Source organism: Acanthochromis polyacanthus, chromosome 13 (genome assembly GCF_021347895.1).
Source record: "Acanthochromis polyacanthus isolate Apoly-LR-REF ecotype Palm Island chromosome 13, KAUST_Apoly_ChrSc, whole genome shotgun sequence".
NCBI classification, from domain to species: domain Eukaryota; kingdom Metazoa; phylum Chordata; class Actinopteri; family Pomacentridae; genus Acanthochromis; species Acanthochromis polyacanthus.
In genome coordinates, this window is record NC_067125.1 from 32902192 (window position 1) to 33121461 (window position 219270).

General features: G+C 39.3%; 1 protein-coding gene across 3 annotated transcripts; it reads left to right on the forward strand.

Moving 5' to 3' along the window:
- Window positions 1–28306: 28306 nt before the first annotated feature.
- On the forward strand, window positions 28307–191640 carry cadm1b (cell adhesion molecule 1b). 3 transcript variants are annotated; one of them, XM_022211539.2, is made up of 11 exons: window positions 28313–28519; window positions 133675–133695; window positions 139652–139798; window positions 144261–144413; window positions 147190–147327; window positions 154492–154650; window positions 156707–156803; window positions 157093–157265; window positions 174020–174070; window positions 187575–187703; window positions 187851–191640. In XM_022211539.2, the coding sequence occupies exons 1-11, from the start codon at window positions 28444–28446 to the stop codon at window positions 187967–187969; spliced, it is 1263 nt and encodes a 420-aa protein (XP_022067231.1). In that variant the 5' UTR covers window positions 28313–28443; the 3' UTR covers window positions 187970–191640. The 3 variants fall into 3 exon arrangements, with proteins under 3 accessions (XP_022067239.1, XP_022067231.1, XP_022067249.1); XM_022211547.2 differs by lacking the exon at window positions 133675–133695 and having other exon boundaries at window positions 28307–28519; XM_022211557.2 differs by lacking the exon at window positions 174020–174070.
- Window positions 191641–219270: the final 27630 nt, after the last annotated feature.

Consider the following 219270-nt stretch of genomic DNA (forward strand, 5'->3'; position numbering starts at 1 on the left):
ACGTGTTTCATTACACACCAGGCTGTGTGAGGCTATTTTGTGATTTTCTTCTCTCTGACCCTCCTTTTTTCAGTATCTCTCTCTCTCCCCTGCCCCCTCTCATCCCCTTTCACCCGTTACCACCACACATGCGTACTGTCTATCTAGCTGTCTGTTTATCTATCTGGCTTTCATTTCTTTCCAGTTGAGGATACACGTGAACATCCTCCACTGTAGGAGGGTTAAAAATAGCCTCTATTGCCTCCTCCACTACTGTAACAGAAGGCAACATACAGCACTGATATGAACGCTGGTTTCTGGGTCAGGGGAGAAAAGTAGAGGTCAGCTGTGCAGGGAATTGTATGCACGCAGCATGTTCAGGATACATAAGTGCGACTGACAAGAAAAACACAGGAGCTACAGTTACTCGATAGCATTGTTTTGAATCCACCCTCTCCTTCTTACCGAGTCTTGCAGTGTGCGTTACATAATCAATTACTTTCCCATTCGGACAAAAGAAAATCAAACAAAAACGCACTGTGGATCAGCCGGCTGGTAGAAATGCAGAATCATGCCCTGTGAGAACAGCAGATTTCAATCAAGCTTTGTTAGATCACCAGCTTCACTTTTCTTTGATCTTTTTGCTGCATTCTAAGTATTTCTTTTACAAAAATGAATATTTTTTTTTACAGTTTTAAGCTGTAAATGGACTGCTTTCAATGTTTCAACACTAAAAGCTGCCCAAAGTAGAGGCACAAGTGTCAAAGTGATTGGCTACTCTAATTCAATCTTCTGCTATGTTACTGAATGACTCAGTGAAAAGCTTTGACAAGACTTGGAAAGCGCCATCATTCAATTATCACCTTTAGTGCAGAAAGACTGGGCTTCCTATAATCACAGGACTAAGGGGTGTGTATCAGTTAGCTTGAGTGAGAGATGGTGTTGTCACACAGTGGATTCATTGTCCTGAGAGTCTGTCCTGCATAGCACACAGGGCCCCTTTGTGGACTGCAGATATTAATCTGCGCAGGCAGAGATCTGGAGGAGTCTGACTAAGCTCACATATAACCACACATCAGCACACACAGAGACACACAGACACAGCCATATGCATATTCATTATGTAACAGCAGAAAGAGAGGAAGCAGTGTCCAACCTCATACAGCCTCCCCGTCATAAAGATTTCATTCTTCTCAGATGATTTACAGTCAGACTGCAGGATTGTCGTCATTGCTGTAGACATTAGGTGTCACTGCCAGATGTCATTGCGATGCTCTAACCAACTTTCATCACCACCAAATACAAAGAAGGCTTAGTTTTTGTCATAGTCCAGCATTTTTCTGCCAAACCAATGACAACATTTCACCTCTACCTCATCAGCATAACCCACAAAAATATTCTGTGACCACATGTTGACCAAGTCAGCTAAATCACACAAAGAATTCAATTGAAGTTAATCATAAAAAAGCCAATTTTCAAATAAAGACAGTTGCGGTTCCCCTGCAGGGACATTTTTAACACTTTTATTTCTTCAGCTGGAGTCCAACTGTATAGTTCCCCAAACTAAAATCTGTAAATAAACCTTAGATGCTGCAGGAAATAAATGACAAACCTTGAAGTATAATGAAATCCAACATAAGAACACTACAAACTTCAGCAAATTAGGTTTACATTATATTCTGCAAGTATATCTGCAATCTGTCATAAAACATGTTGTAAGATGAAATTGCTTTCAGCTTCTGTTCAAGTCTTCAATTAAATGAACAGCTGCCTGTCAGACATTAAACATAATAATGGAACAGAAAACAGAAGCTGAGTCAAACCAGACCAAAAAGATGTTCCTCTAAATAAAGCTTAGATATCTGCTGCCATCTAGTGATATAAAAACATTACAGCATGAAAATGGAGCTTCAGGTGAAAAAAAACAAAACATCCTGAACTTTCCCTTCACATGTAATATGGTCTTTCTGGCATGTGGGGGCAGCATATTTCTACTTTAAACCTCTATCAGCAGACTTCCTCTGCTGCTGTATAATTCATGCATGGACAGTATACAGAGGTAATTAAGAATGAATGATAAATAATGTTGATCACTACTGTGCTGTAAAGAGCTGTAATTTGGAAAATAGAAGATAATAGATTTCATTCTGTGCCCATTGTGCCTGGATCCAGTCCTAACTCTTTGACTCTGACCCAATCCTCCAGCTGGATGGGAGCTTTAACACACAGAGACCAGAACTACTGCAGTGATATGAACTAGATTTCATGGGGGATATTTGATTGATTGTTTTCTGTTTCCTGCGTTACTTTCAAGCAAGCGGTCCTTGGTTGTTCAAGAAAAGAAATATCTCACATGCCGAGTTCTGCAAATTGCGTCCTTTTTCTGTGTTTGTTTTGGGATATATTCACACTATTTTTTCGCACTTCACTTTGTATCTGCGGTTGTACCACCGTGTAGATATATTTAATTAAATCTAAACTGACAGCAGTGGTACACAACAGTGTTTACATCAATATGTCAAAGACTCTCCACTATATATATATATAAAGACTATTTTAAGGCAGCTGTTCTGCTTTCAGATGCTCAGATCTTACATTCACTACCTATTTCTTAACACACAAAATACAATGAATAACACTGAATTAGAGAATCAGAACATTAAAATTCACTTACCTTATGTGGTATTTTCTAGAAACAGCCTCCACCGTGTTATCACCTTCAGCACACACATGCAGTCACTACGCCTCATTGCTACACCACATTAAAAGGCAAATTGTTGTAATAGTTCCCTGAAAAATACCGAAATTACAGTCTGTTAATAAAATGAGTTCAACACAGATGTTACATCTGAACAGGTGGCAAAGAGCTGACTGGTGTTATAAATCCATCAAAACAGCCTCCTCTCCAAATGCACTTGTCCTTATTTATAAAGGGTATCAATGATTAGAGCAAGGGGCTGATTCTAAGACTTTCACTTGCAGACAACTCAAACATCCTGTAAAGCGAGCTTAGCATGCACCAGCTTCTGTAATGTGCAGTGACAGTTCGCATCAGATCTCAGGTCTTTCAAGAAGCCTGTCACTTTGGATTTCACTCAAAGCTGTATGACAAGCCTCTAACATACTCAAACCCCATTTCAAACCCCAGGCTATGCAGAACACTGCTCTCAGTCATCAAACTGCCTTCAAGATCCTCCCCGCAATCCTGAAACACTGAAGAACGTTAAAGCAAAAAAAAAAAAAAAAGATGAGAGATCCATAAAATGTGTGATTGATGAAAAGAATCATCATCTGCATGCACAGGATGAGATAAAATGGTACCATGCTCTACAAAAACCATGCTATCCACTGATGATACCTCTACGGATTAGAAAATAGAGTAAGTTGATCTAAAATAGGTCACTGGATTGCTTGCATGTGCACCCTGCATTAAGTGCTATACTTTAGAAGCAATGTGTTATTTTCATTGTATGTGTTATTACCTCCTTTGGGACTATTGGTGTTATTAGTCGGCTGCTATGAGCTCCACAAGCAGAGCCGGGCTCACTGTGTTTGTTCGTTTAGCCTTATTTTAACAGGTTTTACACTGTGCAGTGTTTATGTGAATAATGTTATGGCCTCCACCGGCACTCCAGTCCACCGGGGTTGTTATCTTGCAAGCCAACCTGGAAGTTAACTCTGCCACGGTTCGTTGGCTCCAGCCCCTACTATAACTTCAGCAGGGTTTTGAATGTGCCTTTTAGATTGATGCTGAAAATAAGGTGTGTGTTAAACACAGGCAGACACCAGCTGAAATAGACCTGAGCTCAACACTCAGTCGTAGCCAAGAGCAGTGGGAATATGCTACAAAAATCATAGCGCAAATGTGATAATACACATATTTGACAGTCTACAGTAGCAAATCTGAAATGAGAGTGAATTAAAAAGGTGGTAATGTAATATTTCTGTTCAATGCCCATTTAGATGAACTGATTCACTTGCATTATAAACTGTCCAAATGGTATGTTTATATGTTTTATTTCTCTTGCAAATTGAACACTTTAAACTGTAGAAGAATGAACGGAATCATTTTCTTCCAGAAAGTTGTCAGAGAAAATCTTGTGGAAGGCATCTGGTCATTGGAAATGCCAGGTTTACACAGAAACAACTCATATTCTGGATATTAAATAATTAGTTGATGAGTCAACTGAAAGAATATCAATTGACAACAATTCTGATAAATATTAAACTGTTATTTTTATGCAAAAAATACCAAAACTTTTGTGTTATCAGTTTGACAGATGTGAATGCTTGTATTCTCAAATTGTCAGCTGGCAACGTTTTTGACATGATTCAATATTTTCAGAAATTTTACCTCTAAAATAATATACAACAGGAAATAAGTTGTTGTTTGACAGTGCTTAAATGATGGCTTAACATCACCTTGCTTAAGGATTTTTCTGTGTTAACCCCTCAAGCCCAAGGCTAGCTTTTGAAATTTCCACTTTAAAAAAGAAAAAAAGAACCTTCCCCAGTTTCAGTCAATAACAGCTACACAAGTGTAAGGACACATTGAAAAACCTTGAGCTTTACGGATAAGAGACACTTGGGAGAATTTTGAAAATACAACAAGCGTCCTTGTTCCCGTTACCAGGCCAGAGAAAGATTTGATGAAAAAAAAAAAACTCCAACAGAAATGGACATTTTTTTACTTTTGCCTGATCAAAACTGCAAAGTAGAGCGTAGATAACAGCCAGTTGTTGAAGCTGTTCTAAAAATTTTCAGCTGCACTTCCACTTAACAAAACAAATAAAAAGCACAACCAGTACTACCCTACCTCTTCGCTGAATGCGCCACACTCTACAACACTGTTAAAGTGGTGAGGGTTTGTCTTTTAATAATAGATCTCGACTGATTCCTGTACGGGGACCTGCAGGGTGGAAGAGGCCCATTATACAACATAGAAGAAAACAACTGGCGCAATCTAATAATGCAACCTTTATGACAAATTAAATCAATATAAACTGGATTTGGACACAGAGTCCCACCACGAGACAAAGCCACAGGATGGAGGATAGAGGACCTGCCGTAATTAATATTCTACATCGGTGGTGCAAATGTGCAGTTGATGAAATTATGCAGACCCATATCTAGAAATGGCTGTAAAATTGGGGCTTTTGGGCATTTGCTTGGTTTAACCAGTTGGAAGTTCAGCTCTTCTCTATGCACCTCTAAAGCTCTCTGATTAATATGACCTTTACACAATCTGTATAAAACCTGCAGTGTGTTTTTGCTAATTTTTGATTGGCTACTGTTTGTTGGGTTGCCAGGTAACTTCTAGATTTTCCATTTGATTGTGCCAAGGCAAGAAATCAGCTAGCCTTAGATTAAATAAAATGTATTTTTCTAAAATAAACAAATAAATAAAAAAAATTATAATAGACTTACACCATATTTACTTGACACATTTTAGCTGAATTCCAATCACATCTTTATATTTCTATGAGGAATAATTAATCAAAGCTACTCTGAAATTGAAGCCACAAAACTGGACTGCTCATTAGCTCGGCGACTTTTTGTAATTCTGCTGTTTGAAAAGCCGAAGTTGGCTGAGATCCATTGAGTTCATAATGTATTCGGAGATTCGTATTATCTGCTACACCACTGTGTTTTGGAAACCACAATTCTCTGAAGCAACATACACCCCTTCCATCAAAGCAGCTATAAAACTGTAAACACACTTTTATTTCTGCACAACACCATTATCATAGACATACAGTACGCTTTTCTTATCACTGGAATGGAGTCAGTGTAAACATATTTAGACTCTGGGACACTGTTTGTTTTTCTTTATATTCATAAAGCAGATTTATTTATGCATGCGCTGATACAATGCTGCATTACTCTGGGCCGAAGAGGAGCCAAGGCCAGAGTGGTACCTCTGGCATTACTCTCATTTTGAAGTACAATGTGGACTTCAAACAGAATGAGATGGACTTTGAAGGGGAGGTGTTCATTTTTCCTCCCCCTTTCACTTCTATTGATTGTGTGAAAAAGATAAGAACAAAGAAGTTTTGCCTGTTGCTCATTTCCTTTGACCCCTCTCATAATTCGCAGCCTTTCAATCATCCTGTCTTGTCTTTGCTTTTCATCTGAAAGTAACCTGAAAAAACTTTGCCCCTGCAACCTTAGTCTGAGGTCAGAAACCTCAGAAATACTGTTTTGTTCAACAGCTGAGTGTAGCGTTGTATTTTAACACCTCTCTGAGACAGCTCTGCTGAGTTCGTTGCAGTAGAAAATTGGTGTACTTATTAATATGTAGCTATAAAGTGGGCAGCCGGAGTGAAAGGAGTGAAGTCTTACGAGGAAGATCTGACTAAGAGGTTGACATAGACTGTAAAAATGGTATCAGTCTTAACCTAACACTTAAAATACTATCAGCTTAACATATCTTTAAGGTGATTCCATAAATGTTTCATCCCATTTTTCATTACACCCTCCATCATGCAGTGCGAATGTCTCTTCATTTCATGTTATACTTCACTCTGTGTGTCGCAGAGAGATAAGATCATAAGCACACATTTATAACGAATCCCATTTAAGTCTCACCTGCCATGTTACATGTATGTAGTGTTTTGATCACTGTATGTGAGAAATTTGCGACAAGTAAAATTGTTTTTCCAAACAAATTATAGAAAACATGTTAGGTTTCACCTCAGACTTGAAATAAACACAGAAACAAGCCAGATAAATGAAAAAAGAAGAGAAGACAGACAGAAAATACACATTGAAAAAGAGTGTTTAATCAACTATGAAAAATAAGAAGTCAAATAGTTACAAGACCAATAGAGTACACCACAATAAAATACAAAAATAATCATTTAAATAGGATATGTGACTATGCAAAATCTGATAAAGAAGGAAAAAGTTTATTTATCAGCATTGTATTTGTTAAAATAAATTTTCTCTGTCATCTGCTTAATATTAAGGAACAATAAAGCAAACAAATGTTTCTAATTCATGAATGTTGTGGAAGAGGAGCAGGAGGTTTCCATCTGAGAAGAATCACAAATGGAGCTAAAAGAATTAGAAAGCCACAAAAGTCGTTCCCCTGATTTGTTTTTACGGATCTGAGAGCCATTCCAAATGAGCAGTTTTTCAAAATAGTTAGACAGACGCTGAGATAATTACAGAAATCACACTGAGTAGGTTGAACCCAACATAGCTCTGAAACACAGGTAGAGGAAGATGGATGACATCTGTCCCAGACAGGATGAACGTCTGGCTCATATATCCTCAACAGCCTAACCTTAGTTAAGTGATTCCAGAAATGGAAAAGGAGTGAAAGCCCTCTCTGCTATTTTGAGATATAAATCATCCTTCTACAGTGTTTCGATATTGTGCAGTGAAATAAGCGGATGAGGGAAGACAAGTAGTAGGTGCGTATCTGGTGCGAAATAATAACAATAATAACAATAAGAAGAAGAAGAAGAAGAAGAAGAAGAAGGAAGAAGAACGTACAAGGCAAAATATTTGAAATTACATTTTATTATTTATGATATAATGGCAATACTACTACTATTAACAATAATAACAATAATAACTACAAATGCACTCAGAGAGCGCAATACTCCGCCAAGGCTGTTCAGTTGTTATACAATTTCTGACGACTGACATCTTTCAAAGATTCATGGATCCAGACTATAAACACTGCCAAAATCTAATCAATTGGTCCATGTGTCATTTCTGATCTTCCCTGAAAATTTCATCCAAATCCATTAATCCAGTTTTGATTAATGTTTCTAACAGACAGACAAACCAGCAGTGATTGTCACATAACTCCACCGAGGCTCCCCCTCCTTGGCTGACTAATAATAATAAGAACAGCAACAATAACAATAATAACAATATGATGAACAACAACAAGAATAATAAGAAGGAGAAGAACAAGTTTAAGAACAAGAAAAATAACAATGATAATAAGAAAAACATCAACAACAAGATAAAGAACAACAGGAAGAAGAACAACAAGAACAAGTTCAAGAACAAGAAAAATAATAATGATAATAATAAGGAAAAACAACAACAATAAGATAAAGAACAACAGGAAGAAGAAGAAGAACAAGAAAGCAAAATATTATGGATACAGATCTTTCAGTTTTTTAATACTACAAACATGCTAAAAGAAAATGTTTTATCAATTAAAAGAAAAAATGACATTTTGGGAAATATGCTCATTTGCTTCCTTGCCGAGAGTCGGATAAGAAACTTGATACCTCTTTCATGTCTGTATGCCAAATATGAAGCCAGCAGCTGGTTAGCTTAACATTAAGACTGGAAACAGCTAGTCTGGCTTTGTTCAAAGGTAACAAAATCCACCTGTAGCAGCACCTCTTAAGCTCACTAATCAACATGTTATCCCGCCCATATTGTGTAAGATCACCATCCTCATAATATGAGACAAATGTGGCCTTAGATTTTGGACATGGAGTGAAGAATTAGACCTGCTTTTTCTTGTTATACCGTCTTGTGATGAGATGAGAATCAATAAACAAGCATCAGTCAAGACAAACAGTGCATAACGATGCCAGCCTCCTGCTTTGATATTCCGTAATGTCTGTCTTTGTGCTCGTTTCACAGTGCAAAATGTCCTCATATCATGCTTTTGCCCATTTTTGACAGAGAAGAAGCAAGAATGCAAATGCTTTCTGCTAATTAATTACACCGCCTGATGGCTTGGCTGTCCGTATGTATCCACCTGGCCCATTAACTTTCAATACAGGGATACAATTAAAACAGTCAAGACATATACTTCTCAATTCATTATGCTGCCAATTCCTGAAATTGATTGCCCTCATTAGGCTATTAAATTGCTTTTTTTCCAAAAGACAAAAATCCAAAAATTAAATGACCCCTGCAACAGCGAGTCAATACAGAGCTTCTTTACTGAGCTCGTTTGATGATGCAGTGTGTTGCAATTACCGAGTAGTCGCCTAATTTCTGTCTGAGCTCAGACGGCCTTCATATGCAAGTTGCCTCTGCCTTGCAGTTCATCACATGAGGAAACAACAGAACTATTACATTTGGGAGCTTTCTGCCAGATAGTTACATTCAAATCATGGTTAATACACAGCTAACAAAGAGTGACGTGAAATATGTCAAGGGAAAAATAGCCCAGCTGACGAGCTTAAATTTAGCTGTTGCATAGTTTGGCGCTGCCCATCACTCAAGCGAATGTCTCCTTTTCCATGAAAGGAAAGGCCAATCTGATAGTACAGCAGACTTTCCCAAGGTTACACGAGCTGTCATGTTAAAGGTCCTGTCCAGAAGAGCTGGAAATCAGTCCCTTTATAAAATGCCACATCAGTATGATCACACAGACGCTTGTTGCAAATAGAAGTCATTATAGTCCTATACCTATTGTGACTCCTTACATAACCTGTCGGTGAATGCATAATATGTCAAAGCCAGCTCCAGTTTACATTATTTGTCTCTACAACTGCTACAAAAACATTTTCAGGTTTCTCATTTACCAAGCTGGAGATCCCACAGTCCACATAATAAAGCAAATACAGAAAAGACTTTTAACCCGTCTCCCACTCGCAAGTATTTCATTAAACCACAGAAAAGGATTACCACAAGAAAGTTGTATGTCAGATTTTAAAGCTTTACCTCCGTTGTTGATTTAAACATATCTTATTATTCATTATTTTGCATCTTTGTGTCGCACGTAAAGCCTGGTGAAGCTGTTAGAAAGCAACTGTCATGTTCGCTGGAGCAAAAAAAGTGGAACAAAGGGATTTACAGTATAGCTGGGTGTCTAACTGGGACTGACAACAACACTTCATTTCAGTGTGTCATTGCATTGTGGCATCATGCATTCGGATACTTGTCACCACTCGGGTGGAAGCTTATGATGCAATGATTGCTCATCCACTTTGTACAATGCAATGCAGAGAGATAAGACTCTCGACAAACATCTTTGTTAAAAAACCGAGAGGCACCTTGAGGAATTCGTTAAAAATCTTCATTACTGGGAAGCAGACATGTTCCTTTTAGCTCCAGTTGGTTAAAGGAGACTTTGGACTTTCAAAAGGAGATTGAAAACATCTTCAAATGCACCTCTCATTACGCTTTGGGACAGCTCAGTCTGAAGCAAAATCCTACATCTGTCTGTATGACTGATGTAAGGTGTCGATTCAGATTGAATGGTTTGTTACTTGGGCAAACTGGCACCATTAAGAACATACCAAACTAGCTATTAGTGTGGTTCCTGCTAGCAGAATATCCATACATATATTTAGAACTATCACCAACCATTTTGATGCTAAAAACAAGCTAAAAATGTGATGATTTTCAGGCAACTTTTGAAGTGTTTCTAAGCAGGTTTGTGAATGTTTCTCGATGGACATCTGAGATTCTGAAAGTCAGAAAGTGTAAATAGTACTGAAACTCAAAAATGTGTATCCTATCTGTATTTCTTTTTTTCTTTTTATGTAGGACAGTGAGGAGAGACAGGAAAGTAGGGAGAACAGTTGATAGGGAGGGGACCTGTAGCAAAGAGCCACGGGCTGGACTTGAACCCATGACCACTGCATCAGGGACTCAAACAGCTGAATTACCTGGATGCCCCTATGTTTTCTTATTTCTGAGTTATTTCTCTGAGAAGCAGCACAATTTTGTTAGAAACTGCCACAAACTACAGACCTATGGTTTGCTGCAGTTTCAGTCTCATAGCTGACATACTGCTTGATTATATTAAATTAAAGCAAAGCGATGAAGAGTATGCTGTTAGATTTTACTTTTTACTGCATCAGTTAACTGAAAATAGAAACAAAAATACATCAAGTCTAGGTAAATGGTAGCAGCAATAATAGTAATGCATCAGACTGCTGAAGCAAAGAACAATATCCATACCCATGCCAAATTTTGAGTAAGTTTTCATTTGACCAGTGGGTTTCTTCTTGTTTAATATATAAAAAGTGAGTAAAGATGTGAGGTTTCTGGTTTGTTTGACTTCTTATCAATACTCCTTGAAATTCTTGCAAATTGTTGAAAAAATGCAAGCTTCTGTACTGTTGCCTGGCCATTTTTACCATGTTCTAAATTGATAACAGCTGATACAGCAGTTCTCTAGTCGGTTACTAGTCAAATGAAAGTCCTGGTTAAAACCAAGGAGCTTTGTGAGCTTGCTATTAAGTTTACTTACTGAAAGAAAATTGCATATTGTGGTTGCGCACAGTGTTTTAAGTGCCAGCGGCCACAATGCAAAGCATAACCAAAAGTACAAGGAGCTCCACACTGAGAAAAATCTCTGGGGATGTGATAGGAAGCCAAAAGTGACAACTGCACAGGCAAAGATGGTAGTGTGAGCGCCCAAGAAGAATCCAAGGTTCACCACGAAGGCCATCCTGATGAATTTCAGCAATTCAGGTACCAGCATCTCCACACAGACACTCCAGCAGACACTGCTGAAGGCTGCTCTCCATGGACGCCGACCAAAGACGACTCCGCTTCTCCAAGACAAGCACACAAAAGCTCGCCTGAAAGCTCATTTGGACAAAGAAGAAAGATTTTGGTCATCAATTCTGCGGTTGGATGGGATGAAAGCTGAGTTACATGGACACAGGGACGTGGCTTTTCATTTGGCAAAAGGAAGGAGAAGCATTCAACCTCAAGAACAACATGGCGGGGAAAATGTAATGCCATCACGAGAAAAGAGAACAACATTAAGATTCTGGAGGAAAACATCAGGCAGGCTGTGGAAAAAATTTGGCCTTAAGCTGCAGTGGACCTTCCAACAAGACGATGATCTAAAATATACAGTCAGAATGTTTGAGAAATGGTAAAGGGAAATCAGGATTAACATTTTGTTGTCCAGACCTCAGTCCCATTGAGAATCTGTGGAGTGAACCAAGGAGCAAAGTGATGGCAGGGAAGCCTTAAGAGCTGGAGATGGTTGCAAAAGAGGAGCGATCCAGAATCTTAAGTGGAGACATTCAACAGCGTATTAGTAATTGTAAGAAGTAAAAGATGTGATTAGTGGTACTTACAGTAAAATTCGTTCATAATTAGCATCTCTAACACGGTTTTGTCTTTGTCTTTCACTTCTTTATATAATTTCCAGATAGAAGAAACTTACTGGTCAAATAAAATTTCCTCATAGATGTAAATTTGGCATTGCTATGAATCATTTTGGATTTCGTTGAACCTGCAGTTGTTTTCCAAATCCCAGCATGCACCTGACTCTTAAACTTCAAGCAGTGTCTTTGCCTCACATCCGGCCCACTGTGAAATCCTCAGCTTTCATTTTTTTATGCACAATCTCTAAAAAGTTGACTAAATAGCCTTTTTCTTCTTCCAGTCGTGCATTTGTAATGTTAAGCTTTTGTCTCAAATCGAAAAGCACTCTGGGTCAACTTCTGTGGTTTTGAATGTGCTATGTAAATAAGGGTGACATGACTTGACCAACCTGTGAAATGGCAAGTATTTTCATAAGCTTTGTGAATATATTCAAGAGAACACCAGTTCCACCAGCATGGCTGCTTCTTATCTGAGCTTTTTTCTCCAAAATGATTTTTTCTCTACTCAATCCGTGCCTGTTTGCCTTTCATTTGAGTGACAAATTTTCAAATATACAGGAACGAAATCCCACAATCACAGAGCTCTATATGATCTGAGCTGTGTAGCTGGGTCATTTTCTGCGTTATTCAAGGTACTTCAACTCGAGCCACACACAGTGAATAATAATCAGCACTTAAACAAACATATGGCATCTTATTTCATGCAAATGTTTAGCCAGTAGCCGCGAGTCTTAAAGAGCTATGAATCACTTTTTAGTATTTATTGTTTAGAATGAAAGACCGTGACAAGTAGACCATAAACAAACACTTCAACCCCTAATTGTCTTTGTTATGCTTGTGCACGAGCAGTTATCAGCACCCAGAGCCACACAATATGACTGGCAGCGCTATGCGAGCACAGACTTCTTGTTCATAAATTTTATGATTAATACAGATTGTGTTGTAATCTGGGGAAGCATCCTGGCATGAAGGATGAGGATTATATATATTTCGCCTCAGAAACTAATTGAAAAGAGCCGCGATGGAGCTCTTATCACTCGTGTCCCCAGCTGAGCTATGGCCAGGGTGAGATATGAGTGACAGGAAAAAAGAAGGGGAGACTTAATGAACAGCATGTGACTGTTGAATAGGCAGGTGCTGGATTGTAGGCCTGGGCGTGTTTTAATAAAGATATCTTATATTAGTCGGGTTTCAGCTATTCAGATTGGGTGTTAATACCTGCGGTCTGTTGTGAGCACCTTTGTAGTGGATGAATGAGCAGGGAAAGGCACTCTTTTGATAGAAGGCATTAAATATTGCTGCAGCTCTGATACCTGTGTGGCACAAGGATATAGTTAATTTAATCCGGAATGGACATTCAAGCTGGAAAAATCCAATAGTATTTACATTGACTACACATTAGCAGGCAGCGTTGAATAACACGGCAGTTTAATGCTTATTTACCTAATTAATATTTGCATTTTTGATCATGTTACACCATTGTGTTCCCAGGAATGACCAAGTTTGCACTGACAGGAACAAAACCAGGTCTCTGCAGCAACAGGTAAGGATTTTGCACAACTCTGAACTTCTACCAGTGAGTCTCAACAAATCCAAATCCTGATCGGCATCTTAACTGACACAGTGGTCCCCAACCCTTTCTGCTGTGATTCTTAAGAGAATAGTCAGATCAATTTGAAAATGTACTTATTTGCTGTTCTTGCAAAGAGTTAGATGAGTAGATCTATATCGCTGTCAGGTCTGGATGGTAAATATGAGCCAGCAGTCAGTTAACTTAGCCAAACATAAACTGCAGGAAGCAGGAGGAAACAGCAAGTTTGACTCCATCCAGGTTTTTTCCTCTCTCCTGGCAATAGCTTGATATTTACTGCGCAGATATGGCAGTATAGATCAAGAGCGATCAACAAACACCACGTCAGAAACTGAATAAGTATATTTCCAGAAATGTCCAACTATTCCTTAAAAATGAGGCTGTATTTTCCTTCTCACACTGTTCCATTTGAAGGGTTTTTAGTGCTCTGACAAGGTAAGCGTGTGTCGTATTTCACAACAAAAAGACAAACAATACCCTGAGTTGTAAAGTAATTTGCAGTATATTTGAGTGCTGTGAAGGGATGAGCCATACTTTTGAGAGCTTGGGAGCTTTTCTATGGTGTCTGGGGAGGAATATAAACCATTTCAGAATAACAATGTGGCATTTGTGACTGACATTTCCAGAAAATGTAGTCTAGTGCTGTGGATGTTCTCTATAGCTGACTGTACATCAAATCACTTTGGCTTGAAGTTCTCACTTGCAGATCAGTGATAGTTACACATAGAGTGACTTATGCACAGTGGTATTTAAAGGCAAATGCTATGGCTGTTCATAAGTAATCGGCCAATCAATCATCCACTTTTCTGCAAAGAATAATACGGTCATGTTTCCTCACTCTGTCTCACAGTAACCTGTTATCTCACACAGAGGAAATATAAAGCAGAACGCATCCTCAGCTGAACATTCACTCTTGGCGTTTGAGCTACAGTGATGGGTTTTATTAAGTTCCACTTGAGAGAGAAGGGCATATTTTATTCAATTGAATGCTCTGACTTAGTGTAGATGACAATAGGTGAGCTCCTTATCTTTTTGTCAGATACAGAGTTGCAGACCTTATTGGCTGCCTTTCAGTCAGAAGACAAAAAAGATACACATGCAGTAGGTAAAAACTACTTCAAAGTTTAAAATCAGCTTTTTGGCATACTGTAACTGCTGCTTTATAGATGGGAATATTAATCTGTGGGTTGGCTCACATACTTTAGTCCAAGGACAGTTTTCATTTTGCACAGACACTCCTAGTTTCCAGATGATGAATCCTAGAAACCATTGTGATTCCCTGACTTTTTCTGCAGTGCCACCATGAGACTAACGCTTCTTATCTCAACTGTTCAGTCTATTGCTGTGAAATGTTGTACACACATTCGTGATCCCCAGATGATGCACCCCATTGACTCCTGTGAGCCTCTGATTTTTCTGTAGTGTCACAAACAGATGAAAGATTTAACGTATCCAGGAAAACATCCCAAAAAGGAGATGGACTGGCAGAAAAGCTAGATTTTGTACATACGTTCATGGTTCCCAGAGGAGGAATCCAAGAGACTGAGGCGTGTCATCCTATCATGAGTTTGACGTAAGTTTGAGTGAAATACGGTTTCTCCTCAGCTATTCAACTGGTTTCCATTAAACACGTGATCCCCACAAAACATTTATGACTAGAATCTGAATAAACTTTACTGTACACATACAGGAAATTTCGCTCTGTTTATTTTCTTTGCTCTCAAGGAACTAGCACAAAAATCACGTACATGTAAGTTAAAGACAAGAAAGTTAGTCTTCAGCTACTATATACAGCTGTATTTATGAGTAAAAGAGCATATTTAAAAGTGAAGCAAAAGTTTATTGCAGATTGTAACGGCACAGGAACAAATACAGTGAAAACAAAAAAAAAGCTATTTTTAAGTTTAAAGCTATCTTTTAGGCTGGAGCTTTATGGATGACAATATTTATTCTGTCGGCTGATCCGCACACTTTAGTCCAGGAACAGTTTTTGCACAGACATTCCTGGTTTCCAGATGCTGAATCCTTATTGTGATTCTTTGAATTTTGCATTAGTGCCACCACAAGCACTTGGGTGAAGTATGCATCCCAACAACTATTTGATGGATTGTTGTGAAATTTTGTACATACAGTCATGACCTCCAGGAGATGCATCCTAGTGACTCTTTTGAGCTGCTGACTTTCCTAAGGTGCCACAAACAGGTCAAAGATTTATCTTACCCAGGGAAACATCCCAACAGTAACAGGAAGGACCTCCACAGAATCAAAATTTTGCACAGATATTAGTTCCCATAGTTCCCAGAGGAGCACCGTGTGGTCCCATCACAGAGTTGACACTTTTACGTGAAATATCTCCACAGCTATTAGACTGACTTCCATTAAATATGAGATACCCACAAAACAGTTATAAACAGAATCAGAATCGGCTTTATTGGCCAAATATGTGACCACATACACGAAATTTCTCTCAGTTTATTCTGTTTGTTCTCAAGGTCCTAAAACAAAACACACGTGCTTCTAAGTTGAAGACAAGAAAATAACTGTTCAGCTACTAAACTTAGCTTTAGATACGTATAAAAGAGCTCATTTAATAATGAACCGAAAGTTTATTGCAGATTTTAATGAGACAGGAATAAATGCTAAATAATTTTAAGTTTAAAATCAACTTTTAGGCATACCAGAGCCGGAGCTTTATGGATGCCAGTATTTATCTGTTGGTTGTTTGACATGCTTTAGTCCAGGAAAGCAGTAACAGTTCTCATTTTACACAGACATTCCCATGAAGCTGAACATTTTAAGTGGAATATCTCCACAGCTATTAGACTGACTTCCATTATTTTTCTTAGACAGTTATGAACAGAATTGGAATCAAGCTTATTTTCCAAGTGTGTGAGCACACAGAAGGGAAATGTTTATTTACTTTGTTATCGGCACAAAAACACATGCACGTTTAAACATGAAAAAAATGAATGTTCAGCTACTATGTGCAGCTGTAGATATGCACATTCAAAAATTAACCTAAAGTTAATTGCAGATATGTGATAATACAGGAAGAATACAGTCATTAACAATAAATACAGGGTTACTGATTCATTATATACATGAGGTAGGTGGACGATTGTGCATTGGAGTGGAATGTGCGATGTTGCTGGAATAGAACTGTTGTATTAAACAGTACATACAGTGGTTCAGGGTTAGGAATTCAGGCGAGGACTTGGAGTTGCAGTGGTTGTTCAGTGTTACTATATAATTAAAAAGAAACAACAATTCTAAACTGGTAAACATGGGAAACAGTGCCTGATAAAGGCTGGCAAGGTACATGTTGTTGTTGTTGAGAGATTGCTAATGTGATGACGTCAGCATAGAGCTCAAAGTCCAGCTGTGCCTGAACACAGCTTACTGACTATGTTTAATTCTGTTGTAGAGTCTCATAGAGCTGCTAGCAGGGCTGTAGTTGCTGCTTTTACCTTGTACAGCAGTGTCACATGCTGCATATGCACCTTTATCCTCCTTATACAGAAAGGTTCCAAATGAAAAAGCACATTGCTATGCTATTAAACCAAATAATTAATATTGTGCATCATTGTTTTTCCTGCAATTTAACAAGACATTTTTGGAAATTAAAAATAAAGTAAGCATCGCTACTGTCGACGCTGCACATTTATTATCTGGATTGTTTCCGGACCAAAAATCAGTTTTCCAAAAGCAGCATTCTGGTGTCTCTGCTGTTCATCAGTACTATAAATCTACTTAAGTAGTCCTTTTTAATCAAGCGGAGCCACGTTAAAGAAGCTTTTGAATTGAATAACTGTGCAAAGCTCCATCATATAGTGACAAGTAGGACTATGGAAAATACAGTTTACACTGCAAAAGTCAGTCCGTGTTTAGCTGCACCGTCCACTCCTTTATTTTGACTTTAAAGCTTGACATGCAGTTGGAAGACATCAAACCAAAGGTCAGGCTGACGACGAGTAAGACAGTATCTGGAGGCCAGTCGGAGGATGAGAGTGGGTTAGAAAAGGTGCAGAGGCCAGCAGAGATCACCATTTCAATGCAGATAGGCTTGCCCAAAAGCTTTCCATTTTCCTCAAGTAAATGTTTCAGGAAGACTTTTGAGACTGCAACTGTGCACAGGATGATTTGAGCAATAAAACACAAAAGTTTTCTTCTTTTTTAAAGGCTAACGGATAGCTTACAGTTTATATTCAAAAGCAGCTATTCGATTTCTGAGCTGTAATATTGCTTGATTTAATAATTGATTTTCTATCGAAATTAGATGAAAGGCAACAAGATTGAGTTAATTTAACATTCTTATCCACACAATAGAACTGGGCAGCTTTGTTGTCTGTAGTTAAACCCTGAAAAAAAAATAAAGGAAAACTCTATTCTCGTGAGATGGCGGACTTTAAAAAGTGTTTTTGTTGTTCATTCTTTGAAATCAACGCAGCAGCGTTATGAGTGTGCAGCTTTCTGATTCCTTTTGTTGTTCAAACTGAACTGTTATTTTGCGTTATAAAATGAAACAAAAACTTGCACAATCTTTCTCTCTGAAGCAATCTTACAATATTTAAAATATTTCAGTTTTATTGTTTGGTGTAATCTGGTTGCTTTATTATTCTTCAGATGTTTGTGATATGTTATTGTTCATGTCTTCATTGTTGGATCAGGATGTTGGATTCAGGGGATTCTGGCCGGGCTAGTGAAGGCTGAAAATATGTGAGCACAATATCAAAAAAGTAGTGTGTCAAACACTGGAGCATTATACATGCTGTTCTTCTGACAGACGTGTCAGCCATTGTGAGGCCAGCATACCAGGACACTGCATGTTGCTCATGAAGTATTTGGATAATTAGGGTCACTGTAAACTAAAACACTCACCGTCATTCTCTGCTGCTTGTGATTTGAATAAATCAGTGTGTAAATTAGTTGATGAAACTAACCACACTGACTAATGAATTTCATTTCAACCCTTTAACTCAGAATGATTTGCTTTCTGGTTCATTGCACTCTGAGCCATTATGAGAAGGTGGCACTGCTGTTTTTTTTTTTTGTTTTTTTTATATGAGTAACTTCATGTGAGTTGCCATGATCACCGTCTGAACTACAGAACTCATTATGTGCTGTGAATATTTGCGTATATGTACATATTAGAATGAATCCAGTCACCTGTAGAGGCTTCTCATGGTGTACTCTGTCCTCTGTTCTATAACACTACTGCAATAAGTGTTTAAACTCTCAGTAAATTTTGCTGCCCTTACTTGTGGATAGTTGCTGCAGTGGAGGGTTCTGCCTCTGGAAAAACAACATTAGTTCTTTCTTTCAGTCTCCCTGTTTGGAGCTCTGCTGCGAGGACAGCAAAGTATCGGGGCAGCACCTCTTCCATACAACACCGCTCTGTTGTTATTCCACTACCCATTGAAACATTTTCTAAGTGCATGGATTTGAGTTGCTGCAGTGTCAAGGCATGACCTCATTCTCATGAGCCTTGCCCCGCACTATCCAGTCAATTCAGGCATGTTCGGAGTGACCTAGACATGATTTTAACTGAAGACTCTCCAGTCTCTTTGAGTTGAGCGTGGTTCAACTTTGGTGAAAAACAGTCCAAGGATAAAAAAGTCTGACTGAAAGCCACATCAAACAAGATCCAGCATGAAGATAGGCAGAAACTGCATTCATGTGAAATTTTCATTTTAAAAAACTACATTGATAATAGAAAGTTTCACAATGGTCTGTCCTTGTTGAGGGACATGAGTTCTGAGATTAAAAAACTACAATATTGATGGAGAAACGCTCCACCTAAGTTGTCAAAAGGATTCATTGGTAGAGCAGTGTGTTTTAAGCATCTGTAAAAATTATTGCAAAATGAAGTCAGTTTGATGTCGACTTATAACTAGTGGCCAATTTGATATAATGCATATATCAATTTCAAATATGTGTAAAAGTGAGAGATATAGAAAATAATAGCTGGACAAAGCCTCTCGTTTTTTAACCTGCATTTTCTCTAGCAGCCAGCAGGGGTCGACTCCTGCAAATCAGATTGTGTAGAAGTCTATGAGAAAATGGTCCTATTTCTTCTTTGATTTGTTATTTCATTAAACATTTTCCTGGCGACCTTATAGTCTCATTTACCAGTTTTGAGACTGATTGAATATAACATATCATCATTTTGTAAATTATGGCCCTGTTTAGCGCAAAATAGACAATAAAGTGGGTATATTTCAGGGTGATTAGCATAGATTGTGTCCTCTGTGGTGGAAATGAACTTGTTGAGAAAGAAAACAAATGAAGGAAAATTTGTCTTTACATAATGAGCTTGGGTCAGAGCTACTTCCAAAACTATCTGACAAGAAGCAAAAGAAAACAGGATGTGAGTGGTGTACAAGACCAGGCAGAGCGACTGTTTATCTTACAAAAAACAGGAACCAGATCTTAGATGGCTGAAGGTTCATCTGATGTGAGCCAGTTTTATTTTTAGTAAGTGTGGCTGTAGTTGTATGGGGCAACGGGGAAGTTGTGAGTGCAATTGTATGTGGAACTGGCAGATTGGCACGACGCATGGTAATATAGAATTTTTTATCACATTCCTGCATTAACTTAGCCTAGCCGCGCTAGACAACCCATGGCAACGAATTTAATTCTCTGCCAGGGTGGGTCTAGTTACCCTCCATAAGGCTCGAGGCTGGATTCTCCTAAAACTGGCCGGACGAATCACCATGAAGTGTAGAGTCAGAAGGCGGGCGTAACTAAGTGACGACAGAGGCGTGACGATTCTGACAGAAACAACCGGCGCACAATAAACAGTTATCTTTCGACTCGGTTTGGCCACAGCCCTTAAAGATTTGAAGCTAAAATTCAACTTGAAAGATAAACAAAGGACGGCACTGAAGTGTTTCATTGAGAAGAAAGATGTATTTGGACTTATGCCGACGGGATATGGCAAATCCTTAATATACCAGTTGGCTCTGCTGGTTGGGAAGCTAATGGGACTTAGCCACAATCCGGTGCTCTAGGAACTACGTCAGCCTATTCGTTGCACTGATTGGTTGTATACCTACCCAACTGCTGCAGAGTGATTTGAAAGACAACCTTTTAGCCCGCCTCCCTCCCTGTCGAGTGGTCCTAGACCCTTGTGCCTTCAGAACATGGGTCTAGCGCGGCTAGGCTAGCATTAACTGTGAGATCGCCTCCATACTTATTATGTCTGATTTTGTTTTAAATGAGAAAATGGAAAAATGCTAAAATCGTGGCCTCAAAACGTTATTGAACTCTATTTTTTTTTAAATTTACAGTGAGACCTGTACTCTGATTCAGTTACCACCTTATATAATATATTTTTGGTGCATTAAAAGTCCGTTCCTGTGGCTTCATGTATACTCATTTATAGATATGTCAAATCCAATATGACTGTGGCAGACGTGTCAGTTAACTAATGAGTTGAAAATTAAAATATTTAATGCAATATTTTTATCACTGTCTGTTTACTAGTTTACTAGTTAAAGGACCAGTTTGTAGTTGTAGAATTGTACAATACAGTTTACTGAGCTCAAAGGGTGCAACATTATTCTGACAAATGGTAATAGATATCATAATAATACTATATATTACATAGTAATATATACTTTTATCTAATATGAACTATGTTATGTTTAGTACATCTTTGGTTATCTTCTGATTATTGGTAAATCAGAGCAGCTCTACTGTAGATGGAGAGAACAGAAATGAACAGATTTTTGACAGCAGGTAAATCTGAAATTACAAGAATCTGAAAAACTTTTAATGACACTCAACTCAAAGAAACTTGATTCATGAACTCTGTACACCAGCAGAATGAGAAAGAAATAGAGAGAAAGGGTGAGAATAAAAGTATGAGACCCAATTAAGCCCGGCTAAAACACTGCTTTTCACACCTGATGAAATCCTGTCTGTTTTCATAAAGACTCTCGCACCACAGTTTCCCTTTCATTCATTAAATAAGGGAACTTTTTAAACACAGGGGAGGAAAAGTAATCTGCAATGCTAAGACTGTTGCTTGATGAGCTGTGTCTTTTACACGAAACTGTTTTAAAAAGAGAATAATAGCAGCCGTACGGGATAAATTCTTGAAATTGGATTGGCCATTATTATTCACTTGTTAGTTTATTTAACAAGGACAATACAGATAAGAGTAGTTAAGAAAAATAAATGCAACCACTGTGGTGTATTATGTTCGATATATTGGGTATTTGGCTGAAGCTAATTTGCAGCTCATGTCGGGTTTTTAAGTTCATGGTGAAACAACACACTGAACAAACCTGTGTGTGTGTGTGTGTGAGACATTTATATTACAATGAATATTTGCACTATCTGTTCATGGAAGCATTAGAAAAACAAGCACAATCCAGTCAGAAATAACTTTTTTTTTTTTAGAAAACTAATCCTGAAAATTGAAGATGTAATCTAATTTCAGGAATATATCAAGTATACAAAGACTGAACCTGTAATTCTGTCTCCCTTGAGGCCTGTTCAGCATAACTGAGACAGCAGAAGACATTGTAGTGTAGTATTATCATAACAATGGAAATTTACATACAAATTAGGACACTATAAAGCCCACTTAACAGTTTACAGGCCACTAACTATCTAATTAAAGCATCACATTAAAGCCGAAATAATAACTCATACTCATGCTTCCACAAGGCTTACTCTGCAAAAGTAGAAATGTTTTCTTTCACTTAAAAGAGGATTCGGGGATTCAGGGATCTTGCGAGTGAAACCTTTGTCTTTGAGGAAGTTAGACCACACACACTGCTTTGTATGGATCTCAGGGTTCAGTTAAAGTTTAAATGTAATCTGGGGTCATTGAAATCTATAGAAAATGCTATTGGAGTAGATAACTGGTTAGATAGGATCTCTCTTGTTAAATATAGATAAAGCATTAAAAAAAGGGATAGTAGTAGCACTCTTGAACAGTACAGTGTTTCAGCTGACTCGCCATTAGGCTGAACTCTGCTCACAGCATTTCTATTTATAAGAAAAAGGTTCAGAGATGATAACCTTTGCTATTTGTTGAAACGCTTACAGTTTAGAACTATTAAGAAGTGTCTCGATGTTTCTCAGCCATATTATTGTGTCTTTGATGCCAGTAATTGAAAAATGAAATTATTTTGATGTGTGAAAGCATAGTCTTAGAGACTAATTTGTGTATCCAATAGGATTACAGACGATTGCTACATGCTCTGTCAAGGTTAAAGCATTTTATTGGATTTTCTGAGGTCTGATTCCTGCGCGGTTGGTCTTTGGTGTGTGTTTTGCAGTGTAATCATTGGAAATGAAGCGCAGACGTGGGGGGAAAATATTGGCTTCGTTTGTTTTGAATAGTGTAAAACAGCACGTAATGAACTTTGTTTGAGCTCTATCTTGGGGTGTTATTTACTCACACAGACTGAAACCTGCATGTGCTATAGGTCACAAAAAACAGGCATATGTGTGAAATCATTCATGTGGATTTTTGAAGATGCAGGCTTTAGTTTAAGGGATTAGTCAGACTAATTAATATGCGAATGTGTCTGTAACTGCTGATTTAATGCTATTCAGAGGAAATGTCATCAAAGCGACTAACTAAATCTGCTACAGTGTTGGTCTGTTTTAGTGCTTTGAGGCACCATTTACAATTTCCTTGGCTTTTGCTGCAACCTTTAATGGCTAAATGTCATTTTTATATGGCTTTTGTTGCTTCTATACATGTACATTAATGTGCTATTAGTACAGGTATTATATCATTGATTTGACTTTGACTTTAATGTGCAAAATTACAGGCCCAGCATTCTTCATTAACAGCAGGTAGCCAGCAGCCCTTTGGCTCCCAGCAGAAATAGACATGGATAGTTTGATGCTAATGATCCTGGACCTGCATTATGCTGTTCACTCTACTGTATGTGGGTATTTTCAGCCAAGCATTCCAGCTGTGGTAATAATTCCAATAAAAGGGTAGCTAGCAATATATCACCAGCTGCTATGCCAACACAGAAGTAGCAAGTTTCTTTTTTTTAAAATGTATTCACATGCATTTGAAGAAAACATGGTCTGCAGCTAACACCTGTGTTGCTAATTGCTGTACAAAAGCTCACAATCCCAGCTGAGGTGGTTCTTTTGTGATTATGAGTCCCCAACCCGTAATCATGATAAAATGTTTGTATATTATTGCTTTTTTTATATTCATTAATTTTTTTTACAAGGATGAATAATCGATTTAAAGGTCTGCAGTCCAATCGGCATTGAAACGCCTTTAAACAGCTCTGTAACATACAAGCTTTATTATGGCCCTGAGGCAGTACTTTCCAGCTAGTGTTTTTTTCACCACAGGACATTCAGCAGTTGCCAGGGGGTACGTAAAAGGCTTAGTAGCCCTCTTATTTTGAAAAAATAGGGATGATCAATTCATTAAAAAAAAACAAAAAACCTACACATAATAAGTAACACCTGGATGCTACTGCTGCAGTTAAGTGTGTGCAAGGACAAGTCAGAAGGCGAGCAAAGAGGTTGGTTATTTAACAGGTCAAATAGTTTTCTAGTAGTAATGACTGAATGGAATTATCTATTGAATTGGTTAAAAGTAAAACAGCTAGAATTAATGGATTAATGGATAATGAGCTAGCTAATAGTTGAATCAATAAAAGCAGCGTATAAGTAATGAGTTCAAGAGTCAGAGCAGCTTTAAGTAAGGCTTCTCTATGGAAAATCTTGTTATTAATGACACTGATAGCCGTTAAGTAAACTGCAGGCAGCATCTTTTGCATCCCGAACATCAGTCAAAACAATGATGCGACTGAAGTTACACTTTCCTCACAGTTTCTCTAGAGACTATATATGACTGACGCTGGTAAAACAAACAGTAGAGCTGCTATAGGTTTGGTTAAATGAGACTATAATTTGAGGAATGTTTTTTTTCCTGTGATGTCCCTGAATGAACTGAATGGCCTGCTGATTTTGACTCTTGCTTCCCCCTGATTTATTTATTTATTTGGGATTTGGTTGGATGGACTTTGAAAGATGGAAAATTCTTTTGTTTTTCAGGGATAGTGCAAAATTTGTGTTTGTGTGACTGGATTTCTGAGCTGTAACAGCAGCTCTTGTTGCACACTCTTGGCATCGAGGGAAAGTACTCAGGAGTGAGCATAAATGTCACTTCCTTTGTGACATTTCTTGTGATGTCCTGTGTTTTAACAATCTTTCATAGATTTCTATCCGTTCTAATGTTTTTTATATATATTATACATAATCACAAAGTATCTTAAGAAACAAACAAAAAATTGGTTACAAAGTGCAGCTTCTACTGAGGGGAACTATAACTACAAACTTGACAAAACACTGTGGAAAAAACAGCATATATATATGGACTATGGAATGCATCAAATAGAAAAGAGGAAGTCTCGTGGTGTATCTGTTGATGAGGTGTACCACTTGAAGCACAAAGGCAGAAGTGGGTTAATGGATCGCATCAAGCACCAAAAAGGATTGAAGAACCCCCCCCCAAAAAAATGCAGAGTGCAACCCCCTGCAGTCGTTCAGAGTTCAGACTAATCTAAATGGTGGGACTGAAGCAATATTTCTCCTGCTTCCACATATAGAGACAAGAAAGGCACACTCAGGCCCATCCAGCCAACTTGACATACACTGTACCCTGACAAATTTATTACCATTAAGCCTCTGTAAGGTGCCACGTGACTCATGATTTATTACAATCACCTGCTGTATGTCTGCGGATGTAAAATTGCCTGTGCATGCACTGACTGATAAAATGTGTTGCAAGCGTTTACCAATTAAGTATTTACCTGTTTTCTGTTGGAGAATGACAATTACTGTATTCATTTCACATACTATTAGTGAGATTTGAAAACTACGTTGCTTCAGAATGAACACAGACACAGAAAATAGTATATATTTGCTCAAGTCTGTTTACTTTCTCGAACAAACAATCAATCTGAATCCACCCCCAAACACTTAATTATTAATGGCGAATCATCAACTCAGTTTGACTTAAATTGAGAAAACATTTCAAGGCGTTGTGATGCAATTCTCTTTGACATTTACATGCAGCAAATATAGGTTTTCTTCTCAAAAACATATATAAACGTGATTTACAAGTGTGACAAAAAAGAGGCAGGAAACCAATTGAGTGCACATGTTTCATCCCTCAAAGGCATAAAGAATTGATGACCTGTGGTGATATATTTGGAGTATCATTTCCTGTAATAATTTGCTATGGCAGGGTACAAAAAGAAGGAAATTTGGGGTATTACTGTTCTCCTTTGTAAGTGCTGTTTTGCTAAAAATAAATTTTAAAAAATTGACTTTCTGTGGATAATTGGACGGGATAGAGGCTTGCAAACACACATTTCCCCATGCATGATTACATTCCATTATTCTGTCCTCTCTCTGTCCTGCTATGCTACACTCCACACGCATGTGAGTCTATGCACATATGAGGAAAACTGAATTCTACATACCCCTGCATGTTCACTTATATGGTCTAAGCATGAGAAAATCTACATTTCATTTCAATAAGCCTTGTTCTGCCTCAGCCATTGGGGGTCACTTACAAGGGTCTGATTCAATTATTCTTCCCTTCACAACAGGAGGAAAACATTTTCATGGTGAATGGTTTGCCTAAATAGATTACCATCTCAAATAATTCAATTTCCGTTAATTTGATTGATTTCATACCAAAGGGAAAAGAAATCTTAATTTAAAACCACTACATTTCTAATCAAACATTAACTGAGAAAGAGGCCCGGGCGAAAATCTTTTATTACCAGTTTCTCCACTAATTTAAATAGAAAATGCTGATGGCTGCCCTGTTAAATGGCACCACCACTATTCAGCGCGTGACTATGTGTGATCTCCAAAATAAACTGCTTAACTGTTTGCGAGCTGCACGGCCATCCCTCGCACGTGCACACACGCACATACAACCCCACAGCAGTGTACACACATAATCTATTGCTGGCCATTACTACAGAGGATTCAGATGAAGCAGTTCAGTCATCTGATCCATTCCCATCCATTATTCATCCTGCTGGGGGGAGACAGAAGCGCTGGGCTTCTCTTCTCAGAGAGACCCAGGAACCCCATCTATTCTTGTGAGCAAAGGAAATGCCACGCCGTAGTGGAGTGAATCACAGCAGAAGAGTGAAAGAGACAGGCAGTGGAAACAAAAGTTGGGGTACAAGGGTGCAATGAACCATCAGGCAAACTTCCAATCAACTTACTACAACAAAAAAAGTCGGAAATGTAAAAGAAACATGTGAAATTATGACTTATTGAGCATTTCCTCCAGCAGGTGCACTCGCAGCCAACCGGCTATGAGCTATGCGGCCGGAAAATAAAGCAGGCCGGCCGGAGCTGTGAGGAGAAAACACCTTGTGGAGACATTGTGTGAGTGGCAGGCAGAACTGGCAAGCTGCCACAGATAATAACATCTGAAATAAATTTGATGTGTGGAATTCAATCTGTAGTGATAGGGACGGCTGCAGCATTAGAGTGAAGTTCTAAATGCTATCTACTCATCCATGGAATGAGGACTGACACGCAGTCTCAGAGAATAGATTGTGCAATTAGCAGCCTTTGTGCTGTTTTGACACAATGAAAAAGGGAAATGAGATTCAACGTTGTCATGCCTGCTTCTTTTCTGGAGCTCTGCGATTCCCACAAGATAGGCAACATGTACCGTGTCTCAGGTGAGAATAAGTTGTGGGAGTTGAAGCACTAATGGATATAATAAAGTACACAGAGCGCGAACAAAGGAGAAGGTGGTCACACTTATTAATAATCTGCAATATTTCATTCCCTTTCACACAGTATGATTTTAAAATACTAACTTCTGATGTGATTTTTCCCCTCTTGCATGCAACCCTCAGCTACAATTAGAAAATGTAATACACAATTTAAAGAAAAGGGGGCGCTCTATGAGTAGACATTGAATAACATGACTTGAGGTGCACCGTTTCTCCAAACTTCACTAATTACTCCTTTAATTAATCTCTTTGTGGCTCACCAGCAACATTTCTGCTCTTTTATTACACATTTAGGGACAAAACACACTTTTTTCCCCCTTCTTGTTGTTGGATCAGTGAATGCATTTTTAAAAAACAACATGTTGCAATTTCACTCATATTATGTTTATGTCAAGTTGGAAAAGGTATGCTGTTCCAAAATTACATTAAATTCTGTCCTTTCCTTATGCGCAGCAGCACCTAAAACGCACAGTCCATTTCACAAACTGCAGCTAAAACTTCTATTTGGCACCCCTACTGTATAATAAACATAAACTAAATGCTGTTTTATCCCGGAATTATTTGTGGTTCAGCTATTTAAAAAAAACTAAAAAAAACTAAAGTGCAGCCAGCTGAGTATAACTTGGACTCACCCACGTGAACTAACACATTATAACCGTAAAAGAAAATTACTATAATATTCCTATAAAGTGTCTGTGGTTCTCGGTGGTGGATTTACCTCACCACACTGCATGAGAATTTCACACTTCCCCCCTTTTGAATCACTGTAATATTCCTCCTCCTGCAATATTCTAACTGCCGGTGCGTCTTTGGCACACAATTACGCAGTTATGCCATTTAAAAAAAAATCTCTCCTGAAGTGTCAGCGTGATTTCCCTGTATTATTTTATAGGCCTAGATGTCATTGCAACATAACGCAGCCCAATATGATAGCGGGCTCCCTGCTTGAGCCCTCCCTCCGCCTCTCATGTGTCTACATTTTCATCCCATGGCCGTCTCTAGGTGATTTAGCGCCGCCAGTCTCAAGCAGGTGTCCAACATGGCGATCACGGGGAGCGGATCTCTCGCTATTTCTTTCTGTGTTTTCGTAATTTCAGCGGCGTTCCTCCCGAAAGGTAAGTTTATTTTTCATCTTTTGGGCTGTCTCGCGTGTCTCCGATGCAGAATTACCCCCCTTTTTTCCACAGCGAAACCCACGAGGAGCAGGCTACCGGAGAGAAGTTGTGGTGCGTTTGCGCGCTTGATGCGCACAAGCGGCTCGGGGAGAAAAAAAAATCTCAGCATCACTTTCTATCGCTGTAATAACACCGCGGAGTCCAAAAAATAGTCGCTGCTCCTCGTGGAGACTGCTTGGGAGCGACTTATTTGTGATTCTTTTGAGCTGCCTGTCAGGGTCCCGAGTTTTTACTGCAATAGAGCACGGCCATAAATAAAAAAAGTAATGTTGCACAATTGCACGGGCGTGAGATAAAGTATCAGCAGCGACAATGGAGTGAAACAACTGGATGTAGACCTGGGGCAAACTGGTTCTGTGTTACCAAACGAGAGGCAGAACGCGGCTCCACATGCATCCTTTAGTTTACCGCATAAACCTCCACAGTCCCAACTCATCCCACTGTCTACACATCTCCCCAAGTCTGTGCTTCAGGTGCGCTTTGGAGGAAAAAACACGCATTGCAGCTCTAGTCTCGCTCGGTGTCCTCTGGCCGCACAACTGCAGCCCCTGATGCCAGCGTGTGTGTGTCCGCAGTCTTCACTTCTGCTGTCAGCGAGCCTGGAAATGTAAATCTGCCATGTCGCCGTGAGGGGCTCTTTTTTTTTCTTTTTTTGCAACTGCTTGAAACCAGAAGGGGGTCTTGAATGAACGCTCACGACCATTGCAGTCCCCCCCTCCTTCTTCAAGTCCGATCATTTCCCCTTGTTATTCCACCGCGGTTGCATCAGAGTTGCATGCGTCAGTGTGTATATATGTGTGTGTGTGTGTGTTTTCCTGGAAAACGTATCCGCTAACAATATGACGCATGTGAAGCGGTTAAAATGTCAGCTTGCAGCCACTTCAAATCCCTCCCAGAGGTAGGATGGACACGTTGTGTTGTCAATCCCCGGTGTTGTTTTCAAAAAAAAAAAAAAAAAAAAAAAAAGCCAACAAGCAACAGTTGCAATGACAGATTTTGCACTTGCAGACTACTTGAGTGACTCTTCTTGGGGGTTTTAATTTCACATTTTGCCATCATATCTGCAGCACCCATCAACAGGTCTGCAGGAAGTGTGTGTGTGTGCCCCAAAATGAGGTTAGGAATTTTTAGACAATATGTGTGTGTGTGTTTTGTTTGTTTTTACAGTTCATTGCTTACAAGGCTTTCATTTCACAGTTGTTGAATTTATTACGGCCTGTGTTGAATAGCAGCTGAGTGACATTTACAGCGTTGTCTGGCGTCTCCTTGTCACATTAATTTAATTAACTTCTCAGTGGAATAAAATAATGCATCAGGAATGCACAATAACCTCCAGCTCGGCCTCTTTTTGGTTCAGGTGAAATCCCCACAGCTTGTGTGATGTGGCCTCGGCTTATTCATTCGTCTGATCGTTTTTGTTTGTTTGTGTGTGTAAAGCTTCCCTGTGAAGTGCTGACACTCTGCTTTTTTGACAGCTCTCAGTTTTTCCCTTGCTAATGATCCAGAATCAGTGGATGTGAACTTCATCCGGTGGAACAGTCCCGCCACAAATTAAGAGGAAGGGAACAGCTGATTGTGCACACCGATAGACCTAAAGAGCTGCCTCAGATCAGCATCCCGTTATGAAACGCTGAGACTTTGCATTTCAAGAAAGGATCTGTTTAGCAGTATTTCTCTCGCCCCCACCCCCCACCCCGGGGCTCGGCCTGTTGCGGCGCATCAGATGGTCGAATTTCAGAATGTTGCGAAATCCCACTTATTGCCAGTTTAAAGTCGTTCATCAGGTCTGAGCGATGGTGAAGTGGATCAATACGAGCTGTCATGAAGCCTCAAGGCGCCGCTGAAGGACAGGATCTGGGAGAAACAAAGGGAAACATACAGTTGTTACGGTGCTCGCGGGTTGCCAGTTGGCATGTGACCCCCAAGAGTGATTGAAGATGTTCCTCTCTGGCTGCTTCGTGGTGGGGTTTGGCTTTGAAACAGATACCGCTCAAATCTGCTGCCAGTTGTGCTGCTCTGCCCTCAATTTGTGTTAGTCGATTTGTGTACTGGAGGGTGGTAGCTCTGTTCTTCCACAGGTATCCTACAATTGTTGATCTAGTTGTGTGTTGTCTTTTTTTTTTTTTTTCCTTATCCTGTGGCAGTGGTGCTTGTTTTGGCCTACAGGAAGCACAATCATGCTTTTCTATGCATATTTTTTGTTGAATATTAAAGGAAAGGTCATTAGAAGGAGCAAATAAGTGGGCTCGAGATAGTAGGAATAAATCAGACACAAGTATAAGAAGAAATAGAAAAAACAACCTGTAACTATAAAACAGAAAAATATACCTAAGTATGAGCAATGATGAAAAAAAATCACCCGTGGGTGTATTTTACTGGGTTGTTTGTACTGATTTTAGCATTTTAATATTGTAGCTGGTCATGGTGGAGCTGTAGTTAGATTTCCATTTCCAATTCGTTGCTTCATCCTTGGGATTTGTGCGTAAAATGCCGTCCTGCAAAGTAAATAATTCCTGCAAGAATCAAATAAATGGTAGTGAAGGAGAAAGCTCTATGTGTTTCAAAAAAGAATAGTAAAAACAGTTTATAGCTCAAGGTAACACCATCGAACTGGATGTTTTGTTAGACCAAAACTCCAAAATACAAGGCTGTTCAGTTTACTATCATATAAGACAAAGAAAAACATCACATCCTCACGACTGAGAAACCAGAGCCAGAGAAATGTTTGGCATTTTGTGCTCAAAAAAATGACTCAAACATAGATTATCAAAATAGCTGTGGAGGAATTTTTCCTGTCAGTTGCTTAATTTTTTTTGTTCAACGTTCGGTGCTTCAGTGTGGCAAACAAAAGTAATCTTCTTTCTACAGTCTGCATAAAATAGCACTTACAGCACAGTACAGGGTTTCGGGATAAATTTAATACCACACTTAATGGTCCATTGATATGTGAAGTATTTCATCGCCTGTACGGTGAGATCACCACAGTACATCATTTGTAACAATAATATACTCTTCTATTTAAAGAAATTGAATTTATTGCTCATTAAATTTACATTAAACTCTGCTTAATAAGCCTCGCTCTAATTGCTGGATAATGCATGGCACTACTTTATGCCGTGGCACCTAATCTTAATGTTGGAAAGTGAGGGGCTGGCAGGAAATTGGCAGCTGATGCATTTTGGGAATTTAGCCACTTGTAGCAGATGTAGCATGGAAAGTCTTTCAGGCTATAGAGAGGATATCTCACCTTCGGGTTGGATTTTTTTCCCGCTGTATCTATTCTGACTTCTACTGTCATAAAAACGTGTGAAGATGCATGTTCTCATCTGTAACTGCATCCACCTGTGTGAATGCGAGATCGAACTTCACACTTTCTTTGCCTATAAATGGATCTGAGTACGGAGGGTCCTCGTGGCTCAAAGCAAATAGGCAGATTTCACTTCAGTATTTGTCCTTTCAAGTCAGATGTTGGAGGAAGACGGCCGACACGCACACACACACGCGCAAAAAGAAGTTGGTTATAGAGGTCCGTGTTGGGAAAAAATTGAAAATCTCTCTCTGTCCTTGACTTTATATTCTTTTCAATTTCTGAAAGACTCCAATCTCTCCTTTAAAAACATCACCTTGGGTGCCAGGTACAAGGGTTCCTGTCCGCATACTTTATAGAGGGACGTTTAAGTAAATACTCTATCTGGTTGTTTTGTCAAGGTCACAGGAGTGCTGCTGGAGACATGCTATCACTTTGAGCCATGTAGTCAATATTTAAGAAAAAGAACTCAGGACATTTTCTGTGTAGGGGATTTGTACTGCGGCGTCAAACTGAATGACAAACTGAGGGCGATCAAAAATGTGTCTGTCTGTCTCTGTTGAAATGTAGTAAACAGTCAATTAGGAGAAACAGACAGATGACAGGTTCTTTCATGATTGTGGGGACAGAAGCTCCCATTCACAGCGCTGTGGTAATGAGGAGGAGAGCTGATGTCTCCGCTTATGAATATGACATTGTTCTCTCTGTTCCCTGGATCTGAGAGCCCTCACTCTATTGGCTGCGATGTTTAGACGGTGACAATCAGGTCCACAATGAAAAAAAAGAAAGAAAGGGAAATGCAATGATTTTGTTTTGAAAGGGACATAGAGTTCACATTAGTATGGGTGATGGAGCAATTACAAACCACCATTAAGGCTGTGGAGCAAAGCGCAGCACTTTGTAAATGAAGAGGTCCACTGGGCAGATATTCTCCATTACTAGCACCATGCTATTAGTCAAATCAACAGAAAAAAAAAATCAAATAAAAATGGAAGACACAGTATTACGAAGACACGTAGAAAACACGTCCTCTTGTGCTTAGTTCAGTTAAGTTTTGGGTGGTTTTGTGGATCATCCTCTGTCCGACCTTTCATCTGTCTCTCAAACAGATGCCAGTAAGTGTATTTATTCTAGTATTGGAACAGATTCAAGTTTTGACACCTACCACAGCACATTGCATTGCCAGATAATTTTAAAATTAATGCTGAAGGGAAGGTAGACGGAGAATCTACTGTAATTGCCGTTTGACCTTAAGGCTCAGATGTTTTTTTCCCCCAATAAAAGCTGAATAAATCACGTATTAAATTCCAGTGATACAAAAGTTAAACGATCTGAACCATTGCTCTTAATAGCTTTGTGTAGCCAAATAGGGTTGTCTCTTGTAATTCTCGGGTACCAGTTTCCAATGTGTGCTTCTGTTTGTGAAACTCTTCCATCTTTGGCAGCAACTTTATGTTATTGCACAGTTTGAGGCTCCATCTAATGTGGCAATATAAATTGTTTCGTATCGCATAAATAACAAGACATTATGAAATAAATAATTGTATGAATATATGCGGACAAGATGTGCATTTTAAGCATGATATTGGGAAACAGTCCAGCAGAAACTCAAAAACACATCATCTTTTATTAGAACTATCCAGAGCATCATGAACTTTTCTAGGTTTTTTTACTTGTTGCTGTATCCTATGTTGCTCAATCTTCAACTCATTGCTGGTTATTAATGTAAAGCTTTCAATTTGCCAGTCAAGGAATGTTGCCCATAGATACCAGATCCAAAACTGCGAAACACATGTAGATTTACTTAATTATGCTTAACTGACATTGTGTGAAACCATTACCATAGAAAAGCTGACATTCACTCTCTTTAATCTCCGTTTTTGGTCTCCACCAACTCCTTCGGGAAAAATCTGACTCTTTAGCTGCTAAGTGCTCCATATGTTCACCGCATCTTCTCTAATTGTGTCTGTTTGGAGTAGTGTTCAGTGGGTTTCCAGCTGTAGCTGAAAACGCTGCTACGAGAGCAGTGAGAGTGGAACAAAACAGTCAAATTGTGTGTCGGAGGAGCTAAAACTCACTGTAAATCTCAGTAAGGCTGAGGGGGAGCCATAATTCTCATCACTGCGGTCGACCTCGCTCACATTGTCACATTGTCATTTCATTCATACTTTATTTTTATTATAAAAATATCAAACCGCATTAATCTTTTGCAGTCTATTTTCATTTTACTGATGCCTCAGATCTCTCACTGCAAACAAAATACATTAACAACTATATAGGTGTGAATGGTTTCCTTAAACCATCATTTCAGCATTTTGAACACACAGTGTCTTCATAGTTATGTAGTATCCCCAAATAATCTAATTTGGGGCACTGCGTATATAAATTTATCTGTGTGTAACATGACTCCTGTGGCATTTAAAATCCGCACCCACTGGGCTTAGCAGGGACTTTGCAGCATTTGTTTTCTTGTTATATTCATGTCAGAAATTGGAGTTGCAGTTTAGATAATCAAAAAATACAAAGGGCCTCTCTGCATAATTTGTTCAGTCATCCATATATTCCATTCTGATATTTGATCAGTCTTGCTTTTCATCGTGGATGACCCAAATTATTATATTTTTAAGAATCTGTTCTGTCTTTATTTCAGTCGTGGCTAAAAAAAAATGCAACAACCTTGAGAGTGGACACCACACAGACCAGAACCTCCAACATTAAGACTAGTAACAGCTGATCAGTGTTGAAAAGAAAGGGCTCGTTCTGTGAGAGAAGACTGAATCTCCAGTCAATACATTCAGTTATCGAGCTCCCACTAATCCACTGCTTGAATTAGAATGAAAAAAGGTTCTCTAATCGGCAACTGCAGCGTTTGGCTTTCAAAAAGAGGTGATTCGTCTGGTCTGCTATGAAAGAATGACAAAAAGAGCAGACCTATTCTTACATTAGTTGATTGTTTTGGCCACGTTTGTGAGATACCGAGTTGCCGATGCCCCATTTGGACCATTTTTAGCCAACTATGCCCGCTGTGGGTTGATGGTAGGTCGCTCACCTCTATAGAAGTCTGAAGACGAGAGTTTTTCTCTATCTGGCACAGCTCAGTTGCACCTTGCATTTCAGACAACAGGAGGGGAGCAGCACCTTTCTGTCTCCTCTCTGGGCTTGTTTGGGCAGATCTGAGCTTGATAAAATAACCACTGTGTGCCCAGAGTCCTCTGTAAGCAGCAGGCGCAAGGAAGGAATGCAGCTCCGTCTTTAAAAATCAAAAGTATTCCTTACCAGTGAGCACCAACAGAACTGCATTTATCAATAAATCTTACACTGCTAATAGAAAAGCCATTTGCTGCAGCTGCTATACTTTACTCAGAGATAAGAGTAAAAAAAAAATGTGAAAAATCAAATTTTCCACGATTCCCGTCTTGTTTATATACAGTGAGATATCAGGACAGACACTGTTCTTGCTTTACACCGTCCTGTGGAATCAGTCACTCCCTTCCTCGTTGGAGCGCTGTTTGCAAATGCATTTATGCAGACTGAATGAAATATTATTCCCTTACACAGCAGGATATAGCTCGACTTGGGGACAACATTAGAATAGCTTGGTCCGCTCCAAGTTTCTGTGTTTCTTTCTTTTTTTTTTTCAGCAGTGCCCCCATTGCACCCAAATGTTTCTCTAATTCTATTTGAACAATACACTCAGGGATGCCAGCTGGAGAGAACAAACAAGTCTTAAAGAAGCAACGTAAAAGGGGACCTATTATGCTCATTTCCAGCTCTGGATTTCTGATTCCGGGACTCCATTAGAGTGGCTTTGTGTTATTCACAGTTCAAAAAAGTCCAGATTTATCTTATACAGGCACTTTATGCAGCCCTTCAGTTTATCCTCTGTCTGAAACAAGCCATTTTAATCTTCATCCACACTTACACGCTTTCATTTTGTTCACACTACTCTGGTGTTTTAGGACCCAGAAAATGGAAATTATGCTATATTCACTGAGACGTTCTTTTTTTTTTATATCATGGCAGAATGTCATTTTGTATTGTTGAATATTGTGCAGCTCTACTCTGCAGTATTTCCTACAACTATGCAACCAACTCCCTGTTTCTTGTGAACACTGGCACCTTCATGCCCAGCGTACATGAATGGTCATGTCATATTTGTTTTCAGGCACGTTGCATTGAAACGCTAAAGCTCATTCTGCACCGTTTGAGAATTGAAATGCGTCAGGGTTGCTGTAGCCTCAGTTCCTTTTTCTTTAAGGCCCTCCTCCCAAAAAGCCCACTTTCTTCATCTAATGTGTTAATTAGTGACCTACACAGATTGTAGTAGGTGGATTGTGTCACTTTTGAACTAAACTAGGCTAACTGTGTCTCCCTTGCAGTCTGGTTTTCGCAAAAATGGGTATTTCACTTCGCTTATTCTCCCTTATAAGTGGTTTGTTTTGGAGATAATTTGGCAGGACAGCGTGTACATTCCGGCACCCTCAGTGATTTTACCTTCTCAGACTCACACTTGCCAAAACTGAGGCATAAAAAGTCTCTGGGAAAGCCAAGACCATAAAAGAGCTGATCATTGTTACAGAATCCATACAGCCGATGCCTCCTCTCAAGGTGAATCATAAGAAATTTTGATGCTGTTTACTCAGAAGTGAGCTGTTTTCTGACAGGTTGCTTGCTGCCTGCCTCGGGGGCATCATGCTCTTGAGTTATCAGCGTGACGATAGACCCATCTTAATTACTCTCAGATACAGCGCCATAATCTGTCATTGTCAGGCTGATCAAGACTGTGCAAACCAAGCACCAAGACTCATTCACCCAAACCAGAAGCCTATTGATTACTTCTCATACTTGAGTCATTGCACTGCGGAGAGACATGGGAGGCAATAGAGCTAATGGAAGGGGGAAACTCAAAGTCACATTGTTTACATCTAAGATGACAGGTGAATGTATTTGAAAGGAAATATGGGCTTGATCCATTGGCTCCCAAATAGCAGTCTGTCTGTAGCTAACAAGGGAAGTAAAACCCGAGCTGCTAAACAATCAGCCGCTCTGCAGTTCACATGCTGAGCTCGGTGCACGACAGCCTTTCTATTTCTGAATCAAATCCTCGTCCAGAAAGTGCAATTACTCTTTTGGTTTTCTGAGTAGCTTTTGAAGCTGTTTCTCACTAACTGCTAATTTTTCTTTGAGCCCTGCATTGTGGGGGAATAGTTTCCATCGACACGACCCTCAAAAAAATCAAGGCTTTCTTAGTCTGCCTGCTGATTGTATTGAATATTTGAACACCCAATTACAGGGACTGTGTAGCGTGTATTTTAGCTTCAGTAAGATGCAAAACATAGTATTATACCTGTAAATTTTAGCATTTTTGGTGCAATTCAAACTCATAAAACATTTAAGACACAGAGTATGTTGATGCAACAAAACAGCAATCTAGATTCTTGTGTGTTGCAGTTTCACAAATTAGCAAAAATCCCAAATAGTTTGTTAAAATTTGATTAAGATGGAGCCAAATCTTTAAAGAGAATATCACATATCTGCATCCTCGGCTGCATTACCAGCTGAGGAGCCTATGTTGCATATCCCTTTTTCTTTCTCTTTCCCTCTACATCTCCTGTCACTCTCTACTGGCTGTCAAATAAAGGCAAAATGCCAAAAAGATTAAGCTTCCAATTTAGATTTTTCCCCCCCAACATGGCTTTGTTTATTTTTTGAATCACTGATAGGCTTTAAAGACTAAAAGGTGACCAAAGAGTTGCAACCAGAGCCGACAAAACATTGAAAGAAATTTAATTGCAAAGTTTGTCCCTTCACTTAAGACATTTATTAAATTTTTAACTAACCACTTCTTGTTCGGTTTATGTTTTCTCTCTAATTATGTGAGAACATAGGTATATTTTCTCTCTTTTGTTTTCCCTGTGGGGTCTAACTGTGGTGTTGAGTCTCCGTTAATGAGCTATGGGCCTTAATGGAGTCAACAACGCGCGTTTCTTTCCTTCATCTTTATGCGTTGATGTGTGTTTTGTTTCCGTCCTTCTACTTTAAAGCACTTTTCCTATTAAAAGATTTGAACAAGTTACGTTGAACAAAATAGTTCTGCTGCTACTCACTACAGATGGATCTAAGTAGCGAACCTCCATTAATGCTTTTCATTTGTCAAGATAAGCCGATTCCACATGTCAGATTTTCACTCAAGTTAATTCTTTCATCTCTTCCTCATTCTTTGTTCCACCAGTGTACCAATTCTGTGAAAAATGGAAGAGCAGTTATATTTGCATATATAAATATACTCAAAAGTGCACTATTTTTAATGCTGTTTTGTGAAATCTGCTCTGAAGTTTCGTGGCTTTTTTTATTTTTTGTGAGATGCCACACCCATCTCGTCTGACACTGTCTCCTGCTAATTCTGGCAACAGATGTATTTTTCACTCCTCCGCTGTGAACATGTATAGATCCACTCAAAACCATTATTATATGCTGAGCAGATGAAGACAGAATCAGACAAAGATATATGCAAATGTCTCCAATTTCCTGTCTGTGTCTGACATTCAGTGTTGTATAGAACTTCAATTACAGCTGATGACATCAAACATGTATGACAAGCATTTCCTCCAAAGAAGACACTGGTTTCTACACTCCTCGGCTGTTTTAAGTCGTAATATTTGCATCGCGTTTCTGTGTATATTCACTACATACCGCCTAATTTACATATTTGCAAATTAGAAGCTACAGTAGCATTGCCACGGCAACTCATAAAAATGCAATAGATAAGAAGATGTATGCAGGCAAGAGGACAGAATAACAAAATAGCACCTCTGCACACCCTTCCAGCGAGTTTAGTGACGGCTCTCCAGCAAGAAGGACCTTAGTCTTTGTGGTTTGCGAGCAGAAATCCATACTCGAGTGTGCACACAAGCTCAGGCAACAAGCGAAGTACATTCCTCTCACAGAGAATTGCTTTTATTTCTTTGTGCTCTTTTTCTGCAATCAGGCCTAATTTAGTTTTGACAGCCCATAAATTTAATTGTTCATTGTAAAGCCCATGCCCTCTCTAAAACTGTTTCAAATGGTTTTCTGTTATCCTCCGAGGCAGAACACATGCCAGCGCTCATTAGCACAGAGCTACTGTTTACAAAGAAGGTTCAGCACCTATCTTCTTTCGGCTTTTTCCTTTTAATGTGCCTCGGTGTTAAAAGAACAAGAATGATCCAGCTCCAGGACAAAGCGGTTTGCATTAACTGATGAAATGTGAACCTTTGTGTGCACAGACTGAACTTTGCTCTGTCCTGTCGTGTTGTGTATGGACCGTATATGGATTTTTTTTGGTCCTGTATAGGCCTCAGTGTTGCTCCTGTCAGTTCATTCACCAGAGGTTGTACTGGCTGTGTGCACTGGATGCTGTTTTCCTTTTTCTGAACTGTGAGGGTACGTGACACAAAAGTTTGCAGTCTGGAGAGTCATTTGCTGGAGTTTCATAAAGAGGATCATTATTTGTGAGTTGTAAACAGGATCATTATTGAAATTGTCACTTTGTGCAGCCATAAATTCACTCCCAGTTCGGCAATAGTGACTTAGTGCCATGCAGATTCAACCAAATCTAATTGAATGCTCCTTCATGATAATTTAAATGGAGAATGGGAAGACAAACTGCAAAAATTAAACAACAGTTTTGGCTTTATTGTAATGTGCTGCGTGCAGTGTTATTTAAAAACTGAGCGTCTAGTTAATATCTTGTCTTTCAATGTGCAACTTTCATCGCCTTTGGCAGTTTATTTTGCTTGCCGCATGTTTCCACTTGCAACGCCTTTGCACCCGGGATGAATTTCCTCTTGGAAGGAAGTCCTCCGAACTCTCCACACATTGTCAAACTCCACATCAGGGCGGGGAGGGAAATGCTTTTAAAAGCGATGAGAGCAGCTCATATGATTGACCCTGATTGTAACCAGCTCCCAACACTCTCACTGATAATGTATGATAATAGCTTCCTTCTAATTCCACCCTGTTTTCATGTGCTGCATGGGTGAGCCCTGCACACTTTAGAAAAAAAAAGAAAAATGTCACAGAGAGAGACCTCACAACTCAAATTACTAACGCTGTTCCAACTTTAATAGAAGATTCTGTGTTCGTGCAGGACCTGGTGGTTCATGATAAGAAGCTGATTTAAAAAGCATGTTTTCAGAGTGCGTTGTGGCACAGAAATACTTCCCTGGAAACACAATTGTATCCTGCTTCAGATGAGTGATGGGGCTGATTTGGTTTAAGTGTATTCAATTCAATTCAGTTTTATTTATACAGAGGGATCTTCACACAGTAAAGCACAGACCTCACAATGCTGCAATCTTAGGCGCTTGCACTTGAATATTTAAGTATTCACTGAGGACACTCGGTTCAATTAATTTGTCAAATGAAATATTAAAGGAAAATACACTTTGAACACAAATAGATGTCCTTTGCCACTTTCAATAAGATGTCATACGAAATTAATAACTTATATTTTTATGATTTTGAAATAAAATACAGATCTCGCCTTGAATCTTGGCAGAATGCGTCTCAGAGAAGAATATGGAGGAAATACTTTGACTGCTTTCACTGCTCTGTGGTCTAAACTCGCCAAATGAAAAGTTTTGTTTTGTCAGCACAAGTCAAACTTAGCAGTGTATAGGAAACCTCTGAGGAAGACAGAGTCGCTCCAGTATAAAAACAGATATCAATAAATGTAAACAGCGCTGGCCTAGGGATGTCATTAAAAAGAATAGCATGTCTAGACCTCATAAAACCAAAACATATTGTTATTTCGAAGCAGCAGGAGTTATTGCCTGTGAGCACTAAGATGACATCCATCAATTTAGGGTTTTATTGGAAAATGTAGATTGGCTGCTTGGGAGATGTAAATGATTTACTTAGCATAAAGTTTTGCTTGAACAGGCAGGGAGATAGTGTAGTTAGCGAGGGCAGGGAAGTATGCGAGTGACAAAGGCGGTTTTGAAGCAAAAGCTGATTTCCCAAGCCTGAGAGAATCACGATCGGTGCATGAATAAATAGGCTGGACCTGCACGACGTGGATTATTCTGGTTCAAATATCAGTAGACTTAAGGGCTGTCAAATGGCATACATGTGTAATAGGATTGTTGTACATGATTTCATTTTGTCACTTGTACCCAAATGTCATATCTTCTAAGGTTTGCGCTGATTGTTTCTCACTGTGTGCACAAATTACTGTTATATTCTGCCTGCCTTTTTTTTTATATTGGGCATTCAGGCCAATTTAGGAGAACCTCTTCACATTTAAAATTCTTTTCATTGAATTTCAAATGATATGACGGCAAATGAAAACTTTGTGTGTAATGAAGACGGTTTATACAATAGATGTCAGGGCCCAGACGAATCACTATTAACTTCATTACTGCCTGTCAGTGCAATGTGACAATATGCAATATGCGGCGTGACAACAAAACCTGCATAAATTAAATTAACATGAAAAACATTTTCGAATTGTTGCGTGGAAGTTTGTAAAATTCCATGCTGCATTTTTGAAATGCTGGAGCTTCAAAGTACAGAGCATTTGCATTCAGCTGTGTATCACTCTGACATGTTGGCCTCATCTTTCAGTAAATCTCAAATCTACATTTATTCAAATGTGTTCAGTGCGGTGAAGGTTGACACTGCATAATCCATCAAAATGTTCCATTTGAAGAGAGGGGCTGGAATTATTTGAATCATCAGAAAGCAGCATTGCTTGTGGTGAAGCGGTCGATATTGGCGTGGAAGCCGCTGAATGTTTTAACCCACAGAACAAACAAACAAACAAAAAAAGATCTAAGTATATTGATATATATGGCATGAAATCACTTGAACCGAAGTCATGCTGAGGCCTTTCTCTCTCAGGCTGACCTGGTCGCTCTCATTTCCAATACTGCTCCGCATTTCTACCAGCAAAATATGGTAAATAATGTATTTTGTGTCAGATGCAGTTGTGAAATGAAAGAGGGGTTTAGGTCGTTATTGGGAGCACTGAATGTCTTTTCTGTGAAAGAAATCAAAGGAAATACAATCCTATGCCACATTTGGGTTTGAGAATTTTGTATTTTTTCGGTCATAAACGTTGTCAGTGCATGATCTCTGCAGCAGCAAATGTGTTAATAAGAATAAAGTCACCTGGCATTTCACATTCTCAGCAACGGTTAAAAATTCCTTGCAATTTAGATGCTTATGAACCACAAAAGGTGATTCATAAACACCTAAATTTCAGCTCCTGTTCATGAAGTTACATGTGCAAGTTGAGCTGTTAACTTTTTGCTCCCTCGTACTGTAATTTTTCTCAGTCACAGTTGAGGGTGTATATTTACAGCTGTTCCTTTTTGCCTGACATCACACCTTCAGTCGGTATTTTGGAACCGTTACTGCAGATTGTAATGATGGAAACAGCACTGAAACTTTCAAGTCAAATAAAGCATTTGTCAAAAATACTTGATATCCATATCTACAGCATACAAAGTAAATTATCAGCCCTTATGTCCACATAAAATGTGTATCTTGTTTTGCTCATATGTACTCAATATTTTAGTTGTATAATCGATTAGAAACAGTCCTACATTTGCCACAAAGTGCTCGTGTACATTCTGCATCGTTACAGTAAAAGTTTACGGATGAATACTGAAGAGAACAAAGAAGATGTGTTGTAGTAGTTTTCTTTTCAGTGACTTCACTCAAGGTTGCGGTTCAGCCTTATGTATTAAGTGATGTTCACATCCATACACACATCAGTTCTTCACTGCATGTGTGTACGGCAGAGCTGGGAGGCCGTTTTTTTTCCCCCTCCATCCCTGTGTCCAATCTCAAGGTTGGAATGTGTGGTAAGGGACGCATGTGTAAAAAATTAATTAGGCAGCATTTTTCTGTGCTTCAGCTAAGGTCAAAAATGTACCCTCTCAGTCTCAGTTACACCTCTGCGGCGTTTTATAGATGAAAATGGAATTTTGTTGAATAAATACAACTTCACTGGCTTTGACACAGAAGCAATTACCGATCTTGACCAGTTTGCCACAAGATTTGTTTAGAAAACCTTGTGTTTTCATTATCAGCTGACACAAAGGACCGAACAGAAGGAATCCTCGTGCCAAATCCAATTTGACTGAATCAAGTTAACAAAGCGCTATATTTAGTTTATACTTAGACGTCCAGCATTCTGACAAGTTCGGTCGATTTCATTTATACGGCCGGAATCACGAGTAAAGAGCAGAAATCTACTCTTTAATTGAGTAGTTTGACATTTTGGAAGGTTGAGCACTGTAAAAACAAACCCACAGAATGTCCTCTCAGTATTACGTCTCTGAATTTAACAGCTAGGACACATCAAAGGACATTTGATAAAATGTACCTAATTAATACTTCTGAGGTGCAGCCAGATCATTCTACAGTGCAAAATGATCTGGCTGCACCTCGCTATCGTGCTCTCTCAAAATAGTGAAAAAAAGACTAATTTACCAGTAAAACTAGCAGAGATACTTCACTACACAATCCAGATCCTCAGAAAAACTTGCTTGATTGGAAATACAGAGCACATGACAGGCTTACACCAGCAGGATACATGCGGTGAGTCAGACTGCCTAATACATTCCTCATCTGCTTGTAAAAACAGAGTCGCATATACTCTTGATTTGTAAGGGCATGGAATTTAGCAGGGATAGTAGAGACATGTTCATGAACTACTATCAAAACATTGTGATGAACAGTGACTCACCCTTCATTGAGATCACTGAGCCAGCAAGAGTTTCCTTTCTAAGCTCGTTTTGTTCAAGACCCCCTGTGATGAAAATCAAGGTTTTTACCTTGTTAACATGTCCATATGGTGCTTCTTTTTATATGCTGTCATAAGCAAAAGTGGCAGTCAGCGAGCAGCAGCGGGCGGTGGACGGGTGGCTGGAGAAAGAGACGAAGACTTCATAGATCCACACAATCTAAAGGAGGCAACTGTGCAGAGTTACATCTGAGACGTGTTAGGGCAGGAAGGGATTGTTTTCATTGACAGACCTGAGTTTTTAGGGGTTTAATCAATGACCAGAGAGGGATGTTAGCAACACAGAGAGCATCATTCTGAACAAACATCTGTACTAACATGGGGGTCGTCATCAATCCAGGAACTCTCTGGTGTCACAGCTTTGCTAATCTAACACTTAGGTATAGAAAACGCAGCTTGAGCAGTTGAACTGTAAACATAATGATGCAACATAGAACAACCAAGTATAACAGGTGGCTTTACTTACTATTTTGTTATGTGCATTTTACATTTGTTTCCATACTTGTCTCCTGTCTGCTCCTCACAGCCTGCAGTTCAACCCCTTTAGCGGAAAATTCCACGAATTTCTGTGACGTGACTGTTGATCACAGTTGAGCCATTTATGACTTCACGGTTTATTTTATTTTATTTTTTTTTTTTTACAGAATTTAACTCAGGCAAATGCTTTATTTTGGGCTAATTGTTATGTACAATATGCCATATAAATTGATATTGATAAAATGACATGATTTTAAGCTTAGATTTGATTAAATTTACAAATGAAATGGCACAACACATATTAATTAAATTAATTAAAGGACTGTTGGATAGTTTAAAAAATTCAAAGATTATTTCTGTTTTTGTAGTTTCCTGCTATGATAAAAGGTGTGATTTGACAATTTTTGAAAAGATAACATCCCTTTCAAACCTGCCAGTGGGTTTTGCGGTCCAGAGGGTTAATCAATACTATAAGTAGTTGTCATTACTTATTCAGGAAAGGCTAGATTTACTTAAAGAATTGCCAGACACCGGAGGCAATACTGATTAGATTAATGACTTGCAGTATATTTATGATGTTTTTCTTTATGTTGAAGTTGTTACTGTGAACAAATTGGTAGAATTTATTCATGATTATTTAATTCACTTGCTCACTAATTTGCGAAAATGTGAATGATTTGGATGGGTTGTGTTTACCTCTCTCTAAAATCGATTTTTACAGGTTATGCTTATTTTTTGTTGAGTGTTAGATAAGAACATTGACACCACTCTCAGATTTTTCCGTTGTGTATGAAAATACACAATAATAAGTAGGAGCAGGGGTGTGCAGGAGAGGAGAAATCCCCCTATCCAGGATGGACAGACAGCAGCACAATGAAAGTCAAAACACAATGAGAGTAGTCGGCAAACAACATGAAAAATATGGATCAGAGCACGTATCTGTGGAATCAGATCTGTTTGTCTTGTAACTGTGCAGAAAGTGCAGCCTGGAGACGGTTTTGTTTGTCAGGAACAAGGAGAAAGTTTGAACATATTTATTTTCCACACATGTATTTAAGCTATTTATACATTCAGTGAATGTCACCCCTGCAGAATGAAGAGACATGTGTTGTGTCTTTGACTCGATTACTCGTTGATTAGCAGCACAGGTAGACGAGAAAAAGCAAGCAGAGGGAACTTTCATGGTTACTCGGATGACACATTGAGCCCATGGCTGATGAACTGTTGACTGACAGTCGGCGAGGCCCTCGGGGGAGCAGCTGTCTGTCAAAATATATTGTAAGTGTAAGTGACATTATTAGGGAAATGCTGTCACCTTGCGCTTATGTAACGTGTAAAGTTTGAAATAATATATTCATAGTAAACAAACTATTAGCAGGACAGGGTGACATGTTTTGTCCGGTGATTATGCATATGTTTTCGCCGGCACACAAGCATGTCAGACAAACCAACCTTATGTTTGTTTTTTGTCTCCGGCCATCGCTCTTTGTGTTGAGTAGGTCACTTTCGAATATTCATCGCCTCTTATGTCATCAACCCGCCGTTGCAATTTGCAGTGAAAAACATCTCACTCTCCACTCGGCGGCCGGCCCTAAACCAGCTCGGGCCATCAGGAACCCACAATGGCATAATTATGGAGCATTAAACCGTCACAATGACACATCAGTCAGACAAGATATGCAAAATGCCAGCGAGGCCTACTTGGTTTACCCTTACTCTTGTCAGAATGGCCTGAAAAATGGAGGTTTGTTTGCCGCTGGATCATAATTACGATTGGTATTTATGAGAGCCATCAAGCTTTCAGTCAAGACGAGCTGCGTTTGAAGGTGACTCCGGGATGCATCACATCAGACTGCGGACACAGTGAAACAAGGCTTTCAGACAAGCTGTCTCCTCTCACCAAGCCTTTTAAATCATCATCACTCTGGCCAGCTGTATGATAGTTCACATGATATATCACCTGTTAGAGCTGCAGCATACGCACCACCAGCAGACAGTGACAATGAGTCTGGCAGCAGGCCTCCAACAGCCACCGTTGTTTTGGTCCTTCTGTTTCCTCTTATTAAGCTATTGCTTCCATGCTGCCGAGTTAAGCGTCACTTAAACTGCCAGATAGGGTTTAGGGGGATTTTTTTTCTCTTTCTTTTCCTTATACCCCTTTTTTGTCCTCTTCGTTGTTGCAGTGATGTGGTCAGTTGAATTTTTCATGGCTTCAATCAGCTTGAAGCAGCTTGTTAGACTGAAGATTCTGACAGCGCTGTGATGCTGCTGTCCGTCCAAATGTCGTTCAGCTAAAGCTCAGCTGTCTGTACATTTACACAGTCTGAGTAAACTCGCTATTGGTCGTAGTCAGGATGAAGGAAACGCTTTCTTTTCTCTTTCTTTTTTTTTCTCGTGCGGTTTTGTCTATCAAAGCTGTTGTTCTGTTCGTGATAACATTTGCACTCACAAGCTGAAATGTTGACATAATGACACTGCTAGACAGACACTGTTGTTCGTAGAGAAATTGGGTGGTATTTTGGGCTTTTTTTGAGGGGGGGTTGACACTAGAGAGATGGCAGGAAGTGAGGGCGAGAGAGGGGGCATGACATGCAACAGAAGTCTTGGAGGCTGTTGCAATCACGCCATCAGCATCTTCGACCTCGAGGCAACCAGAACCAGAGGCAATTCTAGTGAATCTCACGGTGAACCAGTAATGAGACATCACATTTTCCTGACTTTTTAGTGCAAATGTCACCTTTTATGCAGCATTTTCTACATGAAACTGTTGAAAATGTCTCCTACCAAGCTGACAGGATGAATTGTTGAAATTATTGTTTATGAAAGTTTGATTGAGAAAGCTGCTTTTTTCCGTGCATTTGTCATCTTGCGCTGTACGTCTATTTCAGAAAACATCCTTATTTATTTATCTGCGTGACAGTTATTCCACAAGGGAGATTTCGGGTGCGTTCGTGTTTGCTTTCAGCTGCGAATATAAGCAGTTTAGATGAAATGATTAAACTGGAAAGTCATTTAGATTCTGTCAGATTTCCTGTATGATTGTGCCGTGACCTCATTTGTAAAGCTTTTATTTTTTAGCAGTTTTATTAAGTCCACATTTATCAAAATTTAAGCTGCTTTTCTAATTTTATGTCTAATGAATAAAATATAGAAGCAACACAACTTAACGGAGATGTAAAAATGGGGATTTTTAACGACTAGTATGACGTTATTCTACTCTATGTATTTCTTGTTGTCAGCTATTCCCATTTTATTCAAGCAGTAAAACAATTACAAAAAGCTGAACAACTAAGTTAAAATGATAACAAGGCACGCTTTATCAACATCAACATCTGCAGTTTATTTTGAGTTACTCCCACGTATATTATCCTGCTGCCATACATACTTAAATGTATATTAATCTAATTTTCAAAATAATATCCAACAAATCGACTTTTTGCTTCTGCTTGAGAAATGTTTGCTCCGATCTCAACTTGCTCAGCAGTTTTCAGAAATTACCCTGCCTTTATTTTTTCAAGCAAATGATTTGTGGCTGGTTTTTAAAGATTTATGTCATCTGTAGGAAAAGGACGGGGCCACAGACGAGGAAGGGACGTTGGGAAAGTATTGAACTACTGAATAAAACAAATGTATTTTTTATGGGTTTCACTGGCAATGGCAAAATTATAGAATCCTGCCAGTTTTATAGTTTGAGCTGATATTCTGAGTAAGCTGTTTACACGAACATTTGTCTTCATGACACCCGGTGTAACAGCAGAATAATTAACAGAATATTTATGTGTGGTCTGACTAAAGAAATCTGCTTGGTTTAAAAAAAAAAAAAAAAAAGAAACTATGAAAGGTATGGCTGCCAGCATCTAACAGAGGGAAGAGATTTCAGTAGTAACAGTGGATCCCAGTAGTAACACTAAAGAACTGTGTGATGCCAGATTTTTTATTAAAAACAACAAATTGTTTCTCATACATGGAGTGTGAATTTTATCCAGGGGAATATTTATAATTTATATGATAAACTGCTACCAGGACAGCAAGAATCCCCAGCTCATGTAACAGAATCTGCTTGTTCTCCCCCCCCCCCCCCCCCCCCCCCCCCTTTTCCTTGGACCCTTTTCCTTTGGTTTCTTTCTCTGTATGTGCCACAGCCACTTATTGCAGTTGGAGGGCAGGTGTGTCTGGCCTCAGCTGGGCATTATCCTGGCCCAGATTGTCCTTGGACCCCCATGTCTGTCTTCTGACCTCGACTGCAGCAGCCCCATACATCACCGGCTATTCTTAAAGCCATCCTTACCACTGATTAATCCACTTTAGTCTGATTCCGAAATGATCAAAGGCAGAGCATCAAAGCATTTTATGGAAATAATTACTCACTCATTAGCCATATGTTTGACAAGTATGCCCTCCTGGCTTTGGAAAACCTCTCTATAAATCATAAACACAGATCTGACAAAAGGGAGATGATGAAATGATGAAAGATACATCCTGACTGAGAATCAGCGACATTATATTATTGATGGATTACAGAGCAGGCTGTCATAAAATAGCCCAGTCTTTTTACTTGATGTATGACTGGCCGAGAATATATTTTGGGTCATCTTTGCTGCCACCATATTTCTTCACGGACCATGATGCAGTCATCATTATCAGTCTGACCCACTCCGGGGATCTTTTTTCCCCCCCGATTCCAACACCCAGATGTCAACACATACAGCTTGTTATAACCGATACAATCTAAACAAATGATCTCGCCGGCCACCTAAACATGTTTTCCCTCCACATAATATGAAGATGATACATGCCCCCTCCGCCCCCCTCCGATCCAGCCACCCACTCTCCGTCTCCTCCTGTCTTCCTGGGCGATCTCCCCAGGCTGTGAGGACAAGACAGGACAGGAGAGGATAAATTACAGCCACGGAGCCCCGGCTCTCTCTCATGCTTTCATTTGCACCAGCAATTAATCAGCCATCACTGGAGAGCTCTTGCATGTCAGGCTGAGGATTTTATTAGGGATGTCCTTTATGGGCCTTAATGAGACTTATGTCTTCCTTGAGTATTTCATTTGCTGCACATAGCTTGGCTGCTTGTAACCTTGAGGTGAGGTTTTTTTTCCGCTCTCTAAAACAGTAAAGCTTGGCAGGGCTTTGTTATTCACCTCTCGATGATCTTGACTTGATTTGCGCTTTCATCCGCCGCCTCCCATCGCTGCTACAAATCCTCCTGTCTTGCAGTTATCTAATTTTAGATACAATTAGGCCTGATTTGTTTTGTTTATTCTGACATCCTTTCCTTCTCGCTCCGGTTTTGAAATGCAGCACTAAGTGCAATATTGAAAATGTGGCAAATCGCCCTCTGTTTCTGTGAAGCGCCGAGATAGACGGTGGCGCGGCTCAATAACTGCTTCAGCTTGATTAAAATGAAATGTGCGGGGCTTGATCGCACATTATTATTGTCATTACTTTTATTGTTGCATTTTCGTAAAGGATGGGCCTCCACATGAACACGCTTTGCTTGAGATTTTTTGTTCCTGTGCTCTTCTCACTTCTCTGAGGTGGGCGGGACTCACACGGGGAAAGGTGACGCCACGTACTTTCATGCATCAACCGGGATTTAGCAACTTTTAAATCAAAATAAAATGCTAATTGTCAGATTGTTTCCTCACAGTGTTGAACCACTGAGTTGAATCTTCTTCAACCACACCCACACAGTCCCAAAGATGCAGATTAGCTTAGTTATTTAGTGTATTAACAAGAAATAATAAGTCGCTTTCTTTAAGGATGGCTTTTTTTGGGGCATTTTTCAGTGTATTTGGCCGTGCACAGTAGAGAAATATCACCAGAAAATGTGAGTAGAAAGAGCAGAAGAAGCAATCGCGGCTTTTAATGTGGTTTACATCCCGACCACTCAACCATTCGGTCACCGCAGATTTACTTTTAAGACTTCATCTGAAATTGTTGCGTGTTTACTTATACGGATATTTGATGGCATGTTTGGGGGACTTTAATATCTGATTTTCTGAAAAAATAATTATTTAGAAAAACTCAGAAGTTAGTTTAACACTTACTGTTGGATTCTTCCCTCCATTCTAACCATCTGGATAAAAAAAAGCCATTCCATCTGCTGAACAATAGCAAACATTTCTCACGTCCAGAGTTGTTTTCTCTCATTCAAACCAAACTTGGAGCCGGACGCAACATATTTTCGAGCTCATAACTTTTTTTTTTTTTTTTTTACAAGGAAATACTAAATTAACCCCCTTGAACCTCTGGGAGTTGTCTGCTCTTGTCACATTTTTTACTCACTGTGTGTCCATTTTCCGCTGAAATAAAAAGTCCTGTACCTCTTTTGAAACAGCACAACCATGACTAAGAAGTAGAGAGAGCTCAGCAATGTGTTTTATGCAGTTAGAAGAGTTAAAGTTAGAAGAGGTTAAATTGATTTATGTATTTGAAAAATAATAAAATGTAGAATTCACATGTACTACATTTTTCCATGTTAGAGAAAAAGTGGTGACTCATACATTTTTAGTTGGTTTATATACTTGTATCCTATTTGCTTTATGTAAACACAGCCTGCAGTTTCACCAAGACGTTTTAGATTTTTTTTGTCCAAAGACTGTGGAATGTAGCTTTGTCATTAATGGGTTTGTGATTGGTTGGTGCAAATGCCCTAGTTTTGATGAAATTTTAAACCAGATTTGTAGGATAAAAGTGTCGTTGATGATAATAACATGATTTTAAGCTTAGATTTGGTCAGGTTTTCCATGGAACAGCACGTCATAGATGGCAACGACTGTCAGAAAGTGAAATAATCTGATGATAATTTGTGTTCTTACAGTTTCTACCAATCGTAAATGGAATCTTTTGGCTATTTCAAAACAAAAACATAATATGTCAAATCTGCTGATGGGGTTAAAATGTCAGTATGAGTTGTATTAATGCTTTCTCCAGCATTAAATATTTTCATACAGGATATCAAATGTGCTATATTTAGAAAAAAAAGCAGCGAGTATTTGCACTATATTGGTCTGTCATGCTGCATTAGGATATACACCTGCACCTTGACATTATAATCCCTAAATGCATTGTTCAGTTTCTTTAAAGTGGGATTGTATGATGTACATGCCAATATTTAGTGTAGTTCTTACAGTAAATGACAGTCAGAATGTCCCCATTAAGCTGTAGGTTGTAGCTTTGTCATTAATGACATCACAGTTGTGCACAGGAGCACAGAAATTTGTGTTTTTTTATCACATTTTTGGTGAAATCCTGAAACATATTCGTAGAATAAAGTGATGTTGATAATAGTATGACTGTAAGCTCAGGTTTGGTCATGTTTTTCAATGGAACAGCACCTCACATATGACGACTGTCAGAAAATTGAAAATCAGGCTATTCTTTCTGATTTTGCATTTTCTGCCTATGAAAAATGGCATAATTTTGCCTATTTTTAAAAAACACAATTTGCCTTTCAGACCTGCTGGTGGGTTTTAGGGCTCCGAGGGGTTAAAAATGTGATCATGAGTTGTATTAATGCTTCCTCGAGTATTTTATATTTTCATACAGAATAGCAAATGTGCTAATTTTTTATTTTTTAAAGCAAGGACTTACAGTCTGGCTTGCTGGATTAGGATATACAGTTGCACCTTGACATTATAATCCTTAAAAGGATAATTCAGTTTCTGGGGGTTGTATGAGGAACATGCCAATGTATATTCAGTGTATTACTTGCATTAAATGACAGCCAGCTCACCCTCGGAATGGAGAAGCAGGCAGGACGACTGACAAGGAAGGTAAGCAATGTACTGCTGAGGACGGGGTCAAAACTTGTTTTAGCAACCTCAAAAAAAATCAATATCAGTTTAAGTGTACGCTATATTTAGAACGTTTTCACTGCTTTACCTTGCTGTCAGACGGTTTACACTTAAGGTGATATTGAATATTTAAGGCGGACTTTTTCCAGGTGGCTAGTCTGTTCCGTTGACCCGTCCACAGCAGTGTACTGCTTAGCTTACATGTTTACTGCTGTGAGCTTCTCCAAACTCCGCCGTCTACTGTAAGGTGATACACTACCTATTGGTAAGTACCCCATGCAACCCTCCTTCAAAGGAACCCAACTATCCCTTTAAGATCTCCGTCCTGGCTGACATGACACCTGCAGTTGCTATGGTAACAGCACAAGTGCAGTTTAATTCAACAGCAAGCCCTTTGTCAGGAATACAACAGAAGAGCTTTTGTGTTTACGGTGCAGCCCAAACAAACTGGCATTTTCATAAAATTGTTTTAATGAAGATGTGAGTCAATAACAATTACAGCTGCAATCTGATGTTACGCTGCACGCAGCAGGAGTCGGAGCACAGTAAGTTATCTAGCTGAGGAGTTTTAGGTGTGCAAGTCCGTCGCGTGAAACTCGCTGCGGCTGCTCCTTCGTGCTCAATTACTTCACTGTAATGTTTAAAGCTGATCAGCTGGCAAAACAAATGACAAAGATTGACTTTTTAGATTGGCGTTTTGATGCAAAGTGACAAAGGCATTGCATAAATGTTGCCTCTGACTCGTAAAAGGTGCTTGCAATTCACCAGTTGAATCAGTTTGGATTCGCAGTAACTGTGCAAAAAAGTGAACAGCAAAGTAAGGCTGAAATTTTAGGGGATATGAATAATCACTACTATGAAGGTGATAATGAATGCAAATGGACACAAGTGAAAAAAATATGATAACCATATAAAGTATTAAAAAAATAGGTGTAATTTAATGAAACTCTCCAAGGTTATGACCGAAGAAAAGGGTTACAAATCAGCATTTAACTAAGTTGTGTTTGTGTGTGCAGCAGACAGACTACCTTCTCATCCAGATGGTTGTTCCAGATTCTTACCTTCAGAACAGCAGTAAGTGTTGTTTAAAGGACCATCTGAGCATTTCGAAGATCACTTCAAAATCAGATGCTTACCTCAGTGACTCATAGAGCCGGGGAGCAGTTTAAGCGCTGCTCGTGGAACAAATAAATATTAGATAAAATGCTGTTTAGCTGAATCACAGCGCAGTGCTAACTTGCAGAAGGGCAACTGTATATTTTTCTGAAGAAAATACAAGCAGAGGACGATTTTCTTCCCGTTGTCATCGTGGAGTCGATTGTGAGGCCTCCTGTGCTGCCGTTTTATGTGTGCATGTGTGTGTCCAAACAGCATCGAGCTACAATCGCAGTGAATAAACCTCGGCAGTGGGCGTCACCCGGTTAACCCATAACCACAGAGTCAGGCAGTAAGAGGATATGGAGGCCATCTGGTAGCATTTTTACAGTATGGTGTGGCGGTTTGCCCATGTGTGCTACAGGAAGGGTCGTATGACGGTCATGAAAGAGAGAGGAGCTCTGGAATCCTCCAAGGACGCCGACATGAATATTCTCAATCCAATTTTCTGGGTCAGACGTAAGCTCAAGAAGAGTACACGACCTGACCACATCTGTCACCAGGTTGTGCAGCGTGAATGATCAAACTGTACGACCTTTAGAAAACTTAAATGATTTCTTAGCACTTCTTTAAGCTGCTTTTTGCAGGATGTGATGAAGCCCTATGACGAGGGACGGCTTTAAAGTTACAGTGGCTCTGCCCTCCTTTTTTTTTCTTTTTGCTTTTTTTTTTTGCTTTCAAAGACACCATATGTTAATAAGTAGGACATTTTACTGGGCTGCTAGAAAGTTTTGGAAAGAGTTTGAGGAACTGAGCTAAAACTGGGAAGTGAATATCATTATTGCACAGATGAAAGAAAAACAAGTCTATGATCACTGGTAACAGTTTATGGCACGACAGTTATTTTTTGAAGAGTACAATTGCACGTTTGCTTGTCTATATGGCATTTTTTTCATTTAATAGTTTTTCTCCTGTCAGTTAATATCAAGTGCTCACAACAAATGAAGAAAGCAAATAACAAATTCTATATTAATCTCTGCATTTCCATTTTTCAGTGAATATTCTTAAAAAAAAAACGTTCCAGTCAATCAAATATGAGACAGAAAATGGTAGTGCCGGAAAATAAAATTGGAATACATTACTGTTAGTAGAAAATAAATGTGATTTTTCTTTGCTTATTTAAAAAAACTGCAATTCTGGTAGCATTTCTTGGATCACAGTGTGCCGCTCTGCTCATCCACGTTGCACCTAAATATAGAAATGTCAAAGGCCAACGAAAATTCAAATTTTAAAAAAACACAATAAAGGAAATAGATGCAAGACAGTGCTAAGAGAAAGTACAAAAACATGACTCCCACATGGAAATTTGTATCATCCACCTCCACCATCCTTTCCCTCGCTCCTTACATGGGAGTGCATCTTTGATCCAGTAATACCCTAGTACAACACAGTCAGTATGTTCACTTAAAGTACATTACGCTGATACTATTTCCAGACTTTGAAGTAAATAATCTAAATACTTCCTCCTGAGTTTGCATTTCTTTTCTATTTAATTATAACTGCAAGTGAAAGGAGAAGATTTGCCCATTAAGGCCACTCATATCTGCTACATGTTTACCCGGTCCATAGAGGTGATATCAGTTATTTTGAATTATAGGAATAATTTAATGAAAAGGACACACTCTCACTCACGCACACTGTCTCAGACCCACACAAGTCCATTTCTCGCTGACCGCACATCGATGGCCAGCTGTGTTCCCTGTTTGACAGCCAGGTGGTTCAGACTTTGGAGCGTAGCAGCTTCAGTTAATTAAGGTTACCCATTTGGATCTTGTCAATGGCTAATTTGCAGATGAAAAAGAGTCAAAAAACTTTCTTTCTTTCTTTCTTTTTTTTTTTGCTTCTTACTTTAGCAGCCTATGCATTGTTTTTGTCTTCTCTAATGGCTTGGGCCTGTCAAGTGGAACAGGACTGAACGGTGCATGCAAGCCGGTCTTCAGATGCATAGATAGATAAAGTTTACTCTGAGAGCCGCGGTAGCTGAAAATCAATATTGAACTTAGACAAGCTATTTACTGTACCTTGATAGTGTTTGACAGGGGCTTATCTACCTTTCTGTGTTGTGAGAGGAAATCAGCGGCCAAAGCATTTGTTTTGGAGACTGCCAGAGCATTACTGCCGCCATTAGCCGAGCTAATGGAGCAGCCGAACATTATGCAGCTACTATTTTGATCATCAAGTAATTGTTTTATTGATTGTTTCAGGCAAAAATGGCAAATGCTTTCTGGATTTGATGCCTTCCCTAGCCATAATTTACATAGCAACTTGAATATCTATGATTTGTGACCGTTGATACAGTGAAATAAGCAGTCTTTTGGTCAAGCAGCTACAAAAGTAATTGCCGGATGTGTTGTTAATTAAAATAATCATGAGTTGTTAGTCAGAATAGTTCCCCAGTGACCCTTATCAAGCGCTTTCACTGCCTTTCTTTGGCATTTATAGCCAATAAATACCTAATATATGGTTTATTTCACTACACACACACAATGTAGTTGTGAGAAAACATTTGGGCATTTTTTTTTAGTGCTTGTTAATGTATTTGCCACTATAACTCCTCCTCAGATTGACAACAATATAATATAACATCGCTGTAGCCCAGTTGTAGTCCGCACAAAATTGTTGTCATAAATTAATAAACACTTGAAAATGCTGCTATTATAGCTGCTTACAAGCACATCACAGCGTGTTAATAATTTATCAGGTGTCTACATGCTGCTTTTAAGTGTTAAATGTAAATTTGAATAGATACAAATGATGTGTCTTCATTTTGTTTCCTTGCTCACTGGGGAATGGCACCTAGTATAAGAGAATATGTGTTTCTCAGATAGAAAAACAATTGGCTTTCCTCTTCACAGGTCTGAAATGACAGAACATAATATTATCACATCAGACAATCTTCTATATTTGTAATTTGGAGCAACTTTGTGATCCCTGCGAAGAATTTACAGCCTTACATTGTGTGATATTTGCTGTTATGCGCCAGTTCGAATATACACCTGGAGATTCTTCCTAGACGCCGTCACGCTAACTCTGTATTTCAGAATTAATTATCTGTGGAGAAGTGCCACATTTCTGCTGTCTGGCTTCAGTTGAAAATAAATCATAGACATACAAATACTCACTTTAACAGGCTCGGGTAAAAGGTCTGTGGGGGGGAAAAGTGAAGCGGTTGGAAAAAAAAAATCAAGTGATCATTGTGACTAAGCAGGACTGTGAGCTTCTTTGCCTGTCTTGCAGGAAAATGAGGTGCAACCTTTTTTGCATTTTAACCCAATTAATTTGTAGTTTGAGGTGTGACAGTGGTAAGAAGCACAAGTGGAGGAGCAGAATAATCAAATGACTCCCTTCGTGGGATTTAATAAACCAGAAAGTGCTAATTTCACCTTTGATTGCGTGCGGTATTTAATGCCTAAAGAAAAGCATATCTAACGTCTCATCATGTGCCCGGTGCGCCTACTGCTTTGTGCCGCATGCATTATAGTCTCGCATTGCCCTTGGCAGCAGAGAACAAACCAGAGACTGAGGAGGAGAACATGGTGACCCACAATGTTTAGACATTGATCTTTAATAAACAAAGACGGAAAATCTCTGCAAACATTGCCGCTCAAAATACAGCAGATCAAAGCTCTTAAATGTTTTAGTGATAAATGGGGGGAACATTGATATTCCACTCACAAGGCACACCTGTGGAGCCTCAATTATTGCCTGTAGCTGGTAGTGAAATATAAAAAACCCCTCCAAAGTGGCATCTCTGAATGCTTATTTGATCAGTCCAGTAGCTTGAAATAATAAATATAATGTGACACAGCAGCAAACACTCACAATTTGGGAAATCTGCTGTTTTGTTGTGGAAAAAAAAACGTCTGAAAGGATTGATCTGAATTAATTATATGTTATTCGCCCGATCGTTATGGCTCTCCTTTCAACTCTGCCCCTTTCAGTAAGTTCTGCAGTCTTCCGTCGAACATTATGCACACCGAGCTCCACCAATCACACATTCAGACGTCCTTTACGTGATGATCCATATTCGCAGCTCAAAAACACTTTGAGCCAACTTGTAAAGGGAATTTACATTTTAACTAACAGAGGCATTCACATAAAGCTGAACCTCGCAGAGCCTTACAAGATTCAGGGGGCAAATAAAGGAGGCAGACTGAGTGACTTTTCAGCACAGCCACCCACCAGCTGCCGGAACATAAATAGCAATGTATCATTATGGCTGCGCAGAGGGAAAACACCCTGTGTTTTAGTTCTTTGCGGAGGTCATGTGGCAATCGGTGGGTGTGTTCATGCAGCTCTCGCTTAGAAAAACAGGCTAAATTAGACCTTTATGGTTGCAGCCACGTAGATCCTCTGACTCCGACAATGGCGGTTATGGAGATTTTTTGTTTTTTGCTTTCTTTTCTTTTTAACTCGAAGCGAACTGTGTTTCAGTGCCATTGATTGCGCTGACACTGGAAGCTGATGGAAGTGACCCTGAAATAAATTAGATTTGTCTACTTCTTATTTATGTCCCATAAATATCACGCAGGAGATTATTATTTTTTCTGTTTTGTTTAAATGAGGTGATGGAGAAAGTAAAATGAAAAAGATCAATGAATCTTTCTGTTTTGTTGCACATACTCGACTGCAGGTTTGTCTGGAATGAGCTCTGTGGCAGATGACTCGGTGGTGTGCCCCCACATGATGCAACCCTCCGCAAGTCCATAATTCTTTGAACTCGGGCTTTCATGGTCGTCTACCAAATATTGCTTTTTTTGTTCTTGTTTTGTTGCCTTTCTTTTGTTCTGGAATTTAGCCGTTTTCACAAATGAAGTGTCGGTAGATAAAAGTCGCCTTGCTATTACTTCTCTGATTAGGATCTGTATTAGTTTTGATTTTTAGATAGGATTAAATTCCGCGAATTCCAGTGCAGAGGGTTGCGCCGCAGTCGGAGACAACATGGTATATTCTTTGTTATCTCGCTTTGTGTGCTTTGATCTTAACATCTAGGCAGCAAAAGCGATTTGAACAGTGATGATAAAGTTTGACAGTGCAAAGAGAGGAAGTCATCTCAGAAAAAAGGAGATTGCATGTATGGTGGTAAGGGGATTAAGGGTTGTTTGTTTTCTTCTTTAAATGTATAACATTTGGATGTGGAATGAGCATCTCCGCAGCATCTGAATGACTGTGAAAAAATGACTGATTTCCTTTTTCGAGAATTGTTCTTTTTTTGGTACACCGTCTCGAGCACAGTTGATCATCAGAATGTCCTTTTTCCTTACAGCAGTTTTTTTTTTTTTTTTCTGGCTCATGTATTTCTGACATAGAAATATTTGGCTGTCATGTTCCCTGACAGTGCTGATGAATTCCTGGAATGACTTCCATGAAGTGGCCTGTTTTCCCCAAGTGAGAGCAACTGTTAAATATGCATGGCTGAAAAATAAATGAAGCAGCCTTCTAAGGAAATGTTGATGCTCGTCAGGGACTTCTGTATGATTTACAAGTCTGTTTTATTTGGTAGTTTCAATTTTGATGAAGCAGTCATCGCGATTCAGAGCTGTCTCTAGGTGTGTGCATCTCACAAAATGGAAGCTGCTTTGCCTGTGTGGCCACTTTTGGATGGTCGGAGGTGGCAAGATGTGGGCAGTGATCTGTCTGTGCTTCTTTGCCAAGATGGGTTATAAGTGATTTTCTCTTTTACCCTTTGATTTTTTTTTTTTTTAGAGTAGGTGGGATTTAATGACTTCTTGGCTCATTCCAATCAATTCTTTGAGTCTCTCTGTTTGCTGTCTCTCCCAGTTTTCCTCATACGAACCCGATCTGCAATGAGAATATCCATAGTGTGCATTTCATCTTTCTGCTGCTTTGTGTTTAAACCACCTCCATAGACTTCTGTGATTTCTACAGTGAGGCAGCACAAACACTAGCCTTTCTGTTGGTGTAAATTTGTGTTAATGATCTGGATTAGCTCAAAAACACAAGATTAAAAACAAAAGAATCAAGAGCTGGTAAACAGAGGCTAAACACTTGCCCAATTCTGCAGAGATCCAGGTTCAGCTTCTGGCAGCGTTGTCGTCTGCTCAGTGGTGTGATCCAAGGTACATAATTGTCAGTGTTAGTGGGTGGGAGGGTTTTAAATGGACCTGATTAGAAAGGTTCACCCACCCAAATTTGACATGCATAAATTAGCTTTTGTAAACAAAAGGACTCAATTCTACACTGACCCAAAGACACTCAGTCCTAAAGGAAAAAAACAACAACATAAAAACATAACAGAAGATAATTAGACCTGATCCAAAATTAGAGCCAAACAGACCCTAATAAAGAGACAGAATCAACACTGATGGCAGTGTGATGAGGCTCCAATTTATGAGCAGCAGCAATGCAGGTCATTTTCCCTGCACTCTGTTCTCACTTTGCGTCTAGTGTTAAAAAAACAACATTTGCAGGAACACTAGTGGCACAGTTCCAGGGATGGTAATAATGGGTGGCTCATGTGTTCTCTCTGGTCTGGAGGGAAATATCTCAACAGCAGTTACACTGGTTGTACTTAGAGACAACCATCATAGTCATGAAGACGATATTTTTGATATTCAATTTAAGATAGTTATTAAGATTTTGTTAACTGTTCTATGGATTGCTATGAAATTCGGTGCAGAGAAGCAGGTCAGAATGACTGCTCTGATTTATGTACACATAGCTGAAAAATGCAAGATTTCCCTGTCTGTCTCAGCTGTACTCAGGTTGCCCATCTAGAATTTGTTTTTGTTCCTAAACTTTCTGAGAAAGTTTAGAGAAAGTGCAAAGCTCTACTGATATTTTTCCTTTTCGTTCCTATAATGTACCTCCTAAAGATGGGATAACTGAAGCCATTCTAAAAGCATTGTTAGACTGCTGTGCCCTAGCATTTTTAAAAACTGAATGTGGAACTGAGAATGTTTTAGAAATTCTGTAAAGTGTTCCCCAAATCATCTTCAGAACATTGTAGGCACAGTGTTGCACCTTTGTAAATATACCTTTAATATGTCACATTATAAAAACATTGGTTCATGGATCATGGTAAACATTACATCTGCTTCCCATCAGTCTTTCAATTAATCACCATAAGCATTTTAGTTTGCATATATTAGCATTTAGCATATTTCTCCCCTTTACCCTAACTTTAAACCAACTTGTTGAGGCAGATGGCTACCTTCCCTGAACCTGGTAGTGCTGCAGGTTTCTTCTTGTTGTGAAGGTCACCAAAGAGCTGCTCTAAAGGAATTATATTGAATTGTAAGGTCTTACACTACTACGTGAAATGCCTTGATGACGTATATTGTGAATTGGAGCAATATAAATAAAACTGAATTGAGCTGGACTGAATTTAGCAGCCATGCTAGCAGCTCTGTGAGGCCTCAGACTCTTTTTTCGCAGATTGCCAAATGCACAAACCGTGTGACATTTGATGAGATTTAAGTCACTTAACTTTTCTTATTGTCTTGCTTTGTTTTTGCACTTGAATCTCTCTCCGTTTGCATTTATGAAATGTTATATTGATTCTGCACTTTCAAAGGATAAGGCTCTGACCTCCTCACGTCTCAAACGTCGCAGTGACTCAGTGCTGCTGGTGAGGAAAAGTAACACGGAGTTTCATACAAAGCTTTTCATTCACACTTGCAGCTGCAGTTCACAGCTGTCAGAGATTTAGACATAGTTCAGCCATAGTTTTTGACATCTTTAATACTGGGAAGAACTAAGGATTAATTCACACTCACTTCACACCTCGCCCATCACACTGAGCATCACGCTGAGCATCTATCATTTCAGATGGTACACTTAAAGGCATTCACAGGTTTCATATAAATTCTCTTCTAAGGGAAAATGTTTTTGTTGTTGTTTTTATGTTGTTTTTGTCACCTCGAGTGATATCCTGTGAGACGTACTCCAGTTTTTTTGTAGTCGAACATGATCTTAAGTCAAAAAGTGTCCGTGATTTAATTTACAAAAGAGCAAATCAGATCTGTTTTTTAAAAAAAATCTCTTGGTCATTTGTTGTCATAACAACAGCATTGGTTGTCATAGTAATGCCAAACAATTGTCCGCATGTTTCTGCCCAACAGCTCAGGGTTCAACAATATGGATGTTTCAGTCATTCGAGGTTTCCTTTTTTTTGCTTTTAAGCTTTTTTGTCAGACAAACATCCATTGCTGTAAGTGGTGCAGTAAATAAATTCATCAAATTTGACACACTTCCATCTACTGATCATTATTTGTATAGTTATGAATTCATTGTTTGGTCCATAAATTGTGAGTAATAAGTCAATAATTTAGCAGTTCAAAACCCAAAGGTGTCCAGGTTAGTGTTTGCTCAGTTAATTGGCTAATTGTTTAATGTCTAACGCAGGCATCCAATAACTGATGCCTCGTTGTTTGACAATCAATGAAATGTGTCTGTCAATAAATATTTGTTTTTCAAAGGTTTATGTGCACTCTATACATTTATAATGAACCCAGTGGGAAAAGGTGGCATCCATTTCATGTAGACCTCTTTCTCCTAACAATCCTTCACTGCAATGTGTTGCATTACCAAATGAAACCATCACATCTGTCAGTGATTATTTAACATACTGAATGTGTGAGGTCTTAATTTGCTTCTCCCTGTAGAATAGAGTATACACAGGGAGAAGTGAATTAGTGAGATTTTCAAACACAGACCTTGATGGTGTGCAGGTTCTTTGAGCTGCAATGAAGACTTGATGTAAGAGTTGTGGATAAAATAAGACAAGATTCAACTGTGTTTACAGATATTGCTCCCAAAACAAACACGAGAAAGTACAGTGGCGAATAGAAAAGCAATAAGATTTAAGTGCAATGCATTACTAATAATGTAAAGAACTAGACTGAAATAAGACTGGAAGAAGAAAAGTAGTAGGTAATACTGGGGGTGTTTCTGAAGTAATATCACACATGATATTGAGCTACTGCACATGAAATTGGAATATTGCATCTGAAAAATGAAATACTGCACGTAGCGATGAGCATGTTGTAAATGTAAATGAAATACTACACATGATACTGAAGCTGATATTGCACCAACTATTGAGAAAAGTATCATTTTAGTTATTCTGGTTTAGGGAAATTATGTAATGGCAAGGTTTCACAGAGGTTCCTCCTCATCCAAAATATGAAATATTAATTGAAAATATTTTGTGACCAGATGTGTTCTGGGTTACAGGCCTTTTCCACAGAAGACGTATCGCAGTCAGTTTATCGTTTTCAATAAATTTGCAAGAAGAAATCTACAATTCAGTTTTTGCCTTTTCATTTTTGGTTGGTAAACGTAGATTGTTGAGGGAAAAGGTCAGTCAAAAATGATTTTAGCATAATGCTGCAACATCATGACGTGTGAGAACAGTGAGGGAATCTGAATATCTTCTGAATGCACTGTAAATCTTGTGATAGCAACATTTTATTAAACGCATAGATTTGATACAACAGCCATCATATCTATATGTAATATGTTTTTTACAAGACATTTCTTGCCTTTGCCATTTATTTTAAGGAAACTCCAACAAGTCGCGCATAAGACACACCTCACATTTCTATATAATTCTGAGCTGCAGGGTGCTTCTATGAGTCATGTTGGCAAAATAAAAATAAAGTAAGTCGATTTACTAGAGCAGTATTTTGCACATGGAAAAAAGAAAAAAAATACATACACACGCACACACACACACACACACACACACACACACAGTATGTTATCAAGTGTTTAGGAGCTCATGCTGTGACATATTTTAGCAAAAAGTGTTATCATTCATTTACACATGAAAAGTGTGAAATACAGTATCTCCATACGAGAATGTTGTCATGGAATGGTAATATGAGGAGATGATAAAAAAAAAAAAACATTATTAACATATTGTCCAGGTCTACATTCAAATGTGTTTTCTATCTCACCGCTCCCATTTCATCTTATTGATCGTGGCACTGTGTTTTCTTTTTATTTCCGGCGGTACAAGACCGGAGTTGATGTCGGCGAAAAACGGACTCTTCTGTGACTTTAAGCTCGCCTACCCCTGGAATGATCTCATCTTGATATTCTTCCTATTTCTTTTCCCCCTGGATTATGAATAAAATAATCATTGTTTGCTCAATGAAATTTCTACCCCACTTCCTTCTGCTGATGATTATCTTGTTTAAAGTATATCAGCTGGAAAATATACTGTGTAATTTGAATGCCAATGATTCTGCCAAATATGTTTGGGGAGAAACATAATATTGTGAGCTCTTATTGCTTTTTTATCTTCAGAAATGCCTTTGCAGTTTCCATTCAGACGCTCAAGATTGTATGAAATGTGCAATTAGGCAATGCTTGCACCTGTGAATATGACCTTTATAGCACGAGAATAGACTTTGACACTGCGTGCATGTCTGATCATTGTTTCCCGAGAAACAAATGCGCGCGAGAGAGGGCATGTGTGAATGTTTTTCTGCACCTGTTTGTGTGTGTAGCCCTGTATATCACATGTGTGGGAGAGTGCTGTTTAGCCTTGGTCTACTTCAGCGTTGGCCTATAGCTCTCTTTGCTCTCTCAGAGGCTTTAATGAAGATGGCCAAGTGAGGGTCAGTCACCCCTCACTTCAGAGCTCACAAAAGCTTTTGCCGGCCATTATGTTCCTCGAGGGCTCTATTTTGTAAACACATATTACTCTGTGTGTGTGTGTGTGTGTGTGTGTGTGTGTGTGTGTGTGTGTGTGTGTGTGTGTGTGTGTGTGTGGTGGCTTTGGTGTAGGTGGGCGGCCAGGTCAGTAGATGTGTGAATTGAATGACGTTCGGGTTTCAGACTCCTGCTTCCCCTTTCGAAAGCTTGGCCATCTGGCTGTGTGAGAAACTGAGGCATTTCAAAACACTTTTCTAGAGTTTTCCAGATGGGTTACGTGCAGGGGAGAAAACATGCATCTGTGAACACTCCCTCCACCTGAAAGTGCATCTTTTATCTTCCTCTCAGCTTCCTCGCTCTTTAACGACGAGAAGCTAAAAATGCTCCGGCAACATGAGCGTTCCCATCCCCCGTGTTTGCGCTGATATCTCCCCTGAAGCATAATTAAGTAATATTAATATTCAATTGTGATAACTTTAAGTCTGTCTACATCAGTGCTGCACAGATAAGCCTCATAACTAAAGTGCTGCATCCACTGTAGGAAGCTGAAATGAATGATCTGTCCCTGGTTCTGCTGGCTTGAATTTCTGGAGTGAGTTAGACAGATGGTTATGGCTGGGATTTCAAAGTGATGGAGTAAAACTAACGTTGCCTGCCTTCGCCAGCTCTAATTCTTTCATCCCAGTGAGTTGCACTTAACGAAAGCAGCCCCTTGTTGCCTAAATGAAAGTGCACAACAAAGTGAATCTGCTGACTGTCACTACTCAGCACATCAGCCTGCTTGGGTGCCATACCATCCTGAGCAGAGCAAAGTGAAGCAGCTTTCTGCACTCGACTGCTTCTTCCTTCAGGCTGGTGCAGCCCAGAGTCCTGAGAGGTAAATGGATGAATGGAGGCTTTATGGAGATGAGGAAGTGTAATGGTACTCTGCTCAATCCCGGTGGCTGGAACAGTAGCTCTCTGTGTCTTTTATCAGAGACATGAAAGGGGGACAATAAGCCTCTCTGCTATCAACAATATGGTGTCATTTGAAGCAGATTATCCCTCTGTTGAAGTAGAGGAAAATAAAAGACTAGGAGACAATGGATGGAGTTATGAGCCAAGGTTTCTCCTCCCATGAGGAAATCCTCCATTCTGCTTTGTCTTATTTCAAAAATCTAATCTGCCAAAGTGCCCACTCATTGTCATGTGAGGAAACATTTCACACTTAGTTTTCTTACACAAACGCCAAATTTGAAGTTTTCTAAGGGAATGAAAAACTTAAGGCACTTTTTCTTTGCCCTCAATCAGTATCTTGAATGACTTTCTAATCTCCAGTTGATGTTAGATTTGTGCCCACTGTTTCCTTTTGTCCATGCACACTTTTGTTGCTTAGCTGTTGACAATAGGAATAGAGACTAAATGTAGAGTAAACAAATATTCATGACAAAAAAAAACAACATAATGAAAAACCATGAACTAATAAACAGATTCACCCCACGAGTTTGACCTAATTTAGCTTCACAAAACAAACATAACTTGTAATCAGGCATTAATGAGTTCAGGTAGTTTATATTAAATGTTTGTCTCATTCTGTTTGTCTGAGTTGTTTTTGCGAGATGCAGCAGTGTGCGTTACTGCATGATTCATGTATTTTAGGTGCTCTGGAGAATATATTTTTGGGATTAAATTGCGAAAAAGTACAGAAAATACCCGCCTGTATAAATGGAGAAACAGAAAAGGAACTACAGTACAGGGCTATGGAAAGGTTTTAAGCAAATGAGATGTTTCCATTCATCTTCGTGATGCGTTACTATCAGTGAGGCATCTAATCAGTCTTAAATTCCTTCCTCAGCATGACAACAACCCCAAACAAGTCATAAAGAACCAGCCATTAGAGGAACAAGGAGTAGTGCAACAGATGGTTTGGCCTCCCCAAGCCCTGATCTCAACACCACTGAGTCAGTCTGGGATTACATGAAGACACAGACGCAATTGAGACAAGCTAAATCCGCAGAAGAACTGAGGCAAGCGCTCCAAGATGCTTGGAGGGACGTGTCTGCCAAGTACTTTGAAAAACTCTCCACGCAAGAATTGTAACCGTTGGGGGTCAGACCAAATATTTTTTGCCCATTACTGCTGATGGGGAACATAAATGCAGAGATTAGTTTGACAGTTTTAGTATTAGTGGGCTTAACCTTGTTCTGACGACCTGTTTTCATTTGTATGAATGAAAGAATCAACTTTTACCACACTGATCAGCCAATTAAATATAAGAAAGTAGTGAGAAATGCTGTTCAAAATTTCACAAAGCTCTTCAGATTGATAACTTTGCTGCTCCAGTAGCCCAAACGTTAAAGATGCCGAATTTACATCAATATAATACAGAGCAAATCTGCACAATTTTCAAGATATGAAGCAGGAACCTAAGAATTGTAGGGTAGTATTATTTTTATGTGTATAGCCTCAAATGAAAGAAAACTCAGAAGGCATACCTGAACCAACCTTCAAGCAGGAAAGTGAACTTTAATCTCGCCGTTTTATGAATTCCACGTTGGCCTCCCAGCACACATTGTGTTCGTCTTTGCTTTGGGTCAAATATAAAGTTCATCCATCTATCATCCCTTGTCTCTCTGACTAAAATCAGCTGTAGAGAGGCTGTTACGATGCCCTCCATCACTGCTTTGAAACCAGCCTCAGGCTTTAAAAGGTGCTGCTCCCTCACTGTCCACATTGAGACTAAATGCTGCAGTTGAGTGGATTAGCTGTCCTCATGTGCACTTTCTGGTTTGGAATAGCTATACCTGTGAACTACACAATGGAAATAGCATGTGGAGAAGGTTTAAGTTTATATTTTCACCGTTGCTCTGCTGAATTTGGCTGATATTTCCTGTATTGTTTGATCGAAACAGTACTGCAGCGGTCAGTTAACCAATTTTGACAGTAGTTTTTGATGTTTCTGTGAGTTTTAGACTCTGTTTTGTTGACATTGGCTGTAATTCCATGTTGGGGTCCCACACTTTAAAAAAGTAAGTAAGTAATGACCTATTATCGCTATTCAAACGAAATTCAAGTTGTGGTAAATTACTTAAAATGACTTAATTTTTCTCCACCTATGCTTAGAATTCCAGTTCCTTAAAAACTTCAGTTTGTGCTTCCAATTTTTAATTGATTGTAGAGAAAAGTGTAATCCACCTCACTCAGCAGAGTTTGTCAGATGATCTTATTTTCATTAGAAGTTATCAAAACTCAAAAAGACTGACTTAAACATTCATTGTTAGAGTGCATGAACTCTAACTGTGAAAAGCAACAAGATTTTACATGAAGATTATTTTCTGACCTTATTGATAGTCACTATGTAAGAAAAAAATGCTCAAGTGGTATCCCTGTGAACATAGAACACTGTTATTACAGAAATAGGTATCTGTCGTGTTATGTGGGCAATATATGAACATCTTGCTTGCAAAATAAAACCATTCTCAGACAAAAAAATGTACAATATGCATCCTGCACAATAATGCAGCTTTAGTTTCAGATTCATTCAATCTTAGAGTGGTCACACTTCTTGTCAGACCTCTTATATGAAAAGAATCCTCTGTAAGCATTCAAAAATCCACTACATATAACCATACTTTGGTATGATTGTCTGGAGTGGACTTCAACAAAGATGCCATATGTTCAAAATGAATCAAGTATCAAGGTGATGAAATGATATTTGATGTTCTGGTTTAGCTCTTAAAGAGGATGGCACGTCTTCAGGACCCCAAACAGAACATGGAAATAATGAAAACACACCAAAATTGTGGTTTTTAAGGAAAGAATTCGGCCTAGATGTGATGAAATGTTGTGATGTTTAAAGAATGACAGTGACATATAATCAAAGTTATAAGTTCTGTGCCGTCGTGGGGATTCGTGCGTGAGGAAACAGAGTTTGTGTGTGTGTGTGTGTGTGTGTGTGTGTGTGGTGTGTGTGTGTGTGTGTGTGTGTGTGTGTGTGTGTGTGTGTGTGTGTGTGTGTGTGTGTGTGTGTGTGTGTGTGTGTGTGTATGTGTGTGTATGTGTGTATAAGCGTGAGAGAGAGGGGAGGCAGAAAAAGAGATGAAGACAGCAGAGAACAAATTATTGGGATCAAGCCAGATGCTTCAGGTCTCCATAGAAACTCCCCACACTTCACACTCTTCTCTATTTTCCCTCCATTTCTTTATTTATTTTGTTGTCAGCAGTTCCAGAATAACTTAATTAAAGCCAAGGCAGGCTAGCATGCTGTGTGAGATGACAGGAGGCCTGAGATGATTTGTGATGGATTACTGCATTTTATCTTCCCTTTATTTACTCAGTTGAAATGCACTGAAGCTTGCTATAATGCCAAATTAATGTGTGATAAACAGTGTTTTTGTGTTTGCTTAAAACGATTTAACAAACAAGTCTTTGCAAATATGTAAGAGACATTTTTCCCTTACCTTCTACATAATCCATGTTTTTGTTTTGAACTGGTGTCCTGCTGTCTGTGCAGATAAAAGTGGTGGCAGCAGCAGTGGGTACCTGTAAAAAGCTCCGCTCCAGAGCTCCACTGATAAACACAACTCTTAATTGGACATCATGGGGGGAAGTAAAAACACATCATCTTCACTTGAACTGATTAACTAGCAAACTTTGCTTTTCTGTTTGTTTGCTGTTTACGTAACGTCATCCCGATAATGCCACTCGGTGCAAGGTCACAGAGATTTCTGGAAACAGAAATTAGCATCGGTGATAAATTCAAAAGTTTGGTGTGATTTAAAGCTTGAGGGGTTTCAAAACAGACACACAAAAAAGCAGTATACATCTGAAACCTTCAAGGTTAGGTCCTCCAGGCAGAAAATATGATTTTTTCCCCTCCTCCTACACATCCTTCTGAAATCCAAAATATAGACCTAGTTTCAGTCTGTCTTCATAAAAAACTTTAACTTCGGCTGATATCAAATGCAGACTGAGCTGTCACACACTGTCAATCAACCTACTGTATCAAGAGCTCTGTCAGTCAGAGCTGAGAAGTTTTATTTTGCTATTTCAGGGCTAAACTATTGAACACGTCTTAGATTTTCTGTGATTGAAGCTTCAAAATGAAGTACAGAGTGGATGCACTCTAGTCGCCTCTGGTTGCTTCTTATTCTGTGTTTGTTGCCCCCAAATCAGAATAATACTCCCACTGCTGAGTCGAGCCGAGTTACTTTCCTTCAACAGCTGCTGAGCTCTGTGGCAGTGGAAGTTAAACTCTCTGCAGGGTTGGAGTTCAATAATCCGAGCCTTTGAGGGGTACTGGGACGGTTAACTGGGGTGGACGTTTGTTCCAAAACATTGTTTTTTCTTTGGTAATGCGGTATACAGAGCTGCCACGACCTCCGAATTGCACTTAAGACAGTGTAACTGGGCTCTGGCTTTGTGGTTTTCTCTTCCTACTAATGGACTGTCCTCAGCCAGGGGTGCTATCCATCACATGCACTACCTGAAGTCTGGAGCCTCTATAAAGATTAGGACTGTTAAGAGAAGATGGATGGCCCTTGTCGCTGCTAAGCATCATCCCCAAATGCCTAAATTAAATCTAGAACCTCTCATGGGGAGGTTAGATTAGCCTAGTAATAGCAAACACGAGGCAGGACTAGCCTCGCCCCCTGTTATCATTACAGTGGCATATCTTATATTTTGGAAAATTGTGAACATTAGCTTCAAGAGTCATTTTAAGGTTAGTTGAAGAGCACTTTAAGGGAGGGAGCAAATCTCACCTTGGGTAAATTCTCAGTGATCTCTGTGGCTAAAGACTCGTCCTCAACAAGCAGAGAGAAGCCGAGCGAGAGAAAGAGAGAGAGAGGACTGGCTAACTGGATCTTCCCTCGTTCTCTACCCTCCCTCGACTCCCGTCTTTCCTTTTTTGCCTCTGGGAATTAGTCAAAGAGCGAAACAATCGTTAAAGAAGTCCATATTAGATTGACCTTTGTTTCTCAGCTTACACCTCTTTTGGTCTTTTAAAAGGTTTGTTGGTCCGGTGGCCTTTTAAAGCCAGCGGTTATGGATTTGTTTCCTCTCATTGAGATGGTTGACTGAGGTGGCATGGTTTTAATTCGCCGTTGGAAGCCCTTTAAAAAACAAGCACACCCGATTTCATAGACACAAAGCTTCCTACGCTTTGTAGCAGCATTTCAGAGAAGAGGAGAGTGCAGAACCGTGGCGTAATCAGCTGATATTTGACGAACATGAGGGCAGAGGTGCTTCGTTTGAATAATCTCAATCCATGCCAGTCTTTTGGGAGCAGACTGCAAGTCTTTGAATACTTAATGCTACATTATTTTCTTGTTAATATTCTGTGAACTTACAGTAATTTTGCATGAGCATGTTAGTATCACTATTGAGAGTATTTGAACGGCAGAATTGCCCTTTTTTTGCACCTCTAGTCTTTCAATTTCCTCTTAAATTTAATCATTTAATGCTTCAGATATGACACGAGATGACAATATTTTGGCAGGTTTTCTTCCAGTTAATAGATTTTTGACAGTTATTTAAATTAACATCCTATATTGGTTTTACTTGTTGACAGACAGGTAGATTTTTGTATTCCTTCAACTGAAATCAGAAGCAAGACTCCCATGGTTGAAGTAAAATGTGAGTTTTAGTGTCAAGGTGAACGTTGCCTTCAAAGCTCAGTTAAACGTGACCAAATATTTTCAATGCAGACACCAAATAACTGATTAAATATTCACTATGCGCAGCTATGCAAGGTCTGTCCTATTTGCTGCTTCTTGATTTGGAATTTAATTTGGTCAAAGCTGGTTCACACAAGTTTTGTCTGCTTTATGTACAGTTTGCCTTAAGTTCACGAGTGGAATAAATTGTTCAAATAATGGCAGAGTCTCAAATAAAAGCCAGAACAATAAAAACAAAAACAAAAAGGTGGAATTAGTATAATGGGTAAATTCAGCATAATGTCCATTTCAACAGCACTAATTTCAAGAGTATAACAATGGAGTCATGTCCCATCCTTCACTCTGCTGCTCTGAGTGTCTCTTCTCGAACTAAAGTACCGTTGTCATTCAGTTTTATTATTTTCATCCACTTCTGCTACGTACTCAACACTTCTGCCAGGGCCAAACTTCAATAAGGAGATTTCATTTGCAGTCAGACATTAAACAGAGAGGTCACAATACACTGATGACAATGAGGAGGAGGAACGGCTTGTCAGAGAAATAAAAGCAATAAAAGATACAGTTAAATAAAGGAGTTAAGAACATAAACCCAACATATGTTTCTGCTCCTGAAATGTAACTGTGAATGCAGGAGGAAGAGATTACTTGACCGCGATGATGATTGAAAAACAACAAAATTGAAATAACTGGAAATAATTACCAAATTATAACAATAGACCTGCAGCAAATCATGACTTTCTTTATCAATTATTATGGTTAAGTTATTATGGAGGAATTATGCTTTTGGGTTTTCAATCAATCCCAATCTTATGAACATAATATCATAATATTTCTTAGAATTTTAGTCACGGTTAAAGAATGCATTACATTACCTTACAGTGACTGTATGTCAATCAAATGTTTAGTAGAATAAAAGATCAAAATCCGGTTTGGACATATATGGACGTCAGCTGTAACTTTCCTGTTTGGCAGAGGTGGTAATTCTGCTTTTCTCACTTAATCTGTTAGAAAAACACATTTCATAAATCCCTGGGCCACATCTGCAAAGGTCTTATTTTTGTTTTGTTTGTTCAACACTTAAAGCCATAGGCAATTTTTATTAAAAAATTCCAAATAAAAGACGGAAAACATCCCAAATTTTAGTCTTTAACAGCCGCAAAACTGTGAAGCCAAAATTAGCAGCCTCCAGCTCTGTGGATGAAAGACACTTAGCAGAATTTTGAAATACTGTAAGTCTCTTCATCATCGCAGCAGCTAGAATGAGGATGGGAAAAACAAATCCATTAGAAATTGACATTTTTTCTTTCGCCTAATCAAAGCTGTAAATTAGAGAGTAAATAACAGTCTGATAACAATGAGTCAGTGACATTGATGTTCTTGAACGTGCTTTAAAAATTCTCAACTGCGGCTCTCCCAGATTTGATGCATGAAGCACAACAGATGCTACATTCATTTTATTCAGTAGTACGAGGCAGCCTCTTTGCTGAATGTGCCACACTTGGCAACCTTTGAAAAATGGTGCTAGCTGAGATTTGTTTAACATCTGATACAGCCTGGTGCTGGTTCGGTGACCTCCTGGGTGGAAGGAGTTAATGATATGAATGCACATATATGGCCGCATATGAGGAGCTGCAGTAGATAGAGAAAATACAGATTTCTTTTCTGCTGATTGATCAAAGGTTTATTAGAAAAACTGTGCACTCGTTAAAGCAGCAGAATCAGGAGAATAACATGACTGCTGTTGCACATGTGGTAAACTATACAACTCTTGGTAAACATGAGGGACATTTTGTACAGCAAATTAGAGACGTGGCACATCAGGGAACAGGGAATTTTTTTTTTCTCCAATACGATCAAACATACTTACAAATCAGGTGGAATTAGAAACCATCATCTGTCCTTTATAGAAGCTTATTTCAAATAGCCTACAGGCCTGGCTCTCTCTGCAGCGAAGGTTAATGGAAACTATGTTAAAAATGAGCACTCACAACGTACATGCGGCAGAGTCACAGCGGCGCGAAGGTTTACACCGGCTGCCCATTTGAGTGAATTTGTATTCCCAGTCAGAATGTTTTCCCAGCATTTGGATGGTGTGCAGATTTAATAAACGGCTAATAGTGAACACTTGTGGGGACTGCGGTCAATTGATATCACCGTGCTTTCTGTAAAAACCTGTTATGCAGACCTTTAAAAAAAAAACCCACAGAACTTCTTCTGAATGTTTTTCTGATTAGTATTTTGACCGCCAGCGTGTTCAATAGTCTGTCGCCTGTGAAACGCACTACTCCAGCTCTTGTTCCATGCTCAGCCCGGGGGAGAGTCGCTGCCAGTCATTTTCAGTTTGAAGTGTAATGAACTGCCACCAATCTTTCCTCCACAGTTTCTACTCTAACATTCAAATCTAGCATCAAGAACATCACGCTGCTGCCGCTGCTGTCGGTGGTAAGTGTCTCTCCTCCCCTTATGTCAATGCATCATGAAAGGTTTTTATAATTTTTTTTCCTCTTTTTTCCTCCTGCTTGTAGTGTAAAGCCCCATGTGTATCATGTCTGAGAGCTGCAAGGGTGGCAAAGAGTAGCTTTTCTCATTTCCTCTGACTGTTTTGGAACTGAATCACATTAGCACAGTGACAGGGAGTATGACTAGACCATAAAACATCCCGCTTTGCCTCTGTCCAAATGAGAGATGTGTCTGCTCAACACTGCAGGTGCTTGCAGCAGCTGAATGATGCAACGAGAATATTGAAAATTACTCTCTCTGGCGTTTCTTTTTAGGCCCGGCCTCGCAGCCGCTGCATCTCACTCTCGCATTTACCATCTTATCAGATTTAAAGCCGTCATTACTGCAGCGAGCACTTGCTGCTTTATGATGCCTCTTTTGTGCACCGACTCTTTGGGATGGGAGACTCTGTTGAGCAGTGCTAGCAGACCTGGGCAGCACGGGTACCAGGCCAAGATGTGTCAGCGGAGCAGACTGTTATTATCTGCGATGAAAATCCATGCTATCCTGACGGCTACAATTAGTGTCAGCTGGGGTATTGAGTCTTTAAAAAGGACTCCTGGCCTTTTGGCTCCCAGCCTGTCTGGCTATAGATGTCTCTAATGAGTCATTAGCCGCATGGCCTCTCCTCTCATGAGTCCACCCCATAATGGCACACCTTTCATCTATTTTACAGAGAGGCTGTCGTTGGTCATTAGTACAGCTCTGAAGTCCTATTACCTTTACGTCAATGATGAATGAATAGAATGCGGTTGCCAAGAACAATATCTCTTCGTATCCTGTGGTCAGCCATGACTCTGTTTTAATTCAATTTCTCCTCCACCATTAAGTGTAATTGATAATTGATGTGGTCTAACTTCATTGTCAGAAGATGTTGAATTTTTTAACTGAAACCACAGGGCAGCTTGTCTTTGCCACGTGTTTACCGGAGGTGCTTTTTGCTGTCTTCAGCAGCGGCGGTTTGCTGTCACAGATGATGACTTGACACTGATGTGATCCGCAGGGAGCTGCAGCTCCTGGGAAGAAACCTCCTAAAATAATGAAGCTGCTTCAGTGGTTAAAAAATGCTGCGCAGTGCCCACAAGTGCCATCTTGCCCGTGCCACTCAGCACTGACTCCGTGCCCTTGTCTCGGATAAAATTATGCAGTTGTGGATTGTTGTTTTCTCTTCATGTATTTGTTTTTGACACAGGAGCAAATTGCAAGTGTGCACTGTGGATTGACAACCCTGGGCAAGCTCAAAGTCTTCAGTTCAAAACAGAGGGCAGTATCGATAGGGTTCAGAGGCTTGTTTTGCATAACACTGCCTGAGGAAATATCCAAACAAGCACTTTTCTCTTTTTTCTCCAATTGAATGCAGCTCCTCAGCAGAGTGTCAGTTTATCCACACTGCAGATCTGCTGCTTTTGCCTTCCCTCACAGGTTGACACATCGCACTGCTTCAATGGTAAATATGTAACTTTGAAAACAGCGTAACGCAGCTAGACATGTCACCCAGTGTGATTAAGTAATTGCTTTAGGTTTGAGGTTAATTATTTAATCAGTTGATTTATTGTTAATCAATGGTCTGAGCTGACAAACCCTTTGCTCTTTAATTGAATAGTCGTTTAGTGTTTTGCATAAATTATCGGGGGATGAAATTATTCGCACATCTCACACCACAGATATTTTCACATTGATCTTTGGATGTCAAGACAATAAGCAAATATTCGCATTAGCTATGTTCATTTGCTGAGAACAGAGTAGTTAACTGGACTTCATTCTTTGTTCTGCGATTGATAGCCAAAGAATAAAAACATGAAACCGAGGGACTCCACAACAAAGATAATACTTTGATTGAAGCCATTTTGACTAACACATCTTCATAATATACTAACTTTGAGGTGAGAGTGATATGAAAATAGTACAACACAGTGTGTATAATATTATGAATCTCCTACAAATGTTTTGACAGATAAAATGTGTGAGCAAGAATGCCATTTTGTGGAAGCTAATTTCCATTTATTTTCGATCACATAATTTTGACCTGTTCCGCACTAGCTCATAAATTGGAATAGCAAATTACTCTGTTTTACAATCCCATGATTGTAACAAAGCACAAGGATTTTTATTTTGCCAAAATGTTCATCTAATTTTCAGAAACGGGTAACGATTTTATGTCACTTGTTAAAGATTTTTGTTATGGATTTTGGCTGGACCAGTGAATTTTTAAAAATGTGCTTTGATGCAAATATTCATAGAGAAAAATCCAATTTTTTCTCGCAATGACCCAAATGCAACCAGAAATATTAAAGTGAAAGCACAATAATCAATGATAGCAGACAAATGCATGCTGTCCTGCATTTGTACATCAGCACACCCAATCTTATTAGCTATTCTTAGTGTGATAACAGTACTACTGGAAACTTCTCTCTATCTGCATTTGTGCAGCTTTGTTGTGACCTTGCTAATCCATGGCTGAGAGCCCCTTGTAAAGCTGGAAACAGTCTTAACACATCTCAAGGCTGGAAAATTAGAGTGTGTCCTTTTTGGTTGTTGCATCAAGGCCGCAGAGCAACAACGAAAGAGCTGCTCTGTGAAGCATCGGGAAGACTATTGTAGCTGGAATGAACTTCCTGTTATCTCTGCACTGTTAACTCACTGTAAGGTTTAGTAGCAGAAAATGTCAGATAGATATCTCATTATTTAGGGGTAAATAAAACGTAACAAGCTGCTTTTTCTCTGGAGATAGTCTGTCTTCTCAGAGTTCACAGGAAGCGGATGCTAATTCTATTGAATGGGCAGTTGCCAGCTCCCACAGAGGGAGACCCACTCAGGTGGACAACCTTGAACTCCTCCTAACCATTGACCCACCGATGCATTTTGACTGATTATCAGGAGCAGTCTAGACAGTGTGCTTTGGCCTCGTGTCTCCCAGGCTTTGTGTGGGCTCCTCTGTCTGTGTGAGTCGATCTTTGTCCTGCTCTATTGGCTGTCACAGCTCAGCCAATTTAAAAGAACATCTCAGAAGCACCTGGGGTTCACAGTCCAATAGAAAGAAGGGTGGAGGCCTTTTTAATGAAGAACCCAGATCAGCCAACAGGGTACCAGGCTGACTTTATTCTGCTCTCTGTCATTGTTCAAATGTTCAAGTCTTTTCACCTCCACTGAGTGTGCAATACTAATGCATATCTTTCTATACTACTTTGTGTACATGCACCTTTCCTTTGCCTATTTTCATCCACACTGTTTAGCACTAATAAGAAATACAATATAAGTGAATAATAAATAGTTCATAGCCAGTAATAGTTAATCAGATATTGTATAATTTCAGGTATTGTTTACTTTTTTTATTCCACTTTGCACTTCATCAAAATATCATCGGAAATTATTGTACTTTTTACTCCACAGGCTACATCTGATTACTGAATTCAGTCACTAACTCACATCAGTTATAGAAAATAGTAACAAAATACAATGGTAGGGCTGCAACTAACCATTATTTTTAGAGATTTTTCTGCTGATCCTATTCCTAATTATAATCATATGGTCTATAACAGTGAAGAATGCCTATCACAACATTACGTGTCTCGTCTTGTTTTATGTAACCAACAAATTCCAAACCCCCAAGTATTCAAGAAAAGAAAAATGATAAAGTTCTCTAATTTAATAATCTGGAATCATCTTTTTTTTTTTAAATTTTATATCTTGACTTGAACAATGACCTCGTAAGTAATATCAAAATAGCGGAAAGAGGAGTAATTTTCTTTCAACTAATTATTTAATCCACTAACTGTTACAGCACTAAAGTTATTTAAATTACATAAAACACAGACTAAGGCAAGACTTCATTTTTATATAAATTTCTATATAAAGAAACAGAAATTAGCTTTGTTTTCCTGTTGCAATGCTAGTCATACATGCACATTAATGCTTCAGTAGTTAAAATACATCTATTTTTCTTTAACATCCCAGCAACTATACTTTATTAAGAACCTTTGCCCTAAATACTGAATCATTAGGTTGATATATAATGTGACCCCTTTTGTCAGAGTCTTGTGTTATTTATGGTTTCAAACCTGTCAAAGGGTCGGATATATTGAGCAGCAGGTGAACAGTCAGTTCTTAAATTTGATGCGTCAGAAGCAGGAAAAATGAATGTAGGGATCTGAGCGACTTTGACAGGAGCCTAACTGTGATGGCGAGACGACCGGGGCAGAGCATCTCCAAAATGACAGGTCTTGTGGGGATGTTCCCAGTATGCAGTGGTTACCAAGAGTGGTCCAAAGAAGGACAACCAGCAAACAAAAAAACAAGGTCATGGGCGCCCAAGGTTCACTGAGGTGCATGGGGAGCGAAGGCTTGTCCATGTTGTCCGATCCCACAGAGAAGCTACTGTATGACAAACTGTGCTTTCTGACTATGATTAGGTGTCAGAACACAACATGCATCACAGCTTACTGCATATGGGGCTGCAAACAAGTGAAGGTGACCCATGTGACTGTTTTCTACCAAGGAAAGTGCTTCTATTTGGAAAATGAGTGTCAGAACTGTTCATGGTACAATGGAAGAAGTGGGGATACACTAATTAGCGGCCTGCCTGATTATCAGGGTGGCATTTGGAATTTTTCTAATTATCAATATTGTCATTTTTATCAACCGAATTTCAATAAATTCAATGTGCTGCCTCTCCCTGTCTGTGGTTACTCTGTGGTGTCAGCAGTATGTTTACAGCAGACACACAACTTGCAAAAACCGAACAAGAAGCACAACCAAGGCCACAAATCATTAGCTGCTTTCAGTGGCTGAGGCTACGCTATTGGCTAGCGGCTAAGTTTAGAAGACAGCCACAGATTATCCTGAGACCGTGTCTGGAAAACAATGACAAATAATGCTGTGAGATACGAGCCTCAGTGTGCAATAAAAGTGATAGAACAGTGAAAGTTTAACAAAACAGAGAAGAACAGCAGACATAAATGCAGCCGAAGAGGAGGAAAAAGTGTTCCATCTTAATCATCCAATCTCGAGTGTCTGAGCATTGCTAGAATGCATATTCAGCTGCAGTAAACCTTTGCAATGATGAACTATAGTGAAGAATAACAGGATTCCTGCTATCACATGCTGTCAAAATATAACTTTTAATTTATATTGGTTCCAGATATTGGTAATCTGTCGTCCTTGCTTGAAAATAATCTGCATCAGTATTGGCCCAGAAAAACTCAAATCGGTTGATCCCTAAGAAGAAGAAGGTGGCCTGGTCTGATGAATCACATTTTCCTTTACAACATGTGGACTGCTGGGTCTGTGTGTTTTTTATCTGTGGAAGGCATGGCCTGAGGATGCACAGCAGAGGTAATGTGATGCTCTCTATAATGTTCTTGAAGTAAACGTTGGGTCCTAGAATTTATATGAATGTTATTTTGACCCACCTAAACAATACTGCAGATCATGTGCAGACCGCTTCATTGGATCTGTATTCCTTAATTGTCTTTCTCAGCTGGACAATGCTCCCTGAAACACTGCAAACATTGTTTGCGATTGATTTGAGGAACATGAGAAAGAGTTCAAAGTGTTGACTCAGCCTCTAAAATCCCCTTATCCTAATCTGATTGAACATCTGTAAGTTGTGCTAGAAAACAAAAGCAAGTCTAGCAAATTAAACCTAAAGGATTTAGAAGATCTGCCTCTAACATCTTGGTTCCTGATACCGCAAGACATCCAAACATGTCAGAGCTGATTTAGTTGTACAAGTGGCACCTACACAATATTAAACAGGTAGTTTTATTGTTGTGGCTGATCAGGGAATATTGTTGTCTCTGAAGCATAATAACCACTTGTGCATTCTTTGTGTATTTTTTCGCCTACTACAGTATGTCAACAGCAGGTACTTGATTGATCAAGATCCCATTCACTGAAGTCCTTCACACGCGCCATGCATCTCCATTTATTTTCTCTCAGTAGTCGTGCAGCATCCTTGCTCTGATTGTTCATTAGCCTTGTTTGTGTGCCTGTTTGGCTTGGTGGAGGGGTTGTGAGATTCCTGGACTTAAATGGGTACAAATAAGCAGAGAAATGGATAAGAGAGTGTGAAGAATCGAGCTGTGTGATGTAACATCCGGAATTGGAAGACATCCTTGTCTTTTGATCGAGCCGAGTGAAAAACACTTCACACAGGGCTGTGGACTGAATACAGGGCTCAGTCCCTCCCAGGCTAAAGCACAAAATCCCCCAACCTGCGTTTTTTTCATTTTCGTCTCTCTGCCTGGGCTTTTGCTCTCTGAATATTCAGACATATAACATAGCAGACCCTCATTCTTGTTTGTTTTTCATTTGGTTTGCAACGAAGCCCAATTGTTCCCTGGGAAACACACACGTGTGCCGACCTTCGTTACTGCCTGCATTTAGACACATTATAAAATGCTGAGCACCGGAATATGTGAGATAATCTCCCCTCTCTCCATTTCAATTGCAGCTGGAGAGGGTTAAAACTCTGTGGCAGTGCACTGTGCAGAGGAGAGATTGGCTAATCTGTGAAAGCGAGTCTAGTGCTCACTAGAATATTATGCTGACTGATTTAATGTCCTCTCTGTCTTTTTCTCCTAGGTAAGCACTTTCTTGCTGCTGTGTCGGGGATGGGGGTCGGGTCGCTAGTCGTGGTGGCTGCCTACAAGGGCTGGGATGACTGATTGAGGTGATGTACTGCAGTGTGTCCATTGACAACAGAATAGCTAGTAGCGCTGATTCCTCACCACATTGACAAGCGAGGACTGGGGCGCTGGAAATGGAAAGCTTTGTGAGGAACTACACCACTCACACTCAGAAAAGTGCTCTGTTCAGTTAGGAGTGAAGTCCACTTTCATTCAACTTAAGTGTTATGTTTTTGCTCTTTTAGCAACTGGAATTACCAAAAGAATAACATAATTGTTGAGATGTGGAAATGCAGCACTAAAAAGAAGTCCAACAGAGCAACAAGGTGCATAAGCCGTTAGCAGATCGGACAAGGTTTAAACAAGCCCCCAGGAGTGCCAGCGTGATTTGGAAGAAAAAATGGAAGAAGGTAAAACTGTTTGTTGTAAACCTCGATTAAGGTTCCGCTTCACCTTATTTGTTCTCATGGGGCAGTTTGTCTGGCAGTTAGGTCAAACCTGGAACTCACACAGACTTGGAAATATAAGAAACCAGGATTAAAAAGAAACTTATGTAAAACTAATACGTCAACTTTAAGACACGTTTTGGGTCACATTGAAATCACTGCAATCAACATTATCGCTTCACTCTGCAGTTCCCTCTGAGCTCCACGGAGCATTTTAGAGTCTTTTAGCTCATTGTTTGGCTTTATGGCTGCAACTTTACTGTTTTGGCTCATCAGTGTTGTTTTCTGCAGCAGCAGGCAGCTGTTTTCAGTTAAAAGCTCGGATAAATTCACTTTACACAACCTGCTCAGCACCAGATGGCACAGAGACAACGTTTGCAACTTTCTGGTGGCCAAAATGGAGCATTTTTACTCTTAAGCAGTCGGATGTTTCTGTCTGCAGTTGAAAGCACATAAAAAGTAAGAGTGTATGTTGCACGTACCTGAGATTTATCAGGTGAACACAAACACAATTTATGGTAAATTCTGATGGGTAATTATTTGCTAACACATTCTCAACCTTGAATCAACATTGTTATATTATGATGATGTTTTAATGTTTTTACACACCTGTTTCCTCCTATAGTACTGATCAAAGTTGTGTGGACATTATTTTTTTTGCACAATAAGCGATGAACTTTAAATTTGACCTTCATTTATATTTTCAAGTTAGTGGTTTGGATAAACTTCTGACATGTTTACCACCTGTCTGATTATCTGGTTGCTTATGTTTTTTACCCTGTTGACCTTTTTCTTTGCAACATCACCAATTCCCCAGACTTCAGGAGCCACCACAATATTGTGATAAGTGACTAAAATGACAGGTCATACATTAAAAATGAGTAGTGTACCCCATGAGGTGTTGTTAAAAAGAGTGAAATATCAATCAGCACTTTGATTCAAATACTCTGTTGGCTTTCAACACAATAGCAAAATAAAATTCATGCAAAACGCTGCCCCTGATAGCTGGGTGTGGACCTTAAACAGCAGTTAATATTCCGGTAGCCCTGCAGTATTGACATTGAGATGGAACTACTTCCACATCAGTGCAGCAGTCAGGCTGTGGTGTGGTCTGCTGAGCCTCCATTATGCATGAGGCCTGACCACCCTTCACCAGCTGTCACCGAGCTGACCACTGAATCCCATCTGGACCCTGGGACACATCACCGTCGTCCATCAGGGAGGCTGTAAGATGAGCCCGCTGACACGGAAACTCCCACCTCAGATCCCACTTACCGAAGCCCCTCGGTCAGCAGCCCCCCTCCTCCCTCTGAGGCTGGGTTTCTCTCGTTGCTGGGTTCAAAGGTTGGGATGCTGCTCTGATCTAATAGCTCGAAAGGCATTTTCTTTCCCTCTCTAGGCACTGGTTGTTTGACGCTTAAGCTGTTGTGAGAATGGGGACTTTAATGCATCCTGGGTATCTGATGCTTTTTAGTATGTTATTATGGAAACTGTGGTTCATACTTAAATCATTTTACACACAATTAGAACAGAAAATTAAAGCTCATTGTATGATTTGAAATATCAAACACATTATAAATAAAAGAATATAGAATTGCTGATAAAATAAAGCATTAAAACAATATAATTGTATTGATAAAATAAAATAAATACAACAGCATTAGATAGTAGAATTCAATATATGAAGAAAGCAAACAACTTTAGAGGAAGATGAGTTGTAAGATTCCTCTTTAAGGAATTTAGGGAAGTTGCATGTGGCTGCATGTCTTTGCTTCTTCGTCTTAACTGCTGGTACATTTAATGATGTGGTGTTTGATTTTAATATGGGGGTGCAAAGGCATTCTGAGCCTTGTAAACATCTAGTAAAATTTAAAAAGAATCCACTCTGTAAAAAAAACAGGAAACCAACGTAAGCATGCTAAAATGGGTGTAATGTGCTTTCTCTGGCAGCTGCATTTTGTACAAGCTGAAGTGTTCTCACTGATTTTCTTTGGGGGGGTAATCCAGTTAAAAGAGCACTACAGTAGCTCAGAAGATGGAAAGCCAGACTAAGAATCAATTTATTTGCATCAGACAGAGCAAGATATGGTCTGACTTTTGCAATATTTCTCAGGTGGAAAAATGCTTTCCTATTGACACAGCCAATTTGCTCACCAAGGGTGGGCTTTTGCTCAATGAGAACTCGTTTATGAGGCGCGCCGTCTGACCGCATTGGAAATCCAAAGTGTTTATAGTTGCGCTGAACAGCTACACATCATATTGTTTAAACATTGGGATAAGAGCACACATTTTTCACACAGATGGCCAATCACACTTGAATAGGGTGAAAATTATCCAAGTGGTCGGACATGTCCAGTGTCGGAAAGTGTAGGGAGAAGGGGGTGTTCAAAGCTTTTCGGCCTGACATCTGGGTTTTCTAGAGGCCTACTGGCAGCTTTAGGATGAAGTCTCTGTCTGTGATGATACTTACGCTTTTCAGCTCAAGTTTGGCCATTTTGGCGCTGATTTGTATTTTCTTGAAGTACTTGTAGAGTCTTATTGAATCACCACCTATGTCTATAATTTGGGTTTTGTCTCCAAATTAGTGGTTGAACATCCAACATACATTTTGATGCAGATTTACATTTCTATGGTCATCTAGCAAATAGCAGGTTGTAAAGCTGTATGATGTCAGTATATCTATGAAAACTTACACTGTGCTGCTTTATATTTTGCCCGAGTGAAGCATGTATAGTGGGAAAAAAACAGATAAAATTGCAAACTCTGTGGAACATCATACAAAATATATGACATACTTGAAGCATGCTCGTTGGAATCAGTTGGGAGCCCCTCCAGAAATACCAATAACACAGTTCACTTACTTTTACAAACACATGTTATCAAATATAGAGTCCAGCTAATATTGACCCATTATACATCGATTGATTTCATTGTATATGTTGGCTGATGTGTGCCGACATGAAAAAGAATTCACAGAATGTAGCCTAGAAGAAGATGGTTTGGGAAATTTATTAGAAATTTAGCATTTGTGTCATTATATTGTTTATCCAGCAGAACAGCTCCAACTCCACAACACTCTCAGTACTGTTTGCAGCACATGTAGCAGAGCAGGCAGTGATGTGGGGTCAAGTGGTCTTCAGAGTAAAATACATTGCTGGATAGTTAGTAAACTACGACCCCATTATTTTCACTTTTCAATATAACTTTACTACACAGAAATACTACCATTCAAAAGTTTAGGATCACTTAGAAATGCCCTTATTTTTGAAAGAAAAGCTGTTTTTTTGCAATGAAGAGAACATTAAATTCATCAGAAATACAGTCTGGACATAGTTAATGTGGTAAATGACTATTCTAGCTGGAAATGGCTGATTTTAATGGAATATCTCCATAGGGGTACAGAGGAACATTTCCAGCAACCATCACTCCTGTTTTCTAATGCTGCATTGTGTTAGCTAATCATGTTGAAAGGCGAATTGATGATTAGGAAACCCTTGTGCAATTATGTTAGCATATGACTAAATGTGTGAATTTTCATGGAAAACATGAAACTGCCTGGGTGACCCCAAACTTTTGAATGGTAGTGTACATGTATATAAATCATATTTATTGGCTAATATATATCAATATTGGATTTCTTTCACTCTCTAAAGAGTTGCAAAAATACAGTATCAGTCAGGCTGTAATCAAATGTAACTTTTAGTATGCTTTAGCAATTTATCCGAGGTTGTTTAGGACTTTTACAGTTGCACTTTGTGTAGTTTGACCTGCTCAGATTACACATTAATATTCATCATGCATGTTAGTGCTAGTTTTGAAATATGCCTATAATTATTGACGTCATATGGGTCAAGACGGCTTCTTTTTTGTGGCTCAGTTTCAACCGTCTAAGCCAGCTTTAGCCCGTCATCTCTAAAAGAGCTAAGCGTCCCTCTGACCCGTCTGTATTGATGATGTCATGGCTCTGATAATCACCACCTGCGTTTGCAAGTACTGTATTGTCTATTCAGCAAGTCTAAAAGTGGCCCTTTGGAGCAGATGGTGCTGGAGGCAGGAGACCAACCCTTCTCTCACCTCAATCTGGATAGCAGGGCTCATCACTCCCAGCCTGCAAGGGATGGAAAAGAGTTTGCTCAAGGCAAAACAAGAGGCAGCAACCTTGAGTCTTGTAATTGTGAAATCATGCTTTATGTGTGGATATGAAAAACTGAAGAGATTACCTCTTACATAACTGTTAGCTGTGGCTCAGAATGGTTGTTCAATCTGAGTGGAGTCCCCCTCCCTCCTCCCTCCCATTTTCAGGGTGCCATATGTTTGAATGAGACACCCTATCCTAATGCCCTCCGGAAGTCTATAGATTATTGTTAATAAGCACATACCATACTGCAAATACGCACTATACACAGCCTGTCATCACTGAAACGTCTTAGAAATAATCGTTATCTGAGCCTTTGTGTTCTAACATCTGATTAAAGAAAATTAAAAGGACTCCTTTATCGCTGCGGCTCTGCAGCTGTGCAGCTAATTGGAAATGTGACCAGCTCCTCCAAACTATATCTCAATTACATTTTGTACATTTAGCACCACATAAATAGTGAATACACGCATGTGTGGCTGTGTGAGTTCTTTTTTGTGCAGCATGTGTGCGAGTGTTCCTCGTTAATAAGTAAAGAGATGAATTATTGGCTGGATGTGATGAGAAGAATTTCAAAAGAACTTTAAAATACAAATTACTGCCTTCTATTTGGCATATACAGTTGGACCAAGAAGTGCAGTGTTTTGCAACATTTGCATGAGTGGCTTTATATTAAATGACAAAATGTCAAAGCAAATGACATTTATGTTAAGTTAAAATAGCACAAACAAGCTTGTCAAGCAAAATATTCCGCAAAAAAAGAAGCTTGTTGGCTTAAAAGTGACGAAAGGAAACTGTTCAGAACTAACACGAGAAAGTATTTGGACACCCAATAGTGGGTTAACTTAAGAGCACAGTTGCAATATTTTTTGTGTTTTCCACCATTTAGCTTGTAGATATGTTTAACGTCTGGGTTTGAAATCCTTTAATAGCTGTGATGAAAGTTTCCTCCATGTTTCAGCCAGCAAAGCTTTCAGTTCATCCACACTCAAGCATCAACGAGCTGATGTTTTTTTTCTCCATATCATACCATACGTGCTCTGGGGGATTTAGGTCAGGGCTCTGTGAGGGCCATTCTGAGGCTTGGATTTTCTCCTGGACAAAATATTCTTTCAACATTCCGCTGGTATGCTTGCACAGTAAGATTCACTGCTGTAATTTGAGTAATATGTTGGCTGATTTCTTTAAATTTGCATCCAAAATCACCTACAACACTGTAAGGAAAGCAGCACCAGACATTCCCACCTCCACGGTTTACTGTGTCCTTAAGTGCAGTCTGGTCAGAGATCTGGTTTCCTGCACATGTCTGCGAAAGCTGCTGGCTTTCTGTGCACGCTCTTTAACAAATTTATTCCTAGCTGTCTTTTTCTTTGAGCTTATGAATGGTATCACACTCCCTCTGTGCCCACATTTGTTGGTCCTGTTTTGAATGGTCTGTAAACTGAGTTGTATCTTGTAATTCTCGTTGATCTCTGAGGAGATTCTTGCTGCTGTTCCTCGGCTGTTTTTCTTTATTTTACTTGCAATTATCCGGTCCAATCTGCCACTATCTTTCTGGGCTATGCCTGCATGCCTTCCATTCTCAGGCACAAGTCCTTCAAGTTTTTGAAATATACCCCACTGTGAAGGATGGAATATTCTGATCTGACGAACAGAAGTGGCCTTCTTTTTGCAAACAAAGAACGTTTGACCTTGTCTCTGAGCACGCTTCACTTGCCTTTGCCATTTTTGCAGTTGCTTTTAACTAATTAGTTTCAAAGTAATTAGTGGTGGACGTATGAAGTCAGTTACCCTTATATGTGCACACACAGGCCCCCAGCAGAGGAACCACAGATGTAGTTCATCACATGAAATACGAACTGTTGCACTAAGTTACAAACCAAACTTGTCCAGATATTGTTGCCAGTATTGGGTTATAGTCATTCTCTCTCAAGCTTTATTTTAGAGGTCTTTGCAAATTATGCTATTCTGTGCATTAAATACCAAGATTTTTTTTAATAACCTAATGAATCTCTTAAAAATTTGCATTTAACTTGAATGTCCAAATACTTATTAAGGAAACTGTAGTAGTGATAGTTGACTAAAACCTACATTACCAGTCAAAAGTTTTAGAACATACCAATTTTTCCATTTTTTAATTGGAAATTATATGTGTTATTTCCTGTAAGTAAACTAAACTTCTCCATTCTATAAAACTTATTTTACTTCTTTACATTTCAGAGGTGCTGCACAGTACTCCAGGCGCTGCCCCACTTTTATCCGCAGGCAGTGTTGTCCGGCCAGTAACCAGTAACCATGCAGAATAAAATTTTACAATGTTTGATGAGCTTGTGAAATGTGATGCATTGTTAGAGTTTAAACAAGGCAGCAGTATATGTCGTAGAGTAGTGAGGCTGACTAGAAGAGGCCTGAGATTCTTCACCTCTAGGTCGGCTGCACACCTGGAAGTCAATACAGATATCGATGCATTTGTATAATTTTAAGCAAAAGTCAAATTCCACTCCTTAAAATATAGTTTACCAGTACCATGATAATACTATATCTATGAACACTAAAACCTGTTTGTTTTCTAATAATTTGATGGATTTTTTTTATCAGCACATTGCAAAATACCAATTATTTCCATGACTAATATCACAGATTTTAGAAATATTATTTTAAAAAAACACCTCAGTCTGCACCAAAATCCAATCACTTAACCCACAATGCATAATCATCTATCAGTTCTAAATGTAATCTCTTTGCACAAATGTTTTTTGTAGGGCTAAATAACGAATAGTTATTTATGAGCTTCATCTTGCAGTTAATGCTGGGCTTCCTGGCTGTTGGTTTTTCCACCATTAACTTAACAGTTTAAAGTTTAAGTGCAGTAGCAAGATATTAAATCTGAGCTGTGTGCCGTTCCGATGGTGCTGCGAGGTTTTCGGTGTCATCCCTCTTTCTATATTAAAACAGCAGCTCTGACATTCTCTGTTAACCCCGATATTTGTTAAAATGTTCACCTTTATTTCTGAGCAGACAAAGCCTAATCCTGCCTGTATGGTTTGATAGAGGTTTGAGTGAGTGTTGCAGCTTTTAGGATGTTTCTCTTCAGATGGAAAAAAGTCAGCAGAAATGACCTTAAAGCAGTCGGTGTACTCAGCAGTGTATCTGCTACGTACTGTCTAATGAAGTAACATATCTGAGCACAAACCGGTATCATAACTCATCTACATTTTCCTCCCTTTGTTAAGTCAGCGACCCGTTCGTATTTCTCGAAAAGGCTAACTTCAATTAACCTACACCCCTTACAGAATAGAAGCTGGAGCTGTATGGAGGATATGCTTCACGTCTGCCAGCTATTGAATTTGAATTTCATTCATAATTTTGTTTCTAATATTAAAGGTCACATTAGCATTTGTGTTGATAAGCAGTTGGTATGCGAGGCCTATAGCACTCTTGTTGCTGCTGTTGTTGCTGGGTAGACACATGGTTTCCGAGGTTCCAGGATATAAAAACACATAATACAGTAAAAGAATAGGAAAATGGGCTTGTGTGTAACAAATATCATCAAATATCTCTGATTCATTAAAGCTACACAGCCAGTTTGTTGTCTATTTAAATGAACTAAGGGAAAAATCTGTGAGTTTTGAATTCTAAAGGTGCTTTAGAGTTTACTTGAAGCTGAACTTTACGTTAATCATGCATTTATTCAATACTGTCAATTTATTATGTAACTGCTGCCTCTGGCTAATAAAAGTCAGATCTGCAGGTACGTTTTAAATAAACCATGCATCTAAATAACTAGTTTTTTAAAAGGAAAGTTTGTATCAATGCCTGAGCGGTGAGTTTTTTGGCATCACATAACCCGGTTAAAGTTCTTCTCTGCAATGAATATCCTGGACGTGTTGATCTGTTGACCTAAAACATATAGAGTCGACTGAGGATCATATTTTTTATTCATTTCATGTATTTATAATGTGTGCAGTATACGTTAAGGTCAGTGTATTGTGCCAGAACTAGCTTGAAGCTAATTTTCTACTGCAGTCTCCTGGGAGGTCACAGTTCAAACACAGTGTACAGTATATAGTACAGCTGCTTGTAGGCCTTCATTCAGATCATCAGTCAAAACACCCTCAATAGAATCTCATATCAGCTGAATCGCTGCAGTTTTTTTTTTATTAGCTGCATCCGGGCTGCACAGTGCCTCGGTTGTTAACACTGTCGCCTCACAACTAGAAGGTCCCTGGTTTGCATCCCGGCCTGGGCCTGTGACCTTCCTGTATGGATGTTCTCATCAGGTTGTTCTGCTTGCTCCACCAGTCCAAAAACCTGTTCATGTTAATTGGTGGTTCTAGGAGTGCTTGTCAGTCTCTTTGTGTAGCCCTGCGATAGACTGGTGACCTGTCCAGGGTGTCCCTTGCCTTCGCCTTAAGTCGGCTGAGATAGGCTCCAGCCCCCCTATGACCCTACAGAGGATTAAGTGGTGTATAGATAATGGATGGATGGATGGACTGCTGCGTCACTGTACACTGAGCATGGTAGGCTAACAACATAACAGCACAGCAGCCTATAAACTTTTACAACCCAAGTCTTCTCTGAAAATGACCACGCCACAAAATTAAATGTGATGGAGACAGAGAGAGGTAATGGAAACGTACAGCGGCACGTATCTGTTCTGCTCTGATGTGCACAGCTCCAGCGCTGAATATGGGCAAAGTTGGCTAAAATTACTTTTGAACCTGAGACACCTTCCTTATCTGCTGTCCAGTGTGATTGACACTTTGAATGACTGATAGCAGGAGAATTTTATTGATCTACTCAAACCAAGATCTGAAGCAACTTTGTCTACTTTTACAACACAAAAGCAGAAATGCATCCTCAGCTGACGTGACAATCATGTTAGATGCTTTGCATCAGTAAAAGCGCTCACTATGGCCCAGTAGATAAAGCTTCATTCAAAGAAAATTGAGGAGTGATAACAAAGAATGTTGAAAATATTGTCAAATGGGACTCAGAGTTAAATTAGGGTCAGGATATGTAGCTGATGAAGAAAGTCAATAAAACATTAATCTTACAGGTAAAACGGAAGACTCAGCAACATTATTGAATATTTTTAAAAAAGAAAAAAGTGCCCATAGCTAAGAAGAAACAGGAACCCCAGCCACATGACAAATTAGAGAATATACATAACTACAGTATATAAAACACAGATCCACACCTCGAATATTTGATACAAAGTGCAGACTCGGCACAGACTTGGAAAACAGTGAGCAGAGCCGTACATCACAGCGACGTGCAATCAGGAAGTGTATGCGAGACAAATTAAAAACAAGGACACCTATGGGCAGTTTGAAGTCTCCGCTCCCTGTAACCTGCACGTCATTGAATTGCTGGAGGAAGCTTTTATGTGAGACAACAGTAACTGCCACCCAGGAAGAAATAATAACAAATACATTAGTAAGTAACACAAAAATACCTCAGATTGACAGCTTAAAGTGTTCTTGTGCCTCTTTCTAGCTACTCTGACTTTTTTTTACTTTGCCAGAGAGCACTTTATTGGAGCATCTGCGCTGTGCAGATCTGGGTTTTACTGCAATAATGTCTTCATGTGTTTTATTGAATGTGTGTGTTGGCCCTCAAGAATTATGGCTCTGTATTGAGTTAGCGTGTGTGTTTGTGTGCCTGCATAAGCTCTCTCACTGTTTTGTGTCAGTGCATAGAGTATGTAGTGTTTTTCTTTTTTTTTTTTTTTCCCATAAATGCATTTTCGCTGGTTGTCAGCACTAAAGCTACTGTCAGCAGCAGTTGATGGAGCTCCACTCTGCTGTAAGACTCTCTGATCTATCAGCTGTGACGTAATGCTCTCCTCAATCACCAGCCCTGGGAACAGTAAATCAGAGTGCTGCTGCTCTGTGTGGTGCTAATGCTGGTTCCCTGCTCCCTGCTCAACCACTGAGCTCATCTACACTCCAAACAGCAAGAGAGCTCCGGGATAAATGCTGGACATTTTAATCGCCACTAAAGACCTCACCTATCAAGATCCTATTAAAGCACTTACAGACAAAAAACTGATGAGGCAAGTTTTTAGACACTACAGCTACAGATCCTCTCAAAACGTGGATTTAAATTAGTCTCTCAGCACCAATGATGACTAATAGGGACTCTGATGTGGACTTTAACTGCGGTTTCATGCTGATAATTCTCATATTCATACATAAATGTTTAATCAGCAAGCATTCCAAATTAAATAGCAAAATATTTTGTTGGGAACAGCCGCAGAGAAAAGCATAAATAATTGTTTTCTGATCTGATTTCTTTATTGGCAGGACAACAATGTTTGTCAGAGTCTTTTAGGAAACCATTGATTTGGTTCAGTGTAGGCACAGAAAGACTTGTTAATGTTGTGTTGCACATGCTGAATTGGTTTAAATGACTATTTTGTTAAGGGTAATGACTTCTGATGCCATGGCTAAAACAATCATCGCCTGTGTTTTTTTTTGGAAGAATAATGTTTAAACTGAAGCAACCGAAGTGAACATCAGTTTTCTGTGTCAGAGCCTGACTTGTAATTGTGCAACCTCCCCGACTTACTCCCTCTGCAGCTTCTGAGGTTTTATCGCTGCTTCCTATTTTGCTTCAGACGGACAAGAGTCACTTTGTTTCTTGAACTTAAGCATATGTTGCTTTTGGCAATTTGACTAATGCTCTCATTTTTATCGGGAGTGCAGAAGTGTGGAGGCAGCAGAGCCATCAGTGAAGCACAGAGAAGGATGTGACTTACTGTAGGTGGCAGCAGTGTGGCAGAAGTTATGAATTAGATAATGAATAAAAAGGTGAACCTGGCGAACTCAAAAACTGGCAAACTAAACTTGTGCTCTGATGCCTTGCTGACACGCTCTTCTTCGTTAGGAACAGTCAGAGTTTAATCACAAAGATCTACTACTTTGCTTTAAGTTGGAGACTTTTTTTAGAGGCTCCACGGCGGCCTGGAATAAACCATGCCGGCTGGAGAGCTAATCAGTGCCAGGAGTATCGCTATTTTCCTATCAGGAGAGGGACAGACAGGTAACAAACCCTACAGAGATGTGTGAACGCAGGCAGAGGTCAACAGATGGAGCTTGGCAGGGCAGGTGGAACAAGCTGCACTGTTTTCCCTCACAAAGGGAGGCTACTATAAGTGTCAGTAGCAGAAAGTCATAGCGAGCAAAAGAACAAAAGATGAGATTTGAACAGTCCCCGCTGGAGGAGTTGAAACCGGCCAGGGGTAGTTAGTAGGATCATCGCCAGGGTCAGGATTATTCACAGTCGTCTAAGTGTGACAGCTGTGACCATTTGGAGGCAGGAACGGTGACGTCAGGTTGCTAAACCAGCAATGGAGCAGAACTCACGAGACAGAAGCTTCGTATTCTGGGATCCAGCATGTTAAGAAAACCATCTGAAGAAGAAGAATATCCATCTGGCTTTACAAGCAAAGAGAATGCTGGATGCAGAATCCTTTTCTGATCCATCCCCATTTCTAAAATGTTTGTTCATCTTCCTCCATGCAGTGTCTCCTCTCCAGGCAGCCGGGACAGCTGGTGGTACAACTTAAGGACGAGGATAGAGTCATACTCACACATGGGTTCGCGCCCAGCCTCAGCGGCGATGGAAAGTGATGGGTTAGAGTGAGGTAGAGCGATGCTTCAGTTCAAATAATGCTTTGCCCTCGCAGTCCGGCTGAATGATGTGGAGCAAGAGGGGAATTTGTTGAGAGACGCAAGAACTGCTGTGACTACTGCTGTGACCCAGGCAGGATCGATCTAAAGGTGTCAGTGTCCTTTCAAACCAAGACGTTTTCACATCACTAAACAGCATCAGAAATCCCCATGATCCTGAGACTTTTTTTTTTTTTTTTGAGATCTTCTATAGTATATACAAGATGATTTTCCGTGTGTATTGTCTTATAGAACTAGATCAATAGCAATAATTTCCCTGGACTTCAGGGGCTTTCATGTTGGTTTTCTTGCAGGACAAGTTAACTTTATCAGCCTTATTGGAAACTACATGTAAATCCCAGCAGGGCTTTGCACAGCTCCAACCTAATCAGGCCACATGAAGGAAAGTATAACAGTGTGTGTGTCTGTGTGTGTTTGTAAAAAATTGTGTTTAAGTACAGTATTTAAATAAATGTACACAGCTGCAATCCATCACTGCCAGGAACAGACCAGGTGAGGCAGTTAAGATGAGAATGACAAGTGACTGGAAAGCGGTGGCTTAAATAAACAGGGACTTACAGTGTGAGATAATGGATTGCAGCTGAAACAGGTGAGAGCTGGATGCACATATGGAATTTACCAGGCTCCTCTATAAGAGAGTGCAAGGAGAAATTAGGGAGCCAGAAGGGAGGATGCAGAGAGAGGTAGAGATGGAGCAACAGTCGTGACACTTGTTATCTCTGACCTAATTTACCTAGTTGCCTTTCTTTTGTCAGGCATGGCAGATTTACGCTGCCTGACAAACTGTGGTGTTACAACATACATACTTGGATGTAGATAATCATTCCTATCCCGCTGTGCAGAATAAGGCAAAGATAAGTATTTTGTTGTGAAAAAATTGCACAATTCAGCATCTGTGTGGACTCTCTCAAAATGTTACATTGTATTGCCAGGAAACACAACTGAGACATATCCAATTTCAAGCCACCACATATTGTAGCATAGCATCCCACATGGCCCTCTGTGCTCTGCACATGTTAGCTGGTGTGTAACACAAAAGCTCCAGAGCAAAGTTAATGCTATCAACCATGATGCCGAGGTAAAAAGCTTTATCAACATTTCCTCAGGGCAGCAAGGTCAGATGCATCTTCACAATCCAAAAGATAAATGGATCAGGTTTCCACGCCACATGTAGTTCAGGGCCCAGTCTGCCAGCAGCCACATAAACATAGGCTTTCGGCCTTAAACACGGGGTGCTCAGTCTAGTGAGGCATGCCAAAATACGACATGTCTCCAAGCTAAAGGAGTAGTTTGACGTGATCGATGGACACCGAAGGAGACATTACCATGGATTCAGCTGAGTGACCTGCAGATTTTGTCTGCCCTTGCTTGGTTGGATGAATGCATCGTGTTTATGTTGAGTTCCGAGCGTCGCGATTGTGGGATTAGATTAAATTGCCACCTGTGGTAGTTGTGGTGTGCAGGGAGGCGCCGGTGTTTACATGCTGCATGCAGTCACTGTGTGACTCTGCCCAAATTTGCACATCAAAGTGTGATTTTTTTTTTTTCTTTAAATGGGATACCATATACAGTGTGGCTTCATTTTCCTGCCCCAGATCTGAAAGGATATTGGCAAGTGAATACCCCTCATGTGTCTGTATCCATTTGACTTGTTATTGCAACAGGTGTTACCCACAGATAAAATGTGGAGTGAGAAATATGATTTTCGGTTAAAGGACAGACATTTCTTATCTCAGATAACCACTTCACTCCTGTCATAACCTGTCTCTTCCTCTGAGTTCAGCTCTTGTGATTGTGTGTGTCGGGGGGAGTCTGTGTGTTATGTTGTTTGGCATGCATACACTCTGGTTGTGCTCTCGTGTGCATTCACTCTAAGATGTCCTGACCAAATGCTGGAAGATGGATGAGTGATTTCCAATTTCCAATAAAAATCTGATTTAATCCAAGTTTCATCAGGTTCACAGAATTCCTTTTACTGTTTGTGTTGGGGAGTATAAACTGCATGTTTTTCCTTTTTTTTTTTAGACTTTTATTATAAAATACTGTTTACAAGGGGATGAATTTTCCATGGCAACAGTTGACATGTGAGAGCTGGTGTTGCTAGGAGACACGCTGCCAACTTCTAGGGTGCACTACTGACTGGAGGATGTCATATGTAGCCTTCAAACGTCATGATACAATATTAGGGTTTTTTTTCTTTCTTCAACAAATTCAGATAGTGCTGGCAACGTGCTGTTAAATATTTCCAACATTTGTCCCTTTACCACATTTTTGTGGGCCCACTAAGAAAGATGAAGCTGACCTGCTAGGCCATCTAGCCTCTGTTTAGAAAACAGGCCTAAGCTGTGTCCAACATTGCTCTCTATTTTTTTTTATCTTTATCCATTTATTTATAATATATGACATCTCAGGGCACTTTACGTTGTAAGGTGAAGACGAGGCGTGTGATTTTATGTGCATTTGTCCTTAACCATCATGGTAAGAGTGTTGCACTGCAGTGCATGCAGTCATACGGAGAATACGAAGATGGATGAACATAATCCGTCCATCCTTTAGCTTCACCTTCTCCAGCTGAGGGTTGCAGGGTGCTGGAGCCTTTTCCAATTGACACTAGGCGAGAGGCGGGGTAAACCCTGGACAGTCCATCACAGCCCTATTGATGAATGTGATGCAGAGCCCAATTTCAAAGGCGTGAGTTCCGCTGTGAAACCTTAAGCTGTAAGCCGTTAGCAGCATGCCATGCAGAGCTTATCTCCAGCTGATTGGCATCTGTCTGAGTCGCTCAAAACATGGCGAGTGCAGGTGACACACAGGAGCTATAGGACCGGCCTGCTTCTTTCACATCAGCTGCTTGAGAAAATTTCTGGTTCCCAGTCAAGTTCAGCAGCAACCGAGAGCAAGTGATGACAGTGAGTCGATATTGTTTGACAGTTGTAGCTGTTGTATATGTGTGGAAACACATCAAACGTGCTAATGCATATTCAACGGCATCACCCAGATGTGTCAGCGTACAAAGCCTACTTTCTGCTAACATTTTCAAAATGCAGTATAAGGAATGCTACACTTACCATTGTGCAGCTAAATAACTGACTAGTAAGCATCCAAAATCTCAATTTACTGCTCACTATAGAGTAAACTATCGAGTCTCCATTGTATAGGAAATAATGAACTCCAGGAGACAGAGCTCTGGTTGGCATTTACTTGTAAATATTATCACTGATTCCTACTATTTATTGCTCTTCATTCTTGTTATTTCAACATCTCCTGAGTCATTGGCAGCTCGCCTACAATCAGCGCTGTGCTCATTATAGACAGAGGGATGCCACCTAGCCTCAGCTGTCTGTCTTTCATGAGTCCGCTTGAGATCGCAAATGACCCAACGGTCAAAACTCGCAGCAGTCCTGCAACCTCGGCACTCCCTATGTGCCATTAATCGAATCACAGCACTAAGTCACAGAGAACCAAAGAGCACAAAGCAACAGCAAACAATGTCTGCTTCCAGCTGGTTGACTGCCTGTGTGGATACAACAAACAGCGATGCCAGATTTTACTGACACCAAGTAGTCCAACACAAAACTCCAACCTGATATACTGTCATAGAAGAAAGCGAGATATTTAAAATAAATGTATGCATTCGCTATCAAAGTTAGCAATTTGGACTAAATTTCCTTGTGTGTGTTTCAAAGTGACTCATTTATGTGTTTTTCAACCCTCGGTGTGTTTTTTTTAACACCATCAGTTGCCACCAATTGTTTGGATTCACAACTTTTCTTGCAAACAGGTTAGCTTTCCAATCTCTCCGTGCTCCAAGCCACTGAGGCCTGGAAGAGATATGCTCCTGAAATCTCAAAATCAAGTGAGGAGCAAAACAGAACATGAAGACGAAGTAACCTCTCAGCAAGATATTTGGAGAGGCATGATCCTACAGGCTGGTCTGTTGGTGTTACTCATAGAAATGTTGGCAGCGGTTCCTCTCTGTTTATAAAGCTGGCGGGCCCAGAGCATGGGGTGGAGACTGTGGAGATCTCTGATATTTGGCAAAGTCAACGGTGGTAACAGGAGGATACTTCATCATAGTCACAGACACTGTCAGGTAGCTGAGACCTTGCCAGCTTTTTCAATTTCTCCTGGCCTCATAGCAATTTGCCAAGTGGCGAAATAGCAGTTGAATTGCAATCTGTGTGTAATTTTATTTGTATAACACAGCGGAGGGAGTGACCCAAATGAGGCTGAAGGACACCTGCAGAGACATAACCAATAATACAGTCAGAGGTGCTATATTGCTTGGCTGCCACCGGAGAAATGTTCCTCAGTTGCTCTGAGGAGGTCACCAGATGGCATGAAAGTCACCAGCCTTTACCCCCGACAAACTGGGAGCCTATTTAGGGAGGACCGTCTTTACTTTGTAGTGTGAAAGTGTCAGGAAGTGTTGGTGTAACTGAACCCAGTCGCATCCGGCTATAAAACGTCACTTTAGTCATGCGGTATGCAGCCAGTAAATGTGATAATTTACTGAAAATGTTAAAAAAACAACTAGAAAATGTAGTAAAATTTGCACTTAACTTGATCAAAAGTGTAATAAAACCCGATAATGTAATACCTTGAACAACAGTGTGATAAAATGTCCTGACTGATGTTGTGATAGCATTTTTACTGGTAATGTAATACCTTTCAGCTGGGCCATTCATTTTTTTTTCTCACACAACTGCTAATATAATGCTTTTGACAGATAATATAATACCATGGTCATTTTCAGCCCAGAGTTCCACATTTTCTGTTTTACGATTCTAATAATTTGTGTGCTTTGTTTTGGAAAGAAATGAACTGCCGTTGAACACCATACATCTGTATGCACATGTGTGTACATGTGCAAAAAGTCAGGAAGATGTAAAATCATCCTTGTTTTACTGGGTGGATGCTGTACTTGGAGACCACCATGTAAGAAATCAGAATAAAAGGTCAGAGGAGCAGAAGTGAAAAGAATCGACTGTTCCCTAAAGCTTCCTCTTCACTCTCTATAGGACAGGTTTGCAAAAAATGGCTCATTAAAACAGCCAGAATTCATCAAAGTAATGCATTATAGATGAACATACATGAATCTCAAGAAAAACATGCATGACCAGTCATAAATATTTGCTCTAGATGCCGATAATATATTACTGTCCCTCTTTCATTGTCAGATGGACATAATTTCAGTCATTTTATTCCATTTTTGATCAGGTTAAATGCAAATTTTCAGTAACTTATTGCATTATTGGGTGCTACAAAGTATCAAAACAGCTCTTCAGTTTGGGTTTATATAAAGGATTTATTCACCTAAATTACAAAAATACAAATAACTGATGTTCTTCCTGACTATAAAGATGAGAAGTCTTTTTTTTTTTGAGAAATGTGCTTATTCACTTACTTGCTAACAGTATCAAAGAGCATTAAAAAATCCACTTACATGCACTTCAAAGCGCGCTGATTAACACGTCATATCTCATTTGTTTAATCCGTTCAAAAAGTGAAGTGCAAAAATGGCAGCCAGTGAGATTTAGAGGTGGCAAGAGGCCATGTTTTTTTCTCCCCTTTGAACAGAACTAAGCAAGACGTTTCTCCCACTATAAATAAAATGCCGGTTATGAAACACACATGACATCTTTTCATCACATTTTCTGAAATAATTGACTGAATGTATCCATTTAAATTGTGCATAATCATGCAGATAGTTTTGGTTTTCCAGGTTTAGGATCTTTTTATGTGCTAAATTTCATTCATCTCAATTGAATTTGGGTATGCCAAAAATAGAGCTGAAGTCATAGATTTTTTGATAAAAAGCAAATGTAAAGGGTTCCATTTGTCCCGTAAAGGGCTAATCATATACTCCACTGATATCCTGATTGCAAATGAGAGCCCAAAATAACCCTGGATAGTAAACCACAGATCACTGCTCTCCAAATTGTCACACCAAATATTACATTACACCACAGTAAATTCCCTCGAGGATACAACCAACACACAAGTTGGGTCTCAGTACTACTAGGGATTAAAGTTATTAATTGGCCGCAGCGGGTCGGAATGGAGAAGTGACCAAAACAAAACAAAACAAACAAACCAATTAGGAAAAAACAAAAGGCAGCTCTCAACAGACACAATCCCAGTTTTTCCTCGTCCACATGCTATGCAAGGATGGGCGGACTAACTAAAGCAAACAAATAATACAAATAGAACAACAGAAAGAGAAGAGTAGTAAACAGAAACCAGTATAAAAACACAGATAATAATCACAAAATTAACAATTAAACAGCAGTTGCAGCACAAAATGAAAACAGTTTAATAAGCAGGATTTAAAACCACAATAAACCTAAACAACATTATACTCGTATTCCTGCTACATCGACATCTTTTCTACACACAGTCGGTTAACTTCTCAAAGCGAGCTCCTCATAAAATGCAATGTAGCCGCACTGCAATAGTCCAAACTCATACAACCGTCAAATTCCATTAAATAAACTGCTCCTAAAGCATCAAACAATAAATCTGTTACCACAATCAAAGTCACTCATAGCAGAGTGAGGCCTAGCATCTTCTCCAGCCTCCCACCGAGAAGAACCAGCACACCTCACTGTCTCTATCAATTCTTGTCCCGATCAAAGAGAAGACAGCAGAGGACCACCAGGAGCCACTAGTTGCATCTGGTAATTGATTAATCGTGGCTAATTTTACAAGAAACAGGAGGCTCTGTGAGGCTTTGCTTTGAGCAAAATACTAACATGAACATGGTCAAATGGGGATGTTTGCAGGTGTAATGTTCATCACCTTAGTTTAGGATCATCAGGGACCTTCTGCTCGACCATAAACTGTGGTTTATTTAAAATTCACATGCAGATTAATTTAAAACTAAATTTCAACTTTTTTCTAGATTTTTATTTCCAGTTGTTGAAATTTAAATTTTTAGATCACCACTTTAAGATATATGTTTATACATTGTCCATTGTTCCATGTACAGCACATTTTTTTGCACATAGAAACTTAAGGACATGTTTGAACGACAATGTGTCAGGAACTAGTAAAGTCAAAACTATTACTGTTGCTTTTCATTGTGCCATTAATGTAGAGTCTGCAATATCAGACAAGTAGATCAAAGATTCCCAGGTCACGTGTGAGTTGCTGTCGTAGAAAGTGCTTACCTTCAAGCATCTTATCCAAAAAATAGTCGGGCAGTGCTTTGAATATGTGACGTCTGAAGTTACTGAAAACAACTTTATATGCCTGTGATTTAAAATTCTTAGTTTTATTTTGACAGTCATTTTGCTACTCCAGAACTCTACTCGGATCAGGTCGACCATCCATTTTTTTTATTTTTTTGTGGCACAGGCGATCATACATTACCTGCTTAATTACTTACAGAAGTTACACAAAAATAAGTTATTTTTCATTTGAGTAAGTATTTCACTTTTAAAAGTAATCCATATGTTTGGTTTTCTTTTCTTATGACATGCAACCTCATAAGGTTCAGAAAATATCATTGATTGACTTTGGCAGTATTACTTTTCTTGTTCATGTGTGCTCAAAGAGGAGTTTAAATTTTTTTCCGTATTTCAAATCACTCATAATCAGGGAGCGTTAGATGAACTTGTCCAATATTGCAAATCGTGACTCAATATAAGGATGAGAAACAACATTGAAAATTTCAGGGTTTCAACTATAATAGTCCCTGAGCTACTGCCATTCAAACGTAGCCTTGAAACCATGGATGTGAGAAGATGCCAGTAGAGGCCGAATGAACCAGGGATGAACCAAACCTTTCAACAGTTCACTGGTACGCCTGTAATATTTCTCCCACTCTGGTACCTGAGACTGATGCAACAGTACACTCGGTAATTCAGTCACAGAACAGCCTCAGATGGCGGCGTGTCAGGATAGTTTCAGTTCACTCAGAGCATGTCAAACAGCAGCACTGGGCTAATGGATTTCCTGTGTGTCCCTGTGGGTTGTTTCGCTATCGACAGGAGAGTGGCTCAAGTCCTGCCATTCACCAACCTGGGAGCTGATAACACGAGGAAGGAAAGCAGGCAGTGCCACAGTTCACCTGTCACTCCAGCTCCTGTTCCAAACGGCTGCTGTTGATTTAACTGATTGGAGACAGGCCCACTTAAACAAAACAGAGTGCGGACGTCCCACTGAGAGTGTCACAGAGACAAAACACGTTCGTTTAACCGGCCTCTTGTTTACTCCGACATGGCAGACGTGACCTTTGGTGAGCATTTCAAATAACCGGAGGGACCTGACAGAGACTAAGTTGGGCTTAGGAGAGGAACTTCCTGCTAGTGCTGACACTACTGGCCATCTGCTTTACCTGGGCGACTGGGAGAGCAGACACAAGCAGGTACTTAAAACTGTGAAAGTGGCTTCGGCAGCTTTAGTCATACAGGTTTCGCTAAAATGCAAAATCATTGTAGTTATTCCCATTTTGAGATCATTATAAATCATTTGTCTTTAATTTTTTTTGACAGTGAAATTGGTCTAAAATGGTTGCATACATCCTTAATTGCAGCGATTTCCAGGTAGCTTATTTGTCATTTTGCAGTTAGTCTATGAACTGTTTGGTCTGTGACACGTCAGACAACAGTGAAAAGCCCCTTTTGATGACTTTAAAATGCTTGTCAGGATGAGGTGGCAACCAAAGGAATAAATGAGTGAATGAAGGAAGGAAAACACCAGTTTGGTTCAATATACACTATCGAAAAAAGTTTGGGGTCGCACAGGCAGATTCATGTTTTCCATGAAAAAGCACACTTTTATTCATGTGCTAACATAAATGCACAAGAGTTTTCTAATCATTAGTTAGCCTTTCAACGTGATTAGCTAACACAGTGTACCATTACAACACGAGTGATGGTTGCTGCTGATTTACCTGAAATTTGTAGCTTAATATATCGAACACTTTCTAAGAGAGCATTTTTTTTAAAGTAGTTTTTTTCTTCCAGCGACAAATTTGAGGCAATAATTCAGGAACTATTAAGGATAAAACCCCAAAGTTTTCACAGTTATTTCTCATCATGCCATTAATTCTGAGTCTTCAATATTGGGCAAGGAGATGAAATAGTCTCATATCATGATCATGTATGAGTAGAAATATGAAACATATATAGAGATATGAAGAAACATACTGATATATCCAAATCTTCCAAAGGGCTTCAGTTAGTAACCTGTTAAATGTCTTTTCAAATATTTAATCAGTTGTTTTGTCAGAATCTCTTCACCTTGGAGAATCCAAGCCTAGTAAGGTTACTACAAAATACAACAAAGAAAAGCAGCAAAAACTCACATTTATAAGCCTTGACAGTTCATGTTTTTGCTTAAACATTTCTTAACTGGTATAGTGTTTCTTTCAAACAGTTTCTGATTAGGGTAAATGGATACAACCATTGTGCCTCTGTATGTTGGAGGAACTCTATACTAAATATGTCAGCAGTAGTCAGAGTGCTTTGCTGTCGAGAAATGTTGTGCAGGTTTGTCAGGTTGACGTGGTCGTCTCCTTTCACTATTTGAGTTGATTATTCACTTCTCACTAACAGCACCAACATGACAGTTCAGTAAAATGCGTCAGTGGGTTGTTTTGTATTTTTGGCGTGAATCTGAATGTGAGGAAAGTAACAGATTGTAGCTTTAAGACGTGTTTTTATCACTGCTTTGGACTTAATTACACACATTTTCGGGGCTGTGTTAAGCTTTCCTTTATGGATGGGCACGGCACAGTCCCGGTGTGTTTTGTGTTTTGTGACTGTGTCTTTTATGGCTCGGTGTAATCAGACTGCTGCCCTTCTGTGGATTAATAATAGCTGTGATTTCACAAGGTGCTACTGTATCAGTGTGGCTCCGTTCCAAGATGTCATTTGGCCAAAGAGTATGAACCAGCAGCAGAATGAATGACTGCATATCCCATTACCCCCAGTGCTGGGTTTGCATTTTGTCCTCTGTCATGGAGCTAAACTGAAGGGTATTTCTGGGGAGAAAAAAAACACAGCTTAGAGTGTCTTTAGAGCAGAAGGAAATAGTGTGAGATTTCTTTCCCTCAACACCCTGCTGATTTACACTCCACCTTATCCTTAAATGAGAATGAACGCTTGTGAAATACTGGTTATTGCTGGTTGCATAGCTAGCAGCAGGAATAATGTAATGACATGTTAAGATTCAGACTGAAGAGTTTGGAGCAGCAGGAAAGCGGAGTGACCTCAGCCCAGCTAAGTGATGGTCTCAGCTCGGCTCCATCTGCCCATTGTATTTGCCCTTGGCAACCCAACATAGTTGCCGGTGTTGGTGAGTTAATGACAACTGCGGAAAGGTTAAGTAAACAGGAGGGGCCAGCCTAACAGGAAAATTACTACTGCCATCATCACAGACCGTAGCTGAGCAGAGCTCGGGCTGTTCTCATCATTATGTCATTCATCAACTCTGATTTTAATGATGCGTGGGTAATATTGAACTGTAGATTACAGCAGCATGCCAGTAATACATATTGGCACCCCTGGCTGCTAAAATGCTTTGAATTCTAATTGAAGTCCACACTGCCGAGTTAGGTAAAGAAGTACAGCCCTTTCAGTTTCCTCTGAAGACTGCGCCGTGTGCGAAGCAGAGTCGGAGGAAAGTGTCCGTTTTCAGCCTTGCCATTCCTCATGGTTGCGAACTGCTCCTTGGAGCTTCTCCTCAGGACGAACACAGTCTGCCGACTCCCTACATACCATGATGGATGATGGGATTGTTATTCAGCATTCCTAGGCTCCGCTCGGCTGCCAAGCTGCTGTCTCCTCCGATGGCCATTGTTCTCCGGTCTGCTGGAAGAGTCACCTTTATCCGATTGAAATAAATGAGATATACTCAAACTGAGACATTAATTACAAAGTTTATCTCCCGGCTAAAGTACACTAATAAAGGACTCTAATAAGGCATCCATCATAGCTAGACTCTGTGGATGTGGCTAAGGGCACTGGCCAGAGGTCACCCAGTTTGATGAATGACAGTCTGTATGATGCAACAAAAGATGTTATAGATCTCTCCTTGCACATACTAACACCAGAACTGCACAAACACGGTGGCATGCATGCATTTAAATAGCAGATTCCGAATGTGGATCTCAGCAAAATGACATTCTAACCATTTTTTTGTACCTGTTTTTAATGTTACACCTTCCATCTGATACAATATAGTAAATTATGCAGAAATGCATTTCTAGTTCTTAAATTTGACGATGCTTTTCAGCTCACTGCTCCCAGCCGATCATACAGCCGTGTGTGTTCACCTACAGTATGCTTACTTGTCAAAGCAGAAAACCAGCACAACAACTGTAAGTACTATTTTTGTGTGCTTGCCTGCAGACAATTATGACAAATGTGCAGTCTGCACTGCCGGCCCTCACTGCTGACTGCTGCAGGCCCGGGCCAGAAATTGGTCCTGCTGGCTCAAAAGATAAACTCAGAGAAATAACCAACAGGAGCGAGAGAGTCATTCACAATTGATTAAGCTTTTCTGTAACCTAACCCTTGGGCAGTGGATGACTCTCAAAGATTTTCAACCGTAACATTATATCATAAAAGTCATTTTTGTCCACATGATCCATTACTGTCAATAATTGACTTTGAGCTATGTTATCTTCAGCCACCTGTGATCAAACAAGATGGCACAGAGATTTCTCACTTGTTTTATTTTTCCCTCCCCTACAAAAAAGACGGTGGCCCGGGCAGAAGCTGCAGACTGTAGCTGTACAAGATCTCTGCCTCCTGCCAGATGATGCATTTAACTCAGAGCTGGGGGAGTTTCTTCCAACACAGAGAGGGAGACAGAATGCATGTAGATGTTACGTGTCAGCCTCTTTAAACATTTGCTAATGGTTTGTCGTGCCTTCCTCACGCAGAGCAACACGGCATTCGTGACCGTGCGCCATATTCAGGACAGACTGTAATGTTTAGTGGCTCTAAACAGCAGTTTCTTTCTAAGCTGCGTGTTAGGGTGAAACCTGCGGGTGTTAAAATACTTGGATCATAGGTGGCGTTCAGGGTGATCACACATGCATTTTACAAAAACACATCAACACCGCTCTGGAGTTTGGTGTTACAAAACAGTGTTCTCTCGAAAGAAAAAAAATATCTGCAGAACTTTTGAAAGAACAGTGATAGATTTTACTTTTTGTCGATTTAAGTGAGCTTACAGAGCTGAAATAAAGATGATTTTTTAAAAGCAGATACACACAAAGGGCTATGAAAAGAACTCGTCTTATGGTCTGCTAAGTCTTCAAGAGCATTTTTTTCTTGTACAGAAAAGCAAATTGTCCATGCAGTGCAATTTTGGTGACCATATTGTGGCTTTTGGCAGCGACTCAGAATGACTGTCTGACATCTCCACTGCTGCTCTGCTCAGCTAAGATTGCACCAGCTGTCTCCCGTTTGCTTTCTAATGTCTTCTTTGTTAACATTTTATCAGCTGTCTGATAACGGCATAACTGGAGGGCAGGCTCCCTCCAGCACTGGACTACAATGGCACCGAGTGTGCTTAGCAAAGATCTACTGTGTGCATGAGTCAAAGAGAAACAGTTACCGAGACAAGGGAATGCTAAATCTGCTGGTGATCAGCGCACTCATAAATATAATACAGTAGAAGCGCTGTACATCATCTATAAATGGTCAGAGTTGAATTTTTAAAGGCATGTCAAGTACACTGATGCTCATCGGTGTCTTTTGTGTCTAATGCAATCAATTTTTACTTGCACGTAGGGACACGCTGAAGTATAGAGAGGCTGTTAATACTTGTTAATAGGGAACATAAGGCAGCCTTTTCAACATTAAATCGAAACTTTTGTAGTAAAACTGCGTCTCTTAATTATGAAACAGGTGTCGACTTGCATGTCACACATCATACAAACATAAAAGCTCGTTCATCAATGAAAACAAAATGACCAGCATACTCAAGTGTGCTACTTACAATATGCAAAATAGCAGCTTCCCCTCATATGCAAAACAGCCCTTTTACTCCTCGAGATCTATTATTCACTTTCTTGCTTGCATATCCAATTACTAAATGAGCTTTGCCTCATTCCAGCAACTCTGAAAAAAATAAAAATCCTCACGGAAAAAACTCTGGTACTGGTAGCAATTAGTAACACCAGAGGGTAGCATGGCTTGTCTTCTTGTTGCTCTCATAATGTCTCCCTTTGGTGTCATTAACCACTGAATCTGTGGACTGTAATCTGTGCTGATCATCCAGTTAAATTTAAACTTGTCTCCATCCAGATGCAAAACAAGCTGCATACTGTATTTGTGCACAAATTAGCCCTGTACAGGTGACTGTTCCCTTGTCCTCATGGAAGTCGGTCCTGTAATTCCTGTGCTAAACAGTTAAGGTCTACAGTATGTTTTGGCATAAAATCAGACAAGAAAAGCTGTCTGTATTATAATGATCTCCTTCTGTGTAGCTGCACATAATGCATGCTGTGGTTGGCGGTTGGATTGAAAGGACAAGGCCATATTGTAGAACGAAAATAATTTTACATGAGCTCTTTCCTTCCACTCACTGCAGTAGAAGTTCACCCCTGCAGGCTGACCAAAGCTCCGTGGTTTGCCCAGGGCAAGCTGTCTTGCTTCTGCTTCTGCAGCTCATCTGTCATTGGCCAGACCTAAAGCTGCTGGATCATTGCCTGAAGACTTTTAAAACTCTCTGGCGAGAGGTCATACATTGAATTAGAAAGCCAGCGGGGGAAATATTTTGGTGCTGGAGCAAAAGCAAGTATTAAACTGCATTTCTGTGGCAGCTGAGCCTCAAGCATTGCTGGCCCTGTCAGTCTGGATCTGGCCTGTCATGTGAAGCTGCAGTTTATTTCCAGCGAAAATACATGTAAATATCAGGGCCGAGTTCACTGTTTTGGTGACCTCTCAAATTTGGTATTGATTTCGTGGTTTCATCAAGACAGACGTTACAGAATATACTCTGTGCTGCTCAGTGATGGAGGAAGCGCTCACATCTTTTTGGTAACTGGTGAAGCAGCACACTGTTGAAATACTCTACTACAACCAGAAGTACTGCACTTGAAGCAGTTCTAATAAATATTTTTTGCTATAATAGTTTATTTAGTGATGTAAAACGAAGATGACATGATGCCGGCACTCTGGATGAACCTACAAAGAATCTGTTTCTGCAGCTCCTGATGGATATATGGAGCTTTATATCAAGTTTCAGCTCATTTTTTTTTGGCTGCCCATCGTGTATCCGTACTAGTTTGGTTCACTCTCACCGCTAGTGTTGATTTTGGACACAGCAGACAGCCCTTTGCAGGCAAAAAGCTACCGTACCAAGCGGCAGGCAGACACAATTAGTGACTAGCTGGTGAACAGAGTGCAGCATTTAGCAGCTAAACAGCAAGATATTCCCTCAGGAGCTGGTAGAGAACAAAGACAGAGCTAAAAGGGACACAATATTGCACTTGAACTGATATTGTGCCATAACTGCTGAATGTGTGAATACGGATCTATTTTATAACAAATTCGTCACATGAACTCGAATCACGATGATGATGATATATCAACGGCCGTACACTATATCGCAGGTTTCTGTAAAACCATTAGCAGAATGTATCTCGAGTGGAGAACACTGCATCATGCATTTGCCGTATGTTTTGATTGTGAAGTCAGTAACGAAATACAGAGGAGTGAAAAGAATGGTGAAAGTAGAGCACATAAATTTGCAAGTACTGCACCTGAAATTCGTTCTGTGCTCGAGTAAACATACGTAGCTGCATTCCGGCAGCAGCCACATCGGAAACTGTTCGATGTTCTGTAAAGTTAATGGTGTTCAAAATGACACGGCAGAAAAAAAATAAAGTGCTCTGCAAAACTAACAAGTGAGTGAAATGTGGGAAAGCACATGCCTCCTCCCACAGCAGCTTCTCTCCACTTCAAGTGCTGAAGTGTTTGTCATTCAGCTTAATAAGGTGGCCTCAACAGGGAACACCACACCAACCACCTCAGGATGGAGAGCCTGGATTGGGGCTATGGAGGGTTTATGACTATGTTTGGCACATCGACAGTAAATGGATTTGCATAGGGCTGCGCATGAGAGGAGTAGTGGGAATCAGTTTTGCCACAACAGCTCTCTCCTGAAGTGAAATGCATTTCCTCCCTGTGCTCCTAAAACAGACAGGAGTGTGCACCAGATTTAGAGCGCTATTAAGAATTAATGTGTTCGGTTTTACACGCGTCTTCGCGGCATGAATAGAGATGTAAAAATAATCGTATTCGCATAATGTTTTCACTACCCTGGCAACATGCGCTACAGAGATATGCTGGAATGTGCACACGAGGAAACTCATTTTTACCCCATTTTAAAAAAAAGACTAAAAGTTTTACAATATTAAGATAAATATATCCATGTTCAGTAAAATTGTAAGGTACTACACCAAATTGCATAAAAAAATATAAACAGATTTTCAAAACAGAAAGCTAAAAAGAAAGTAGTTAAAAAGTTGAGAAGGCCACCACAGCCGATATCTTTGGTAAGGACTTTACTGTTAAGATACTGACCGACTGAACACTATTTATTCAGCTCATAGTTTGTAATTTACATTATAATGCACATTTTTTCAATATCTTGGATGTTTTTTTCTTTTTTGGTAACATAGTTTCTAAAGTAATTTTCCTGTATTTTGCTACATTTTCGAGAAATATTTATGTAATTTCCTGTAGATTAGAAGACAAAATAGAGAGAAAGCTGCTACATTTAAGTGAAGACTCTTGTAGTTACCTTTGATATATATTGTAAACAATTTGATTTATTAAATTAAAATGACAGGATTTTACATTAAATTTTAGATTTAAATTTTAGATTTTTACATTATTCAGGTTGAGTATATGATAGAAAAGTTGCCTTTCCTTGAATATTGTACTTCTTATCATGCCATACCCCTTTTTTCTCTTTGTATTCTTTTCAGAAATAGACTTCTGTGCAACAAATCTGCTGCAAGCATCAAATAAAAAGCCCCAAAACAGATTTGCTTAAAAGACAGCACAAGTTTTAAACTGTAAATGCGACAAAGGAGCAAAGAAATGAGCGCGATCACACCTCTGGAGCAGCAGAATACAACTCCATTACGTATCGTTTTGTTTAATTATTCATCTTCATCGCTGCACTGCAAACATGTTTAAATAAATCATTTAGCAACGGCTGACAATTAATAAATAAAAATACTGTGAGGTGGTTAGGCTATTAATTATTTAAACAGCTTCTCTCTTATCATTAGGACGGCAATGAGGAGGTCAACAAAGTTCATGGTTCAATTCTTCAGCTCAGACGACTGAGCCTGAAGTTCAGACTCAGCGTCGGATCGCCCGCAGGAAAACTTTTAACATCAGATATTAATTTCTCTCACTGAGTTCAAAGCTGCAGTTAGGGCTGCATAAGGCAAATCCTTTGGGATGTATTGTTTTGCATAAGTTGTTATCTTCCAGACTGTGGCAGTGCTCTCTCATCTCCTCGTCTCTGTGTTTTTTAAGGGCTACGAGATTGTTTTTGTAATATGATAATGCACTGTTTATCTCAGGCTTCATATGTGTTGCCCTCTTGCCCACGTCTGACTCATAGACATTACTTTTGAACTAATACAAAAAAAAGAAGAAGAATAAATTAAAGTGTCTGAAAATAAACAAGCAAATAAATAAAAATCCCTCCCGGTGATAGTCCGGAGTGACTCTCGCTGCCAACTTTCACCAAGTGGCCTGTGTCTCGCGGCGCAAACTGCCAACCATTAGTTTAAAGTCGCACCAGACATTCAGAGGCTACAATCTGCACAAATCACAGAGGCTTTGAGCTTCAGTTGACTGCAGAGGAAAGGAGGTTAGCGGGGTGATGCCGACAGGTCTCCAGGTAGGAGCATTTGTGACAGTTTAATACACAGTGGACTCCTCAATAAATTATACCAACAGCCAAGCATTCTATGAAGGCTTTCCACAACATTTCGGAACCAGGCTGCACAGATTTGTTCCAATTCAGCTACAGGAGCCTTTGTGAGGTCAGCCACTGATGCTGGGTGATAAGGTCTGGCTTGCAGTTGCCGTTCCAGTTCATTCCAAAGGGACCGGATGGGGTAGAAGGGTTGAAGCTGTGAGGGTCAAGTCAAGTTTTTCCACACCAAACCAGGAAAACTGTTTCTTTATGAACCTGTTCTCAGGGACATTTGGACAGAATGGACCTTCCCCAAGCTCGTCTGTCTAAAATATCATGCAGCAGTTACATTTTTCAAACCATGAAAACATCTCCAGACTGAAAGCACACATGATTATGTGTCCAAACTGCATGTAAAGTAGGTTTAATGACCACAATTTTCCATGATGTTTTTCAGGTGGATGGCTCTGTTTAAAGATGGCTGACAAACTCCAACGTAACAAAATATGAAAAAGACATTGCATAAATCAGATTTAAACAAATGTACGTGCAACATGTAGTTGCTACTTTAAAGTAAAGACTCAGTTATTTATTCTTGATATATATAGTACAAACATTTTCACTGCAGCAAAATTCTGAGATTTTACAATGGCATTTGGACTTCCATATCATAATTTGTACCTCAGGTGTAATACATCATAATTTTGGCACAGCAAAGTTGCCTTATCATGAGTTTTTGAACTGTTATTGTGCCAAACTCTCTTTATTCTTTCCAGAAATAGACTTCAGTGCAACAAAACTGCTTCAAGCATCAAATAAAACACAAAAACAGTTTTCTTTAAGTCAACGCTACATGTTTAAAACTAATCTTTAATTGTATGTGTGTTTGTAGATGAACTTAACATTATTATAAGTAATTAAGCCTTCAAAAAATACACAAAAGAATGAACTTGAACTAACAAGAATTTGAGTTCACTTTTTCATATGTCTTTTAATTACCTTTTCTTTTTCCGATAATGTACGCGCTAATAGTCCATTTGTTGTCTCAAGGTAAAAGCTGCATGACTGCCTGCAGCATCCATACAGGTCTATTTCAGTATTTCTAGTTTTAACACTCACAGCATGAAAGTTCAGGGGTTTATTTTTTCTTGTCTGGACTGAGCGGCGTGAGGTGAAGGATGACGGGACAAATGGAGGAAGAGGAAGAGCGAAGGGGGGATGACATGCAGAAACGGTCCTCAGCCGGATGTATAAAGCCAGGATGTTGTGGTTAAATGGTGTCTGCCTCAGACCCTGCAGCCAACTGGACGCCCTGTGAACAGCTTTTGTCACATTTGATGAGCAACGCACACCAGAGTGACTTTTTGACATGAAAAATAGCATGTGGTGAAATACAAATAGGATCACAATCAGGAGGAAGTAGTTCATACTGGAGATGTTGACAAGACAAATGTTTGTTCATTGGGTTGTAATAATCTGTAATCAGAGCACAGCAAATGCGTTTTCCATCAGACTGTTTTGTAGTGCAGATAGATTTGAAAAATTGCCTTAGGACTGTGATCAAACACTGGAATCACATCATCTCAAACAGCCAGTATTAGAACATTTTGTAAACAGTGTTTATCTGTAATCGCTGTCTTTTTTTTCTGACATAGTAAAAAGAAAAAGACATCATCTTACCTTTTTTTTTTTCCTTGAGTGGAGGTTTGGCATTCAGAGTGGAGATGACTCAGTTTTATACAAATACTGTTGACTTTAAAAATCAGACCTTCGGGAGTTAGCTGTTCTTCAAATAGCCGTAGAGATGGCCAGTGTTTCCCAGGAGTGAAGGTGTGTCCTAGTTTGCACTGGAGTAAAAGAGGAAATTTAAATGCTTTGATGTTTACAGTATGCTTTGGAGATTTGAGACTGAATCTAGGAAATTTGTTTGGAAACAGGAGTTATCTAAAAATCGTGTTTTATTTTTGTCCAGGAATGCATTTGGAAGACTTAAACAGAGATTGCTATTTCGTTTTTCAAATCTTTATGTAGTGCCAGAAGACAAATCCAGTATAGTTTGACTCCCAAAGGCGTTGAGAATAAACAACAAGCATGCATTGGCAGATTGTGTTCAAACCTGTGTGTGTGTGTGTGTGTGTTTTTTTTTTTTTTTAGTGTTGCTTGTGAAAAGCAACACATTTGTTAACTGGGTTATGTTCTCTGGCACAACATAACACTTTCCAGTCCAGGAAGTGTTGCATTTTGGACCATGCAAAGTTCGTGAGGAGGTGGACAGTGTGTGAACATAAAGGAATATACCAGCAGGTTTGTGAGTTTTAGCTCCATAGCCACCAATCATCCATACTTAACGTTCTCACACACAGCAAACACAGCTTTATATTTTCAAGGATGGATTTGAAGGGTTTTTTTTCTCTTTCACTTCGAGGCTCCTGTTGTTTTTCCTTCTCTTCTGCACAGTATGAAGATGATTAAGTACACTTGTAAAGTTGTGTCATTTATTAGAAGAAAAAAACATCAAGTTTTCTTCAGTGTTATAGTTTCAGTAGTGCCTGGTCTGAATACGAAGTTTGCTCTGAATACGGTGGATTGGAAATCAGTGGCTTCCTGGAACTGCAGTGAAAAGCCGTGAAAAGGCTGAAACAGAGCTGCACGGTTTGCACTGTGATTAGCTTTGATGTTAAGTGTATGTGATTAGGAGTAAATGGGCTAAATCATTTCTGTATTTAACCGAGACAGCAACCTTTCCCTAACCTTAAACAAGTGCCACGAGTGGATAAACAAATTAAAAACATTATTTGTGAACATTTTGCAGATCAATAAAGATATTTATGCATTAAATAATTAAATATGTAATACATTTATGCTGACCGAGTGTAAACCAGGTGTCACCAGGCCTCTTAATAATTGTTTTTCTTGCTTTATATTATTGTTTAAATAATATATAGATGCAATTTTAAAGAAGTAGTGTTTATACTCTGCAGTGGATCTAATTAAAGTCCCTCTATAGTTGTTGATTTTGCCTCTGAAAACTCATCACTGTGTTTCTCTGTGTTATTTAGAGAGCTGTTTTCTTTGTAAATAATCCCTTCCTGCTTTTAAAGCTTTAGATGTAAATCAACATCATTTATTCCTCTGCAATGTGCAGATCTATGAATTCCTCGCCTCTCGATCCAAACGCGACTACACACTCACTGCAGCTCAGGCACACCAGCTCACCTGCAAGGATCGGTTCTTTCGGTTTCTTGCCTATGAAGCCCCAGAAATTTCTCATCAGATTGTCATCAGTGCACTGCAATTTCAAGATAGGAATACACATCCATTGTGTTTACTGCCTTTTTCCCACTTTATGTGTCTTCTAGCATATAAAACCACCAAAAGAACACGTCAACAAGCTAAAAAGCTCAATGTTCACTGCAGGAGGTCTCAAGGTTACTGACATCCTCATGTTCTTGCCTTCATTGACTGTATTTATCCTCAAAACTTAACTTTACTCTCACTGGCAAGAGTTTTTGACGTTCAACATCACATGGCTACCTACAAACTACAATTATGAATGACAACATGCCAAATCCTCATCCAGTATTGTCTCAAGACTCGTGCACATCTGGTGTATTGTTTTTTAAACCTGACAGCGAACATGCATCTTTACAGCCGTTTCCATGAACGTACATTAACACTGAATGAATCCAGGTGTTGTTCTCTAAAATCCACAGACTCCTACAAATCATATCCAGTCTCTAAACTTTTCTGACTTCTTACTCAAGGCCAGGAGATTTTCTTTTTTTTTTTGGTGTACTCACTCAGGTGGTGTATGTTAACAGCTCTGAATGCACATATTTATGAGGTACTTGCAATCTGTTCGTAAACATTACAGATTGATTTGGTTTCAGTATGTTTCAAGCAGTATGGATGAATAGGTTTGTTTGCATCATGGCCCATATACACTGAACAGTCACAACATCAACAGTTTGAACCCTGAGCAGCTTCACTTTTTTTGTGTCACATTTTTATTCCTTGTTTGCTCATTTTCCTCTGCAGTATAAAGTCCTGCACTTCCATGGAAACACCACAACTCAAATCTGTCTTTTGTGCAGGTTGGCACAGTTATAATGCTTTATATCTTAAAATATAAAAATTGAAAGTTGGATTTCTTTGCGGAGTTTTTTCTTCTTATTTACAGACATTGAAAAAAGCAAACCAGCATGTACAAGTGCACACAGGTACAATACTTGAAAAAAAATGAGGGTCTCTGCATATGATACATATTTAACTACTTTCATTTTTTTTATTTGTTTCCATACTTGTCTCCGATCTGCTCTGTTTAAACACATCATTCTAAGTCCATGAATCTTTTTTTCACTGTTCCTCTCATGTGAGTCAGTCATGGCCTCACAGGTGTGTTTTTTTTACAGAATCTGATGCAAGTAAATGGTTAATTGTTGGCAATTTTTTTAAATGAGACATGTAGAATTGACTGACTGTAATGAAACTTCTTGATTTTAAGCTGAGATTTGGTTAATTTTCCCAATGGAAAGTTGAAAATCCGACTATTTTCTCTATTTTAACATGCTGTAGCTCTGACAAATGGTGTAATTTTGCCCATTTCTAAAAAGATAGAATACCTTTGAAACTGGCTGGCAGGTTTTAGGCAAAGGCAAATTTATTTATATAGCACATTTCAGCAACGAGGCAATTCAAAGTGCTTTACAAAGACATTAAGACAGAAGATGACAATTATTAAGGTGCTAAATAATATTCTGTAGATGCCCTGCATGTTGCCACAACAACTCTGACCTGCTGAGGCATCAACTGGGTGTCTGACTGATCTTTTGGGTCCTGTGGGTTGCATGGTGAGACTCTGTGGATGGGGCGTGTGCTGGGGTGTCCCACAGATGCATGATTGCATTGGGGAGATCTGAAGAATTTGGAGGCTGGGTCCAAGCAATGGGCTCTTTGTCGTGTTCCTTGAGTCATTCTTAAGAGGTTTTTGGCCAACATGTCATACTGAAGGCTGGCGTTGTTGTCATTTGGGTTGTGTTTGATCTGCAAAACGTTAAAGTGGGTGGTGTGTCTCACAGTAACGCCCACTTGAATGCCCAAAGCTTCCCAGCAGATCATCGAATTATCACAAGATGATAAATGTTATTCGCTTTTCACTGGTTTTAAGATGTGGCTGATCGGTGTGTATATATGTTATGTTAGCAGTTTCATTTGAACAAGTCTCTTTATACTCTCAAATAAAGTTCAGCTCTCCAGGATAATGATAACACTTCATCCTCTGCAATAATTGAGGTGATGCACAATTCATACAGTGGCATTGAGATCAGAGTAACAGTACGCATATTAAAAGGACTAATCCTCACTGGTGAAGTGGCACATGTGTTTAATGCTTGTGAATAAAAGGCGCATTTGATGCAAAGAGAAACCTAAAGAGTGAAATAGAATAAATTATGAAATATAGTAACGCTATGATCAGCAGCAGCAGTTAATGATACATAAAATATTACCTAAAATCAGCTCCACCGCAACCAGCAACACCATTAAAATGCTTCAGACTTCAAGTCTATTTTGAGAGTTGATCTAAACTGCTGTTCAGCTGTAGTACTTAAAGTTAAATTTAGCATCTCCCCATCCTTAAAAATAGATGCATAATAAAAGCCAATGTTTCAGCAAAAAATACAAAAAAAGCAGAAGACTTGAACTTTACCTCCCATCATTTATTTATACAGCAACACGGACCTCTTTGCAGGCAGAGAGAAGAGAGTACATTACATTAATCTGACTAATGAGCTATCACATTGAATAAATAAATCTACAAGAACAATAATGTATTTTAATAAGAAATGCTAAAGGCCACTCAGATGAAAAATTACCTCTCAAAAGTCTTAGCCTATAGAATAAATCTGACTTCCCCGTTTTGTTGACACGTGGTGGCCATGTGAAGTTGATTTTAATAATTGATCACCACAAAGTGCTGGGAGAGAGCTTTGCTGATAAGCAAAAGAATAGGTTTTTGTGTTTGAATCACAGCATCCTATCGATCCTCTTTGAATAACGCTTAGTGGAAGAGTCACAGACTTAGGGATTATTTATGGATCTTTCTTGACCTTACTATTTCCCAGGGAGATTGTGTTTAAGGCTATGAAATTGACTGCCAAACCTGCACACACGCAATGGATAAATCTGAAGTGACAGCAATAATCAGAGTGGAGAGATTAGCAGTTCTCATCTTTATTTTTTTCTGTCCTACAAAGACATACATCATCATCAGCAACAACTAAGGCGGCGCAGCCTCACCTGCAGGGTGGTCTCTCATAGCTTGCATGTTTTTGCGACACCATTCTCATTTGTCACCTCTGATCCATCAACAGTTATTTGCTTAAAATAGCGACGGCACAGGGATACTTTGCAGATTGATTTCAGAGGATTTGGGTATAATACTAATGCAAAATCCAAATTTAAAGTGATGTAAGAGACATATCTGCATCCTGATTGTCTGCGGTTAAAAAGTATTTTTCGTGCAGAATACCAATCTGCAGTCTGGAGGCATTTTGCATGTTTGTAAAAATCTATAAATAAAACAAGTTAAAAAGTAAAATTGTATTAGCTCTTAGGGTCCTATGGAATCCTCTCCTGTATGTGGTCCTTAAAGGAACTTATATTGCCATTATTTCTTAATTTCCCTCGCCTGCCTCGCTTGTCTTTTCGCACAATCTGCTGATTCTTTTTGTGGGTCGAAGTGAAGATGCCCAGAAACAAAATGGTTTAAAGATTTGTTTTATAGAGTGGACTCTATCTGCCCGACGTGCCAAACTAATACGCAGCAGTTTGAGAGAGCAATCAAATGGAAATGGAAATTTGAGCAGCTTAAAGATGAAGCTCATTTTTCCCTTAAGAGCTGGAGAGTGTTCTGCCAAAATGTGTGATTCTCTTTTTCACGGCGACTGTACCGAGGGTATACTGGCTTCGTTCACAGCCTCCTTCTGTTATACATTGTTTATATTTTTACTGTGCCTGAGGTTAGTTTACAGAACAATAGTGCTAGTGTTGCTCTGGTGGTTGTCCAGAATGACACAAATATCATTTAACACTTACTTTTTAATATGTCTAGCGGATTTTCTACACAATAGTACATTTTAAATCTTGTAAATTAACAATATTAACTTATATTACCATCATTTTAACAAAATTAAACAACCTTTAGCTGTGATTATATTGTTGGTTTATAGCTTATAAGAAGTTGATGTTTCACCAAACCTTGCACCCATACAGCAGCTGTTCAGTCTTAAATTAGCAACTTATATGCACATCTGGTCTGTCAGGCTTTAAATCATCTAAGAAAAGTGATAAAGAAAAACAGTTTTTCAAAACTAGAACTACACAATCAAAAAATGTAAAGAATTGGTCAGTCAGTCTTTGTAACATTCATTAAATTTCTATACAACGTTACATTTTTAATTTAGTAAATTAACAACACTGACTTGTGTTTCTATCAGTATAACACAATTAAACAGGCTTTACTTGTAAATGTTGGTGACAACTTTAAAATAACAGTTTAAAATTGAATTGAATCTTTTCCTATGCTTAATTTACATCATTTTTCTTTTCACATAACAAAAATCTGCGCGCATCTGTAAAATAGTGACATCTTTCTCTTATTTATATACAGTAGAGTGGTGTAATTTTACAGTCAAACATGCCTTTTGGGGATTTTACAAGTTATTATGTGTAATTTAAATGTGTGTAAGAGGTTTATTTGCTTACAGTGCAGGCTGCAAACTTTGTCAAACTGGTAGAATACCTACAGTAATAACCCAGTGTTACAAGGTGTTATTAGCTAACTATGGTGCTATGGTATTATGTGAGGCTAGAATTCTGTTTATTTGGAGATAAATGGATATCATTAATTGACCAAAATCATTGATACTTCACTGTCAGATCCTTTGCTTTTGTCCAAATTATCATATGGTATCCAGTTCCACTTATACGTACATCCATGACTCTAACTTCAAATGGCAGGTTTGCATGTGGTTCTACAGTCAGTGGCAAATTTTGTAAGCAGAACTGTTCTACAATTTGTACACTAGAAAACAGAACGCTGTCCTTCTAACAGCAGAAAAGGAGCTGCTTTGGTTGTTGTATTGTAGGAAAATGTCAAGAATGACGAAATTTGATAATGAAATTTGTGTCATGCTGGCTCTTGCGGACACACAAATAAAATGACCCAACCTTGTAAAAAATGTCACTTTGGCTGCAAAGCCTGACAAATCACTTCGACCAGAATCTAGTTATAAACATTTAACATTTAGAAAAGCAGACAAGATGCATTAAAGACGTCCTGTGAACAATTTGTCAACAGTATAAGCTCATACTTGATATTTATTACTACACAGGAAGAATCAACACAAGCAAAGTCACTTCTGACAACCTGAAACCCCCGACTGTTCTCATTAACGGGTATCACAAATTATTTAAAGTTATGGAAACTTTACATGAAGGCCCTGCTAGAATGCGACACTCATTATTTGCTATACATCATTTCCAAAAAAAAAAAAAGCCACATATGTTATAGTTTCACTTTCAAATCTCACCCGCTGCTGTGATCACAAACATTGCCGTTAAATGCTTGTTTGTGCTGCTTCAAAGGTTCAGCGCCAGTTTGTGAAAAAGTTTTTTGTTTTTTTTGTCCAACTTTTAGCTCCTCTTCCGTGGTAAAGAACAAAAAAAGAGGCTTTGAAGATACATTTCCTTCCTTGGTTTATTTAGAAGTAAAGTAGCTCGTCTTTTTTTTTTTTTTTTTTTTTACACTATACCTTTCAACAGGCTGAATGTGGAGGCAGAAACAAAGAGCTGAAGTGATGAAAGAATGAGACACCAAGAGGAAAAAAGAAAAAAAACGAAGGCAGACGCCGGCTAACAGGATAGTTGTCACTGTAGCTCCGCTGCTTATGGGTAATGACACTGATATATTCACAAGATAATCCATGTATATTTGTATGGATCCTCCGGAATCGATGCAGACAAAATAACTACACGATATCTACGTGAGAACTTCCTGCAGCTGCACATTCTGCTGGCTGAATATTAATGATTCCTCCTTCTATACAATGAAACGGAGCACATGTGCACGTTCATATACGGTTGTGGGGACCAAGTATTAGCAGTGGATTACAGGTGACTAGCAGGCTTTTGAATCTCTTTCCTGTGATACCCCTTTGAATGTGTTCGCTCCCTTTGAAGTGATGTCAGTTTTAAAATATCTCAGCCCTTTTATGTTTAACCAGGGGTGTTTGCATTCAAGAATTCTACTTCTTTTTTTTTTGGAGAGGGAGGAGATGAAAGCATCACAACAGTCAGCATCCATCAAAGAGCGCAAAAGTCTGGGAAAAGTCCTGCAACATAACGAAGCATGACTTGTTAAAACGCAAAAATGAGCCTGTTGTTTCTGTCTGCGCCGGGTGATTGGGGCGCAGCAGCGGGTTAAAGAGTTGAATGACAGGCGGATCCTGACAGAGCTCGCCTGCTCGCCGCTCCGCCGCTGAATTTGATCGACTGATTGTGTGTTTTGCAGCAGTAATGAGCTTTACAGTATGTGCGTAATGTGCCAGGAGCTGATTCGTATGCTGGATGAGCTAGCTAATTGTTCACAGTGCACATTCTCCCCCTCAGTCCCATGGCTCCTCTGATTTGGATTCATTTAGCCTTTATTTTACCTCATTATACAGGCCTCCGTGTTATTGCCAGGTTGTATGTGAGGTATTTTGCATTGTTGAAACTGACTCGACTAATTTGATTTAAAGAAATAAATAAAAAACATCACCCTGCGCCTCTCATCTTAAGTACAGAGTAGGAAGGTGCAAATTTAGACTGAAAGCTGAGTGTTTATTTCTTTTTCTGTTATATGAAGTCAATACAAAAAAAAAATCCCATCTCTTGCCTTGTCATTTTGTTTTATTGCTTTCAACAACAAGCCGCCCAAAAAAAAAATCTTTTATTAATTCTTCATATTGCAACAAAAAGCAAAACTCCCCAGCTGAACTTTGCAAGTGAACCGTGCCTCCTTCAACCTTGTGCACAAAATCGAACGTGAGGACCAGTGTTTGGGGCCGCTTCTTTTTTTTTTTTTTTTTTTTTTGGTTGTTTTCGAGGAGTTAAAGCCGGGCTCACAGCAAAGAGTGGCGAGGCTAGGAGAGAGGATGTAGAGCTGCAGTTCAGTAGGTTTGTAAGCCGAGGGATGAAAATGTTCTCTGATGCTGATCCTGCGGTCGCACCGGATCCCAAACAGCAGCACAGAGAACGGACAAAAGCGGGTATTTACACTGGCATTCCGGCGGCACTCTCTTCCCAAAACAAACAATAACCTATGTATAGCTTCAGTCTTTCTGGAAAACGCACTATCGCCAGTGTGTTTGGCAAAAATTCCCCTAAAAACCGTTTATCCTGGTCGCTAAAGCTCCAGAAGTCTGTGCTGCTATATTAGCTGTGTAACCTGAGATAGGAAAGTTTGTATTTAAATTTGAAAGAGACGGAAACTCCTGAGTGATGATTCACAACTGCTGGGGAGTTTCCACCACTGTGACTGTGCTATCAGCCCACGGAAAGCTTCAGATGCTTTCTGCAGAGATTTCACAGAATTTTTCTTGTTAATCATCATATTCGATTCATCTTTATCTCGCGCAGTGTGAGCGAAAAGTGCATATGTGTGTGTGCTTGGCTGTGTGTCGATGCTCTGTGGCTTGGCATCCACCGTTGTGTGGGCAACACACCCCTGAGGATAGAACCCCACAAAGCAAGTAATGGCACTAAGCATGCAGATAGGGGACTTATTTAGACTGAGAGGCATCTCTAATCTTATGAGGTGTCAGCAGTGTTGTGCCACAGCTAAGCTGACTCTTTCTCTTTATTTCCTCAATGATCATCACCTCTTCTGTGTTCATCGCCTCCCCCGGCAAGAACCACTGTGCAATGTCTTACATTCACATTTTATTCTTATAAGTAGAGGTAGTAGTGATAGCCGCTGGTTTGTTGCTGTTATGGCAATTGTTGTGTCAGAGCTGTGAGTTTAGTATTATTTCTATGGACTGTGGAAGGTTATAACACTGGAGCTAAGTGTCAGACATCATTGCTCTTTTGGTACCAGTGAAATGTGTCTGTCAAAATAAGAGTCTAAAATTGCACAGTAATGTAAACTCATTGAATATCTGACCTTTACTGTATCTCGTCTACAGCAACCAAATGATGCCAATTTAAGCTATCTTTCTGTATGCACAGCTTTTAACACTGCAGAACTTTGGCTTCATTGTCAAACAATAAAACTGATTTGACAGAAAAATGTTTTAAATTTTATAAAGTTGGATATTAGCCCATTGTAGTTTGGCAGTTCAGCAGCTGATGAAAGTATATGTTGAGATGTGTGCGCCCTCCTTGAGGATTTTACATTTTTCCTTCTGAATGCTATCCAGCTACTCTTCAGACTAGGATTTCAAGTTATATAAGCAAAGGCTATAATATGCATCTAACCAGGGTTTTTCCTGGCGCAGAGTGGACCTCTGGGGGGTGACTATAGTCTGAGTCTGTGTCAACAATGAGTCTGTGTGACCTTATTTGACAGACATTTGTGCATTTTCTCGCTATTTCTGATCGTTTGGTTGACAAAAAATGCAGAATATGTTTCAGTAAAAGTGGTTCAACATAAATATTCTCTATTGTTGTAATATTGGCCCCAATGAGTTTATTTTGGTACTGACTAAAACCTCTTTGTGGAGTCACTCATAATTATTTTGTCCCCTGTATAGTCCAGGGTATTAAATGTCTGTGTGTAAAGCAGTTGTGTTAATTGTGATTTTTTTAAAGAGGTTTAATACTTCTAATAGTCTTGTTCTATTGCTTTTATGCAAAACACTGACTTCTAAAGTTAAAGTTTCTTAGTACACTTTGCACATGAAGGAAACATGTAGCAACGTTAGCTCTCTTGAGTCTAGTTTCATTCTTCCTTTTTCTGTATTTGTCTCCAGCAGCTCCTGAAGATATAAATATTCACTCTGTAGCTGCTAAACATTTCACTATGTTCATTCTCGAACTTTGTCTGATGCTTCCCTTTTGCTTTGGTGGCTCGGTTGCAGTGCAGTTTTTGACCTTTTTCAGTGAAAAGAAGTTAAACAGTGAACAAGGAGCGTGCAGACAGTGAAGCTGAGGGGCGCTGCAGCCTTCAGGTGATCATTCTCTGTAGGCTCATCACTACAGGCAGCAGGATACATTATTTATTTAACATAATGTCAGCGAATTTATGTTCCAGATGAAAACAGGGGGAAGCGGTGACAGGTTTACGTCTTCTTTATCTGAGGTGAGAAGTGCAGGCAGACATGAGCAAATGCTGTGTGATATGATCGCATTAGTGTATTTGCTGGCTTTAAGGTACAAATGCGGTGTGCTGTAAAACTGCACAGATTCAGGAAGCGGCTGTGAGCCTGTATCACACCGTCGGACTCTGGTTTTGTGTGCCGTGCACTTGATCGGTGAGGGGTCTTTGATGTTGTGCCGCCAGATCTGAAACTCTGATCTGGTGCATGACAGAGACGACATCACTGCATCAGGAGATTTGGCGTACACAACATTGCGTTTCTTCTGGAATTCGCACGGCATCACAGCCCCATGTTTCCTCTGTCATATTCCCTTCATGCTCTCAAATCAAACGGATTCATTCCCATTAGAATAAGCCGCAAACATTCAGTTTAAATTGACAGAACAATGCATGCTAATGGCGTTGGAGAAGCGACCGCACAATGTATTCCCGAGGTAGTTAGAGGTGTCTTTGCTGTTTCTGAGGAAGATGTGGAAAAGCCATTACAACTTAAACTGTGTAAATTGCTGCAACCAAATGTGACCACCTTAAGTCATGTGGGTGGTACACTAACAATGGAGTCAAACACGCCTGAAATAGAAACACAGGCAAACACGGCTCTGCATATAAATTTGTTTATGCTGCTGCATTATATTGTTCATTTGTTTACACTGGGTGCCGGTAGGGGCAACGCAAAGATTAAAGAGGTAACGTTAACCTATAGAAGCTGGAAACAGTGGTGACAGGAAAATCAGAGAACAAGAGCAATGGGGACGGTGGTGGAAAAGCGACAAAGGCAGCAAAGGGTATGAGGATTCAGAAACTGTTTGATTGATCATAAAGGTGCTGATATTCCCCCCTAACAAGCTTAGCACACCGAGCCTCAGAAGAATTGCTTTTGAAAGTGATGACCAACTGTTGTTAACCCACAGACACACACAAAGACAACACAGCCAGATAGAGATACAATACAAACGCTTTCAGACAGTTTCACTTTGGGAGCTGCTTAGCAAAGTTTATTTTCGTCAAAGCCAAAGTCTCTGCACAGTATGGAGCCGGTTGTACTGCTGATATGTTCACAGCAGTAGCACAGCCTTAAAGGGTCAGGATATCCAAATTTGTATCTGATATCTGACTTTGAAACTTCTCCTTTCATTCAGTAACAGTGGAAGTTAGTAGTAGTTTTTTCTTGCTCACAGAAATATTCAAAAGCTGTTCAATTTTCGAGAGAAAACTGTCTGCACCAATTTTCCAGAGCAAGACACATTTTGGTGTGTTTTTTTTTCCATTCAAGTTTTCCGGCCCAGCATCCCCATTAATTACATTAATATCGGGCTAATCCAGAACTCACCATTTACGTTCAGCTTTCAACATTGGTGCAGGAAGTAAGGTGTCTTTTATCTAGCGAGACAGATTGCGAGGGCTTAGAAAGTGGATTAAATGCCAGATTCATGCAGGAGGTTGGAGTTTGCATCTGATCGGAGGCCTTTTTATTAACAATAATCCTCATTGGAGTTACCCAACCTTAAGCACATATTAACCATAGTTTATTTGCTACAGCCAAGATGTTTTTGCTAATCTTTACAGGTGCTGTAGAAACAGCCACTGAATGTCCCTGATGTGAATATTTCAAAATCTGTACAATTACTGCCTGAAATGACATGTTTTTGTAACTTAAATAGAAAAAAAATCTGATTTGGTTATCATCACTCTCATATAACCTGCATAGGGATTCAAGACAGACGAGCACAAACATGTTTTTAACATTGGAACTGTCATATAAACAGTGTCATATGAATGCGTTTATTAACTGGGTGGCACAATCACAGGAGGGAGGACTGGTGCTCACTTGCCAATCACGACACCGTCTATATGTAGTTGCCATGTCTCTCTGTTTGTCTGCAAATACTCTCAGCAGGTCGCAGGATATTCACTGTAGAAGCAGCAAGTCAAACAAATGAACTTGGACAAGTTTGTTTGCTTTTGACTCACTTCTAGATATGCTCTCCCTTTGATCACATGGGTTCCTTGCTTGTTTCCTCCCACATTCAACAAACATACAATCACGAGGATTGGAGACTAAATTGCTCCGACGGCACGAATGTGAATGTGGACCCCAGCAAGCCTCACAGTCACGGAAGCTAATTGGAATCCAAATATAGAATAATAAACCTGCGCTTTTGCCCACACTACTGGTCGTCATGGTTATACCTCCTTGGGGACGAGTCTGAATGCCGACACCAGTCAGACTCGTAGCGGCGCTATGTTTTTTTTCTTGTGTGTGTGTGTGTTTTTTTTTCTTGCTTTTTCAGTTTTTTTCTTGATGTGTTTGCATGTGTGTTTCTGGCCTGTCAGTGCGGCGCATCAGCAGTCGTAACAGGCGGTCCCTGCGGAGGGCAGACTGACAGGGAGGTAATGATCAAAGAGGCCGTTTCCTGTGTTTCATGTTGGGTTCAGAGAGAGACACATCTGTACTGCCAGTGCCTCTGCTTTTTTTAATGGGCTCAGGTTGCAGAAAGCTCGTCTCCTCGCCACACACATGTGCATGCGCGAGCACAAACTTTTGTCATTTTCCAGACTCCTCACATTAACAGCTACATTTCTCAGACTTGGCCTCACTCTCCCCTGTGCCGCACTCCCCTCCCTTTTAATAAATCGCTGAACTCTCGCCGCCTGCATGCTGACTCTCAGTCATCTCGAACTGTCATCTGAACTGTATCGCACATCCATAAAATATTAACCTGAAGGGGAAACACAGCCAAAGCCACCCAGTCTGCCTCCAGTTTGACCCCCACCCCGCCTCCCCAAGTAAGCAGGACTATCTCTCTGACTCAGGTGCCAGGCCGCTCGCAGATATCTTACCCTCAATCTTGTGTCCACAGTTGCCAGTGGCTGTGTGGACGGGTTTGTACTCCGCTCCGCTCTGTTCAGCCTGCCAGTTTCTGTTTAATCAATTGAAGCAATTCAGATTGTATTTGAAGGAGGCCAAATCTCATCTCAGGTTGGATGTTGTTGGAAATGAAGTGCATCCTTGAGGAAGGGTGTAAAAACAGCTTCACTTTATCTGGAAGATTAAAACTTCAGGGTCACCGTAATCTGTCTTAATGAAACTGTCAGGTAATCCGAGAATCTGTAAACTCTGTGTGTCACACGGATGTTTTTGGGCGCTCGCTCGTGTGCATGAGTGTGTGTTTTCGCTGGCTGAATTTGTGCACGACTTTTGAATTACTGATTGGCAGACTAGAGGGTTATGTGATTGCTATGAGAGGTAAATTAAATAGCAATTAACCAATGTTAAGGTAATTGCGTAGCCAATCAAATAAAACTCAAAGCAGGTAGGGGAAGCATGGAGAGCTGATTTAATCATCTATAAGAACTACTCCTCTATGCACTCAGGTTTGATCTCTTAACACTCTCAATTTTTCCGGATTTTTTTTTTCAGATTTATTTGTACAAAGGTTTTTATTTATTTGTAGTATTCATGGCTTTGCTGGCCTTGGCAGTGGTCAGGAAGGATGTAAGCCTTTGTGTACCTTTCTATGGAGCCTTGCCTCACAACAGTGTTGTTCCTACACAACTAAAACATCTTTTCAATAACTTTTTGAGTGAAACGTATTTTCGCCTGGTTTACATTCGTTTGTGATGTATCAAAGGACACATTTCTAAACAGCGTATCTTTGCTGTTGCTCCTTGTTGGCTGTCCAGTCATATACTAGGCAGATCAGAAAATGGAGGAAAAGCTTCAAACATGGTGTGAAAAGCTGAATTTTTAACCCAAAACACACTAGTTTCCATAACTTCACCAAATGGTACCTAAATTGAATCAAACAGTAAGTGATGAATGAGTAGTAAGAGATTCAGAAGAGGAAACCTGGATTTCTTATTTAGCTCTTGAAGATGTTTTGGGAGCCTCAGACATATATTATCACATAGCTAATGGCACATTATTAACTCAGGACTCACATGTGTGGAAGTGTGAATGCCTGTGAAACTTAAAAGGCAGTGATGATTGAAGATGTTAATGGCGGTGTACATTTCTGGAGAGAATTAAAAATAGGTCAGACAGTTGCTGAATCATGCTCGATGTGATTCTGTCATTAGACACAGGGTACTGACCTAGTTGAGCCCCTTTAACATGCACTTTTCCTTAAAATCTCCTTTTTACTAGATTGGAAAAATTCTGTTTTTGCACATTATCTGACAGTGTTCAATCTTTATTGGAGCTGCATGACGTCTATATCGTGTCTATGTTTTTTATGGCGACGCCAATCGATTAGAAATATTCTATTTTTTTTTCCCAAAAATTGCTTGTTTTGCATGTGTGTGTAAAATAAATGAAAAAAATATATATTTGCATTGTATTGCATTTATTTGCATGTTTGTTTCCCTTGCAATTTCTGTAAATATGCCGTATTTCTGTGTCTACAATCTGAGCACTATTTATTAGATCAAATGCGCTGTTGGTGTGACTTCGGTAGCTGAGAGAAAGGAGATTCACTTTGTTTAACAGCACAAAAATAAAATAAAATTGAAATTCTGGATGTTCTCAGCATCCCTTTTTAGACATTTCTCCAAAATCCAGCATGACATGCAGTAATTGTTACAGTATCTTCAAATATGCTGGAATCCCCACTCGTGCTATGAGTGTTTTTGCTGCATAGCGTGAATTTTTCTTCACTCTCCCAACAGTCGAATAGTGGGATTTAAGAGGTTAGATAGTTCAAGCATCAAGCATGGTTTGATCATTGGCTAGACATGGATCTTGTTGGTCTCCTTCCATTTTCAGTGGATGCTTTCCAGAGTTAAAAATCGTGAGGATAAAACCAAGCCCACAAGATGTACCAGAGTCTGTGCAAGGCTAATTACTTTGCTCAGTTTGGATTTGACCTCAGTTTTTCCTCTTGCCTCAAAATGGTTTATTATCGCAGCTGATATATTTAATGTCTCCTGCAGACTGTGGGATGATAGCCATTCCAGTTCATTATGCTGAATGTCACACTGTGTGAAATGGATCTTATATAACACTTGGTATTATCAGTTTAGAGGCATTTTACATGATGCGGTGGAAGCGTAATGAAATGTAGTGCTGCAGAACAATGCAAATACGAAAAAAAAAAAAAAACAAGTATTGAAAGATCCAGAGAAGATGGAAATTCAGATTTCACAAAATGAGTTGGAGGTAAATATTTTTTCTGCACCAGCTCACCAGAAATATACCTACAACTTTATTTACATTTACTCAAACCTGCAGTTGGACTCAGCCCGTCTTGCTGTTCCAGAAAGTGCTTGTCAACAAACACCAGTGAACTCAAGGTTGACCCTTTTTTACACTCTCAAGGCTGGCAGCTGATCCCGCTGAAAACCAACTGAATCTCTGAAAGGTGGTGGGGGGGCGGGGGGCGAGAGATGCGTGGCTGGCAAGCATGGAAAGCTTCAAATGATTGATAGCCATTTGTTTTGCCTGCTTAATACAACATAAACTCTCCAGCGATTCATCACCGGAGTGAGGGTTTTTCACGGTGCCTCTGCAAAGCCCACTAAAAATAATTCATTTTCTGCGAGCTACGAGCCAGGCACTAATGTTAAATATTCATGCGGGTCCAGTCTAAATGATGTGGCCATTGGCACACAGTTAGAGCACACTCTGTGGAAGGGAGGAAATGTCAAGCTGTGAATAAATGAAAGCAGTGAAGCCGTATATTACCCTGCCATTGTGAATTTACTATAGTTGCCATTTTGTCTGGCCACTTCAAATAGATCTCTTTTATAATCAATACACTCAGTAAAACATCGAACATATTGCCACGTTGGCAAAAAAATCCGCGCCTCTTCTGTTTGCTCGTCCTGTATTCACTGTTTGTGTTTGTTGCCTAATTTGTGCCTCATGAATGTTAACAGAGGACTTTGTGCTATTTCTGTTGCAATCATCAGCTTGTTCAGTGCTATCAAAGCAACTAAGTTGACTCTCCTCAAGGATGTCGATGCACTTCGAGCTGCTCTTGTCACACGAGATCAATATAGCTTGTGCCCGTGCAGCTGTTATGGTTTGATTCGTATTGACTGCCACATCAGTCAGCTGCATTCATTTTCTGAGATGTTTTCGCTGCTCGGTGTGCCGATATGGAGACGATGTTGTCATGGTTGCACAGAAATTGTTTTGAGACGTTATAGGTCATCTTCTGCCATGATATCAGTAAGCACAGTGGAGGGAAAGGGCAAAATATAATAGAACTTACTGGGTTGAGTATCCATTTAGAGGAACTCAAATAGAGAGCATAATGTCCGCTGTGCATCATTTGGATGGAATAGGAAATGCTAAATGGCCTCATATTGACAGACACACTCTACCAGTATTCATTTTTATCACATGCACACACATCCACACATGCACTCACACTCACACATTTCTTCCTGCAGTCTCTGACTAATGAGGCCTGGGGCTGGAGATGGTTCCATCAAGGAACTTCCCCCTCTCTCTCTCTCTCTCTCTCAAACACGCACCTGATTGATAGCAGTGATTTGACTGAGAAAAGGGAAATGGGAAATTGAAAAATGGTGGAAGAAGATTGGAAACAACGTGCTGATTATAAACTCTGTGAGGAAACAAAAGGCCTTCCCTCTGCCTTTTCTCTTAGCTCTGAGGTAGCAGGTGTGTGTCTGACAGGTGCCTGATTGAGGCGCACAAAAGACATTACAACTGCAAACAAATGGACGTGTTTAGCGTCCCCGGATGCAGTTAACGTTTTGGGCTGATAGAAGTGATTATGAGTATATGAGCAGAGGCAGCCAGAGAATGGGCACAGGTGTTTGGGAGAGTGGAGCAGGAAAGCAGCCATGTTATTGTTGTGATGATAATAATCCATCTATACAATTAATGGTATGTCATCACCAAGGTCATCAGCCTTGGGGGATGTATTTAATATGTCTCATATTGTAATAATAGCGCGTCTCTCTGCTGGAGACAGATACACAGGAGGTGTGAGACCACACAGATTCATCATTATAAAAAAAAATAGCCGAGTGTAAAAATGAGAACAACAGTCATTGCGTTCCAAATTCACTGATTTACAAAATAACCTCAATTACCTCGATGCCATCGCCATTTATTTTGGTCTTTTTATGTTTATGTTCTCATGTTTCAGGATAAAAAACAATCCCACTTTTATAACAGTGGCATAAATTAGTTGCTACCTCCTTGTGAAAAGGCTTTGTGTATTCCATAAATGAGGGAGCGTCTTGGCTAAGGCCCAGGTGGTTTAATATTCTCTGAGAGCTTCCAGACAGTGAGTGGTGGTGCAGCAGCTGTCTCTTGACCCTGCTGGACCCCCACTTACCCCTCTGACCACCTCCTTTCCACTGGGCAGGCTGTGGCGATGACAAGCCTGTCAGAAGCTTCTCCTAATGTCCTAATTACCCCTCACACACACATACATACAGGGGCGCTCGCTGCAGATGTACACACATTTCTAGTGTGAGTAAGCAGATATGCTGGCAGACAGGCAAGAAAGCACACCCTCACATCCACGGCATCGCCTCTGTGAACATTGCTCATGTGATTTTTTTTTTTCCTGGCAAGAGACCACACTATAGGTGAGGCATTACAGTGTCACCAGAATAGCAAAGATTCCTCCCTCCAGACTCTTTGGGGGCTTTGATTCGAAACGTTGTGTGCGCGTTTTGATCCGGGCTGAATCAGAGCGTCGGTTTCTCTCCTGTGGTAACAAAGGCAGCACTCCTGCCGCAACTTTCTTTTAAAAAAAACCGAGACCGGGCTAAAAGAGGCTTCTGCTGCCGCTGAGGGGGGAAAAACACAAAAAGTTGCAGCGTCACCCGAAATAGACAATCTGAATGAGATGTGATGTGTCACTTTGCCAGAGGTTAAGCTTTGCCTCGGCTTTAAGCAGGAATCTCTTCCCTGCTGCATGTTTTTGGGTGCAGAGCACATTGCTGCTGCTGCTGCTGCTCTTAAGTCCATGCTCAGTCAACCAGTCTTGTTAACATAACAGAGTGGATCATAGTGCCTGGTAGGAGAAGAAAATCATTGTACCTCCCAGCAAAAGCAGTTGGTTGGTGATTTATAGGCCGTTATAGTTACCGCATTTGTCACAATCAGCATGACTTAATAGTGTGCTACTGTAACGCTCTTCCTTATGTTGATGTGACATGTCCTGCCAAGTGAAATAGTGTTGTTCCCTCGTCAGATTACCTTTTTGATAGATGTGCCGCCATAGTCTTAAGCAACTGCTGCTTTTTTTGAAATTTATTTCACTTTTATTTCTTGGTGTTTTATTTGTGTAGCAGGGAGAGCTGGGTGCCTATCATGTGAGGCTGTGTGCAGCAGCAGCCTGGCATCTACAGTCGTCAGAAATGTGTTAACGCTCTCTTTTTTCTTGACACGACTGTGAGAGATGAACACTACCTGAGCTGTGCAGAGTTGTCATTTAAGTGGCTGGTTGCTGTTTTTTCTCTCGCTCTCTTTTGCATTTTTTTTTTTTTAGCAACTGCAGAGACATTTTTATGTGCATTGTGAACGACAGGACCCAGTCTGGTACACAGTGAGACTACACACCTTCTTTTTGTTTTCAAAGGCATTTGCGATGCTGACATATCTTAATTTTAGCCTTTTATTCACAAAAGCGCCAATCTTTTGTTATTTGTGTTCAATTGTAGATACCCACAGCACTTTACTAAAAGGAGACAGGGCACCAAATTCAATATATCAGCTTTTTATCTGCCAGCATTTCTGAAGGATTACCCCTTAATCTGCCGACGTAAAAGCTCTCCTCAGCTACATGCGTCCTCCTGGCTTTCACGCACATTCAAGGGGCGTTTACAAAGCATATCTCATTAACAGAGAGCAATTACTTAACTCTTTAGGGGATATTCGCAAAATTCTCCTTCTTTTTGTTACAGTTTATCAAGCAGAAACTTTGCATCTCCTGTAAGTCTACCTGATTAATACGTCTCGGTCGACTCTGGGGAGAATTAATCGGAATATTCCCAGTTGTGTTTACAGGTGAGCGTTTTCTGATATCTCACCGGCTGGTCGGGCTGGATTAAGCTGCACCTGGGAGCTGATAATAAAAGAAGTGGGTCAAATGTGTAAAGAAAATGTAACTGAATTAGAGTCGCTATTTTTAGAAAAAAATGTCGGAAAACAGAGATTTTTTTTCAGCGTACCAAGATCACACCAACCTTCAGAAATTGTATAAATGCATGTTTAAGTATGTCTATTACAGATTCGAGCTTTTAGGCATGCAATCTTCATCGGTAGGTGCAGTTTGGTCAATTGTCATTGACATGCAAGTTTAACAGTTCCTATGATTTACGCTGAAAAAGCTTTAAAAACTTCTCATATATGTTATTTAAAGTTACCCCAACTCAAGGCCCATTTATTTCCTGTTTTCTAGTGTTTAACAATCAATTAATGACTGTTTTCATTGTCGATTAATTAATGTTTGCAGCACTTACTTGACTAATCAATGAAGTAATGAATTTGTGCTTAAAATAACTGGAATGATTGTTTTTTTACAGGTGTTTTTTGGTGTGTTGCCTGTACTTTGACAGTCTTGAGGTTTCTCAGTCAGGTATCAAACTGTGGACTTGATACACAGCTTAGCCGTTATCAGTTAGTAGAGGCATAATTTCAGCTCTAGTGTGAAATTTACTTAATTGTAATGAAGACCGATATTGTTATACAACCATTGCCTGTACTGATGAATGCTGGATGAATGATATGGCAGAAAGCTCTGAAAAATGGCTACTAGGTCGACCATGAGTTGGGATTGTTCAGTCAGATCTGCAACACTAGTTCAAAGCAAAGTAAAGGCCATTTATGCAGTGTATCTGTTGGAACTATATGAGCTGTTTAATGTGGATTTGAAAATGATTATGCCCGACAACAAAGGCTAGCGTCAGGTGTTGGACACAGATTTTTTTATCCTCTTTCTCGATGAAAGCTGAAACTTTTTGATCTCTTTCTTTTGTGGAAATTCTGACCTCAAAAGTCGTCCCTGTTTATTGGGTCCACTCTGCAGGAGCTCGCTTCTCCATCCGATTTCCTTGAAGAGAAAAAGTTTGAAGCTCACCTCTGATCCGTCTAATTAAATGAAAACACAGTGGGCTACCCGCAGTAAGACAGCTTTTCTCCACACACACACACACACACACACACACACACACACACACACACACACACACACACACACACACACAGACACACAGACACACAGTCATGGAGGTAGCCGATGTGGGTGTCTCTATGGGGAACTACACAGAGCTCCAGCATCCAGCTCTGTTGTGTCCTCTTATGCAGTACGATCACACACTAGGTTGACATGCAACACGCTGCAGATCATGAGCATAAATAAGCAAGGGAATGTTTTACCTGAAAGGAAGAACATTAATTCAAAGGCATCACACTAGTACTGAGACGAAATGTTGCCTCATTAGTGTTACCCCACTGCTTTTACTGAGCAGTAGCGAAAGAGGGAGAGAGAGAGGGAGAGAGGGAGGCTATGTGCCACTCTTACCACACAGACATCCTGTCTCCAGAGATCTCAGCTTTCCTCAGTGATGAAAAAATGGTGCACATTATTATGGATTCATTGGTGTGGCAATGGGTTGAACACAGATCCCTGAAAACCAGAGCACTTAGAGCCTCTCCTCTTATGGAAAACATAATGCAAGTGCGAGAATATGCCCTTTGAAAGGCTCACAGCGAGCAGGAAATGTAGCCTCACTGTAGGTGGAGAGCGTGAAACGTTCCACTTTTTCCCTGTTTCCAAACATAATGCTGCTCATTGTGCCGAACAGGAGGATGAGATTGGGATGAGAAGGAGAAAAAGGGGTGAGGAGACAAGGACAGACATTATTTGGAGGACGGCTGGCCTGCCTGCTCTCATCCCGCGTGATTGACAGATTGGTGCAATGGGTACACTCGCACGAATGCCATCGCACGCGTTTCCCCCAGAAATCTGTCTATCAGCACTGTCTAAGCAGAGCGACAGCCATGACATCTAATCACAGGCGAGCTGGCACCTCATAACTTCTACCTAATGTGCTGCAGGTACGCAGGAGAGACGGGGGAGCACGGCACGATACCGCAGCCGCCACCGACACCGCAAACGCTATTTATAGCCCCTTCAGAGGCCACCAGCAGGAAGTGGATCATACTGAAGGGTTAGGGAAGGTGTCACCGCACTATATCACGAGTCTCTGTGTGTAGATATAGGTCTCTGTTGACAAGATTAAACACTGAGATGCTCCGGTATCAGGTTGATACATTTTTCTGGGTTACACTGCTGACAGAGTAACATAAAACGAGGGCAGATATACTACACATACAAGATGATAATGAGTCATTTACATAATGTTGCTACAACATTATAATTACCTGGCAATTAAAGCAGCTCAAAAGCCTCATTATGGGCTGTCCTGAGGGCTGGTTGGACTGGGACACATACGGTGTGCTCATTCATGCTCGAGTCTGACTATCAACCTCCATCACTTGCGATTTCTTTTTCTGCTCAAATCACCCAGAAGCCTCATTACGCCGAATTATCACATAATAAGGATAAAGTTCTGACTGACACTCCAAGTTTTTTAAAGAAGCGTAGGCTTAAGCTGGCGACATACTGTAGCAGGCTCCTGGACAGCGTTCAAAATTTGTTTCCCGTCGTGTGTGATTTGTCACTTACAGTTTTTTTTTTTTTTTTTGTCCTGAGGGAATTGCTGACACGTCGAAAATGCACAAAGGAGCATAACAAGGACATGTGTCATACCTTACACCCTTATTACGCCGGCAATGACAAGTGAGACAAGCAGTCACTTCAACATACTGTACGCTTGGCACTGAAGCCTCTATTGCTCACAGCCAGAGTAAAGAAGCCCCAAAGTCTGTGTGAAATGCCAATACAATAAAAGGTGGCGCGTGAAATATAAAAATGTAGATGTGGAAGTGCAGCAGCAGAGGGCAAGGGGAGGCGGTGTGGGAGCGTTGAGGGGAGGAGGGGGTTGTTTATGAATAGCAGACAATGAATGATGGGAGCTCTCCCGAGGGTACGGGCCCTGAGCAGTGCTGCAGGGACTTGGGAACACGCCAGTCTCCCATGCCCTGCGAGATGCCAGTTTGGGTGGGCACCGTTCCGAATGGGTGCTCTCTTCTCCAGGATACACGGCGGGCCCCAGGGGAGCGTCTCCAGGCAGTGGCTGCTCCACAGTGAGGCTGGCTGGAATCTCAATCAGGGACATGAGGGGGGAAAGAAAACAAAGTCCACATATTCCCTCTGTTCCACCATATGAATGTAGTGCTCAGGAAAAATGGATGAAGGGAGGGAAAAACTGCCTCATTATGTTGGGATCGCACACACCTGTGGAAAAATAGAACGACTGGATTGTAAAAATTACTCATTACGAAGGCTTTTGTATTTTTCTTAATTGGTGGGAAATTGCGCAAATCGCATATGGAGCTTGAATGTAATGAATTTCAAAATGCCTATTTAGAAATTGTGAATAAGCTTTTTTGTTATCAGTGGAATGTGGCTCTCTGCTTGCTTCCTGTCTGCTCACAGCCTGTCTGTTTTTCTCTCCTCTGCTCTCGTCCTCGCCTGCGCTGCAACAGGAGCTGCTGAAACCGTGACAGGTACTTTTTCTTTTTGCTACCTGCTGTTCATTTGGACGCTCTCGCTTCTGTCTGTGTCTGTTGATTGGCTGTCCATCGCAGTCTGTTCATCTGTGCATATTTACATGAATGGCTGATTATGCTGGTATTTTCTTTTCAGGAAGGACGAGATAGCCATGCGCTCAAAGCACTGATCCACTGCTTTTATTTGGGATTCTCAAATCAACATTTCGCCACATGTAATGGCAGATTTCAGTTTTTTGTTCATACCATTTGAAGCCCCCTTTTCAATTTGTCCATTTTGACACACTTCTTCTCCTAACAGTTCACTATTTGCTAACCTCCTCCCATTGCTTTTACCCTTTCCAAAACCAAAAAACACAAAACACTGGATTAGACAGCGTGTTTGTCTCTACTGTAAGCTGCAAACGTGAGCATGTTTCGGCTTACTTGCATGCTGGCCAGTGCTACTTCTCATTCCCAAGGACCACATCATCAGCTATTTTGTGAGGTTACACGTTATGTTAACAAAAAGAATCTTGATGACAGGAACTTCCACTCCATAGTGTTTCCCATCAGGTCCTGGGTGCTACCATTTCACAGGGAAGATTATGTTAGCAGTTTGTGCTGCTTTTTATTCGATCTGGGGACGTTTACACTCCAGCAATCTTATTTAAATTTACAAGTTAGTCGCCACCTTAAAAGGCTTTTGTTTTACAATGTTAAACATAACAAAATTGAAAAATACGAGTAAGTACCATATGCATACATGCAACCTCTGTGTTGCTAAGCAGCCACACACAGAGTAGAAGGAAATATTGTATTTCTTTCTAAGAGTGACTAACACAGTCTTGTTTCTAAGGGGTTACTTTATGTCTTTGACCTACATCCTCAATGGCTGACACTTAGCCTTGACCTCAGCCTTTCGCCCTGACATCCTGACTTTTTAGTGTCTGTTAGCTACAGCTGAAAAAATATCAATACAGCTGCTATTTCAGCACATGAATTTGCTAGAAATGATAAACATTGTTTCTACTTGTACTTTTACTGTGTAAAAGCAATGTTGTATTGTTTCAGAAATTACAAAGGCATGGTGAATCATTGTAAAATGCACATGGGACCACAGAAAGCTTGAGGGGTAAAAAAAAAAAAAAAGCCAAACAACAAACTGCTAAATGAAGAGCCTTTTATGTCTCACTGTGACTAACTTGATTTGAGATGAGATATACAAAATTTGGCTCGTACAACACCTATTGCCTTCTTGATGTCTGTTTCCTCCTTCCTCTTATCTTCAACTAACTTCAAGCTCAATCTTCACCTCTGCAGCTGAACTAACCCTTCATGTTTTTTTTAATTTAATGTGAAGTTACTGTGACTTAATGAAAGTCATTATCAGGTTTCACCTGGTGTTTCGAATAAAGCCAAATTATTCATAACACCAAAATGCACTTATTATTAATAGAACCACCTTCTAAGAAATAACAAATGTGGAAAAGTTTTAGTTTCTTTTTTTTAAGAATGTATAGTTTTAACTCTAAAGGACAACCAGTGCTGTGTTTTACTTCACTGCATTAGTAATTCATCAGAGGCATTCCTTAATATCTGATGTATTTGGAAACTGTTTCCTAATGTAGTAAAGTAAAACATTTAATCAAAGGGAGTAATTGGTTAAAAACTGTCAGGTGAAGTTTAGGAATCCAATTGCAATCCACTTAATAAGTTTTTAATAAGCAGCCCTTTTCTGGAAAGGCAGTTATTTAAAGGGATTTTTCACAACCTTCACAACCTTATTAATGGCTTAAAACTGTTCTTTAAAGCCATTGCTTGAGCTGTTAGTTATCCACTCATTAACTCTACTGGTTTTATCGTCTGGGCTGGATTTCATCCCAGCTGATGTTGGGTGAGAGGTGAGATAAACTCTGGGCAGTACACCAGTCCAAGCTTCATATTGTACCAACATGCAGCCAATTTAAAATCACCAATTAACCTACCATGTATGGTATGTCTTTGGACTGTGGGAGTAAGCTCGAGCACCTGAAGGTTAAACTCTATACAGAAAAATCCCATACAACCAGCTTTGGGGCAATGATGCTAAATGGTGCTACTTTTGACATATAAATTGCATACACATCAGAAAAACACCTTGTTATGTTTCATTTGGTTAAGAAAAAAATGTTTTCTCTGGCTGAGCATCCTTATTTTCTAGTTGTGTTGCAGCATCATTATACAAACAGGCACAGTGAGCTTCTAATAGAGCTTATCTTTAGTAGAAAAAAAAGATGTTCAAATTAGTGGGTATGAAATTTTTTAAACCTATCCATGCAAAGGGTCTAGGAGAAATGGCACTGCGCTAATTATACCCTGAGACACCAGGCCTTCTTACTTGTGAACATCCTTAAAACAGTATTTCATCATAAGGATCAGGATTTAATGACTGAGGGGGATAAAGAGTGAGAAGGCGGCATCAGAGAAGGAGAGGCAGAAACTTTTATTGTTAATGACTGTCTATAGTCCTGGTTGTTCCTTGAAAGGACACGACTGCTGCAGACAGCGGTGACTCAAGGGAGAGGAATTGGGGGCTGGCTGTCCTGCTTTTTGCTGCCTCTTTCATGTCTTTTGATGTGAAAACAAGAGAGAAAAGTTCAAAGAGGGAGCCAGCTTGATTCAAAAGGTACCTGTCTCCGAAACTTCTGATGGAGAAGCCGGTCCACTAATATTTCCTGATTTCGTCAACTTTCGTTAAAATTGGTCCAGGTTGGTGCCATTTTGCATTTTGAGTACGGCTGATGAGCCCGAGCCTCCATGCCAGACACTCGATGCCAGATTGTACATCCCCTTGGAGAGGGCGCAGACTTCTGAAGGTCTGTATTTCCCTCTGACTGTTTCATTCAGTATGTTGTGATGCAGGAACAGGAGGGCAGCCATGTGTAGAGATACAGGCACTTTACTCTCCCAGACAGCTGCTGGAATGAGTGTGAATTTATCAGCCAGTCATCTGTGCCATGCCTCTGCCCACTCCCCCTCCATCCCCACCCACCACCCAGAATTAATGACTGCCTCTCCTCATTTGCACCCAATCATGACCAGGATGCCGAGGCAATTGAAAATGTTTACTTCAATTGCGAAAACCCTCCATGTTCCACAAAGTGGCCTGTTTTCACTTTGATGGGATTGCTAATCACAGCGACGTTATTTATGTGTGTTTTGAATTGGAGATGAGCCTAGGCTGGGATATTGGAGGGGGACCAACCTTGCTTGGGGCTGCTAAACCTTATGGAGAATTTATCTTTTGCGTTCCCTTTCTCTCAGTCCAACAGATTGGGAGCAGAATAACCTTGCTTTGAGGCTGCTCTATGTTGCTGTTTTGACTGCCAAATATATTACTTTTACAGCAATGAAATAAAACAGACATCAAAACACTTCACATTACTTTTGCCTCGTCTTCTGCGGCGCTTAGTGCATGTACAGAGGAGCTCCACTTGATTACTCTCATTACACACTTACACATTTCAGCTCTGCACATGAAGACTATTTTGATTTGATGCTGACGACTGTCTTGCTTTATCTATTTTATTTTTCTAGATGGCATGCAGCTTATGTAGCGAGAAAGCGGCTAATGGCTCATTGTAATTATTTCTTAATTCAGTGGCTCCCAATGCAGCACTGGACCTGGCTGCTAACGGGTCAGCAGCAAATTGTATGATTCAGGAGAAAAAGCTGAGTTGTTGTAAAAGCTATTATTCAGGTTCATAATAGGCTTTTTGTGCATTAATAACTCCCTGTGGAGCCCACAACAAAAAGACACTGATTTTAAACTAATGTAAATCATCAAAACTAACCCTAAATTACATCCTAATTCAGCATCTCACAATGCACAGTGCAAAAGTAAAGTGAGGATGCTTTTAAAATGAGCTCAGATTGATCAATTAGCAGTCCACAGTTTTTAAAACAGTCCACAGGCAGGGTTTTTTCCAAGCATTTTGGAGAACTTCCCACAGCTCTTTTGTGGATTTAAGCTGCCGCAGTGTCTTCTGTCTCCTCATTTAATCCCAGACTGGCTCCATGATGCTGACATCAGCGCTCTGTAGGGACCACAGCAGCTCTCCATTGCAGGACTTCTTCTTCTTCTCCTCACTGAAAAGAACTCAGGCTCTATGCTTGTAGAATTATTGCTTTAGCAGTGGTTTATTTGCACTATCTTGCCCTAACCTTAACCACATCATACTGAAGATACTATGTGCAATCATTGCACAAAGCAAGAAAAACAATTAGCTTTATTCAGTATGAACGTTCCTGTGTGGAGATTAAAACGCAAGGTCTTAAGTTCATTATCACCCATTTACCTTTTCAGTCTGCATACGCTGTGTTACTCTTGCTGAATGAACAAGTACTATGAGTAATAGAGTTTTTAATGATCAAGTAAAGAAAAAGGCCTTTGTGTGTTATAATATCAAGATATTTAACCTTCATTACATATTTGAAGTGCCACCTATTTAAAAAAAAAGCAAAAATAAGCTTGTTAGCCCCTGCATTAATTTCTATACTGCACTCCCTCGTTTCCATTCAGTGCTGCCCTATCTGCCCCTAGTGGCTACTTGGAGATATGACTAGTATAATTTATTATCGCGTTCTATAATTTGGTTTATGTCTGTGGATAATTCAGTGGTATTTTATTACATTATGGTCAAGCATATTAATAGGTAGTAAATATAAACTGCATTCAAATCTAGTGTGTATGTACTATAAAGCTTTAATTGGCTGTATTGTGTACTTTTTGGACATAATCTGCGTCTGTTCTTACCTATTACCGTCCTTTTGTCCTGAACCTGAGCCGCGGCAGCAGAGTGGAATGAAATGGGTAGTTCATTGCATCAGACAGGTCTGAGGAGCTTTTCTCCACAGGAGGTTAATTTCTTATTGCTTGCCGCATTCACAAAGTTCATTTTGAATCATGTTAGTTTGCCTGTCTATTCCCATTATCACTATCTGAAAATGCAGGCGTTTTTTTTCTGTCTTTTTTTTCTTCCCCCCCCTCCACTTTGTAAATGTCAGAATGCAATAGAGGTGTCTGACAACTCGGGCATGCAAATGTGCTTTTGATGTTTTCTTGGGGCTGTGGCTCAGAGTGTTGTTCCTCCACTGGTGTGAATCTGAGGCATTAGAACGTATTCTCCATTCTCCTTACGCTTTTTTGGCTCCTGCCAGATAAATATAGCACAAGGTGACTTTTGATTCTCTGCCTCTTTCTCGCCAAAGATGAGGTGAGGGGAGGGGGGGGGGAGACAAAGCCGGGCTTTTTGTGTTGGGGGTTTGGTGCGTGGTGTAAGTTACGATGACAAGGTCCAGGGTCTGTCAGTGGCAACAATGCCAGTGTACAGAGAGTGACTCAGATCCTTACAGCACTTTTATTCCTCGAGATACAGAACAGAACCGCTGAGCACACTGAGCACACATTGGTCACATGGAACCTCAGATGGAGGGCTCTGATAAAGCTTAACCATAAACAGCATCCAGCTCGGCTCATCTATCTCCTTCCTCTCTGTTCTCTCGTCCTCTGTTTAACTCGCCCTCTCTTCCTCACCTCCTCCACCCCGCCCATATCTACTACTTGCCACTTTCTTACACTCGCTCTTTGTCTCTTTTTTCTTCCTACCCTCTCCTCTCTCTCCCTCTACCTTCGTGGGCAGCAGAGCTTACAGCCCATCTGGCACTGACTCACAGGGCCCAGTCTGAGCTGGGGGAGATCAATAGTGACAAACATTGCACATGGCTCTTATATTAAAAGGATTAGACATGGCTGCAAACAGACAATCTACACAGTCCTATTCACGTATCTTTACTCTGTGCATGTGTTGACATGCAGTCCCGGTTGTAAGCAATATAAATATTTAATAGACTGTAAATATCCCGACAGGAATGTTTGCTCCCTGTTTGAAATTTCATTTCTCTTTGTGTACTTTCTGCCTGTGCTGTGAAGTCGAAGGTCAGAACCTGGCAGCCGACAACGTGTCGGTGATCGAGGGGGAAACGGCCACCATCAGCTGCAGAGTGAAGAACAACGACGACTCCGTCATCCAACTGCTCAACCCCAACAGACAGACCATCTACTTCAAAGATGTTAGACGTAAGTGCCTCAGACACAATATCAACCGCATCTCCCGCAAAACATCCTAAAATGCAAAGTCATGGTCGGTGTACAACAACTGAGAATAATATGGATGGAAATCCAGTTTTCTGTGAGTCTGACTGTGTATCTGGGTTACAGTTTTACCTCAAACCAAGAGCATTTCTATATGACTTTAAGGAATGTACACACCAACAGACATTTTACACTAAAATAAAATATATATAATTACTGTTAATGAAATCATGCTAATAGATTATTTGCTAAATGTACTCATCCTACAACAACTGTTTTCTAATCAGCAGAACTGCACAGATGTATGAATACAACTTCTTCAAAAACTGTATGTTTTAAACATCTGTCATGTGATTGTTAAAGTTACTGTATTCACTCCAGTAGTGAAGCAAGAAGACAACTGCACAAGATATACCACAACCTAACGTCACAATTTCTGTTGGCCACACCTTAAACTAACATTTATAGCCTAAGCTTATGAAGGACTGAACTGATTAACTGAATGAAAAGGAATAATCGAATAATAATTTGATTTTTCAATTAATTAATTCAGTGTTCCTCATGTAGGAAATCTTGAAATTGTCATGTGTATTTTTCATAGTTTTATGACATTCTATAGACCAAGTAATCAACTGATAGTCAAAGAACATAATTTGCAGATTAATAATGAATAGCTGCAGGTCTCAACAGCACTTTTTTACAGGAAAAAATGTATTTAAATGGCATGAATGTCAGTGCACCTCCATATTCAGTGCCTATTACCATCACTGTGTCCACAGCATCTAATCTACATGTCAGACTGTGTGTGTGTTTCAATATATTTGTGAGATTGTGTTGCACAAGAAGAGCTACAACTGTCAGTGCATCTTGTGCAAAGGAATCACTCTAGTTGTTGCATTACGGTGGAGGTATCAGATATCACTTCAAGATCCAGCTCTAGCTTTACGTTAGATTTTCTGTGCAAACATGATTCCATCTGTCCTTGACTTTCTGGCTCTTTTACACAAGTCATTAAGCTCAGAATGCTGCAAGATTACTATGAGATAATTCACAGTGCGACCATAATGGGAATACTTTTGTGTCCTTGTCACTGTTCGATTTTACGATAATCTCTTAGATTAGGATATTGAACATTATGATTATGCATGAGCATATGGGCTACTTCTACTTTGAACCGAGTTTTTTGTCTCTGCTTTTTTACTTGTTTATATCTTGGATCTGAGCCAAGATTCAAGGTGAACGTGAAACACCCTTCATTTCAGTCTATATTGCATCCCAGCTGTTATTTCACAAGTCTAGGTAGCGAGACGTGTGTTCCATTTTCTTGCTTGCGAGAAGCATCAGGGGAGTTTGAGTACACATCGTCGTCATATTTGTACAAAATACCCAAAGCTGCCTGAGAATATGGCAGAGAAGAATGGACCGATGTAAAGCACAGATCGTGTTGTGCTCTGCACCTTAAAAAAACTATTTATCCTGACACCAAGGTGTAGATAGAACAGCAACAATGAATAATTCACTCTTACATTGTAGTGACAATCAATATTAGCTCTGTACTGTTAAGGAAATCTTTCCACGAGGTTAAGACAATCTTTTTCCTCTTCAGTCTTTATTGAGCTGCTCCATGTGGGCCTGTAAACATGTCATTTTCTCTGCCTAAGTCAATGGAGCGGCTTTGTCAATTACAAAAAACAAACAGTTTTGCTTCTCTACAATTAGATCTGACTTTATGTCAGAGTTTGACAGGCGGCTGAAGTGTTATTGGGCTGCTGCTGCGTATTTGTGTTTCTGGTAATGGGGTCTGGTGAACCCCATGGCAGCACTATTCTAGGCTCTGTTCCTAAAGGACCGCTGGTTCTGCGGGGACCCCCCTCAGCCAGTGGCATTGTTACCTGTCAACGGGGCCGCCCGACACAGTGGCAGATCTTTGTGTACAAGAAAGTAAACAGCAGTGACACAGAGACACACCAGGAGCTACAAGAGCAGCAGCTACGAGGGAAGCCGCAGCCACAGAAACAGATACGCACACAAATACCGAAATGATAACAGCTTTACAGTACCAGCGCAGGCCACATAAACAAATTTCTGTTGCGGCAAATAAAGATGAATTATGTCATAGGTAGAAGCCGAGCAACTCTTGTTAGGACGAGGCATTTATTCTGCCAGATATATGCGAAATGACATGCAATTTGGCAGAGTTGTCATCTGAAATGGGAAAAATGAGCCTTTATCAGTGAAGGTGGACCTCTTTGGATGGTGATGCAATAGAACACCATTATTTATTCACTGCATCTTTCCTCAGGAGTTGTCTGACTTTGTGCTACAAAGGTTTAATGTTTAAAGTGATATCCTGCCAAAGGATTTTCCTTTCAGCATTAAAACCCCTGCAGGTTTAAAGCCTCTGAAAACCCAGGCTTCAGTTCTTGAAGCAGTTGTAATTATTACTTATACAGTGAAAATGTACAAACTCGACATTGTGGGAGGGTTCATTCCAGTTTCAGTTTATTAGTTATCTGTATGACAGCAGCTTTACCATTTTTCTTCACTTTCAGTTTGTTCATAGTGGTGCTTGTAGCCACAGCAAGCAGGTGTTTTTGGTGATATAGCTGGTGGAGACCAAAAATAGAACTAAAATAGAGCAAACACTGATTTTCCATGTGGTCAAGCCAACTCCAAACTGATGGTAATTTTGCTCTGTCAGTGACGTGTGAATAAGCAACTGTTGCAACTGCTTCTGGTGCATTCAAGTGGTCAGAAAAATGACTACAGATTTAAGTTTCTTTAGTATATTTGCAGTCATGGCTGAATGAGACGTACAAAGTTAGTGTTTGAATATAGGAATATTCACAGTTTAATGTTTAAAAACTGTCAACACATTTTGAGTTAAATGTTCTTGAATTGTCACTGGTTTGTGGTAATACATGAAATCAAATCTTTGGATTAGTATTAACAAGCAAAACTAAAAGCACAAATACAGAAACTGCTGATGAAAAATAACCCCAACTGTCCTAAAAGTCAGACATGATGAAAAATTTTTATTCATTAGCATCATTTGGAGTGGTGCTGTTTCTGAGGTCTTAGTAAATGTAAATCCAATCCCCAGTTTCTTTAACTTGTGTTTTTTTTTTGAAAGAGTGAACCAAAATGGTAAAATTATCTTTAAAGATAGTTGTTTTATAAACGTTTTTTAATTGTTTTTGTACAAGAACTTACTACTATTTTTTAAATTTGTGGAAAGTTCAATGTCTAATTTTCTTCCTTGGAGCATCTTGATGGTATTTTTTCACTATTTTCTGATATTTTAAATATCAAATCATCAATTGAGAAAATAATCAGTAGATTAATTCATTGTGAGGACAATTTTTAGACATATTTTAATAAAAATTTGGACATTCTAATAAAGACGAGGCGCTGTACACCCTCCGTGCTCTTATGTAAGCAGTCAATCAGTTATGAATCAGCCTTCTATAAAGTGCATTCAGCATCTTAGATGTGAAGGGTTTCCCTCCCTAGCAGGTGCTCCGAGTCTCAAAGTGCATCAGTGTCATTGTTTCCCTTTGAGGAGAGACTTCCAAAGAGCTCTCAAATTATATCGGGGGATGAGGTTTCATGTTGGAACTGCCCCGAGACCTTGGGTAATGATCATGATGCTAAGTGTAAAGCCTGATGGGAATAATAAACACCCCTCGCTTTAAACAGAGCCTGAATATAGTTCGTTAGTTCGGCAGACGCAGAGAGGACTTGATAAAGAAGGCAGGTCAAAACATCAAAAGGGCTCCCAATCAAATCAACCAGAGCTGTTTATGTAAAAGAGTGCTCAGAGATGGGGGCTGACCCAAATGAAAAGCACTGAGTATAAACTGAGAGATAGGGCTAACCCAGTTTGATGACATTTATAGAAAATTCAGTCAATCTCCACAGGCATTAGTATACAGATTCCTGACTACTTGTGATTTAGAGTCTCAGGCATCCAAGCCTCTCTACCTCCACACTGTGATTTAATTCATTATGTATGTTTGAATGCTTCTCCTTTTTCTGGAATATGTGAGTTTGATGCATCCATCCATGACCAGCCGCAGCCCATTTTAAGAGTTCCTAGCTTGTTAGGAGTCCTCATGAGCACTCTTCACACTTTCCTGTCTTTGCGAGTGCTCCGTGGACTGTAAAGCTACTTTATAAATCAACTTGTATGAATCATTTTGAGACTCACTTTTCTTTTACTCAATTAAGGAGAAAGCCCGGGAAAAAGGGCAGCACTCGCCCCCACTCTCTCTCCTCCTCTGTCTCATTTTCTCCCGGTGTCTCCTTCCTCCATCCCCTCTCCTCATTCTCACCACTCTCCACTTCCCATTCTCCCCTTTTCCCTTTCCCTTCTCACCCCTTGTCTCGTGTTTGTGTCCCTGTACTCTGTATCCTCACTGTCTCTGTCTCACATGTATCCCCACAGCTCTCAAGGACAGCCGGTTCCAGCTGGTGAATTTCTCTGACAACGAGCTGCGGGTGTCTCTGTCCAATGTGTCACTCAGCGATGAGGGACGCTATGTGTGCCAGCTCTACACAGATCCTCCTCAGGAAGCCTACGCAGACATCACTGTCCTGGGTAGGTGTGAGGACGCATGTGTGAGCCTCCAACACACACACACACGCTCCCTCACATGCACTTTTATTGTATTTCGCTCCATTATAGATAGTGAATATGAAATAATAGTAATCTTTGATCCTGTTATCTTTAGCAACTGAAACAAAATGTCAGCCAATTAGGCTCTCGCGGTGCTCAACAGCATAACGAAAAGGAGCAGATGCTGAAACTGATGGCTCAGACCGCATTGGTTCTGGCAGCTGTGTTGACTCTGTGAATCCCGGTGAATGTTGACTTGGCTGCTCCAAACGATTCCCTATTGAGAGTCAGCTGTGCCACACTTTGATGCTTTGGAGTGAAATTATTCTAGTTAAGCTTTATTATACATGCAGACATCCTGGGGGATTGAAAGGAATTAAAAGCACTTTAAAGTAATTACTCTAGTTGTACAATTGAAACCTAGCTGCAGTATTTCTGAACCAAGGGTTGCATTGAAGAGTCCTTGAAATAAGCACCCTGCTGACTTTTTTGCTTTCAAGTAACTGGAGTTCAGCAAGTTTTGCTGTGATGACTAATACAAGGGGACGAGAGGAAGAGCTGCATCTTATCCTGCTTTCGCGCCCAAGTCAGTGTAGGTTGTAATCACATGTACCTCTAGGCATCAGATATTGGGTAGCAAATGCTTAATAATAAAGCACGCCTAATTGATGACTCAGGATGACTTTATGCATGGATTAATGAATGTATCACGGATTCCTTTTGCTCACCTATAAGAGATGATGACTTTGAGGCTGAAATTCATAGTTTTGAGTATCATGTCTTGACTGCCATGAAAGGTAGGATCAAATGTAATAACTTTAGGTGGCTGTAGCTGATATTTTTCGCCAACTGTGTGTCTAATGACAGAGAAAAAGTGATGAAGTAAAACCGAATCTGCAGCCCACCTCGGTTTTACAGCAAGTCTCAGCTCTTTATTTAACTTGGCTCACAACCCCCAACTCTCATAGTGTCATTTTCAGCCACACATGGAGAATTAGGTTGCGTTTAAGGGTGAATAGCGCAAGTAAGACACGCCGCCTTTGTAGACACCTTGAGGAGCTTATCTGCTCCTTCAGACGGGTCTGAACAACTGAAAATTGCATGTGAGACGCTTTCTGTATACACAAGTCGAGAACATAGTGGAGCATGTAGCAGCTAAAGAGACAAATATTTCCCTCAGGAGATGACAGAAACCACAGATGCCAAAAATAGAGCTGAAAGGGAGAGACACTGGCCCTGCATTCACCTGGTGGCATAACATGACTGCGACTGCTGCATGTATAAGTACACTCGATTTGTTTGTGTTTCAAGTAAGTGGTCAAAACTGTTAAATGGACAGTCAATTGATTGTGGTATCATTTGGGCCTGGTCATACTTTTTTTTTAACAACAAAAGCTATTTTTCTTTTTTCCTATGTAGAAAATTCAGTGAATCTCTCTCAGACTCCCCCAAAAATATCTGAAAAATCAATGACCTACCCCACAGGGCAACATCATGTTCGCCCTCCCACTCACCCCACCCCACACACAAAGCAGTGTGGGCAGCAGGAAAGATTGAGAGAGCAACACTTGTGGGAATACTGCATGTTGCATATGAATTAGAGATAGGGGTGTGTTCAAGCTAAACAGGAATGTTTGACGTGGCTGTTTGATGTCAGCGTGTTCCCATGATCTGCATTAGCATTCAGCAAAAATGCAAATGTTCAGGCATCAGCCAGAAACCCCTGTTTATTGCATTTACAAGCATGTCTTCCAACCACAGAAGGGACAGACCGATATCTGGCATTTTTCTGATTATTTGCGTCATTATTTTCGTTGACTGATTATTGATAAATTAAACGTGCTACTGCAGAAGGAAATTAGCTACTCTCACAGTGGCTAAGGCTATGCTAACGGCAAGCTGCTATGTTGGAAGGCAGCCACAGATTAACCTGAAGCAGAATCTGGAAAGCTGTAATTAATAATGGTTTAAGATCTGGACCTTCGTGGGCAATAAAAGTGATAGAACAGTGACAGATTAAGAAAATAGTGAATAACAGCACACGCAATTGCAGGAGACACACTGATCAGTCTTAGCCAATCTCACATAAATGGAGGAGTGTCCTAATTTTATCACTCCTATTTCAATTTTACTTATTAATTTATAGCCATCCTTAATAATGAAGAAGCCTAGTTATGAATTTGTGCTACCACATGCTATGAAAACATTACATTTAATGCATATCGGTTCCAAATATTTGTTTTCAGTCGTTTTTGATTATCAACAATCGGCCCTGAAAAAGAAAATCAGTCGATCCCTAAACCACAGTAACTCTAGATGTATTTAGAGCATCTAGCAGGTAGCAGCTGACAAATGGAAAGACAGAAAATGGAGCAACAGGCAGCAGGAGGGCTGCAGGCCTTATTTTTATTTCACGAAACAGACGCAGTTCAACCAGATAGCTCAAGAAACAATCATCTTATGTGTGTGTTAAGTTAGTCTCATGGCATGACTTTACCTTACAAATGACATAAAATTGGCGGCAATAAGCATGAACAGGTGTCATTCTGATTTTAGTGGCTGACTGAAGTGCAAAAAGGCTACGAAATGACTTTTGTTTTTTTGCTATGTTACATCAGTTGCTGGCATATACAATTCCTGCTGGTGATTACTGAAGTATTTGTAGCATTATTATTTAAGGATGAACATATTTTCTGTGTGTGTGTACATATGTTGTCATGCTGATGTCTTTCTGACCGTTGCCGTTGCTGTGGGTCAGTCCCACCAGGCAGCCCAATCATCGTGAGCCGTGAGGATGTGGTCAGCGAGGGGAACGAGACGGAGCTCACCTGCACAGCCATGGGCAGCAAGCCAGCCGCCTCCATCAGATGGATGAAAGGGGAGGAGGAACTGACAGGTCGGTAGAATAACAGCCTCTCCCAGTTTGCTTCACATGCTCCAGGCCTGTCCACTTCCCTACAAGTCCTGCTCTCTGGAGGTGCTTCCTTTGAGAACACAGTGTAGTTTTACTCTAAAACATTAATGCATGTTGTACTGATTATGTTGACTGACACATGTACGAAGATAATCCTGACTGGTGTACATGGACAGAGGAGTGCAGTCTTTTATTCTGCTTTTTTTTTTTCTACGAGTGTAACCCCCACTGACCTTAACACTGGGCTGCTGGCTCAATTACTGTCTGCATTTTTATTTAATGTTTATTTCAATACAATATAGCAAGTGCTGCATGAAGCACGAACCAGTGCCACATACTACAGCTAATTTCCAATGCTGGCCCCTAGATGGGCCTGTAAAATACATGAAACTCAGTGATCAAATTATAAAACTATCAAACTGTGCATTCACAGCTGCAGGAGCTGCAAATTCAGGCGGCTCATGTTATGTTTCTCATAAATCTCATCAAACATTTGCCTTAAAGGCACTTTCATTCTGTAATTTTCATTTCACAGATGCATGTTTGGATTTAAAATTGCTTAAATATTTACTGTGAGCATTAGGTTACACTGCGACTGCTGATAAGATGTGCTTTTAAAACTATAAATCTTTTGTATATACAACCATCTATACATAGTAAACATGGTTATGAACGCGTAGTCACACATTTTGTCTTCATTTCAGTGCCTTTGGCCAGCTGCAGGCTGTTGCAAGAGGTATATAATCTGGGCTGGTGAAAAATCCTTATTACCTCTCAGTTATGATTAGGGGTCATCAATTATTCATTATATACTTATTGTACAGCAAGGGGGATATTCATTTTAGTCGTATCGTATTTGCTCAGAGTGGATGTCTCTGAGCTTGTTGTCAAATTATATATGTATTAGAATGGAGAGGATTCATTTGGCTTGTTGAGAGATGAAATATTTAGACAAGAGCGAATCTGAAGCTAAATGCCATCTGTGCCTCCAGTGTTCCCTACAGGAGTCGAAGTCAATTTCTGTTTATGAGTTGTCGAGTGTTGTGTAGGGGAGAGAGAGACAACAGGACGGTTAGATCAGCGAAATGCCACTGACATGCTGAGCAGGGCTAATCCATAGTGGCAGTGGATACATAAAGAGTGCAAGAAAGTCACGTCCGCCTATACCCCAGGAAACACAAATCACTTCTCATTATGGACGTGCTAAACAATTCATTAGCTCCTGAACGTATTGAGATTCAAAGGCACACGTCACACTGGTTTTACTGAACCCCTCTGATCATGTTTGTCTTAATGTCTGTGTGCAGGCAAGACGGTCGTAATGGACAAAAAAAAGAAATTTGCTGTCTAATTTAAACACGCGACCAAATTGGACGAATTGGTTTAGCAAGCATTCATCATGCTGGCAGGTATGGGACTGATGGGCTCCGGCCTGCGAGAGACTCAGCACACAAGGTGGCAAAATGCTTGTTAGCATAAATGACAGCTGCAATATTATTTAAATGTAGTGGAGCCCAGTGCTCTGCTGCTGCTGCTGCTGCTGCTGCTGCTGCTGAAGTACAGGAAGAGATTTGTTTCATCAGATAGTTACATTTAATTATATGTTTTTAAAGTCTATTTGTGATCATGTGAAGCTGCAAGCTGGAGACTTTTCAAAAGTTAATGAACATATTTTTTCTTTGTCTTAATTAATTAGACATATTTAATCCATATTTGGTGGATACCTACCAAGAAAAGAAGATTTAAAAAAATAAATAACATTAATAAACAAAATAATGCAGGCACTCAACCATGAAAGCTCCAATTTAAAATTCATGTTTGAGAGATTTGGGATTGTGGCAACAATTCAGTGTCAGAAAATCATTTTGGGAGTCTCTTAGCTGATCAAATAGAAACTACATTTTGTTTCTTTGCTCTTAATTTTAATTTGAAGAGCTTTAGCATATTTTTTGCAGTTGACCTTCAGAAATCATATTTGTGAAAAAATATTCCAAACTCAAGGATTCAAGGAAGTTTCATTCAGTGAAGTAGATTATGGGATGCAGTTAAAAGCTTCATTATAAGTAATAAGTTTTTGCAATATGTAAGTAGATCTGTGAACTCAGGTCAGTGATGTTAAATTTGTTGGGTTTACAATCTTTAATAAATGATCCTATTAATATCTTAAGTAATCAGGTAACTAATACTTTATATATTGTTTATAAGCCAATAAGATTAACTTTCAAGTTGCAGAAAGGCTTGTCTTGTAAGCAAGCTCTTATTCTTATTCATCCTACTTCTGTTCTCTAAGTGTTGGAAGCTTTAGTTGAAGCAAGCAGAATGCAAAATGGAGTCAGTTGATCACAACATCTTGAATCTCATTCTTTAGCCTGTTTGTGTTTACTTTTTAACAGATTGATTCCATCAAGGCCAAATAAACTATTATGAGCTCCTTATTACAATGTGCTCAAGGATGTGCAAATCACAAGAGTGTTTTGATACAGGAGTACTGAGAGGTGCTCTTCTTATGTTTTCCAAACAGATTTATGGATGTTTGCACACAATGACATTGGAGTTAATGATAGCCTTGGAAGGTATAAGTCATGTTGAATCTTAAAATATGTGTCACGTCTCCAAGAAGGAGTACCAATTTTGACAAATTGCGGCAATTGAGGAGCACTTTAATCACCTCTATGAGCCTCGTGTCACAGCAGCTCCAACTGCTCACCACGCTGGTAAACAGGCCAGACCAGAGGCCACTGCAGCAACTAACTTTCCCTTTTATCTCACACAGTCTCTTTAAATCTCTCCTTCTGGGCCACGACACGATTCTAAACAACTCATCTCACACTTTGCAAACCTCTGGTGTAATGGGAGAAATATTGTGGGTGGAGCGAGTTTAAGATCTATATTAGCTTCATTTGAGCCTGCTTTACTCGTGGTAATACCAGAGATCCAGCAGTTTACTGTCTAAGCCGTGTTGAAACAGTTTGATCATCGGCGGCTCGACAGTGTGTTGGCAGGCAGAGGACTCGGGTTAGACACTGACTGAAAGAAAATGTCACCCTGAGAAGAGGCTATGCTTGATTGCACTGGGATTGATCAGTGCTCGATGCTCACAAGAGCGTTTGATTTGACATCTCTGCTGCAACTCTCAAATCTCCTCTGCATTCAGATTCGAGTCCTTCCTTGACCTGATCCACAGTTGTTTTCCTCATCTGGGCCTGGATGACACTGATAATTGACAAGCGTCGGCTGGCCCGTACATCGGTAATGGGTCCGTCTTTATGAGTCTGATCTTCAAAACGTGACTCAGAACTTTCAGAAGTTTTCTCAGTCGGTTCTCATATTAAAATCATTCAGCGAGAAGAATCACGACCAAAAATAATTGATACTAAAAGTCAAATTAAAGACTCTTTTTTCATAACAATGCCAAGACAAGTGCAAGCTGTGCTATTTTCCTGACCTTGAAATGTGCTTTGCTTGTCCCTTTGGTATTTTGCACGGTGCGGAGGTCAAATTAGAGACACAGCATCAGGGGACTTTCTTGTAGATGAGACACTACAAGACAGGATGGTGCTAATTTGTTGGAAACTGTCTCTTTGAAATTGCATAGAGGCTGCTCGTTTTTCTTTTTTCTTTCAAAAAGTTCTCAGTAGAGCCGTCCACAGACTTGCCGCTGGGGGGAGTAAGGTCATGACATGGCACATGAAGCATAACCAAATCTAATTAAATCAAAATCAAATGTGTTTTTTCTTAATTTTTTCCTTGCTTCCTACTACAAGAACAGTCTGTAACTGTACATTACATTAAGTACAGAGGACATGATTGGACTTTCAACAACTCCACAAACAAACTTTAGGAAGTCACTTATGTGCCTTTTCTGCCCTCAGTGTTTACGTGGGTGCGGGCAAAAAACACTTCTTGCAAAGTTGGTCTGTTCCTTGTTGCTGCAGGTCAATAGAACCAGTGTTTTTTCAATGTGATGTAAAATTGTAAAATATAATGTTACCCCTACAAATTTCTGTTGCCCAAATAATTTATTCTGAGCAAGTTGTAAACAAAATCGCTCAAAACTTTCTGGTTTGCGTCAAATGAAAATGTGTTTACGGCCTGGTGTGATTATTTTAAGTGTGATCATCTCCAGACATGCCATTATTTAATACACTAGCCGTTCACATCATTTTTGTTCATACAACTGTTTAGTTAAAACAGTCGGGTAACACTTAATGCATCTGCACTGGGTGTTCTTCTCCATTCTGATGATTGTGATTATCCAGCCCGATCTCACGAGGATTCGTGAAACTGTCACGTAAGTTTTAGTTTCGGTTTCGTGCGCACCAACACGATTTCGTCATGTTTTTCGTGCCGCTCACCACGAAATGCGCACCAATGTATTTTAAACGGCGGACTTTTCGTGCCACTCAGAACGTATTTCAAAAGAATGTGTATATTATATTTTTAATGTAAAACCGTGGCGAATCCAACGCTATATTTTGCATGACATCGTTCCTAAACATAACCCTAACCATAACCATAACCATAACCTAACCATAAGCCGGTGGTACACTTACCAATTTGCATAGGAATTTCAAGAATGTCCGGCGGCCGGCGGCCGCAAACGCGATCACACAAGCAGTATACGCTGATGGACAGCTTAGATCGTCATGAATCCGCCGGTATAAACCACTTTCAGATGTGATTACCACAGCGAAAAACATTTCGTGGTGAGCGGCACGAAAAACATGACGAAATCGTGTTGGTGCGCATGAAACCGAAACTAAAACTTACGTGACAGTTTCACGAATCCCCGTGAGACCGGGTTGGATTATCAGAATGGAGAAGAAAGGTGGTTTAGTGACTTTTACCTGCACATTTGTTGGTGACAGCCGGGCTGGTCTGATTATTTCAAAGCATAGTAAGCTATAGATTATACATGTAATGGTCCAAAGAAGAAAAAAAGCATCCAGTGAGCAGCGCTTCTGTGACCAAAAATGTTTTGGTAATAGCAGACGTCAGAGAACAATGGACAGACTGGTTTGATTTGACACCAAGGCAATGAACCGCTTTACATTACAACCAAAGTTTGCAAAAAAGCATATAAGGACATGCAACATTCCAAACTTTGAATCAGATGGGTTACAGCAGCAGAAGACCACATCAGATGCTCATCATGTCAGCAGGGAAACTGAGACTCGCCAAGATTTTTCCAATGGAAATTTGGAAAGATGTTGCCTGGTCTGATGACTCTAAATGTATGCTGTGAAATTCAGATTTAGGGTTGAAATTTGCTCTAAACAACATAAAAGCATGAATCCATCCTGCCTTGTATCACCATTTCAGACTGCTGGTAGCGTAATGGTGTTTGGTATGTTTTCTTTGTACACTTTTGGCCCCTTAGTAGCATCATTTAAATTGCCACAATCTGAACTCTTTTGCTGACCACATCCAGTCCATTATTATTCTCTCCTAATGGCTACTTTCACCAAGCACCATGTCACAAAGCTCATCATCTCAGACATGACGGCAGATCTTGAAAGTTTTGTTCATGAATCCGCAGCAACTGAACAATACAGTCATGTTAACATGGACCAAGATCTCTGGAAATGAAGAATTAAGGCAGTTTTGAAGATAAAGAGGGGTTGAAATTGATGCTAGCAAGCTGTGGCTAATAACAATTTGTGCATCACAGTTCACCAATCATTTACTGCACAATGCAACATACCTCAAATTTGTACCGTACAGCCTGACTGAGATTGAAAAGGATGGATGATTTTTTTCGGCACATGCAGTGCGATATGCAGTACACCCAGATGATAGTTGATGTTGCACAATCGAAATGCAGCGCCGTGATTCTTATGAGGCAATTAGTATGACTGGCTGAGAGAATAATGACTAATCGGCACATCCTTCCAATTCACACTCCGCTCCGTCCAACTCTTTGGCTCACAGGATGCTGTTTCTGGCAGGTGTACTTGGAAATGCCCTCATTGACCTTACAAATGTGATCTGATGCGCTGCGCTTTTGGTCTAGTGATTGCACTGTGACCACACAGCTCTTATTGTGAAATTTCTGTTGGCAGGAATCAAGTTACTGATGTTCACAGGACTGTAACTAAAAAATGTTTGTGATGAATTATAGCTTGTGGGGCACAAATAAATGCATAACATCAGACATGTATTTTTATAGCTACTGTACAGCATGTGTTCTATGTTCTGTAGTACCTTCAGCCATTTTGAACAACAACATGGAGATAATCACAGTTTCTGAAATGAAAGCCATTTATTTTTTATGCAGTCTCTTCACAGTGTCACACTTTTTTTTTTATCCCTGCTGTTATTATTATTATTATTACTGCTGCTGTTATTACTCACTTACCCTTCTCACATGGCCAGTGTGCTTTTCAAACAGCCTGTTCTCTCACCACAGTTGGCCGAACGGTCAAATTTAATGCCCACAAGTGCACTGACCACTTACTGATCCCAGTACTTTAAATTTTATGTAGGCAGGTCTTGGGTGAGTGGGTGTATGTTGCATGGGGTTAATATCCATCAAGAGGCCACATATGTGTGTGTTGGTGATCATCAACTGCGGAACAACAGTGTTTTGCCCTCCCAGAGTCCAGCCGGGCTCCCTTGTGACAAGGCTGAAATGGAAGTGTGCTGCAGGTCAGTGTGGGGCTGTAATTATTTCCTCACTTCATTAAGTGCGAGTAAACCATCACACTCAGCACTGCGGCTAATGCGATGCCCCTGTGGCATTGTAATGCTCTCTAAATGAATGCCCCTCTGACAGCCTAGGGCCTAGTGGGCAGCAGATTACTGCAGGGTTAGCCCCAACAATGCTCAACCCTCAAGCAGCAGAAGCATTCATTATCGGGGCTTGATATGACCCAGGCGCTCCTCGCTGCTCTCGTCAGAATCGAAGGCCTTGGGCCCGTCTGAATCCTCTAAAGTCTCGTCCGGGTGCCACATCACTGAATCATAAATTAAATGTAAATGCCATCCAAAAGTACTCTGCTTTGACAGGTTATGTGCCTTTAATAGCAATGACTGTTTGCCTCATTATAGCTGCTGCAGCTGGTGCAGTGCAGGATTTGAGGTTTTGTTTTGGAGCTGTTTAGGTAGTAACTGTTTTTCCTGTCGTGCTTGTGATGGTTTTTCTAGGTGAGACAACGGTTGAAGAGATCGATGAGAGGTTGTTTGCTGTCACCAGTCAGGTGAGATTTTCTGTCACCAAAGAGGATGATGGAGTGTCAGTGGACTGCATCATTGACCACCCGGCTGTAAAGGACCTCCTGGCTCAAAGACATTTGGAAGTGCAGTGTGAGTGACCCAGAACTGTACTTTTTCAAGCCCTCAACTAAACCAAGGCCCCATACACAGAGTCTATGTCATGCTTGGTCTATCTGAGGGGCTTTTACATAGTAGGGGGGCCGAGGCATTGGGATTATAAATCTTGCCTTTCAGATTAAACAAACACACTACCTGCTAATTATCACAATTACAAAATAATAGCAAACAGAAATTCTGTAAAAAAAAAAATTGCAGGGAGAATAACAAAAAAACTACACAGACAAACAAGCCACACAGAGACCACTGACAGTCTTTTGAAAGTCACCAGGTACGCATTTATGCCACTTGAAGAGACTCAAAATATACCCCCTAGTCTTAACTATTGTGTCACTGCTGATGACGAAGAACAGAATTTGGATTTATTGATTTTTCAAACCCACTGGGAGACATGTGCAACTGAGACTTACATATGAAATGCTGTTGTTGAGGGGGGGGTTTGGTACAGAATGAAAATCACCTGTGCTAATTTAACCCCTTTGAGGCTTATGCTATTATTTTTCTTACATTTCCAACCCGAAAAACATCCTCAAATTCAATCAATAACAGCACTCAGTTGTAAGGTCAAAATGAGCTACCTTGGGCTCTAAGGATGAGAGATATTGGTGAGAATTTTGAAATAAAATGTTCTTCTTATTGGAAATTATGTTTAAAAAAAACTCCAGCAAAAAAAAATCACCTTTTTACCTCGACCTAATCAGCACTGTGGATTTGAAAGTAAATAACGACCTCACAACACTGAGTCAACTCCACCAAATTGGATGCAGTGGAAATTAAACTCAATAAATGCATTTAATTTTCCTGTTTACTGAATGCGAAACACTCAACAACCTTCAGAAATGGTTGCATTTGATACAGCCAGGGTGGAAGGGGTTAATGCACCAATAAGAGTCAGTGTGATAATGTGTATAGTGCGCAAAAAAATTAATGGGATTTCTGTGTAGGTCCTTGAGCGAATATCATCCTGACCTTAAGAGGTTGTGATTGAATGTTTTCAGTCTCTTGTCTCTGGACCTGATGGAAAATAATCTCACAAAGCAGCCACCTGGAAGGGCCATTGTGAATAAATACACTGGGATCTATCATATCCTATAATGTCACAATAGCCACATTTATCAGAACTACACCAGGAATTTTCTTTTAAAGAGATTTTGAAACTTGAAACACATTGCTTCACTGGCCTCTGTGGCCTAAAATCTCTCATAAACCCAGCATTATATCCGGGTGTGGTCAGGTGTACTTTGCTGCATTTGTGCTAAGCTGTAAATTATCGTCTCACAATACATGACTGCTGCCTAAGTTGTACGCAAGCAGGATTATTAAACCAGGCGTGGCTGCTCTTTAAGATGGCGAAATGTATCTTCAGAACACTCACCTTATCTCCTGACCATCAAATCATGGATGTACTGTATGTTTTTCACCACCTTATCTAAGGATCATGCAGCTGGCATTTAAACTGTAGCGGTGCCGTGGCCCAGGGGATATAGTCACTATAATGGTGAAACAAAATAACCCATTGCACTCAGGTGTCACATAATGTTTAGGTGTGCTTTTAACAGTGCATTGATTGAAGAGCTGAATCAAGCTCCCTTACACTGTTAAACATCAAAGAAAGGTTAAGGTATCCTTTTGTAGTCTGTGTAGAATATTAATTTTTTTCAGGTAGATAGCTGTTTTGTCTGACCTTTCAAGGAAAAAGAGAAAGCTTGACTGGAACCGCTTGACATTTTAGTAATCTTTGGCTAGCATTGATAAGAGAGAGAAAAAAATTGTTCCGCTGTGAGGTACTACGGACTGACTGGATGATGCTGAGCACATAGGATGATCATTTCATCCTCTTCTATCTTTCACTCTTGGCTGTTTTTCTTTCATTTAGAAGACTGTTACTCTCGGCGCCTCACTTTAGAGTGTAATAATGGTTTAACTTTCAGTGTGGCTGCAGGTATGAGTTAAAAAAAAGGCTGTCTTGTTCAAACTTACAACACTACAGTATGGTACTGTAAATACTCTCATCTCTTTTATTTTTCAGATAAACCAGAAGTGAAGATCGTGGTGACATATCCCGAAGGTTTAACCAGAGAAGGTGACAATCTAGATTTGACATGTATCGCTGAAGGAAAACCACAGTGAGTACTCCCACAGATGGATGCACTTCAACACTTGACATTTCTGTTTGGTTTCAGATTTTCCACTGTATATCCCTTTTTTTTCCTGCCAGTCCAAACACCCCCTTAACCTTTGCATTTCATTGTACCATTTAAATGTTACCAGTTGTTAGCATGCTGTATAAAGTACATCATTAGACAGGGCCTGCCAATGGCCCTCCTCAGACGATCTCAGATTTGACCTTTATTTCAGATTTCTAGCGTGGATAGACAGCGCCTGAGTGATGTGTGTGGTATTTGTGCTCTCCAGTCCCCATCAGATCAACTGGATGAGAGTAGAAGAGGATGTGCCGCCTCACGCCGTGGTCACCGGCGCTGATCTCTACATCGAGAACCTCAACAAGTCCTACAACGGCACCTATCGCTGTGTGGCATCTAACACAGTGGGAGAGGCCTACGACGACTACATCCTCTATGTATATGGTAGATATTTACACTTCTTTGCACTCGATTTTAGTTGAATTCTTCCATCACCCTTTTACATCAGAGCATACTTCTATTAATGACTTCTATGGGCTGCTGACAGTGGCTTTGCTAGTTAGGAAAATGTATTGGACTGATATTTTGTGCGACAAACAGAAACTATTTTCAGTTGTATATGGATGTAAGCTATTATCGGGAGGAACAGAGGGGTTTAAAATCACAGAAGGTGGCCGCCGTTGACAAATCCACAAAGCTTCGTATTTATGTTGAAGATCTGAGCTGCCGCTGTGGAAAGTAATGAATAAAGTTGCTGTTGACTTTCGGACTGGCATTTCGCAAAACCCAGCAAGGCAGATTTATGTTTTTGAAGCTTGAGAAGAGTAGAAAATGAATCAGATGGAACTTGTTGTACAAAAACAGCTTGTACCACCATATGCTGTGGTCAGTATACCAAGAAGCCTGCCTACATGCACAGTCACATTGGACGTACTTCCTGTGATTACTTACCCCAAATTCCCTAGTTTTCGACTCAGTTTGTGTAAGTCAAAAATGTGGTTTATGTTACAGTGCCACCCCTTCTCTGCTGCCTCTGCCATTCTGTGGAACTGTTCACTATTTATTTTCAAGTTTTTCCCATGTGTAGATGCTTCTAAGAAAGAACAGCACTGATTCATTCAGCATTACACTCATGTACCGCTATCTGAGTCGTTGTCTTATGGTAGTACCTGCTAATGTATCCTTAAATCATCAGCAGAGATGAGTTCACAAGTTTTTTTATTTATTTTTGAGGCAATTTATTGGAGTTCACGCAGCTTCCTCTGGAGCCACTAAAGCACAAGTTCCTCTACTTATCAATGTGACAACATAACTGTCTGGTACAGTTATTTATCAATTATTTTACATACTGATTGTTGTGCTGTAGACACTTTGGACATCACACTTTGGACATCACTTGTTTTATAGCTGCACCGTTTCTGGGACTTATTCTAGTGATGTGCTGCTTTGTTTGGTACCATATTAAACTACCAGGCATCAAATGGGCGATTCCTGCACTCAAAATTGATTTTTTTTTCTTTACTCACTTTTAAACTATTACCGCATTCCTTCTTTGGGCAGTTTGTGTGTTGTGATTGTGCTCTTTACACTATTGCTTAAGATAAAGATTATGCACACATAGATTGCCACATTCACATCATCAAGTTCACAGCGATACAGTATATTCCTAAGAGCAAAATTACCCTAAATCATCTTGAAACCGTGGACTATATTGGCTATTACTATTCCCTTTTTATGATCAATTGGCTTTGGAGCTGTTGACTTTCATCGAAGTGGGTGGAATTTCAATGTGTCCTGCAGCCGACCAGTAAAGGGCAATAGAGGGACCATCTCTCCCAGGACTTGACTTTAAATGCCACCGACAGTTTGCTGCTCTTGGTTAACCTCTCTTCACAGAGGCCTCATTTTCTTTTTACCTTAACATGACTGTCAGCCATTTCACACTAATTGCCGTTTTTGTGTGTGTGTGTGTGCGCGCGCACTCTCTTTAACACGTCACAATCCACAATAAAACTATAGTGACTAACACAACTATTGCCTTTGCCAGTGAATTTACTTGGATGCAATGGCACATAATCTGAAAAACTTTTTTTTTTTTTTTACCCCTAAACAACTGTTTAAAGGCACCAGGCATCTTTGCACTTGAATCCCTAAGGGGGAACAGCAGGAGGTAACTGTTTGAAGTTTTTAGAGCGCCACGGACTTCATCATTTAGAAATCTTGTAACGTGACGTCAGTGAAGCACACTCTCCTCGGACCTTAATTTCCTATTTTTGGTGGCTGGCACAGTGGATGGGGGATGAGGGCAAAATACATTTTCAGCAGGTGCAGCCATTGTTGGGGAGTTTAGCTTTCTCTCCTTGGAGTGCTTGCTCCCTGCTGTTTAGAAAAAGCATTTTGTATTTCACTCCCAAGTTTCAATTTGTTTCTGCCTGTGTGCCAAAAACATTGTCTGCCAGTGACCAAACCCAAAACCAGGAATGAGGGTGATTCTGATGTTTAGGCTCTCAAACAATATGTGCAAAAATGTATTTCTGCATCCACAGTTGACATATTCAAATGGATTTTTATTTCTTTGCTTCGTACTCTGATGCGGGCTGCTTGTAAGGCTTTGTGTTAAACAAATGTCTGTGTTTGGAGTAGTGATATTCCTGATGTTAAGATTAGGGTTTGCTTGTCCCTATTTTTATTTACATGTAGACATACCTGTCACAAAAATCATGGCAAATCCAAGATGCAGGAACAGAGGCGTAGATCTTAAAAGTCTCCTTCAGTCAAAACTGTGTTTTTCTCTCCCCTTTTTGTCACTTTACTTTGGCTTCACTGTGCAAATTGACAGTAGAGGGATGTTTTCACACTCATTTGCTGAAGTCTCTGAGTTCACCTTAAATCAGAGTTTCAGTAGGCAGTGATCAAAAACTTAAAGTTCAGTGGATGCGCAAGAACAGATTTTTCACTGAAGGAGGAGAAAGTTGAGTACAGAAGTTACAATTTTGAAATGATTTGAAAATCAGTAGAATCTGGGTACCTGTCCAGGGTGTCCCTGCGTTCGTTCGAGTCAGCTGAGATAGGCTCCAGCACCCCGCGACCCCAGTGAGGATAAAGCGGTGTATAGAGAATGGATGGATGGATGAATGTTTGACATCCAGTTTGTGAGGCTTGATTTAGCCAGTAAATAACTTGTCCCAGGCCCATAATGTCCTGCAGTAAGCTTTTGCTTTTGGTAATGTTCCGAATGCAATGAATTCCCTAAAACAGTACTTTTTTATGGTGTGAGGAGTCACACTGATTATAGAACAACTCCAGCTACATATTTGGTGGAAGTGGTATGATCTCTCCAGATAAATTCCAGAAAGAGACAGGACAGCTCTGTTTTAAACATCCATAGTGGTTTATGCCATGGTGTGAAACATGTCATTATGTCTGATTCATCATGTTGATACATGTTGCCAGATTTGGCCTCTGAAACCATCACTCATATTTGAACCTAACATGCCCAAAGAAGCAGCATCAGATAAGAAGAGCCGAGGCTCAGAGTGCTGTGTGAAATTGGCTTTTTTGTGGATTTTGTGCAAGACCTGATTGCAGGTTTCAGACTGGTGATATTGTTTTGATTATTACTCAGCCTGCTTGTTTAGGTCATGTTGACAGCCATGAACTGTGTGTCAAAAACCAGCAATGTAACAATTTTTTTTTTTGCCCGGCTGATGAGCAAATATTTATGGCAGTTGCTGAAAATGTGCATTTGCGAAAATAAATGCATTTGTAATGGTTTTCACGTCAACACCATTTCACCAATTGTGGGGCAAGTAGTGAATAGGATTTTAATGGAGGGACAAGGTCTTGGGCAGAGGCGGCAAAAAACCTGTCAGAGTCAGGACAAATTAAAGAAGAAAAACAGGGATTTTGGTGGGTGTAGGGCCAATTCAGGGTTTTTTTTCCAGTTTGTAAGAGGAACCTGGGACTGAATTTCTATACCTGGAAACTTTAATAACCTGTAAAATAACTGCCTCCTGAATGGTTTGCTTGGATTTACAGGAAGAATAACCATATGGGGGTTTAAGAATGCCTTACAAACTGGGCTTCAATCACAGCAGGACCTCACTAATCCAAATCTCTGAGGTACAAAGCATCCAGAAATGCACTGGCAGTCCAGTTTGTCATTGAAATATTTTCAGTTTCACGAAAAATATACCTCCCACGGTGCAGTTAATGGAACATACACAGATTTTCTCATCATCATATGTCTGGCGTTCAGCGGTTCTTTAAGTTGGTTGATGTTCAGAGAAATAATGTGTTTCTTTCACCAGCTGACATGTGTGACTTTGTCACTGTGACATAGGTTTCCTGTGACTCTCAGAACTCTGCCACCCCATGGTTATTTATCATCATGCTCTGCCAGGCAGATGATGACATCTGCTTGTTCCCAATGGGCCCATAATGATCACTCCCAAACAAAAGGACAGCATATGCCGGCAAATAGCTCACTCAAGGCAGACTTATTCAAGCTATCATGAATAAATTTCTAATTGATGTATTAAGATTCCTCTGAAACTAAGATTTACTGTCCTCCCTCTTTGAGTAAATTCTTCGAACAAGTAGAGAGAGTGTGTTTTTTTACTCCCCTACACAGATCTTTAAAGTAGTAATATAATATTCTAATAGTTCAGAAGTTTTCCCTGAATTGCCTGCAGGCATTTAAGAACTCGTGCATGATGTGTGTCTACTGCTGTTAAATTCATGTACCATTTGATTCGTGCTGCACCCATAACACTTGCATGAATGACTGAAAGCAATGGGAAGCAAATGTTCTCTGGTCCAAAATGAAAACGACAGTATCTGTGTTATCAATGTATGTGCCTTTGGCCATGACTTCTTCAATTAGTAACTTGATCCACATATTTTACCAATTTCCATTAAGCACCATTTCTCCAGCGTGTGAGCCTCGGAAAGCTCTATGACTTGGGCTCTCTGTAATGAGACACAGGAGATTGGTAAAAGGTGCTCAAACTGCATATCATTATACCTGTGACTCCCCTTCCTCTTTTTTGGAGGATTTAATGCCAGACAAAATCGTGTTGTGGTCCATGTGGGGGTTTGCAGCTCCGGAGTAATTGTTTCTGCAACAGTAGCTTAATTTGTGTGTCTCTGCAGCACAGATCAGTCTCATAGCATGATAACCTTGTGCTATTTTTGTGTAGCAACCTCAGCTGTCCACCAGTGCGCCCCTCTTATCCAGCCTGTTAACTTTACTCTCACATTTTTTTCCTGACAAAATTACCATTTTTTCTCTCCTTCTTATCTGGCATTTTTTGCTGTTTTGTTTTGCAATTTATGAGCTCCTGTTAAAGCCACCACACACCTGTCAAAGGAAGCCTTTTGTTTAACTAAGAGCAGGCAACAAATAGTTTCATTTTAATGAGTTGTTTTGTTCTTGATAAATATTTGCTTGTGAGAATTATTGATAGAGCCAGGCAGAATTGTCCATCAATTCTCTTTTCATCCTCACTGCCACTCTCTACCGGTGCTGGTCCTTCGGGCTCTTCCTATTTCAAAAAGACTAATGACCTTTCACTGTGCGACAGCCCCAGACAGGTGTGAGGCCGATGTAAATCCACGTCAAATCAAGTCCTATTGTGGCGCTCATATTGTATGTGGCTGGTTGAAAGGCTGAGAAAGAGGCTTGTCATGCTGGGTGTGTCTGCAACAGGCCGTGAATTGTGCCCCCTGGCTGGTGGCGTGCTGTGGGAGAGAGTCAGCCAGAGAGGAGGCCTTCCTCTCTCCGAGGCGACCCGGTGTTATAACTCACACGTAGTACCTGTTGGCAGGACAACAACACTCCCTTTTCCACCACGTTTCGGCGTGCAGTTGACTTTTTGACCTATCAATCTTCCAGAGACAAAAAGTCAAAAGATTCACAAGCCACTGGACATTTGGGGTTTATCAGGGTTTTGACATAACACGAGCAGACAGGACTCATGGGTCTCGCTGTTCTTATGAAAGGCTGTCAGGAAGCTGCGTCCTTGTGAATCACACTGATTTTATCAAACATGCAACACAGTGTGGAGCCATTTTCGACACTTCAGCTTGTAGATTGTTGTTTTTTTTCACAATATCATTACATGAATTATAATAGCCTCTTTTACAGACTTTGTTTCTGAGGAATATCACTGCAAAAAAAAAAAAAACTTCATGTAAAAGGAACTTTCAAGCAAGAGAAATAAATAAGCTAAAAAAAACAACAACGAGCAAAATATCTTCCCTGCTGTTGTGTTGGCAGGCAGGTTTAAGCAGGCATAGATAAACAATTTCTCCTACATTGTTTCACTTTATGGTTAAATTTTCTCATATCAAATTCCTCACTGATACAAATGCTCCCTGAAAATATGGCCTCTCCAAAATACACTCATATTTCAGCCCTCATAATGCTGAGCCCAGAGTCATCCAGCCTGGAAATTGCCCATGGAGAATTCTTGTTCGTCTGGATATTATATGTGCCACATCCTATCCCGGCCTTTGTGAAGACCCTCATCCCTGAATGGCCAATTTCCCTCTCTTCTAGACACTGACATTTCAGCTATCATACTGCCTTCGGTCACAGGGAAAGAAATCTAGCCCACCCCTCTCTTCAAATACTGTCAGAGGAGAATCTCTTCCTGATACCCTGATCCCCCCTACCACCATCAACACCACCTCTGCCATACACTCCATCCCCGGCGGCAACATTATGCTGTCCTTGATGTTTTATCATTAGTTTGGGAGTGTGTGGTCCCCTACTGCTGTCTTTTGATGGAGTGCAGACAGTAAAGGCATGGAGACAGCCAGCCAATTTCCCCTGCTGCGACTCTCCCACAGCAAGGGGTCGTGCTATCTTCCCCCTGCACCAGAGCCTGGCATATATTCCCCTGATGAGGAAGCTTTCAGCTCTCCTTAGTACTATTGCATACCTGAATTGCCCTCCATTTTGTCTTTCTGATTATTTTGTTTTGGGGGGTTAGTGACAGGCCTAATCAGTACAGTGCGGGGCAGGAGGATGCTGCTCGGGGGCTGCGCCGAGCTGCAGCGGGAGACCACCAGAGTGGTTTAATTTGCAGTCTGACTTAATTATTGAGACCGTGGAATATAGCAATACCTTTCCGTGATTTCCATTCGCATTATTATTCATAGTTAATTAGAAAATTTATCAAAAAAGAGATACAATAGACGGCCGTAATTAAATATAATACAACCCCAGAACAGTGAAATGTTGTGTCTTTTTCTTTGTGTTTTTAGTCAGAATAGCTGCATTGCTTTGGGGATGGAAGGGTTGATGTGCCGCTCTGCTGTCGCTTTGGTGCAGACTGAAATATCTCAACAATTACTGGATGGATTGCCGTGGAATTTGTTACAAACATTCATGTTTCCCAGATGATGCTGCATAAATACTTTGGTGATGCCTTTACTTGCCCTGTAGCGCCATCATGAGGCTTGTTTCTAGAGAAATAAGCCAGTAGCCATTTGATACACATTCATGGTTACCAGAAGATGAATCCTGATGCTCAATTTTTCTCAACATTTGCTTGATGGATTGACACCAAATTTGGTCCAGACATCCACAATCCCTAAATGATGAATGTTAAATAGTTTGGTAATTCATCACTTGTCCAGTAGTGCAGCCATGGCATTAAAACCTCAGATTTTCAGCCAAACTAGGCAGACTAACAAGCTAAAATAAGACAAACATGTTAAACAATGCCACCTGCTATATATCACAATCATTTTTGACTATGTTAGCATGCTAATGTAAGTGTTCAGTAAAAACAGGTTCATCAATTTCCAAGTCAATCTTAAAACAATAGTCCCATATGAACATCAAAACAGGGTTTGCTTTGGGTAATCAGCGTTCCTGTTCATGCTGGCCTTTAAAATAGTCCTTAAAGAGATGTGTCCTGTGTAAGAAATGGAGGACAAAACAGCAGTGATTAAATGCAAAGAATGTCTCCCAAAATTTATCTTCAATGGTCTGACACAGTGGAGTAGTGGTTAGCACTTTTGCCTTGCAGCAAGAAGATCCCCGGTTCAAATCCCGGCCTGGGTCTGGGATCTTTCTGCATGGAGTTTACATGTTCTCCCTGTGCATGCGTGGGTTTTTTCTCCAGGCACTCCGGCTTCCTCCTACAGTCCAAAAAATATGCTGAGGTTAAATGGTTGCTCTAAATTGTCTGGAGGTATGAATGTGAGTGTGATTGTTTGTATATGTAGACCTGAGACAGACTGGCGACCTGTCCAGGGTGTCCCCTGCCTTCGCCCAAGTCAGCTGGGATAGACTTTCAACCCCCTGGAAACCAGTGTTTGTCCTGTCTTTGTGTCACTCCTTGGCGACCCTAGACAGCCGGTTGTAATGTTTTTTGAGCAACACAGCATACTATGACGTTTTTACAGTGAAGGTTCTACTATTGAACCAGTTTGACATGTTCAGGCATTCTATGTGTGAAAACTCGGAGATTTCAGTTATCAGAAGGTGGCTTTCAACTTTCTTTGTTAACTTTCTGCTTCAACTTTGAACTAAATTTACTTCACTAAGCCAGCCCTCTGGACTTTCAGTAAGCTGTGTTCCTATTGGCTGTCCAGGTGGCTGCTTGGTGTTATCAGGAACACCTGAACAGCTCAGTGTTGCCCTGCCTTATGTCTGTAGTCAAACATTTCCTCTGCTTCTCTTCACTGAACCGGGTTTGGTTCCTTTGCTTTAGTTTGTTCTTTAGGCCTTGGCTTGCCGCTTAAAGCGGTAAAATCCTCTTTAATGTGTTTCTTGGTGTGTTTTAGGGCTTTGTGCTGAATAGTTGTCTTGGTAAATGTGGTTCTTTAGCCCCAGTTAGCACATGGTGCTAACATATGCAGTGATTAGTGGGTTTGGTGCAGCTGAGTTGGGTCTTTATCTTGGCTGCAGTGAGTCTTCAGAGGTTTTTGGTCAGACACATTCTATATTCTTGTTTGTGAACCAACGTTGGTTGTCCAGAAGGTAAGAGTTCCTGTCCTGATTCTGTTTAAAGAGCTTCTCTGGTAGGCTGCAGGAGACTTTAGCGTTTGGGTTGTGCTAGTTTGGTTTTTGTACAGTTTCATTTGGATGACTATCTTGAGGCCCCTCCATGTGGTTTAGTGAGGTTTTCTGTAACAGTTCTACAAAGCAACCTGCAGCAGAAGAGACTTTGAGAGTTCTTAGGAAGTTCTGGAGTTCAGACTTTGGAGCAGTAGAAACATTTGTCAGCAGTTTGAGCAGGAGAAGGTGAGCTTCAGAGCAGAAATGAGGAGAAGGAAACCTTCTTGACCCGTGTGGTGAGGTCCTGTACCAAGAGTTTGAGCAGATTGTGAAGAGTCTGTAGTTCTTTGGTCTGAAAGCGCAAGAAGAGTCGACTCATTAAAGGATAAAACAGGAGATATTGTTGGTTCTTTTGTCGCTATGCAGTTTCCTTAGACTGAATATCAAGTTTCTATTTTAACTGATTTACTGTGTGAGCCCAAGAAGACTTCAATAAACTCCCTCCATCCCCTGGCCACAACACATTTTATTACCATGTTAAATCTCTTTTTTGATGTTTTTGATTTTTAATCATAGTTTCAGCATAGTTTTTTTTCTCTTTGCTTGTTTAGTTTTTTCATCTGTGTGAAATGTGCTAAACAAATAAAGTTCAATTTATTAACTGACTAACTCATGATTGTGCTAACAGAAGTGTTTTCATTGTGATTTAAGGGTTTGTTTCATTTTTGAGGTTGGGGTTAAAATCTTGACAGAAAAAAGATGAAAGAAATAAACTGCATTAAAAATGCAAAGGAAAAAACATTTAATACAATAAAACTTTTAAAAAGAAAATTAAACATTAAATCCAATTAAATTATATTAAACAGACAAAATATTTAATTATATAACTAAACAGAAGATACAAAACATGTAATTATAAAATTAAACATTAAAGATGAAATATTTCAAACACTTGAAAAATACAATTAAACAAGAAGAATATTAAGCATCTAAAAAATACAAAACATTTAATTAGATTATTAAACCTTTAAAAAGACAAAATTAAAAAAATAATTAGAAAATTAAATCTTAAAGACAATAAAACTTTAAATAGGAATTAAACAGAAAATACAATTAAGCATTTAGAAAGAAAATTAAACATTAAAAGGTGGTGATTTAAAAAGAAAAACCTTAACAAAGGTTTAATCTAAAAATTAAACATTGGGAAAGAAAAGGAAGCTTTTCAAACAAGCTGATAAAACATTTGAAAAAACAATTAAACATTAAAAAGACAAAACATTGCATAATCAAATCAGACATTAGAAAAGAATAAAAGGTAAGAAAAGAGCAAAACTAAACATTTAAGAAGAATCAAACTAAAGACAAAACATTTGAAAAGACACCGGTTAGACTTTAGAAGATCAAATTGGACAGAAGAGATGATAAAATGATCAAAAAGAGCAAAAACAGATAAAGGTCTACAAGTGTTTTCTCGTCTAAAATGAAAACAAGTTGTTTCTTCAAACATTTCCTCTTTCTATGTTCTTGGTTTGATTGTGGACAGATTTACTAAGAACTCATTTCAGAAAACTGCTTTCCAGATAAAGTCTACTAGTCGTTGAAGGCATCGATCAAACTAATGTCACCTTCTGATCTCCACAAACTTTACTGTTCAGTGAAGAGAATCAAAGTTTGTTCAGGATTTCTGAAGAACCCACGGGTGAAGGTCTGAGAAGAACTCAGATGGATTGTCTAAATGTGAAATCAAGACTCATGGTCACAAGTTTTAAGGCTTCTGTCAACCAGAAAGTTCAGTCTAACAGTAAAGTACTGAGAAACTTTTAAAACTTCAGTCCTCAGACTGTCTAAAGGTTCAAACTCACAGAGAACTGCTCAGGAACTTAGAAGATATCAGTCCTTGGACTATCTGAAAGTTAAATCTAACAGAGATCTACTGTGGGACTTACAAAATTTGAGCCCTCAGACTGTGTGAAAGCTCAGGTCCTGAGGACTCGGGAGGTCTGGAGGCTTTGGAAAGTCTTGGAACTGAGGGTTCAACCCTCCAGCACAAAGGGTGAAGTCCAACCTCCTGAAAAAAAACGGTCGAGTTGAGATTCGAGTTAAAAAAAAAACTCAAACGACAAAAAAAAAGAATTAGTATCTGAGTGAGTAGCTCAGGGGGTAAGAAGAGAGACTACCAAATATATTCAGTTTACTGTCATTAAAACCAAAAAGATTTACATTCATGATGCAGGAATCAGGCAGTTTTTCCACTTTTTATCTTGGTTTAGTCAGAAAGATACACTGTATTGCCAAAAGTATTGGCTCACCTGCCTTGACTCACATATGAATGTAAGTGACATCCCATTCCTCATCCATAGGGTTCAATATGACGTCGGTCCACCCTTTGCAGCTATAACAGCTTCAACTCTTCTGGGAAGGCTGTCCACAAGGTGTAGGGGTGTGTTTATGGGAATTTTTGACCATTCTTCCAGAAGCACATTTGTGAGGTCACACACTGATGTTGGTTGAGAATCCCTGTCCCTCAGTCTCTGCTCTAATTCATCCCAAAGGTGTTCTATCGGTTTGAGGTCAGGACTCTGTGCAGGCCAGTCAAGTTCATCCACACCGCACTCTGTCATTCATGTCTTTATGGACCTTGCTTTGTGCACTGGTGTACAGTCATGTTAGAAGATGAAGGGGCCAGCTCCAAACTGTTCCCACAAAGTTGGGAGCATGGAATTGTCCAAAATGTCTTGGTATGCTGAAGCATTCAGAGTTCCTTTCACTGGAACTAAGGTGCCAAGCCCAGCTCCTGAAAAACAAGCCCACACCATAATCCCCCCTCCACCAAACTGTACATTTGGCACAATGCAGTCCGACAAGTATCGTTCTCCTGGCAACCGTCAAACCCAGACTGGTTCATCAGATTGGTAGATGGAGAAGCGTGATTGGTTTCAATCTTTGGGGCCGAGTGTCAGAAAACATTTAGAAACCAACATCAACCAGACACTCAAGGTTTTTAACATCATTAAAGGGAAATCCAACTTTTTCATGACAATGTCTACTTAAAGGACATTTATTTCCAACATAAATGTGTGATATTCGTCCTCTGGAGCTTCTCTTCACATCATCTTCCACCTGGACTGGTTTGGTTGGGAGCATGTGCAACAAACATGAAAAACTGCACTTTAGCATCAATGAATGACACTCAAGTTTAACCTCTACATAAATGAGACTCAGTCTGGATGTGCTGCTGTGTCATTAACTCCTAAGTTTAGGGAAAGTTCAAATAAAAGAGGACAGTTCAGATAAGACTTGACAATGAGCTTATTTGGAACAAACATCTCAGACTTTCTGAGCTTCAGCACCTCTAGCAAGATATTTGAACAACAAGCAACTCCAAAGATCCAGAAGTTGGAGAGAGTTAGCTTTAGCTGAGCCAAAGAAAATGTGGGACGCTAACCGAGCAAACATTTTAAATTTTTCTCTGTAAATTCTGAGAAATAATTTCCTATTTAATGACAGAGCTACACATCCAAACTTAGTCTCATTAAAACAGACTCTAATTCAGTGTCATCCATCCATATTAAAGTGCAGTTACCCAAAATGTTTGTTGCATGAGCTCCAACAAAGCCTGTCCATGTAGAAGGCCACTTTGACAAACAGGAAGTAGAAGATTCCAAGCAGATTTATAGAAGGGGGAACTGGACTGTACTAAGAGTGGTCGAGTATAGATGGGTGTTTTGTGGGTTTTTAAGGCTGATAATGATTATTAGTGAGACATTTGAAGTAGATATTCATTTGCAGTAAATGACAGTATTTAAAATCTTGGAGTTGATGGTGTTTTTCATACCAAAGGCTATACTATGATGTTTTCTCAGAGACATACTATGCTACTCTGTTTGTTCTGGGCCGCTGCACTCCTCCTCTGGTGTTTTCTGGATTGTTCTCAGCTTCATGCCTTCGTCCACCCGGCCTCCGTTGACTTGTCTCGCCTGCCGTCTCTCGGGCTGAAGCTGGATTCAATCAGACCAAAGTACCGTCCCATCACGATGCCGGCTGCCTCTCAAAAGGCTCCTACATCTGGCAGCACTTCTTCTGAGGGGAAGCTGAGCTTCAGCAGAACTTTGGAGATGTGTTCCAGTGGTTGGTGGATGTGTGGGGAGATAGAGAGGGACCTTTGAATTGTTCAGAAAGGAAAACAGGGAACCCATTGGAAGTTTTAGTTTAGGGTGTTACTGCAGTGTGTTCTTGGGTTTTAAGAGGTGAACAATAAGAGGGTTTTTTTTTGTATTGATTGTCTTTTACTTTGTTCCTGGTTGGAATGCCCATCAATGTCAACATGAAGTTCACTTTTAGTTCTGTCTATTTTTATTTTACTAGCACCCATTTTCTTTTAACCCCCTCACATGTGTTGTTGTAAACTTACTCTTTCAAATAACTACTCATCTAACCCTCTGGAAACCAGCGTTTGGACTGTTTTTGTGTTGCTCCTCACCAACTTCAGACAGCCGGGACAGAACAACGTTTTGTGGACCAAAGGCCATACTAAGATGTTTTTTGGACGACCTGCTATACTATGGACGTTTTCTGGACCAAAGGCCATACTTTTACGTTTGTAGGGCGACACGCTATACTATAGGCTTTTTTATTGACATATTACTCTGACATTTTTTGTTTTAGTTTTTTTCGTTGTCTTTCAGCAATAAATAAGAACTTGAATAGTTTTAAAAATTACTATACTTATACTGCAATGAACTATTATTCTACGGCATTTTTTAGACCACATATTATACTCTAATGTTTTCTTGAACGACATACTATTTTGACAATATACTGCATTCTGACATATTTTGAACCACACATCATACACGACAATTTTCGGCAACATCCTATAATTTTGAGCTTTTTGAACCACATAATCTATGGTTTATGGTCTATCATTGGTGTGTATGGAGTGCATGGGGACTGTCTGCAAATTGCAAAACTGCTGCAACAGCAAAGAGAGACACAAATATTCAATAACTTCACTCTGATACACTGTAGTGTCACCAAAATCACTGTCGCCTTCAAATGGCTCCTGTTGACACCAATGCAATTCCTGCAACTTGAAAGACAGCTACTTGTGATAAAACTGGGCTTGTAGCATATTGTCTACCTTTCAATGATGGGAAAGAGGCATTGTTTATGTTTTGACAACCTATATCCTAATGAATTACTGATGCCAGAAGTCCGAATCTGTGAATATCTTTCCAACTTTACTGAACTGTGGCCCTGAGGAGCCGTGGTGGGCATCCTTTATTTTCATTTCTGAGAGGTGGCAACCCTATCTACGACTCTAACAGCTATTTATACTACTATTGCTGTTTGTACTTTTAGTATTACTACTACTGCTTGTACTTTTAGTATTACTACTACTGCTTGTACAGCTACTACAGCTGCTATTAATCGTCAGTCCTTAGTGGTTTGCTAGTGGCTAACTAGCTAGCTCTCATAGACTGGAAGCTCTCAACAAGATTTAATAATGAAAAAAAGAGCCAAAAACTATTCTTACCTATGAAAAGTTATTCCAAGTTTCCTTCAATTTTTCTGCTTCAATTTCTGCCAACCCCTTTAGTTTGCTGCTTTACTATTACTGATGGCTGAGTTGGACTTGTGTCTTGACACATGCAGATAAAGATGAGTAGAAATGGATCCAGTTCTTCCCAATGACCATTTATTGCTTGAATGAATGAACAGATAAGTTGAAAAATAAAATGACAAAGCTCTAAACTAAAGAGTCTATTAAGAAGGCCTTGTTCCTTCTTGCAGCCGCATGCTCAAAAAACTTTTTCCTTTCTCAGCCCTACCCAAATGCTGTGGCAGCTGGTCTTGAAGCCTTCACCTTCGGCTCCGCCTGAAGCTTCCTCAAGGGCACACCTGCACACACACTCTCTCCCATTCACATAAGCATACAAATAAAAAAGAATGTGAAAATCAACACAAATTGCAATTTGGCTCCCACTTAACTTAAGCACATCAGATTGCTATTAAATAGAGCGGTGGAAAAAGGTTTTTGGACACTTCATACATTTGTTAAATATTGTGTTAAGAATCACTCTTAGGTCTTCAAATGCAATTTCTATTAGTTCAGTCACAGCCATAATACTAAGCAAATCCTAAAAAAGCCATACATTTTTTTTTTTAAATTGATTGGTTCCATAAAAATAAGAAATTTAGAGTAGTCTGTCTAATGCGGCGACACCTTTTGATACCCAAAAAAGACTTTTCCACAAATATTTCATAATATTTGAGATTGTGTAAAATTTTAAGGGTGTCCGAAAACTTTTTTCCACCACTGTATCTGTATCAAAGCTTGAAAATTTGCCGTTAGAAAAACGCCACTATCTTCAGACCCATATATGTGGTCATGGTTCCATGATGCCAATGTCATGGTAATGACTGGATGCAGCTAATTTACAAAGAAATTGCACTAAACAACATGTCAGGTTTCAAAAATTGGACACTTCATTTTTATTCATATTTCAACTCATCCATAATCCGGGATTATTTGAGCTACTTGTTTTATATATATATATATATGGTTGTTTTGTAATCTTTCATATTTATATTTCAATATTATAACTTGTCAGGTGAGTTGGGGGAACAGGTAGGGAAGGGAATATGTACATACATATCTATAATCTTCTCAGTAGAGTCTCACATCCAGTCCAGAATTTCATCAGATTAGTCAATTCAGATGGTGTTGCTAGGGAGTGGTTTAAAATGGATTAAATAAATGGCTACAACAAATTAAATTATCAAAATAATCCAGGTTACACATACTAAACAGGAAACAGTTGACAAAAATGGGCATTTATCACTATCATTGCACACTAACTCTTGATATAGCACGCTGTGAAAGAATGGTCGGCTACGAACAGAGCAGTGTAGGGCAGTTCATTTCAAGCTATTCATTCACAGCTGGAATTACTTGGACTACACAGTTTTAAAACCTTTCAAGATCAAGCGTAATTTAAAATGAAGCAAATCAAAACAACAAATCAACTTGAGCAGAAAACACACATAATAAACAAAATGTTATGTAGACTAATTAAATTTGCTAGGTTACCAGTTTCTTTACACTGCTCTGTGATTTAATTGCGTTTTCGGGCGCATAAGTCACACTTCTGCCCATTTGTGCATTTATAAAATTGTTACTCAATTACCCAGCTGCAGAATGTGCTGTCAGTGTGACCTTATTACTGTACTAGCATGGCTAGCGGTGTACAAACGCTGCTAGCGCTGTACTAGCGCAGGAGCAGCATGTCGTTAAAAGCTCCTCGCGTATACGATAGATCTTGTTCTTTGGAAACATGTCATGCATTACAGGTTACTGACTTTCACAAAAACAAATCTCATAGCGGACACATAAAGGATTAATACACTCACTGAAGCGCTCTCGTTCCCGCTGGTAGCCAGGGTTACCCCGGTCTTGTGAGGTCAACTGTCCCTGTCACATGACCAGAGGAGCATCACTTGATTGGCTGGGCGTTTGTTCGATTTTGGCCAGGATCGATTATTTATGTCTCAGTCCCCTGGATGTGAACAGCGAATTTTTTGAGGGCGAATTTTGAACACTGAATTTTTTGATGGCGAATTTTGAACACTGAATTTTTTGACGGCGAATTTTGAACACTAAATTTTTAGACAGCGAATTTTGAACACATTGAATATTTTTGATGCCGAATTTTGAACACATTGAATTTTAACTGGTTTTTAGAATTTTGACGAACTAAATTCAGGCATAAAAAAATTCACATACATAATTTTGATGCAAAAAAAAAATCAAAGTAAGAAATTCAGCAGCTTTTAAAATTCATAATCTGATGAGTCTAATTTCCTTCCATAGTTATCCTTCATTCATTGAGCAACATCAGCTCCCTTTAGGACCAGCATGAAGAGGAGGAATGATTGCAGCAAACAAGCCCTTTTTCAGTGTTGACTTGTGCACCTCAGTTTTATTTTAATGCAGATATTTCAGTACAAGCTCACAGCTGCAAGCATGAACTCGCTGCAACTCACGCAGCAGCTTAAACATGTGCATGTTATGATTTTTCTAGTGCAGCTTCTCATCTTCAATGACTTTTGTCTCTTTCTTTACTCTTGTCTTCCTTTATTTCTTATACATGTTCTTTATTTTTTTACTCTTTTCATCTAGATGCTCCCACTACTATCCCCACACCCACCACCAACCCAGTCAACACGCAAGGTACTGTATGCCCCCACTGCTGTCCCTCTCAGCTATCATGTATGTGTGTTTGTGTGTCTGAGCTTGCATGCACGTGTGATCGGGCGTGTTGGGGGAAAGAGAGAAGAGATCGAGGGCTTGTACCTACAGCTAAGAGAGACTGTGGAAGGCCAGTTTTAATCAGATAGCGCTGCTGATAGGTGACAATGAGGACGGGAAGTGCAGGCCTGTCAGAGACACCTGTCACAGCCTTCTCCAGTCACATTTTTGATCTGAGAAAATTTAGAGACTCTGCTTTGCTGTTCTGCTATCTTATCAGCATCTGCAGCTATATCTCGCCCAGCCCATCCATCATATTATAATGCCCTTTACATCTCCTCTACAAATGCCAGTCACATTTCGTCTTTTGCAAGGCCGAAAAACATCAATAACTATTTTCTCAAAGACATATGAAGTGAATGAAAGGCAGTTCATTTGCGGCGATTCTTGCAAGAGCAACCTTTTGGCATCCTCTGTACACCCACTTTTAATGCTTTGATTTACCTCTGCAGCACAATTTCATTTCAATATTAGCCATTTAAAAAAATTGTTGCTATTATTTCAAAAGCAGCGTTAAGGCTAGGCAGATGGCGAGGCAACCTTGGGAGTTGACATTTGGATATGCCAGAATGTGACATTTCAATACAAAAAAACTATCCTTAAAGAATAGATCGGTTTATCAATAGCTGCTTCAGAGATACAGCAATTTTGCTCTTTTGTCATGACCACTCTGCAATTCATACAAATATCTGGAGCAACAATACACTTTTAATAAGTTTGAAAATCAGAATGCATTGAAAAGCTCCAGTATTTGAATGTGGCAGCTTTCAGATAACATTCATTTATGCATTCATTTGATCGAACAACTGCCCTTTCAGTAGTATTTTCATGCCCTGTTCATTTATTTATTAGTAATAAGGTCACACATGTGAGGTTAAGTCTTTAAATTCGTTCACTACGACACAGCTTCTTCCTCCCGCATGTTTAAAATTACTCTCTGAAATTTTCTCTTCAAACCTGCTTTTTATTTCTGCCTCAGCTTGAGTATCTGCAGCTCTTTATGCCACTGATCCTGCTGCATGGTCTCAGCCTCGACTCAGCTCCTCTGACTCTCTGGGCGTGGCACAGTCAAAACAGGAAGTTGCGGAACTGTGCATTACTCGGCATATTTCCCCCCCTAAGCTGTTCTCCTCGGAATTGCACTGATGCATCCGTCTCTGTGTTTTCTGCTGTAACATTCCAGTAATTTCCGAAAGACAGGTTTGAAAGAGGATTTACCGTGATTTATGCAGTACATGCTGGGAGGATGTAATTGAGCTTTCTTGCAGTTCACTACTCTTCTAAATACCCTGTCACAGGGGCAATGTTAAGCTGGCTTGCGGTAGATTGCTTTGCACTACCTTAATCAGCATAACAGCACAGTATAGCGTTTTCCTCTCACCAATAAGGAAGTATACAGCACAATTTCTTATTCCCTCATTATAACCACAGTGTGAGTTGGAATAGCCACTGCCACCACCAGCTGCGATTTTCTGGTGTAATCAGAGGCCACTGAACTACGGCTGGATGTGATCCTGATTTTAAATGTACAATCAGTACATTTTTGGATGCATAAATCTTGGTTATTATCACATCTGTTTTTGAGGGGTCTGAATTTATTACAAAAAAATTGATTAAAATTGAAAAACTGCTCATAAATTGCAAATCATGACTAGCAGGGATGGCATCCTGCTATCAGATGTGTCATGCTTTTATCGCCTCATGTGGCCAGTCATACTGTTGTAATTATTAGCTGTTATTTGTCTGTTCTTGTGTGGCAATTTGAAGCGTTTATTCATATTATTCATGGCTGCGTTGTAGGAGGATCAATGGCTTTGTTTGATCTATTTTTATTTTATTTCGTTTTTGAGTTTGGATTTGCTTTTACCGTTAACAGCAACAGGCTTTTTGTGCGCATTTTAATGTGTTGACACTGGAGAGATTAGCAACAGCTATGGCAGACACTAATGGGGATCCATTGAAATAAACAAACATACAGAAAGAAATAAATGCATTTTAGTGGTGGGACTCCCCATTTCTCCACATTTGGATCACAAACCAAATGTAGCAACCTTTAATCATATTTTTTACCCAGAGCACTTATGACGGGGGATAACGCAACTGAATGAATACGCTAAGCCTTTGCAGTCATTCATTAATCCACATAAGCAGCACATCCACGTGGGCACACGATTTTCCTTCTGTGGTATAAAAGAAAACATGTAAGAGGGGTTTCTGATTTTTCTCAACCCACTCCTGCCCCCTTTTGCGCTTTATAATTAATGTAAAAAAAATAGTGTTTCCTTCCAAAATGTAGTGATTTCATTTGGTAGATTTTCTACATGGTGATGTTTTTCTTCCTTCTTGCTATAGCCGCAGAAGCGTCAGTTCAGGGCTTAAATAATGTTTTTCTGCTGTGGGGGAGCAAATGCCACGATGAAGCACCGAGACTCACAGTTGTTTGTCTTCTATTCCGTTTCATGTTCAGAAAGTTTCACAGGATTTCATATTGTCAGGTCTTTCAATGTGTTAAAAGATGCAGAGAGTGCGTATGTCCGTGTTTGTGTGTGCCGACCACTGGGGAGAGATAAGTCACTGTTTCGTAAGAACATTTCTTTCATGTGTTTGAAAGTTTTCAGACCTTGTTTCTCTCTGTGTGTGTTTTTATTGAATATTTACACCCATACTAGAAGCTTTTAGTTGGCGTGCTGTATGAAGAAAAAGTTGCAGCAGATATCTGTGACCTTCACTCTTGTTGATCGAAACACTTGATCCAGAAGTGGCACCATGTTTGTGAAAAATGAATCATGAATTTCAGCATGAATTCAGCCAAATATCGTCTCCGGGATGGACAGTAAGATGGTTGCGGTGTCACAGAAACAAAAAATAGAACCCCACTTGTTCTTTGTCATTTCTTCTGGGCAGAGGGGGGAATTTACCCACAATCTCCAGCTCTGAAGGAATAAAGGGAGTCTGTGGCGATAATGCTCCAGCTCGTCAGATGCTCAGAGATGATCCAAGGCAGGAACATCATATCCTGGCTAAGCCTCCAGTAACACCCTCCCTCCTCCCTCCCCCAAGCTTGTCGAGGGGAGCCAGAAGAAAGACATGGAACAAGGAATTATGCTGTAGACTTGATTGAAAGCACCCTATGCTTCCACAGAGCTTCAGTCCAAGGTAAATTGTTGTTTAGCGTGCTCTGGTCGGATCCTCTGCTGATTAATGTAAAGGCAAATAATGGTCATGTTGCTCCTATTTCTGCCTCGGTCACTTTTTATAGTTTTAGGTTGATGTTTCTTACTCAAGTCAATCTGAAAAAAGATCTGAGTTGATAAAAATGTTGATGCTCTCATCTGAGTCGCCTTCAAAGCAATAAGCTGAAGGAGCAGCAGTGATTGGGGCTCTGAGTGCTGTGTTTTTCCAGATCTTTTCCAGATCTTTTCCAGATCTGGGGGCGGCATAGCTCAGTGGGTAGAGTGGCCGTTTTGCAACCGGAGGGTTGCCGGTTCGATCCTTGGCCCGTTGTGCTCATCTCAAGGTGTCCCTGAGCAAGACACCTAACCCCTAATTGCTCCTGATGGGTCGTGGTTAGCGCCTTGCATGGCAGCTTCCGCCATCAGTGTGTGAATGTGACGTATCTTGTAAAGCGCTTTGGGAACCTTGCAGGTATAGGAAACCACTACTCAGGCAGGAAAAGGCTTCAGGCTCCAAACATTGCATACTTACCTATTGTTAAATACAAAATTCACGGGAAAACAGAAGTTTGTATAGTAAAGAAGAGTGAAACACAACCTTATATATGTTGTAGTAGAGTTTGTTGAGGATATTTATGTGCCTGGGTTCTACCTTTGAATTAGATAAACACACTGCTGGGTTGTCTGTAAATTTAATATCGTTATCAATATAGAGATGAATGTACATTATTGCAATTCCCTCAAGGAAGACGTACAAATGTAGCAGTATTTATAGTGAACATCAGCTCTTTTCCTGTTGGCTCATTGTAAATAGGTTGTAAGTCTAAACTTTATGGGAAAGTGTTTCAATACCATATAAGAAAAGCTGAGTCCATCTTTCCAAAGACAAAAACCTTCTCTTTCGTAATTTAGTTGCATGAAAGTTACACTAACATGAAAATAGTTGCCCAACAGCAAAGACATGTAAATTAAATGAAGAAATAGACTATAAATGATAAGCTAGGAGCTAATAATTGATTTTACTTTCAACAAATTTAGAACATACACATCTCTATTTCATGTGAAACGGAAAAGTTTGTTTCTAGAACCTTTTTTCTTTCATAACTCCACTTAATTTGGCAAAAGTGAATGTATTTGTATTGTAATTTACCATGTGGACAGGAATTATTGTAACAGATAAATGGAAAAGTCAGTTTGAAAGCAAGTTATTTTTTTCTAGACAGGTGCAAAAGTGGATCTGTTCATGATTGACACATACGACACATTTCTGCATTTATCCATACCTCATCTAACATCCATCGACAGTGGGTGGGAAGATCGATATGTAGATGATAGATATGCATGGATATTATCTATTTGTCCATCTTCTCTTTCCATCTATATCATAGATGAATTCATCCTATATTGATATGTCTGTTTTGTCATTTTTTTATTGTCTACTCCATAAAGGCTCTCAATGATTCAGGAGCTAACAGCTGTGGGGTGTGATGAGTTAAAAGGGGATTTCTCAGGCCAACACCCTCACAGTTTGTAGATAGTACAAAGCTGTAAATTAACTGGCAATAAGAGCTTTGAAAGCAAACATTAAACTGTGCACGAACCTACGTCTGGCCTCTATACGGCACCCTTTAGAGTTGATAATTCTAACAATAATATCATTTTTATTGCTCGCTCGTCTAAGCCGTCAGGCATTTGCAGATTTTTATGGCTTGAACATGCGCTGCACAGAATACATACATGACTCCAGGGTTAATCCCATGTCTTTGTGTTGACACAACACATGAGATTTTTCTTCTTTTTTTCCTCTAAGTGAGAAAACCATGTGATTTAGTGCCAGATGGTATTTCAGGAATCCATTCCTGGCAGGTTTTCAGACATGTTTCATTTTTCTGTTTTCTCCCTCAGCAGTGGTACATTTTAGGTGTTGGCAGGTTTCCACTGCTGTTTAGTCTTGGGATTCCAGTCTTAACGCCTTGTGCACTATTGACTTCAACAAAGACTGTTATGAGTGCATTTAGTATTCAACATAATTAGTCATTAAACATTTACCGCGTTGTTTTAAGTCTCGCATGTATCATTTCTCTTTGAAGTATTTCATTGGAAAAATTAAGGAATCATTTAGAAATGCTAATTCATTTTTTTCCCTCTCATTTGTTTACTCTGATTCCCACTCTGAATTGTTTGTTTTTTATCTGACCTGCAGTTTTTTCTTCTTCTTCTTCTTTCTTTTCAACAGTTATTAAAGACAGAAAATATTGCAATGGTCCGTTTTAATTGGTCTCCAGGGATTAGGTTAGCAATGCCAGCCCACCCTGAAGTTAAAAGAGTATTTCACAGCAGTAATATTGTTTTTTTCATGGAGCGGTTGTAAATGATTATGGGAGCTCTTCTTAGCGCATTAGGGTTTGAAGATTGAATATTACGTGCCAATGAAACCATATTGCGTCCTTATTTTCAGCCGACGAAGAGTATTTCTGTGGCACCTTACTTCACACGTCCTTAGGAAGATAGCAATGATTTCTATTATTTTGTCAACCTTTTCCCTTTTGCCTTGATCTCCACTGGAAGTGAAAGTGCATTGAAGAGGGAAGGATGAAGTGCAGATGCGTGCTACCCTGCTTTTGTGTGCCGAATTTTGCCAATCTGAAAAGCTACAATAAAGTGCCATCAAGGAGTTCAAGTTCGCTGTCAAAATTTCCATTCGGTTGCCATTTTATTCGTCGTAGTCAGACCTTCAGTCGCATCTCCACACCTCCGTTAAATGTCATTGTCAGATTTGCACATCTTCAAATCATTGTTTGGGTTATTACAAAGGACTGTGGGAATCTATTTATCCAGCGAGAAGTGGCATTGGAATTCAGCCGAGGACAATGTTGTGCTCTGGTCGGCCACAACAGCAATACAAAAATGATTTAGTGGAGATTGCCCGCATATACTCATTTCATTACATTCATTTCCTTTTCAAACAGCAACAAATGCAAGAGCCACGGATGTTAGTGCTTCAGTGCTGTAAAAATGCCTATTGACAGTCCTTCAGTTCATTCTGCAGCCCGGCCTCATTGTCCTGCCACTGTCCAGGAAGGAGTTACTGTGAGTCCATTCAGTGCAAGTGAAGGTTTTTCAGTATCAATGCAAGAGAGTCATTGTTTCAATTATATCCATGTAATTACATCTATAAATTGTAATGCGTTTGTGTGTGTGCAGGAGGGGAATGTTGGCGCATGTGTGGCTGATATGCCTCGTTATGTGAGCGGAAAACTATTAAAGGAAAAAGATGGGAAAACTGAAATTATGTGTCCATGTAATCAGCCTGGTGACAAGCTTGCAGCAGCTCTGATCTGCACGCTGACAGTCTGATTGGATGCTCTGTTACTGACCACAGCGGCAATTAGTCATTCCAGTACAGAGATGGAAAGGTGCGACTGTAAAGCATGTGGTACTGGGAGTTCAGCGGAGCAGATTTCACCACGGCGCAGACACAGGCATTAGTTGCAAATCCTCTTTATTCCCCCATAAATCCCCACGGCTGTGCACATCCTGTCAGGACGCCGGTGTGGGCATGTCAGCACTCCCCGATCGAGCCGCGAGCAGAGCTGTGCTGGCGGTATGGACACCAGCCACATTACAGACATAATCAAATTCTACTTAATTCAAGTGAGGGGCCACAAAGGCTGCTGTAATAATACTGTCTGTCATTTGGAGGCTTTTTTTCTTCTCCTCCAAGAACCTTCTAGTATAATAAATGCATATATATTGAGCATGGACAGCCACAGGGATTCACACTCTTGATCCTGGATGTGTTAGCGCGCCGGATGAGAAACTAATCCACACAGGAAAAGAGACGAATGGTAGTAATGACGGTACAAGACTTTATGAAGAAGGAAGTCTGGTTCTGTTGAGACGCAGATCAACTTTTCTGGAGATGGAAACTCCCTTTTTCACTCTGACAAAATAGCATGAACACAAGGAGGTGTTGACTCAGCTGAACCTGCTGCTGCTGTTGTTGTTGTTGTTGTTGTTGTTGTTGTGATGATGTCCTATGATGTTCCTGGTATTTTGTCCACCTTGTGAGCAAAATAACATCTTACAAGAACATAAAAGGGAAGCCACAGCAATTTATGATTGCACTTCCGCACAGTTGGTGGGACTAAGGTGACAGATTTAGGGTCGACTGTAGCTCAGTGTGTAGAGGCAGGTTGTCTAATAATCACAGGTTTTTATGGTCCGATCTGACTCCTCGTGTCCACATGTGAAAGTGTCAAAGATTCAAATGGATCAGCACGTGTATGTGTGGGTGTTTGGACGCGTGAATAAAATGTGTAAAAGCACTTTGAATACATGCGCTCAGTATAACAATGCAGTCCATTTAACGTTTGAAAAAATAATGCTAACCCTAACCCTTTTTTCACCAAATATTTTATGGAGCTCCACTTTTTTTGGTTATTACTCAAATTATGTAGTTAGAGTACATGAGTCTACAGATGTAAAGTTATACATTTCATTTTGTAAAGTCTGTGTCATGTTGGCTGTCATGTTATAAATATTTTCTTTTTCTACTGTTGCAACAGTAAATTGTGTGCACAGGAAGCTGTTTAATCCTTTTAAAAGAAGATTTTTCTGTCAATTTTAGCATACGAACCAAACTTTGGCATGAATGCCTCATTTTTAATTGGTTAATCCAACCATTCACTGTTGGTTTCACTGCAGGTTGCACTAATTAAATCATTGTTATACACTCAACAAAAATATAAACGCAACACTTTTGTTTTTGCTCCCATTTTTTATGAGATGAACTCAAAGATCTAAAACTTTTTCCACATACACGATATCACCATTTCTCTCAAATATTGTTCAGAAATCTGTCTAACTCTGTGATAGTGAGCACTTCTCCTTTGCTGAGATAATCCATCCCACCTCACAGGTGTGCCATATCAAGATGCTGATTAGACACCATGATTAGTGCACAGGTGTGCCTTAGACTGCCCACAATAAAAGGCCACTCTGAAAGGTACAGTTTTATCACACAGCACAATGCCACAGACGTCGCAAGATTTGAGGGAGCGTGCAATTGGCATGCTGACAGCAGGAATGTCAACCAGAGTTGTTGCTTGTGTATTGAATGCTCATTTCTCTACCGTAAGCTGTCTCCCTCTCCTTGCACATAAACTGACTTTTCCATTTATCTGTTACAATAATCCCCATCCACATGGTAAATTACAATACAAATACATTCACTTTTGCCAAATTAAGTGGAGTTATGAAAGAAAAAAAGTCTTAGAAACAAACTTTGAGGGTTCACATGAAACAGAGATGTGTATGTTCTGAATTTGTTGAAAGTAAAATCAATTATTAGCTCCTAACTTATAATTTATTATCTATTTCTTCATTTAATTTGCATGTGTCTTTGCTGTTGGGCAACTATTTTCATGTTAGAGTAACTTTCATGCAACTTAATTATGAAAGAGAAGGTTTTGTGCACACAGTATACATTACAAGTAATATTCTGAACCTGTGTGCGGAGGGGTCACACATACGGTCCGCGGACCAGTACCGGACCGCCAGGGGGTCCGACCCGGCCCGTGGAATACATCTACAATATCAAAAACTATTCAAAAAATTATGACCTTCATTACTCAGTCCCTCCAGGAATTCGCAATATTGCGATCGCACGAATTCATGCGAAATCAACCAATCTCTGCGAATTTTGTGCGGCCTTGCAATTTTGTCCAATCACCGCAACTTTTCCGCAATTTAGGCTGCAGAAATTGTAAGGCAAAGTGGAGTCATTTCTGGCATTTTCTGTTGCAACAGATGAGAGCGCTGATATTACGGATGTCGCTCAGCTGGCCATATTCATTCGTGGAGTTGACGAGACTTTGAATGTCACAGAGGAGTTCCTTGAGTCGGTGCCGATGTTAGACACTGTAACAGCCGAGGACATTTTCCACGCTGTCATCGGTGCTGGACAGGGTCGGAATGAACTGGTCCCGTGCTGTCAGCCTGGCTACAGATGGTGCACCATCGGAGATCGGGAAAAAGGCGGGTGTTGTGACAAAGTTTAAAGACAAAGTCAAAGCCGCAAATGGAGGGAGTTGTTTTTGAACATTCCACTGTATTTTACATCAAGAGGTGTTGTGTTGTAAGTCGTTAAAAATGGATTATTTCGTGGAGGTAGTTGTCCGAACTGTTAATTTCGTCCGAGCCAGAGGTCTGAACCGTCATCAGTTTGACTGCCTTCTCAGTGACAGTAACATCACCCATGGCCTGCCGTACCACACTGAAGTAAGGTGGCTAAGCTAAGGTGCTGTGCTAAAGCGCTTCTTCGATCTTCATGGGACATCGGACAGTTCACAGAGAAAAAAGGTAAACCTGTTGTGGAATTACAAAGCCCACAATGGCTGCGGGACCTTGCATTTATAGTTGATGTTACAGAGCACTTGAATAATATGAACAAAATGTTACAAGGGCGCAAAAAATGATCACCCAGTGTTATGACAGCATACGTACATTCAGGTTGAAGCTCGCATTGTGAGAGACGCAGCTTGCAAGCGGTGACGCTGCTCATTCCCCCTGTTTTAGAGATGTATGCGCAGCCAGCGTCAATGCTGACGTGAGCCAGTACAAAGACAAGATGATGGGATTGCTGTGGGAGTTTGAGAAACGATTTCAGGTCTTTAGCGAACTCGAGACAGAATTCGCAGTTTTCCGCTCACCATTCACAGTCGACGCTTCTGATGTGCCCTCTGACATGCAACTTGAAATAATTGATTCGCAGTGTGATGTAGAACTGAAGGACAGATTTGTCTCTGTGGGCTTGGAAACATTTGATCAGCATCTCCTTCCAGGCTACCCCAAATTAACAGTACCGGCTGCAAAAATGTTGTGCACGTTTGGGACGACCTATCTTTGTGAGCAAGTTTTCTCAGTAATGAACATTAATAAAACAAAACTGCGCACAAAGCTCACACATAAGCACTTAACTGACATGCTGAAGTTGGCTGCTGCTCAGGACATGATGCCTGATACTGATGCACTTGTGCGGGCTAAAAGATGTCAAGTTTCAGGAGCAAATATGAAGCGAGAATAAATCCTGTAAAATGCTGCTTTAAACATTGCTGCCCTAGGGAATAAAACAGTTGCTAAATGAAAACTTGCTGAACTAAAAACTGTGAAATTCAGTGTTGGTCATCAGATTCACTGCAAAGGTGTTTGGTTGACTGGAATATTATTTCTAATGGATGCATCCATGTTATGTATGTAGTTTTTATGTATATTTTACATATACGTTTTATACATAAACAAGGCAGGTGACAACTTTACTTTCTTAACTGTCTGTATAAAATAGCTGCTACTTAAGATTTAAAGGTGTGCAGAGTTAATTTAGGTGTTCACAGGTAGTTTCCAGATGGGGAAAACGGACTTTAAAAGATTTCTATATCTTGATAAGTTTGATTTTTTTTTAATTCCAGGACTATGTTTCTAAGTTTCACATACATGTGACTAAATATGTTGTGCAATTGTACAATCACTGTGATCAGTTGTAATGCACAATGCACACAAATAAATGTTAAACTGAGTCTGTTGTTGAAATTGCACTTACTTTAATCTCTGGTTGTTTCTAATATAATTTTTAAAAGGACAAAAGATTTTTCGAATATACTTGTTCTCCTTTGCACTAAAACGTCGCAAAAACTTAGACTTATTGTTACTTCTCGGTAATTATGCTAGAAGTTTACTGGTCTGGCCCCTTTGAGATCAAATTAGGCCGTAAGCGGCCCCTGGACCAAAATGAGTTTGACACCCCTGCCCTAGAGTCTCCCATGTCTGGTGTAATATTCATATGTAGAACAATGAATGTGTTTTTGTACAAGTGCACACAAGGCTGAGTCCTCATAACTGCTGACCTTTATGTTTGAAATCGTCTCACAATTCACTGAAGACCTCCATGTTTCACTGCATTAAATTACATGTCTCATAATCTCTGGGCAAAATGTCGCATCAACGCCCGCAAAGTGAAGAAAAGCGCACAGCAGAAATATTTATCGCTTGTATATTGAATTTGAGCCCATGTTTTTGCAGCCCTCCTCTAAGTGATAAACAGCAAACTGGTGTTCAGTAGTGTCGTGTTCAGTAGGCAACATGAAATGCAACCAACCATAACAGTTGATACTGCAGGTGGTATAGGATTTTTTTAAAGTTTTCTCCCTGACATTTTTGTGATAGAGTCTTGGTGCTTACTCTGAGTGAATTTTCCTACCTGTTAAATAAAAACTCTCCCTCAGCGAGCAGAGGCGGCCGAGACCCTGCATGTTTCCTTGCGGATGTGTCAAACGGAAGACAGCAGGGGAGCAAGGTGAGGGCAGGGAGGTGTTGGGGTGTGGAAGTGGAGGGTAGCTGGAGTGGAGACAGGACTGCACACAGGCCATTTAGTGGGTGCATGTTCATTAGCATGGAGCATAGGCCGTTCCCTCTCCTTGGGGAATGAGCTGTGCTATCTGACATCCCTGATACAGTAAACAAACTGCTCCTTGCACATCCCTGCTTCACACGCGGTAGCGGCGGCTCGCTTGCTCTGTGAAAGCCGAGTCCATTTTAAGAGGGCGCTCAACTGAAACAAAACTTTCTCATTAATTAGTTTCATTGTAGCTCCACTTCCAAGATGTCCCCGTGCCAACTGAACGCAACTCGAGCAAGGTGTTGTTTTTTTTTTTTTATTTCCGGGTTGAGATGTGACCGTGTCCCTTGTCTCAAACCCCCTCAACTCGACTTATTACGCCCTTGCAGTGTTGAGAAATTCTGCACTCTCCGCTCGTCTTTTATCAAAATCATTCAAGTTCAGAGCATGACTAGTGAGATTGATGGAAAATTGAGCTGCTCTCTCATGCAGCAAAGAACAGTGCAGCCATTCCCTCACCCGCCACTCCTCCATCAGTCCAAATGTGCACAGATATAGACTATTGATAAATGCCTCTGAACTATTCTGAGACTGGAAATTTAAAGGCTTCAAATTTTTTGCCTTGTTCTTCTGTGGTGCACGGATAAATCTGGCTAAGTGCGAGACAACGATACTCTCTGACACCTGAGGCAGCCACGTATTTCTCTGCATGGGGACACCGGGCGCCAATCTATCTCCAGACTTGTGTCTATTTCTGATGATTGAGCTCTATAACTTCCAGAAATGGCCTCTTAAATCAGAGTGTATTTTACAGTGTGTGAACTCTCGCTGAAATTGCAGACGGTGTCTACTCTTTCATGGTGAAATAACTGTCTTAAAACATTTTTCAACATCGCTCACTCAAGGGGCGCAGGCAGCCATTTCAGCTACAGAAGCCCTGCAAACGTCCATGTAACGAGCTGGGTTCAACAGTATAACGCCGCAAATGTGTGTTTTATTACTTGGAGAGACACCTCACTTCATTTAAACGCCTTCAGGCAATATATTTTTTATCACGTTTTGGCAAATATGCATGTTCACTTTTTGCAATTGGATGAATGATAAGATCAGCATGACTCATGTCTTTATAGTAAACATGATGCTACAGTCAGCAGCTACTTAGCTTAGCATATAGCCTGGAAACAACAAAGTCACTGTGGCAGAGAAAGAAATAGTCTGACACAGTTTGCAGGCTGTAATATTTACCATACAATCGCAAGAGTGCTATTGATTTTTTCATATAATTTCTGCAGTAAAGCGAATAGGCTTGCTCCTTAAAAATGTTTAATATGTCCACAAAACTTGGCAAATTTGAATTAATATAGAGCTTGAATTTGAATGGTTTCATTGACAGTAAATGCACATAAACATTGGAGGAAAAATTACGAAGTCCGACTGAGTAAAAGCTCATTTTGGTAATTATCAGGCTGAACTATTGTCTGTTCTCTGCAGGATTTGTCAGTAAGTAAGAGCAAAATAGTTCATTGCCAATTTGTGGGACGTATAGCTCCATATTGCGAATCATACACTATCCTTCATGGGCCAGCTTGTGCTGTGGTATCATCTCATTTTTTATTGGTAAACAACAGAAGCTTGCATTTCCTTCTCAGCAGCTTTTTGAAGTGTTTCTACTCTGTGGTTAGGTCATGCTAAAATGCTCTGAGACAAAACAAACCAATTTAGTTTATTTTGGCAGCCTAATGATTTAATGGTCATAGCTTCCAGTGCAGTTCACATCTGTGTGAAGGTATTAGTTTTGCTCCTGGCTGAGAGGGTTTGCTGTTCATGAAATTATTTACGGTTATTGTCCTGTTTTTAGACTCCAGAGCCGGCGAGGGGGCACCGCAGAAAATTGACCATGCTGTCATCGGAGGAGTGGTTGCCGTGGTGATGTTTGCCATCCTCTGTGCACTCATTGTTCTTGGTCGATACTTTGCCAGACACAAAGGTAAAGCACCGGCAGTGCAATCATACTTGATCATGAACACATCTTGGAGTTCAAGTGTTTTTTTGTTTGCGAGTGGAGTGCAATAGGATTGAAGTGAAGCGCACGGATGAGGAGGCGTGTGGCTAATTTGTCTGCACTCTTTTGCAGGAACTTACTTCACACATGAAGCCAAAGGGGCGGACGACGCAGCCGACGCCGACACGGCCATCATCAACGCCGAGGGAGGACACAACAACACAGACGAGAAGAAGGAGTATTATATCTAAAATGGACAGGCCAGGAGAGACGGGTGGGGATGCTGGTGGTGATGGTGGTGGTGGTGGCGCTGTAGGAGCATTATGTCTAACTCTTATTGGCCAGGGAGATTGAAAGAGGCAGAGAAGAGAAGGAAAATGTGGAAAGTAGGACTGGCATGGCCAAGTAGTTTGAAGAGGCGCTGCTGAGTCTCCTATCCGACCCTTCCTGGACTGCTGGGGCCTATTCTGTACAGTTCAATTATTTTACAGACAATTTTGTGCCTTGTTCTATTTCTTTTGTTTGTTTTGTTGTTTTCCCTGCACATGCTTGTCAGATTGGATTTTATGTTTTGTTTTTTTTACCCCATGTACTTCACCTCGTCCTTTGTTGCATTTGGCTTTCAGAGGAGATGAAATGGGTCTGGTGTTTTGTCTATGTGTGCTGCAGCTAGCTTTTAGCTCATGTACCCAGATCTGAGAAGCCAGCTCATCCACGCCTTTTTATTTCATTGTTTTTGGGGGGAGTAATCAATAGAGTTCAGTAGCCGGAACACAGTATCAACACATTTCTCCCCACAGGGTTGCCCAGCCCCTTCAAGGTCAGGTTCACTGTGTTGATTACTTATGTAACAGTTGTGAGTAATTATTCATCATAGAATGTATTTGTTTATGAAAGTGAAGTAGGAGTGCTGTCACGTATCATTTCACACCCAACCGCAAAGTATGACGCAACTGATCCCTTGGTTGCTTCACGATCTGACAATTAGTAGATGTGAAGTCAGTTTAGTATTTGTGTAGGCTATTGTGGTGCGCAGTCTAAGACATCTCGACAGCTGTCATGTGCCATGATGTGGAGTTAAAGTTTCTAGAGAGAGAAAAAAATCTTAGCTTTCAGTTCTTTTTAAGGCCTGTATCAGGATTTTCTGACAGATAGCATAGAGAGGATTGCTAGGGCTTTAGTGATAATGATGCCACTGTCATGCCTGTATGATAAATATGAAGCTACAGCCGGTTAGCTTAGCTTAGCATAAAGACTGAAAACGGACACTCAGCTAGTCTGAGCTTTACTGTCATTTGTTATTTTTGGACAGAATCAGCCGAGCTGTTTCCTGAACTTTTAATAATTACAGGCCCAGAAGACACCCTGTCTGTTGGCAGGCATTAAGCTGATTGTAGGGTCAGACTTTACTTTTACTCCTCTGCCCTGTGATACCCAAAAAACCAAGAGGTCTTGATAAAATCTCATTAAAATATATTATTTGTTAGCTATCAGTACAGCTTGCTGCGTGTGCTTTTGGTTCAAACATGAAACTTTTCACATTTTCATGCCACCCACATGGTCAACCCTGGACCAAATATAATAATTATGCGAGTGTGTGTATATATACAGTAAATATTACTTGTGTACAGCAAAGGCTGAAAGTCCATATTGCAAAAGAGCTCCTCTCGAAATAATTGACTTTTTATCTGATAGTACAGTATATTGACCATTTAACTAAGAAATGTTACAAGGACACTTTATTCATTTTTCAAGGTTTTGTCTTTTTATTTGATTGTGCTGTGTCAAAGGGAGGGAAGAAAGAATGTTACACTTTCAATGTTTCCTTTCAGTGATGTATAAGGTATCAAGGCAAGTCTGTGTGAATACCCATAGCAAGTTTTTTTTTAAAAAAAAAAAGAAAAAAGAAGAATTCACAGCTTATTTCCTGCCTTAGAAATCCTTGCTACACAGACTTTTTTATTTGCCCTTGCCCATACACAAGTTCAAAAAAAAGGGAAAAAAAGTGTTCAATCATTGCAAACATGAATCAGTTATATTTCCTTGCCGTCTGTAAAAGACATTTTACCTTTGGGCTGTCTTTGATAACTTGTAAGGGGCTCTTGGCTGTACAAGTTATCAAAGATTTGCGTATAGCTTTAGACTCGGTTTGGGGGAGATCATTTTCTTACTGTCATCCTGCAGCCTCAAACCTTCACAGAGGAGCTGTCTACTGCTACAAAATTCTCTCTTTTTGTACACAAACACGAGTCAGCAGTGTGCAACACCATGCATGCTTCATGCCTCTGACTCTGTCACAGCTAGGCGAGTACAAAAAAAAAAACAAAAAACCTGTTCGGTAATTAGCGAGTGATTTCATTGTATTGCCTGAATAAGAAGAAAAAAAATCTGTAAATGTTATTATGAAAAAGGATAACCACTGCCTTAAACCCACCTCTTGATACTTATCATTATAAAGGAAAAGACTGAAGGACTTAATGTAGTGCCTTCTTCTTCTGATTTTGAGGCATATGGTTAGTATCGTACAGTATCCTCATGTACACTCTTACAGTATATCTTGTATATATCCGTCCTTTCTAACTTACAGGGCCAATACTCATCCAAGTTGTCTGCGTTCACGCACCATAGACTCGCATCATGATTATGACCTGCAGCGTAAAAAAGCTGAAATGTTGTTTTAAAAAAAGGTATTTCTTTATTTATCGGGGTGGTGTGGCAGCTTCCACTGACTAGAATGTCGTATGCCGGGATGAAATACTTTTTGTCTTAATTAACAACCACAAAAACAAACAAAAAAAAAACACAATTTGATCATAATCATATTCTCAGTTCACTTCATTTGTTATTTATTTGGATCTTTTCAAGGACAAGGCTCACTAGTGTTATCAGAGAGGAATACAGTACTAAAAGCTATAATAAGCTACAATAAAAGTAATTTTTTTTCTGGATTGTAGAGTTTCGGTGTCATGGAAACAGTTATGTGCATGACAAATTTTATTCCGGAGTTTGATATTTATCTTAAATGGCGACTGCTGCTTTTAATGGAGGAACATTAAAAGATTGCCGGAAGCGTCATTCGAATCCAATTTATTGATTTGTTTTTGAAATACTTGATATTTAGTATGTTTGTTTTCACTCTCTCAGGTTCATGAGTGTTAATAGTTGTGTTTTTCTTTTTTTTGCATCTCAGGTAGAATGCAAATCTAAGGCCCCAAGTATATACTGTAGTACCACAGCTATTCGAGCAGTAAAGAAACCACAAGGTGTACATGTTTTTCTCAGTTGTACATGTTTATGTGTTCTTAAATATGGTGCACTGTTACAGTAAACGTTAAATATTATTTTGCATAGACCTAGTTCACAAAGAAAGAAAAACTAGATTTGTTAAGCAGACGAAAAACGATGTACAGTCAGTGTCAACAAAATCACAATGATGTTCATGGAACTTCTTCTTCTTCTTCTTCTTCCTCCACTGTAACACTTTGCTCATACAGTATCGGTTATTTAGTAATTATAGGATGTGACCACAGACAGTCAATCAAGCATCTGTTTGCATTCAGTCGCCTCATGCATAACTTTTCATAGATGACGATAGTGTATTTACTGTGACATGAAGTTTTATGAATGACTTGTAACGTCTTGGATATTTGGATGAAAACTCATGCTTAAAAACCTGGGGGAGGGAGGGAGGGAGGTCGGGAGGGGTTTGTTGTTTTATAACCCCAAAATTGTTGTTTTTTTCGTTGTTGAATCTTAAAATTCTCTGTTCCCAGGTGACATTTTTTTTCTTTCTTTTGTGTAGTGAAGAGGATGTTTCTCATATGACCATGCATATTTTGTATTGGTTCACACCAACATTTTTACAAAAGAAAAAAAAATCTGAAGAGTACTTGTCTTAATAAAAAGATATCAATGTTTAAAAGTGCCAGGCTGCTGTGACTTGATCAAAAATTTTTAAAAAAGGTGGCTTCACTTTGTAGTCCGGAGATGGAGCAGAATTTATTAACTTGTATCTGTTGTCAAAATTCCCTCCTCCGTCTGTTTAATGCGCTGAATGCTTTAGCTGGATTGAACTCGCTCGCCTCATCCCTGGAGCAGCTGATACTTGTCAAACTCCCGGAGAAGAAAGATCTGGAGTTGAGGCAAAAATACTGTACCGATGTAGCTCCGATGTGGGTGAGCAGCAGCAGCAGCAGGAGCAATCTGAGCTCCCATCAGTGACAGACATATGCGCTGCGGTACAGATAGAGGCGAGAAATGTTTTAAATGACACAATGACTGACACCGACAGGCTCCGGGGCCCCTGTTAACGTTTCCAGCTGAACATGTGGATGCTAGTGATTTGACAAATTGATAGGCATTTTGAGGAACAAGCCCTAATTCATAACCATAACCTATTCTGTCATCATAATTCTGTCAGTGCCACCGCTTCCCATTACTTTAGGTGATCCATCCCAGGTAAAGGTCAATAACATTATTCAAACTTTAATGGGAATAGTTTAACCTTAGAAACCAGCCACTTTTCTCCTTTACTCATGCAATCATTGGAATATAATGCTTCCCTCAAGGAACATTAAATAGCTGTGTATTGATTTGTCTTTGTACAGATTATGAAAATTTCACGGGATTTATTAATTTTTCAGTTCCCGAAGTTCAATCGTCTGAATTAACACAAGCTGGATGTGCCGTTTGCCTGTTGCAGCTGTCAGCGCAACCGTGAATGCATGAATATAGAAGGCTGATGTTTCAGTTAGATGCTACTAATTCCATTTAAATGTTCAATTTTAATTTACAATGACATGTTTAAGTGTAATGAGCACAATGGGAAAATTGAGAGTGAACGAATGTCTGAGCATGGCTTGTTTAGTTGGCTAATTGATTGATTGAGATTGATGGCATGTAGCACTTGGCTTGGCTGAGGTATAATTAAATGATGTGGGATTAAATAGTGGGTGAACAAAGGCAATCGCAACAGGCTCTATCTGCACACTTATCTCCCTCTCTGCCACTGCTGTTTAGCACAAATGCTCAAGGACTTGGTTATTTTTTTTCAAACTTATTTATTGTCTGATTCGGTTATTAACGAGAGGACAAATCCCTCCAGTGTGCCTGTTTTTAAATTACATTTTTATTCCTCAGAGTGAACAGCTCAAGGGCTTTTTGTGCCGCATCTTCTTCTCGAGTTTCAGTTTGCAAAACTCCTTCTGTGAAATTGTGTGGCCTTGAATGCCGCATAGCTTACAAAATAAAAATATCAAATTAGGTAATACATGATGCAATACATTTACCCAGGGCGTCCCAAGGTTGTATTTGTATCACATAGCATTTCACCATTGCTGCGATTTTAAATAAAAATAATCATTCTTAAATAATTCTGTCAAACACTAGCTAAATCCCATGAGTCAGAGTCTGCAGTGTGTTTTTTTTCCCTGAAAGATTACACAAACAGCAAAGAGGGGAAATATGAGATGTATGCAGAGTAGTTGAAATCATGTGGAGCAGCAGTTCATCTTTCTTTATCCTCTTCAGATGAACAAACATTTTGATTTTAAAAATGATTGATTACATAAAATTGGATATTTTTTACAGTCTTTCATACAACCGAATTCTCAGTCAAACCTGTTTTCACTTTTACTCAAGTGTTCATGAATTGCTTGTTTTCTGTCTATTTCAGTCATTTACTACATTCCGTTAAGTGTTTTCACTGCTCTGCTCATTATCTAACAAGTTTTCACTCGTTGTCAGTGCAACTTCAGTGTTTGTGTCACAGCCAACCTGACTGAGGTCTGATTAAATGATGTGGGTTTGAATAGTGGAAGAACAAAAGCAACAGAGCTGACTCAATATGTGGACATTTTGTGTTCTTTTAATTGTACTTTCTATTTTTTATTATTATTATTATTATTTAATGTGGCTGAGCTACAATCTTCACCATCCCCTCAGCAACTGAAAAAACAGCCCTTGGGGTAAAAGAAAGTTGAAATTGCTGCTATAGAATAAGAATGACTTTTGAAGACTAGTTTTAATTACCTAATGAGTTTTTTTTTCTGCTGAAAATTGACCTTTGATGGGTGACTTAGTCTGCGCAAAGTAAAAGCAATAAATCTTATCTTATTTGCTAGAAATCTATGCCTTTTATATATTTTTCTGCAAAACTGATGCACAATGATATCTATGCTTGAGTAAATTAATCTCCAATTAACTGAACTGGCTAAATCTATATTTTTCTCAACTCTTATCATTTTAGTTCTGGCCAAAAAATGGAAAAAACAGGAAAAACTCTGCTAATGAACTTGCTGTACATATAGATTACCTATTTTAGAGACTGCAGGAAGTAATAAGTGTGACTGTATTTCTACTACATTAGTTTATTTGTTCCGTTCTGTATCGGGGACAAAATTTATTTTTATTCAGGATGTCATACATCCTGAATAAAAATAATTATCAGTTTATTGTATTCATTTAAAATACATTAAGCTACAGCAGTGCCAGACAACTGACATTACTGTAACAGAATCTTTTTGTGCTTTACACTTCTACCTAACATTTGAAAAGTATGGCTTTAGTGCTGGAGCAAATGTCAGAAGCAGTAATGTTGTTGAAACATTGCAGATATTCAGCGATCCGTGGTAATAAGCACTGAAAATTGGCCAAACAGAAGGTGACAGTATTTTGCAGGCTGTGATTTAGTGTTTTCTACTTTGTTTTTAAGGTAAGAAGCACACTGAAACTGACCAATTCTAAGAGAAGACAACATACAATAACCAAAAACATCAAATCCAATCCAGCGTCAAGTCAACAAGGTTTGCAGAAAGTCTCCACTACGTGTAACTTTTAACATTATGAGAAAGAAAAATGCCAAGTCATGTTCTATGAAACAGATGAGCTGGTTGTTTCAAACAATGATGAAGGACAAGCACCTGAAACCTGCGATAACCACAACACAATTATCTCTGACTGCTACAGTATGACCCAGAGAAATCTGCATTAATTAAAGCACACACAACTGGCCTGATAATCCTGTATGAAAGAGAGAAGAGACTGTGTGTTTGTGAGGTGATTAACTCCAAACCTGAAAGATGCTGTGAACAGCACTATAGGCTCTAATGTCAGCGATGTTGCTGCTTGATGTTTAATACTCTGATACTTAATCAGAGATGGATGTTTACCAGAGGGAGGAAATGAGCTGGATGTTGATGTGGAAGTTTTAGGTGTGATTAATGAGAAAATGCTACAAAAATAGGCTTTTTTTCCCTTTTTTTCTTCTTCTTTTTTTTTTTTACCCTTCGTTTCCCCCAAAAAAGGTTAAGTGTTTCAGACAGGAAATCTGTAATTATCTGCTGAGCCTAAGCTTCAAGCAGCATCCTCTGAAGTTCCCTCAACCAAATCTCAAGGTGACTCCTCTCTGCAGAAGCAAAGACAAGTTTTCTTTTGCCAAATTTACACTGATGTTCCGCTTCATAGTCACCACCCAGATACAATAAGCAAACATTTCCCAATCTTCTCCTCTTATCTTTTATTCTGCTACGTCTGCATGTAATCTTTCTATCATATTTAGTATTGTTGATGCATAATTAATTTTCGTTTAAAGCAGTTTCTTAATTTGAAACACTTAGATAGCTATATGTGATTATCTTTTGGAGATTGCCGTAAAAATTGCTATTGTGGCACTACAAGTTTATTTAGTCATCCAGCTTCTTTCTGATGCACTGCAACTCCTCTATGGATGTTTTTTTCTTTCACTTATGTTTTGTGTGTGTGTTTCTGCTGTCAGCATATGAAAGTGTTCTATTTTTGCGGGACAGCCTGCTACGGTCTAAAAAAATGTCTCTGCAAAGCCTTGAAGTCAGTCACATGGAGCTTTAGTGAGCTGGTGAGTTGCTGCAGGAACATTGCCACCTCAATAATTTATCACTCTGAGTCTATTTTCACTTATTAAATTAATTAGTTAGGTAATTAAAAGTTACATGTTTTAATTAAATTGCCATTGAATTCTAACACAGGGCCTCCACCTGGAAAGAAAGGCATCATGGGATGGAGTTCATCAGCTTGAATGAGCTTGAACTTAAATTCAATCCCATTTGGGAAGATGTGGATAAGTTAAAAATTATCTGTTTCATGCTCCGTAACCATTTCAGTCGCTCTCTTTATGAAGAGGAAGTGAAGATAGTAACAGACTGCATTGTCTTACAAAGGCTGAGAGCAATAGAGTGAAGCTGAGAAACAAAAGGTTGAAAGTTCTGAAAGCTCTTGCCTAAAACTTCAAAACACACGTTTCCTTCTATGTTTGGACACTCTGAAGAGCACGGGAAAATGCAGCATGCAAATAAAAATATATTCTATTGTTTCAATCACATGAAAACTAAACTGACATTTTTGTCACATTTTTTACAACATACTAAACTGTGACGTTTTTTCCCCCCCACATTTTAGACGACATACTAAACTATTATTTTGTAGTGACATTTTGGAACACATACTAAACTATGATGTTTTAATAACATTTTGGACGACATATTAAACTACACTATATTGCCAAAAGTATTCGCTCACCCATCCAAATAATCAGAATCAGGTGTTCCAATCACTTCCATGGCCACAGGTGTATCAAATCAAGCACCGAAGCATGCAGACTGCTTTTACAAACATTTGTGAAAGAATGGGTCACTCTCAGGAGCTCAGTGAATTCCAGCATGGAACTGTGATAGGATGACACCTGTGCAACAAATCCAGTCGTGATATTTCCTCGCTCCAAAATATTCCGCAGTGAACTGTCTGCTGTATTATAACAAAGTGAAAGTGTGTGGGAACGACAGCAACTCAGCCACCACGTGGTCGGCCACGTAAACTGACGGAGCGGGGTCAGCAGATGCTGAGGCGCGTAGTGCCAAGAGATGGCCAACTTTCTGCAGAGTCAAACGCTACAGACCTTTAAACTTCATGTGGCCTTCAGATTACGTAGCTCAAGAATAGTGCTTCAGCAGAGAGCTTCATGGAATGGGTTTCCATGGCCGAGCAGCTGCATCCAAGCCATACATCACCAAGTGCAATGCAAAGTGTGGGATGCAGTGATGTAAAGCACACCACCACTGGACTCTAGAGCAGTGGAGACAAGTTCTCTGGAGTTAACAATCATGCTTCTCCATCTGGCAATCTGATGAACCAGTCTGGGTTTGACAGTTGCCAGGAGAACGATACTTGTCGGACTGCATTGTGCCAAGTGTACAGTTTGGTGGAGGGGGGATTATGGTATGGGCTTGTTTTTCAGGAGCTGGGCTTGGCCCCTTAGTTCCAGTGAAAGGAACTCTGAATGCTTCAGCATACCAAGACATTTTGGACAAATCCATGCTCCCAACTTTGTGGGAACAGTTTGGAGCTGGCTCCTTCCTCTTCCAACCTGACTGTACACCAGTGCACAAAGCAAAGTCCATAAAGACATGGATGACAGAGTCTGGTGTGGATGAACTTGACTGGCCTGCACAGAGTCCTGACCTCAAGCCGATAGAACACCTTTGGGATGAATTAGAGCAGAGACTGAGGGACAGGCCTTCTGGTCCAACATCAGTGTGTGACCTCACAAATGCGCTTCTGGAAGAAGGGTCAAAAATTCCCATAAACGCACTCCTAAACCTTGTGGACATCCGTCCCAGAAGAGTTGAAGCTGTTATAGCGGTAAAGGGTGGACTGATGTCATATTGAACCCTATGGATTAGGAATGAGATGTCACTTACGTTCATATGCGAGTCAAGACAGGTGAGTGAATATTTGTGGCAATATAGTGTCTGACAATTTTATCATATTTTGGACGACATACTAAACTATGACATTTTTGCCATGTTTTGGACAACATACTAAACTATGACGTTTTAATGATATTTCGGATGACGTACTATGCTATTACGTTTTTGAGACATTTTAGATGACATACCAAACTATGACGTGTTTTTGACATTTTGGACACATACTAAACTATGACTTTTTGGTGATATTTTAGATGACATACTAAACTATGACATTTAAATAACATTTTGGACAACATACGAAACTGTGACATTTCTGTCATATTTTGGACGACATACTAAACTATAGCATTTTTTTCAAATTTTGGACAACAGACGAAACTATGACGTTTTTTCCATATTTTGTATGACATACTAAACTATGATGTTTTTGTCATATTTTGGACGACATACTAAACTAGGACGTTTTTGTCACTTTTTGGATGACACACTAAACTATGACATTTTTGTCACATTTTGGACGACATACTAAACTATGACGTTTTTGTCACATTTTGGACGACATACTAAACTGACATTTTTGTCACATTTTGGACGACATACTGAACTAGGACGTTTTTGTCACATTTTGGACGACATACTAAACTAGGACATTTTTGTCATAGTTTGGATGACATACTAAACTATGATGTTTTTGTCACATTTTGGACGACACACGAAACTAGGACATTTTTGTCACTTTTTGGACGACACACTAAACTATGACGTTTTTGTCACATTTTGGACAACATACCAAACTATGACGTTATTGTCACTTTTTGGATGATATACTAAACTATGACGTTTTCGTCACTTTTTGGACGACATACTAAACTATGACGTTTATGTCACATTTTGGACGACACACTAAACTACGACGTTTTTTCCACATTTTGGACAACATACCAAACTATGACTCAGAGAGCGCAGACCTCCGCCAAGGATATTGACATTCCCATGGAACATTGTTTTCACATACATTTATGTACAATTTATACAATTATTTCTCAATTTTTTCTCTCATTTTGAACAACATACTAAACTATGACGTTTTTTCCACATTTTGGACAACATACTAAATTATGACGTTTTTTCCACATTTTGGACAACATACCAAACTATGACTCAGAGAGCGCAGACCTCCGCCAAGGATATTGACATTCCCATACATTTATGTACGATTTAGATATTGAAGTATTGCATTGTATTTTCGTGGAAACATACGACATATATTTTCATGAACAATTTTAGTCCATTCTTAATTAATCAACAGGGAGAGAGGAAAACAGGAGACCCATGCAGTAAAGGATCATGGGCTGGAATTGAACCTGTGTCTCTGACACAGTTATGTTTATAAATCACCTTCTTAACCAGTTGAGCTATGTGGACGGCGTGTTCCAACTTGTTGGACGACATACTAACCTATGATGTTTTTGTCATTTTTTTGGACGACATACTAAACTATGATGTTTTTGTCACATTTTGAACGACACACTAAACTATGAGGTTTTTGTCACATTTTGGACGACATACTAAACTATGACGTTTTGGTCATTTTTTTGATGACACATGACATTTTTTCTCTCATTTTGGACAACATACGAAACTATGACGTTTATCCACATTTTGGACGATGCAATAAACTATGACGTTTTTGTCACATTTTGGATGACACACTAAACTATGACGTTTTTGTCACATTTTGGACGACACACTAAACTATGATGTTTTGTCACATTTTGGATGACATAGTAAACTATGACGTTTTTGTCACATTTGGGACGACATAGTAAACTATGACGTTTTTGTCATTTTTTGGATGACACACTAAACTATGACGTTTTTGTCACATTTTGGATGACACACTAAACTATGACGTTTTTGTCACATTTTGGACGACATACTAAACTATGACGTTTTTGTCATTTTTTGGACGACATACTAAACTATGATGTTTTTGTCACATTTTTGACGACATACTAAACTATGACGTTTTTGTCATTTTTTGGATGACACGCTAAACTATGACATTTTTTCTCTCATTTTGAACAACATACTAAACTATGACGTTTTTTCCACATTTTGGACAACATACCAAAGTATGACTCAGAGAGCACAGACCTCCGCCAAGGATATTGACATTCCCATGGAACATTGTATTCACATACATTTATATACGATTTAGAAATTGAAGTATTGTATTTTCGTGGAAACATACGACATATATTTTCATGAACATTTTTAGTCCATTCTTAATGAATCAATAGGGAGAGAGGAAAACAGGAGACCTATGCAATAAAGGATCAGGAGCTGGAATTGAACCTGCGTCTCTGACACAGTTATGTTTACAAATCACCTTCTTAACCAGCTGAGCTATCTGAACACCTTGTTCCAATTTGTTGGACGACATACTAAACTATGACGTTTTTGTCACATTTTGGACGACATACTAAACAATGATGTTTTTGTCACATTTTGGACAACATAGTAAACTATGACATTTTTTTCACATTTTGGATGACATACTAAACTATGACGTTTTTGTCACTTTTTGGACAACATACTAAACTACGATGTTTTTGTCACATTTTGGACGACATACTAAACAATGATGTTTTTGTCACATTTTGGATGACATAGTAAACTATGACATTTTTGTCACATTTTGGACGACACGAAACTATGGTGTTTTTGTCACATTTTGGACGACATACTAAACTATGACGTTTTTGTCACATTTTGGACGACATAGTAAACTATGACATTTTTGTCACATATTGGATGACATACTAAACTGTGACATTTTTGTCACATTTTGGACGACATACTAAACTGTGACATTTTTGTCACATTTTGGACGACACACTAAACTATGACGTTTTTGTCACATTTTGGACGACATAGAAAACTATGACATTTTTGTCACATTTTGGACGACATACCAAACTATGACGTTTTTGTCACATTTTGGACAACATACTGAACAATGATGTTTTTGTCACATTTTGGACAACATAGTAAACTATGACATTTTTTTCACATTTTGGATGACATACTAAAGTATGACGTTTTTGTCACTTTTTGGACAACATACTAAACTATGACGTTTTTGTCACATTTTGGACGACATACTAAACAATGATGTTTTTGTCACATTTTGGACGACATAGTAAACTATGACATTTTTGTCACATTTTGGACGACATACTAAAGTATGACGTTTTTGTCACTTTTTGGATGACATAGTAAACTATGATGTTTTTGTCACATTTTGGACGACACGCTAAACTATGACGTTTTTGTCACATTTTGGACGACATACTAAACTATGACATTTTTGCCATGTTTTGGACAACATACTAAACTATGACGTTTTAATGATATTTCGGATGACGTACTATGGTATTACGTTTTTGAGACATTTTAGATGACATACCAAACTATGACGTGTTTTTGACATTTTGGACACATACTAAACTATGACTTTTTGGTGATATTTTAGATGACATACTAAACTATAGCATTTTTTTCAAATTTTGGACAACATACGAAACTATGACGTTTTTTCCATATTTTGTATGACATAGTAAACTATGACATTTTTGTCACATTTTGGACGACATACTAAACTAGGACATTTTTGTCATATTTTGGATGACATACTAAACTATGATATTTTTGTCACATTTTGGACGACACACGAAACTAGGACATTTTTGTCACTTTTTGGACGACACACTAAACTATGACGTTTTTGTCACATTTTGGACAACATACCAAACTATGACGTTTTTGTCACTTTTTGGATGACGTACTAAACTATGACGTTTTTGTCACTTTTTGGACGACATACTAAACTATGACGTTTTTGTCACATTTTGGACGACACACTAAACTATGACTCAGAGAGCACAGTCCTCCGCCAAGGATATTGACATTCCCATGGAACATTGTTTTCACATACATTTATGTACAATTTAGAAATTGAAGTATGGTATTATATTTTCATGGAAACATACGACATATATTTTCATGAACAATTTTATTCCATTCTTAATTAATCAACAGAGAGAGAGGAAAACAGGAGACCCATGCAGAAAAGGATCATGGGCTTGAATTGAACCTGCGTCTCTGACACAGTTTTATTTACGAAGCACCTTCTTAACCAGTTGAGTTATCTGGACGCTGTGATCCAATTTGTTGAACGACATACTAACCTATGATGTTTTTGTAATTTTATGACCGACACACTAAACTATGACGTTGTTGTCACATTTTGGATGACACACTAAACTATGACGTTTTTGTCACATTTTGGATGACATACTAAAGTATGACGTTTTTGTCATTTTTTGGACAACACGCTAAACTATGATGTTTTTTCTCTCATTTTGAACAACATACCAAACTATGACTCAGAGAGCGCAGACCTCCGCCAAGGATATTGACATTCCCATACATTTATGTACGATTTAGATATTGAAGTATTGCATTGTATTTTCGTGGAAACATACGACATATATTTTCATGAACAATTTTAGTTCATTCTTAATTAATCAACAGGGAGAGAGGAAAAGAGGAGACCCATGCAGTAAAGGATCATGGGCTGGAATTGAACCTGTGTCTCTGACACAGTTCTATTTACGAAGCACCTTCTCAACCAGTTGAGCTATCTGGACAACTTATTTTAATTTGTTGGATGACATACAAAACTATGACGTTTTTTTCCACATTTTGGACGACACACTAAACTATGAGGTTTTTGTCACATTTTGGATGACATAGTAAACTATGACATTTTTGTCACATTTTGGACGACATACTAAACTATGGTGTTTTTGTCACATTTTGGACGACATAGTAAACTATGACATTTTTGTCACATTTTGGATGACATACTAAACTATGACGTTTTTGTCACATTTTGGACGACATAGTAAACTACGACATTTTTGTCACATTTTGGACGACACTCTAAACTATGGTGTTTTTGTCACATTTTGGACGACATACTAAACTATGACGTTATTGTCACTTTTTGGATGACAGTAAACTATGATGTTTTTGTCATATTTTGGACGACACGCTAAACTATGACGTTTTTGTCACATTTTGGACGACATAGTAAACTATGACGTTTTTGTCACATTTTGGACGACATACTAAACAATGATGTTTTTGTCACATTTTGGATGACATAGTAAACTATGACATTTTTGTCACATTTTGGACGACACGAAACTATGGTGTTTTTGTCACATTTTGGACGACATACTAAACTATGACGTTTTTGTCACTTTTTGGATGACATAGTAAACTATGATGTTTTTGTCACATTTTGGACGACATAGTAAACTATGACATTTTTGTCACATATTGGATGACATACTAAACTGTGACATTTTTGTCACATTTTGGACGACATACTAAACTGTGACATTTTTGTCACATTTTGGACGACACGAAACTATGGTGTTTTTGTCACATTTTGGACGACATAGTAAACTATGACATTTTTGTCACATATTGGATGACATACTAAACTGTGACATTTTTGTCACATTTTGGACGACATACTAAACTGTGACATTTTTGTCACATTTTGGACGACACACTAAACTATGACGTTTTTGTCACATTTTGGACGACATAGAAAACTATGACATTTTTGTCACATTTTGGACGACATACCAAACTATGACGTTTTTGTCACATTTTGGACGACATACTAAACAATGATGTTTTTGTCACATTTTGGACAACATAGTAAACTATGACTTTTTTTTCACATTTTGGATGACATACTAAAGTATGACGTTTTTGTCACTTTTTGGACAACATACTAAACTATGACGTTTTTGTCACATTTTGGACGACATACTAAAGTATGATGTTTTTGTCACATTTTGGACGACATAGTAAACTATGACATTTTTGTCACATTTTGGACGACATACTAAAGTATGACGTTTTTGTCACTTTTTGGATGACATAGTAAACTATGATGTTTTTGTCACATTTTGGACGACACGCTAAACTATGACGTTTTTGTCACATTTTGGACGACATACTAAACTATGACATTTTTGCCATGTTTTGGACAACATACTAAACTATGACGTTTTAATGATATTTCGGATGACGTACTATGGTATTACGTTTTTGAGACATTTTAGATGACATACCAAACTATGACGTGTTTTTGACATTTTGGACACATACTAAACTATGACTTTTTGGTGATATTTTAGATGACATACTAAACTATAGCATTTTTTTCAAATTTTGGACAACATACGAAACGATGACGTTTTTTCCATATTTTGTATGACATACTAAACTATGATGTTTTTGTCATATTTTGGACGACATACTAAACTCGGACGTTTTTGTCACTTTTTGGATGACACACTAAACTATGACATTTTTGTCACATTTTGGACGACATACTAAACTATGACATTTTTGTCACATTTTGGACGACACACTGAACTAGGACGTTTTTGTCACATTTTGGACGACATACTAAACTAGGACATTTTTGTCATATTTTGGATGACATACTAAACTATGATGTTTTTGTCACATTTTGGACGACACACGAAACTAGGACATTTTTGTCACTTTTTGGACGACACACTAAACTATGACGTTTTTGTCACATTTTGGACAACATACCAAACTATGACGTTTTTGTCACTTTTTGGATGACATACTAAACGATGACGTTTTTGTCACTTTTTGGACGACATACTAAACTATGACGTTTTTGTCACATTTTGGACGACATACTAAACTATGACGTTTTTGTCACATTTTGGACGACACACTAAACTATGATGTTTTTGTCACATTTGGGACGACACGCTAAATTATGACGTTTTTTTCACATTTTGGACGACATAGTAAACTATGACATTTTTGTCACATTTTGGATGACATACTAAACTATGACGTTTTTGTCACATTTTGGACGACATACTAAACTATGACATTTTTGTCACATTTTGGACGACACACTAAACTATGACGTTTTTGTCACATTTTGGACGACATACCAAACTATGACGTTTTTGTCACATTTTGGACGACATACTAAACAATGATGTTTTTGTCACATTTTGGACGACATAGTAAACTATGACATTTTTGTCACATTTTGGATGACATCCTAAAGTATGACGTTTTTGTCACTTTTTGGATGACATAGTAAACTATGATGTTTTTGTCACATTTTGGACGACACGCTAAACTATGACGTTTTTGTCACATTTTGGACGACATACTAAACTATGACATTTTTGCCATGTTTTGGACAACATACTAAACTATGACGTTTTAATGATATTTCGGATGACGTACTATGGTATTACGTTTTTGAGACATTTTAGATGACATACCAAACTATGACGTGTTTTTGACATTTTGGACACATACTAAACTATGACTTTTTGGTGATATTTTAGATGACATACTAAACTATAGCATTTTTTTCAAATTTTGGACAACATACGAAACGATGACGTTTTTTCCATATTTTGTATGACATACTAAACTATGATGTTTTTGTCATATTTTGGACGACATACTAAACTCGGACGTTTTTGTCACTTTTTGGATGACACACTAAACTATGACATTTTTGTCACATTTTGGACGACATACTAAACTATGACATTTTTGTCACATTTTGGACGACACACTGAACTAGGACGTTTTGTCACATTTTGGACGACATACTAAACTAGGACATTTTTGTCATATTTTGGATGACATACTAAACTATGATGTTTTTGTCACATTTTGGACGACACACGAAACTAGGACATTTTTGTCACTTTTTGGACGACACACTAAACTATGACGTTTTTGTCACATTTTGGACAACATACCAAACTATGACGTTTTTGTCACTTTTTGGATGACATACTAAACGATGACGTTTTTGTCACTTTTTGGACGACATACTAAACTATGACGTTTTTGTCACATTTTGGACGACATACTAAACTATGACGTTTTTGTCACATTTTGGACGACACACTAAACTATGATGTTTTTGTCACATTTGGGACGACACGCTAAATTATGACGTTTTTTTCACATTTTGGACGACATAGTAAACTATGACATTTTTGTCACATTTTGGATGACATACTAAACTATGACGTTTTTGTCACATTTTGGACGACATACTAAACTATGACATTTTTGTCACATTTTGGACGACACACTAAACTATGACGTTTTTGTCACATTTTGGACGACATACCAAACTATGACGTTTTTGTCACATTTTGGACGACATACTAAACAATGATGTTTTTGTCACATTTTGGACGACATAGTAAACTATGACATTTTTGTCACATTTTGGATGACATCCTAAAGTATGACGTTTTTGTCACTTTTTGGACAACATACTAAACTATGACGTTTTTTCTGTCATTTTGGATGACATCCTAAAGTATGACGTTTTTGTCACTTTTTGGACAACATACTAAACTATGACGTTTTTGTCACATTTTGGACGACATACTAAACTTTGACGTTTTTGTCACATTTTGGAGGACACACTAAACTGTGACGTTTTTGTCACATTTTGGACGACATACTAAACAATGATGTTTTTGTCACATTTTGGACGACATAGTAAACTATGACATTTTTGTCACATTTTGGATGACATAGTAAACTATGACATTTTTGTCACATTTTGGACGACATACTAAACTATGACGTTTTTGTCACATTTTGGACGACATACTAAACTATGACATTTTTGTCACATTTTGGACGACACACTAAACTATGACGTTTTTGTCACATTTTGGACGACATACCAAACTATGACGTTTTTGTCACATTTTGGACGACAGACTAAACAATGATGTTTTTGTCACATTTTGGACGACATACTAAACTATGACATTTTTTGTGTCATTTTGGACAACATACTAAACTATGACGTTTTTGTCACATTTTGGACGACATAGTAAAGTATGACATTTTTGTCACATTTTGGACAACATAGTAAACTATGACATTTTTGTCACATTTTGGACGACATACCAAACTATGACGTTTTTGTCACATTTTGGACGACATAGTAAACTATGACATTTTTGTCACATTTTGGATGACATCCTAAAGTATGACGTTTTTGTCACTTTTTGGATGACATACTAAACTATGGTGTTTTTGTCACATTTTGGACGACATAGTAAACTATGACATTTTTGTCACATTTTGGATGACATACTAAACTATGACATTTTTTCTGTCATTTTGGACAACATACTAAACTATGACATTTTTGTCACATTTTGGACGACATAGTAAACTATGACATTTTTGTCACATATTGGATGACATACGAAACTGTGACATTTTTGTCACATTTTGGACAACATACCAAACTATGACTCAGAGAGCGCAGACCTCCGCCAAGGATATTGACATTCCCATGCGATTTAGATATTGAAGTATTGCATTGTATTTTCGTGGAAACATACGACATATATTTTCATGAACAATTTTAGTCCATTCTTAATTAATCAACGGGGAGAGAGGAAAACAGGAGAAACATGCAGTAAAGGATCATGGGCTGGAATTGAACCTGTGTCTCTGACACAGTTCTATTTACGAAGCACCTTCTCAACCAGTTGAGCTATCTGGACACCTTATTTTAATTTGTTGGATGACATACAAAACTATGACGTTTTTTTCCACATTTTGGACGACACACTAAACTATGATGTTTTTGTCACATTTTGGATGACATAGTAAACTATGACATTTTTGTCACATTTTGGACGACATACTAAACTATGGTGTTTTTGTCACATTTTGGACGACATAGTAAACTATGACGTTTTTGTCACTTTTTGGATGACATTGTAATCTATGATGTTTTTGTCACATTTTGGACGACACGCTAAACTATGACGTTTTTGTCATATTTTGGACGACATAGTAAACTATGACATTTTTGTCACATATTGGATGACATACGAAACTGTGACATTTTTGTCACATTTTGGACAACATACCAAACTATGACTCAGAGAGCGCAGACCTCCGCCAAGGATATTGACATTCCCATGCGATTTAGATATTGAAGTATTGCATTGTATTTTCGTGGAAACATACGACATATATTTTCATGAACAATTTTAGTCCATTCTTAATTAATCAACGGGGAGAGAGGAAAACAGGAGAAACATGCAGTAAAGGATCATGGGCTGGAATTGAACCTGTGTCTCTGACACAGTTCTATTTACGAAGCACCTTCTCAACCAGTTGAGCTATCTGGACACCTTATTTTAGTTTGTTGGATGACATACAAAACTATGACGTTTTTTTCCACATTTTGGACGACACACTAAACTATGACGTTTTTGTCACATTTTGGACGACATACCAAACTATGACGTTTTTGTCACATTTTGGACGACATACTAAACAATGATGTTTTTGTCACATTTTGGACGACATACTAAACTATGACATTTTTTCTGTCATTTTGGACAACATACTAAACTATGACGTTTTTGTCACATTTTGGACGACATACTAAACAATGATGTTTTTGTCACATTTTGGATGACATAGTAAACTATGACATTTTTGTCACATTTTGGACGACACGAAACTATGGTGTTTTTGTCACATTTTGGACGACATACTAAACTATGACGTTTTTGTCACTTTTTGGATGACATAGTAAACTATGACGTTTTTGTCACATTTTGGACGACATAGTAAACTATGACATTTTTGTCACATATTGGATGACATACTAAACTGTGACATTTTTGTCACATTTTGGACGACATACTAAACTGTGACATTTTTGTCACATTTTGGACGACACACTAAACTATGACGTTTTTGTCACATTTTGGACGACATAGAAAACTATGACATTTTTGTCACATTTTGGACGACATACCAAACTATGACGTTTTTGTCACATTTTGGACGACATACTAAACAATGATGTTTTTGTCACATTTTGGACAACATAGTAAACTATGACTTTTTTTCACATTTTGGATGACATACTAAAGTATGACGTTTTTGTCACTTTTTGGACAACATACTAAACTATGACGTTTTTGTCACATTTTGGACGACATACTAAACAATGATGTTTTTGTCACATTTTGGACGACATAGTAAACTATGACATTTTTGTCACATTTTGGACGACATACTAAAGTATGACGTTTTTGTCACTTTTTGGATGACATAGTAAACTATGATGTTTTTGTCACATTTTGGACGACATACTAAACTATGACATTTTTGCCATGTTTTGGACAACATACTAAACTATGACGTTTTAATGATATTTCGGATGACGTACTATGGTATTACGTTTTTGAGACATTTTAGATGACATACCAAACTATGACGTGTTTTTGACATTTTGGACACATACTAAACTATGACTTTTTGGTGATATTTTAGATGACATACTAAACTATAGCATTTTTTTCAAATTTTGAACAACATACGAAACTATGATGTTTTATCCATATTTTGTATGACATACTAAACTATGATGTTTTTGTCATATTTTGGACGACATACTAAACTCGGACGTTTTTGTCACTTTTTGGATGACACACTAAACTATGACATTTTTGTCATTTTTTGGATGACACGCTAAACTATGACATTTTTGTCATTTTTTGGATGACACGCTAAACTATGACATTTTTCTCTCATTTTGAACAACATACTAAACTATGACGTTTTTTCCACATTTTGGACAACATACCAAAGTATGACTCAGAGAGCACAGACCTCCGCCAAGGATATTGACATTCCCATGGAACATTGTATTCACATACATTTATATACGATTTAGAAATTGAAGTATTGTATTTTCGTGGAAACATACAACATATATTTTCATGAACATTTTTAGTCCATTCTTAATGAATCAATAGGGAGAGAGGAAAACAGGAGACCTATGCAAAGAAGGATCAGGAGCTGGAATTGAACCTGCGTCTCTGACACAGTTATGTTTAGAAATCACCTTCTTAACCAGCTGAGCTATCTGGACACCTTGTTCCTATTTGTTGGACGACATACTAAACTATGACGTTTTTGTCACATTTTGGACGACATACTAAACAATGATGTTTTTGTCACATTTTGGACAACATAGTAAACTATGACATTTTTTTCACATTTTGGATGACATACTAAACTATGACGTTTTTGTCACTTTTTGGACAACATACTAAACTATGACGTTTTTGTCACATTTTGGACGACATACTAAACAATGATGTTTTTGTCACATTTTGGATGACAGTAAACTATGACATTTTTGTCACATTTTGGACGACACGAAACTATGGTGTTTTTGTCACATTTTGGACGACATACTAAACTATGACGTTTTTGTCACTTTTTGGATGACATAGTAAACTATGATGTTTTTGTCACATTTTGGACGACACGCTAAACTATGACGTTTTTGTCACATTTTGGACGACATAGTAAACTATGACATTTTTGTCACATATTGGATGACATACTAAACTGTGACATTTTTGTCACATTTTGGACGACATACTAAACTGTGACATTTTTGTCACATTTTGGACGACACACTAAACTATGACGTTTTTGTCACATTTTGGACGACATAGAAAACTATGACATTTTTGTCACATTTTGGACGACATACCAAACTATGACGTTATTGTCACATTTTGGACGACATACTAAACAATGATGTTTTTGTCACATTTTGGACAACATAGTAAACTATGACTTTTTTTTCACATTTTGGATGACATACTAAAGTATGACGTTTTTGTCACTTTTTGGACAACATACTAAACTATGACGTTTTTGTCACATTTTGGACGACATACTAAACAATGATGTTTTTGTCACATTTTGGACGACATAGTAAACTATGACATTTTTGTCACATTTTGGACGACATACTAAAGTATGACGTTTTTGTCACTTTTTGGATGACATAGTAAACTATGATGTTTTTGTCACATTTTGGACGACACGCTAAACTATGACGTTTTTGTCACATTTTGGACGACATACTAAACTATGACATTTTTGCCATGTTTTGGACAACATACTAAACTATGACGTTTTAATGATATTTCGGATGACGTACTATGGTATTACGTTTTTGAGACATTTTAGATGACATACCAAACTATGACGTGTTTTTGACATTTTGGACACATACTAAACTATGACTTTTTGGTGATATTTTAGATGACATACTAAACTATAGCATTTTTTTCAAATTTTGGACAACATACGAAACGATGACGTTTTTCCATATTTTGTATGACATACTAAACTATGATGTTTTTGTCATATTTTGGACGACATACTAAACTCGGACGTTTTTGTCACTTTTTGGATGACACACTAAACTATGACATTTTTGTCACATTTTGGACGACATACTAAACTATGACATTTTTGTCACATTTTGGACGACACACTGAACTAGGACGTTTTTGTCACATTTTGGACGACATACTAAACTAGGACATTTTTGTCATATTTTGGATGACATACTAAACTATGATGTTTTTGTCACATTTTGGACGACACACGACACTAGGACATTTTTGTCACTTTTTGGACGACACACTAAACTATGACGTTTTTGTCACATTTTGGACAACATACCAAACTATGACGTTTTTGTCACTTTTTGGATGACATACTAAACTATGACGTTTTTGTCACTTTTTGGACGACATACTAAACTATGACGTTTTTGTCACATTTTGGACGACATACTAAACTATGACGTTTTTGTCACATTTTGGACGACACACTAAACTATGATGTTTTTGTCACATTTGGGACGACACGCTAAATTATGACGTTTTTTTCACATTTTGGACGACATAGTAAACTATGACATTTTTGTCACATTTTGGATGACATACTAAACTATGACGTTTTTGTCACATTTTGGACGACATACTAAACTATGACATTTTTGTCACATTTTGGACGACACACTAAACTATGACGTTTTTGTCACATTTTGGACGACATACCAAACTATGACGTTTTTGTCACATTTTGGACGACATACTAAACTATGACGTTTTTGTCACATTTTGGACGACATAGTAAACTATGACATTTTTGTCACATTTTGGATGACATACTAAACTATGACGTTTTTGTCACATTTTGGACGACATACTAAACTATGACATTTTTGTCACATTTTGGACGACACACTAAACTATGACGTTTTTGTCACATTTTGGACGACATACCAAACTATGACGTTTTTGTCACATTTTGGACGACATACTAAACAATGATGTTTTTGTCACATTTTGGACGACATAGTAAACTATGACATTTTTGTCACATTTTGGATGACATCCTAAAGTATGACGTTTTTGTCACTTTTTGGACAACATACTAAACTATGACGTTTTTTCTGTCATTTTGGATGACATCCTAAAGTATGACGTTTTTGTCACTTTTTGGACAACATACTAAACTTTGACGTTTTTGTCACATTTTGGAGGACACACTAAACTGTGACGTTTTTGTCACATTTTGGACGACATACTAAACTTTGACGTTTTTGTCACATTTTGGAGGACACACTAAACTGTGACGTTTTTGTCACATTTTGGACGACATACTAAACAATGATGTTTTTGTCACATTTTGGACGACATAGTAAACTATGACATTTTTGTCACATTTTGGATGACATAGTAAACTATGACATTTTTGTCACATTTTGGACGACATACTAAACTATGACGTTTTTGTCACATTTTGGACGACATAACTAAACTATGACATTTTTGTCACATTTTGGACGACACACTAAACTATGACGTTTTTGTCACATTTTGGACGACATACCAAACTATGACGTTTTTGTCACATTTTGGACGACAGACTAAACAATGATGTTTTTGTCACATTTTGGACGACATACTAAACTATGACATTTTTTCTGTCATTTTGGACAACATACTAAACTATGACGTTTTTGTCACATTTTGGACGACATAGTAAAGTATGACATTTTTGTCACATTTTGGACAACATAGTAAACTATGACATTTTTGTCACATTTTGGACGACATACCAAACTATGACGTTTTTGTCACATTTTGGACGACATACTAAACAATGATGTTTTTGTCACATTTTGGACGACATAGTAAACTATGACATTTTTGTCACATTTTGGATGACATCCTAAAGTATGACGTTTTTGTCACTTTTTGGATGACATACTAAACTATGGTGTTTTTGTCACATTTTGGACGACATAGTAAACTATGACATTTTTGTCACATTTTGGATGACATACTAAACTATGACATTTTTTCTGTCATTTTGGACAACATACTAAACTATGACATTTTTGTCACATTTTGGACGACATAGTAAACTATGACGTTTTTGTCACTTTTTGGACAACATACTAAATTATGACGTTTTTGTCACATTTTGGACGACATACTAAACTATGACGTTTTTTCTGTCATTTTGGACAACATACTAAACTATGACATTTTTGTCACATTTTGGACGACACACTATACTATGATGTTTTTGTCACATTTTGGACAACGTACTAAACTATGACGTTTTTGTCACTTTTTGGATGACATAGTAATCTATGATGTTTTTGTCACATTTTGGACGACACACTAAACTATGACGTTTTTGTCACATTTTGGACGACATACTAAACAATGTTGTTTTTGTCACATTTTGGACGACATAGTAAACTATGACATTTTTGTCACATTTTGGACGACATACTAAACTGTGACATTTTTGTCACATTTTGGACGACACACTAAACTGTGGCGTTTTTGTCACATTTTGGACGACACACTAAACTATGACGTTTTTGTCACTTTTTGGATGACATAGTAAACTATGATGTTTTTGTCACATTTTGGACGACACGCTAAACTATGACGTTTTTGTCACATTTTGGACGACAGTAAACTATGACATTTTTGTCACATTTTGGATGACATACTAAACTATGACATTTTTGTCACATTTTGGACGACACACTAAACTATGACGTTTTTGTCACATTTTGGACGACAAACTAAACTATGATATTTTTTCTCTCATTTTGGACAACATACTAAACTATGACACTTTTGTCACTTTTTGGATGACATACCAAACTATGACGGGTTTGTCACTTTTTGGACGACATAGTAAACTATGATATTTTTGTCTTTTTTTGGACGACATACTAAACTATGACGGTTTTGTCACATTTTGGACGACATACTAAACTATGATATTTTTTCTCTCATTTTGGACAACATACTAAACTATGACATTTTTGTCACTTTTTGGATGACATACCAAACTATGACGTTTTTGCCACATTTTGGACGACATACTAATCTATGACGTTTTTGTCACATTTTGGATGACACACTAAACTATGATGTTTTTTCTGTCATTTTGGACAACATATGACGTTTTTTCCACATACCAAACTATGACTCAGAGAGCGCAGACCTCCGCCAAGGATATTGACATTCCCATGGAACATTGTTTTCACATACATTCATGTACGATTTAGAAATTGAAGTACTGTATTGTATTTTCATGGAAACATACGACATATATTTTTATGAACAATTTTATTCCATTCTTAATTCATCAACAGGGAGAGAGAAAAACAGGAGACCCATGCAGTAAAGGATCGTGAGCTGGAATTGAACCTGTGTTTTTGACAGTTCTGTTTACAAATTACCTTCTTAATCAGTTGAGCTATCTGGACACTTTTTTCCAATTTGTTGGACGACATACTAACCTATGATGTTTTTGTCATATTTTGGACCACATACTAAACCACATACTAAAAAATTCAAAGTGGTCCAGAATCCTCTCCGGATTGCCACCAAAATTAAATCAGCTCTTCCTCATACCATAGTCTACATCCCCTCAAGATTTCATGGGAATCTGCCCAGGCATTGAGTTATCTTGCTTACAGACAGACAAACACCAGGTGTCACATAACTTCCTTGGCAGAAGTAACTATGATGTTTTTGCCAGAGAAGGCATACACCAAAGGGCCACAGGCAGGAATCGAACCCGGGCTACTACATCGGAGATCAGTCCCTGTACATGGGTCGCCTGCTTAATCCTACGAGATATACGGGTGCCCATTTTTAGACATTTTTGACGACATAGTCAACTACGACATTTTTTTTCACATTTATGGACAACACACTAAACTATGACGCTTAATTTTTCACATTTTTGGTAGACATACTAAACTATGACTTTTTTGGACATTTTGGACAACATATTAAATTATGACGATTTTTTTAACATTTTTGGGCGACCTACTAAATTATGACATTTTTGTCATATTTGGACGACATACGAAACTATGACGATTTTGTGACATTTTTGTGACATTTTTGGACGACATCCTAAACTATGACGTTGTGGTCACATATTGGACGACACACGAAACTGTGACATTTTCGTGATATTTTGGACAACATACTAAACTGACTTTTTTTGAAAAAATATTTTCTTTTGGCCTTTATTTTGATAGTAGCTTTGAAGAGTGACAAGAAACAGGGAGTAGAGATACAGCAAAGGGCTGCAGGCAGGAATCAAACCCAGGCCACTGCGTCAGAGACCAGCCCCTGTACATGAGTCACTCGCGTAGTCCCATGAGCTATACAGGCACTCATTTTTACACGTTTTTGACGACATAGTAAACTATGACATGTTTGGACAACATACCAAACTATGATGTTTTTGTCCGCATTTTGGACGACATATTGAAGTATGACGTTTTTTCACATTTTTGGACAACATACTAAACTATGACGATTTTTTAACATTTTTGGAAGACATACTAAACTATGACTTTTTATCACATCCGGACAACATACTAAACTATAACTTTTTTTTGGACATTTTTACCACATTGAAAAAATGGCATTTTTTTCGACATAGTATAGTATGCCGTTATTTTTGGACAAAATTCATGATGATAATTTTTTTCAAAGAAAACTGCTCTATAGTGTTTTTTACGGCCTACTTTACATTATTTCATCATATGGCATGTTTTTACCGCATGTTGAAAAAATGGCATTTTTTTTGACATAGTATAGTATCTCGGTTTTTTTGGACAAAATTCATCATGATTTGTTTTTTCAAAGAAAACTGCTCTATAGTGTTATTCACAGCCTACTTTCGATTATTTCATCATATGGCAAGTTTTTACCGCATGTTGAAAAAATGGCATTTTTTTTCGACATAGTATAGTCTGGCATTTTTTTCGGACAAAATTCATCATGATTTGTTTTTTCAAAGAAAACTGCTCTATAGTGTTTTTCACGGCCTACTTCACATTATTTCATCATATGGCATGATTTTACTGCATGTTGAAAAAATGGCATTTTTTTGACAATGACATTTTTGTCATATTTGGGATGACATACTAAACTATGACATTTTTGTGATATTTTTGTATGACATACTAAAGTATGAGTTTTTTGTGACATTTTTTGACGACATACTAAATAATTACGTTTTTGTGACATTTTTGGATGACATCCTAAACTATGTCATTTTTGTCACATTTTGGACCGCATACTAAACTGAGATTTTTGTGACATTTTCAATGACATACTAAACTATGAAGTTTTTTTCCCCACATTTTGGACCACATACTAAAGTAGAAAAGCACTCAGAGAGTGCAGTACTCTGCCAAGGCTGCTCAGTTAACGTTTCATTTTTGACAGATGAAATATTTAATAAAAAATGACTTTGTGCTGAGTACAGGCATGTGTTATGCATGTGCATGTACTGTATGGATACGAAACTGCATGTAAATTACTCTTATCAAGGTCTGTTGATCAGTACATAACTTTTGGCAAGCCTTTGTTTTGCTGGTGTTAAAATAACTGTTTCCTCCATGTTTTTATTTTGATGGCGTAGTTTTTAATGTTACATGCTTTTTTTTGTCATCGTTCCAGCAGCACAGGAAGTGTTTATCGAAGAGGAGGTTTCTTGACAAGACGAAGACACTGGCAAAAAGTCCGAAAATTCATGTAAAGATAAAAGAACACGGTTCCACACTGTTGCTGTCTGGCAAAGGATGTGTCTAAACTTAGAACCTGGCTGGGACAAGGTTTTACGATGTTTTCTGAAGAAAGGAGTGAAGGACAGAAATATGAATTTGTTTTCAAAATAAGGCTGACTGCTGAACTCAAGGTGTCTTGTTGAGGTTTGCTACATTGCGTGACCTGTGGCGGGCGGCAGGAATTGATGGGACTCAGAAACACCCCACAATTTAATCATTTGTTCCTTGTATGATTTCCAACTGATAAATCACAGTCATTTTGTAGTATGATCACAATCTTGTGATCCTCAGCGGGTAGCAGACACAGCATTCACTGTTGTCATGGTTACAGCGACGCCATGCCAGCAGCTATATCTGGCAATGAGAAATCCTTAACAAAGCTGTGGATCCAGACAATAAGCTGCATCACTGTGAAAGTTTAATGAGGGGGTACTTGTGTCATTTTGGACTTCACCTGAAAATTTCATCCAAATTCGTTAGTCTGTTTTAGAGTAATGTTTTACACTGGCAGAGAGACAGACAGGTTCACAAACGTACTGCGATCGTCACATACCTCCGCGGTTCCTTGGCGAAGTAACAACTGAAATGTTGCATCAGCAGAAGGGATTTTTCTCAAGTTCCTTCTCTATTCAGGCAATCAATAAGACACAGGAAAATTACTTGACATACAAACCAAATGTGTTGTTGTTTCTTCTCCATAACTCTATTACTGATAATGAAGCATTAAATTAATTTTTCAGGGGGGAGGTGAGTCAGGCAAAGATGATCATCAACTAGCTGGTCTGCATTTCATTTTGTTTCATTCTGTTTTCTCCAACTGTGACACATTTCTGAAATATATTCACTTTCTTAGCCAGGTAAGATGTCAATAACGGTTTTGTTTTAGCACCACAGAAAAAAAGTGAATGGATATAGAGATTTACAGACAGAAGAGTAATGTTTGGTATTTATTTCCTTTGTTCAGCTGTGCAGAGGATTCAGCTTTTGGTCGGTAAAACATTGCAGAGAAGAGATGTTTACATAGTTTGCTTGCGTGGTCACCTCTACACGTCTACACTGAGTCTGCGTTGACACAACAGTTGAGATTGCACACATGCAGCGTGACAAACTAACACGAGATGAGGAAAGCCATCATCTAAAGCATAATTCTTGTGCTATCAGTGGGTCTTCATTTTAAGCTATGAAAGCCTGAGCTTGAGATGTGTAAACACCCAGCGCTAGTGCACTCTTACCGAGCCACTGTGATGTTAACAAAAGAAAACGGAGGTAGTGAAACAAAAAAAAAAGTGTGTACAGAAAAGCACAAAAGAGACAGGTTAATGGAAGCAAGATGGAACATACTGTACAACGGTTAATTAGTATTTTGAGAAATAGAATCTTATTTTAGTCCTTGAGTAATTACAGTGAATGTGAGGATGAACAAGCCACTCCAGTTACGTCGATAATTACCTGTGAACACATCATTAGACCCTTTACTTCTATTCAATACAGTCTGCCGCTTCATGATAGAGCTGAGTCTATCGTCACAAATATCTGAGAGTGACGATAGACTCAGCTTTATCATGGAAATATCACATTGACTTTATTTGTAAAAAGACAAAGTAAAGAATACATTTCCACCGTCGCCTGTGGTGGTTTGGAGCCTCTCGTCAGGTGCTCCTTCTGTTTTACACTTCTGTCATTCTCAGTGTCCTGCAGTATTGTAATGCTTTGTGGTACAACCTTCTGTCTGAAACTGTTAAATCTAGACCAAGACAGCTGATTAAGATCTGCTCAAAGATAGTGGGTCAGCCCCTGCATAGACAATATGACACTTCATATCATAACAACACTGTGCAGCTGGCTAAGAACATCGTCTCCGACCCTAGCCATGTTCTTAATTCGGAATATGTGCTGTTACCATCAGGGCATCGGTACCGTGTACCCGCCTTCAACAAGGTCCGATTAAGAAACTCATTTGTCCATCAGTCCATCCTCAAATTACACACGTGGACAAAATTGTTGGTACCCCTCAGTTAAAGAAGGAAAAACCCACAATTCTCACTGAAATCACTTGAAACTCACAAAAGTAACAATAAATAAAAATTTATTGAAAATTAAATAATCAAAAACAGCCATTACTTTTGAATTGTTGATTAACATAATTATTTAAAAAAACAAACTAATGAAACAGGCCTGGACAAAAATGATGGTACCTCTATAAAAGATTGAAAACTATTTGACCAGAGTGACATGATTAACTCAGGTGTGTCATTTAATTGACATCACAGGTGTTTCCAAACTCATAATCAGTCAGTCTGCCTATTTAAAGGGAGACAAGTAGTCACCCTGCTGTTTGGTGAAAAGGTGTGTACCACACTGAACATGGACAACAGAAAGCGAAGGAGAGAATTGTCCCAGGACATCCGAAAAAAAAAAGATAGACAAACATCTTAAAGGTAAAGGCTATAAGACCATCTCTAAACACCTTGAAGTTCCTGTGACAACAGTGGCTCATATTATTCAGAAGTTCAAGACCCACGGGACAGTAGCCAACCTCCCTGGACGTGACCGCAAGAGGAAAATTGATGACAAATTGAAGAGACGGATCGTTGGAATTGTATCCAAAGAGCCCAGAGCAACC

What these genes read in the sequence shown, in the direction of transcription:
- cadm1b (XM_022211539.2), top strand. Translation starts at nt 28,444, where the DNA reads ATGGCGATCACGGGGAGCGGATCTCTCGCTATTTCTTTCTGTGTTTTC. An exon ending in CTACTTCAAAGATGTTAGAC is followed by an intron (nt 139,799 to 144,260) that starts GTAAGTGCCTCA and finishes GTATCCCCACAG; the next exon opens with CTCTCAAGGACAGCCGGTTC. An exon ending in CAACCCAGTCAACACGCAAG is followed by an intron (nt 174,071 to 187,574) that starts GTACTGTATGCC and finishes TCCTGTTTTTAG; the next exon opens with ACTCCAGAGCCGGCGAGGGG.